The 288,358-nt window shown below is 37.3% G+C and overlaps 3 protein-coding genes across 3 annotated transcripts in view; 1 reads left to right on the top strand and 2 right to left on the bottom strand.

Annotated features, from left to right (window-relative positions):
- Mhcl (Myosin heavy chain-like) overlaps positions 1-11,322 on the bottom strand; it is a 938,273-nt gene extending 926,951 nt beyond the window's left edge. The window contains exons 1-2 of the mRNA XM_090376088.1: positions 11,226-11,322; positions 3,972-5,079 (exon numbers count right to left, since the gene is read on the bottom strand). Of these exons, the coding sequence (XP_090232214.1) occupies positions 3,972-5,048 (1,077 nt within the window). The 5' untranslated portion in view covers positions 5,049-5,079; positions 11,226-11,322. The remainder of the gene's footprint in view (positions 1-3,971; positions 5,080-11,225) is intronic.
- A 58,304-nt stretch (positions 11,323-69,626) lies between these two features.
- LOC150091524 (irregular chiasm C-roughest protein-like) lies at positions 69,627-70,943 on the bottom strand. The gene has a single exon (XM_090368812.1). It carries the CDS (start codon positions 70,941-70,943, stop codon positions 69,627-69,629), a length of 1,317 nt encoding a protein of 438 aa, XP_090224938.1.
- An 18,370-nt stretch (positions 70,944-89,313) lies between these two features.
- Positions 89,314-271,973, top strand: LOC150091523 (pyruvate kinase PKM-like). Its single transcript, XM_090376074.1, has 11 exons — positions 89,314-89,476; positions 110,228-110,376; positions 137,212-137,303; positions 152,047-152,181; positions 182,545-182,731; positions 191,082-191,224; positions 199,494-199,612; positions 207,464-207,614; positions 225,838-226,157; positions 252,348-252,466; positions 271,461-271,973. Exons 2-11 carry the CDS (start codon positions 110,247-110,249, stop codon positions 271,628-271,630), a joined length of 1,566 nt encoding a protein of 521 aa, XP_090232200.1. The 5' UTR covers positions 89,314-89,476; positions 110,228-110,246; the 3' UTR covers positions 271,631-271,973.
- The last annotated feature ends 16,385 nt before the right edge of the window (positions 271,974-288,358 follow it).

Below are 288,358 nucleotides of genomic sequence, written 5' to 3'. Positions count from 1 at the left end.
CTTTTTTCACATGAATTTGATTTAACACAAATTCAAAATAAATATTTCATTCTCTTTTTACGTGAGTCATTTCGATTTAACACAAATTCAAAATAAATATTTCATTCTCTTTTTACGTGAGTCATTTCGATTTAACACAAATTCAAAATAAATATTTCATTCTCTTTTTACGTGAGTCATTTTGATTTAACACGATTTCTATGAATTTTTTTTGCCTAAATTCTAAGAAAAATTTTTTTTATTTGTGGCATATTAGTATCATTTCTATATCACACGCACCAATAGATTGGATAAGAGCTAGTGTATGCATTTTGAAACGCGTGCTTTTGTTTACCAATGTGTACGTCTAGGTATCTATGAATCATCAACGTTTTTATTGAATTTCGTGCACATCTACGGTATTCGTGCATTGTATCTTCAGAAGAAATTTAGTAGTAAGCTCTATTTCAAAGTGAAAGAATCTTTAGTGAAATTTGTGCACATATAAATTTATTAATTTTGCCGATAGTCAATAAATTGTAAGTTTACAAATTTTTCATACTTTTTTTATTAATTATAACTGAGATATTTTTCGGTAGCCCTTATATAATGTCGAATAAATTGCCTATTACCAAAATGAAAAGGAAAGCGATTTCTTTGGAACTTAAAATTCAAATTTTAGATCGTCTTCCAAATGGACAAGGGGCTACATCTGTAGGAAAGCATTTTGGTGTACATGAAGCTACCGTAAGAACTATTAAGAAAAATGAAGCTGCAATTAGGAAGTCGGTATGTTCTGGAACAAAAGTAAGTGTTAATTCATCATCATATACAAGAGATATTGTCAAGGAAAAAATGGGAAAGGCCCTGGTAATATGGATAGAAGATCAGTCACAAAAAAAGAGTACCAGTAGATGGAAATGCCATCAAGCAAACAGCACTAAGAATTTACAGACAGATTAAAGAAAAGGAGCCAAGCACTTCATCTCAGTTAAACAGAAAGTATGAATTTTCTTTGAGTACAGGTTGGATGACAGGGTTTCTTAAAAGGAATGCTTTTCATAATATAAAAATTAAAAGTGAAACTGCATCTGCAGATGAATCGGCTGCTAAAGTATTCCCACAGGAACTTGCAAAAATTATTGAAGATGGAGGATACACTCCTGATCAAGTGTGGAATGCAGATGAAACTGGTTTCTTCTGGAAACGAATGCCGAACAGAATGTATGTAGCCAAATCGCAGAAAAGTGCTGGTGGTTTTAAGGTAGCTAAGAATCGTGTGACCTTATTATTTTCCTCCAACGCTTCAGGAGATCGTATATTGAAACCACTGCTGATAAATCGAGCCCTAAACCCACGTTCAATGAAAGGTGTAGATATCAATAAACTGCCTGTCCACTGGATGGCAAACAAGAAGGCCTGGGTGATCACTGCTATATTTACAGAATGGTTCAACAAATGTTTCGTCCCAGAAGTCAGACGTTATATGAATTTGAAAGGTCTCAAATTTAAAGTTCTTCTGATTCTTGACAATGCACCCGGCCATCCTGTCTTGGAACACCCAAACATACAAATTTTATTTCTGCCACCTAATACTACATCTTTGATACAACCGCTAGACCAATGAAGGTATAATTGCGACAATTAAAACATACTACGTAAAACGAACATTCCAACACGTTTTGGACAAACTGAATGATGAAACACTAACAGTCATTGATGTGTGGAAGAAATTCTCAATTATGGATTGTATCAATCAAGTTGGATTAGCGTTAACTGAATTAAAACCAGCAACTTTAAATGCGTGTTGGAAAGTGGTTTGCCACAATGTGTAAAAAGCAAAGATCCCATCATCCCTAATACGACCGAATTTCCCAACATCATTACAATGGCACACAAAATTGGTGGAGAGGGATTCGATCTATCGTTTGAAGATATTGATGAATTGTTAACCGACAAAGCCCTAAGTGAAGATGAAATATTAGAGGTTGTCCTTGGGACTCCTCATCCCACAGAACGTAGTGATAACGAAGAAAATGATCTTGTTCTAAATGCAGATTTAATAAAAGGTCTGGAACTGGCCAGAAAATTAGGTAATCATTTTGTCAAACACGACCTTAATGAGGAACGCGCTGGGAAATTTCAACGTGAACTGAAGTTGTTGACAGCCTCTTATAGAGAATTATATAACGGCCTAACCAAAACACGAACACAACGATTAATAACTGAATTTGTTCGTAAAACCGGTGAAACATCAGCACCAGAGGAGACTTGTGCTGATTTTGCTCAAGAGATCACAGAAAGAATTTCATTAATAGAGGAAGAAGACGATGTCCACAACATTTCTAGTGATATTCCAGTCGTACACAAAAGTATGCGCCGTTTATTATCAGAAAGTGAAAATGAATAAAATCTTATGTGTAAAACAGATTTTTTTTTGTTCATGAGAATTTTTTTCATTTCATATACATACAAATTTACTTTAATACATTTTCATTACATGTGTATTTTGTTGAAATAAAATAATAAGCTTAAAACGAATATTTTTATGTGGGTTTTTTTTTTTTTTTTTTAATTATTTTTAGTCGTTTTTTAGATCCGAAACCAATCTCCTTTTCTTCCATAAATACAATGTCTTTTTTTACATGCATTTTTCAGGAACGTATCTATCATTTAAAAACAGAATTAGGTGTATATAGTAGTAATATATAACAGTTGAAGCAAAATAAGCAGAAAAAAGGAAAATAAAAGTTATAATATGTCTAATGCTCCAAAAAGCACAGTGCAGCAGTAGAGGAAGCAAAGGGATATAAATAATGTGTGGTTTGTAGAATAAATAGTGTCTGTGAAAATGGAAATAAGAAGTCCACAAGGTGCCAGAACTAAGAGAAGTTTAATGGATAAGTAGAAAGCGGAAGTGAAGTAGTGGTTAAAAATTCTTTCACCTGTTTAACCACTACTTCACTTCCACTTTCTACTATCCTTTAAACTTCTCTTAGTTCTGGCACCTTGTGGACTTCTGATTTCCATTTTCACAGACACTATTCATTCTATAAACCACACACACACACACACACATATATATATATAACAACAGAAGCTACATGTGAAGTATGCATGGACTATCTAAAGCTAACAATACTGCATTAAACTACCTTTAATCTATGAATTTCTTAATTGCCAGATTTCTATTCGTCCAATTTTAATCAAAATTTGGGATGGCTCAACAAATCTTTTTGGAAGGCCCAGATATAAAATTTCATGAAAATCTGTCTACTGGGAGTCCCTCTATTACATATGAATGGATGGACATAACGACAATAGACACTTGCATATATGCTACAGTAAATAAAAAAACGAGCAGAACTGCAGGCTGGTTGCTACAATTGATAAAAGGACAAATAACTGTAAGACGATAGGGTGATTTTAAATGGGCTGAACTCCAAATGAACCAATCTTCAGTGGGTTCTTCCAGGATTCTATGTGAGGGACATTGTTATTTCTAATCTTCATCAGAGATATTAATAATAAGATGTCAAAATTGTGTTAAAATCAGCACATTTTCACATCATAAGTCTAATATCAAAATGTCGCAATGTTATTAAGATGTACTGGCTTCTTCTACTGTTAATAACAGAAGCTTTTTTGAAGGCCACTGTAGCAGAGTGGTCAGGCACGAGAGTGCATGAGTCTTGAGTGATTGGGGGTTCAAGCCCACGACTGCTAAATACAGTGCTGTTTCTTGTATTCTCTGTTATCTTGTGAACTCCTCTGACCATGTGGTTGTGCCAGATTATAAACAGAAATTTTTTTTTTTTTTTTATTTATAACTAATAAAATATAAGACGTCAACAAAAAAAAAAATTCCAAAAAAAAAAAAAAACTACTAACATAAGATCACACAACTTTTAGTAAAACTGAATCAATGAAAGTTCAGTATTTAATTTGGAAAATAAACTTTACTGCATGTTAAAAATGGAAAAACAACTTACTGTTTTTTTAAATCTATAACTACCACTCCTCGACAAATTCTTAATATGCGAATCATGATCGGTTTCATCTTCATTTTTATCCACTTCACTTCTGAGAGCAAGTTCCCTGAGTTCTGGCACTTGTTGGACCTTCAGCAACACACTATCTCCAGATGATTTAATGAGGTCTATAATTTCTTCCCTTGATTTATTTTCTACACTTACCCCATTTACTTCCAATAATCTGTCACCTGGTAATAAGCCAGTTTCGTTGGCTTTCCCAATAGCACTAGGTTCAGCAAAGATAATTGTATGTCTGTTCTCATTACCTTCTAATGAAGCACGATCAACAACAGCAGCTCTCCTAAGAGAAAAGCCGAAGTCACCAGTTGGCTGACGTTTAATAGTAAAAACACGAATTTGAGGAGGCTTCAATAAAACTATAGGAGGAAGTCTTAAATCTAAAGAATAAGATTTCCAGCGTATTCCATGGCCACCTTGTTCTCCAGGTGGGAGCTGAAAGGATGATGTTGAAGCAATGCTTGCTTTACTTGGACTGGGAGTTACAGTTCGGACTGATGAATTCTGCAAAGAAGGACTTTGATTCATTTGTTCCATAAATGCTATCATCTCACTTGTTAAACTTGTACCCCCCTGTGGTGATGCCATTGAATATGCACTTCCCTGGGGAGATGGAGTGGTCACTGTAGTTACAGTCTGTCCTAAACTTGGTCTTGTTTTAAGCTGAGGTTTTTTAGGAACAGGTGGAGGCCTCTTTGTGGGGCTTCCCATTTCAATACGATCTAAATTGGTTACACTTCCTCCGGATGGACTTGAGTCAGCTGAAACTGCTGCAGAACTAAGGCTATAATCACTGCTGTTGCTTCTTTTCTCTGACAATTCCTCTTCTTTATTACCATCACCAGAATTTCTATTCACTTTGGAATGGACTGTAAAACTTAACCTCACCTCATCTAAACGCTTTAAGTCATCTTGAGTAAGCTTATTTTCTCTCTCATTTCTTTGGTCCCTCTTCTCTCTTTCTCTCTTTTTCTTTTCTTCTTTTTCTTTATCTCTATCTCTTTTCCATCGAAACATTTTCCAGTTGAGCTTAATGAAACACAGTTGCCTATAATAAAAATATTTATTTTGTAAAAACTTATACAATAGCAAACATGGTATTATTTTAATTAATAACTAAAAATTTGCATTTTTTTTTTACTAAGCTTAGAAATCAAATTTGCATTTTCTATAATAATGGATTTAGTCTCTCACATGGAGAATATTTGACAATCACAAGTTACCTCGATATTACATTACTTCATATATTCATGCACTCATGTATTCATTATGTACTTCCCTAGTGAGAAGTACATAATGAAAAGAAGTATTACTTCTTTTTATTTTTAGCAATGTGCCAATTGACAGCTTTTTTTTTATGATATTGTTATCTTATCAGAGAAGAGGTCAGATCAGAACTTTCTTCCCTACAATGCACAAAACAGCATTATAGGTTCTGACCTATCAAATACTAAATGGAAGACATTAAAGGGGTGCTATTCTAGAAGTCACTATCCTTTTATACAATAAAAGAGGTGCTGTTCAAGGTATAAACCAAAATTCCTTCTTGACTTTCTTAGCATAAGAGAACCAAAAAGGTATGTATAAGTTAGTCTATAATGAAGATTCAACATATGGCAAAAGAGACTACAAAAAATCTTCAGCAAAGAAAACAAAGAACAGTAAAAAGAATGCTTTGCATAAATGAACACTAGAAAGAAATGACTTAATCATACAGAACAGATTACAACCCACATAATGCTTGATTCATTTATCTATTCTGTCTATAAAAATATAGATTATTATTAATAATACACTGCTCATGACATTAAATGAATCATTACCTTGTAGTAAGCAGCAGAATAATAATTTATAATGAAAAAAATTGCTTTTTTTAACCCTGAATTTGAAATCAATGTACATAATTAGAAATCAGTGTAAATAATTAACTGTTTCTTTAACTTGGAGTTTAAAAATCAATGTGCATATTTACAAATAAATGTACATAACTAACTGATCTTCAGAAATAGGAAAGGTTACTTGGTCTCGGTAATTGGTCAATGGGATCAACTGCTCTCTTATGATATCTCTTGCATGGACATCCTGACCACTGAGAAGAGGGATTCAAGTGTGACTAAGGGACTGATGTAGGTTCTGGAATGCTATGCTGTTTATAAAGGTAATTATTGCAGTGTAACAGTGGTTGTAGCTCTCTTAATAAAGAATAATAATTTTGAAACCACAATTAGATTTCAGTAAAGCAGTTGAAACTGTTCCACACAAAAGACTGGAGCAGTGCAGCACTGGGAGAAAAGTTACTGCTATGGATAAAGGGTTTGTTTGTTATTTGGTTTTTAGGAGCATTAGCAAATGGATAAAGGGATGACTGGGAACAGCAGAAGACAAGAGAGTAGTTAACATTAGTTTATGCAGAGCCATTGCTTTTCATGGACTAATATTATTGGTAAAGTTTCTTGGGGTTCAGAGCTTGGCTCCTTGCTGTTTTCAGTATTTACTAATGAACCTAATAAAGGAATATCAAATTTAATGATGAAGTTTGCTGATGATACAAAGGTTGGCAAGGTTGTTAATGATAGGAATCAAGGTATGCTATTGTAACAAGCCCACAGAAATTGGGCAGATGGGTTGAAAGGTTGCAATTGAGGTAGGTTTAATGATAAATGGGTACTAGTAATCTTAGAATAATATAACAATTGGGCGGTACCATGCTCAAGGTAGTGGAGAATGAAAAAGGCCTATAGGTAATTGTACAAACTGACATGAAGTTCTTGGAGCAGGGCAGACAAGCTCATGAAGTTCTTTCAATGACACCCAGGGGCTCACATCTGGTGAGTATGGGCTTGGCACACCCAGGGTCCTGAGCTCATAATTCTCTTTATTGGTGATTTACCTCTCTCTCTCTCTCTCTCTCACAGGGTACTTCTGAAAAATTTTTTTTTTTCACTGGTGCAGCATAAGCCTCTAGGGCTTCCTTGCACCACACAGCTAATAATAATAAAGTATTTTGTCAGTGGAGATAAGGAAGCAATAATCCCTTTGCAAAAAGCAATTAGGCTGCATCTTGAGTACTGTGTATAAATCTAGAAGCCTCTTTTTAAAAAGGACACAGACATGTTGGAATGGGTGCAAAGAAGAGCAACAAAATTAGCTGTGGGCAAAAATGGGTACTCTTAACAAGAAAAACTTGTTCTGTAAATTGTAGCATATGAAAACTAAGCACCTGTAAGGAGACCTGCTGAAGTATTTAAGGCTTTAAATGGATTCTGGAAACTGAATGCCGATAGCATCCTTACTCTTTCTCAGATGAACACACAAGTGAGCATAAATTTAAATTGGAAAAGGATGGTTGCACAACAAATTTATGAAAATTTGCATTCAGCTGAAGGCTAATTGATTGGTCCACTTAAAGGCTAATTGATCCACCTGGCACTATGGAAGTGAGTAGGTTGAATAAATTTTAAAGGTGTGGATAAATTATTGGAAGGAATGTATGGGGAAATGATTTTTTTTTTTTTTAGGCTGATGCAATATAAACTATGCTTCCTTTCATCATGTTTCCAATACTAATATCTTGTATTTGAGGAATGATTGTGGATGTTTTAGAATTTGAATAACTTCCATGGAAAAGTTAATAAATTCTGTGGAAAGGTTTGTAGAAATTCAAACAGTCTTGACATTTCTAAGGCTTTTTTTTTTTTTTTTGTTTTGGCTTCATCTCTTCTTCAACAAGCTTCTATCTTTTTGTCTTTCTGTTTTTTGTAACCAAGTAGCTAGTTTTCTCTGTGAGTGCTCACTACATGTTTTGGTACACTGCTAACTTCTCAAATAATGTTGGCATTCTTAAGATTGCATTATTTCACCATGCTTTGCCTTCTGTATAATAATGATCTTCTTTCATTTCCTGGAAAACCCATCCAAAATTTTGTTGTTGATAATACAAGTATAATATGGTTGCTAATGATAATAATACTAGTATAATACACTAATATAATATTTGTTACACTGGAAGATGGAATGATAATTCCACCTTCCAGTTTAACAATCCTGCTCACAAAAACAGCCCAAAATTCTAAAACATCCACAATCATTCCTGAAATACCTGTCTGCAGGTAATTTTCCAGTAGAAGGTAGGCTGGAGAGGGGAGAAAGAACTTCAATCCTCCTAAAACCCAGGTGCTGACTTATTTCCCTCCAAAAAGAATCTTCTGCTTCCACACTCATTTCAAAAAAACATTCAGATTTCTAAACAAGATCACATACTGTTACTGGAAATAACCTTAATTTCCAACCTTTCTTGGCAAGTACAAAACAAATACCAATTTTGCATTAAAAAACCCTAAATTTTTCTATTTCACTCTCAGCATGACTTTTCTTATAAACAGATAATCTGCGCAAATCATAAATCCATGCTACAATGGCATACTCTTCCCAATTGTGGTATGGGTGCTAAAAACTTCTCTTTACCAGGAACAAAAAATTTCTAATGAACCAACATTACCAGCAAAAGTTAGAGAAGCATATAAATTATTAGAAAGAACAGCTAAATCAAATGATTTTTTAGGGTAAAATAAATAACTTTCACCCACCATTTTGAACTTCCAATAAGTTTTTACCTCCTGAAAAAAAAAGCCTTAGGGTCATTTAGACACCATACCTGGTATAGATTTAAACTCCTAGAGATCTAGACTATCCAGAAGACAACAATAGTTAATTAATAATTCCTTCTTATAAATGCACTCCATTCCCTGCACTGACATTCAAGTTCCTCTTGTATTACTTTTTGTTGGTTGTCAGTTCCAACTGCACTGTTCAAGAATAGCATCTGCAAATTCTGCCTCTTAAAAACCAATATGAATATGTGCATTAAATCAGCAATCCATTCAAACTCAGTGAGCTAACATTTCTTCATTAACCCTTCTACTTCTGTTCGCCGGAACAACTTTTCTTTGTATGTATTTTCCGAAAATAACACTCTGTGGAATAACACTATAGTGTATAATACCTTTCATAGAAATACTGCAAAATGACTAATTTTACTGTATTAGTAGTGGCAAATGATGCAAGAAAGCATCATTTGAAGTAAATAACCAAATATATTTGTATATATTATATTACTTTTAAATCCTACATTTTTGCATACCTAGTCTTGGTGTGCCCCACCATAATTATGGCTGTACTATGTCTCTAGGATTTGTTTGGGAATTTAAGGTATCCATTTTATTACAGAATTAATTTTTTAATAAGATGCAATAAACTACAAAATTAATTAATTTTGTAAAGTGCAGTACTATGGGCAGAGTTGGGGAGAGAGAGACCATAACTAAGTGCTCATTACTAAGAAAAGTCTTTAAAAATGTATTCTAGTTTTTACCATTAAATCTAGCCTAATTTCTCAGAAATCATAGTGCAAACTTAAGATGTTATGGGTTTCTAAAAACAAAGTCGGTTTGGCATTAATCATTTTCTTCTGCATTTTGCTTAAACAGCTGGTAAGTGCAAGGGTTCGACAGTTCAACACTGTTAAACTGGAATGATCCCTTCCAGGTTTTGGGGAAGCAAGCTATGATGCATTTTCTATTGTATAACTGTAAGAAATCATTAAAAGAGTCTTCACTTAGATAATAAAATAATAAGAGGTATAATGAATTCCATCAGGCCCTGCTACCAGAGCCATGCCGAGCCATTTTAGTACTTGAGGCAAGAATTGCGCTCTCCCCTAAAATATTAAAATAAAAAAAAATTTTAATTCAAAAAAATATATGACTTATTTAAAATACATTGCTGCTACACATTTTAATAAAAATAAAATGTTAAGAAAATGGCAACCAGTTGGGCGACAACCATGGTGGCACCCCAGATAGCGCTGGTGTGCAGAACTTGGTATCTGTACAGTGGCACGACAAAGATTTTCATCTTGAAAAAAGCAAGATGATAAACGGATTGGAATCAGGAGCATTCCTAGGGTATGTGGTGGCCGGGTGCCAATCGCAATTTGGCACCCAGGTGCCAATTGAGGTTTCGCACCGCCTTTAAAATTTTCTTCATATGTGTATGTAAGTTTCAGATACCCTTTGACCGATGGCACCGGGTGCAGTTAGTGCACCCATTTCACCCTCTGGACATTGTGCCCCTGATAGGAATAATCAAAACATAAAATTGAAAACATTTGCAATTATTTAATCTTTCTTTTGGCGCCCCTTTCAGTTTTTAACCCGAGGCAAGAACCCCATTCGCCTCACCCTCGGAACGGCTATGCCTGCTACAGTATTTTTAACTGTAGGTAAGACAATTGCATAGTTCAGCCATTATCAGCAACTGATTAAATGGCAAACAGTATTCATCATTAAAATTTATCTTGTACTTTTCAATCTGTATCTTATACTTCTAAAAGTTAAGTTACTGCTAAAAGTTTCAAAAGTTTTTCCAGGGGCATGAATAAACAATGCCAGGTAAGGTAGAAATATCTTTCCAATTCCAGTGTATAACTGGGGTAGTTAAGGGAGAGCCTGATTCCATTCCAAATAAATTTCTTATCTCTACATTTAGTAATGCTTGAAGCAAAGTGGAGTCATGCTTCCATTTTTACTTTTCCTCCTTACACAGTGGACCTTTGCCCCGGAATTCTTGTACCTCTCAGCCAATGTATCTGAGATAAGGTCGTACTTAAGAAAGCACATTATATACAACGTGACAAGTCAGTCTTAAATGAAGCCCTACATTCTATATCATCGCCGGGATTTTTACGTTTGGGAAACGCACAGTGCACTGAATATACAGATACATTAACATGTTTCACATAATTCTAAAAGTACTTTTACTCCTCGCGGAAGTAGCATATGTCTGATTGGGAGGCATTATAACTATTCGATATTAACTCTGACTAGATTAGGCATCTATATCAAAAATAAATAGAATAATCTACCAAACATAAGAGGCATCATTAGCTTTTTGCAGTATGTCATTACCCTTATGGGTGCCCCTATTATTCATAGCATAGTTGCAATCCACTGTGCTTTATAAATATATACGTACAAACGTGATAAATATCTGGCAAAACTAAGGCCAAGTTTACGCGACTGTATTTCCACAGAAGCCTACCTCGTAATAATAATTTTTAACGATATGGTTTCAATATGAAGCAATTCATATCGGTCATGCAATCCATATGCGTAAAACTACAAATTTTCTATTCACCTTGATCCAATTATTTATACTGCTTTCAACTCGCTGCAGTTCCCACTTACACATAAATACACGGTCCACGAAAACAAACAAGCACAGTTCATCATTAGTTAAAGGTCTTCGATCACCAATTATAAAACATAGGTAACTAACCACGGCCTAGATGTCACTTCCCTCACACCTGTCATTGACCGGTTGTGCGCCATCTGCATTCCAGTAAAAATAAATCTAGCAGTGGATGGTCGTAGGAATTCGATCGAACACTGCAAGTAGGCGACATTTAAATTTGGTTCACAGAATCCATCACGTCAATTTGTTTCCATCATTCCGCGAATAGATTACATGGATTGCTTTCTTACTGTTTGAGTTGCGGGATGAAAATCCAGAAAGTACTGTCCCTTCTGATAGGAAGATTCTGCTCAACTTCAGTTGCAATAAGAATCGAACCCAAGCTTTTTCCACACGGTATTGAAGAATAGTGATTATAGTCACTGTGCTAGCAGCGGTGGTAAGAAATTTAGTTTTAGGCTATCGGTCCATTGATCGAATTAGGATTTAGAAAGTGGTAATGGACAAAGCATTTACAGTCGCCTCCCCACCACTCACAAAAAAAAGGTGCCTCGGATTACAGAAAAACTCACGAATGTGTTCCTAGTATAATTATTTTATTATTATAATTGTTGTTCTTATATTATTTCTCCCTGATTGGGGGATTCCACTCCGTGACGGGTACTGCTACCAAGTACACAGGGTGGTTGTAATGTCTGGTGTTACTGTTGGTCGAGGAAATTTCTGACTATCCTACAGATGTTCAGGATTGCAACATTCTGGAGTTCCTTGTAGGTATTCTCTTGTAGACCTATTGCTGCTAGGCTGCTATGTTAGAGTCTTTGGTACCATACCGGTGGTTGACACAATGATCGGGATCGTCGATAGTTCTTTCATATGCCACATCTCCTTGACCTCATGTCTCGGGTTGGTGTACTTCCTAATTTTTTCCTCGTGGGTTTTCTGGACATTGCTAGTGTTGGACACCGCTATGTCAATCAGGTAGGTAACCTTTTCCATCTTGTCCACAAGGGCCATGTCCGGTCTGTTGTGCGGGATTGTCTTATCCGTTATTATGGCGCGGTCCCAGTACAGCTGGTGGGATCGGGTCTCTAGTACTGCCTGGGGTTCGTACTTGTAGTATGGTACACTTTCTTTGGTCAACTGGTATTTCCTTGCTAGCTTCTGATGTATTATCGTGGCCACCTGGTCGTTTCTATGAGAGTAGTCAGTCTGGGTTACCTTACACCCTGTGGGTACCTTACACCCTGCGGTGATGTGTTGGATCGTTTCTGACGGCAGGTGACATCGTTGACAGGTGTCATATGACATTCAGGGTTGCTTTGCGATGTATTTTCTATAGTTTCTAATGTTGATTACTTGTCTTGGATGGCCAGCATGAATCCTTCAGTCTCGGGGAAGAGCGTCCCACTAGTCAACTGTGACACCATTTGGTGGCCAAGTGTCCTGGCAAGGCTAAGGCGGGCCAACCTTCCCTGCAATTTGTATCTCACCATCAAGTCTTACCTTACCGACAGGAGTATTAGTGTCGTGGCACCCTATGGTAGGGTAAACCGCCGTGTCTGCAGGGGTTTCCCCCAGGGTTCTGTCCTGGGGCCGCTATTGTGGAACATTGTCTTGGATGAGTTCCTGGCCATGGACCTTGGTGACGTCCAAACCCAAGCTTTTGCCGACGACTTAATCTTGAAAATTGCTGCCGACAGTAGAACCCAGTTGGAGGTAAAAGCAAACCATGCCATCAGGATACTACAGGACTGGACCATCTTACACTGCCTAAAAATCTCACCAACTAAGACATCCTCAATCTTACTGAAAGGTTCCCTTGACCTGCACAGGCCACCTCAAATAAAGGTGAACAACACCACAGTGAAACTCCAAAGCCAGCTTAAGTACCTGGGGGTGATATTAGATTGTAATCTTTCCTTCAAGCAGCATCTCACACATTTAAGAACAAAGATAAGGAAGTACTCTGCACTGTTAGCACATGTGGTTCGTCGTGACTGGGGACTTAAACGTCGCGTGCTCTCCTTATATTATAAAACGACATTCCTACCAGCTATAACATACGCCTCTGCGGTTTGGTATCACAAGGCATCAACCGCCGTAAATAGACGCATAATCGACTCAATCCATAGAACTATCCTGTTAACCATTACCAGAGCCTGTAGCACCACTAGCACTGTTGCCCTACAGGTCTTGGCCGGAGCCCTTCCCCTTGATCTGGACATCATACGTACTGGAATATCCTATTATATAACCAAAGGAATGCCATGCACCCACCAAGACTACACAGTGGATAACAATGCAACCCACAAGGCTGAAAAAGAACAGGCTGCAGAAATACCTAAAAGAAACCTGGCAATACCGCTGGACAAACACAACAAAAGGGAATATCACCAAAAAGTTCATCCCGGACGTAGACAGAGTATACCCCATTCTTCCAACCTGGCTGCAACCCTGACTTTACACGACCTACCTCCTTACGGGTCATGGGGCTTTCAATGCAAAGCTTACAGCATTGGGAATAGTGGAGGATCCGCGTTGTACTTGCGGGGAACAAGAAAGCTGGGTGCACATTATGTTTGAGTGTGTCCAATACGAAGACCTTAGATGCAGACTAATAACTAGAGTTCACTATCTACCGAGGGATCTCGAGTCACATCTACTAGATACACAAGAAGAATATTTAGCTTTAACTGGTTTTGCCCAGGGATTATTTAGCAGGCGCCAAACACTAGCCGCCATATACAGAAGACCTTAACGGAATGAGACAAAACAAAACTGCAAATAGCAGCGAGATGATACAGAGGAGCCGACTATACAGACCTTGGACTGACTACAAAATGCACTGGGAAAAGACAAGTGATAATATATTGTATAACCACAAGAGGCATGATTACCGCCAATGGCAGCGAAAAATACCTTTAAATAGTCGTGACATCAAAACAAAGGGACACTGCCCCAAGACCTTGCAGCATAGACCCACTACATAATGACAAAAGGTAGTGTAAGGACTAGCAAACATCACGGAAGGGATGAAACCCCATAATGACAGCCAGTAGACTTGATTATGACCCCAAGATAATGACCAGTAAATAGGCCCCAAACCACATGCAGTCTGGAAGGATGACATCCCAGATTTAACTCCCTATTAGTGTCCCACCTAGATGAGACTCAATGGCCAGTTTTTTAGGGCCTGCAAACTGATGGAGACGACATACGGTGGCACTCTCCAGCCGGAACAGCCTATTGGTGACCCAAATCCGCACTCTCTTGAGCGGATCTTTCTTTCCAAGCTCCTGGGGAGGAGAGGCTTGCCTCTCCTTGCCTCCCCAATTTTTTCACTCTGGTGGGGCACGGGCATGCCTCACTACCTGCAGGGGCCATCTACTCTGTCGGCCCCTTATTTCCAATTTCTTCCCCCAGTCTTCATCCTCCCCCCAAACTTTTGTCTTGCACAGCGTTTAGCCCTACACGTCAAAATCAAAAGAGAACATCAAAATTCTTGCCCGAACCTATTTGGTTTTTAAAACTCACTTTCACCGCACAGCCCCACGTCGCGCACTATTAATACTAACTTGTAAAGTATCACTAATATCAACCTCGATTTTTTTTTTTTTTTTTTTTTCTTGGTCCTAGTCACTAAAATCCCAGGAAAGTAAGTGGCAAGACCAGCCAGAGTACAAATATTGGTAACACCCGGCCGGCCTCCCTGTGGCAGGTATTGGTAACGTCGGGTCTCACTAGGGGCCCGGCGGCTAACAGGCCTGACGAACAATGGGCACAACAAACTATATAGTACATATCCCACACACTTTTAAATCTCTGGCTTCTCCGATACAGAGAATATACGCGGAGATGGGAGAAATCCCAGGTGCCGTCAGACCCCGAACATACCTAATACCTAATACCTAATAGTCAACTGTGACATTTTGCACAACCTGTTCAGCCAAACCAACATTGGATCGCCTCTGCTGGGCCTCAAGTTTTTCTGGATGGTGCGGACCTGACCCTGCGGTCTGGTTTGCTCCCACCCATGCACACAGGCCACATTGGCAACCTGAGCCAGCTCTCTTGTCTGGCTCACTGTCTCACCTCTTCCTGGCAGGGTGGGGAGAGGACAGTAATCTGTCCCCTCCCCACCCTGCCACCCTATTTCTTCCCTCTGGTGGGGCATGCCCCACTGTAAATGGAGTTGCCTTCCCTTTCGGCTCCATATTTCTGTCTATTTGCCCCCCAGTCTTCAGCCTTCACCCCACTCTATCTGATAGCAACGTGAACACGCCCCACACAATCTAAAATCACCAATCTAAATTAATTTTGCCCAACATTTTGGACTTCTTGCGCTTCCCGCGACGCGTAGCGTTTTTTTTTTTTTTTTTTTTTTTTTAAGGTCCTAGCCACTGAAATCTTAGGAAATTAGGTGGCAGGACCTGCCAGAGTGAACTATATACTAGTGAGTACCTGGTCTGCCTCCACGGGGCTAAAGTGGGACAACGTCGGGCCTCAGTAGGGGTCTGGCAGCTAAATGACCAGATGAACAACGGTACAAGGCATCAAATATATACAAAGTCCATACACTTTTAAATCTCTGGCTTTTCCAGTCAACTGGTTCACCCACAATGTAAACTATGCGGAGATGGAGGAAACCCCTGGTGCCGCTTGACCCTAAACACACTTTACACTTTACTTTACTTAGTCAGTCATGCATATCCTTCCAACCACATCTCAAATTCCTAAGACAAAAGATCAGAAACTACTCTGCCATGGTAGCTAGGGTCACAAGGCGAGACTGGGGTCTCAAAAAACGTACCCTAGCCTTATACTACAAGACAACCTTCCTCCCAATTATTACATACGCTTCAGCAATCTGGTATGACAAAACTGCCTTGGTCGTAAATAAGAGGACCCTGGATGCAATTCAACGCACCATCCTCCTCATTACCGCCCGCGCCTGCAGAACGGTGAGTAACCCAGCGCTACAGGTGATAGCAGCAGTACTTCCACTTGATCTTGAAATCGCAAGAACAGGACTCCTCTACTACTTATCTAAGGGAATAACCACCACTTTCTTGGAATTTACAATAGACCCAACAAACAACCATAAGGCAGAAAAGATTCGGCTTCAGTCTCACCTGCTGCAGGTGTGGCAGGACAGGTGGGCAGAAACAACCAAAGGAGTAATAACCCGCAAGTTCTTACCGCAACTTGAAAAAATCTATCCAAAATCGCCTACTTGGTTCTTTCCGGGGTTGCAAACAACATACTTGCTAACTGGACACGGCCCCTTTAACGCAAAGTTAATGTACTTCGCCCTTGTAGAGGACCCATGCTGTACATGTGGAGAGATCGAAACCTGGGAACACCTCATGTACGACTGTCCGCAATACGAGGATCTCAGGTGCATTCTAATCACGAGTATAAGATACCTCCCCAGAGGGCAAGGGTTTCACCTATTGGATTCAGAGGAGGAATACAGAGCCCTGACCAACTTCGCTCAAGAACTCTTCTCAAGAAGGAGAACCCTATATGCAATACACCAGGAGTGAAAGGCGACCAGCCAGATAACAAAAAAAACATCCTTTAGGACACACCCCAGAATGAAAATTATGTGGAAGCTACTATCTGTCTACCAAGAAACCCTGCCTATGTACCAACCAATATGAGACCTAAATGAAACTGACAAATATACTGAATGAAGATAGAGAACCAAAACAAAGACATTCAACTTGGAAGGGACACTGTCCCACGAGTGACTCTACTACCGGACTTATGACTACACTACGACTGATGCAGCCTCACTGCCATGTAGCCAAATGGCGATCTCTCCCAGCTCCCTTGCCTGGTACCTTTTTTTCCCTATCCCTAGCAGGGGGGAGGAGGAGATGGTCTTCCTGTTTCCTCCCTCCCCCTACCACCCCATATATTTCACCTGGTGAGGCATGGGCATGCCTTACTGACAATCTGGGGTTGCCTTCCCTATCGACCCCATACTTCTGTCTTTCCCCCAGTCTTCAGTCTCTTTCCCCTACTCTGACTAATACGGCAGCGTAAACCCCACATAACTAATCAAAATTAACGAAGCTACTGGGTTCCTGGTCTGCCTCCACGGGGCGAAAGTGGGCCAACGTTGGGCCCCAATTGGGGTTTAGCGGCTAAACGACCAGAAGAACAACGGTACACGACACTAAACGATCCAAGACCCACACACTTTTAAATCTCTGGCATTTACAGCGTACTGTAACACACCACAATGTAAACTACGCGGAGATGGGGGGAACCCCTGGTGCCGCTTGACCCTAAACACACACTTACACTAGTCAGTCATGCATTGGAAGCAATGTTATCGATGTGATCTTGGTGGAGGTCATTGTAGTATCTGCCGTGGAGTGTCTTCTTTGTCCATCTTTCTAACTTCATTTATTATGCCGTCTGGGCAGGAGGGGGTCCCTCGCTTAGGTTGCGTGGGTATACCACTTATCTATCTTCATTATGGTCTGGTGGAGTGGTGCTGTGTTGTTCTCGAAATAATCCTTCAGGTTAACTATCGCTGTTTTCTGTTGCTCTATCAGGGCCCCTTCCTCCCTCTTTCCGAGCTACTGTTAGTCTCCCCACTGCTGACTACGGGTGGTGTTAGCGGCTCTTGGTCATCATTGTCCTTGTGTTTCGCATGATATCTTCTAGCTCGGTGTTAGTCCAATCTATGACCCCAAAGGAGTATGTTAGTACTGGAGCTGCATAGGTGTTTATTGCTTTAACTGCGTTCCCTCCGTTCAATTTTGTTTTCAGCAGGCTTCTGAGTCTCTGATGATATTTTTCAGTCAGGCACTTCTTGATTTCCTTGTGCTCAGACTGCTGAGCCTGCATCATCCCTATGTATTTGTAGGTCTCGCCTTCTGTCATAGCTTCGATCTCTTTACCAGTCAGCAGCTGGTAGTTTTGGCCAACTAATTTTCCCTGGTGCAGTGTGTGGATCTTGCATTTTTCTAGACCAAATTCCATCCTGAGGTCCTTGTTGAATTCTTCGGTGATTCGGAGTAGTTGCTGGAATTGTTTCTCGGTTGTCGCGCAGAGCTTGGTGTCATCCATGTATATCAGATGGGGAAGGGTGTACAGGTTCTTTCTTCCTTCTTTGAGGTTATATCCATACTTGCTGCCGTTAAGCATGGTGGATAGCAGGTTGAGCCCTAGACAGAACCACTGTGGGCTCAGAGCACCTCCCTGAAAGATTCCTCTTCTAATGGGGATTGGCCTGGTTGTGATATTCTCGACCTTAATTTCGCCATTGTTATTCCTAGGAAGTTTGCCTCTATCAGATTGACCTTGTAGATCTTCAGGGTCTCTATTAGTCAGCTATGAGGAAAGGAGTCAAAGGCCTTACGGTAATTGATGTAGGCCGTGTATAGGTTGCGGTGCTTCTTGTAGGCTTGTTCCATACTCCGGCATCTATGGCTTGTTCCAACTCCGGCATCTATGGCTAATTACTCCTTGCATCCTTTGCTCCTCCACTTGCATCCTTTCTGCTGTTTGGCCATTATGTTCTGACTCTCTAAGTGGTCTGATATCTTCTTGGTTATGCAGCTGGTCCGAATCTTGTACATTGTTGGGAGGCAGGTGATTGGCCTGTATTTCGCCGGGTTTCATGTATCTTGTTATTATTTTTATTATTGATAAAGTTTGATAAAATTTGATCTATTTGATATTATTGATAAAATTTGATCTATTTGATATTATTGATAAAATTTGATCTATTTGATATTATCGATAAAATTTGATCTCTTGATAAAATTGTATTATTATTATTATTATTATTATTATTAGCTATATGGTGCAAGGAAGCCTGAGGCTTATTCTGCACCAGCCAAAAAAATTCCCGAGTTACCCTGAATAAGAGAGAGAGAGAGAGAGAGAGAGAGAGAGAGAGAGAGACAAAAGTAGAAGGGAATCACCAAGAAAGAGAAGAATGATGACATCCAGCTCAGGACCCTGGGTGTGCCAAAGCCCATTTTTGATTGGAAATTAAAAAGTTGATTTAAAATTTACTTTTTTTCCCTATGTATAAATGCATTGCTATATTTGCTGAGTAGAGGGGGGAAGGCATAACTGGACACATTATATAACCGAAAGCCAATTTATTTTGATAACCATTTTGAAGGGTGATAACCACCCTTCCACATCGCGTGGGAAAGACTTTGGTTCCAATATCGTCAAATATACGAGTAATTTTTATGGACTTCCTTCACAGAATTGTCGGCTTTCGCTAGTAGCACAGTGGTATCGTCAGTCTTCCCCAGGTGGAAAAGTCCTGGGTTCGAATCCCGTCGAAGACGCGAGAAAATTTAATGGACTTTTTTTTCACTCAGTGCCTGAGTTATTATTATTATTATTAGCCATATGGTGCATGGAAGCCTGAGGCTTATGCTGCACCAGGCAAAAAAAAAAAAAAATTTTGAATAACCCAAAGAGAGAGAGAGAGAGAGAGAGAGAGGTAGAAGGGAATCACCAAGAAAGAGAAGAATGATGATATCCAGCTCAGGACCCTGGGTGTGCCAAGCCCATACTCACCAGATGTGAGCCCCTGGGGATTATTTTAGTCTGTCTCAGGCGTAAAAAGCAATGTTGTTTCCTCCAGCAACACACGCAATTAACAGACATAAGACACAGCACGGCAGATTAATTTAATTATTCGGATGGCCTAAATATAATAGTATTGCATCTATAATCTTTGTCCATCCAACGTTGAATGGAAATGAACCAGGTTCGAAACCGTCAATGTGGATTTTTTTTTTTTTTTTTTATGAGAAAACATCTTTGGCGGCACCTACTACATTTTCAGAATGAAGCAAAACCAATTAGTAACGAAATTTTCTTAAGGAAATGACGCAATGACGCCACTTCCATCTGTTAGTATGAACGATGCTAACTCAGTTACTACCTTTGATTCGGTAGAGTAAGTAGCAGGTAGTAATATTATGCAAGAATAAACCATTTCCCCCTTAACCTGGCCCAATCCAAGCCGGAATTTGTTTTTCAAATTCATTACCCATACCCAACCCCACATGAATCGATTTTCATTGTAGCCCGACTGAAACTTTTTATACAAATAAAATCGCTAACATTAGTTTCTAAAGTTTCATAATACATGCAATAAAGAAATTCAAAATTCAATATTAATAATTATATAACAATAATAATTTTCAAAAATAATTATCAATATTAATTATAAAAAAAAGAAAATGTAATAAATTTTCAATTTAATGTACTTAATATAATTCCAAAACGAATATCAGAAAACAGGCCTTGTGCGTTGGGTTGCATCGGGTTGCATTATATCATCAAAGTTTCTTGCGACGACCGACTAACTGGTTAAAATAAATTTATTAAAATAAAAATGATATATACATAAGATAAAACAGAAATAAAATAAGATAAAAGCGTTAAAATACAATAAGATAAAAGCGTTAAAATACAATAAGATAAAAGAGTTAAAATATATATATTTTAGCTCTTTTATCTAAAGAGTTTATCGAAGTGCCTCTTCATGAAGAGGCTGATGAAGAGGCACTTCGCTTGGAAAGCTACTATCTATGTATTTTAACGCTTTTATTATATATATTTTAACTCTTTTATCTTATTGAATTTTAACTCTTTTATCTTGTTGTATTTTAACGCTTTTATCTTATTTTATTTCTGTTTTATCTTATGTATATATCATTTTTATTTTAATAAATTTATTTTAACCAGTTAGTCGGTCGTCGCAAGAAACTTTGATGACAAAACGAATATCAATATTCACCTTCTCTTCACACGCTTTTTATTGCAAATTGTGTGCAACAAATAAAATAGAGTCAATACCGTCGCTACTTTCGACGATTTTGCACTGCTAATCCCTCTGCACTAAAATTTCTTTCGGAGGTTCCACTGCTGACGGATTATTTCCACGAAAGAGAACAAATTTCGGTGAATTTTGGAGACGTTGGCCAACTAAAAGTGTAAACAGACAAATAATATACATTTTTTCTAAAAAAACTTTAACAATTTAAATACATAAAAATGTCAACCTAGGAATCTGGATTCCACCGTTGTTCCTATTCTCTATTGTCCGCTACCCACGCCTGCAGCACGGTGAGCACACACACACACACACACACACATACTACAGATTATCGCAGGAGCACTCCCCCCCTTGATCTTCCATCTGTTAGTATTGGTGGTCAAAGCATGCTCAATGAGCTAACCAGGGGTACAGCTTGCACACACCAGGAGATCAATGCAAACCCCACAAACAACCACGCTGCAGAAAAAAGAAGGCTCCAAGCTCACCTGCTGCAGGTAAAGTGTAAAGTGTACCTAGGGTCAAACGGCACTAGGTGTTTTCCCCATCTCCGCGTAGTTTACTTTGTGTGGTGATACAGTTCACTGTAAAGACCAGAGATTTAAAAGTGTATGGATCTTGAAATGTGTGGTGTCATGTACCGTTGTTCTTCTGGCCATTTAGCCGCCAGGCCCCTGCTGAGGCCCGACGTTGCCCCACTTTCGCCCCGTGGAGGCAGACTGCTGAGGCCCGACGTTGCCCCACTTTCGCCCCGTGGAGGCAGACCAGGTACCTAGTAATTTGCATTTACTCTGGCAGGTCCTGCCACCTATTTTCCTGAGATTTCGATGGCAAGGACCTATAAAAAAATTTTTTTTTAATTTTTTTGCACGTTGTATGTTGATCACATGCATGTTTCCCGGTTTGAAGGGGTTGCGTTTGAAAATTTAATGGCCGAGGACAGGACGAAATAATTTAAAGAAGCTAGAATTTTAGGGGTGGCAGGCGCGCTGGGATGCCTCCACAAAGGGACAAATCATCAAAAAATGCCTCCCCAAAGTTGATATATTTCAGCCGAAGACGCCGACCAGGTATTCACCAGGCTTATTCACGACATATCTATTAACAGGACATGGTGCCGTCAAGGCCAAGTTGACAACACTCGGAATTACAGACAATCCCAACTGTACCTGCGGCGAGCAAGAAACCTAGCAGCACCTTATGTATGACTGCCACCAATATGATGCCCTCCACTTCCAAATGGTCACAAGAATACAATACTGTCCCAAAGACCAAGAACAACGTCTCTTAGAAGGCAAGGAGACATACATCGCCTTTTCTGAATATTCACAGGAACTATTCGCGAGAGGCCGAACCCTGCTGTCCCAACAAGCGAACCAAAGAACCTAACCGAGAGGAATAGGAGAAACCTGACACTGGGAACGGGGATTCTGTTCCCTTTCCGGAGAACAAAATCCCAGTCACAACAAGAGACTCACTAATTGGACACTCTAAAATGACGCACAATTTTATACTTAACTGAAGACAACATGGACGTGGAACCATGCCACACGAATGACCATAATCCTAGGAACGAATTGTTACACACCGAGCTCGGACAACGCAGCTTGCTGCCAATAGCTTTTTTGGCGACCTGAATCGAGTACTCTAGCCCGTTTAACTTTAAACCACCTTCCCCGGTGGGGGAGAGACAACCACATCACTTCCGCTTCCCCGCCGATCCTCTCTTCTCCTGGTGGGGCATGGGCATGCCCCACTGATCATCTGGGACATCTTCTCTATCGTCCCCATTCTTCTGTCTCCACTCCCCCAACTCTATTTTCACACAAGTGAACGCCCCACACATCAAATCTAATCTCGTCCAAATTTACAGTTTCGCCCAATCTCGGCCTATTCATTTCAAGCGAAACCCCAACGCAATCGATATTTTTTTTTAAGGTCCTAGCAGCTGAAATCTCTGGAAAGTAGGCGGCAGGACCTGCCAGAGTACTTACTTAAAATACTGGTGCAACTGGTCTGCCTCCATGGGGCGAAGTGCGGGCAATGTTGGGCCTCAGTAGGGGTCCAGCGGCTAAATGGCCAGAGGAACGACGGTACATGACATTACACGTTTACAATATCCATACTTTTGTAAATCTGTGGCCTTCCAAGTGTAAAGTGAACTGTGCACATACAATGAAAGCAACGTGGAGATGGGAGAAACCCCTCGTGCCGTTTGACATGAACATGCTTTACACTTTACTTTACATAAAATATATATATTTTTTAAATATATGTAAGAATAATCCTGAAATGTTTGAAATAAGAATTCATTTCGATAATTTGTACTCGACACTAGCCCGAACACTCATATTATCCGACCCGAGGGCCGCTTCGCGTCTTTATGGTAAATGCTTACCACCTCAGGGGCTTACATGTGGCGAGTATGAGCTTGGCACACCCAGGGTCCTTAGCTGGATATCATCATTTTTCTCTTTTTGGTGATTCCCTTCTACTTCTGACACTTAGTTGCTCTCTCTCTCTCTCTCTCTCTCTCTCTCTCTCTCTCTCTCTCTCTCTCTCTCTCTCTCAGGGTAACTACCGAATTTGGGAAAACGCTACGAACGCCTATTCGCCACAACAATCTATGATCTTTTCCAAGCTCAAGGCATCTTTTCACTTCACCAGTATGGATTCGTTAAGGGCAAGTCCAATGAAGATGCACTTCTTGCGTTAAAAAATTACATCCAGAATTCCACATCAAAATATGAAATGGCCATTACTTCATAATCTTCGAAAGTGCTTTAACTCTCTCTGGTGGGAGAATGCCTTTGGAACGTCTCATGCTCCTCTCAGTCGTTGGAGCAAGCTATCCTAGCCTACTTTGATCACAGATCTATACAGAATACTTCAAAAATCTGTAGCCTAACACGAGTTGTCAAGAGAGAATGACCTCAGAGGTCTATTCTGGAGTCGGTCCTCTGGAACATTACATTGATTACATGTCTAACCAGACATTTTGATTTGGCTACTCCATTTGCATGTGCCAATGACCTTGTCATTGTCTTCTCAGGCAACTCCAGGCAACAAATTCAAGAAAGAGCCTCTCTGGTCTTAAAGTATTTCATCGAATGGGCAACTACCAACAAACTTAAAATATCTCCATCCAAAACCCGGCTCATGATCTTTAAAGGTCAACTAAATATCCATAGTTTGCCTATCTTGAAAATAGCTAACAAGCAAATACCATATGTCAAGAACGTAAAATATCTTGGTGTGATCATTGATAACAGACTCAATTTTACTCTTCACGTAAACCAGCTAATAGATAAAATCGTGAAATTTACTATGGCCATTGTTCGGATTACGAGAACTGACTGAAGGATTCGACACAGAGTTCTTCTCTTATATTACAAGGCAGTATTCATACCTATGCTGCTCCGGTTGGTATGACAGAATTAAGAACAAACTAAAATGAAAACTACTCTCCTTGCAAAGATCCGTGATCCTTACAATGCTCCGTGCCTGCAGGACTGTCTCAACTGATGCCCTGCAGGTCATAGCTGGAGTATTACCTCTGGACTTGCACATTTTACATCGTGCCTTCTATTACTTCCAAATACATCAGACCTTCATGGAATTCTATGGAATATAGAATAATGTCCTTGCAGACACGAAAGCTGTAAAAACCCGGATTTGGTCTGCTTTAATAAAAATTTGGCAAGATGGTTGGGATACAACCCCTAAAGGCAGAACTACATATAAATTTATACCAGATGTCCCCTTTACTGCCAACAAGAAAAATTCCCTATGGTTCAGGCGTGTCAGGACGGATCTCAAGGATCCTCAGAGATTATCGCATCGAATGCGTACAGTTACCTTGCAGAAACCTACGTTCACTTATCTCCAGTGTGAAGACCCCTGTCACACCTCTCTTACGCAGCAATGTAATATACCGCATCACCTGCAGAGACTGTGATAGCTGCTACATCGGTGAGACATCAAGACGTCTTCAAGATCGCCTTACGGAGCATGACAGAGCAATCCGCCTTGCTGAGGCGGACCAGTCCGTAGTCGCGGAGCATTTTTGGGCCATCCACCACGATCTCAATCCCAAACGTGACTGCGAAATAGTAGGCCACTCACGACACTTTCGCCACCGCCTATGGCTAGAGTCACTTGCCATATTGAACAATCCGAAGGCCATAAACTGCTGAAAAGGCATGAGATTGCACCCCATCCTAGAGACAACCATTTTACAACTCGACAAGCGGTGGAGTTAAACCGCGCATGTCCATGCGACAACAATAGGAAACCAGCTTGAATGAATAACGCGCCTCACTGCAGGCACGGCTACATCCATTGCATTCAAAATTTAGTAAAATTAGTTGATAAAGAGACGCAACTGTCTCGAAAGCTTCTATTGTATTTTATGTGTTACCTATTAAACACGTTTTACTGGTTTATATCATTGTATTCTTTTTAACCATGGACTCCAGAACACCAGGCCCATATATCATAATCCCTATGGTTCTCTTCAAACCTTTACACATCATTTATCATAACCGGACATGGCCCTTTTAACTCCAAAATCTTTCAGTTCAGAATAAGCAATACCGATTCTTGCTTTTTCTCCACGGGAAGACTGGAACCATCTGCTGTATCACTGCCCTCTTTATGCTGACCTATGGAAATCCCTACAAGACTGTATAAACACCTCACCTGGCAACGAAAAACACCTAGTAGAATCTGCCTCACAACTTGGAATCCTACAACAATTTGCTTCTGATTTATTTGCTAGGAAACTTCTGTTGGCCAATCCCCCTTCAGCTCACTTCTTATGGTGCCTCCAGCATCCTCAGTAATGCCGTCAACCTCAACAGCGAGTGGTGCAGTGCAAAGTTAAAATATTGTCACCTTGAATAGCTCTTAGAAGATCTCATTGATTTAATTTTTTTTTTTTTTTACTTTTATCCCCTCAGGCCTGGGCAACCTGAGGATTGCTGGCATCCACTGGTATCAATGCCTCCAGTTGGTGCGGGATTTGTCCAATCTTAGACAATTCAATTTTATTTTTTATTTATTTTATTTTTTAATTTATTTATATATATTTTTTTATAATTTTTTGTTATTATTATTTTTTTATTTATTTTATTTTTTTATATATTTTTTATTTTATTATTTTTTTGTAATTATTTTTCTCCTATTTTCTCTAGCCATACCAGCTAAAGAAAATAGAAGCAAGTCTGGACAACTGTTCGTTTTTATTTATCTTATTTTATTTTATTTTATTTTATTTTATTTTATATAATAATAAAATAGCAAATGCTTAAAAAAGAGGTACTCACCTTGAATGAATCTGCATGGTTTAATTAGAAAGGGTTGGTTAATATTTAGGTTGAATAGTTGAGTTAAAAAGACTAAGGGAGGGGCAAAAATAAAGTGTTATTTCGGAAATTAGAATAGGCGCAAGGAAGCAGTTGTGTACACATCTAATCCTTGGTTGTCATTAAGTAGGGAAAAATAGTTGAAATTAAATAAATAATTTAGTGGGCCAATAGTCATTACGGGGACTTTCGTTGGATTACAACGTCTTCAGTTGGCAATTGAGTGGGCAGAGAACGGGCGCGATATTTAAGAAAATTTTTAGGGTAATAGGTATTCCTTTCCTAATATAATAGCAGATACATTTATAAATAACATGAAGATCAGCGGGCAAAGTGCTTTCAAATAGCTTGTATTTATTTATTTATTATTTATTTATTAAATCTGTTTATTGCTCTGCCAAAGAGCCACCCCCTGGACAGCTAGAAGCTAGGGGGGGGTGATATTACACACAGAGGTTAAGACAGGGACATGTGCCTGGCGGTTACATGGGGCCCATGTGTGCTTAACCCGACAGGTACAGAACTTAGTGTTTATTATTTTACATAATTAAAAGAATTAAAGGATATTATTTTCTCTAAATTGCTATAAATTACATAAGCATGAGAGATATATACAAAATATAAAGAAATGAGGCAGTCCTTCACCGGTTGTTACACGTGGTATCTCTTCAATTCTTCAATCTTGAACGTAATAGTGCAGCCAGGCGTCTTTGGAGTAGTAGATTCTAAGTAAGAGAGGACCAGTGATGGCTTCACCTATCTTTAACGGGATGCATTGTGGTGGCATTTTCCTTCTGGTGGCGTCTCATAAGTGTATGTTTGCATATGTGTCCTTTAGCTTCTGACGTCTGTATGAATGCTGTTCGCAGAATCTATCCAGGTCGATGGCTAGATTGTTCATCAAATCTACCGTGTTTCCTGGGAACATGCGTCTCAATCCTTTTAGGTTGTTCAAGCTGATTGTGAGTGGGAGCCTTGGGTCCATTTGATTCCTTCCGGCAATGCGTGGAGTTTTTATTAAATCAGTGATGTCAGGGGTGTCGAGTCGTCTTGTGATTAGTCTGGCAAGTGTAAGAAGATTTGCTGCCACAATCTGTTGTTTCCATGGGGTGACTTCCAGATTTATGTAAAACTGAGCCCTAGAAATGGTGTATTGGTTGCCAGTCCGCCAGTTGAGCCATTTCAGGAGCCAGTATTCCAGGCTGAGGAACTTGTTGAAGTGTGTTGTGGGAGCAGAGGACCAAATGGTTGCGGCATAGAGAGGTATAGGATAGACACATCGGACAACATATTTCTTTACCAGGTCGGCGTCATGAATTCCCGTTAGTTCCTGGCGGATCGCCCACATAGCGGAGTACATTTTTGTTTTTGTGTTCAGGAGGTGAGCCTGGAATGTCAGCCCATCATCCCACATTAATCCGAGATCTTTGTGCGTTTTAACTTTCTGAATGGGTGATCCATTGATAGTAAGATTAATGTCATTGCGTGACTTCTTCCAGGTGAAGGACATTTGAGCTGTCTTTTTTGGTTAATCTGTAGTCCGATGGAAGCCAAATATTGTTGAAGGCTATGTATGGTTTTATTTGCCTGCAAGGTAGTGCTAAGAACCTGAGTTTGGTCAGAGGATGTAATATAAAGTTTCAGGTCATCGGCGTATGATTGGAAGTCAGTTTGGGATGCAAGGAAGGGCTCCAGCGCTGCGGCAAATAGGGTTGGCGTAGCACCGATGTAGAGACTGTACGGCATGTTCGAAGCAGCGGCAAGTGAAAAGCCCTTTTATAGTATCCATTTGAGATTTTACGGTAATCATCCCCTTCTTTTTGGGTAAGAAGGCTCGCCATTTTAAACCAAATACATTAGGTATATGTTAGGATTGGGATAAAGACAGTACGATACAAGATACGGAGGGTATTGTTTTTTAGTCCCCATTCTTTCCTATAAATTCTGAAGAGCATTGATGTAAAGTTCTTAATCTTTTTAGAGAGATGCTGTAAGTGTGGTGAGAAGGCTAGACGGTCATCTAGGACAGGGGGTGGCCAATGAGTCGATCGCGGCTTTAATTTCGGTCGATCACGACGAATTTTAAATATAGTCATCCCTCGATTTGATCGGTCAAAATTTTATATTGAGCAGCGGGTTTCGCTACCTGGGCGTTATTTTATTTATTTCTTTATTTATTTTATTTTTTTTTTTTTTTACGAAGCTTCAAAAATAGGAATGAAGAGCAGATTTTGAATATTTATTTTTTTTTTTTTTTTTTTTGTATGATTGAAGATTTCATTGAAGGAGAAACACATTTCACCATAATAACGTAAAATACCACAGAATTCAAGCTGTCGGTATTATTGCAAATGCAATAAGATTGAGTTTACTACCAGTTATAATTAGATTGCACTAACAGAAAAGACCAATAAACCGGAAAGTGCAAATTGTTTTTATTGTTCTATGGTAGTGACCTCCAGAAATAGCTTTAAAGAAATATCACAAAGGCATTCAAAATTGATTCTTATAAGGATATAAACAAACAGAACAATAAACGGTGGTGTGTTTGTCCTGTTATTGTGGAAACAACTTCTTCATTCCGGAATCCTCTTCATCAATTGTCCCACATTAGCTGTTCAGACAGATTATTTTTCCGGTTCGCGCAACGCAGTGTTTTAATGGGTAAGCATTGCTTTTGCTGATTTCATAACTGGACAGTACTTATATGTTAATTTAATACCTTTTGATTTAAAATGAATACTACGAAAAAGAGTAAAACGTATCATTTTCATCAAGAGTAGGAACTAGAATACTTTTTTGTAATGGTGAAAGAAAAATGTTGCTGTTTGATTTGTAATGCTTCCGTAGTTATACCCAAAAAAGGAAATTCAGAAAGGCACTTCAACGCACTCCATGGTAAATACCAATCGGATTTTCCGCCTAATAGTGACCTTAGATAAAATGAATTAGTAGAACTTAAATCAAGATTATTTGCGCAACAAAATTTCTTCATGACACCTAATTTACAATCTAAAGCAGTAACTGTAGCATCATTTAAAGTGAGTCATCTTCTTGCAAAAAAATGCAATTCATTTTCTGATGGTCAATTCATCAAAGACGCATTTTTAGAAATAACAATTGTCTTTTTGAAAATTTTAAAAACAAAAATTAAATTAAATTGCCCTTCAATATCTGCAATTATCTCGAAATACTGTGATGCGACGCATCGAAAAAATGAGTAAAAATGTGAGCGAACAAATTACATGCTTATATTGCTAATTGTGTGTCCTTTTCTTTACAACTGGATGAATCTACAGATGTCCGTCATACAGCTCAGTTGCTCGTTTTTATTCGTATGGTTTTCGATGATTCTGGTACTAGAGAAGATCTGCTGGGTATGGTTTCGTTAAAAGAAATAACTAGAGGTCTTGATATCTTTAACTTATTCAAACATTTTATCAAAAAAATTAAATTACCACTATTTAAACTCGTATCAGTAACAACAGATGGAACAAAAGCAATGACGGGGCATCTTAACGGATTCATCGCACTGTGCCAAAAGGAATTCCCAGATTTTTTGAGTTACCACTGTATCATCCACTAACAAGTGTTAGCCAGCAAAAGATTAAATACTAAAAGTGTTATGGACATCGCTTTCAAAATCATGAATTCCATCAGAGGACAATCTCTTCAAAAGAGACTTTTCAAAATGCAACTCGATGAAAAAGGATCAGATCTAATATTACACACAGATGTGAGGTGGCTGAGTCGGAGTAAGTTTCTACAGAGATTTCGAAATTTGCTGAATGAAATTAAAAAAAAAAATGTTGATCAAAGGGGAGATGGTTATCAGCAGCTACAAGATACGGAGTGGTTGTGTGATCTGGCTTTTTTGGCAGATTTTACCAGTAAATTACCAGGTGATCTGAATTTGGAATTACAAGGAAAAAATAAAAATGTGGGTGACATGATTAGTAGTATTTCCATATAAATATCAATTTTTGGCAATGGCTAAGGATCTCAAAGAAAAAAAATTCGATCATTTTGCATATATGCAAGACCTTTTGCAAAAATATCTTGTTTTTGAATTTAATGAGAAATATGTTTCTGAAATTAAGAAAGTTGTGGATGATTCTGAAACCAGATTCAGTGATTTTAAAACAATTGAAGACATTGTTCAATATATTTCTTATCAATTTAATGTTGACTTATTTACGAAACAAACTGCAGAAAAAATCGTTGATATATGCAATGAACTTTTAAATTCCTGTTTTGGTTCCACATATCTATGTGAATCGGCCTTTTTGTATTTGAAACAAAGACGAAGAATCGCTCTACTCTTACCGACTTGCATACAGAAGATTTTTTGCAGTTAGTATCACAGTACATCCCCGATTTTGAAAGCTTAGCAGATGACATGAAGACACAAACTTCGCATAAATTAAAATTTTAAATACGTATGAATTTAAAATAAGAATTCTGAATTGTATTGAATTTTAAAATTTATAAACAACATTTTTCAATGTTTTGATTAACTTTTTTAACCTTGTGCAATGAAATTTTCTACCAAAATGGTAGATTGCGGCACATTTTGAAGGAAAAAAGTAGATCGCATCACAAATTAATTGTCCACCCCTGATTTAGGAGAACACCAAGGTTTGTGTGTGGATACTAGAGGAAGTGAATTTCCTTGATATTTTATTACTGGAGGCCTACCATAATTTAGTCTTCCTTTAAAGATCATCATTTTTTGTTTTTGTCACTGAAACGGTGAGCTTGTTTTCAGTGGCCACATCGGATAGTGTGGAGGGAATATTATTTGCAGAAGTTTCTAGATCCCTTCTGGAATCCGTGGACAAGAATGGATAAGTCATCGGCGTAAGCTATTGTATTTATATCAGTCAGGTCATCATTGAGGAGAAGCCAATCATTTAGGTCTAAGTTCCACACTAGGGTCCAAAATAAACCGTTGGGGGCAGCTACGAGTAATATGTCTGGATATCGACTGGTGTTTAGTTTGTATCAAGACAGAGCGATTACTAAAATAGTCATTTACGAGAAGGTATAATAACTGAGGGCAATTTGCAACTCTAAGACAACGAAGGACAATTCCCCACCATAGTGTATCGAAAGCACCTTCGAAGTCTATAAATAAAATTAGAGTATATTTAAATGTGGATTCATCTATGAGCTTTTTCATTTGAAACAGTACATCTTCACAACCCTGGCCTGGTGTAAAGCCAATATTGAAGGGATGAATTTAATCGGCCTCCGCAAGCAGTGAATTAATTCTAAGACTGGTTAAACGTTCAAGTAGTTTTCCTAAGTGGAAAAGCAAGGCAATTGGCCTGTAAGATTTTGGGTGGTGCTGAGGTTTTCCTGGTTTTGGTAAAATTTTCAATAAAGCTGACTTCCAGATAACAGGAAGGGTACTAAATTCTAAGCATTTGTTAAAGAGGAAAAGCATGTGATTTGGTCGTAGCTCATAGAAGCGTTTTAGTAAAATTCATTCCAATAGATCTAGTCCAGAACATTTGTCCTTTTTCATTGAATTAACTGCAGATTTTAATTCATCCAATGAGAAAGAAGGAGCTTGACTAGGACTATAAGCTACTTATAGAAAATAATTTAATATAACAATTAAGTCAATAAAACGGTTTGCCGCAACTGCAAAATCTTTTCCAACACCTGGATACCCTCGACCCAATCGCTGAAACTCGGTTTTTCCGCCAGCAAAGCAGGAATATTGAACAGATTTTATGGACATATTAGATAGTGGATGAATTAGTTCTCGGATTTGGCCCTATTATGACATTTAAATCTACATTTGCTTTATTGATTGGCTTCAAGAAAAGTTCAAAGAAGGGAAGTTGTTAAATTTTTATACGTTAATAGTGTATGCACACTTGTATATCTGGCAAACAGCCTTTTTATTTAATGAAATTGAAGAAATTGGCCCAACCCAACTGACATACAATTGAAAATCAGAGTTTCAATTCAACCATGAGAATAACAAACAGGGCTTTTCTGATACGGTACGCTCCGGAACGTCGTTCCTGGAATTAATAAGAAATAAAAATAAAAAATCATATATTTAAAACAAAAAAACATTTAATATTACTAATACCCTTGGCGCGTTATGCGTCAGCGATCAGTTTTATTAATTTATTTTGTCTAATTTGCTACATATTTTATTTATTTGAAATGTCAACTTATTTAAAAGCAACACTGGAGAATGAGCACACATATTGTTTAATGTGATACAATTGAAGTATCAAATAAAAAAATGTGACTATTAAACACACTACAACATAAAAGCAAGAGTGCAGGGCGAGCAGCGAAAGTACCAATTGTCTAAAAATAATTCTTTTATTTTATTTTATAAAATATTACAAAATAATTTTGTTCTCTTGAGATCCCAGAAATAAAATCATTAAAAATTAACTGTTTAAGACTTTGTAAACCACCCCCCCTCCCAAAATTCGAAAAAGACCCCCCCAGGTAATCAGAAAATCCTGAAATCCTGAAAAGTCCTGAAGTCCTGGGGGGACTTCAGGACTCCCCAACTCTTCTTTCCTAAGAGAACTTTCTCAGCGTTCGGGAAGTTTATACTGTATTTTACAAAAAAAAAATGCTCTGACAACAAGATCGCTCACGATTGTCTACTGTGAAAGTTGAACAGTCCTTTAAATATTACTGAATTATTAATTTCGGCGCCTCCGTAGCCATGTGGGAAGGAGCAGCAGTGCATAGCAGACGCTTCTTGATTAGACGGGCGTTCGAGCACGCCACCACCAGATGCGGAAAGGTCAGGGAATGACCGCCGCATATTCCCGGAGCAATATAGCCTTAGGTGCTCATGCTCCTTAAAAAAAAACAAATAACTCATTATTATTTTCAATTTTTGTATTTTATCATTATAATTATTTAAGTTTAAAGATAGTTTTATTTAATTAATTGTTTCCTCAAGAAAGAAGCTATTATCATTCCATTTCACGAAAAATAAATTGTTTTATTTCCTACAATATATAAATTATATATATATATATATATATATATATATATATACAGTATATATATATATATATATATTTATAAGTTAAACTAGAATAAAGTGAAACAACAGAAATAGACACAATGATGAAAATATATCAGGTTTAGTGTCGAAGTTTGCAGATGATACAAAGGTTGGCAGGGTTGTTAATGACAGTAATGGCAGTGTGCTATTGCGACAGGATCTAGAAATTTTGGGCAGATGGGCTGAGAAGTGGCAACTGAAGTTTAACATTAACAAATGCAAAGTATTGCATATGGGTAGAAGTAACCCCAGAGAAATGTACCAACTGTGTGGTACTAAACTTAGGATGCTAGAAAATGAAAAAGACCTGGGGTAATTGTGTAGTCAGATATTAAGTTTTCTGAGCAATGCAGACAGGCTGCCAGAGCAGGTTTTGTCAATGATATACAGGAATTTTGCTAGCAGGGAAAAGGAGGTGATTGTCCCTCTGTATAAGGCAATGGTCAGGCCACGCCTTGAGTACTGGGTACAGGTCTGTAGGCCACATTTTACAAAGAATGTAGATTTGCTGGAGCGTGTACAGAGAAGGGCATCAAGATTGGTGAGGGGAATGAAAGGAGAGAGGCTTAAGTTCTGTAATGTGCTGGAGACTAGGCACATGCAAGGTGATCTGACTGAGGTGTATAAGGCCTTGAATGGGTTGAGCACACTGAATTCTGATGGGATTCTTCCACTTGTTCAGATTACGAACCTAAGGAGGCATAAATTCAAATTGAGGAAAGACAGCTGTAGAACAGATGTGCGGAAATTTGCCTTTAGCCAACGGTTGGTTAATTGCTGAAACAAGCTTCCATCTGTCGTTGTGGAAGCTGATAAGTTACATAAATTTAAGGAGGAGCTGGACAAACATTTAGAGGGAATGGGTGTGTGATTTTTTTTTTTTTTTTTTTTTGAAGCGTATGAGCTACATAAGCTCATACGCTTGCTTTCTTGCATCACATCCCACGATTACTATTACTATTATATTTGCAATTTGTTTAATATAAAAATTTCAAACATGAGTTATACCATATTGTTACAGATAATGAGATTAACTTTACCGTGTTCTTTTAACTTCACGAGAAAGTTATTTATGACATATAAAACCCTTTCTCTTTTTCTTTGTATATACAAATTACTATGCTTTTACAATAAATCCAATTCTAAACAAGGGGTTCTTGCTACTTCATTAGACATTTTTCTTCTAGAAATCAGATAAAAGAACTCCCCTTTTTATTAAACTTGTCAATTGAGTCTTTTCTTAGCAGGAACAGAGAGTGCCTTTTCCTTTAGTTAAGGCTTAATTCCTCTTCTCAGGACAAATTTTAGGACTAGACAGTATGAATAATGTGTACTTACAGTACATTTTCCCATCGCCAGTTTCGGCTATTTCCATTACCAAAGGACGATTTTTCCATTCTGGGGCTTGCAATTCGGAGAATCCCTTTCTTATGCTTCCTTCTCCTTTTAGGACTATCAGACCAAACACAGGTGCTAGGGGACCATCTGGTTTTCATAACCTTTCACATATGCTTAACTACGGTAGTCGAACATCACTCAAAACCCTTTTAGCCTACTCTGCTCATACTCAGCTAATTTTCACTGATCCAAACCCCTTTTCGGCATTCTCCCCGGTACCCCCACTACTACACAGCCTCTAGACACCACCAAAGCTTTACCCGAAAGACCAACACTAATTTTCCCGCCACACAATTTCTTATATACCAAATTATTTTCTCATTTCTCCCCCGACTCTTATTTTTGTCTAATCCCTGATTAATCCTTTCGCCCTTGACGATCTAAAACCCATTCTGTCCATTTCGCCGTATACTTCCCCTGGTTCGGCCTTTTCGAGGAAAACGGTCTTTTCCCTTATTTTATTCAATTTTTTCGTGTATTTCAATAAATGTTTGCTGAATTTAGCTAAACTGTATTTAGGTATATTATCCACAATTTTATAAGTATAATAATTTTTTTTTTCTAGTGAGCGAGTGCTTACAATCCCACCTCCTTCGGTGTAGAAAATTCCTTTTAAGCGATTTTCTAGAATGTCTCTACTGCTCTTCATCCTTCCAATCTTAGGAATTTTATCCATCCTGTTCTAATTTCGGACACAGAAATCTCATCCATTCAATCTAAAATAATCTAATATCTAAAATAGTTTCAATCTAAAATAGGTTTCGTTTTTTTTTTTTTTTTCGCCCTTTTTTGTCCCTCTGGTGTGTTTCTTGACCCGTGTTTCCTCCTTGGTTTCTCCTCCTAATTGTAAAATCCCTAAAATAACCTTCTCCCCTGAAAAGGTAGCTCTACAATCAGAGGCGGATTTAACGGCGGGCGCACCGGGCGCGCGCCCTGGGCCCCAACTTCTGAAGGGCCCCTCAAAACCCCAACTTTACACTTTTTTTTCTAATGACACCAAGTTTGGTTTCATATGTGCAATTTTAATTACGTACAAGTTTACAATCGGTGGTAAAACCTGATAGTATTTTTATATTCGCTTATTTTCATTATTTCATTACTACGCTTCATACTATACACATACTACGCTCTATACACATACTACACACACAAATGCTACAGGTGCTGCCGCTTTGGTCACACGCCCCACACCTGTAAGCAAACAAAGCCTACCCGTGGCCATTTTTAAAAACCTCCATTTTAGTTAAGTGGATTGCTATTAACCACAATCACCTCTCCATCCCCTTTTCTTCAAATGTATCATATAAACTTATCACTTCGAGTGTGCCAGATGGAAGGGCATTCTTCTACAAAGAAATTTTCCAGTAACCTGATCACAGAAACCGAGGATCGAGACCATCTCGGGTAAAATTAAAAATAAATTGAATAATAAATTGTGAAAAATACTTTGAACAGCTAAGGTTATGAGGCGTCACCATATTGTGCCTCTCAATTAAGTGATTCAATGAATGGTGGATTTCTCTGCTTTGCTGGATAGAAATTATTTAAAAATACTAAATCCGGGAACAGTCAATTTCGAGTCAGTTATTAATCAATGTATTCTACTTTTAAAAATAAGTTTCACCAGCTCGAGATGAAGGCACACTCGTCCGTATGGTTCTTCCACCATCTAAAGGTCTATCCGAGCAATTATTTGTAGGACAATTCGATATAAATTTGATCAGCACAAACACCCCATAATAAGGATTTTGTGCAAAAGTACGAGGTTAGGAATAACTTCATAGTAACTCCATAATCATATGTGTTCTCCTCCAATCTTTTACTTAAAATTAGACACCATCCTTTCAAGGATTTAGACCAGATGGCCTGTTCCGATATTCCAATAATTAAATTTTAATTTCGTTCTCCGTTTCAGTTCCATTTTACAGGCAAAATCATAATCCGTGTTGACCAGTTTGTTTTTTCTTGAGACTTTTGAGTAGTTATTATTTCAGCTGGGTTGGTTACCAGCCATAAAATTAGACACAATCCTCTTAAAACAGTAATTCTATCAAATTACCAAACCATAGGGGTTCCCTCCAACCGTCCCCATGCTCCTCCAGCTGCCGACAGCTTCCAACTTCCGGATAATCCTCTTAGAACAGCCATTTACTTCTATCAAGTTCCTTAACCATGGGGCCGTTTACTTCTATCAAGTTCCCTAACCTTATTGACCCCATGTCCCTCCATCTGAGGACTGCTTCAAAATTAGCAGTCCCCTTCGGAGAAACCAATTGTTTCTATTAAGATCCCTAACCGATAAGCCTTGCCCGCCTCCTACCCCATGCTCCTCCAGCTGCGGACTACTTAAGAAGTTGCAAACAGTCGTTGGCCATTTCTGTAAAGCTTCCTAAACTCGGCCATTAAAAAGGATTTCGACTAAGCTGAGTTCTGGTTGAAAAAAAAAAAAGGACAGTCTACTACCTCTTTCCAGATCAACCATCCGCTCAGACAGTCTTTCTTCCATTCCAATGGTCCTTCAAGCTGGAATACTCCACAGCTGGTACCAAACTGGAACAAGTCGTTTCAATTTGGAACAAGCTTTTTAGTTCGTTAGTCCTTTATATAGCAGTTCAACAATCCAAATTGTTCAATTCGTAATATTAGGGTACCGGAAATAAGTTTGCAACAGTTAAGCATTATTGCGTTTATTGTGAATCTGTTGCGATGCCCAGTTCATTATTCGTACATTAGATCTGACCCCTCTTCATGCTGAGACCTGCAGTTCAAAGAAGGTAATTGCTTTTTTCATTAGAGAAAACATTCTTCGTTCCTGTTAGTTACTAGCTAATAATCATTATTACTAACATAATAATAATAATACTTTAATATTAAAAGGATATCTCTTCGCCATTTGGTACAGTCCCTCCTTTCAAAAACTAAAGCGTTATTCTGCGAATGGGACACACGGTACAAACTTGCAACCACACCCGTGTGATAAAGGTCCCACCTGTAATCCAATCCTCCCATATTCAGCAAAACATATCCCTGTCAACGAGTCTAAATGCCTCACAAATCCCAGTTTCACGAATCATCAGATAGTAAAATCTAAAAGAGCCATATCAATGGATCCTGTTGACCGCACAGTTGGTCCTGCTCTTCTAGTAAGATCTTCGCTGTAGTAAGATGGTGGGCTCAGTCTTTTTTGGAAAATCATCAACTCCCCTTCAATTAGGACATTAAGATGATACCCTCTATCACCTGGAACTGTGTTAAGATTCATATCGTGTATCTTATTCGCGGAATAACGGTTTAGTTTTGTAAAGGAGTTTGTCTTTTTTAAACTGAAACATATTTATCTTTTCGTCGTATGAAAGATTATTTAAATGATATGCGTGCGCGAAGCAAGAAGCAAAAGCATCTTTAGCATTGTCACATGCTCCTTGAAAGGGCTGCCATTAGTTTATACAACAGGCAGGTATTTTGAAGTAAGACAAACACGAAAATTTCATTTAACACTTTTATTTTAAAAAGTAACACTTTTATTTAAGAATACTCTTTAACAAAACTTCTGTACAATATTTTGGAAAGACTCGTAAATATACGTGAAGACGAGCAAAGTAAATGGAAAACATTTACATAAACTTAAAAATCACGTTCATAAAAATAGTAAAAACGTAACATTCTTCATAAACAGAACACATAAACATGAAATTAGTATGATAATCTCAAAATAAAATTAAACGTACATATATAAGGTAAGATGGTGTAAAAGTGCATTCGACAAACCATATGTTCTTGCACAATTAGATGAAATACCGTATTTTTCCGATTATAGGCACACTTTTATAGAAACGTTACCTCTAATATTATTCTGTTTCGCAATTCAAAGCCAATCTTGTGATAGTAAGGAATTGGCATAGACATTGGAGACTTGGTTGAGCAACCTGAACTCATTCATAGTGCAGCAGGGTCCAAAAGAAGGATCTTCGCTTCCCATCGCCTATTTACATCGCATTTTCCATGCCGGTGTTATCGCTTACCCACTTCAGGTAGCAGTGACTCTGGTATACACTCCGAGAAACGTGGGCCCTCCACATCTGTACCAAAGGACACGATTCCGACCAAAGTCCATCCAGAGCCACGGCGATTAATGAACAGCGGTCCACTGGAATCTCCCTGTGAACAGAAATATGTAAACATTTTTATTTATTATAATTAAAAAGTAATTTAAATTAAATTAATTATTTTTAATTATAATTAAAATAAGTTCCAATACGAAACAACTTTTTAAATATTTTACTAATTATCAAATGAAATTTTAATTTAATTATTTTTAATAATTTAAAAGTTAGTTAAAATAAAATTAGTTTAGAATACAATTTACGAAAAAAAAAATCTTTTTACTGAATCGGGGGCTCTCAACAGCCCTCGAAGTGTGTCAACCCCAAGGAAACTTCCCTCCATCAACTCCGAATTTTGATGCTTCACTGAAAATCTACTTTTATCATTCTTAGTTAGTTTTCTTACCTGACAAGCGTCTCTAGCTCCCTCCTTCAGCCCCGCAAATTAAAAGTCCTCTAGCAGTCCACGTGGGAGAGGCGGATTTAACGCCGGGCGCCCTGGACCGCGACTTCTGAAGTGCCCCACAAAACCCCAACTTTACACTTTTTTCTAATGACACCAAGTTTGGTTTCATATGTGCAATTTTAATTACGTACAAGTTTACAATCGGCGGTAAAACCTGATAGTATGTTTATATTCGCTTATTTTCATTATTTCATTACTACGCTGCATACTATACACATACAACGCTGCATAGGCTCATCGGAGCAATAGAATTGTATTTGCTCCTTTGTACTTACAAAGGTTCTCCTGCAGTGCAGACTATATCGTATATTGTTTAAATTATATTGAGATAAAATTAATTCCTGTTGTTACATCAGCGCCTGGATTTTCGTAGTTTATGAATAATTTTTGAATTTTAATTAATCATTAATTTATTGCGCTATAACAAAAAATCTCTTCATTAGTATTCTAATCATTCAGACTATTAAATTTTATATTTTTCTTTTCATTGGTAGGCTACCAATGGTAGCTAGAAAAATGAAACGACATCTATCAGGGGTTGAAAAAAGACAAATTAAAAAAAGACGCGAATATAATATAATACATATATTATGTTCAAATTTTATTGGAAATAAAACATTAATAGTACATAATATTTTTTATTTATTTAAAAAAATGGTTAACATGTATTTTTATTTTCCCTGTCTCTCTCTTTTTTTTTTTAAGGGGCCCAATATTTTCTTCTGCGCCCGGGGCCTCAACCGACCTTAATCCGCTTCTGTCTACAATCTTTCCTCGTGTTCTACCCTAGGTTCTGCACTTCGCCCGATACTTTAAACGTAACATCAGATAGCCTTTCCATTATTTTATACGGGCCCCTAGCCCTTCGTTTCCAACTCTCCTTTTTCTGATTGTTCTCCTTTATCAATACCCAGTCCCCTACAGAAAATCCCCTTTGTCTTCGCCTTGTGGGGGGTGGAAAACAAGGAAGATGATTGTTTATATATTTAGTTATTGTTTTATTGTTCTTATTGTTATTTTTTTCCCTATTATGTGTTTGTCTACTTTATTCTTATTTCCCCCACTTACGCATCTGACTTTATTTCCTAGGAGAATTCCAGATTCGTGGGAACTTCTCAATTGTGTATAATTCTCTTCGGAAAGGCTCAGTGTTCAGGAATGACAAACAACGCACACATTAATATATAAAATAACATAGTTTATTTACCACTTATATATACAACATAATATACAATTGAAAAAAAAAAAACATGTAATATGGATACAAGGTTAAGTCAAGGATACCTTGCATATATTATTCTTATATTAACAATCAATATGCTATTTTCATCATTATACTCTGTGTTCTCGCCATTCTGTTACAATACACTGAAGACCAATCTTAACTTTCCTAAAGTCTCTATTTGTTATTAGTCTGTCAGTTGGACCAACAATTATTCATTAATACAAACACTATATTCAATTACCTATCCTTAAAACATAATCAAAACTTCTCATAGGATTCGATTATCTGTCCTTAAAACATTCAAAGTTTTTTTTTATATAGTTCAATTATCCTTCTAACATACTATAATCATCTGAACAACAATTTAATCTATTACTTATCTTTTGTTTCTCTTGCATTTTACAATAACCTTTTTTGAATTAATTAACTCTGTTAGTATATATATAATTTACTTAAGAGATAATTTATCTATCAATTTACTTCTAGTGGTATCTCTGTTTTTCATTAATTAATCACTATACTGTTTCACTCACAGTCCTTGTTAACTTACAGTACTTACTATTATCCTTTTCTTTCCTTTGCTTTCCGGGGCGGTTTCAAGCTTTCCATTTGGCTCTCTGAGGATCTCCTTCATCTGCTTTCACCTGAATTTGCTACAGATAATTTATTTATTTATTTTTTTTTTTTTTTGGAACTCTTGGCTGCGTGGGGCTGGCGTTCTTTCTCTACCTTATTCGGGCTACCATCCATTCGCTGCTTCCTTCCTTCTCCTCGAGCTACTAATTTCGCATTTTCGCTCCTTTCTCTCGAGCTACTGATTCTGCGGATTTTGCTCCCTTGTTCTCCACCTTATTAAACCTATCATAAGGAAAACTCATAGGGCATCTCACTCTAACTCCTTCTCCACTCCACTTTATTAAAACTTATCACAAGGAAAACTCATAGGGTGCTACCCTCGTTTTTCCCCTCCCCCTATTAAGAACTTTTTCAAGAAGAAAACTTCCCAGGGCGCTACCCTCCTCTTTTCCCACCACGACCAAACACTCAACTGTTAACTGATACATATTTCCTACCACAACAGAACCCTCAACTGTCCATGTTACTAACTCATTTTACTTATCTCGAAGAAAATCTCGGCTGCTGTGTCCGCTGACTATTTCATTTTCCCTAGCACCTACAAAAACTCAACTTAGAATCCCACTAACTCATTTTCCTAAACACCCACATAACTCAACTCGGGGATCTGTGTCTAAGTCATCTTCGCAAAACACTCCCAAATTCTCAACTCTGTGTCCTCTCTCTCTCTCTCTCTCTCTCTCTCTCTCTCTCTCTCTCTCTCTCTCTCCCGTTCACTCACTTTTTGTTCATCTCCTTTTCTGTACCGCCTGCATATGTCAAAGCCGCCCTAGTTTTCTGTTTAACCAATCTTACTCATTTTATCAACTTTCTCTCTCTTCTTATTCGCCCATTTTATTTTCTCAAGCTGATTCCTTGTTGCTCGATCTAACTTCTTATTTTAAGAAATTTGTAAACTTTCTCAGGCTGTCAGTACCTTTGAAGTCAGCCGCTTATAGTTATACTGTAGCAGACTAATTTCCCACGATCTAAAAACTTGCCATCACCGACAGCCAGAGCCAGACTTAAATCTAATTCCCAGCATTTGTTCCGTTTTTACTGTCCAGGTGTAACCGATTAAAGAAATGTCCCTACAGCACATGGTCCACCGCGCTATTGTTTACCAGAGTTGACACCTTCTACTAATAGCAGTAGCTACTGGTTTCTATTGTTCTGGTTTGCCTGTGTGAGCTGGGAGTCGAGTTTACCCAGGTTGCTAATAGCTTTTCACTTACCGCTCCCCTTGTATAGACGTTGTCTAATTTAATCCCTTGGCTATAAGGTTCGCTCCCCCATATTGCCATATTATAAGTTTTACTTTAAATAAATCTCACTCCTCCAAAATATTATATTTGTAAGATTTTACATCTTACAGCCTCATTGTTTAATTTCTCTGTTTTTGGCTACTTGTTTCGCTGTGTACACTTGCCAAACATTTTGCTCTCTCTAACCTAACTTTCTGCTTTCCCCTGTTTTCCGATCCCTTACTCGTACTAATAATCTCTGAGTGCCCACCTGATGACCTTTTTTCCCTCCCCCCGTTGTTTTTTCCTTTTTCATTTAATTAATTTCGCAAATTCCTTTTCTCTGGGTCTCTTTGTTGGCCCATCCTGCGAGATTTATTGACCCCCTCGGCATTTCGTATGCGTAAGGAATCACCCATAGATGCTAATAACTTGCCAGCTCCTCTTTTCTTTCAGGTATTTCCTTGCCTCCCTCTACATATTGCTTTGAGTCGGTCTGGTCCCTGCTTACCGGTGGTAGGGGGATTCCTTGGTCTGTATTGGGGCCCCCGTCGCCATGGCTCCTCTATTTCTTCTCTCCGTCTATTTCCAGGGCAGAATCTGGCCCAATGACTTAAGCTATTACATGTATCTCTTCTCCACTTCTTCCTTTGCTGCCAGTGATGTCTCACTGGCAGCAAAGGAAGAAGTGGAGAAGAGATGGTGGCTGCTATTTTGTTTTCCCTTCTCTCCTCCTTGAACTCACCCCCCCTGTGGGTTGAGCCTTCTCTGTTCTAATTCCATAAATTTACTAATAACCATATCTAATTTTTGTTCTAACTTGTCTACTCGGGTTTCCCATTCCCTGTATTTAGCTTCATTTTTCTGGGGTTCCTTCCCCCTCCTTTCATCCCCCTTGCTAACCTTAATAGTGTTTGCTTCGCACTTTGTATCATTTCTATATGCCGATAGCGAACGTTCTTCCTCTTTGGAATATAAAAATGCTTGATGTAGGGTATCTGGTTTTTTCCGCATGACAAACTTCCTAAGTTTGTCGCTTAACTCCGTAATAAACTGGCCCGTCAATAATTTATCAAAGGCCCCTTGTTCGGTTACATCGATACAAGTGTTCATTTTTACCGCTTTCAGTCTATGTAAAAATTCCGCCACGGCTTCTCCACGTGCCTAAGTATAACCCCCTAATTTATTTACTAGCGTGAGGAGCGAAAATAGCTTTCGCATTATTCTGTTGAACTCCCCCAGTGAATTTACCCTTTCATACAGAGTTTCTTGCTGATACCTATTTAACGCGGTGCCCTCCAATTTTAATTCAACAAATATCATTATTTCTTCTTAATTTAAATCGTCTATCCTCTTTATCTGCGCTAATTTACCTTAAAACACCTCCACACTCTAGTGTTTCTCCCCCCCCTGAACACCCTAGGCAGTCTCTACACTTAAAGTTAAAATTTCGTCCCTCCCCACGGTATAGTGCTTGAGGCTCTTCTGCCATTTCACCTCCGGCGCTCGTGGATGGTTGGTCTAGGTGCGCTGACCCTTCCTGGCTCCCGTTTCCGTTCCTTTTATACCCCCCAGGCATTCTGTCTTCCTTTACAATTTTTTTCACAAATTAATAATATATTATGCAAAATATTTTTCTGGCTCGCCTGGTTTATAAGTCCAGCATCTATGGTAAATGTTAGTAAATTTTAATTTACAATTCTTAAAATTATTATTACCTACTCTTTAATTTACAATTCTTTTTCCAACTGTTTTACTTTGCAAATCATTATTACCCATATCAATTCATGAATCCTATATTAACCACTTCAATATATTAATCGTATCCATTCATAAATCATTACTAACCATATCAACTCAAAATTTACTAATCAATTCCTTGTTATCGTTGTTTCACTTTACTGTATATTTCCCAGTTATCCTGGCTTTCAACTTCGCCAATTGTAGGCGAAGTATGTTCGCGTATTTAAATAAATATTTGCTGAATTTAGCTAAACTGTATTTAGGTATAGTATCCAAAATTTTATAAGTATAACAAATATATATATATTTTTTAATTTTTTTTTTTTCTAGTAAGCCAGAGTTTTCACTCACTTTAGGAAATGCAACATGATAATGTGGTCCTCTAAGTTTATTTGTCTTAAAAAGCATACTGAATGACAGCTATTGTCATTAATACTGTATATCGATTCTCAACAAGGAAGAAGGAAGTACTGAGAGCAAAAGTGGGAAGGTGTTCTAGTAGAAATTTGATGTTTACCAGGTAATGGTAGATGAGTTAAAATACCTCAAACTACTATAGTAGAATTCCAGTTATTCAAATAACCGTACTCGTAATAAACTGAAATTGAGGAAATTTTCCTTTAGCCATTTTTAATTGATTGCTGGAACAAACTTTCATCAGTTGTTGTGGTAACTGATAGCTAAAATAAATTCAAGGCAGAAACTAGACAAACATTTGGAATGAATAGATGAGTAAAATGGGAAGTATTTTTTCTTTTTTTTTTTTTTTTTTGGCTGATGCTGTATAAGCTTGCTTTCTTGCATCATATGCCTATACTAATGCTAATGCTAATTCTTGACACCACCTACAGGGTGTCTCAAAAATATTGGTACAAACGTTTAGGGGAGGTAGGTAACATCTAAAGGAATGTGAATCGCATAGGAACCCATAACCGGAAACGTCACCGTAAGTCAGTACACAGCACTGTTCATCAGTTCGCGAGAGGGAAAATTTCTGGTTTACTCATTCAAGCAGTAGTTTCCGCAAGAAGAGCATGCATCGATATACGAACTGTGAGCTGGCAGACATGCACCTAGTGTATAGATTAGCAGAGGGCAATGGACGAGCCGCTCAACGAATTTATGGAGAACGCTTCCCAGACAGACAGACAGACAGACAGACATGTACCGGACCACCGTTTGTTTGCAAGTGTGCATCAAAATTTGTGCGATTATGGGTCATTTAGAGGTAACAGGAGTAATGCAGGTAGACCACGTTCGACACGAACTCCCGCATTGGAAGAAAGTGTGTTGAATGCCGTCCAGAATAATCCTACTACCAGCACACGTGCCGTTGCCTCTGCCTTAGGAGTGTCTCGCTGCAGTGTACAGCATGTCTGGCACGACGATTCCTTACATCCCTTTCATCTCCAAAGGGTTCAGTTACTGCTTCCCCAAGATCATGCTGCATGTGTGGCTTTTCCAAGAAAGTGTTCAAGACTTGAATTTTCCAGCCTATGTTTTGGTTACAGATGAGGCTTATTTCACTCGGGAAGGCTTATTCAATCAGCACAATGCTCATGTGTGGGCTCACGACAACCCACATGGTGTGCACCCCTATGTGGCACAACATCGCTTCGCAATAAATACGTGGGCAGGTATGGTCGGTGACTGCTTAGTCGGCCCATACCTGTTACCATTCCGCATGAACTCCGCTAAATATCGGATCTTTCTTGAACAAGTTCTACCAGGGTTACTTGACGATGTTCCAGCAAATGTGAGACGCAACATCACGGGGCGCCTGCCCATTATAGAAGGTGTGTTCGTGACCATTTGAACAGGCGTTTTGGGCGTCCATTGATTGGCCGTGGTGGACCCGTTGCCTGGCATCCACGCTCACCTGATTTATCGAGCCTTGATTTCTTTCTGTGGGGGCCCTCAAATCTATCGTGTATGAATCGCCTGTGGAGACGGAAATGGATCTCTTGGCGAGACTCGTCTGCACTGCTGCTACTGTCAAAGAAACTCCGGGTGTGTTCGACCGTGTCCGCCAATCCATGCTGCGTCGGTGTCACGCATGCATCGCGTCTCATGGTGGAATCGTCGAGCATCTGTTGTCACATCATGAAATGCATCCATCTCGTACTCCGTTGTTAATATTATGTCAAATAAATGTTTGCCACTAATTACTGTCGTGTGTCATTTCTGCTTCTTGTGCCTCTGCTATACTTTCCCGTGACGTTTCCGGTTATGGGTTCCTATGCGATTCACATTCCATTAGATGTTACCTACCTCCCCTAAACGTTTGTGCCAATATTTTTAAGACAACCTGTATAGAAATCTTCTACTAACTATAACTTATGTCTGCTGTACGGTGAGCACTAATATCCTACAGACTCTGGAGGGTATGCTTCCCCCATTTATTTAGAGGTGTTCCATTGTTGGCTGATATACATGCTCTCTAGAGGAATCCAAACGACGTTGATAGCACAACAGATCCGGCGAATAATCGGAAACAAGAAACAACGCGGCTGGTGCCGCACCTCCGATAGACATGTTCAACTCCTGTAAAAGGAAATGACAAGAAAATTCATACCTCAAGTCAGTAAAATCTACCCCAGGACCCCTCATTGGTTCTTTCCAGGATTACACACTATATACCTACTAACGGGCCATTGTGCCATAAATGCCAAGCTAAATAATATGGAAATTTTACACAACCCAAATTGTGGATGCGGAGAGTTAGACTTGGCAACACATAATGAATGAATTTGAATACTACGAAGATTCCGAAGCATCCTAATAACCAAGGCTACGTACCTTCCCCGTAACCAGGAACAATTTTTAATGGACACGGAAGAAGAATACAAAGTGTTCAGTAAGTTCACGCAGATTATTTTCGCAAGGAGGAGGACATTGATCGTGCTACATAACAACGCAGGAGATTAACAAAGCAGACTGTCAACCCGCTCCCAGAAAAGAGAAGAGAAAAGAGCAGCAAGGAATCTAAGTAAAGGAATGGTGTCCCTATCAACAAATTCTTATTGACTGAACACCCAGAAATGACTTACCTAAATTTGACGCCACTAAATAGAGAAGGCAATGAACAGAGAGGAGGATGGCTATAGCGACCTGACAATGTTGACGAATACGTTCCAAATCAGCCTCATGTCTCATGGACCGGAAATAACTACCCACAATGCGCCGAGTGGTAGTACAAAGATCCCCACCAAAACCGAAAATAACAAATGGAAGAAATGGAAATACAGATGAAGGACTACAAAAACCAACATATGGAATGACCTAGTCGCCCAGCCGGGGTTTTCGGAACCCCGGCTGGGCGACTAGGTCATTTTTCGGAACCGCATCCTGAATCTGACCTTCTGCCATTTGGCGATCTCAACCGGGTGCCCTAATCCGGTTTCTTTAAATCCCCATTCCCCGTCAGTGGGGGAGGAGAAGACGGGATCCCGTCTCCACCCTTGCATCCCCCCCCTCGTCTCTTGCTGGGGCTTGTCCCTACTGATCTTCACGGGGATGCCTTCCCTATCGTCTCCTTATTTCTATCTGTTCCTATTAGCCTTCAGTCTCTCCTTCCTACTCAAACTTAACTTACTGAGTATGCCCATAAAGTAACTTAATTGAACTAGCGCAAAATTTAACCCTTCTTGCTTTAAATCTATACCACAATTCGAGAGTAAATTCACCGCAATGCTCCCCTTTTTTTTATTTATGGGTCCTTGCCACTGAAATCTTCGGAAACTAGGTGGCAGGGCCTGCCAGAGTACTTAAAAATCTACTGGGTTCCTGACCTGCCTTCTCGTGGCAAAGTGTGGGCTACGGTGGGTCCCATTAGGGGCCCAACGGCTAAATGGTCAGACGAACAACAGAACATAACACTACACGACATTACACTCCCTACACACTTTTAAATCTCTGGCCTCCACAAAATAATATGATACACAAACAGAGTATACAACGCGGATATGGGGGAACCCTGGTGCCGTCAGACAGCTAACACGTTTTACACTTTACACTTACCTATGACGCATATTAGTTCCTCTTCCTTCGGATTATTTAATTAATCCGTTTATTAGCTATTGATCAGGATTCCATACAATATAGAGAGGCAAGAAATACAAAAACACGCCAGTGGTTACAGGTTTGTCTAGAGGCGTTCTAGACAAAGTGATGGGCCAGCGTGGCCATACCGAGATGTACCACCTATACTGATACGAAATATAGACAGTTACAAGCTTGCCTGGGACAACTAATGCAACAGTTATAGGGGCTTACAGTATAAAATGATACATGCAGTATAAATTAATAATACAACAGTCATAATCAAGTACATATAATTGACATGAAAGGCTAACACATGATTTCGAGATGTTATCATTATTGATGCAATCAATGTAGTTGATGAGTACACAATTCCAGAATTACATGCTATGTGGAAAGTAGGTGACAGCACAAACTTTTGAACTATAAAGTCCAAGTGAGAGAAGAGGAAAGATGCAACATGCTGGTTATTTTAGTTTGGTTGAGATTTTCCATAGAGCAATAGTCTATGTTGTTTACCTGGAAGAGAGCCCTAGCAGAGCATCTGTCTATTTGTGAGCCAGCAGGGTATGACGCAGTAGATTTTTCCGCATATACGTTAGCCTTGGCGGTATCACGTGCCACGACGCCATTAGGTTTAGAGGTTTGCGGATGAGCATTACTTTAATTCCAAAACAGTACTTATCTAATTTCATCGACAACTTACAAGAATATAAAAGTCATCGTGGGTGCACACTTCGATATATTTGGATTTTAATATAAATTCCATAGCCATGAGAAAACTGAAATAATTAGGGCATGGGACAGAGTAAATTAAAAAAAATTAGCCATGACAAACTAGCGCCACATGGTGTCCCCGTATTTATATCCGGTTACTATGATTGGTTGAGGAATTTCTGACTGTCCTACAGATGTTCAGGATCGTGGCTTTCTGGAGTTCCATGCAAATGTTCTCTGTGAAGCCTATTGCTGCTAAACTCATATGGAGGCTCTTTGGCACCATGCAAGTGGTTGACACTGTGACTGGGATGGTCCTTACATCCTCCCTATGCCACATTTCTTTGACTTTTTGTCCTATGTCTGCATATTTCCTGATCTTTTCCTTGAAGATTTTCTGGAGTTTGCTAGTGTTGGGCTGCTATGTTGATCAGGTAGTTAGCCATTTTCTTCTTTTCGATGAGGGTTGTGTCTGGTCTGTTGTGCGGGGGGGGGTTCGTCTTCTCCGTTATTTTGGAGCCTTCCTGGTATAGTTTGACTAGGTGTTTCTATTACTGCACGAGGTTCGTACTTATAATACGTTACACTTTCTTTGATCAATTGGTTCTAGTTTCTGATGTTTTATCCTGGCGAATTGAGAGTACTCTGTCTGAGTGATAACCCTGCAATGCATGTTGATTTGATGGATTGTTGCCAGGGCTAGTGTGCATCGTAGACATGTGTCATCTGTCTCTCTGGGATTCTTGTCTATGGATTTCCTATAATTCTTGGAGTTGATTACCTGGTCTTGTGTGGCGAGCATAAATCCTTCGGTCTTGGGGAAGAGCCTCACGCTCGTTAACCATGCGTTGGAAATCATCTCGTCTATGTAGTTTAGATGGAAGTCATTGTAAGATCTGCCACGGAGTGATTCCTCACCCATTTTTCAGTCTTTGTTTTTTGACTGTGTGAGTGGGTACTCCTTTTTGAGGTTGTGCAAAATGTACCGTTTCTCTATCTTCCTTACGTCCTTGTAGTTTGCCACTGTGTTTTCCTGGAAGTAATCTCTCAGGTTCCTAATGAGGTCTGTCAATCCCTTCCTTCCCTCCTTCTTTCCATGCTATGGTCTGTCAATGGCCGACTTTGGGTGATGATGTTGGTCATCATCATCCTGATCAATCTCATATTCTGCTCCAGCTCAGTGTTGATCCAATCTATGATCCCAAAAGAGTACGTTAGTACTGCTAGGTGTTTATGGCTCTGATCATGTTCCCGTCAATCAGCTTAGATTTTAACAAGCTTCTCAGCAGTGCCGTAACTAGAAAAAGTGGGTCCCAATGCAAAGTTTAGTGTGAGCCCCCCCTGAAAATATTTTTGGTAAAAATAAAAAATAAAAAATCCTTAAAAATTTCCCTGGAAGAAGCAGTTATGCTAATATCATTTCACCTCTATTCACTGCAGTTTCGCTTGTGCTTTGCAGTTAGCTAGCAATAAACCTGCTTCGTGTGAAAAAAATAACTAAAAACATAACTAAACACTTACATTTTTACTCAATTACATTTTTTCTGTTTCAGGCATACTAAGATTATTTGTTTAGGTTCTCAGTTGGTTGGAAGTCGTAGATTGGATGCTTCGATAGAACTCTAATGGGAGGATATACAGGGTCCTCAGGTGTTAACAGGATTCTCAAAAGAATGTCGATTGGTTCTGGGGCGTGATACCTGAAATTAAAAACTAAGGAACTAGATGGAAACATTTTACAAGCATAACTTCTTCTGAAACTTATGCAGTTATACCTTATGTGGTCTTAAATGACATCTAGATCTGTGACGATATAGATATGAACTACCGCATCCATACACTTGAAAACTACATGAACTTAATGAAAGGTGTTTTTAACAACGAGAACTTTTGTAAGTGAAAATACTCCATTTTCTTACCTATGGACTGTCATTGGAATTCCAAATCATGCACAAGTTAGGATTCTCGGGAAAAAGAGAATAATTAGAAGTCTTCAGCTACTAGAAGAGAAAGAGAGCCACCTGAAGAAGAGTTTAAAGATATATGCTGGCACAGAATGGAGAAGACTACTGGGACTGACTTCTTTCTTGAATGAAATCAAACTGGACAGTTCAACTTGTGACTTCATTTGAAAATAAGAAAATGTACTGAGAATAATTGAACTGTGGTGAAAAAGACTAAGACTAGGAACTCATGTATATATGTTAATATCTTCTTCTTCTTTGTCTTCGCCTTTTCCCACGTTATATGGGATCGGCATTCAATGTTCCCAATTCACACTTTACATCCTCTTCTTCTCTAGTTGGATTAACTTCTTAACCGGAACACATCTATTGGTTTTGGCATAGTTTTTACGACCGGATACACTTCCTGACGTCAACCCCTCACCATTTATCCGGGCTTGGGATTTAAGCTGCCGATCTACTAAACCTGCCGCAGCCATATAAATGGAGTAGCTCTTATTCAGTGATGAAGCTTCCTCGTGATGTCACAATTTAATAATTTTACGCAATTTATGCCGAATTTCTAGTCACCACTGAACAAGCAGGTGGCACTGCTGTAGCTCTTTTATCTCCTGGAAACATCCAAATGGCTGACTCGGTAGAATTACTGTGACCTTGAAAATACCATTAATGTATAACTCAGCAACTCGTGAGTATTTTTAAATACAATTTGGTATCCTGAAAATTTCTGCATCAAAGCTATCAGGTAGCACAATTCTACTAAGAATTCCCAGTGATTGATTATAGTTCCTTAAAAATTTAATGACCTTGAAATTTCCTATGTTTTCCTATGTCCGAACATAATAGTGATAGCCATTTTAAAAAAGTTCACAGTCCGAAAAATAAACCCACCTTTAAGTCCCAAATCTTAACCTCTCACTCACCCATACTTATTTTATCTAAAATATAACTTATTTTTGAGCAACACTCCCGAAAACCTTCTTTATTAGTTAATTTTAATAGCGTACTAATTTAGCTAGCATATAGCTGGTGCCACCAGCGTCAGCTGCATGCATATATGTTAATATAATTGTATATATATGTATATATGTTAATATAATTGGTACAATTGTTTTGCTAGAACATCCTCCTAACCTTGGAGTGGGGCGCATTATAGCCCTAGTAGCTAATGCGCCAATAAAACCAAAACCAAACCTTGGAGTGGTTGGTCTTGGTGACTCGGGACCAAAATTACATATCTATTAAGAACAGCAGTGTTTGATCGAGATACTCAGACCATAAATGTATATAACTACTAGTTTTTTTTTTTTTTTTTTTTTTGGTGGCTCTCAGGTAAGGGCAACCGGGGAGCGGGATTGCAGGCACTCTCCAGTATTGCACTACCTCTGGCTGTTGCGAGATTTTCGGTGATAATCACACTGGTACAAGATGACTGTTGACCCAGGCCCGGTGCTAGGAATGTGCACCAGGCAGCAGCTGCCCATACGTTGGCTGCACCCTGGTGGCATAATAGCCTGACACAAACAAAACAACACACATTAATATTGCACAACGCATACACTGACACTTTTCAGGTCCATTATGCCGAGTGTCTGCACCATAACAGAGTACAAAGGTGGAGATGGGCTAAGGCCTAGGAGCCATCCCCCGATATAAGAACACACACACACACACACACACACACACACACACACACACACACACACACACACACACACACACACACACACACACACACACACACACAGCCCATTGTGGTTCTGTCTAGCTCTTCACCCGCTATCTACCATGCTCAACATAGCAAGTATGGATATAACCTCAAAGAAGGAACGAAGAACCTGTACACCCTTACCCACGTGGTGTATATGGATGACATCAAGCTCTATGCGGGAACTGAGAAGCACCTTCAGCAACTACTCGAGATCACTGAAGAATTCAGCAAGGATATTAGGATGGAATTTGGTCTAAAGTCTCGACAAATGCAAGGACTAATTTTCCCTGGCGCAAACCCACGGATTGCGCCAGGGAAAATTAGTCAACCGAAACTACCAGCTGCAGAGTGGTAAAGTGATCGAAGCCATGGCAGAGAGAGAGAGAGAGGCCTAGAAATACTTGGGGATGATGCAGGCTCAGCAGTTACAGCACAGGGAAATTAAGGCCTGCCTGACAGAAAAATACCATCAGAGACTCAGAAACCTGCTGAAAGCAAAGCTGAATGGAGGGAACAGAGTTAAAGCCATAACTCCTTTGGGGTCATAGATTGGAGAAACACCGAGCTGGAGGATATCATGAGAAAGACAAGGACAATGATGACCAAGAGTCGCCAACACGACCCAAGAGCTGCTGTGGAGAGACTGACAATTGCCCGGGAAGAAGGAGGAAGGGGCCTGATAGACCTCATTGAGCAACAGAAGATGGTGATAGTAACCTGAAGGATTACTTCCAGAAACACACAGCAGCACTCCACCAGGCCATAAGGAAGATAGACAACCGTATACGTCACTCAACCTAAGCGAGGAGTCCCCCCAACCAGGAGGTACAAACGAAACTAGAAAGATGGGCAGAGAAGACGCGCCATGGCAGACACTACAATGATCTCCACCAGGGTCACATAGATAAAATTACTTCCAATGCACGGCTAACGAGCGGGACGCTATTTCCCGAGACTGAAGGAGTGTTAGGTGACACATGTCAACGATGCCACCTGGCCTCAGAAACGATCCAACACATCACCGCGGGATGCAAGGTGATTACCCAGACTGAGTACACTCATAGACACGACTAGGTAGCCAGGATAATACATCAGAAGCTAGCAAGGAAATACCAGTTGATTGAAGAAAGTGTACCGTACTACAAGTATGAATACCAGGCAGTATTAGAGACCCCAACCAACAAGCTGTACTGGGACCGCGCCATAATAACGGATAGGACAATCCCGCACATAACCCTTGCAGACAAGAAGGAAAAGGCTACCTATCTAATTGGCATAGCGGCAGTGGCGGATTTAGCACTTGAGAGGCCCCAGGCGCAATTCAATTTTGAGGGCCCCCCCTCTAAATATTTTCGGTACCACTACAGTGTGCATTCTACGCGCACGTTTTTACTATAGCACGTGCTCTAGATTTGGTGGTGTGGTTTTAATCATTTTGGTTGCGCAATTCTTTCATACATATTTTAACTAATATTTAAATGAAAAAATGGCACAAATAAGCATTAATGATAATACGTATTCTACTTCAGATTCACTTAGTTCGCATAGATATTTCATATAATATGTAGGGATATTCGAATAAGAGTTTACTAACATCTCATATTAAATTATAGTTTTATTTAGTAACGGTAATAATGATGAGTGTAAAAATTAAAAATGAAACAATTTTTTTTTTTTTTTGAGACCTGAGATTTGAGGCCCCCTCTATTTAAGAGGCCCCAGGCGCGCGCCTCGTGCGCCTCTGCGGAAATCCGCCACTGCATAGCTGTACCCAACACTGGCAACCTGCAGAAAACACATGGGGAAAAAATTAGGAAGTACACGAACCTAAGACAGGAGATCAAAGAGATGTGGGATATGCAACAAGTAACGACCATTCCCGATTAAAGTGTCAAGCACTGGTATGCCAAAGAGCCTACATAACAGCCTACAGCAATAGGTCTCCCAGCGAACACCTACAAGGAACTCCAGAAATTCGCAATCCTTAACACCTCTAGGATTGTCAGAAGTTCCTCTACCAACAGTAACATCAGACAAAACAACAACCACCATGTGTACTTGGTAGCAATACCCGTCACGAGTGGAAACCCCAATCCGGGAGAAATAATATAAGAGCAGCATCAATAATAATAATAATAATAATAATAATAATAATAATAATAATAATAATAATTAAGGCTATGTGCCGAACATGGTACAAACGTGGCAAATTCTTTTTTTTAATCATTCCATATACGCCTTATATTTCTCCACCATATTGGCCCCATATTGTATTCCTGCCCCTTTACATTTTTAATGTCAAGCCCATCCTTTTCTAATTTGGAAAGAATGTCTGTCGCCAATCCAATGGCAGCATTTTCTTTACTTTCTATAAAATCAATAAAACTCTTTTCTATTGATATTTTTCATCAATAATTTGCGCATATCTAATTATTTTGGATATTTGTTCATGATGTGATAAATCGGGTGTGCGATCACTAACAAGAAGTACAGTACTTAGCTTTTTTTTAATTTTTGAAATAATACTGGCCCGAATTTCATTTCCAATTAATCTTAGCATTATCATTAGAAGAGGCATATGATGCAAGAAAGCAAGCTTATGCAGCATTAGCCAAAAAAAAAAAAAAAAAAACGCTCCCATTTCATCCCTCCGTTGTTCCAAATACCTGTGCAGCTCACTCAGCCTTAAATTTATTTAGACTATCAACTTGCACAACAAAAGATGGAAGTCAAAAGATTACAACTACCCGCTGCTAAAGGCAAACTTCCGCACATCTAACCTACAACTGTTTCCTCAATTTGAATTTATGCCCTCTCGGGTGATCATATTAGTTAATAGTTTAATTATAAATTAGTATTGAATTTTATGCGATAAATAATTCACAGTTCCTCTTGATGATTTGAAATTTATTCTGCTAGTTCTTTATTATAATGACTTATAAGCACGGTTCCCTCTAAGCTGTGCGCACTGATTTCTATGAAGTTGTACAGGTGCTTTTACTTCCCGCGCACACAGTCGACATACTAGATGGCGACAGGAGTATTAGTAAATCATGCCATAAGATTTGCTATTGCATGACATGTTTTCAAATCTTTTATTTACAAATACATAGTGCATAGTGAAAAGTTCTATGTGTTGATTTTTATTTATATGAAAAAATTATTACATTACGAATATAAAAAAGACTGTAGCGGTTGTAGTTTATATTGTATGTGTTTAAGGTGAGTTTATTGTTATAAAAATAATATAAATACCATATAATAGGGAAGGTCAGCATTTTTACATTCCGTGCACTCAACCAAAATATACACAGTATGTGTTGGAGTAGAGTGTATAAGGAATTTATTGTGATCGTGATAATTTTCGAAATCGAGTTTTTTACGTATTAATTTTTACTAATTAATACATAACAAGTAATTGGAAAATTAAATGCACTAGGCATAATCCTTATGGGTTTTGATAATTAACTATATGTTGCGCAGGCTTTTCTCCGTTATAGTATATACTTGCTAGTGTTCCAAAAATTAACAGTTATGGTGTCATGTGTCAGTTAGGAATTAAATGTTCTTTGCAAGAGTTACACTAATATTTACATCCGGAGAAACCTGGCTTTCATGTAATCATCTAGCAGTTAATTAGGACAAATCCCGTGTTCTGAAAACTAGCTCAGATGGACGTTCAGCTAGTCTGCAACATCAAAGATTGCGCTGTGATTTTCGCCTTTGACTCCTTTCTATTTGATTGGAACCAAAAGCGCCGCCTTAACATAGTTCTTTATCAGTAATCCATTCAAGAAATCATGTGTCAACAGAGAGTAATCATGAGGCAAAGGTTGATAAACAAAACATGGTTTATTTCACGAGACAAATAAGATGTACACTTAGTAAACAAGTATAGTTTTTAGAATAGGGCATGTAACATTTAGCTTACTCCTCTTTACGTTAATATATATGTAAAATTTACCAGCTGAATAGTAGTGGTAGTGTTGTTCTTCGTGTAGTTTCGTGCTTGCTGTCTGTTGTAGGAAACTCCAAGTATATTCCTTCGAGGCAAAAACATCTCAGTGGTTCATATAAGACACTAATGACGTTTGTAGCAGAACAATTATAAAGTGATCATAATGTTAAACTTATAATGTGATGTGTATTCTTTAAGTTCAAAAATGTCGCTTATTCTCTATTCTTAACAAGATAAGTTATTATGAGGAGTGAAGTCTATGTAAGGGAAAATAGGATCGCCTTTTACACTATCTAGTTCAGTTGTTTAATGAGGCATGGAAAGTTGACTTACCAGACTCAATCTGCATATCTTCAGGAGTCGAAACTTCGGGGGAGATCGTCAACCTGGGTCATTTCTGCTACTTTTGTCTTCGTGGTTGGATCTGCTCCTCCTATTTGTCTGCGTTCTCGCCGAACAGGATTCTCTACTTTTCTCCGGAGATGCAACCACCTTCTCTCTTTTGCTCTCGTTCACAATTTCTCTGCCACTCTCAGACTTCGCTCCAACAAAACTAACTCAGAACTCCGAACTGCCAACTCCCGAACTCCGAACTCCTAACTCCTCCTGCTTTTCCCCTAGGTTCGTATATATATCTCCCCCTCACCTTTTGCTTTCCCCTGCATATTTCTTCTGGTTAATTTCAAAGGTTCACAACAACTTTGGGACTGTCAATTTTGGAGCTCTGCTCACATAAAATATCGGATTTATGGAGGTGGTGCGGAGGAAACTTTATTTTGATAGGGTTTGTGCCTTCAGACTGGACAAAGGCCTGATGGCCACCGTTCGTTCACTTCCTCACACAAGACTTTTCAAAAGACACAAACCTCCAATGGACGTCTTATTCTGTTTACCCCAAAAGTATCATTTGGAAGATGTACCCTCACATCTCCACACGAGAGTCACGTTCCTTTGCTGTTTTTGGCGACAAATGCACCCGGACGCCTGTCCACTCTGTTCGGACAAATGACCTCCGGCTGTTAGATAACAGGTGACCGGTGGAGGGCTGACGCTCCACGGAGTGACTTTCACTGCACATGCGGGGGGGGGACCAGAAATATTTCCGCCTTCTCCCCACGAGCAGGTGTTGCTCTAAATATACAGCATAGTGACAAAAGTATGGGGCGCTTGTTCTCTTCATGAACGTTCCGTCATAAGTGAAAATGGTTGCATTTTCATATATATAATATCGGTGTAAATACACCATAGTTAACCCATAGATTTGAGCTACGATTGTAGCATAGAAGGCATCGTTTTAATTGTATCTCATAATTTGGTTGCCTTCACAACAAGATAGCTACTATTGAATTACTTCAAATAAAATTTATTTGAAGTAATTCAATAGTATCAGTATTGAAGTCTTCTCTTCTCTTCTCTAGATGAGAAGACTACTGTTATTTATTTTCAGCGTACCACCACCCAGACGATCGTTTCGAAGCTTTTTTGCTTCGTCATCAGTGGGCGGGTAGGTAATACAACAAGCCATCTCAGTTGCGAAGTTATAGCCACATTATGAGAGATGCCAGAATACACCGATATTATATAGATAACAAGTAATATAAAAAAAAAATTTTAAAGTCAATTCCTACTTAGGTCAACAAAGAAAAATTTTATTTTAGTTACTTTTTATTAAATAATTACAATTAATATAAATATGTGTATACATATGGCAGAATCACAATATTAAGTGGCAAAATAGAAAGCGAATTTCCCTGCAATTTTCCATTTTCCTTTTTGTATATGGTGTTGGACTATTATTTTTATTCACATGTTTCCTTTTCCATTTTGTTCCCTCCTTGACTCAGACTAGAACCCAGAATGAAAAAAGAATCTGAAAAAGAAATTTTTTTCCAGCGATCTACATGCTTCGCCACTGACGGTATTTATTCCTAAATTTATATCCTGCTAAATATCTTATATAAGAAAAATTTTTTTCTCCCATATAAAACTAAAATTAATTAATTAAATTTAATTAATGAATTAATATTTGAAAAAAACTGTATTTACATCAAGTGTCATCCACTACAAGTTTAAAAAAATTTATTTGAACTTGAGTGGCTGAATAACAAAAATTTAAATTTTCGCAAGAATTGAACTCTCATTCTTCACCTTCACGTGAAAAATACTGAAATTCTTGCATTTTACCGATTGAGCTACTGCCTGTTGATTTCAATTTTATTCCTAAATTTATATCCTGCTAAATATCTTATATAAGAGAAATTTTTTTCTCCCATATAAAACTAAAATTAATTAATTAAATTTCATTAATGAATTAATATTTGAAAAAACTGTATTAACATCAAGTGTCATCCACTACAAGTTTAAAAAAATGTATTTGAACTTGAGTGGATGAATAAAAAGTATTTTATTAACGATTGAAAATTTGAACAAGATATATAAATATGTATAGGGAGAGTGTGAACTAATAGTAGGAATTGAAAAATATGTACGTGGAGAGTCGGCGGATCTACTGATTCATTCGCATTTTTTTTGTGTATAAACAAAAACGTTTAATATTACTTAATATTTTATTAAAGAAGGTAAAATCTGAAAAATTAAATTTATTAACAATTTTTTATAAACTATTTTAATAATGCGTTAAAAATTTGTGATCTTTCCTAATATTTTATAATAACTTCATTTACAAAATACGGAGAATTGATAGAATTCTTTAATTTTAAAATTTTTCAGATAAAAAATCTCCAAAAGAAAAACTGAAGACGTAAATACTGTAAATAAAAAAAAACTTGCAAAACATTTAAAAAGATTGGCTTTAAAACAAATTAATTCTGAAATTCCATCATCAAACAAAAAGCAAAGCCTAAAACTAGGAGATATTTTTCAATATAATGAAGAAAATGGTGTTGTGTTGTGTACTTTTTGTGCAGAAGAAACCACACCGAGAAAGAAAATGGGAAGGATGGAAACTAGATTATTTAAAACAGCATCTAAGTCAGAAAATACATGGACGCAGTTACCAAGTTACAAAACTGAGAAAAGATGGAATTTTAAGTATTTTGACGGAAATTAAAGCAGTACGTAACATAAAAGAGGAAAGAAGTGAATGATTGAAATCAAATTTTGATATGGTGAAGGTTTTATTAATGATGTGATATTGCCATAAAAATTAATGCATTAATGACCTCTGTACAAGACATTCATGAACACATAGAAAATTTTATAGATATACCTAAAAATTGGAGAAGCAAAAATTATTCATTTGAATTTGTTGAATGTATAAATTCTGTTCTCATAAAAAATATCCTGAACGAAATAAGAGAATCTACTTTCCACACATTAATTGTAGACAAAAGTACTGATATTTCAGTACAAAAAGTATTAATTTTGTATATTAAATTTCGAGTGAAAAATTAAACATATTACAAAACAGTATTTGGAGGTATTTTGAAGCTTGCAAACTGTGACAGTATGTCCATTTTAGAAAAACAATTTTTTTTTACTACGAATATAATCTTCTTGATATTCAAAAGATGGCAATGTTCACGTCAGATGGAGCAAGTGCTATGCATGGATGGAAAAATGGAGTAGCAGCAATTCTGAAAAAGGAAATATTACATCTATCTGAACAACATTGTGTTGCACACCGAGATGATTTAGGATTGCACACCGAAAAGATTTAGGATTGGACGACCAATGGTAAAATGTATCTATTATGCAAGATATAGAGACATTGCTTAGAACTGTATGTACAATGTTTTGCAGGTCTAGCATAAAAAAGGAAAATTAGAAGAACTAGCCCAGGTTACAGAACACGATTTTGTATCTTTCAGACCATTAAATGAAATCAGATAGTTATCCAGACATTTTGCAGTTGCTTTAGTAAAAAATGACGAAATATTAATGGAATATTGCATTGAGCAGGTTAGCGAATGTAATGATCCTATTAGTAAATACTGTTTACAAATTTTGGCAAATTCACAACACCATGTGGCAATAATTGCACTCAATGATGTATTAAGAGAGCTTGCATCGCTTTGCAAATATCTACAAAAAAGTTGTTTAAACATTATTGATGCACATCCATATGTTAAAGCTAAAATAAACAAATTAAGAAGCCAATATCTTGGAAAAAATATTTTTGGAGTGAAAATGTGAAAGTAGTATTATCAAAAATTCAAAGTGATGTTGAGACTGCTGATATAATTCGCTTTATCAAATGTGTAAGTGATCACTTAGATAACCGATTTCCTGATGATGAATTAAACGATTGGAAAGTATTTGATATTAATACTATCACAAATGAAAGCAATAATTTTGACTTTCGGAAACTTAATGTGATACGCCTTGCAAAAAAATATTCACGATTTATTACAAATAACGAAAGTGATGTTATTTCTAAAATATCAGAAGAATATTCGGAATTAAAATTTATAATTGCCGAAAACACTAAAACTGGAACATTTAAATCTTTCAGTGACACTTTAAATTTCGTACTTACAAATTTGGAGTTTAGTAACATATCCATTCTCTATGATATTATGGGAACATTTCAAGCATCAAGTTCAGACTGCGAGCGAGGATTTAGCACTATGAATTCAATAAAACAAAAAATCGAAATAGAATACATGAAGATCATTTAAGTGACTTTATGAGAATCAAATTGCATTTAGCCAGTGGTGTAGCTACCATGTAGGCAGACAAAGCAATTGCCTCCGGACCCGGGCCCTTTAGGGGCTCGACGTCTTTGGCTGTCTCCTCTTTTTCCAATTTTCATTAATTAAGTAGGGGCCCGAACATGTTCCTTGCCTCTGGGCCCAAAAAATGGTAGCCACGCTACTGCATTTGGCTAATGGTGCAACAATAAATGTAGATGATGTCTACAAAGTATGGATTTCTGCAAAGAACAGAAGTGAAAAATTCCAAGAAAAATAAATATCTAAGTGACTATGAAGTGTAAATTTATTGTTAACATTTTTATTATTACGTATTTCCCTACTTATAATTAAAACAATTTGTAAAAATATTGCACATATTTAATCTTGTCTGAAAATTTTTTAATCAGGTGCATTTCTGTACCACAGCTATGAGAAAAATTAGAAGGAACATTATTGCTTATAAGTTCAATGATATTCCAGCTTTCAGATTCCCAACTATCTCATTTCAACCTCTTAATACAAGACTATTTTTTTCACAAATTAATATTATGTCCAGAATAATTTTTAAAATTCTCCATTTTTCTTTCTCTGTTAGAATTGCTTTTTGTAGAGTATCATCAATAAGTTCAAATTTTCCAGACTCTTTTCTTTTGATTTCCATTTTAGAAAGTGTTCATGGTATTTTAATGAATTTTCGTGATTTGGAATACATCTATATAAGTGTTTCCAATAGAAAAAGGCTTTCTGTGAATTGACTAGTGAAAGCACATCGCCAGTATTTTTATTAGTTTCGAATAAAATGCATGGAAAACAATACAAAGATTTAGTTTCTTTGGAGTAAATTAGCCAATTTCGTCTAATTAGCAAGTTTTTGTTTTCAAACCATTCAATAGAAAATCGACGTCGTCCACGGATAAAGAATAACGAAGTCCTCATCTTTGCTTGATCCGTTCCATTTTCTATTAAAAATCATGTTATTTTGTCAGAAATATTCGATGGCCAAGATGTGGGATTCAGCATGATACGATTATTATTTTAATTTTTTACAATCTGAGGGCATTCATACTCTGACTCAGTTTTCTGGTCATTTTCAGAATTAAAAAAGACAAACTCGATAATAGATTGTTTTAAATAGGAGTTTGCTCACAGTCTGCATTTTTATATTTAAAAAAAAGTATTTTAACAAGGAAAAATGTTCTGCTCAAAAAATGAACAAGGGGAACTCTTTATTCAAAATAAATAAATAAATAAAATAACAAGGAGAACTACGCCCTCCAAATTTGATTACTGTGTCTAAATTAATTTTGAAAATTAGACAAAAATCGAATTCTAAAATATGTAATTTAAATAACTAATAATTACATATAATGTTATAACCAGTGGTGAGCTATAGTGGGCTCCCGAGAGCCCATTGTTTTGTTTTGTTTTTTGAAAATTTGGGATCCCATTGTTGAAGCGATTATTTATTTTCCAAATGAAATCCTGAATTTAATTATTATTAAGTATCTAGAGCCGGAACTACGGTTGGGCGAGAGGGGCCCCATCCCCAGAATTTTAATGGCACAATCGACAAGTTATGTATTTCAAAATTGCTTCATTTTTGAGTTAATTACAGTCGGACCTCTGTTAACGAACTTTTTCATAGCGATTTTTTAATTCCCCTTGGTTTCTACAGAAACATTTAAAATAAGTTCCATTGAACGAACGGATTATGATAAACAACATTGTGTGCATTGTCCTCACCCCTGGCCTTTTGGTAATTAGAAAGCTTGAATTAAAGGTGAAAGGGATTACCATCCCACAACTTTAATGGTGTCCTTAAAACCTATGCAGCTACATTCCGAGAAGTCGTGCTGGTTAATATGCTTTCCATAGCCAGTCAGAGGATTAAGAAGATTCCCGACAGAATAGCCTCTGGTCATTCTGTGTTGTGGTTCCCCCTTACTCCGATAACAAGTAGTCATGTTTTTCAGAGAAGTGAGTGATCCACGGATTTCACTAAATTTCTGCGTCTATGTTTACATGGTCATAATAGCTGAATATTTGAGTGATTCCGATATTTTGCACAGTATTCAAAGAACAGAATACTGTGTATTCTGTTCTTTGATATTTTATTGAACATTCGACAGTAGCAATGTCGGGGGGGGGGATGAGACAACTAAGATATTAAGTAAACTTTCCAAAGATGAAATGTTGGCAGATTGGAAACCGTGTCGAGGCTTTCACTGTGAAGAAAATGTTCCAAAATATAAAGGCATACAAGCAATAATTAAAAAAAAAAAAGAAAACTGTATCTCCAAAAAACCAGCACGAGTTAAGGATGATTGCAAAAGAACTTGATGTGGAAACCAGGGGCGTATTCAGGGGTAGGCTGAAGGGGCATATACCTCTCCTTAACCCTCAAATTTTTTTAACTCCTCCTGCATTCTAAAAAACTCACTGGTCGCCATGCCCCCTGTTACGATGATACCTGGATACGCCACTGGTGGAAACTATAAAGATCTGTCGTGTTTTCAGGCCACGTGGGCAGCTTGTAGCTTACGGACGGCAATCGAAGGTTGAAGTAAATATCCCGCTTTGTGCAAACATTTTGAATCAGAAAGTTAATTAAATATTCTGGATTATTAAACCGACTTTTCAATCTGGAATTTCTTAACAATTTAGCACTAATGATGGACATCCTGCAGGAGCTCTCTTACCTTTCAGAAGCTTTACAGAATCACTATGGTAAAAACAGATAAATTAATTATTCTAACTATCAATGCTATTGCTAATTTGAAAAATTCTGAAGGAAATTATGAAGCTAAAATTGAGAGCATGTTGAAGTTGAAAGAATTTGAAGGAATCGAAGGTAAAAACTCATTTGAAAAATTACCTCATGACACATTACATGTATTAAGGATAAGTTATTAATGCAACAGAGTAATTTTAAATTAAATAAAGAAAATAATGATACTATTGACAATGATGAATTGAAAGAAATTTAAAACATATGCTACCTGTAATCGTGCAATATGAAAGAACTTTCATCTGCTGGGCAAGACGGCGAAAAACAAATAAGAAATTTAAGTTTTCTGATAAAATATGAAATAAAAATTAATGATTTTAGAGATTTTGCCAAAGACAGTTTATCTTTAAAATATAGTGAAATTCCCTCTTCAATTAAGAAAGCTAGAAATATCTTTGACACCATTTCGATTAGCAGTGCTTTCAGCGTAATGAATAATATTGAATGAATAATGTTAACAATTAAACACATTGCAGATTACGATGACCATATATCTAAGTGGAAAACCATTGCTTCAATTTGATCCAGATCGTTACGTCAAATTATTCCTCTGTAATCATCACCCAGCTATTGAGCAAAGCAGAAAATCGACAACAAATATTAATAAAGAAGTAAATTGTATATGGCAATTTTTAGAATAAATTTTTCTTGAAATATTTGTATAATAATTTTTTATGTAATCTGTGATTATTGTGTACCTTTTATAGAAGAGTTTGTTTTTTATGTAATATTTGTTTTTATATTGTAGAATGTTTTGTGATATGGAAAATATTTCGTGTTATTTTTTATTCGCAATATTAAAATTTTATCATGAAAAAATGTATCCATTATATTTCCCTAGTTGTTAAAAAAATAAAAAGAGTGGTGCGTGTACCGAGCATGGGCGGTAAATGGTTTTATATGACTCCTTCACGTTTCTTTTAGGTATTTCGATTTGTATATTGATTACGAAATAAAAGAGCTTTTGTATTGTAAATATTTTATTGAACATTCGCAAATTTTTATAATTTATGGAAGACAACATACAATGGATTTATGATAACTAAAGTAATTGATGTGTACCTGCGATTGCAATTTTTCTAAATGTCTAGAAAACAGCGTCGATTGAAGTACCGACCTTGTAGTTGAAACGACATGCGGCATCTAATGATGGTGTTATGTTATTTGGTTTTTAGGAGCATTAGCAACTAAGGCCATATTGCTGCGACCTAATAATGGAATGTTATGAAAATGCAAGACGAAAAAATAAATTGCTGACAAATATTTGTATTGTTGCAGTCATACTTCAGGAAGTATGATTGTGAGTAGTATTGGGATACGGTTTGAACCAAATGATTTTCAGTACATGCGTTTGACTTGACCATGTCCTGAGGGAGTCAGGAAAAAAGTTTATTTTTCTGGTGTTAGTTTGCTTTTCTCTCGATAGATCGCGTTAGTTGTAATTTCAGAATATAATTTTCAATTTATTATTTGGGCCCGGGGCACGAACCGGGGTTGTTATGCTTGATGAGTGGTGATGCTACCTCGCAACTGTGCGGGTTCCAAATTTATTATTTGGGGCCGGGGCACGAACCGGGGTTGTTATGCTTGATGAGGGGTGAAGCAACCTCACAACTATGCGGGTTCCCTCATTAGATTTGGGTTAGATGTAGGTTTTGAATGTATCAGTTATGACGTCATAGTGAATATTTTTAACGTTAATTATATGGCAATACATTGTGGGTGTTAATTGAGAGGGTTTATTTGGTGTGTTTATGGTGTGTGGGGGAGGGTCACCGAAGTCTTGTAGTTGTCAGTTTAATCTGTAATGATTATGTTATTTTCTCAAAAGCTGTAATTTGTGAATATCAAGAACTAGACAATTCGATTTTATTCTGGTTATATTGCTCTTATTTGGAATTAAAATGGATATTTCCCCCTTGAAAAACTATACAGAATATATATATTTTTTTTCTATCATCAACAGTTTATTATGCTTAGAAATCACAAGGACTGATATAATTTCAAAAGCAAAGTTAACCGTACTCACATGTAGCCCTTTTGCTGGTGGAAAATTACAAATTACATTCAATACCCCTTATTAACGAACCTAACCACACACATACAGACACGAAAATCACATGGCGAATTATTCTCCTTAATGGACTAGATTTTAGTCTTTTTTCAGTTCATTGAATGTAAACGACTTTAGTTACACATTAACAGCAGAACACAAATTCAATCTACCTTGAGATACATTATTTGCCTGCATTCGCAAAACTTCAGTCGATGATGAGTTGTACAAATCGGCACCTTTTGATTCAAACTGAGTTGAAAAGAACAGCAACATTCCAAGATTTCTGTCCTATTCTAATTGCTGAGTGGAAATGAAGTTCTCAAGTGTAATGAAAATGGTTGTTTACACTTTTCCAGAAAAAAAACACACAAAAGATTATTTTCATTTTAACCGAATACGAATTTACATCGTCACAAGAGAGAATTGCAGTTAGCAAGGCAGAAAATTTTTGGGAAACACAAGCCGTTTACATATTGAAACGACATAATGTAAATTCTTTTTTCTTGTTTATTTTTGAATATCATCAGAAGTCATCTTCACAAAATAAGCCTGTGCATTCCACCTACTCAAGGTAACTTAGCTGACCATTTCTGCTTGGAAAGAGCAGTACAGAACATCGCTTTTGGGTGATACCAATCCATTCGTGGGAGGGGGAAATTTCCTGTCTGTAGTGAAAATAAGCACTCGTTTTATGTTCAAGACGTGAATGCGATTTCTGATGGATCCCAATTGGGAAAAAGTTTTAAAAGTACGAAACCTTTGTGTGTGTGTGACTAAAAAACGTTTTAATGGCTGATTCGACTGTATCTGCAAACGATTTCTGATTGGTTGAAAATATAACCTGATATTTATTTCCCTTCTTCGAAATGAAATATATATATATTTTTTTTTCCACATCCGCTTGTGTTCATTTTTCGCAAAACTGTTTCTCAGTGACTGCAGTTAGTTTTTCCTTAAGATTGTAATTTTGCCGGTTTAGTTGTTGGTACTGTCACCTCGCACACACACACACATATATTTCTCGTTGCTCTTACTTAGGTGTTGTGTGTACTAGGGTGTGGCCGCATCAGAACTAGTCAGTCTAGGCATAACCTATACTTTTTGTTCTAAGTGTAGTTACGTTGTTTCCGACACTTTTCTTTTGGTCTGCCATCTTAATTTGTTTTAATGTGTTCATCTCGCCTAATCTGGAATATCGTTCTGTTTTATCGTCTAGTGGCTCGGTTAGGACAAAAAACCTCGTATACCCTCAGGGAAGAAGAGAGATGGAGATATTTACCCCTTTTCTACCCTTTTCCCCGCAGTTTGGGCTTTGCGTTGTACTTATTATTATCGGGTAATCATGCAACTGATTACTCGATAACCGCGATTAACCTGTAATCATGCTTTAACCTTTAGCTTTAGTGGCTACATGGGAGGTTTTGGCAGAGAACGAGAAACTCCTATAGCAAAACATAATAAGGTTTAATACAAGAGAAAGTAAATCTTACATAGATATCAATTCATCAAATCATTATGATAATAATAAGATCATAGACTTTGGGATTACATTCTTAAACACAGCAGTTATTAGTTACAAGATTATAAGAGGCTAGAAAGAATCCATCTTTTCATCATAAACTTACCAGTCTAAGAGATGGCTGGGCGGCGGCTCTTCCCTTCGTTCTCCGTGACTGGAACTTCTCTATTCTCTTCTCTCTGGACGCCGACCTCTCACTCTGCTTCGGCCTCCCCGTTCTGTTCCTCTCGACTCTTTCTCTGGACTCCGACTTCCCGTCCTCCGCCCTGACTCCTCTCTGGGTCTCGAGGACCTGCTTTTATAGCTCTAGTTCTCCCTTATTGTTTATACATTTTCCTTTCTCTTAATGGAGAACTCCCACGTTATGGGACACTTAATCAAAGGAGTCACCATCATCCTCGATTACGCCATGTACCAAACATTCTGGCCAGACGTGTAGACACTTCACCAGCTCCTTATTAGGAAAATGAAGAGTCTCTAGCTTACATATTCACCGAGTTTATGATGCTCGGAGGAATCTACGATATCCGTTCACACGGGTGTGTGTGTATCTCTCTGATTTCCCCCCCCCCTTTTTGTCGTCATCATTTGCATGTCAAGCTAAGTGCATCTTTCTGTGTTTATAAAAATGTAACCCGTAGGTGGCTCCCAAGATAGCCGTCGCCGGCAAACAACTGCAGGCTTCTGTAGAGTTTAGATAGGCTTTGTTTTTGCATAGTTGCTGTGGCTAATTTCGCCATATTTTAAGTCGCCATTATAACAAGTTCCAATTTAAAGACTTAAAGACATCTAACCTGCTTGAATACTCAGTTTTAACAACTCTAAAATTGTCAATAAATGAGGTTTTGGACAATAACTAAATAGGGGAATTATTAGAAATTAAAATTAATATTTTTATTATAGATTTAAAGGAAAAGGCGGAATTAGCACTGCAACATCTTCTACAGCTCCCCCCCTTTTTCAGAATTGAGACTGGGGATTTAGAAGAAAATCACTCTTCTCAATTCTGAAAAACCAAATCGGGCCCTAAACTAAGATTCCCAAAGTAAAAGATGGCTTCTTCCTTTACAACTGCCTCTATAACTCGACTATATCTATTTTCAAACACAAAATACTAAAAGGTTAATATCTATAATATTATAACAGTGGTATAACATTAGTAATGAACAATAATAAGTTCGTAAATCTTCCTTTGGCTATTTTCACACATTTTCGCGCACGTACAGTTTTATAAGGAACACATCTCTTATCTTCGTTATATCTTCTCAAGTGTCCACTGTTCATATAACATTCACTAATCACAATGTTTCTTTGGTCTTCTAAACTGTAGTACACTTCTGTTTTAAGAATGATGCACGTCTTTTCCATAGCATAATCATCCTTCAAGATTTTTTTCTCCAAGCATGATACATTGTTCATGTAACAAAATAAACAAAGTTAGCAAATGTTCTTATTAGATTTATATATGTGTTTTTAATAACGCTAATATATAATTAGTGCTAACATATAAGTACACATAATACTGATCAATAGTAGAAAAGTAACAGAAAAGTAACAATCAAATTATTTTTCCAAGAATTTAACCCTTTAAAAGCATTAATACTTTCATAATTATTTCACAATTTCTATTACAAGTATATCACTCTAACATAGTTATTGCATTAAAATTTCATTTGAATGTCAGTAGAATGTCAACAGAAGTATTCATAAAGTTCAAAGTTCTAAGTGTTTCTTTTAATTCACTCGAAAGTTTTTTCCCTTTCTACACGGGACAATGAGTCCCTGCACACACAGTTTGAGTGTTTCCAAAAAACAAACACTTCTGAAGCTCATTTAGACGTCAGGGAAGAGGAGAAAGGCTTTTCCTCCTCCTTTTCTTCTTATTCTAGGCTGGTAATGCTTACACGATCGTTGTCATTCTCACTATAATAAACTTGGTAAGTGCGTATTTGATCCGAAGTTTCCATATTGATGTTTCCACACTTCCATAGCTTCCATAACACTGCTCCTAGTGTGCTTAAGATCAATACTATAGCTGGAATTCCTAACGTAAGGTATACTGCTTCACGAGACCAATTCCTTTCTAGATGCACCACTAATTTTAATTGGCCCCATTGATTCCATACAAGACATTCATAAAAGCCAAATTGTTTTTCTCGGACTGCGTCGATGCTGAGAGTACTGGTTACAACTCGTTGACTCCATACTTCCAAATGCGTGGTTAGTAGTTCATTAGTCATAGTTTTTCTCCAGGTCACATTCTGTAAAGGAGGAACATGTTTAAAAACACATTGTAGCCGAACGTTGTCTCCTAAACTTGCTAGATGTGTTTTACAGTTTCCTTCTGGTGATCCTTTTATATAAATTAATGCCTGATCTTTCACTAAAGGATAGTTTGAGATTTCTGCTGTACAAGTATAGCGACCTGACGTTTGACGTGTCATCTTAGGAATTGCTAAAGTAGAAATGATACTGCTTTGAATAATCTTATCCTCGAAATACCATTTTATTACTGGAAGTGGATTTCCTCTAGCTTCACACTGTAGCAAAACTGGATTTCCTTGGATTGTAGCAATATCATTCAATTTAGATATGAAAATGGGTCCGTAAGATACTGTCAATACGTAGGAAGCTTGGGCTGTTCCTAGTTCATTTCGAACTAAGCAGGTGAAGTTATCGTTATGATTTGTTCTCATAACGCTTTTAATTTCAAGAGAAGCGTTTCCTTGTTTTGTTAGCATTTCTCCGTTTTTAAACCATTTGTAAACGAAAACATCTGGGTTTGCTCTGGCTTCACATTTTAATTTGAACCGATCATATTCACGTGCGATTTTTGAGGTTGTTTTCATAGTGATTCTTGGCTTATACTTCACTAGGACTGTGATTGAGACCATTAGGGGATGCAAGTAAGTTAGATGATTAGCGACACAGGCAAATGCTTTCTTATCATACTCTGGTGATAGAGTGGTTATCCATTTCAAATAAGTGTTCATTCTTATTTTGTCTGACCATAATTCCTGACTGGCTTGTACTGATCCGTTGATGGGATTACCATTAAAATGAATCCATCTCAAAATAGCTGGCGGTTTTCCTGCTAAAGATTTGCATGTAAGAGTGGCTTGCTCTCCTTCGTTCCCGTTAAGGAATGCGCCTTCTCCGATTAGAGGTGGTAGAGGCGTAACATAAATTGTTACCATAGCTGTATTTGATCGGAATTGACGTCCATCCTTAGTTTGAACGTGACAAAAATATTTGCCTTCATCTTGCAGCTGCAGTTGGGTGATTTGCAATGCAAAATCATTCTCTCTAGGTGATCCGACGATTTTATAATCAGGAAGTCCTGGTGGTCTGAAAAGGTGGTCTGTGCTTTTTCCGTTGAAAAACCATTTTACAGTGACTGTGAGATTTGAAACTAATCTTCAGGGGATGATGATAGTTTGACCAGTAATGGCCTCTCTATCTAATGGCTGAAGAATGAAGATACCCGTCTGATAAGGCGTACACCGAATAAGTAGCGTAACTAGTAGGAACATGATTTGGGCTGGAGAAGTCATATTGATGAGTATTCTGGTATGTATTTCTACCAAAAATAACGTTACCCCCTTTTTTTTTTTTTTCTCTTTGGGCCTAAAGTAAAAACTGTAATGTAGGAGATAGTGGGTTTTTTTTTTTTTTTTTTTTTTTCATTAAATTTACTTCAATGACCTAAAATACTAAAATCAGAGTTGAACATTTTTTTTTTTTTTTTTTTTTTGATCGTTCAATTTGATAGGCCCATTTTTTTCCCCAGGAGGAGTGAGAAGACAAATACCAAACTTCTTTTGTTACTGCTTCCTCTTCTTCCCTTCTCTCATATATATTATTATTATTATTTTTTTTTTTTTTTTTTTTTAATGAGAAAAAAGAATCTTTCACTCAATATCTGAATGTTGATCTTTAGTTTTATTCATCTCTCTAGGCTTTAGATATACAAAGTGAGAGAGAATCTACCCTAATTGCTTCTTCCTCCTTCCGATTTTTTACATAATTGGATGATTCTTATAGGAAAACCTGTAACAATGTTATTCTTACTTTCTGTCTGAGATTCAGTTACGCATGATCTATATACTCTCTTACCTTCCTGCAGTCGTTCTCACTGATTTTCCCGTAGTCAGTCCTGCTAATGTAGTCATTCTCTATATAATTTTGAACACTTCCCACACACTTTTTTTACCATAAGAAACATACCTTTTATTGTCTGCCATATTGATCCTAGTATGAGCTTTATATACTAAAAACAAATGCTAAAATTATTCCTACTATTACATAAATCACATAGATAACGTTCTTGGGTAAACAATGTCTACTTCTAATCAAATCCCAACATATAACACAAGATAATCTTCAAAACTCGTCTCTTCCTAATAAATGTATAATTCCTTCAGCAATCTTACCTTTTTGTGAGATAAACAAGAACTTTAAAGGTCCCGGGGTTAATAAGAACTCCTGGGGGACACTCACTTGAAAGGGTTCCTTATCCATGACAAAAGACTTCTCTGCTCCAAATTTTCGTATAATTGCCTCTGTGTGTTGAAGTAAAAACAGAATTCATAGACATTACCTTTAAAACCTTATTTGTTCAAATCAAACGTCTTGCCTCAAAAAGTTCAGAGCAGTGATAGCCACATGTCATTCCTTATAGATAGGTTTTGAGTGATGTGAGTTAGCACGGAGATAAGCGATGATCGTAGTTTATGTAGCATGAAGAAGACAGCTGGAAAATTTTTTTTTTTTTTTTTTTTTTTCCCATACAGTTTAATCAAAAATAGCTATGTATTTGCTGTCTTGACATTCCTATATAATGTCAATAACTCCTTAATTCCATATGTAAAAGAGGTATAATTAGTAGATAAAGTTGAACCAAAATTCTGATTTATATTGCTCCAAACCTTTATTTGAGAGTAAAAATGAGTTTTCTTTTTTAAAACAGCACAAGAAGAAGATCCCCTTATCTTGACCTCAGAATTCAGATGATACCTCTTTTTTTTTTTTTTTTTTATTTTTTTAACTCTTATTCTTTAGAAACATGATAAAAACAAGTAGTGACTGGGAGGAACCAGCCGTCCCCAGGCTAAATGCTTCTTCTCATCTCCAAAAAGCACGATTATTGTCTTCCTTAGATATCATTCTGAATCTTCTTTCTTGAACTTGAATTTAGACATGCAATAAGAGAGAGAGAAAACAAAAAATAACTAGGGTGGCGCCTATAAAGTCCTAGACTTTTTCCGTCCTTTCTCTCTACCTTTGAATTTTGTATACTCAAAATATATTTTCTGGGGAAGAATATTATTACCTGCTCAGTAACAGTGGTTGTTTAATACTAGTGAATTAAAAGTTCTGGCACTATTCACCCCTTTTTTTTTTTTTTTTTTTGATTCCTACAAATAACTTATGCTTTTGCTTGCAACTTACAGTTAGGATAAATCGATTTCTCTTTCATGTGTCTCTGACTATACCATTTAATACTCTGTGCTTCTTGGGCTATCTAATAATATAACTGCTGATAAAACTTAATGATAGAGTCGAAAAAATCTATCCTTTTCCCATTTTTTTTTTTTTTTTTTTTTTTTTTCTCTCAACTCAGGGCATCTAAAAACCTCAGCACTAGATCGTACGCAGTAGTCCCTGTCGGTTGATTGGAGCTTTCCTGGTTTTCTTGAGATTCGGGTTCGAATATAGGTTCTGTTGCCCACTGTACAAGTCGATCATATATACTCAGACCTTCAGAGTGCGGCGGTGCTGTTTCTGTCCTTTCCTCGGAACAGATCTGAGCTGGCTGAGTCTGAAGTTCAATGTCATTCTCTATATCCTTTGAGGGAGCGTTAAGTTTCATTTCATCGTCTGTCGATTGGACTATTTCAGGAGCAGTTATCTCATTTTGTGACTGGGGAAGTATTTTCTCTTCCTTATGTTCAGGAATTGATACTGAATGAGACTCGTGATTTCTACTTCGTAAATTGTATTGATGTGTTGGCTGGGAATGCACTTGCTGGTTCCTGCTTGGCAAAGTGGCATTATCCTCTTGCCTTTGACTCTGTGAAACTGTTTGTTGCTCTTGCTTTACCACTGTTGATTGTTTTTGACTCTTATTAGGTAAATACCTTAACGGAATTGAGACGGGCAAACTTGGCACCTGGTAAACCTCTGGGTCAAGCCATTCTTCTTCTGATTCTGATTCAACATATACCTCTTTTGGTTTTGTGTGTTCAGAGGTTTGTTCAGGTAAGGAAGTAGTTTCTGACGGCTCTAAGCGTAATTCTGGAAACGGTTTGCGTTCTATGACTTTAGTTAACCTATCCACGTGAACTAATTGTTTATCCCTAGGGTGATATATATGCTGAATCTGATAGTTCACTTCAGATGCTTGAGATATAACCCGATATGGTCCACTACTCTGACGTGACAACTTGCGTGTCCTACCTGGTTTAACCGTCGGAGTATAAAGATATACTATGCTTCCAACCCTAATCTGCTTATCTACGGCCTTAGTAGAGCGATATCTTTCTTGTGTTTGTGCAGCGTTTTCCAGATGTTGCTGAACTATTTCATAAGTTCGCTGCATCCTCGCTACCATTTGCTCTGAATAATGCTCCAAAGAGGCATATGTAGGATGGGTTTCTGAAGTCCAAATATGCTGTGGCATTACAAGATCTCTTCCATACATTAGATAATTTGGTGTTTCATGAGTAGCAGAATGCACAGCTGAATGGTATGCTGCTACTGCCAATGGAACACAGATATGCCAGTCTGATTGTGTAGCATTCACGACATGCGATAGGATTGCTGCCAGAGTTTTATTCAGCCTCTCTACTCTTCCGTTTGTTTGGGGATGAAAAGCAGTGGTTTGAAGCTTCTTAATGCCCAGTTTCTGATAGATCTCTTTCATTAAAGTTGATAGGAAGTTAGTTCCTCTGTCTGTCAGCAAGGTTTGTGGGATTCCATGTCTGGCAACCACATGATTTACAAAAACTGTAGCTATTTCCTCTGCTTTCTGTGTCTTGAGAGGTATTGCTTCCACATAACGTGTAAAGCAGTCTAATACCAATAATAAATATTTATGTCCATCTAGACTGGTCGGCAATGGACCAAGGATGTCCATGCTCACTGTACACCAGGGCGATGATTCCGTTGGGAGTCGCAGCAAGTGTGCTTTTGCTTTTGGATTATATCCTCTTCTTTCTAAGCATGAAGGGCAAGAACTGACATAAGCTTTAATTTCCTTGTACATATTTGTCCAGAAGAAATTTCTTCGTACTTTCTGTAGAGTTTTGTCAAATGATAGATGGCCACTGGAAGGATTCGTATGACAAGCCTCCAAAATCTGACCTTTTAATGCATGTGGAACCACAACTTGCTCAAATGGCTGTTCTCGAGTCGATTTAACATCAGGTAAGGAGTAATGATATAATATCCCCTCATTTAGATAATAAGAATCTGGAATCTTAGCTAAAGCTTGGCCATTTCCCTCTAATTGAGTGATTAAGGCGTTTAGGCTGTTGTCTTCCCTCTGTAAGGTTCTCATTAATTCCTTAGTAGCCTCCTTGGGCATTACTAATGCTTCCAATGTAATTCCGGTCGACATCGTCGCAACTTCTTCAGTTCTGGGTTTCTTTAAGCACTTAGGCTCCGCATCTTCTTCTAACACTGGTCTAGACAAAAAATCTGCGTTTAAATGCATTTTTCCCGGCCGGTGGACCACATCAAACCGGTAATCCTGGATCATTAAGTTCCATCTCGTCAATCTGGGCGTGGGGTTTTTTAATTTCAATAAATAACTTAATGCTGAATTATCTGTGATGATCGTAAAATAATTCCCATACAAATACGGGCGGAACTGAGATATGGAGTACACCACAGCTAAACTTTCCTTTTCTACAGTGCTATAGGACTTTTCAGCCTGTTTTAAGAGTCGACTTACGTAAGCAATCGGATGTCTCTCCCCATCTTTTGTATTCTGCTCTAGAATTCCCGCGATGGAACTTTCACTCGCATCTGTGGCAAGGAAAAAAGGCTGGGAAAAGTCTGGGTAAATAAGGACCGGCTCTGTTATGAGAGCCATCTTCAATTTCTCAAAGGCGGACTGTGTTGACTCGTCCCACTTAAATGGGGTGTCCTTTTTTTGTGAGATCGGTTAATGGCTTGGCCACCTTCGCATAGTCCTGGATAAACTTTCTATAGAATCCTGTCATTCCCAAGAATCTTCTCACCTGCTTCACACTCCTAGGATGAGCGCAATTTTCGATTGCTGAGATGTTCTTTCGATCTGGTCGGATCCCTTCTGAGCTGACTCTATGACCGAGGTATGTGATTTCTTCTTTTAAGAAATCACATTTGGTTGGCTTGAGCTTTAGGTCATACTGCCGCAAGCGCTGGAACACCAGCTCCAACCGTTCTATGTGTTCTGAGAACGTTCTACTGCAAACCACCACATCATCCAGGTACCAGAAAATGGACTGCGTTTGGAGACCTTGCAATACGATCGTCATGGCTCTCGAGAAACTAGCCGGCGCCCCCTGGAGGCCAAACGGGAGTTTTTCACATTCGAATAATCCTCTTCCTGTTGTAAATGCGGTTTTATGCTTATCAGCGGGATGCACTGGGATTTGCCAATATCCTGATTGCATATCAAGCGCCGAGAAGTAACGAGATCCAGAAAGGAGGTCCAAAATTTGTGAGATTAACGGAAGCGGAAAGCAATCTGTGACCGTTTTAGAATTTAATTTCCTAAAGTCAATACACATCCTCATTGATCCATCCTGTTTTTTCACCATAACGATCGGAGCACTATAGGGTGAAGTACTTGGAGAAATTATGCCTGCATCCAACAACTCATCGATCTGTCGATCGACCTCGTTTTGCAAAGAATATGGTGTTCGATAAGCTCGTTGTGCAACTGGGGTATCATCTGTAAGTTTTATTCTATGATATAGAACTGTAGAATGACCTAATTGGGATGGAGAATTAGCAAAAACGTCTCTATATTTATGTAGCAATTGAGACAACTCCTGTCGCTGTGAATCAGTCAAATGATTCAGCTTGAAGTCACTAATCGACACTGGAGGCAGCTTTTTCCTGTTATCTTGTTTACCTGCAAAATTAACTTCATTCATTTTAATACATTCTATAACAGCAATTCCCATACGTTTTGGTAGATGTAATGGTTCATCAGAAACATTTGCCACTAGGACAGACACCCTTCTGTCCTGAGATACCTGGTCAATTGAAGTCCTCACAGCTACATCGCTCCGGCCTAGATTATAATTCGGCTCCACAATTACTGAATGCCCTGGGAGAAACTTGGTATTACACTGAACTGTTAGTATAGATTCAGTATTAGGTGGTAGGATATGTTTAGAAGTTAGTTTTCCTACTGTGGGTTTTGTGTCACCTAGGATTTTCTCCCTAACTCCTATTTCTTTCATGCAAATACCAAGTGGTAAAGATTTTAAAATTCTCTTCCCAGAATCTATGACAAAAGAACGACGGCGTAAGATGTCTGAACCCAGGACAATTTCATATCTAGGGCTTAAGGTATCTGAGGCTACAAGAACATGTTCTGCAAATGTTTTTCCATCTAATGTCAAGTTTACAGTAATTTTCGAATGCAAGGGTACAACATTTCCCCCGATTCCACAAACAGTAACATCAGGTGGTCTTTGTTTCAAAAATCTGTCATTTTTAATTTTGTGAAAAATATCTGCACTAATTAAAGTTACTGAAGCCCCACTGTCAATTAAAAATGTTGTTGGGATACCCTGAATAAAGCCTGCCACTAAGGGTAACTCTGTATCGTTCTCAGCTGTGAAAACACCATGCTCTGCCCTACTATACTTACTATGTTTTGGAATCTGTTTGAAAGTTTTTGGTTGTCAACTCGATCTTCTACCAAATTGTCGGTCTGAAGCCACTCCCATGTGATTAATCTGCCTACGATTGAATACCCGAGGTTGTCTATATTCAGTATTATCCCTATATAACACTCCTCTAGGTCTAGCATAATAAGTATTCGATCCTATATTATTTTGAAAGCGATTTCTTACCCTGTTATCAAAAGGCATCCTGCTTTGTGGAGCGCTAGTGTAGTCATTTCTGGCTACTGTTGGCCTCCGATAGCCCTGCCGATAAGAGGCCTCTTGACTCGGGGTAAAGATGCGTGGTCTCCCCGTAACATTTTCGCTCCTCTCTCTGTTTATCTCTCTTTCCGATGGTCCTAACTCTCTGCTCTGTCTACAGTAATTCGACCTTACTTGGCGGCGCGCAGCTTCTCTGTTTGTAAACAATACGCTGTGCGGAGCGTTCTCGGCAATTGGCCTCACAGCGGTGTCTCGCACATTAGGCAGATAACCCTGGTTACGCTGATTTTGTCTAATTTCTTGTAACTGTTGGTCAATACCCGCTGCGAAATTCTGAAATCTGTTGGCAAGAGTAGACAAGTTTCTTTCTAAGCTATTTAAATTAGTGTTGTTCGTTGATAATGCTTCTAGTGATTGTTGTAATGAATTTATTTGTTCTTGTTCGGGAGTTAAAATTCGATTGTTAGCCGTTTCGGCCAAATTTATAGTAACATGTTTAGTTTGAGTTAATCTTTCATTTTGTTCCTCACGAGTCGAAATTTCTAGCGCTAGTTGATAAGTGGCTGGATTTTGACTAAGAACTAAACGTTTCAATCTAGGGTTTAATCCATTCATAAATTGTGCCAATAATGTCTGATCTCTTAACGCAAGTATTTCTGGTGTTTCATTCTCAGTTTTAAAAGCAACCCTACACAAATTGTTTAAACGAGTGCCAAACTGAATGACTGTTTCGGAAGGTTCCTGCCTAGCGGAGCTAAATTTTTGTAATTGTGATATGAGTGGCTGTGAACGTTCAAAACGTGTTATAAATGCCTCCTTAAGTTTCTCATAATCCTTTTCTGATCTTAACTGCATCGAATGAGAGAGAAAATCATAGGCGGGGCCCTTCAGCCTACACTTCACCACTGCGATTTTCTCTCTGCCAGACCAGTTTGCAATGCTTGCAGTTTCTTCCAGCGATTCGAAAAAGAACGAGGCCGATGGCCCTTCATCGTCCTTCCCAAAGTACATCGGAACTAAATTAAGAAAACCAGCAATTTGAGGCGGATGCACTCTTGCAGGTGTATCCTCATGTTGGATGGGAAATAAGGGTTCCGAAATTTCTAAAGTTGCCCCGTCTAAACTTGGACTTTTCATTTTGCTGTGTAATATTTGTATGTTAAACGCTTATATTAAGTTAATATCAATGCGCCTACCATACAGTCCCAATTTTCCAAATAAATATACTTACCGTATCATGGCTAAGTGAGCATTTCAAACATTATCAATATTAAATTCAGCTTTCTAAAATTTATATATAGCGCGCAAAAGTTAAGAAAAATAAAATTCAAATAAAGTTACTATATACAGAAAGATAAGAAATGCAAAAATTTCATCAGCAACGAGCAGCAACTTTTAATTCTCTTCTATTTACCTTCTAAAAACATTTATGTTTATATTATTAACTATTAAGTTTCTACTTTTTCGTTCATGCCTATATTCCCAAGCCAAAATGTATGCAGCTAACTGCTTTATAATATGTTGCTACTTTTTGCTCTGCATTATCAAACAACTATAATGATAATAATATTGATATTTTATCATCACTAAATAAAAGTAGTACAGTAAAATTCTCTCTGCCAAGAACTCAAAAACACCACCGTCCATTTCATCTTTCTGCTTATTAGTCCTGTAAGCTTAGTCAGTTTCTCTTCACTACTCAAAACCATCCTGGGCTTAAGGCACCATGTCACCTCGCACACACACACACATATATTTCTCGTTGCTCTTACTTAGGTGTTGTGTGTACTAGGGTGTGGCCGCATCAGAACTAGTCAGTCTAGGCATAACCTATACTTTTTGTTCTAAGTGTAGTTACGTTGTTTCCGACACTTTTCTTTTGGTCTGCCATCTTAATTTGTTTTAATGTGTTCATCTCGCCTAATCTGGAATATCGTTCTGTTTTATCGTCTAGTGGCTCGGTTAGGACAAAAAACCTCGTATACCCTCAGGGAAGAAGAGAGATGGAGATATTTACCCCTTTTCTACCCTTTTCCCCGCAGTTTGGGCTTTGCGTTGTACTTATTATTATCGGGTAATCATGCAACTGATTACTCGATAACCGCGATTAACCTGTAATCATGCTTTAACCTTTAGCTTTAGTGGCTACATGGGAGGTTTTGGCAGAGAACGAGAAACTCCTATAGCAAAACATAATAAGGTTTAATACAAGAGAAAGTAAATCTTACATAGATATCAATTCATCAAATCATTATGATAATAATAAGATCATAGACTTTGGGATTACATTCTTAAACACAGCAGTTATTAGTTACAAGATTATAAGAGGCTAGAAAGAATCCATCTTTTCATCATAAACTTACCAGTCTAAGAGATGGCTGGGCGGCGGCTCTTCCCTTCGTTCTCCGTGACTGGAACTTCTCTATTCTCTTCTCTCTGGACGCCGACCTCTCACTCTGCTTCGGCCTCCCCGTTCTGTTCCTCTCGACTCTTTCTCTGGACTCCGACTTCCCGTCCTCCGCCCTGACTCCTCTCTGGGTCTCGAGGACCTGCTTTTATAGCTCTAGTTCTCCCTTATTGTTTATACATTTTCCTTTCTCTTAATGGAGAACTCCCACGTTATGGGACACTTAATCAAAGGAGTCACCATCATCCTCGATTACGCCATGTACCAAACATTCTGGCCAGACGTGTAGACACTTCACCAGCTCCTTATTAGGAAAATGAAGAGTCTCTAGCTTACATATTCACCGAGTTTATGATGCTCGGAGGAATCTACGATATCCGTTCACACGGGTGTGTGTGTATCTCTCTGATTTCCCCCCCCCCCTTTTTGTCGTCATCATTTGCATGTCAAGCTAAGTGCATCTTTCTGTGTTTATAAAAATGTAACCCGTAGGTGGCTCCCAAGATAGCCGTCGCCGGCAAACAACTGCAGGCTTCTGTAGAGTTTAGATAGGCTTTGTTTTTGCATAGTTGCTGTGGCTAATTTCGCCATATTTTAAGTCGCCATTATAACAAGTTCCAATTTAAAGACTTAAAGACATCTAACCTGCTTGAATACTCAGTTTTAACAACTCTAAAATTGTCAATAAATGAGGTTTTGGACAATAACTAAATAGGGGAATTATTAGAAATTAAAATTAATATTTTTATTATAGATTTAAAGGAAAAGGCGGAATTAGCACTGCAACAGTACTAGATGTTAATGAGAAAATTGACCGCTTTAAGTTCGACGTTTTAGCGGTCACAACAGCAATAAAAGTGAATATTAAGTGACATCAAGTATGTTTGTTTAAATGAGTTTAAGTGATTACCTGAAGAATAAAACTGTATATTTTAGCATTATCAAGTGTGGTTTTTGACTACATAAATTTCCAAAAACAAACCAAAAACACACGTTATGATTAACCATTTAGTTTTGTAAAGCAATTGAAGTGTGTATGCAAAGCCGACATGTGTTTCTTTAGGTGACCACCAAATAACAATGTTTTTTTTTCTCAAAAACCTAAAATTACCAACATTAACGGTGACATCTGCTTCTTAACAGGCTAGCAAATAACATCAACAGATTAGCAATTAAAAAATGATTGTGCTCATATGTGTGTGATTAAAAACATTTTCATGTATGATTCAACTGTATCAGCAATGCACGAGCGCATGTATCTGTGTGTTTTCACAATCACCGGATCCACTTAATGGTAAAAATTCCTAAAGTTAAAAGTTTAAGATTGAATTTAAATCTACTTAAGCGTACTCTTAGTAAACATAGACACTGATAACATTTACAAAAGCCAAAAACTATTTAACAACTTAATAAGGGTTATAGTCACTAAAGCTTTTGTTTTGGAATCGCGCAGTTTGACTGCGCGATTCCAAAAACTCACCAAGACTGCTCCACTGTGGAAGCAGAATTCTGCAGTTGCTTCGCAAAGCACAAACACACAAAATTATTCACATGTATTTCAAGATTTTTGTATTATTCACTGGAAATATATTCATCTCCATGTCAGCTGTATCAGACGGCTACACATGTGAAGCAAACAAGAAACCACATTTTTCCACTTAGCTGGATGAAAGCTTGTTATTTGTTATGTTTGTTTGTTATTTGGTTTTTAGGAGCATTAGCAACTAAGGCCATATTGCTCCGGGATATGCGGTGGTCATTCCTTGACCTTTCCGCATACTCCGTATTTGGTGGTGACGGGCTCGAACCCCGGTCTAATCAAGAAGCATGTGCTACGCACTGCTGCTCCTTCCCACCTGGCTACGGAGGCGCCCTGGATGAAAGCACAACACATACAACTTTAACCCCAGGGGCTCACATCTGGTGAGTATGGGCTTGGCACACCTAGGGTCCTGAGCTGGATATCATCATTCTTCCCTTTCTTGGTGATTCCCTTCTTCTCTCTCTCTCTCTCTCTCTCTCTCTCTGTCTCGGGGTAATTCAGATTTTTTTTTTTTTTTGGCTGGTGCAGCATACGCCCCAGGCTTCCTTGCACCACACAGCTAATAATAATAATAATAATAATAATAATAATAATAATAATAATAATAATAACTTCAACCGACAGAAAGAATGCAGTGTCTTTTTAATTCCCCTTGTTCAGTTGAATATCACTAGCGAAATCATGTAGCTGAGTAGTCAGGAGCGAGAATGTGTAGTACGTGTTCCTTGAGTGGATAGGGGTTCAAGCCCATGACTCTAAATACGATAAATCTTTGTATTGACGAGTTATTGTAAACTCTATTGACTTGGTTGTCATACTGGAATGTAAACATAAATTTTAATTTTTACATGCGTTTCTACCAGTTTGACTGATACCTGCTCAAGAATATAGTATAGCTTTAAAGAATCCAATGTGTTAGAGCTCGTTTCCAGTTTGTTTGAAGAGAACAATATTGCTCGTTTTTATCTTCAAGTCATGTTAATACGATATTATGAATAAAATGTATTCTATACGGAAAAAATACATTTTCCTGATATTAACTATATAAACAATTGACATATTCTCATGCATACAGAATAAAATTATATGTAAGAACGTATTTTCGCTTCTGAAATCTGAATTAAAATTGACATTTTTCGTTTAATTAAACATGAAATGGGTAAATTCTTATTTTTCGCCTGAGTTTTCGTTGAAAAACACGCTCGTTTATATCGGAAACAAACACGAGGGTCTATTTTAACTATTCGCACATCTTTGCAGTCTACTGAGAAAGAGATAGTAATCACATATACATCTTAACTACACACACAAATAGAGAAATGCGGCCTTTTAAATATGCCGACCGGGCTAGCCGAGTGGGTAAAGTACCTGCCCGGCAACCCAAAGGTCGCGGGTTCGATTCCCGCCTCGGGCTTGGATCAAAGTACTGCAAAAACCTTGGGAGGTGCAATATGGCCACAGAAGCCGATGCGCCAACAACTACCAAAAAAAAAAAAAAAAGCGGCCTTTTAAACTCATATATCGCTAGAATAATCCCGGAACTTGTTCTCGAAACTGAAACTTTGGAACTGATTCTTGTCGAAATTCGGAAATAACTACTAACACGAATCGTGCTGCAAATATCGCTCTGGAAATTATGAAAAACTTTTAATTTTAAACGGATAAATTTTCATTGCTGACGATTTAGTTTTTGTCTGTGTAGCAAATAGACAAAGTGTCTCGTCGTTTGTAACTATGGTGGTTAGGAAAGTTTGATCCCGAACAGAACTTTGAACATGAACACCGATTGGTCAGTTTTTAAAAACAAATCAAGCACTGTGATTGGATTATATCAATTTTTTCCCTTGGACTGAGAGCGTTAGGGAAAAAAATCGGATTTTGGGGGAACATATGCGCGTTTATTTGTAAAATTTACGACATTTCATGTACACTTTTTTTCTCACACTGTATACTTCCAAACATCAACATCAAGTTTTTTTAAAACTCGAATAATGCCTTTTGTTTCCGAAAATAGAAAACAGGCTGTTTTTTCAAACTTTGGAAATTTTTAAGCTTTAGAAATCATACTTATTTTTTTTTTATTATTTTTTTTTATGAGAACCCCAAACACGAGAGGTATTATAACCTATAGTACTTAGTACCGTGCTTGGGTTGGAGGTTGAGAAGATGAAAGAAGATATCTGTTGACATTGGACTTGAACTTCTGTAGATTGTAATTTTCAGGAAATACGTATGAAGGAAGGTTGTTCCAGAAAACGGCAGTTGAATGAATAAACGAGGAAGATGAAAAGTTGGTTCTGTGGGTTTGAAGTTGGACAGTAAATGGATGTTGGCTGGTGGCGGCACGTCTTCATACTGTTTTGAAAGAGAGAGCGGGTATTATAGAAGCCAATTCAGAAGAACAGTGCCCATGGAAGTATCTGTAGAAGAGGCATTCAGCAGAAACAGTGCGTCTATGAGAAAGCGAGTGGAGAGACTCTGTTAGAGATGAATCATTAATTAACCTAACTGCTCTCTTCGGAATGGAATCAAGAAGCCTGAGAGAGGTTTTGGGGGCACCACCCAAGATGTGGGAACAATATTCCATGGCAGGGCGGATTTGCGATTTATACAGAGTGAGCAGCTCTTTGGAAGAAAAGGAACGCCGCGAGCGAAAGAGAAAACCAAGTTTTTTAGATGCAGAGGAAGCAATATTTATAATGTGCTTGTGCCAAGAAAGATTAGAAGTCAGGGTAATCCCCAAAAGAGATATATCATTTTGCCTAGACATCGGAGTGTCACAAAAGATAAGCATAGGAGCAGAAGACCCTTTTTGCGAGATATAAGACAAGACTGAGTTTTTAGAAGGGTTGAAATCAACTAAGTTGTCTTTGCCGCACTGGAGAATTACCTGAAGATCGGCATTTAAGGAATTAGTAGCAGAGTTTCGAGAAGTTGAAGCTGATTGAGCAGGACAGGGTTTCTCAAAATGGAAAGTGGAATGCAATGTGCTATCATCGGCAAAACTATGGATAGGATTTCCAGTCAATGGAAGAAGGCCAATGATATACAAGAGGAAAAGAGTGGGGGAATGGACTGAACCTTGGGGGACACCGGCATTAGTAGAGAAGTTAGAAGACAGAGAGCCATCTACCATCACCCTCAGTGAGTGATCAGAGAGAAAATTGGATAACTAATTACTAAAAACAGTTGGCAAACCATAAGACGGAGCTTGTTTAGAAGACCTTTATGCCAAACACGATCAAAAGCCTTTGAGATGTCAAGAGCAACTACTTGAGTTTCACCGAACATTTCCATTGAATTAGTCCATAAATGGGTAACATAAGCCAGAATATCACAAGTGGATCGACACTGACGGAATCCATTCTGGCGATCCTTGATCAGACGGAAGGTTTCTAGGTAGTTTAAGAGTTGGCGGTTAATTTATTTCTCCATTACTTTAGAAAGAGTAGAAGTAATTGCAATGGGACGATAATTGGATGGGAGGGATTTGTCTCCATTTTTAGGAACTGGCTGGAAAAGAGCAAATTTCCAAGCAGAAGGGAAAACACCTTTGGAATAAGAAAGTGAAAAAAGGTGGCAAAGAATAGGAGTAAGTTCAGGAGCAAAGGTTTTCAGAACAAGCGGAGAAATACCATCAGGACCTGGAGCTTTTGTAGCATCAAGATTCATCAAAATCCTTCTGATATCCTTTTGATGGAAGACCACAGGAGGCATTGAATGGCGCGTGTTGGGAATGGTGGGAGGTGTTTTACCAAGATCATTAATGCATGAGCTGGAAGAAAAATGGGATGCTAGCAGGTCAGTTTTATCCTTGGCTGAAGTGACAACAGAACATCTGGTTTGGACAGAGGTGGGAGCAGAGATGGGCAAAAGTTGCGGCCAATAGCTTTGGCAAGAGACCAGAATGCTCGGCTACCATTAGGGCAAGAAGCAAGTTTTCTACTCTTAGCCTGTTCAAACTCTAGTTTGGACTGATTAATTGATTTGTTGACTGATTTGTTGATATACATATTATTCTTGGGTATGATTTGTGGATGTCAAGCCACTACCACCACTTTACAAAAATTTACAAAAATTCAAACAGGCCGATCACGTTGCATTTCAGAACATCAGCGTTACACATCTGATAGTGACATGTTTGTTTCGAAATTAAACTTCCTGTTTTTAGCTGTTAAGTTCAAAGACATAAGAGCTAACCACCATTAAAATTTTACTTATACAGAGTTTTGTACTTCGCTGTCCGGATTTAAAAGTCAGAATTAATTCACTTATTGTCTGTAGCTTAATTCTAAACGAACAACACTCACATATTACATTGAAACTGGCAAATCAGTACGCTCCTATTCACACAACGAATTTAAATCCATTTAACGTTTATATAGGTAGTCAATAAAACTATGCTTTCGTAAATTTTATGTGTCGGTGTGTGCTTTTTTTTATTTTTAAGGATAAGAAGCATTGACAGAATAAAACTTTAAAAATTAACTGTTAAAGAAGATAAACTTGACTGTCTAAAGAGATTGAGAAAGTAAACCCAGTCTGATTTGCCAAACTTTGAAAATTTTAAATTTCAGAAAACACTGTGACATGAACTTACATTCTGTCGAATGTAAGTTCACATTCAAACTTTGTATACTTCTTGCTCGCATATAATTTCAAACTCAATGCACACCATTGAAAATAGAGGAAAAGGACAAAATGTGTTTCTTCTTGCTATGAAAGCAGTTCTTTGTGACATTATGAAATCGCAATACGATTAAAACACATAGGTGGACAGTTTGGGCCATCTAGTTCTCTCTCTCTCTCTCTCTCTCTCTCTAATTTTGTGGTTTTAGTTGTTAACACAAGATGTTAAAGTGTAAATTAGCAGAGTTAAGTTAGACATTTTGGTTCTCACCACAAGAATAAAAGTTAAAATTGCACATTCACAGGTTAGAGGAGGAGGTCTTGGACTCTATAGTTGGGAAGGAGTTGGGGATTGCCAATATCTGTGGACATGTTTTCCTCTTTTTGAATTTGGTTTAATGCTTTTTGTTGTGTTTAAGATTAAAAATTGAAACGTCAAAATTCGATCTTTGTTTTTCTCTACTTTTGACAGCTGATATGTTTCTTAACAACACACGAATGTATTGAATGCAGGCTGCTGAAGGGCATCAGTTCGAAGAAATTCAAACGGTGGCAAACAACAATAGTTCAAAAGCCCAGGATATGTGTCAGATCCTCAAAGGTTGACTTCTTTACACAATCCGTATTATTTTAAACTTGAACTTGCTATTACCACAGGAAAAAAAAAAAAAAAACTGAAGTCATAGCTTTGCTAATTTTCATCTCACTTTCCTTCTTGTGTTAACATTAGCGAAGAATTCTTATCATTCGGTTTTAAGGATAAGAAGCGTTACAGAATAAACTTTAAAATTAACTGCTAAACTTAGCTGGTTTGGAGAGATAATAGACTTAGCCTGACTGTAGTTCGAGTTTATAGAGATAAAGTTTACATGGTGTATCCGTGAACATGACAGTTGTTGCGAACGCATGATAGCATTCATTTACATATATTTTTTTTAAATTTACATCTCTTAAAAATTATAATGTCCCTACCGTCATGGTAAATTGTAGAAAATAATACTACTTCCTTCTTAAAACTAACACTAAAAAGCAACATAAAATTAACGATGTAGACCTGACCAAACAACCACAATTCAAGCCAGAAATCAGGATCTAAAGCTGAAAAATAGACTTGACCATCCAAAAACAACGGGAACTGTAGGTGTGGATCACAACAGAATGGGCACAATTTACAAATCTTATGTACTGTTGTTTTATGGCCTATGTATTTTTACTGAAAGATAACTAAGACAATGAACTGTCTACGACCATTGATGTTGTGGACAGAGGTGGAAAAAAAGCATACAAAGTTGAGTCTCTCGTAATCCGTCATTCTACAGAAACTTTTAAATGTAATTACCAAAAGGAATTCAAAAAGTTCGCTATAAAGAAGTTCGTTAAACACAGGGCCGACTGTAATTAAATCAAAAATAAAGCAATTTTAAAATATAAGACTGGTCGAATGTGCCCTTAAAATGCTGCACCTGGGGCTGGCCCCACTGTAGTTCCGGCTATGATCACAGTTTAATAATATGAAAATCACCGATTAAAATTTGCAAAAAAAAAAAACCATTATACAAATTATAATCAAACATGCAACTACTGTATTGTAACAATCCTTTTCTTCTTTGTATGTTTATCAATCATTTCATTTATTAATTTTTCCGATAACTGATTCGAGCCCTCTAAGCTTATCTTCACAAATTTTTGCAATGTTACATACAGATGCATATATAAAATAAAAAGGATATAAAATGTATTGTTTCTAGGCTGCGACCAAACCGTCTTGTTTGCAGTATACAAAAGAAGAATTAGCCACAAGTAGACTCTTTCTGTGAAAAAAAACAACAACAACAAAAAAAAATACTGTAATGGGAATGTGAAAACCATAAAGCGATATTGCCGACGATCCAATTAGTCGCTACAGTAGACTCCCCTGAAGCTGCGGGACACTTTATAATTACAATAGCATCGGTCAGGAACTAATTCAGGCGAACCTATTCGCAGCCTGAGATCTTGTTTGCGATAGACAAACAAAGAATTAGTCCCTAGTAGACCATTTGTGGGAAAAAAACTATCAAGAGATGATGTGTGAGAAAATAAAGGGAACCCGAAAACCATAAAACGAAAATTCCCTTTAAATAGTGGCTTTTAGTTACAATTTGTGCATCCCGAAATATTGCCCATTTAATTATTTTGATAATTTTGTCTTTTGAATTTTAGTGATTTATTTTCTCCCTGTACCACCTAACCAGTACCACAGTTAGTTGATGTGATTTTTCGTGTTGTGTTTGAAAAATTTATTTAATTCGTGTTTTATAAAATAAAAATGAGTATTTTTCACCGGGGGGGGGGGATTTTATTCCACCGAGAGTGAAACTCATCCCCGGTCACCCCTTCGTGGATTCAATAATGCGCTTAAGCAACTCTACACCCTTCCTAAAATGAGGCCTCCAGACCTGTACGCAGTACTCAAGGCGTGGCCCGCCCATTGCCTTATACAAAGGGATAATCACCTCATTTTTTCTACTAGCAAAATTCCTGTATGTCATTGACAATACTCCATGACAGCTTGTGTGCATTGCTCAGAAAATTTGATATCTTACTGCACAGTTACTCCCAGGTTCGAATAGTAAGGTTTTTATTTCCTGAACTCGGGTTTTTCGTCCAGCAAACCGACCAAGAATTCACGCAAGTTTCGGTGTATTACACATAATTGTATGAGGGTTTTCTCGGGTATCCCAAAAATAACATTTTTTTTTTAAGAGATTAGATGGAATGGACTTCCATCCACTAGATGGATTTTTGATCCAGACGAAATGTTGGAAGTGGGCGGAGTTTCGTAAATTAATTAAAAAAAAAAAAAAAAGGTACTATATTGTGACGTTCATGGTCATTCCAAGGTCGCAGCGTTTTCGTGGGGTGGTCCTATAGTGTGGTTCCGACGTTTGCGGTGCTTTGTTTATTCCCTGATAAGATAAATTTCCAGCTTGGCTTCTCTAGATCGTACTGTCATTTATGATTACTTGTGTTTGCCCAAATTTTAACGCCAATACATTGGTATGTAATTCTTTAAATCGTGCGATTTAAAAATGAAATGCGAAAAAATTCATTAAAATTAACCCACTGGGAAATGATACTCATTATGATTTTAATCATTGATTTAAATACAATACAATCGAGAAAAATATTTCATATAATGAATGAACTGTCAGCCACTAATTCTGATAAAACGTGACCCGAAATATGTAAAATAATAATACCCGCTAGTTTGCGGGATTAATCAAAGCCGAAAATGCAATGTTGAAATATTAATTTGAATTTAATGATTGTTATTTATTCAAGATTGTAGTGTAAATATTTGTATATAAATTGATGTACACATTTAGTTGAGACGTCACGTAATTTGAAGAATTTCAGATTAAAACTTAATTTGAACATTGAAGTTCAGATGTTTATATTTAATGTTTGCATTTAGTGAACTGAATTTACCTGATTCTATTAAAACATCAAATTTTAAAACTAAATCTCTCATTAATAATGTATTATGAATAATGTATTCAAAATGTTTAGCCGGGCCCCCAAAATTATCAAAAGAAAGAAAAGAAAAAAGAAAGAAAGAAATGTACTCAAAGTATAGATTTTGTGTATATAAAAAAGAATGACTAAAAAAAAAAATGTTTAATTTAAAAAAAAAAAAAAAAAAGCGTAGCATACATTAATACTAAGTATGGGCTCTCCTACTGGCTTAACTAAATTTACCTTGCTCCATGAAATTTTTAAATGGAGCCCTTAGTGTCTATAATAAGTGTACAATACTAACTGTTGTTAGTATTGTATGCTTATTATAGACAACAAGTGTGTTTTGATTGTTTCTTCCCCCAATGGTAGGATTTTGACTGATTGGAGGCATGACTCAAAGTTGCCATCCTGTCACGTTCCAAAAATGTTCAATGGGAAGCAAATAGGACCTAGCAGGCCAGGGAAGCACATGAACATTGCAAAGAAACTGTGACAACATTAACAATATGGGGCTGATATTGATGTTTTGCAATTGCGTTATGTAATTGTTAGAGAAATGGCAAAATGTAAAGTTTAAGTAGGGTTTTAAAGTTAACCTTTGAAATTACCCGAAACAAAAACTATTTCTGAACAAATGTTGTAATAGATGGTACCTCCAGGCATTTTTATCCAGCATTAGTTTGTATTAGTTAGTTTTATCCAGTATTTCTTTGTTGAATGTAGGCAGAAACACCAGTGCTTAGAGACATCTGTTATTGCTTCCAAAACACAACCTTGACTCATTTCCAAATGCAATGTAACATTGAAGCAGTTGCATGCAACAAAATATATTGAGCTGACGCAATATATGGGTGCAGTAGTGTAGCTACCCTTTTTTTGGGCCCGGAGGCAGAGAACATGTTTGGGCCCCTACTTAATTAATGAAAATTACAAAAACAAGAGACAGCCAAAGACTCCAGGCCCCCATAGGGCCCGGAGGCAATTGCCTTATCTGCTTACACGGTAGCTATGCCACTGTATGGGTGAATGTAATTCTTCCTCTGCCAGTTGCTCTTCTAATAGTACTTCCTCATGATGGATGTCTAATAGAATAAATAGATTTTCAGTTTATCCTTTGAACATTTGGACAAGCCCAGGAGCCTGGTGAGTATGAGCTTGGCTCATCTAAGGTCCTGAGCTGGATATCACCATTCTTCTGCTTCTTGGTGATCCCTTTTACTTCTCTCTCTCTTTCTCTGGGTAACTTGGAAATTTTTTTTTTTTTTTTGCTGGTGCAGCATAAGCCTCAGGCTTCCTTGCACTGTATGGCTAGTAATATTAATAATAATATTTCCACATGAGCACTCACCTATGGTTAATTTCTAATCATTCCAACTAAGCCAGATTTGTCTGCCACAAGCTGCTGATGAATTATTTGTACTTCATATTGTGATATTCATTTGGGTTCTTCAAAACCTGGACTGCAGGTGTGTGGTTATCTGCTGGTGACAGTGTTGACCTAGAGGCTCATCCAACTTGAACATTAATGTTCTGAATGGTCTGTGCATCTTAAAACCTTTCCAAGTAACTGACATTCCACTTTATCTTCCTTTACAAGATTAGATAATACACAAGGTCAAATCAAATAAGTTCTGATACTTCATTTCAAAAGAAGCAGTAGAGGGCTAACGTGACAAGTAAGAGTAATGAGAGGTGGGCACTGCATTTTTGGTTCATGCCTCTTCCCACCCTGCCAAACCAGTAATGAGTGGCATATGTTGAAGTTCATGTGTGTCTTGGCCTTCATTGCATATGTACCAGAGAGTAGAATGATGTTGTATTTCATGTTTTGTATGAAGAACAGGAAGAGCAGCAGAGTGGAAATCCTCAAAATTACAAGAACTGCATTTGGTTGTTGTTCTTCTAGCTGGCATTCTAAATTCATTAGCAGGTGCTCCTGAATTTTATACACCAATCAGTTTTTTTATTTTTTAGGTGAAACAGGCAAGAAATAGTTTAGAATGGGAAATGTTAAACTTTTTTATTAATTCTGACAGGATGTTGTATAATAAGATCAGATAACATGATTAGAAAAAATAATTTTATCAAAAAAATGAAAAAAGTACTGCCAAGAAAGGAAACTGAAACTCCATGTTAAGCTTCCATAGCATGGTGCTTGGTGCTTTTTGAAGTACATGGTACCATTAAGAAAATTTACAGCTAAACTTTCCCAATTAAAATATAAAATAATGATGGAGTGTGAAAGTGAATATCATGCTGAATGAATAGTAAAATTAAGACAGATGTAATTTTAATAGATATTTAAATCTTTCTGGTTTTCGTGTACAGAATATGCCAGATTAACAGTTAATGCATTAAACGAAACTGGAATCCCAAATTAATACACAAAGCTTTCATCATAGCCCCTCCTGTTCTGTCTGAGCACAATTGCAGACAGTAACATTTTTATTCATGTAGTGTTTTTTTTTTTTTTTTTTTCAGCATGACTTTCTTTCTTGATCAAGTCATCAGTTTGTTTTTTAAGTCACTGCAACCCACAAGTATAACCATACGCCCTTTTGTTCCATTAAATATTACTCTTATCCTGCAGTATCTTGTATACTAAAAATAATAAAATTTAAATTTAAATATCTATTAGAATTTAAATTAATCTGAATTTTAGCATTCTTTCAGTATAGCATTCATTTTAAGTTTGCATCAGTAATTATATTTTAATTGGAAAAGTCATATCCTTAAATCTCTGACAATAACATTCCTGTGTTCATTTTTCAGTGTGTGTGTTTCCTGTTTTGCTACCCCAGATTTGGCTGTGAAGTAGTTGGAGAAATTTTTTTTTAATAAGACTTGTTTTTTAATGATGCATTAAAATGCTATGTGCCCCATCTTCTAGAAATATGTGTATCGTAATTTGAGGGATAAAAGGTAAACTGCAGCCATTATGAAACTACTGTAGGATGGAAGCCTGCTCAATATTTCATGTTGAGGGAAATGGACCATGATCTGCCACGCTGGTCTAGTGCGGGTTGGCAGATCAACTGTATTTAGCAGTCAGAGGCTTGAACTCCGGTCTACTTTGGATTTCAGGAAAGCTTTTGATACTGTTGCACATGAAAGACTGCTGTACAGATTGGAGCAGTATGGCATTAAGGGCACATTGCTGCAATGAATAAAGGGATGGTTGAGTGGGAGATGGCAGAGAATGGTTATAAATGGATACTGCTCTACATGGACTAATGTTATTAGTGGAGTCCTCCAGGGTTCTGTGCTGGGCCCATTGTTGCTTTGTGTATTTATTAATGATATCAATGAAGGTATATTAGGCTTAATGTCCAAGTTTGCAGATGATACAAAGGTTGGCATGGTTGTTAATGACAGTAAAGACAGTATGCTACTGCAACAGGATCTAGGAAAGTTAGGCAGATGGGCTGAGGAGTGGCAACTGAAGTTTAACATTGGCAAATGCAAAGTACTGCATATGGGTAGAAGTAACCCAAGAGAAATGTACCGTGTGGTACGTTTCTCTTGGGTTACTACACTCGGAAGTGGGCAATGAAAAAGACCTGGAGGTAATTGTGCAGTCAGATATGGAGTTCTCTGAGCAGTGCAGACGGGCTGCCAGAACAGATTGTAGAGTTATTATTAATAGCCATATAGTGCAAGGAAGCCTGAGGCTTATGCTGCACCAGCCAAAAAAAAAAAATAAAAAATTCTGGGTTACCCTGAGAGAAAGAGAATGAAAGTCAGAAGTAGAAGGGAAAGGAAAGGAATCACCAAGAAAGAGAAGAATGATGATATCCAGCTCAGGACCCTGGGTGTGCCAAGCCCATACTCACCAGATAAGAGCCCCTTGGGGTGTCAATGATATATTGGAATTTTTCTAGCAGAGACCAAGAACTGATTATCCCTTGGTATAAGGCAATGGTCAGGCCATACCTTGAGTACTGCATACAGGTCTGGGGGCCTCATTTCAGGAAGGATATACAGGGTGTTTCAGTTAAACGTTTCAGAACTTCTAAGAGGGGTAGGGTACATCCTGACAACTCGAAATCATATAGCAATGTGGGGTCGGAAATGCTTTCCTGAAGCGGTGTTGTACACAGAAGCACCATAAAGAAAAGAGACCGTAAGTGAGAAATCGTTTTAATAATACATGAAAAGAAGCAAAAGGTACATGGATTAAAGTAAGTGTTCGAAGTTTCTTCCACTGGCTACAATGCACGCCTCACATCTCCGACGCATGGACATCCGAACATTCTGGAATACTCCAGGTGAATTTCGAATTTCTTGAACAAGAACGCCAAGTTAGTAGGATGGATGATTACACGAACGCAGAGTTAGCCGATAGGCATTTGGCGTACGGGGCTGCAAATTGTAGTGGGCCAGCTGCACAGCGTTTGTACGCGGAACAATATCCGACGAGGCGTATTCCCAGTCATAATTTCTTTGCAAGACTGCACCAGAGGTTAGCTGAGAGAGGTTCATTTGAAAGAGCTAACAGGGACAGGGTAAGAACAGCACGGACTCCAGCCGTCGAACAGAATGTGCTGCAGCATGTACAGGGGGATTCAAGAACAAGTACACGAAGTCTAGCAAACGCAGTCGGGGTTTCCCATTGCAGCATCTGGAGGATTCTCCGAGAACAAGACATGCATCCGTTTCACGTGCAGCGTGTCCAGACACAGCAACCGGAGGATTAGGCATCTCGTATTGCTTTCGCACAGTGGTACCTTGGAAAATGTGCTACAAATCCCCTTTTTCCTGCTGAAGTGTTGTTTTCCGATGAGGCATCCTTCACAAGGGAAGGAATTTTCAACACGCATAACGACCATATCTGGGCGGTCTAGAACCCACATGCAATACGACGTCGTGCAGCACAGATTCGATTTTCGGTCAATGTATGGGCCGGTATTATGGGAGATCACCTCATCGGACCTTACCTGTTATCGTGTCGTCTAACCGGACCTATCTACTTGATCTTTCTGCAGCAAGTATTGCCACAACTTTTGAGAGATGAACAGATTTCTGCATCGACGCAACAGACAATGTGGTTCCAACACGATGGAGCCCCTGCCCATTATAGCGGAGATGTTCGTAACTACCTGGATGTCACATTTGGTCAACAGTGGATCGGACGTGGTGGTCCCGTGCGTTGGCCTGCTCGGTCACCCGACCTATCATGTCTTGATTTTTATTTCTGGGGTCATATGAAATCGCTAGTTTATGACACCCCTGTTGACAATGCTGAGGAGCTGGTTGCAAGAATCGCAGTAGCTGCCGAAGAAATTCGAAATTCGCCTGGAATATTCCAGAATGTTCGGATGTCCATGCGTCGGAGATGTGAGGCGTGCATTGTAGCCCGTGGAAGAAACTTCGAACACTTACTTTAATCCATGTACCTTTTGCTTCTTTTCATGTATTATTAAAACGATTTCTCACTTACGGTCTCTTTTCTTTATGGTGCTTCTGTGTACAACACCGCTTCAGGAAAGCATTTCCGACCCCACATTGCTATATGATTTCGAGTTGTCAGGATGTACCCTACCCCTCTTAGAAGTTCTGAAACGTTTAACTGAGCAACCCTGTAGAGTTGCTTGAATGAGTACAGAGAAGGGCAACAAGATTGGTGAGAGGAACAAAGGGGATGCTCTTACCAAGAGAGGCTTAAGTTCTGCAAGTAGCAGCACCTGTGTGGTGATCTGATTGAGATGTATAAGGCCTTGAATGGTTTGAGCAGGCTTAATGTTGATGGGATATTTCCCCTTGCTCAGATTAAGAACCTGGGGGGACATAGATTCAAATTGAGGAAGGACTGTTGTAGAATAGATGTGCGGAAGTTTGCTATTAGCCAGTGGGTAGTTGATTGCTGGAAAGGACTTCCATCTGTTGTTGTGGAAGTTGATAGCTTAAATAAATTTAAGGTTGAACTAGACAAACATTTGGAGTGATCAGATGGGTGAAATGGGAAGTTTTTTTTTTTTTTGGCTGATGCTGTATAAGCTTGCTTTCTTGCATCATATGCCTCTGATAATGCTGATACTCAAGGAGCGAGTGCTACTGCATTCCCACTTCTGACCACTCAGCAATTTGAGGGGATACCTGTATTCTATATATTAAATTGTGTAATGTATCCATTTAAAATGATACATAAAAATAAAAGTAATTACAAAAGTTTATTTAAGGTTAAAAAATTTTAACATGCTTGAAATGTAATGCTATGCTTACTTTACTACAGCATAGTATATCTAATCTACACTATTCTGCAAAATGTATACAGAAATCACTCCACTGAGTAGTAATTGTTAATTTGATAGGTCACATGGCAGGTAGATGGACCAGAGGTGAACAAGAAAAGCACGCACCTGGATCTCTTCACAAAATAAGTGATAATAGGTTGTCATGTAGTGGACATATTTTCCTTTGATAGTTAGTAGAAAATGGCCGACCAGGCTAGCCGGGTGGGTAAAGTGCCTGGCAACCCGAAGGTCGCGGGTTCGAATCCTGCCTCGGACTTGGAACAAAGTACTGCAAAAACCTTGGAAGGTGCATTATGGCCACAGAAGCCGTTGCGCCAACAACTACCAAAAAAAAAGAAAAAAAAAGAAAAAAAAAGTAGAAAATGTGGGACAGTCAAAATCAACTCTTTGAAACTTTGCACGCCAATAGAAGACAGAAGGTAATGGGACCATTCATTCTAAATAAGGTAGCACACCATTGTATGTTGATAGTTGAAATGGATAGTGAGAGGAAATTACAAGGCATCCTCAATTAAATGAGAGAGAGTTAACAGAACAACTGAGTTGAGTAGTGAACCAACAATCATCAGTTGTTGGTTCACTGCTTAAAACACTTCATAGAATTGGATTACCATGGTCGGTCACAAAGCTACTCATTAGCCAAAGCAGTCTTTAAGCAGTGTATCATCACCATCCATCCTAGAGCAAAAGCATTATCATTTGACTTTACACAGTGGTTGAACACTGTGTGCAGTGATGAATTATGCTATAGTTTATGAATCAAATGGGTACACTTGGGTGTGATGCATGTTCAAATAATGGTTTCACCCAGATGAAATGCACCAACATTGAAAGTGGATGGGCCACAATGAAAGTGATTGAATGGGTCCGTTTTATGTGGTTCAGACTTGGTCAGCTGGTTGTACATGAAACCATAAATGCAGTTGTGTGTTGTAATCATCTGAACAATTCTGTCTTGCCTACATTGTAACAACTCTTTGGAGATGGACCATAAATGTATTAGCCATGACCAAAGCTGCATTTAATGGAAAAGTTGTGGCAGGGCCCTGAAATCTCAAGTGCTTTAAAACAAAGATGTTCAAGCAGTAAACACCTTTTTTCAATTTTTTTTTTCTTTTGTTTGTGAGTTTGGGCCTAACAAAAGTATATTTCAGGACCCTGAACCCAGCATTTAGCACTTCAGTGCTATGCTACGAGGCACAGTCAGTACAACAAGAGGATAATTTAGTGGACCTTCTTGTCTGGAGCCTAGATTTGAACCTTTAGGATATTTTGGGAAAACTGATAACCAGAACAAAATAGCCTAGTTCAACTAGAAACTAGCTTTAGCCTTGCAGGAGGAGTGAAGTAAAGTGTAAAGTTACAATTTCCACACATGTAGGTTTTTGATATATGGAGAGACAAGGTTATTGATGTCATTAAAAAAATTTATTTTCTAATCAGATGTTTTTTATTTATTTAGTTCTCCAATAAGTGTTGAAAGACAATGTCATTTCTTACCTATTCATGTTAACCAGTTTCATTGGTTAATATGAAACTGTCATGTAAGGAGCGGATTACCTTTAATTGAACATTTCTGTAATAGGACTTATCTATAACAGAATGTCTATTTTAGTGGTCTCGAGGATTGTTGTTCAAGGATAATGTATAGGTAATAAATTAAGATTACTGTTCCACTAATGAAGAACTTATGTTTACTATTGTTGTACTAAATTGTTTAAGCCTACTGCATAATTTATCTAAGTGTTAGTGAAGTAGCTTACCTTGGTTAGTTTGACTGTTTCACCCACAGTATCATAGCAAACTACTTTCATTACTCTGTTGTAAATGAATGTGAATCCTCCCCCTGCCTAGTGCAACATCACTCAGCAACCATTATCTTTACAGGTTTACTGATATTTTATGCACGCTAACTTCTAGTGACTGCACATTGCTCAATTGTAACAAAGGTGCATGTGGGACTGCATCTAAAGTTGTGTTAAATTCTAAATGTATTTATTTTCAAATTGAGCTACTAGCCATTCATCTGGCATGCTGATTTCCTGTGCAAAAAAAAAAAAAAATGTCATGTCCCTGTGTTTGTATACAAAATGTAGTACACAGCCACTTGCATAACTGAATTTTTCAATAGGATGTTCTAGTATTTGCTTAGAATTTTGGTTGATTGGTGTGAAGAATATTTAAAATCTTTATTCCGAAAATTATGCCTTCTCATATGACTTTTTATTTATTTATTTTTTGGCATGCCTATTAGAAGGTAAAAAATGCTTTGTCTGCCTGTAGAAAAGAAATGTTAATATTTGTTGCACATAAGAATAAAACAATATTTCTATAATAAAGCAGGCTTGCTATGATGGTACTTACTTTCTGACAGAATAGATCTTTAATTCTGACTTTTAATTAGTTAACTTGGCAACTGATATAAAAACTAGTTGCCAACTTGAATTAAAATACAGGTCTCTTTAGTTGCCTGTCCTATTAAAAATGGACTCAAATCCTATTATATAAACTCAATTATATGCGTCCCACTCCTTATACAGCATAATGTTAACTGATGAAATTGGATAGCTATTTCCCTTTAACAGAACTATGCCTAGAGTTTTAATTTCATTCTTGTCCAAATAATACTGCACTAGTCTGTGCTAGAATGGCTAAGCAGGCAAGCACAATACCACCTGATGTGTGAAAGAGAAGTCGGACATTAAATATGCCTGACCATTAAATTAGCAAGAGGCATATGTTGCAAGAAAGCAAGCTTATACAGTGTCAAACAAAAACTTCCCCTTTTTTTTTTTTTTTTGGCTGATGCTGCATAAGCTCATACACTTACTTTCTTGCATCACATGCCACTACTACTACTTCCCATTTCAACCATCCATTCTCTCCAAGTTTGTCCAGTTCTTCCTTGCATTTATTTAAGCTATCAACTTCCACGACTACAAATGGAAGTTTGCTCCAGCAATTGACTACTCACTTGCTAAAGGCAAACTTCCACATATCTGTTCTACAACTGTTTTTCCTTAATTTAAGTTTATGCCCCACTCAGGTTCATAATCTGAACAAGAGGAAGAATCCCATCAGCATTGAGCCTGCTCAAACCATTCAAGGTCTTATACAAATCAGATCACCTTACAGGTGCCTAGTCTCCAGATGCTGCAATTTACAGAACTTTAGCCTTTCTTGGTAAGAGCACCATTTTGTTCCCCTTGACAATCTCGTTGACCTTCTCTGTACTCGTTCTAGCAACTCTACATTTACAATCAACAATAATTAGCATTAGTAGAGGCATACGATGCAAGAAAGCAAGCTTGTGCAGCATCAGCCAAAATCAGCCATTTCACCCCTCCATTCATTCCAAATGCCTGTCCAGCTCAGCCTTAAATTTATTTAGGCTATTCGCTTCCACAACAAAAGATGGAAGCCTGTTCTACCAATCAACTACCTACTGGCTAAAGGCAAATTTCTGCACATCTATTCTACAACTATCTTTCCTCAATTTGAAATTGTGCCCCCTCAGGTTCTTAGTCTGAGCAAGAGGAACAATCCCATCAGCATTCAGCTTGCTCAACCCATTCAAGGCCTTATACAACTCAATCAGATCACCTCGCAGGTGCCTAGTCTCCAGAAGCTGCAATTTGCAGAAATTAAGCCTTTCTTGGTAGCACCCCTTTGTTCCCCCTCACCAATCTTGTTGCTCATCTTTGTACTTGTTCTAGCAACTCTACATCCTTCCTAAAATGAGGCCTCCAGACCTGTACACAGTACTCTAGGTGTGGCCTGACTGTAGCCCTGTATAACTGGATAATCACCTCCCTATCCCTGCTAGCAAAATTCCTATATATTATCATTGACAAGACTCCTTGACCTGCAATGGCAGCCCATCTGCAGTCGTCAGCGAACTTCATATTTGACTGCACAATTACCCCCAGGTCTTTCACTTTCCACTTCCCTGAGTGTAGTACTACATGGTTGGTACGTTTCTTTCAGTTACTAATACCCATATGCAGTACTTTGCATTTGTCAATGTTAAACTTCAGTTGCCACTTCTAAGCCCATTTTCCCAACTTATCTAGATCCAGTTGGAGTAGCTTACTGTCGTTAACAACCCTGCCAACTTTTTTATCATCTGCAAACTTGGACATTAAACCTGATATACCTTCATCAATATCATTGATAAATATACAAAACAACAATGGGCCCAACACCGAACCTTGGGGAACTCCACTAATAACATTTGCCCACGAAGAGCAGTGTCCATTGATTACCACTCTCTGTCATCTCCCACTCACCTTTATCCCTTTATCCAATGTAGCAACTTACCCTTAATGCCATACCTCTCCAGTTTGTACAGTAGTCTTCTAGGTGCAACAGTATTAAAAGCTTTCCTGAAATCCACGTACTGTATATGATATCAAAATTATTTTTGGCATTCAGTTCCTTTGTGACCACATCATAGTATCCAATCAAATTGATCAGACAAGACCTCCCTTTAACAAACCCATGCTGTCTTAACACCATTTTGGGCCTGTGGATAAATATTTGCCCAGATCAAATTTCAATTCATATATTCTATAATTTTTACTCTAATTACAGAGCTGAAACTTGGTATAGCTCGAACCAGAACTGTTTTCTTGAATTTTCCCACTTCAATTTTCAAAACCTTCTATTGAATTTCACGCAAATGACGAAAACGTGACATCAAGTATGCATTTTTTTAGGTCTTTTCAATTAATTTTTCTATCCCCGCCTTAACCAGGCTAGGGCTTATGAAACCCTACACTTGATTCATTTCTTGATGTAAAGCGTGCAGAATTTCTGTTTACAGAGAGGAGCAGTTCTCATAAACAACTTTGCCGTACATGAGCGAACCGTGGGAAGCACGTTATATCATAGGCTACGTCGGGACCGCTAAGAAAATAAACAAAAGACAAATGCAAGCTACTGTTAGTTGACATAAGCAATAAAGTGAAACAGTAGCAATAACTGTTTATGAAAGGCGAACAGATCGTATTTCCTTTATTGAAACGTGTATTGCACCTACGAACAGAAAATCAAGGAAATTCATCTGTTGGAAATGGGGAAAAACTGGTGTAAAACTGATAACACTGCAATGCACATTTGATTAAAAAAAAAAAAAAAAAAAAAAAAAGTTTGCTTTATGGTAATTGTTTTTAGTAAAAAAATATCGGAACAGCAGTTTCCTGGGTTTGATCTTCTAACGAAATTTCAAGAAAATATTTCTATTTATAGTTGTGTTATAAACTTCAAAAACTTGTGCATCAAAGGGGGGAAAAAATCATCTGCTATGAATAACGGGTTGTTTCTTGAAATGTGTATTGTTCACAAAACTGCAATATTTCCAACAATACAAAGCTAACAGATTACGACTATTGCTAGATGATATTTGCTTGTTATGCTTTGATGTTATAACAAAGGAAAAAATTCTGTTTTAGTACAGAAGCTGAATAAATTCACTATCCACGGTCATAATGCTGTTCTGAGCTGCAATAAACAGATAAACCCCACTGAAAAATAGATTTTCTTCCCATCACTTCTCTTGTTTTGCTGTGGTTTTTGGCAGAGTGCAATTTCACCCAATTAAGTCGGTGACTGCTAAATGTGGTGTGGTTTCTTGTATTCTCTCTGTCTATTTCAGGATCTCTGACGGTGTGGTCATCCCGGAATATAAACAGAAAATTTGTTTGTCTGAATTCTGCCCACCAATTACCAACTCTTTTACTGGCCTTCTAATGTAAGTTGTGTTCAAATAATCCACTTTGCAAAATTCGAAAGCTTACAGTGTCTGGAGACTAGGCACGTGAGAGGTGATATGATTGAGGTATATAAAACTTTGAATGGTTTGAACATGCTCAGTGCTGATGGGATTCTTCCTCTTGCTCAGAATAATCACCTGACAGGGCATAAATTCAAATTGAGGAAAGACAGTTGTAGGATAGATGTGCAGAGGTTTGCCTTTAGTCAGCGGGTAGTTTATTGGTGGAACAGACTTCCATCTTTTGTTGCGGAAGTTGATAGCCTCAATAAATTTAAGGCTGAGATGGACAGGTATTTGGAACGAACGGAGGGGTGAAAAGGGAGCGGGTTTTTTTTTTTTTTTTTGTTTGATGCTGCATAAGCTTGCTTTCTTGCATCGTATGACTCTACTAATGCTAACAGAAGCAGTGCAAGAATCACTTTTTGTCTCTGCATGCGGCCACTGTTAACCTTTTAGTTTGTGTATCCCCCCCAAGCTAGCAGTTTTCTGACCCACCTAACACTGTCTCGATAGCATCAGCAAATATTCTTGCACTCTTTCTATTTAAGTGTACCCCATCCCTTTAGAAGCAGTCTCTCCTGTCAACAAGCACAGACCAGGCTGAAAAAAATTCTACCCTTTGAGCCTTGCATAGTCTCTCCAGGGCAGAATTGATCGATAAGGATCTCATCATATACTCCCTCCTATCATGTTTGGGCAGAATTGCAGACACTTTCACATTCAATCCAAGTCGCGACTTTTTTCAACATTGACCTGTACTTGTTGAGTAAATCTGCAGATCTCTTTCTCTTAATGTCATTAGTTCCAATGTGTACAACAACATCACCTTTTGTGCCCTTAAAAGATGTTTGCTCTACGTCATCAACCTTTGCCCCTGGCAGACCAGTCCTGGTCCTGTTCCACCTATCCTTCTTGCATAGTATATTCTCCGTCAGTAGAGTCACCAACAATAACTAGTTCCTTTGGGACCAGTGCATTCTGTCTTGGAGATTGCCTTTGTTTTGCATGATGCACAGGAGTGACATCTGTCATTGAGCTGGGCAGCCGAGAGCTTGATACCCTCATTAATTTCTTTGAGGGCATTTACCCTACACCTCAAGCTCTCATAGATGCCTATCAGAATGTTGAGTTGGAGCTTAATTTCTTGACACTCTAGACACCTAGCACACACAAAGGCATCTTCCTTGGCTGGATCATGTCTTGTTTTAGAAAGGTCGGCTAAAATTTCATATTTTGCACAATTTTTGAGACTGATGCGTTGGAGAATTTCCCCCTTCGTTTCTCCCCCGAGTCACAGCACTCTCGCTAGTCTGTGATCTTTGCTTTGGAGCTGTAGTCTGGGTCATGATTTCCGTTTAAATACAATCTAATTAACAATGAATTTTAATAAGATTAATATTATTTTTAATTTGATAATCCTATAATAAGCTAATAGATTCCTAATGCAGTGCTTCATATTACGCTATCTAGTTTTACTTTATACCTTACGCTATCAGTTCGAGATATATAAATGTTAAGCTATTTCTTATCGACTACGATATGGCGGCTAGTTCAACAATATTGGCGCCAACACTGGGAGTCGTAACTTCCAAAAAGCGCTGGTTAAATTCAAAATAAGAAGCTAACGAATGCTACTAAACCTATTTAATATCTCTGTAAAACACAATATACTATATTAATTAATAAAGAATCACCCCCAGGGGCTCACATCTGGTAAGTATGGGCTTGGCACACCCAGGGTCCTGAGCTGGATATCATCATTCTTCTCTTTCTTGGTGATTCCCATCTATTTCTGACTGACTCTCTCTCTCTCTCTCTCTCTCTCTCTCTCTCTCTCTCTCTCTCTCTCTCTCTCTCTCAGGGGTAACTCAGAATTTTTTTTTTTTTTTTGCCTGGTGCAGCAAAAGCCTCAGTCTTCCTTGCACCATATGGTAATTATAATAATAAAAAATAATAATAATAATAATTCGGTAAAAATTAAAAATACTTATCCCTTTACAGCAGCCAAAAATCCATCGACTGTTCTCTTCCACGACCCACATCCTTCCTAAAATAAGGCTTCCAGACCTGTATGCAGCACTCAAGGAATGGGCTGACCATTGCCTTACAAAAAGGGATACTTACCTTCTTATTCCTGCTAGCAAAATTCCTATATATCATTGACAAGATCCCATGACCTGCTCTGGCAGCCGCCTCCTGCACTACTCAGAGAACTTCATATCTGACTGCACAATTATGCCCAGGTCTTTTTCATTTTCTACCACCCTGAGTGTAGTACCACACAGTTGGTACGTTTCTTTGGGGTTACTGCTACCCATATGCATTATCCATTTGTCATTGTTAACCTTCAGCTGCCACTTCTTAGCCCATCTGCCTAAGTTTTCTAGGTCCTGTTTCAGTAGCATACTGTCATTACTATCATTAACAACCCTGCCAACCTTTGTATAATCTGCAAACTTGGGTATTAAGCCAAATATACCTTTATTTGGATATTAAGGATATTAAGCCAGATATACCTCTAAAGAAGCCCTCATGTGTGAATGTAGATAGAAAATTCTCATACAGTTTGTCAGGTATCTGAGCAGGATCATCAACAATCAGACCATCGATATCAAGTGGACCAACCTGATTGATCTTCCTTTAGAATTTATATAAGTAAAGAAGTCTTTGCTGTTTTTCTTTGCTTCATTTGCCAAAGATTTCTCGTAATCTGCCTTCGTCTACCTTAACCTCCTTTGTGACTTGATTACAGATGAGCTTATATCTATCATAGGCTTCTGTGTTGCCGGATAATTTATATGCATCCCATGCATTTTTCTTCTCTGCCACAAGTTTCATTTAGTTCATGTGACATCCATTTAGGCCTAAACCTTAATATTTTTTAGTTGGTATGAAAAGCCCATTAGCTTTCAAGATTAATTCCTTGATGCTTCGCATTTAGGATTTGGTGTTGGTAACATCATCAGTTGGTCCCACTGTATTGAATTTAAAAACTCTCTGAGACCACTGTTGTCACCTTTACGAAAGAAAAAACCCTTCCCGTTACCTCTAATGAATTTATGGCCTTTTTAGGCTTCTGACAATGGGAGTTTACTAATTCATGTTGTGCAGTGCACCAAGGCATCATTTTATTATGCATTAAGGTCACAAAGAAAGAAACAAAAGGAAATAATGAAATGTAACAATATGAAAAATACAAAAAGAAACAATGAAATGTTATAGTAATGATGCCGTACTGCAAACTTGTTTGCAGTATGGCATCATTACTATAACATTTTATATTGTGAAATCCTTCAAGTTGTTTATCCTTGTACTTTAAATTAAGTAATGCTTCCCAAATAGAGAGGATTATTGTTATTTATTCTCAGTCTAATGGTACTACAGTACGAGAGATGTCAAAAGATGTGAAAATTTAATGTGGTGCTATTTTTTTCCATTTTTGGCTTATTGTGGTAATATACTAATATATATTGGATAGTGCACCAAGGCATCATTTTAATTTACAGCCAACCTGTGACGAGAGCAAACAAAATTTGCAATATGGCATCATTACTGTAGTAGTGGTGGCATGTGATGCAAGAAAGCATGTGTATGAGCTTATGCAGCATCAGCCAAAAAAAAAATCACACCATTCCCTCCAAATGCCTGTCCAGTTCCTCCTTAAATTTATTCAACCTATCAACTTCCACAACGACAGATGGAAGATTGTTCCAGCAATTAATCACCCGTTGGCTAAAGGCAAATTTCCGCACATCTATTCTACATCTGTCTTTTCTTAATATGAATTTATGCCCCCTTAGGTTCGTAATCTGAACAAGTGGAAGGATCCCATCAGAATTCAGCGTGCTCAACCCATTCAAGGCCTTATACACCTCAATCAGATCACCGCACAGGTGCCTAGTCTCCAGCCACTGCAATTTGGAGAACTTAAGCCTCTTTTGTTAAGAGGATCCCTTCATTCCCCACACCAATTTTGTTGCCCTTCTCTGTACACACTCAAGTAAATCTACATCCTTCCTAAAATGAGGCCTCCAGACTTGTACGCAGTACTCAAGGCATGGCCTGACCATTGCCTTATACAGAGGGATAATTGCCTCCATTTCTCTGCTAGCAAAATTCCTATATATCATTGACAAAACCCCATGACCTGCCCTGGCAGCCTGTCTGTCAGAAACTTCATATCTGCCTGCACAATTACTCCTCGGTCTTTCATTTTCTACCACCTTAAGTGTAGTACCACACAGTTGGTACGTTTCTCTGGGGTTACTTCTACCCATATGCAGTACTTTGCATTTGTCAGGTTAAACTTCAGTTGCCACTTCTTAGCCCATCTGCCCAAATTATCTAGATCCTGTTGCAGTAGTACACTGCCATTACTGTCATTAACAACCTTGCCAACCTTTGTATCATCTGAAAATTTTGACATTAAGCCTGATATACCTTCATCAATATCATTGATAAATATTCAAAACAACAGTGGACCCAACACCGAACCCTCTGGGACTCCACTAATAACATTAGTCCACGAAGAGCAGCTCCCATTGATTACTGATTACCACCCTCTGTCTTCTCCCACTTTAACCATCCTGTAACATTTGTGTTGTTGAAATCTTACAGTTAGAGGCCTGCCCGCCCAATGAAGATGAAATGTATTCCTGAAACAGTGCCAACTAAACTGAAAATAATTAACAATTGTCTCTATTTGAGAAGCATTACTTAATCTAGCATGGCAACTTGTGAAGGATTTCACAATGTTAGTAGTAATGAAGGCATGTGATGTAAGAAACAATCATATGAGCTTATATAGCATCAGCAAAAAAAAAAAAAATTTCACACATCCATTCCTTCTAAAAGTTTGTCCAGTTCCTCTTTGAATTTATTTAAGCTATCAACTTCCACGACGACAGATAGAAGTTTGTTCTAGCAATTAACCACCTGCTGGCTAAAGGCAAATTTCCACACATCTATTCTACAACTGTCTTTCCTCAATTTGAATTTATGCCCCCTCAGGTTCGTAATCTCAGCAAGCAGAAGAATCCCATAGAATTCAGTGTGCTCAACCCATTCAAGGCATTATACACCTCAATCAGATCACCTCACAGGTGCCTAGTCTCTAGCTGCTGCAATTTGCAGAACTTAAGCCTTTCTTGTAAGAGGACCCTTCATTCCCCCTCACCAATCTTGTTGCCCTTCTCTGTACATGTTCAAGCAACTCAACATCCTTGTTAAAATGAGTCCTCCAAATCTGTACACAGTACTCAAGACATGGCCTGACCATTGCCTTATACAAAGGGATAATCACCTCCTTTTCCCTACTAGCAAAATTCCTGTATATCATTGAAAATACCACATGACCTTCTCTGGCAGCCTGTTTGCATTGCTCAGAAAACTTCATATCTGACTGCACAATTACTTCCAGATCTTTTTCATTTTCTACCAACCTAAGTGTAGTTCCACACAGTTGGTACATTTCTCTGGGATTACTTCTAATCATATGAAGTGCTTTGCATTTGTCAATGCCAAACTTCAGCTGCCACCTCTCAGTTTATCTGCCCAAATTCTCCAGATCCTGTTGCAGCAGCACACTGTCACTACTGTCATTAACAACCCTGCCAACCCTTGCATCATGTGCAAACTCAGACACCAAACCTGATATACCCTCATCAGTATTATTGATAAATACACAAAACAACAGTGGGCCGAACCCTGGGGGGCTATAACAATAACACTAATCGACTTCGGGGCAATATGGCCTTAGTTGCTAATGCTCCTAAAAACCAAATAACAACTAGTCCACTAAGAGCAGCATCCATCGATTACCATTCTGTGTTCTCCCACTCAACCACCCCTCCATCTATTGCAGCAACTTACCCCCAACACCACACTGCTCCAATTTGTACAGTAGCCCTCCATGTGCAACAGCATCAAAAGCTTTCCTGAAATCCAAGTATATGATATCAAAACTATTTTTTGCATCCGCATCACAGCATCCAAACAAATTTTTCAGACAAGACTTTCCCTTAACAAACCCATGCTGTGTCTGAACTACCACAGTCCTGTCTAGATGATCCCCAATGCATCTCTACCCAGCGACTCTATTTTCCCCGGAACAGAAGTTAAACTAACTGGTCTGTAATTACTTGTCCTGAACAGTATTTCTTAATAATGATTTGGGGCGTGTTTAACTGGCACACATTGGGGGATCTGGTACATGTAGATGCATCTCCGAATGGTCCAGGTTACATGTCCATCCTTGCAGACCATTTGCATCCCTTTGTGGTCATCGTGCACCCACAGGGCAATATTCTTTCAGCAGGACAATGGACCTCCCCACAGAGCCATGGTGACTAGAGTATGGTTCGAAGAGCATTCCACAGATTTTACCACCATGGAATGGCCTCCCTGTTCACCCTACATGAACACTTTGGTGCATCTTTGGGATGCTGTGGAAAAGTCCATTCAAGCAAGCATTTATGGAAATACCTGTGGAATGCTTTTGTGAACTAGTGGACTCAATGCCTCGCCGCGTGACTGCTCTTGTCTGGGCGAAAGGTCGGCCTACTCGTTACTAGGTAGGTATCCCATGATTTCTGCCACTGTGTGTGTGTGTGTGTGTGTGTGTGTGTGTGTGTGTGTGTGTGTGTGTGTACCACATGCATAAGGTGCTTATTGTCTTTCTCATGTCCATCCATTAGCATGTAACAACTCGACTCTCGGTGGATGGATTTTCATGAAATTTTATATTTAGTTCTTTTAGAAAGATTTCTTGAACCATTCCAAATTATGTATAACTCTCACAAACAGATATGCAGCGATTATTTCTTTTTTTCGTGCAGTTTGTAATGAAAAGGATGGAAGAAGGTGAAAATTTAGTGAGTTAGGATCTGAACTGTAAATAGAAGCTAGCTCATGTCAGTGTTTGGAATGGTTTTAAAGAAAAGTCTGGAATTACAGATGCTGATTGAGAAGAACAGTGTGAATGGAAATATCTTTTAAAAAGAGCCCACTGCATAAACTAATTCTCTGTGTGTTGGTCAGGGGGTTTCAAATTTTGCAATATTGCAGCCTCCTAAAATAAGTGAATTTTTGCTATCCCTCGACTAATTTGTAAGGTCCTTTCACTGTTCAAGTAAAACAGTGATAGAACCTTTTTAAATTTATAAAATAAAGCCATTTAATTGGGAAAAAAAAAAAATTAAACCTGAGACAAATTTTTAAAAAAGTCAGCAAGCCCCCCCAAAAGTTGTTCACAACTTGCAGTTTGAGAACCTCTGGTTGGAAGTAATGGAGTGAGTTTATTATTATTAGCCATATGTGCAAGGCTAGTGCATTTTTGGCTAGTGCAGCAAAAAAATTTTGCTGCACTAGCCAAAAAAAAAAAAAAAAAAAAATTCTGAGTTACTGAGAGAGAGAGAGAGAGAGAGAAAAAAGTTTCTGGGAATCACCCAGAAGGGGTTATAATTGTTTGCTGATTCAAACAGCTGTACCCTATAACCATTCAGAATTGGTCACCTGTTTTGAGGTCCTGTACTGATTCTACAAGTACGCTTGAAATATTATGAAACACCCTATATAGAGAAAAGCTTTGCACGTATGAGATCTATTATAAGAGAGGAATTATTAATTACCCTGACATTACTCTAATAGAATCTAAGAGATCAAGGGAGCTTTTGATGAGGAATGGCATTCCATGGTAAAATGGGCTTGTAATTTGTATAGAGTTGGCAGCTATTTAAAGAAAAGTAATGCTGAGAACAAATAAGAAGGTTTAGTTTGATGTAGAGGAAACTATTTATGATATGCTTATGCCAAGAAAGGAAAATGTTAAAAATCAGAATAATAATGTTTTGAACCATTTTAAGATTAAATGTATTTTAGGGAAAAGTTTATCTAGCACTTGCAATATTATACATGTTGCATGTGCACAGTTCTTATTAGAGTTGACATTTGGATGCTGTGATTATGGTGTGCTCTCAGACCTTATTATTTGTAATGACCATATCAACACTTGAAATAGCATTTTTGGAAATTTAAGTGTTGGAATGCTTTATGTGGGATGTATTCTCCCTTATGAACAAAATAATGTGGATTTTTTTTACTGCAGCATGATTAAAGCTTAATGATCCCCTGGAACTCTGTTTTAGTGTCCCCCTTAGAAAATTCTGAGATCACCCCTAAAGGTATTAACTGTTTCTTGTATTTTAATGTTTTAAAGCTTTATTGAGGCAGTCATCAGAATTCATTTTTTTTGTTTTTTAGATTTTAAAATAAAAACAAAATGACAAGCAAGAGCTTTGAGCATCAGATCACTGCAGAACAAGAATATACTTTATTGGATCATCTGAGTGCCTTGGACATTGATGCTACTCCATCTAATACTAGACTGACTGGAATTATTTGTACCATTGGTAAGTTTTTTTGTGTGAGTGAAATGTCTTAAATCTACTTGTGCACATACAGATTAACTGAATAAAGTGGTAAAATCCATAAATATAAACATGTATATAGATGTAAGTAAAAAAAAAAAAACCAAAAAAACCCCCAGCAACCATGAATTTAGATGGCATTAACATCCTATTCAGTGTATGACAAGAAGGTAGCAGTTGGGAATGTTTTTGTATGGAGATTTAAACATGTTAAAATATTTGAGTATGTGACCATTTGATAATGTAAATCAATTTTGTTGCTATTTTAATTTCACTAGTACAGTCTTATGACTGAGTATATTTACGTGTGTATTTTTCTTTGTTTCTAATCTTTATATTTTTTTTTACATTTTTAAATTTGTATTGTTTTTCTTATCTTGATGTTGTGGAAGGAATGTATTTGGTTAGCACCTGCAATCAGTATCAGCAAGGCACAGAGAAATTTTTTTTACTTTATAGCAAAGATTGTTGCTGTAATCTCCTAACTGTTTGGTTATGAATATCAACTTTGGTAATATTATTAAGCTATTTTAAAGTGTTTAGTAGAGCACAGTGTACTCAATAAAATTTTTATACACTGAACAAGGATTGGTTCGCTGCTGGCTGTATTTTTTCATAGTTAGGAATCATGTTAAGAACCTTGTAATTGTTAATATAATATCTATTGGCAAGGCACTTTATATGATTTTTTTATTTCAAAAGGTTTAAATTAAGTCTTAATGTTTCAAAGTCTGTCAGGTCTTGTAATCCCATACTACCCCAACCTGTCAACAATTTAGGAGTCTGCTGACGAGGCTACTAGTGACGGTCGTGTTCACAGCCGCTAAGTGGATTTTTCTTATTTATTGATTTGAAATTATTGTTTTTCTAAAACTTTTGATTTAAATTTAGTAGTATAACATTATTTTGTGATTTTTTGATTAATTTGGTGTATTTATTCTTTACTCGACCTTGTAAAAGTATCGGTAAGGGTTTCCACGTGTTCGTAACTACCGCTACCGTTAGTAACTTTCCCGCCATTGTGATACCGTACTAGATATACCGTAGGTTATATACCGTACTAGATAGCGTTAGTTGAACTTCGTTAGCAGTTAAATTGTACATTTAAATAAATACATATAACGACTTAGATTACAAACGTAATATAATTAATAACATAATTAATTAATAAATTAATAGAATCATGACTCAGACCAGAGCAGCAAAGCAAAAGGCTCAAGCTAATGGAAGTGCTGTGGCTCAGAGCAGAACTGAGGGGGGCAGTTGTCCTCTGACTCACAGCCTTATAAAATGCACTGTTTGCTTGATGTTTGCAGAGCAATCGGGTACGGGACATGATACTGCCAAGGGGGATGTCTTTGTGTGTGCGCGATGCAAGGAGTGTATCGATATCAGGCAACAACTTGGCGTTCTTGTGGGCCTATATGAGAGCTTGAAGGACAGGATGGATGCCCTCGAAGAAACTAAATTGAGGGGCCCATCAAGCTCTCAGCTGCCCACATCAACGCCAGAGCTTGCACTTGGGCATCGCGTGACACAGAGACAACCCCTAAGGCAGAATGCGCTGGTCCCGAAGGAACTAGTAGTTGTTGGTGACTCTATTGTCAGGGAAACGGGGAACATGCTTTGTAAAAAAGATAGGTGGAACAGGACCAGGGTATGTCTGCCAGGGGCAAAGGTTGATGACGTTGTAGAGCGAATATCATCTTTTAAGGGCACAAAAGGTGATATAGTTGTACACGTTGGCACTAATAATATTAGGAGTAGGAGACCGGCAGAATTACTTAACAAGTACAGGTCACTGTTGAACAAAAGCCGAGAATTAGGGTTGAATTTGAAAGTGTCTGCAATTCTGCCCAGACACGATAGGAGGGAGTATATGATGAGAGCCTTGTCGATCAATTCGGCCCTGGAAAGATTGTGCAAGGCTCAAGGGGTAGAATTTTTTTCAGCCTGGACTGTACTTGTTAACAGGAGAGATTGCTTCTACAGGGATGGGATACACTTAAATAGAAAGGGTGCAAGAATATTTGCTGATGCTATCGAGGCAGTGTTAGGTGGGTCGGAAAACTGCTAGCTTGGGGGGAGACAAAGACCAATAGATTGATAGTAGCCACTGGCAGAGGTGAAAGAGATTCTTGCACTGCTTCTATTAGAATGAGCAGAAGCCTGAAAAACAAGATGCATGGTATTTCAGAGACTGCTGGGAGCCATTGCGGTACAAGTAAACACATGGGTTGTGTTAGGGTAGCTAAGAATAGAAACAGGTGCAGGTATACTTGCGTGTACACCAATGCTAGGAGTTTAGTAAATAAATTTGATGAATTTGAGGTATTGCTCAAAACATCGAAGGCAGATATTGTTGGGATATCAGAGACGTGGTGTCACACAGATATAAGGGATGCAGAACTGCAATTTGGGGAGTACAACGTCTACAGAAAGGATAGACAGGATAGGAAGGGGGGAGGGGTTATGCTATTAGTTAAGAAACACATAAAAACCAACGAAGTGAAGCCAGTCGACATCGCTGGACAGTGCAGTGTGGAGTCAGTTTGTTGTGACATAAACATTGGGAGATCAAAATTGAGAGTAGGAGTGTGCTATAGGCCTAATGACTCTGATGAGTATAATAAGGAACTGTACAGGGAAATAGAGTGGGCCAGTAAATCAGAGTGTCTTATAATGGGAGATTTTAATTTCCCAGATATTGACTGGAATTTGGGGGCTGGTTACTCACACACTAGCAGGGCTTTTGTGGATTTATTGGATGATTGTTTTCTACATCAGCATGTTCGGGAGGCAACTAGAGGGAGTAATACTCTTGATTTGATTATCAGCAGTGATTCTTCATGCATTAAGAATCTGCAGATAAATGAACCACTAGGTGGCAGTGATCACAGTGTGCTGAAGTGGGATTTACTCAAAGAGGTAACTACCATTAGGGGTAAAGGGAAGGGTTATTGCTTCCGTAAAGGCGACTACGATGGACTGAGACAGTATTTAAATTCTATACAGTGGGACCAACTGATGATGTTACCAACAGCAAATTCAAAATGGGAAGCATTCAAAGAACTTATCTTGGAAGCTACTAGGCTTTACATACCAACTAAGAAATATTGTTCAAGGTTTAGGCCAAAATGGATGTCAGATGAACTAATGAGGCATATGGCAGAGAAGAAAAATGCATGGGATACATACAAATTAACACATGACACAGAAGCCTATGATAGATACAAGTTGATATGCAACCAACTTACAAAGGAGGTTAGGCAGGCGAAGGCAGATTACGAGAAATCCTTGGCAGGGGATGCAGAGAGAAACAGCAAAGAGTTCTTTACTTGTGTAAACTCTAGAAGGAAGGGGATGAATCAGATTGGTCCACTTGATATTGATGGGTCAAGTGTTGATGATCCTGCTCAGGTAGCTAACAAACTGAATGAATATTTTGCATCGACATTCACACATGAGGAGTTATTCAGCGAGGGGAATGCCAGAGGTGTATTCAACTCTAGCAGTAAGCTACAGAATCTTGAAATAACTGGGAGTAAAGTGGAGGAGAAACTGTTGAAGATAAACACAAGAAAGGCACCCGGGGTGGATGGGATCTATCCAGTTGTATTGAAGGAGGCGGCAAAGGAAGTGAGCAAACCCTTAGCCATAATTGTGGGAGCTTCCTTGGACTCAGGGGGGGGGTGCCCATAGACTGGAGATGTGCAAATGTGACCCCAATTCACAAAGGAGGATCGAAGGCTGACACAAGTAATTGTAGACCTGTGAGCTTGACTTCTGTTCCAGGAAAATTAATGGAGGCACTGGTTAAAGAGGCACTGCAGGATCATTTAGACAAGACTTCAGTTATAGCTCTGACACAGCATGGTTTTGTTAAGGGGAAGTCTTGCCTGACCAACTTGATTGGATACTATGATGCAGTCACAAAAAAACTGGATGCAGGGAATAACTTTGATATTATATGCTTGGATCTTAGAAAGGCTTTTGATACTGTTGCACATGGAAGACTGCTACACAAATTGGAGCAGTGTGACATTGGAGGCAAATTGCTGCTATGGATAAAGGGGTGGTTGAGGGGGAGAAGACAGAGAGTGGTAATCAATGGACACTGCTCATCGTGGACTGATGTTATTAGTGGAGTCCCTCAGGGCTCAGTGTTGGGTCCATTATTGTTTTCTGTATTTATAAATGATATTGATGATGGTATATCGGGCTTAATGTCCAAGTTTGCAGATGATACAAAGGTTGGCAGGGTTGTCAAGGACACTACTGACACTATGCTGCTGCAACAGGATCTGGAAAGGTTGAGCAGATGGGCTGAGAGGTGGCAAATGAAGTTTAACATTGACAAATGCAAAGTACTACACATGGGAAACAGCAACCCCAGAGCAACGGTATCAACTCTGTGGTACTACACTGACAGTGGTAGAGAATGAAAGGGACTTGGGGGTGGTTGTGCAGGCAGATATAAAGTTCTCTGAGCAGTGCAGACGGGCTGCAAGAATAGCTCATGGAGTATTGTCAATGATATACAGGAATTTTTCCAGCAGGGATAAGGAGGTGATTATTCCATTGTATAAGGCGATGGTCAGGCCACACCTAGAGTACTGTATACAGGACTGGAGGCCTCATTTCAAGAAGGATGTAGAGCTGCTGGAACGAGTACAGAGAAGGGCAACAAGATTAGTGAATGGAACAAAGGGGTGCTCTTACGAAGAAAGGCTTAAGTTTTGCAAATTACAGTGTCTGGAGACTAGGCACCAGCGAGGTGATCTGATAGAGGTGTATAAAGCCTTGAATGGTTTAAGCATGCTCAATGCTGATGGGATTCTTCCTCTAGCTCAGAAAAATCACCTGAGAGGGCATAAATTCAAATTGAGGAAAGACAGATGTAGGATAGACGTGCGGAAATTTGCCTTTAGCCAGCGGGTTGGTTGGTGGAACAGACTTCCATCCCTTGTGGTGGAGGTTGATAGCCTAAATAAGTTTAAGGCTCAGCTGGACAGGTATTTTGAACGAACAGAGGGGTGAAGTGGAAGTGGGTTTTTTTTTTGGCTGATGCTGCATAAGCTTGCTTTCTTGCATCAAATGCCTCTACTAATGCTAATAGGAATGAAAGTGTCACTTGAGCTTACTTAGCTCTAGGTCTTTAACTCTGAGGCTGTCTCTGCCCCCCCCCCCCCCCTCAAGAAATTGTTACACTTGTTACGAATTGGGGTCTTTTAAACCCCAGTTTAAGAAATCTAATAGTATGCCTTCCTTTATGAAAGGTACTATTTTCCTGGTTAATGATGCTATCTACTTTGCAAAATTAAAAATTGCCTATTGATAATCGCAAGAGTTATTATTATTTTTTTAAATTCACACTTATTCTGGTTTGCTTTCAATTTTATGTTGGTTTTTGGAATAAGTTTCCAATAGAAAATTTTTCTTGAAATTTTGTTAAGTCAAATACTTAAAAAAAATATATTTTTACAATTTTTTATATTGTTACAATGATTTTCAGCAATACAATTTTCAAAAAACAATCTATTATGAAGAGTGTGCACTTGTTTTCTGTTGCTTGCAAGATAAGATACACCACTTTGACACTACTTTTTAAAAAGTTATAAAGCAGCTGCCAATAGAGTTTTTTTTTTTTTTTTTTTTTTTCCTTGAAATTTTGGTACAAAGTGAGAAGATGCATATCCAAAAAAGGTGCTGTTGTCTACACTTTAACTCAAGATAAAGGATTCTAGGATGTTGTAAACATAAAGTATGTAGAGTGTGTTTCTCTCTCGACCAGATTCAAAATTATGATAACCTGTTCACTCTTAATATAGCCAAAATCTAAGATACACTTTTTTATATAAAAGCATAAACATAACATTTAATAGCCTTTTGTCTGAATTACAGCCAGCTTGAACAAGCTGCATGAAATAAATGATTAAGTTAATTTTTTCACTCCATTTCATACAAATTAACTTTATAGGCATGTAAGTAATGCACATTGCATTACTTACATGTAAAATAAAATTTTACTTTACTTAGCTTTAGGTCTTTAAGTAAAATAAAATTTTACTAAAGTAAAATTTTATTTTACTTTAATGTTTACATTTAAAATAAAAATTTTAAAGCCCATAACTTAGTTTTTAAATTTATAATTTCCTTAAGTTGTTAGAATCTCATAACCACTATGTACGTGGTAAAACTTTCAACCAACTAAGTGGATTACTATGAGGTGTGCTGAAAATTAAGCAAAGCTATATCTACAATCTAGTCATTACATCATAGCACATAAGGACTCCTTAAAATATCATCAGGAAGTTGATAACCTAAATAAATTTAAGGTTGATCTGGACATGCATTTCAGGCATTTGGAGTGAATGGAGGGGTGAAATGGGAAGGGTGTTTTTTTTTTTTTTTTGGTTTTTTTGGCTGATGCTGCCTAAGCTTTGTTTTCTTGCATTGTATGCCTCTACTAATGCTAAATACAACTGTGAAATACAGCTTTATTAAACTACTTTATAAATTAAGCCAATTTTTAGTATAGTGGTTTCTCCAATTCTCTTTAACATCAGTTTTTGCAATTATGATGAAGATTGCCAACAGATGAATTTACTTGAAATTTTGTTAATAGATGCAATACATACTGAAGAAAGTGTGTGTGTGTGTGTGTGTGTGTGTGTGTGTGTGTGTGTGTGTGTGTGTGTGTGTGTGTGTGTGTGTGTGTGTGTATTTTTTTTTTTTTTTTTTTTTGCATGCATAGAAACCGTCTAATTCTTTTATTTTTCTGATGTACAGAAGTTGGTGCATGCAGCCACCTTAACTGAGTGAATTAGTCATGACTGCACCCTACCTAGCATGTTGAAATAATCTAAAAAATGAAGTAGCTCCATTCAAAAGCAAACTTTTGTTAAGGCAGCTCACGCTTGTTTACATCAAGAATTAACTAAAAAGGCTACTATGTTCTTGACTGCACCCTACCTAACATGCTGGAATAATCCAAAAAATGATGTAGCTCCATTTGAGAGGCAAACCTTTGTGGAGGCAACTCACTTTTTTACATCAAGAATAAACTAAAAAAACTTAATAGCATTTCATACTTGATCCTCCATTTTTCCTGTGTGTGTGTGTGATAATATCAAAGAAAACACTGAAATGTATTGGAAGTCAACGCTGTGTGGATGAAGTTAATGAAGTGGGAAATTTCTAAACTTCATTTATTGTCTTGGAGAACCCACTTGCATACTTCAGATTAAAGCTCTGGAGACTCTCTTGATCTGTAACATATTTTATTTCCTGCAGTTAGTTTTGTAATACAGTTTATGGCTGATGCTTTAAGATGTTTTAAGTAAAATTTAAGTGGCTGAGAAATTTTTTGCTAAAAAGTTTAGAAATCTTTTTTTTTAGATTACTTTGGAAAAGTCTTAGTGATTATCCCTGGAACATGTCTTTATATGAAAAATTAGACTATGAAATATTCTAATTAACATATTAAATTTTTAATTAGACTAACTGCAAAGTGAATTAATTTCTGTTGTTAAATAAGTATTGTATTAACTTAATAATAATAGCAATAAGAGTTTTTAATTGACAGTACTCACCTTAATTGATCTGCTTAGTTATATGGTATTGAAGTGGAAATGAAGTTTAAAATATTGAAATAAATAAAGATGGAATTGTTAAATTTATTTATTTTAAACTTCATTTCCACTTCAATACCATGTAACTAAACAGATCAATTGAGGTGAATACCGTTAATTAAGCTCTTATTGCTATTATTATTATTATTAAGTCAATTACATAATGGTACATTAAGAAGCCCTATAAATCAGCTAAGTATTGTATTAATTACATTGGCAATTTAAGATATAGAAAATTTCCCTTAAGGTTTGAATCATGTTTCAGCAATTTGTGCATTTTATATTTTTGAGAATATTATCTTCGATTTCTCCACTGAATATTCCTAATTAATGCACAGTTAGTAAAAATTTAGGAATTAAGTTAAACCTAATTATATACACATGTTGAATGACATCTGCCACATAAAATTGATAGTGGGCAAGTGTACATCATCTGGAATAAAACTGTTGATGTGTATTCTTCACATTTTATGTAGTAGTACTCCTGTTAGTGATACACTGGTGTCCAGTTGCACGTGTTTGTTGAAGCATCTGGGTTTTTGTGCATTTCACTTGCTGATAGTCTAAAGGGAATTTTAATTTCAAAAATTAATTAAAAATATATTTTTAATATAAACAAAATTAGTTAATGTATGCAGTATTACATTTCAGGTATGTTAGCAAATAGTAATAATTCATGATTTATGAGTGGCATTTGAAAAGTCTGCAGTCAGAGTATGAAGGGTTTATTTAAGGAGTCTGGTAGCATGTTTTTGACACAGTCCCCCTTTGTAGTCAATACACTTTTGTCACTGATGCCAATGTGTTGATTCCAGCTGAGTTCTCTTTTGTCTCCAGGAATACATCCACTGCAGCAATGATGTCACTGTCAGTGGGAAAATGGATGCCAGCCAGGTATTTTTTCAAATTAAGAAATAAGTGAAAGTCTGACTATGCTAGATCTGATAAATATAGGAGATAGTCCAAGATTTTAAAGCTGCGCTCATGCAGTGCAGCAATGGCAGTGACAGACTTGGGAGCAGGTACTTGATCCTGGTGGAGTAAGACTCCTTTGCCAATTTTTTTTTTTTTTTTTCAGTGTTTGTCACGCAAATACCTCACAAGCTCTGCGTAATATGCTCCTGTGACTGTCTATCCTTGCCAAATAGTAATCCACTAACAACACTTCATCGGCATCCCAAAAAGAAACTGATGCCATCACCTTGCCAGCAGAAGGAATAGACTGGAGTAGGGAGGAGATTAACTGTCCACTGTTTGACTGCTCCTTTGTTGCTGGCTGAAAGTGATGGACCTTTGTCTCATTCATGGTCACAAACCTTGCAGGTAAAGTTGCTGGATCTTCTTGAAAATGATGCAAATATTCACTTACCAGTTCTTTTGTGTTTTTGATCTGCTGTCAACAACTTAAGGACCCGTCATGCTAACACCTTTTTCATAGAAAAATTCTCTCTTATGTGTTACACACACATTCAGAACAGATGGCCCAGATTCTGGCAGTGTACTAAACTGTCACCTGTTGATCATTCATCATTAGATCATGCACACTGTCAACTTATGGAATGTGGTAGACATTGCATGTATTCCCATGGCATGAGTAGGTAATCTTCCAGGCGCTCACTTCCTCATTTAAATTCTGCTGCCCAATTCTTACCCATGAAATAGGAAGAAAACATCCTTCCTAAATGTTGTAACCATATTCTCATGAATTGGCCGCACAGTGGCTGATTTTGTCTTTCTTTCCCTCATTCTTCTTACAATTTTGTTGACTTCAGGACCTGTAATTAAAAAAAAAAAAAAAAAAAAAAATAGATGTTACTGAAACTGCATGAAACTTGCTGAGTTACTTTGAAATGTTATAAATTAATTGCAAAAATTTTAACACTCTACCATTACCCTTTCACATTCAGGCCACAAACTTTTCACGTGCCCCTCATATAACAAAATAAGTGAACCCATCAACATGGAAATTTCTTACAAAGATTCCTAAAATCTTCTTACTAAGCATAGAAATTTTGAAATGGATTAGAGCACCTGTTCCAAATTTATAGTAATACAGTCGATTCCGGTCATTTGGGACACATCGGGACTAGTACATTTTGGCCCGATTAAGCGGATGCCCCAATTATCCGAAGTTTCATGTAAATAGTTAAAAATAAAATGCCTCCCCCCCCTTTACAATTGGTTCACTGTACAATCAAATCACGTTATGATGGAGTCACCATTGTAAAGTACCGTTCACTATACGATGTGCAGTAAGTGCCGGTCATTGTGATCATGTTTGTGAATTGAATTTTAATTCTATTAAACAGAGATTCTAATTAGCAAAAATAGGAGGAATATTATCCATAGGCTATAAAAGTAAAGATATATTAAGTACAAATTTACCCTTTATTACCTTACCAATTAAAAAATTAAATGATACGTGAAATTCGGAAGAATATACGTGATAATCGGAAGAATTAATACGTATTGTAATATGTACATACTAACTAAACTAGTTGACATTTCTGTTCACTGTCATTTGTGGGTGGGGGTTAAAATTTAAAACAGTAAAAAGATAAGCAATAACAAAGAACAAGGCACACACAAATTGCAAGCAACACGATACGTGCAAGTGAGAACGGAGTAACAAATTACGAAGCTTTAAAAATAGGAATGAAGAGAAGATTATGAAAATTATTTTTTTTATATGATTGAAGATTCCATGGAAGTGTAAACACATTTTACCATAATAACCCAGCTGTCGGTATTATCGTATTATCGCAAATTCAATAAGATCGAGTTTACTATCGGTTTATGACAGATTTCACTAACACAAAAGCCCAATAAACAGGTGACTGCTAATTGTTTTATGGTTGTGACCTCCAGAAATCCGACCGAACTACGTGGTACGGTCGGAGACAATCGTAGGGTAATCTCCAGTGATGTGGTCTCCTGCCCCGATGAAACGGCATGCTGTCCCAATTAAGCGAAGTAAACTCTGGCTGTTTTCTCGATTGGGTTCTATTTTTTAAGATTTTCCCCAAATAAATGGCTGCCCCGATTAACCGGTGGCCCAAATAACCGAAATCCACTCTATTTCTACTTGGGGAAACTGGGGGAGGGAATGCTATGAAATCAGAATTGAAATTTGAACCATACCAGGGACCGACGGAATATGTTAAAAATTTGGTAGCAGTCCACATTTTCTTGTTGATTAATGTCAAAACATACTTTCGTTTATGCTAACTTTTTTAGGTGGGAAGGGAATGAGGGCAGTGAAATTGTAACTTGACCTGAAATTTTTCCAAAGGTCAATGAAACCTAGTTTGGATATTTGGCCTTGATCTGACTTTTCATTCTAGAGCATAGATTCTCACGTGTGGTCAAATGTGGCTACCAGATAACTTTCATAAATATCAAATTTTTTTTTATTTATCAAATTTCAACATTAAAAAAAATGAATTCATTAACAATAAAATATCATATGGATTTTTTAAAAGCGATATTCAATGGTACAAGACATGATTGTTCATACAGAGTACTGGCGTTTTACTAAACATGCTAGATTTATTTTTAATACTGGCAAAGATTTGCCGATATTTGTTGGCTCTTCTTTTTCTAAGCCACAGAGGATGCTGACACCCGGCTTTAAGCTAAAAAATAAATAGCTCTAAAATTGACTACATAAAAGTTGGATATAAATTTTATTAGTTTGAATAGAAATTGTGGATGTATTAATTTTATTCCCTTAAATTTATTAAGACGATACTTTTCAACATTTTACAAGAACTTGCAAATGTTAGATATAAGCAATGCAATGTTAATAGTAGTTGCATGCTTCTAAGTAAAGTTATTTTCAGTGAAGTTTGTTCTTTGTGGCATTTGTCTTATATTATCCCCTCAGTTATTATTACCTGTGTTTTCTTTCCTTCTCTTGTCTTATTTTCATTGGGTATATATTTTGATGAAAATTGAATACTTCCAACTGCTAAGGTGATGCGCCTCCGTAGCCAGGTGGACAGGAGCAGCAGTGCATAGCACACACTTCTTGATTAGACCGGGGTTCAAGCCCATGACCACCACATATCCCTGGAGCAATATGGCCTTAGTTGCTAATTCTCCTAAAAACCAAATAATAACAAAATAAATAGCTAAGGTGATTGGAGTTTTTCTAGTAATTTTTTTTGTTTGTGAGGGTGTTGCTTCATTAATGTAAGTCGTATTTATTTATTTTATTATATATTTTTATTCCTTATTAATATCTTCAGTATGGATGTAAGAAAATCTTTGGTGAAAAAAGAACAGAAGATGAAATTTTGGAAACTGCAGCTAGCACAAGTACTGAAAGTGATACAAGTATTTCACAGCCAGCACCGAAACTAAGCCGAAATTTTTAACAAAAATAAAAACTTTTCGTTGAGTGGGAAGAAATGTATTTAATTATATTAAATGAAAATAAAAAATATGATGTAACTGAGGCCATTTCTACAGCTCGTAAAATGACTATTCCTCAAATTAAATCTTACGCTATGCAGCATTATTATGACACTCAAGAGGTAGAAGTTGAGAAAAAATGGCGAACTCGCATTTACACCACAAACTTATCGAAAATGTTAAAAAGGATATGGCTTCCCGAAGGAAACATATGACGACTTTCCCCTCAAGAAATGAAAAATTTTATTTAGGACCTTTGAAAGTGAGTTTTTTGATAGAAAAATATCGCAAGACTTTTACCAAAGGTGAATTTTTGAAATCGGTTGTTTTGGCCATAGATCCTGAAAATTAAATATTTTGAAATATGGCTCTCGGTAATGGTTCAATTCAACTACGAATTAAGGAATTAAGTGTGTTTTTAGGCAAATAAGTGAATCAATAAGAGTTCTTTTTATAGTTTGTGTAGAGCACTATAACAAAATTAGCACTATAAGTAGCACTATAACAAAAACCAGTAAAATCCTGATATGTGAGAGATACTTTGACACTGATAAAACTAAATTTGTTGAAAAGTTGTCTTACTTCGTTAAAAGAATGTCCTAATGTAGTGAATATTTATAATGCAATTAAAGATTTAAAAAAAAAAACTTAATATTTCCACAAATAATTCATATGCTATAACCACTAATGGTGCAACTGTAATGAAAAGTGAAAGAAATGGTGTACTAAGTTTGCTTAATAAACAGTCCCAATGAAATATTTTGCTTACATGGTATTGTTCATCAAGAAGTGCTCATCAGCAAAACTGTAATTAGGTGCATGGATGATGTGGAATTGACAATTCGAAGAGTTCTAAATGCAATCAACACAAGTGTGTTATTAAGTAATTTTAGTGTGTTATACGACAATGAGTAAAAGCATAACGTATTACATAATTGTTTTTTGTTGCCTTTACTATTTTATTTTAATAATATGTTTTGATGTATTTGTATAACTTTTTTGCATTTATTATTTTATTTTAATGTTTTGGAGTATTATGTTTTGTTGCGTTTATCATTTTATTTTAATAAATACTTGTTTTTTGCATGTTTGTAGATCTTTATTACTATACATTAGATTACCTGAAGGTTTATTACTATATTATAACCCACATAATTAATAATAAAGATTCTATAATTATTTCTTCGTATAATTCGGTTACATACGGAAAGCAAATTTAGAAACTTAAATACCACGTAATGGTGTTTGACTACCCATCCAATATTTTTTAATTTATTTTTATATTTATTAGTTTAATAGCAAAGTATTACAGTAGTTACAATTTTACATGATAATATTAACAAAACTCAAAAATATGTTTCTCAGCCAACTTCAGGATAGAATCTTAAATTGCGTAATTTCTTATTATTAGTTACAGTTTTTACAGTTACTTTATAGGAATTTTATTATTATTATATGTTATATGCATATAAATTCCATCTAACTATCATTGTTATGGTAAATGTCTTAATAAAAAGGGAATTGTGCGGCCACCAGCTAAATCTCAGCCATTTTGGTGGCCACCAGAAAACACTTGAGAACCACTGTTCTAGAGTAATTGCTTTATATATATTTTTGAAAGTTTATTAGAATATACTTTCAACAACACGTATGCTAAAAATGTGATATCAATTGAACTTTTTGTTTTTTAATTAAGTAATGTTAAACATCTAATAATATACATTACATTACAATTTATGTAATGTATGCAGTGTTACATTTCAGCACATTCTATTTTTTATTTAGAGTTAATGGAATTTGATTATTTTTCTGTAATTAACTGAAGTGAAAAGTAGTTTTCTCCTTATTAATTAATTACTAAGATTATAACTTTATAGAACACTAGATAAAAGATTATAGTTTTACATTCTCTAAACTTAGCTGTTCAGTTTAATTACAACTGTATAATATTTATTATTATAAATATTATAATAATATTTATAATTATATATGCATGTATGCTTGCATGTATACCAATGCTAGAAGTATAGTAAATAAATTTGATGAATTTGAAGTGTTGGTCAAGACATCAAAGGCAGATATTGTTGGGATATCGGAGACGTGATGTCACACTGATATTAGGAATGCAGAATTGGAATTTGTGGAGTACAATGTGTACAGAAAGGATAGACAGGATAGGAAGGGAGGAGGTGTCATACTGTTAATTAAGAAAAACATAAAATCAAAAGAAGTGCATCCAGTTGATATAGATGAACAGTGCACTGTTGAGTCAGTTTCGTGTGACATAAGCACTGCGAAAGCAAAAATAAAAGTAGGAGTGCATTATAGGCCTAATGACTCAAACGAGTACGGTGAACAATTGTATAGAGAAATAGAGGGGGCTAGTAAATCAGATTGTCTTATAATGTGGGATTTTAACTTCCCAGATATTGACTGGAACTTGTGGGTTGGTCACTCACACACTAGTAAGACTTTTGTGGATTTATTGGATGATTGTTTTCTGCAGCAGCATGTTCGAGAGGCAACCACAGAGGGGAATACTCTTGATCTGGTTATCAGCAGTGATAATTTCTGTATTAAGAATTTGCAGATAAAGGAACTACTAGGTGGCAGTGATTACAGTGAACTGATGTGGGATTTACTTAAGGATATAATTACCATCAGGGGTAAAGGAAAGGGTTTTTGCTTCCATAAAGGTGAGTACAGTGGTCTCAGGCAGTTTTTAAATTCTGTACAACTGGATCAACTGACGATATTACCAACAGTAAATTCTAAGTGGGAAGCATTAGGAATTAATCATGGAAGCTACTAAAAGTTTCATACCTGTGAAGAAATATTGTCAAGGTTTAGGCCTAAATGGTTATCAAATGAACTAATGAGACTCTTAACAGAGAAGAAAAATGCATGGGATGCATATAAATTATCAAGCGACCCAGAAGCCTATGGCAGATATAAGCTAGTCTGTAATCAAGTCACGAAGGTGGTTAGGCAGGCGAAGGTAGATTACGAGAAATCTTTGGAAAAGGATGCTAAGAAAAACAGCAAGTATATCTCTACTTATATAAACTCTAAAAGGAAGGGGATGAATCTGATAGGTCCACTTGATATCGATGTTTCAACTGTTGATGATCCTGCTCAGATAGCAAACAAACAATGAGTATTTTGCATCTACATTCACACAAGGAGTTATTAACGTTTGAAAATGGCAGAAGGTTATCAAATTGTAGCTTAATTATTTTGTAATAACTGAGAGCAAAGTGGAGGAGAAATTGTTGAAGTTAAACATAAGAAAGGCACCTGGGGTGAATGGTATCTATCCAGTTATATTAAAGGAGGTGGCAAAGCAACTAAGCAAACCCTTAGCCATAATTATGAGAGCATCCTGGGACTCGTGGGAGGTCCCCACGGACTGGAGATGTGCAAATGTATCCCCAGTTCACAAAGGGAGATCGAAAGGTGACACTAGTAATTACAGACCAGTTAGTTTAACTTCTGTTCCGGGTAAAATAAAGGAGTCACTGGTTAAAGATGCATTGCAGGATCATCTAGACAAGACTGCAGCAATAATTCAGACACAGCATGGGTTTGTTAAGGGAAAGTCTTGTCTGACAAATTTGATAAGATATTATGATGTGGTTACAAAGGAACTGGATGTAAAAAATAATTTTGGTATCATATATTTGGATTTCAGGAAAGCTTTTGGCACTGTTGCGCATGGAAGACTGTTGTACAAATTGGAGCAGAATGGTATTAAAGGTAAGTTGTTACAATGGATAAAAGGATGGTTGAGTGGGAGAAGACAGAGGGTGGTAATCAATGGGTGCTGCTCTTCATGGACTAATGTTATTAATGGACATCCACAGGGTTCAGTGTTGGGTCCACTGTTGTTTTGTATATTTATCAGTGATATTGATGAAGGTATATCAGGCTTAGTGTCGAAGTTTGCAGATGATACAAAGGTTGGCAGGGTTGTTAATGACAGTAATGTCAGTGTGCTACTGCAACAGGATCTAGAAAACTTGGGCAGATGGGCTAAGAAGTGGCAACTGAAGTTTAACCTTAACAAATACAAAGTACTGCATATGGGTAGAAGTAACCCCAGAGAAACGTACCAACTGTGTGGTACTACACTTAAGGTGGTAGAAAATGAAAAAGACCTGGGAGTAATTGTGCAGTCAGATATAAAGTTTTCTGAGCAATGCAGACAGGCTGCCAGGGTTGGTCATGGGGTTTTGTCAATGATATATAGGAAATTTTAATAGCAGGGAAAAGGAGGTGATTGTCCCTCTGTATAAGGCAATGATCAAGTGGCAGTGATCAAGGCGTGGCCTTGAGTACTACGTACAAGTCTGGAGGCCTCATTTTCGGAAGGATGTAGATTTGCTTGACCATGTACAGAGAAGGGCAACAACATTGGTGAGGGGAATGAAGGGATCCTCTTACCAAGAGAAGCTTAAGTTCTGCAAATTGCAGTGGCTGGAGACTAGGCACCTGTGCGGTGATCTGATTGAGGTATATAAGGCCCTTGAATGGGTTTAGCACGCTGAATTCTGATGGGATTCTTCCACTTGTTCAGATTACGAACCTAAGGGGGCATAAATTCAAATTAAGAAAAGACAGATGTAGAATAGATGTGTGGAAATTTGCCTTTAGCCAGTGGGTGGTTAATTGCTGGAACAAACTTCCATCTGTCGTGGAAGTTGATAGGTTAAATAAATTTAAGGAGGAACTGGACAGGCATTTGGAGGGAATGGTGTGATTTTTTTTTTTTTTTTTTTTTTTTTTGGCTGATGCTGCATAAGCTTATACACTTGCTTTCTTGCATCACATGCCACGACTACTACTATTACTCTCCTCCTATAAACTTCTAAGCCTCTTTTCTCTCTTTATATCATAAGCAACACAACATCCATAAGTCATACTATTAGTTTTAAACTTGGACTGCTTGAAGCTAACAGTACTGTATTAAAATTACATTTAATCTATGAATTTCTTTTATACAACTTGTATGGAAAAAAAAATAACTGGATTTTTGTTAATTCGATTTTAAAGAAATTTGGAATGGCTCAACAAATTTTAAAAGGCCCAAATGTAAAATTTCATGAAAATCCATCCAATGGGTTGCACCCGCTGTTGCATGCAGGTGGATGGATGGACATGGTGAACACAATAGGCCTCATGCATATACAGGGTGTCTCAAAAATATTGGTACAAACATTTAGGGGAGGTAGGTAACATCTAAAGGAATGTGAATCGCATAGGAAACCATAACTGGAAATGTCACGGGAAAGTAGTAGCAGAGGCACAAGAAGCAGAAATGACACAAGACAGTAATTAGTGGCAAACATTTATTTGACATAATATTAACAATGGAGTACAAGATGGATACATTTCATGATGTTACAACAGATGTTCGAAGGTTCCACCATGAGACCCGATGCATGCATAATACCGACGCAGCATGGATTGGCGACACGGTCGAACACTCCTGGAGTTTCTTTGACAGTAGAAGCAGCGCATACGAGTCTTGCCATGAGATCCATTTCCATCTCCACAGGCGATTCATACACGATAGATTTGAGGGCCCCCCACAGAAAGAAATTAAGGCTCGATAAATCAGGTGAGCATGGGGCCAGGCAACTGGTCCACCACAACCAATCCATCGACGTCCAAAATGCCTGTTCAAATGGTCACGAACACACCTTCCATAATGGGCATGCGCCCCGTCATGTTGAAACTAAATTTTGCACCTCACATTTGCTGGAACATCAAGTAACCCTGGTAGAACTTGTTCAAGAAAGATCCGACATTTAGCGGAGTTCATGCGGGATGGTAACAGGTATGGACCGACTAAGCAGTCACCGACCATACCTGCCCACATATTTATTGCGAAGCGATGTTGTGCCACATGGGGTGCACACCATGTGGGTTGTCGTGAGCCCACACATGAGCATTGTGCTGATTGAATAAGCCTTCCCGAGTGAAATAAGCCTCATCTGTGACCAAAACATAGGCTGGAAAATTCAAGTCTTGAACACTTTCTTGGAAAAGCCACACATGCAGCATGATCTTGGGGAAGCAGTAACTGAACCCTTTGGAGATGAAAGGGGGTGTAAGGAATCGTTGTGCCAGACATGCTGTACACTGCAGCGAGACATTCCTAAGGCAGAGGCAACGGCACGTGTGCTGGTAGTAGGATTATTCTGGACGGCATTCAACACACTTTCTTCCATTGCGGGAGTTCGTGTTGAACGTGGTCTACCTGCATTACTCCTGTTACCTCTAAATGACCCATAATCGCACAAATTTTGATGCACACTTGCAAACAAACGGTGGTCCGGTACATGTCTGTCTGGGAAGCGTTCTCCATAAATTCGTTGAGCGGCTCGTCCATTGCCCTCTGCTAATCTATACACTAGGTGCATGTCTGCCAGCCCACAGTTCGTATATCGATGCATGCTCTTCTTGCAGCAACTACTGCTTGAATGAGTAAACCAGAAATTTTCCCTCTTGCGAACTGATGAACAGTGCTGTGTACTGACTTACGGTGACGTTTCCGGTTATGGGTTCCTATGCGATTCACATTCCTTTAGATGTTACCTACCTCCCATAAACGTTTGTACCAATATTTTTGAGATACCCTGTATGTTAACTTGCCTTAAAATGGATTTTTCAGAGTTGTATTCAGAAAAGATTGAAAATAAAGGCGGCATCAAAAAATTTAATTTTGAATTATTTTTTGCTGATTTTTCAGATGCACATGTGCATAAATAAAAATGAACAGTCCTTTTCATTATTACTGACAGGTTAAAAAAATTAGTAATTATGAGATATTATAATTTTCTCATTATTAAAAGTTATTAGTTCACCAATGGAATGGAATTGAATGTTTAAACTTTAATTGGAAATTTATTATTATTGTTTGTTGATTTGCCAACTTTTATTAACAGTAATAAAGATTGGTAAGTATTCTAGAAATTTGGACATCCAGTAATGTTCTTGTATCTATAGAAATATCTCATCTCACACTGTCAAAAGTGTAATTGTTAAAAAAAGAGATTAATGAAGTCTAATCACAATTTTAACAGAGCATGGTTCATAATTGTTCTGATATTAGTATTAGTAATGGCCATATGGTGCAAGGAAGCCTAAGTTTATGCTGCACCAGCCAAAAAAAAAAAAAAAAAAAAAGGAAGAAAAAAAAAAGTAAAATAAATAAATAAAGAAACAAACAAATTGATAACCTATGCATTTCTCTCCACCCATAGATAGCTGACCTTTGAATTTTTCCAAGCTGTCAGCCTGTACCACCCCATGTAGATAACTTATTCCAGTAATTTATAACTCGCTGGCAAAAATAAAACTTCCTGCAATCCAGTCTAAACATCTCCTACTGTAACTTGAATTTATGGCCCCTAGTTCTAGAATCATTTACAACTGTGAAAATTTCATCCTCATTCATTTTATTTTTGTCTCTCAGAGCCTTAAACATCTTTCAAGTCTCCTCTAAGGTGGCTAGTGTCCTAGCTGTGGAACCCACATATTCAAAGTCTTTCCTCATATGGATACCCTTTTGCCAATCTCACCAGCCGAGTTACGTATCTTTGGACCCTTTTAAGAAGCTCTGTAATTTTTAGGTACGGTCTCCATACTTGAACACAGTATTCCAAGTGTGGTCTAACAATAGCCTTACATAATGGGATTATGACGTCCTTATCTCTACTAGCACATGTTCGATAAATCATCGATAGGACACCATGGGCCTTCCTTGCAACCTGTCTAAAATACTGGGAGAACTTCACGTCTGACTGTAACTTAACTCCCAAGTCCCTTTCTTCCACTTAGTTCAACTCCACCATGTGTAAGTCATTTTAGGGTTACTGTTCCCCAATGCTTGGTGGTGATCATTAACTACTCTACCAATCTTTACATTATCTGCAAATTTAGACATCATGCCCTCTATCCCTTCATAAATGTTATTTAAGAAGATCAAAAACAATAGTGGTCCCAATACCGATCCCTGGGAACCCCACTTCTTACATTAACCCAATCTGAGGAATAACCATTTATCGCAACCCTCCTGAAGCTAGCCTGCTATCCATCTAAGTATATTTCTTGTGATTCTAACCTGTTTCAGCTTATAAAGTAACTGTTCATGTGGGACTAAGTCAAATGCTTTACTGAAATCTAAATAAACAATGTTGTGTGTTTCTAAATAGTATTATTATTGGCAACATGATGCAAGGAAGAAAAAGTTTATTATAGCACCAGGCAAAAAAATGCTTATTCCTGCAAATAATTTGCCAAAACTTTTAATTTATTTAAACTACCCATTTCCACAAAACTGGGAAATTTTCGAAGTTTCACAATTAGTTACTCTTTGATTAAATGCAAATTTCTGTACATCCATTTTGCAACCCTTTTCAATTTAAATTTTGCTGCTTTGTGTCTCATTTGAAAAAAACAGATGCCATCAGCATTTAGTTTACTTAATTCTTTTAAAGCCTTATACACTTCAACTAGGTTACTACATAGATCCTTTCTGGAGATTTTGTGTTACTGAACACTAGTCTTTCCTGATAAGAATATCCTTTTTTGTCGCATATCCTTGTCAGTCTTCTTTGGACCCTCTACAACAGATCTGTCCCTGCAGTGAGGTTTCCAGACCTGCATGCAATATTCTGAATGTGGCCAATCATTGCCTTTATGCAATGCTATAATCACCTTTGTCTCTTCTGACAAAATTCCTGTATATCATTGACAGAATCCCATGAACTGTTCTAGCAAACTTTTGCACTCTGGAGAATTTCACATCATGCTGTTAACAGTGAAGTTAACAATGTGACAATTAAGAGGTAATTCAGAAAGCTAGAATCACCTTACAGTGGTAATGGAAAAACCCAAAGTTAACTCTGAAATACTATTTAATAAACAGATTGGCACAGCTCATGCTAGAACGTAAATTGTATGAATTGGACTTGGACATTTGCAAAACGATTGAAATAAGACAGTGTCAAGACAACGACGGTGACCTTGATGAAGCATGCAGTAATGACCTGCATAGCCTTGTAATGCCAATGCAAGAAGAAGACCCCTTTCAAAACTTTTATGGCCGACCGGGCTAGCCGGGTCGGTAAAGTGCCTACCTAGCAACCCAGAGGTTCGAATCCCGCCTCGGGCTTGGATCAAAGTACTGGAAAAACCTTGGTAGGTGCATTATGGCAACAGAAGCTGATGCGCCAACAACTACCAAAAAAAAAAAAAAAAAAACTTTTATGATCATCCAAACAGTGAGATGAATGAGGATCTTTTTCTGTATCAACTACATTAAGTTTGTTGCTACCCAAATGTTTGTTATTCTGGGATTGTTGCTACTTAAATGCAGCACCTAACTTTTATTAATGTTAAACTTCACTTGTCACATTTTAGCCCATTCACTTAGTTTATTTAAGTCTTCTTGAAGTATCATACCCTGTTTACTGTCATTAACTACTGTGCTCAGCAAATGTAGACATCAGATTTGAAATACCTACATCAGTGTCATTATTAGGTAAAGGTAAACTGCAGCCATTATCAGTCTACTGCAGAATGGAAGCCTCCTCAGTGATTCATGTTGAGGGAAATGGACCATAATCTGCCATGCTGGCCCAGTGTGGGTTGGCAGATTGACAGCGCCTCCGTAGCCAGGTGGGAAGGAGCAGCAGCAGCAGCAGTGCGTAGCACACTCTTCTTGATTAGACCGGGGTTCGAGCCCGTCACCACCAAATACGGAGGATGCGGAAAGGTCAGGGAATGACCACCGCATATCCCGGAGCAATATGGCCTTAGTTGCTAATGCTCCTAATAACAACAACCTAATAGTTGACAGATTGACCGTATATTTAGCAGTCACAGGCTTGAACTCTGGTCTACTCAGAGCATGTGCTACTGCACTCGCACTCCTTACTACCTAGCTATGGAGGTCATTATTAGGTATTTAGCATAATTTCACCATAATATACCCATTGCTTCACCATAACTGTCCATCTGTTTGTCCACATGTAATAATTTGACTTCCAGTGCATAGATTTTCATAAAATAATATATATTTGGTTCTTTTACAAACATCTATTGAGCCATCCTAAATTTCATTAAAATTAGACCATTAGAAATTTGGAATTAGAAACATTAGAAAATTGTTATTTCATGCTTATATCGAAGACTATCCATATACCGTATTATTAATGTCGTCTGACAACTTCAGTTAAAACTAAATGAGTTGTGGTTCCCAAGTAAAATTAAATAAAAACCTGACTGTGCCAATCTGTTTATTAAACATAGTATTTCGGAGTTAACTTTGGGTTCCCCATTACCACTGTAAGGTGATTCTAGCTTTCTGAATTACCTGTTAATTATCACACTGTTAACTTCATAAATTTTGTTGGTATTCCAAAATATCTAAATTAAACTGAACTCTAGTTATTTGGAGAACACATTTTCCTGTAAATTTACTTTTGGACAAACAGTCAGTGGAGCATTATACCTTCATGGGGCCCAAGGCAAAATGGAATTTGGGGACCCCATATAAAGAAAAAACTAATAAAGAACATTTTTGATTTCATTTTATTGTGAAAACAATACAAACAAATTATATGACATAAGAACTAAATATAAAATTCCATCAATAGGTAAAACCATTTTTGAAAAAAACATAATTTTCAAATTAATCTTAAAGTTCATTGACCTTGGCAAGTAGAAAGTTCAGTTCCCAATAAAAATCACTTAAAAATATTAGTAAAAAAACAGCAATGAATTTTTGAAACAGTAATTTTGGTGACCCCCTCTGATTGGGGCCCTAGGCAGATGTCTTTTGCCTATAGGATAACATTCCATTGCAAACAGTCATATAACAATTTAACTTGAATTAGCAGTTCCTTTAAGCCAAGATAAGCATTCTTTAAGCAATTAATGGGGCCATCTCTAACACAGTCTCTCCACTCTCTGTCCCATAGGAATTCTGTTTTTGTTGCATACCTTTTCTATAGATACTTCTGCGTGCACTGTTCTTCAGAATTGGCTTCAATAATTCCCACTCTCTTCCAAACCAGTTCGAACATGTGCTGCAACTAGTCAGCATCCTTTTACTGTCCAACTTCAAACACACAGAATTATATTTTCTTTTTCCTCATTTATTCCTTCAACTTTAATTTCCTGGAACAACCTTCCTTTATACATATTTCCTGAAAATTACAATCTACAAAAATTCAGGTCTAATGTCAACAAGTATCTTCTTTTATCTCTTCAACCCATACATGCTACTAAGTACTATAGGTTTTATGCTTGGGGCTTTCTTAAAAAAAAAAAAAAAATCACGTGTGTACCCTGTACACAAGAAAGATGTTTTACGTATAAACATCTTTTGACGACACCTACTAAATTTCAAACAGCTAGAACCGAAATAGTGAACAATCTCATGTCCGCTACTTACTCTACCGAATCAATGTTAATGATAAATAGGATATACATGCCCGCTGCTTACTCTACCGAATCAATATTTAGAAGAGGTTAGGCCAATAGCCTAATTACCCATTTGATTGTAGCCATTAGTTGAATAGTATGTTTGTTACAATCATACTATCATGTTACTCTGGCATTCTTTGTTGCAAATTATACATGCAGCGCTAAAAGATCTGCAAGAAACAACAGTATACATGCATAATATGCTATTGAAACTGACTGGGCTCAGGATCTTTTTTTTTTTTTTTTTTTTTTTTTGTTAGTTATTGGCGCATCGGCTTCTGTGGCTATAATGCACCTCCCAAGGTTTTTGCAGTACTCTGATCCATGCCCGAGGCAGGATTCAAACCCGCGACCTTTGGGTTGCCAGGCAGTCACTTTACCCACCTGGCTAGTCCGGTCGGCACTCAGGATCTGAACAAGTACAAGTGCAAGATGGTAACGCTGCACATTCTGTTTCACAATGAGGAAACAGATACTGTCAGAGATGAAATATGTCAAGATCTATGATGACAATGAAGAGCTCGTACTAGATCATGAATTGGACTTGGACATTTGCAAAACAGTTGAAATACGTAAGACAATGTGTCAAGACAACAACGGTGACCCTGACGAACATGCTGTAATTACCTGCATAGCCTTGTAATGCCAATGCGAGAAGAAGACCCCTTTCAAAACTTTTATGATCATCCAAACAGTGAGATGAATGAGGATCTGAAGCTCGCAACGCTCAACCCACTCAGTGCAATTGCAAAAAATGCAAAAACTTTATCACTAACGAGGACTTCTGCAACTTAATGAGAATGGCCAATGACAAGCAAAAGATTCTTCTCATACATGTAATTTGGAGTCTTATCTCCCACTCATGACCTGATTCAAATATTCTTGACTGGCCCAGCTGGTTGCAGAAAAACATTTGATTTGCCTCTTGATGGAAATATACAACCGCTTCAGTAATACAGATGGGTACTGTAATGCCTACATTACATATGCTTCAACTCGTAAGGCTGAAGCATATCCAAGATTACTACCCTCAAGATATCTATTTCTCTGGTTACTGAAAGGTTTCTGTCACAAGTAGCAGTGGTTAGCCCAAAACTACCTAAGTGGTATGCTTGAATCAAACTTTTTTCTGCAACCAGCTTGTTTATGCCAGCTCTGAGCATATGCAAAATCACCTCCCATGATCCTTTGCTTTAAATGCTTTACTTTAAATTTTGCAAGATATCCATTTCTCTGGTTACCAAAAGGTTTTTGCCACGTGTGGCAATGGTTAGCCCAAAACTATCTAAGTGGTATGCCTAAATCATAAATGTTTTTCTGCAACCAGCTAGTTTATGCCAGCTCTGAGCTCATCCAAGGTCACCTCCCCTGATCCTTTGTGCAATCTCCTCTCCCGACCCCATTTTTTGTTATGAAAGGGAAATGGCATCAAATGTCATTTCTGCATTGCAAAATCGTGACATTGATTTTACTACCGTCCGAAATTTAGTAGGTTTTCGCCAAAGGTGTTTACACATGAAAAAAAACTTTAAATCATCTAAATTTGCCAACTTCATTAAACATGTTCCACTTCAAAAAAAGTGTTTGTTTAAAAAGAATGATTTAACTTTGACATTATGAATGGATCAGTCCTTTGAAAAATTAGTTTGTTGCAAAGTGTATTTAGCTGCTGGTTAGATCATAATACTGGATTCAGTTTTTTTATCTGTAGGGAATCATTATCTAAGAATATTTCTGTCCGTAACTTAGTTCCATTGCCATATAAAAGCATAATGAACATTCCAACAAGGCAAATGTATTTAGACTTAGCTTTGATCCTCTTGCTTTTCCTTGTTAATAATCTAAACCAAAATCGTTAATTCAACTAACCTGGCAGATAGCAATGAGGGAGTCTGAGTAGTGTGTGTGTGGGTGGAGAGAATTTCCAAAGCCACATTATGTTAAGGAGCTGTGTATATTCTTGTCATGTATATGCCATATTCAAAAATTTCATTATTTCATTAACATACCCCCCCCCCCATCTCCTGCCTTTTCTTTACTATAGAAAGCATTATGAATAGTCAGACTAATAGAACAAACTTATCTGCAAAATGATCTAAACCTTCCAATCACTTCCTCATTCATTACACATACGTGGTCTCAATTTCAGTAATGTCCATTTCAACTTGCAGTCTGCCAAGCCCCACTAACTTTTTTTCTAACAGAATCCCAATTATCAGTTGATTTAACTGCAACTCATCTCAGTTGTCCTAATTATTTGCTGTAGATTCCTTTAGCTTTGGCGCCTTCGTAGCCAGGTGGGAAGGAGCAGCAGCAGTGCGTAGCACACGCTTCTTGATTAGACCGGGGTTCGAGCCAGTCACCACCAAATACGGAGGATGCGGAAAGGTCAGGGAATGACCACCGCATATTCTGGAGCAATATGGCCTTAGTTGCTAATGCTCCCAAAAACCAAATAACAAACAACAACCTTTAGCTTCAAAGGTGGCACTTGTGCACATGGCCACTCTGATATTCCCTGTCAGAGATTTAATAATCTAGAATCTCCTCTTTTGGTCTTTTCTGGCTTGAAATCTCTCTACCGCATTCTCTCAAATTCATCTGTTGTGTCTATCTCCCAATTCCACTAATCATTTGGAACTCTTTGATTTCCTTTCTTTGAAACTCTACTTTCTGCAGTTACCTATATTTGCAGAATATACTTTTTAAGGGGTGGGGGAAAGACTCTTAGTTTGGCTAACAGTTATTCAGTATTAAATAAATTTATAAGTGAAAAAGCTCTAGAAAAGAAATTACCAGATTTGAATGTGGGGAGAGCATGTGGAGCCAATGGTATCTATCTGGTTGTAATGAAAATGGCTAAGGTTATTAAATGCATGTATTCGTATACAGAAAGTACAGCTTGTTTCAAAAGTATTTTTGGATATATTCTTGGGTCCAAAATAAGTAAAATAATTATAAACTTGTAATTCTGAATGGTATGGTATATGGTTATACTATATTTGTAACTGAAGCACTGGATATTGTTTATCACCATTCACTGGTTGGAAGAATGAATGGGTAATATGGCAGATACATGGAAATTAAATGTTTTTACATTGTTCAAAAAAAATTTTTTTTTTTTTTGTTATAAATTATGAATTATTATTATTTGTTAATGTGTCCAAAATGTAATGCATTGAATGTATTAATCTAACTTTTGAGAAATATATTGTATAAATTGTATGCATTATCTGAACAGATTTATTTAGATAATGTTATATTGCAGGGCCATCATCTCGGGATGTTGACACGTTGGTTGAGATGATAAAGGCTGGAATGAATATTGCTCGGCTTAATTTTTCTCATGGAACACATGAGGTATGTTCAAAAATGTGTTGTGTACATTTTTGTTATGATACCTTAAAATAAAGGTAGGTAGTAGATAGAGGTGTAGATTTGTACCTGTGTACTATAATACTAAGATTTTTGTTTTCTTCCACTCTTCTTTTTCCATTGAGTGATATTTGAAAGGAATGGCACACGTTTAATGATTTTTCTTATTTGTCTTACGCAAATACAGGGTTATTAAAATTAAAGTATCCCTATGTAGAGGGCTCTGGAGCAAGTTCTAAGGCTCGTCCTGAAGATAAATTTGGACAACAGGTACAATAAAGAATGTGTTCACCATTTATTGGGAAAAAAAATTAGTTAAAAAATTTGTCACTATATGGCGCTGTGGCAATATAAATCACTTGAATAGCACTACAATTGTTCAATGTGTCCTCCATTTTGGTCAACAGTTTTTTTCATTCGAAGAACAGCATTTTCTACAGCAGAACATAACATATCAACTGGAATAGCCAGCACATGACGTTTAATGCTGTCCTTCAGATCTGCCAGAGTTTGACATCCTTCGCTATACACCTGGTTGTTCAAAAAACCCCACAACCAGAAGTCGCACGAGGTGAGGTCTGGTGATCTGGGTGGCCAAGATGTCTGGAAACAACGGCTGATGACCCGTTCCTCTGTAAAGTTGTTGCCTTGGCAATCTTTGGACACAACGGTGGATGTGGGGTGTTGCACCATCTTGCATAAATATGGTATCCTGAAGGCACCCACGTTGTTGCAGCTCTGGTATTGCGAAATTTGCCAACATTTCATAATATTGCTGTCTAGTAATGGAACAGGTGCGGGGTCCAGTCAGTGTTACCTGTTCAAAAAAATATGGCCCAATTATGAATGTAGCTGTAAATCCACACCACTGTCACTTTTGGAGAATGCAACGGGACCTCTTGGATAACTCAAAGGTTTTCTGTTGCCCAAATGTGACAGTTGTGCGTATTCACTTGTCCATTTAAGTAGAAGTGGGCTTCATCACTCCAAAGGATGTTCCATGGCCAAGTGATATCCACTGTCATTCATGCCAGAAACTGAAGTGCATATGTGAAACGAATATCTGCATCACCATGCTTTAGCTGTTGTTTTTTTTTTTTTTTTTTTTTGGTGCAAGGGCTACTTTGGCCATATTGCACCTATCACTGTTATGAATGTTACTTATGCATGTTGACTGTTATGGCATTACTCAAAAATGATCATATAATTTTATCTGCTTTGTAAAGTGAAAGAACTCCAGCAGATTAGCATCGTTACTTGTGATGTGGCAGAGTGTCAAGGGTTCTTTAAGGTTTGGCAGAAAGCTAAGAGACTTGGCGGGATGCTTTAGCTGCTGTAGCATGTGCATCTTGTAAGGATAGTACTGCAACACCTGACGCATTACTAGCCTTGCAGTGGAATACAGCATGTCCACTTCACGAGAAACAGCTGGCACCCTTGTGCTACCACATGAAGATTGACTTGATAAATCCATGACAGCCATGGCCACATTTTCAACACAAGAGGAGTCCACTCGTTTTCAACCTCTATCTGGTTGAATACCAAGATGTCCTGTCACTTCAGATTTCGCAATCATTTTGCAGACAGTACAAACAGTCATGTTGTTTTTATAGTGTAAATTGTATTAGTTGCCAATTCAAATCATTAAAATGCACTATACTTTCATCATTATCAAAACCAACTTTGAACGGCTTTGTGCTATTTTTCTAAAGCACATTTTTGGAGGTCACGACCATAAAACAATAAAAACAATTTGCACTTTCTGGTTTATTTCAGATCTTGAAAAGTAAACTTCGGGAATTATCAATTTCTTATAGCAATCGCACTGCCATATTGAGGTACATAGAAACCAATTTGCAGTACAATTTACGTAGAACCCAATTTGCTAAACAAGGCGACAATGAATAACTCGGTTATATAGGGTGGCCATTGAAACACTGAAGGGTTTGAAAAAGTCATAACGTGTTCATTTTTAATCTTTTTTATTTTCTTTTTTTTACAGCTTATAGAGTATCCCTTGGAGATTAAAATGTGGCCACTGAAAGACTGACCACCCTTTCAGAATCTTCTGAAGCGATGTTCTGTTGATGCCTAGTTGAGCAGAGCGACGACGGGTAGAGGCAGATGGATCCTCAAAGACACTCTGCCGTACAGCTTCCACCGCTGCTTCAGTGCACACAGTATGCTTAGGACCTCTTCCCGGAAGATCGCCGACTGATCCAGTTCTTTCAAACCAGGCAATTAGGTTCCAAATCATGTTATCGCTAGGAGGACTTTAAAATGTTGCCGGTATTTTCTCTGAGTTTCAATAATTGATCTTTCACTGGAATAGAAAAACCCAACGAGTTTTACTTGTTGCTGAACATCATACGTAGCCATTTTAATCTCCAAGGGATGCTCTATAATCTTTAAAAAAAAGAAAATAAAAAAGATTAAAAATGAACAAGTTATGACTTTTTCAAACCCTTCAGTCTTTCAGTGGCCACCCTGTATAATCAAAGCTTCACACGTACGCATACAGCATCAGTGACAGTTATAACAACTCATCATCCATGCTGTAGGTTTTGATTTTGTGACCTTCTACATTAGCAAGTGCTGTGTATGCTTTCCAGTTTATTGTGCAGTTTAATGAAATGCCGCAGTGTAAACTTTTAAATGAAAAAGTGTAAGTAATTGAATTAAAAAGTATACAGTGGTTCTTAATGTGGATTTCACTGTAATTGCTACTAATTAAAATGCAAAAGGTAACTGCAAAAAGGGGGTCAACTTGTATGTTGAGTAAGTTTAGCATGTTTGCTGCCACTTAAATCTGAAAGCTCATTCAACGTACCACCATAATTTTCAATGTTCAACGTGCCATAACATCCCCGACATACAGAAAATTTGTATACAATGGTCGAAAATTAAAGGTTTGGAACTCATAGCTAAAAGCAAACAACTTCTGTGCTTAGCTGAAAATCAGAGCTAATCTTAAAATTTTATGAAAAATTTATTCATGTACATTAAACTAATATCAACATAAGCAAAAAACAAAACTGTGTTCCAAGTCTATAAACAAAAGCCAAGCATTCACTGAGTATGTCAATACTGAGGAGTTATTAATTTCATTTGCCTTTATGTTTACTGCACTCTTTGGTTGACTGCTTAAGAATGACTGCTCATAGGTGTTATGGTACAGCACAGCACTTGGGTGCGTTTTGAATGTAGATATGCATTGTGACATGTCACTCCTATTGCTGTTTTACGCTTGTATGCATAAAGGCAGCAAATATGTTACGCACAAATTTAAGACAGAAAATAGAAATCTACCTACAGTCGGTCCTCGTATAACACGTGTTTACATTACACGAATTTGATCATACACGATTTATAAATAGGGGAACGTTATCTTATATAACACGAACCGAATTCGCTTATGCACGATTCGCCTTTGTGTTTACAAGAAATGGCAGTCGAACGCGGAATCACCCCAACCGAACGCAACGCGATAGGAATGAAGAAGATTCTGAAAATGTATTTATGTGTTTTATATCAGTGAAGGGGAAACACATTTCACCATAATAACGTAAAAACCCACACAATTCCAGCTATCGGTATTATCGCAAATGCAATTAGATCGGGTTTACAACCAGTTTATAACAGATTCCACTAGCAGAAACGAAACTGGAAATTGTTTTTATTGTTTTATGGTAGTAACCCCCAGAAATATGCTTTAGTAAAATGTGGGGTGTTAGTGTATCTCGGCCTTTACAGTGTTGTTTATTCAGTTGCTATACGCGCGCAGCTTTATGTGTATTAAGCATGCCTCCTCGTTTTGTAATTGCGCTATACTTAAAAGGTGTGAAAAGGAAGCATCCTGGTAAAGACACTGCAGATTCAGAAAGAGAAAAAAAAAGCAATATCGATAAACAGAGGCAGACTGGGTCAAAAATTCTTACCCGGGAAAATTTATAGTGGCCTCATACTAGCGTTTATGGCCAAAATCACACCGGCCCACCAGGGTTTCCCCCGGTAAGGCTTATGGCCAGTCCGCCTCTGTCCATAGAGAAAAAAATATGAAATTGTGAAGCGCTTTGAGCGAAATGAAAGACCATGTGATAGTGCACGTGCTACAGACCTAAATGAGTCAACGCCGAGAATTACAAAGAATGCAGAGAAAATAAAAACAACTTTCATAGCGGGAACAACTCAAAAGTGTAATTAAAATCCATTAGATTAAGACACAGAATTGGAAGAGATGGAACGGCTGTCATCTGTTTGGATAGAAAATCAAACAAAACACAAGTTTGCTTATGATAGAAGCAAAAGCATTAGCAATATTTTATTACGTAATAGTCGTTATAAAATACGTAAGCATTTTATTACGACTATTTTATTTAATATAATAAATTTTTTACGAATAAAATACGTATTTTATTCGTAAAGAATACTTTTTTAGTATTAAAAAAATACTAAAAATACTTTATTATAATATAATAAATAATAAAAAATATTTTATTTTTTATTATATTATAATAAAAAATATATTATATTTCTTATTACGTATTTTAATTGTTATAAAATACTTATGTATTTTATAACGATTAAAATTACCCGATTATTTATTGTGTTTGGTAATGTTTTGGTTCCAAATATGTGTTCAATCTTGGGTGGTCGGCACCTAACCCCACTTTTCCCATAGGGCCTGTTGTTTATATTGCACGATTTTGCATTGCACGAGGGTTTCTAGGAACACAACTATCGTGCTATACGAGGACAGACTGTATATGCTGAAACACACACTGGCCAAAAAATTAAACCTTTATTCAGTATTGAATCAGGTCCTCTTTGTTTTGAATAACAGGAAGTTTATGGCATGGCATTGATTCTGTAAGGTGTTTTATTGTGTTTTGGTCTAATTGTAACCATTCTTCTAGCAAAACCTGTACACAGTACTCTAGGTTTGGCCTAACCATTGCCTTGTATAATGGGATAATCACCTCCCTCTCCCCAGCTAGCAAAATTCCTATATATCATTGATAAGACTCCATGACCTGCCCTGGCAGCCTGTCTGCACTGTTCAGTGAACTTCATATTTGACTGCACCATTACCCCCAGGTCTTTTTCACATTCCACTTCCCTGAGTGTAGTACCACACAGTTGGTACGTTTCTCTTGGGTTATTGCTACCCATATGCAGTACTTTGCATTTGTCAATGTTAAACTTCAGTTGCCACTTCTCAGCCCAATTGCTCAACTTATCTAAATCCGGTTGGAGTAGCATACTGTCTTTACTGTCGTTAACAACCCTGCCAAGCTTTCTATCATCTGCAAACTTAGGCATTAAACCTGATATACCTTCATCAATATCATTGATAAATATACAAAACAACAATGGGCCCAACAGCGAACCCTGGGGAACTCCACTAATAACATTTGTCCAGGAAGAGCAGTGTCCATTGATTACCACTCTCTGTCGTCTCCATGTCAACCATCCCTTTATCCATTGTAGCAACTTACCCTTAATACCATTCTGCTCCAATTTGTACAGTAGTCTTCCATGCACAACAGTGTAAAAAGCTTTCCTGAAATTCAAGTACAGTGGTACCTTGGTGTGTGAGCATAATTCGTTCCGGAAACGTGCTCGTAATCCAAAGCACTCGTATATCAAAGCGAATTTTCCCATAAGAAATCATGGAAACCCAGATGATTTGTTCCAAAACTCAAAAATATTCATATATTGTAAAAATGATTAATACAAAATACATACATACCTTTTCATATTTTTAATATTTAAATTTAATATACATAAAGCAATCGAATTTATGGTAGGACGACTTTCACTGTCACTAACGGAATCACTGCTATCTGTTGACTCTTTCTTTTTGTGCGACTTTAACAAGGAACCTCTCCAATGACACTTGCCTCCTCTTGAGGATTTCACAGAAATATGACATTGCATTGTCGTTAAACAGATTCTCCGCTCACACTATTACAAAATGAGGAGGCACGCTTGATACACATAAACAAAGCTGTGCGCGCACGTAGTAATTGAATAAACAACACCATAAAGGCAGAGATACACTATTAACACCTCACATTTTACTAAAGCACATTTCTAGGGGTTACTACCATAAAACAATAAAAACAATTTCCAGTTATGTTCCTGCTAGTGGAATCTGTTATAAACTGGTAGTAAACTTGATCTAATTGCATTTGCGATTATACTGATAGCTGAAATTGTGTTGTTTTTTACGTTATTATAGTGAAATGTGTTTCCCCTTCACTGATATAAAAAAAAATACATTTTCAGAATCTTCTCTTCATTCCTATCGTGTTGCGTTCGGTTGGGGTGATTCTGCGTTCTACTGCCATTTCTTGTAAACACAAAGACGAATCGTGCATAAGCAAATTTGGTTCGTGTTATATAAGCTATCGTTCGCGTATTTATAAATCGTGTATGATCGAATTCGTGTAGTGTGAACACGTGTTATACGAGGACTGACTGTACTCATATTGCAAGACCTCGCTCGTTTATCAAGTTAAAATTTATTAAAAATTTTTGCTCGTCTTGCAAAACACTCGTAGACCAAGTTACTCGCAATCCAAGGTACCACTGTATATGATATCAAAATTATTTTTTGCATCCAGTTCCTTTGTGACCACATCATAGTATCCAATCAAATTGGTTCAGACAAGACCTCCCTTAACAAACCCATGCTGTGTCTGAATTATTGCTGCAGTCTTGTCTAGATGATCCTGCAATGCTTTAACCAGTGATTCCATTATTTTCCCTGGAACAGAGGTTAAATTAACAGGTCTGTAGTTATTTGTGTCACCTTTTAAACCCCCTTTGCGAATTGGTGATACATTTGCAGTCCACAGGGACTTCCCCTAAGTCCAAAAAAGCTCTCATTATTATGGCTAAGGGTTTGCTTACTTTGCTGCCTCCTTTAATATAGCTGTATAGATCCTGTCCACAGCAGGTGCCTTTTTTATGTTTAATTTCAACAATTTCTCCTCCACTTTGCTCTCAGTTATTACAAAATCACTTAGCTCCCTGTTATAGTTTGATAAACTTCTGGCACTCCCCTCATTGAATAACTCCTTTTGTGAATGTACATGAAAAATACTCATTCAGTTTATCAGCTACCTGAGCATGATCATCAATAATCACCCATCTATGTTAAGTGGTCCAATCTGGATCATCCCTTTCCTTCTAGAGTTTACATAAGTATAGAACTCTTTGCATTCTTGGTCAAAGATTTCTCGTAATCCGCTTTTGCTGCCTAACCTCCTTTGTGACTTGATTACAGACTAGTTTATATCGGTCATAGGCTTCTGTGTCACGTGATAATTTATATGCATACAATACATTTTTCTTTTCTGCCATTATTCTTCTCTAGCATCATTAATTCATCTGACATCCATTTAGGCCTAAACCTTGAACAGTATTTCTTAGTTGGAATGAAAAGCCTAGTAACTTCCAAAATTAAATCCCTGAAGGCTTCCCATTTAGAATTCAATGTTGGTAACATCAGTTGATCCCACTATACAGAATTTAAAAATTGTCTGAGACCCCTGTAGTCACCTTTACGAAAGCAAAAGCTCTTCTCTTTAGCCTTGATGGTAGTTACATCTTAAAGTAATTCCCACATCAATAAATTGTGATCACTATCACCCAGTGGTTCCTTTATCTGTAAATTCTTAATGCATGAATAATCACTGCTGATAATCTGATCAAGATTATTACTCCCTCTGGTTGCCTCTCGAACATGTTGCTGTAGAAAAGTCATCCAATAAATCCCCGAAAGTTGTGCTATTGTGCAAGTGACCAATCCACAAGTTTCAGTTGATATCTGAAAAGTTAAAATCCCCCATGATAAGACATTCTGATTTACTGGCCCACTCTATTTCTCTGCACAATTGCTTATTATACTCACCAGATTCATTAGGCCTGAAACACCCACCTACTCTAATTTTTCATTTCTCCGTGCTTATGTGTCACACCATACAGACTCGCATTGCATTGTCCACCAAAGTCAATTGGATGCACTTCCTTAAATTTGGTGTTTCTTAACTAATAGCATAACCCTTCCTGACCTGTCCTGTCCTGTATATCCTTTCTGTGCACATTGAACTCTCCAACTTCCAATTCTGCTCAACTTACTTCTGTGTGACACCACGTCTCTGATATCCCGACAATATCTGCTTTTGATTTCTTAACTAGCACTTCAATCTCATCAAATTTATTAACTATACTCCTAGCATTGGTGTACATGCAAATATACATGCACCTGTTCATACTCTTAGTTATCCTAACACAGCCCATGTATTTACTTGTTTCACTATGACTCCTATCAGTCCTATAAATTTCCATTGTCTTGCTTTCCAGGCTGCTGCTCATTCTAATAGAAGCATTGTAATAGTGCAAGAATCACTTTTGCCTCTGCCTGCAGCCGCTGTTAACCTTTTAGTCTGTATATCTCCCCAAGCTAGCAATCTTCCGTCCCATCTAACACTGCGTCAATAGCATCAGCAAATATTCTTGCACCCTTTGTATTTAAGTGTACCCCATCCCTGTAGAAGCAGTCTCTCCTGTCAACAAGCACAGACCAGTCTGAAAAAAATTCTGCTCCTTGAGCCTTGCACGATCTCTCCAGGGCAGAATTGATTGACAAGGTTTTCATCATATACCCCCTCCTATCATGTCTGGGCAGAATTGTAGACACTTTCCCATTCAACCCTAACTCGCGACGTTTTATCAGTATTGACCTGTTCTTGTTGAGTAAATCTGCAGATCTCTTACTCTTAATGTCATAAGTTCCAACGTGTACAACAATATCACCTTTTGTGCCCTTAAAAGATGTTATCTGCTCTACAACGTCATCAACTTTTGCCCCCGGCAGACATACCCTGGTCCCGTTCCTCCTATCCTTCTTGCATAGTATATTCCCCGTCTCCCTGACAATAGATTCACCAACAATAACTGGTTCCTTTGGGACCCGCACATTCTGCCTTGGCGATTGCCTCTGTGTTGTCTGATGCACAGGAGTGAGCTCTGCCATTGAGCTGGTCAGCTTACAGCATGATGGGCCCCTCATTAATTTCTTTGAGGGCATTTACTCTACACCTCAAGCATCTCATAGATGCCCATCAGAATGCTGAGATGGTGCCTAATTTCTTGACACTCTAGACACCTAGCACACACAAAGGTATCCTCCTTGGCTAGATCATGTCCTGCTTTAGAAAGGTCGGCAAACATTTAGCACATTTTTTTTGAGTCTGATGTGTTGGAGAATCGCCCCCTTCGTTTCTCCCCGAGTCGCAGCACTTTCTCACCAGTCTGTGATCTTTACTTCGGAGCTCTAGCCTGGGTCATGATTTCCGTTTAAATACAATTTAATTAACAATGAAATTTAATAAGATTAATAATATTTTTGATTAATTGATAATACTATAATAAGCTAGCAGATTCCTAATACAGTGCTTCGTATTACGCTATCTAGTGTTACTTTATACCTTACGCTATCAGTTTGAGATAGATATATGCATTATGCTATTTTTTATTGACTACAATAAGAAATAGCGTAGCGAAATAGCTTGTTCAGCAATATTGGTGCCAACACTGGGAGTTGTAACTTCCAAAAATCTCTAGTTACAAGAAGCTAACGAAAGCTACTAAACCTATTTAATCTCTGTAAAACACAATGTACTATGTTAATTAACAAAGAATACAGTAAAAATTAAAAATACTCATCCCTTTACAGCAGCCAAAAATCCACCAACTGTTCCTCACCGATCGTTGCTCTGAATATCTTTTATAAGTATATAGGAAAAATAGCTTTGTCTGTAGAAATGGGGACGCACAAAAAGATTGCAAAAAGCAAGACTTTAAGCATCTTTGGCTAATCAGTGGGCCTCTTTGAACAGGAAAAGGAGAATAAAGGTATATTTGTATTATTTTACTAGAAAGGAAGTGATAAATAAGTCTTTTATCATACACAACCAGATGCAGTGGGCAATAAATACCCATCCTCAGCGTACAAGGCAAGGGATTTGACAAGTTATGAGTACACATCAATGTACATAGCGATTTACAAGTGTAGGTCAAAAATCTATTAATAAATGGTATATAAAATCTATTAATAAATTATAAATTCATTATTTTGATAGTATTATTTTATAAAATAACATGAAAAAATTGTATATCAATATCTTATTCAGTTTCTAAAATTTAATATTTTATATATGTAGGTGGAAGAATGAGTATCCAACAAATCATCATTAACTAATCAAATGGTTGACCAAAGAGGGCAGAAATGCTAAGGAAATCCATCAAGGAATACTAAAGTTTTTGACAAAGTATCAACTGGTTATGCAACTACACCAAGTGGGATACCTACCTAGTAATGGGTAGGCCCACCTTTCACCCGGATAAGGGCAGTCACACGACGAGGCATTGAGTCTGCTAGTTCACAAAAGCGTTCCACAGATATTTCCATCCATGCTTGCTGCAGTGCTGTCCATAATTCCGTTGCATTCCTGGGTGGAGGATCCAGAGCTCAAATGTGGACCTTTCCACAACATCCCAAAGGTGCTCCACAGGGTTCATGTCCGGTGAACAGGGAGTCTATTCCATTGTGGTAAAATCTGCGGATGCTCTTCGAACCATGTTCTAGTCACCACGGTTCTGTGGGGAGGTGCGTTGTCCTGCTGGAAGAGTCTATTGCCCTGTGAGTGCACGATGACCACAAAGGGATGCAGATGGTCTGCAAGGATGGACACTTAACTTGGACCATTTAGAGATGCATTTGACATACCAGAGGTCCCAATGTGTGCCAGTTGAACACGCCCCAGACCATTATTGACCATCCACCTGCCTGAACAGTTCCTTGTTGATATGACAGGTTTCCGCCAGGTATGCACCCTCCCATCCGCTCGAAATAACTGTAAATGGGACTCATCAGACCAGGAGACCAGCCTGCGAGGTCCATTGCCAATGTTCTTTTGGCAAGTTGAGACGTAGAGTCCTATGTCATGGTGTTAGCAATGGGACTGTGGTGGGTCAGCGGCGTCCCATAACCTGTTGTTGCCTGATGGTCTTGGTGGAGATGTTTCTGGCACCTCCCTCGTTGAAGTCAGTGGTGATTTGTGCCACTGTCACTCTCCAATTGCCTGGCAATGCGAGACAGATGTTGACGGACACGTTCATCCACCACTTTCACCACAGTGCCCACAGCACTGTCCACGATGAGATGTTATTTTGAAAATGGCATATTCCCAATACACTCCTGGTACTGTGAAATGGGATAGTGCAATTTCTGTACCACCTTTGCGTTAGGGTAACCCATGTGTCGGGCACCCACTATCATCCCTCTTTCAAAGTCTGTTAACTCGTGACATTTATCCATACTGACATTTAATTACCATCTACAAATGCAGTGTACCTATATAACTGCCAAGCGGTGGGTTCGTCCCCTAGCGAGAGGGGTGACAGCGTTGTGTTGCCCAGGAACCAGGTATCCCATGAATTCTGTCCTTTAAGTGTATTGCAAGGTGGTTAGGTTGGCAAAGTTCGAAAGCGGATAGGAGGCAGTTGAGGATGGACCAAGGTCTGGTCAGCCTTCTGAAGTAATCAATTTTGAAAAATTAGCGATCGTTGAAGGAAAAAATTTTAGAAAAACAGTAGAATTAAAGTGCTTCTGAACTTGAAAAAGTATGTAACATTTCCACAGAAGCATTTCAACAATAATATAGGGCATTTGGGTATATTCAAAGTTTTTTTGTAACATGGATTTCCAGTAACCTTTCTGTTCATGACAAGTAGGAGGGTGGAGTCATCAAAAAAGAACTTAAAATTAATTCTTGCTGATCCAGATAGATTTTTATACTGTTTGGTGTTTTATGAACCTGAATCCAAATTACCAAGGGTGCAAAAAGTTTTGAACTCTCTGATCAACTGAAAAGGTATTGTTGCTAATTGATCACCTTGCATCTAAAACCACAATAACATGGGAATATTATGCCAACCTTATGCAAAAGTTAAAAGCTGCATCTTTTAGGGAAAAAATGAGGAAAGTTGGGTCATCAGGTTTTGCATCTCAATGACAATGCACCCGTGCAAAAGTCTGAGTTGCGTAGACTAAAATTCATGAATATGGCTTTGAATAATTAAACTCCCCCCCCCCCCCTTACAGCAAAGATCTGACCCCAAGTGAATTATCTGCTTAGAAACCTTAACTCTTATATTTATGAAATTCATTTTACAGGTGACAGAGAGCTAAAGTCAGTTGTGGAAGCCTGGTTTGTTACCCCAAATGGGTTTTTTTTTTTTTTTTTTTGCAGTATTAAACCCTTTGCAAATTAAATGAGTACAGTAAACTCTCGATTTAACAGACCCCGATATTTCAGATTTTACAGACCGGACAAATAATAATACAGTAATGTACATATTAATCTCAACCATATTATTTCTTTTAGGTTATACAAAACTTCAGTGTTATTAAAAATTAATAATAATTACCTATTTCCATTATTGTTTTGATAATTACCTACTTTTATTTTTATAATCAAATTCAGGAAATTGTTTTTTATTCTTTCTGAAAATGTGTTCAAATAGCTGTTTTCCCAGATTACAGATAAGAGCAGGCAGTGATTTGCGAGCTGAATGTGCCTTGGGACATTGAACTGCAGGTCTATCGACTTGCTTTGTTTCAGTCTCAAGCTATCGTGCGGTCAGGTTGTATGCAGAGTGTTTCTGTGATTTCTGAATTGTGACTTTATTTATTAAATAAATTTGCAATCCTTACAATTTAAAATGGCGTGAAGTGATAAGAGTAGTTAAAAGAAAGCGTGTGAACTTAAATGTGGCTCAAAAATTAGAACAAGGTGTCTCAGTAGCACATGTTTATGAAATTTACGGCGTAAAAAAACAAACTGTTTCTGATATCTGTAAATCAAAGGCCCAATTGCAACATTTTATATTTACAACAGAATATTACATTCTTTATTATAATTTAATAATTTTATATTGCACAGTACTGTATATTGTATTAAAGCTTTTTTTTTTTTTTACATTAAGAACAATAAAAAATGCCCCCCCCCCCCAAAGTTACATTTGATTTAATGGACTTTCAGCATTAACGGACACCCCTTCTCCCCTATTAGTCTGTTAAATTGAGGGTTTACTGTATACTGAACTTCAGAGTGAATACATTTAATAATAATAATAATAAAAAAAAAAAACTGAATTTTGTACTTTAGTCAATATACTCCATTCTCAGAACCCTCATGACAATAAGGAAATTAGTAAGTTACATTAACAATTATAATAATGGAAATTTAGGCACAATATAAAGTAAGTTAGCAATTTTTTTTTAAAAAAGTGGAAGGTAAAATTATAACTAAGGTACAAATTGTGTGATATTTACATTAAAATTATATATCATTAGAAAAATATACACAATTCCAATTTACATAATTGCTGTATCATTCATTATAATGCTTGGCAGAGCTAAATAGTTGCACATATCACAACATAGCTAGCTTCCTTCCCATATTAGAGTTGAATTCCTACAGCAATTAAAGACCAATGTTTAACTAGTTTTGTCTCTTGGAATCCTTAACCTGTTCACAGTACAAGTGTGTTACGGGTTCGAACAACCTTTTATGTTAGATTTTAAAAATAAAATGAGATTAAATCTCATTCTTGAAACTAGCATTTGGTTAATCTGCTAATTTGCATGTAGAGAGAAGCTCATTATTCCTCTTTATAAGACCATGGCAAGATCACACTTGGAATATTGTATCCAGGTCTGTTGGCTGCATATAAAAAAAGACAGCTTCTAGAGAAGGCGGTGTAAAGAAGGGCAACTAAATTTATGAAGAACACTAAGCTAAGATGAATAGGTTAGAAGATGTAATCTGCAGAGCTTGTCAACTTTAGACACCTTAGAAGAGATTTGATTGAAGTCAACTGGGCATTAAGGTTAGTAAAATGAATGAGGGAGGAATATTCTAAATGGTGAGTGAGGCAAGAATCAGAGGGCATAACTAAATTTGTGGAGTAATAGTAGACAACATTCTTTGGGCAGTATGTCATAGAATGTTGGAATAAGTAGCCTGCAAGGATGGCCAAGGTGGAGTTTGGCAAAATTAAGGAGGAATTGGATACACTTTTGGCAATGGGAATAATATGAGAGGGATTTTTTTTTTTTTTTTTGATAGATGCAGAATAATTTTCTTCCTTGCATCATTATACTATTTAATGCTGGCTATGCCTTCTTTAACTATTCAAGCAGTTTCTTATATTGAGATTACTGGTTAGTTTATGCCAGTTTCCCATGACTATCATTATTGGTTTATAAAAATAGACAAAGCAAAAATAATAATAAATAATATTAAAAAAATGGAAGTTTATGGATGCTTCTATAAACTTCCATTTATTTGTTTTTAATATATTTTTTAATAGTTATTTCTTTTAACTCCCAAGTAGACATGCCTAAACTAATGTGTGTAAGGATTGTTTTGACCTTTCAACTGCCTGTTTTCAATGGGCCTTAATTCTTGTTTTTGCCAGAGGGTTAGGGTTGGGTGGGGACAGCCTTTTTTCCCACAAGAGGGAAAAAAATATATGATTTGAAATGTTTCTCGCTTGATATTCGATGTAGAAAATTACCTTATGCCATAAATTTGCAGTCTTTGTCTTTCAAAATGAATATATTTATGATGTGGTTTTATCTTTTCAGTATCATGCTGGAACTATAAAAAACGTTAGGGAAGCTGTACTTAGAGTAAGTGAGGAACTAAATATTCCTTCTTATCCAGTAGCCATTGCCCTGGATACCAAAGGACCAGAGATACGGACTGGTTTATTAAAAGGGGTTAGTATACTGCATTTGTTATTTACAGAGGTGTAATTGTTTTGTGATAATGGCTTGACATAAGTTATTTTAATCTCATGAACTACTAATTGATAGACTGTTTGTTTATATTGTGATATACTAAAATTTCTAAATTATGCATGAAGGTAGTTTATGATACTTCTATTTTTAAAAATGGCCATTACCTATGGTTTTGGTTATCTGTTGAAACTATGGCTATATTTTCCAATTTCTAAGTTAACTATAGTTTTAGTAGCATAACCTGAGCATATGAACAGTAGTTACTTGATAAAGTAACAGAAACTGCCTAAATGCTCCCTTGGGCTCCTCATTAACTTCTAATGGCACTAACATAAGAGGTATGTCATTGTGATGTCTTTTTTTTTTTTTTTTTTACATTTAGTTATTTACATCTTAGTCTTTCATCATGCTATTTCTTAGTTCAGTTCTATAGAGATGGCATACACTTAAATAGAAAGGGTGCAACAATATTTGCTGATGCTAAGGCAGTGTTTATGTTGATAATAAACTGCTAGCTTGGAGGGGGGGGAATATACAGACTAATAGACCAACAATAGCTGCAGGCAGAGGTGAAAGTGATTCTTGCACTGCCTATTGGAACGTGGAAAGTAAGGTCCTGTGAATTTCAAAGACTGCTGGGAGTCATCATGGAACATGTAAATACATGAGCTGTGTTAGGGTAACTAAGAGTGAGAGCAGTTGCATGCATACCAATGCTAGGAGCATAGTAAATAAATTTGATGAATTTGAAGTGCTGATCAATGCATGAAATGTGGATATTGTTCAGATATCATAGATGTCATGTGGAATTTGAATATGGGGAGTACAATGTGTACAGAAAGGATAGAGAAGTAGGAGTGGAAAAGGAGTTATGCTCTTAGTTAATAAGTATTTAAAATCTAAGGCAGGTGCATCCAGTTGACTTGGGCGGCCAGTGCAATATTCACTCATTTTGGTGTGACTTAAGCACTGGGAAAGCAAAAATGAGAGTAGGAGTGTGTTATAGGCTTATTGACTCTGGTTAGCACAACAAACAACTGCACAGAGAAATAGACTGAGCCAGTAAATAAGAATATTTTATGGCGCCTCCGTAGCCAGGTGGGAAGGAGCAGTACTACGTAGCACACGCTTCTTGATTAGACTGGGGTTCGAGCCCATCACCACCAAATACGGAGGATGAGGAAAGGTCAGGGAATGACCACTGCATTTCCCGGAGCAATATGGCCTTAGTTGCTAATGCTCCTAAAAACCAAAACAACAACAACAAGAATATTTTATAATGGGGGATTTTAATTTTCCAAATGTTGACTGGAACTTGATTGGTTACTCGCATACTATCAGGATTTTTGTGGATTTATTGGATGACAGTTTTCTATAGTAGCTTGTTAGAGAGGCAACAAGTAGGAGTAATACTATTGATCTGATTATCAGTAGTGATTATTCATGCATTAAGAATCTTCAGATAAATGAACCACCAGCAGGCAGTGATCAGTGTATTGAAGTGAGATTTACTAAAAGATGTAGCATTAACATTAGTAGAGACATACAATGCAAGAAAGCAAGCTTATGCAGCATCAGCCAAAATAAAAAAAAACAAAACAAAAAAACCTCCCATTTCTTCCCTCCATTCGTTCCAAATGCCTGTCCAGCTCAGCCTTAAATTTATTTAGGCTATCAATTTCCACAACAAAAGATGGAAGTCTGTTCCACCAATCAACTAACTGCTGGCTAAAGGCAAATTTCCGCACATCTATTCTACAAGTGTCTTTCCTCAATTTGAATCTATGCCCCCTAAGGTTCTTAATCTGAGCAAGAGGACAAATCCCATCAGCATTCAGCTTGCTCAACCCATTCAAGGCCTTAAACACCTCAGTCAGGTCACCTTGCAGGTGCCTCTACTCTCCAGGCACTGCAATTTGCAGAACTTAAGCCTTTCTTGGTAAGAGCACCCCTTTGTTCCCCTCACCAATCTTGTTGCCCTTCTTTGTACTCTTTCTAGCAGCTCTACATCCTTCCTAAAATCTGTGTACAGGCCTCCAGACCTGTACACAGTACTCTAGGAGTTGGCTGACCATTGTCTTATACAACTGGATAATCACCTCCCTGTCTCTGGCTGATTCCAAATTCCTATATATCTGTACGGTTCAGCGACCTTCATAACTGAATGCACAATTACCTCCAGGTCTTTTTCAAATTCCACTTCCCTGAGTGTAGTACCACACAGTTGATATGTTTCTCTTGCTACCCATATGCAGTATTTTGCATTTGTCAATGTTAAATTTCAGTTGCCACTTCTCAGCCTATTTGCCCGACTTACCTAGATCCAGTTGGAGTAACATACTGTCTTTACTGTCGTTAACAACCCTGCCAACCTTTGTATCATCTGCAAACTTGAACATTAAACCCGATATACCTTCATCAATATCATTGATAAATATACAAAATAACAATGGACCCAACAGCAAAACCTGGGGAACTCCACTAACATTTGTCCACGAAGAGAAGTGTCCGTTGATTACCACTCTGTCTTCTCCCACTCAACCATCCTTTTATCCATTGTAGCAACTTACCCTTAATACCATTCTGCTCCAATTTGTACAATAGTCTTCCATGCACAACAGTGTAAAAAGATTTCCTGAAATTCAAGTATATGATATCAAAATTATTTTTTGCATCCAGTTCCTTTGTGACCACATCATAGTATCCAATCAAATTGGTTCAGACAAGACCTCCCTTAACAAACCCATGCTGTGTCTGAATTATTGCTGCAGTCTTGTCTAGATGATCCTGCAATGCTTCTTTAACCAGTGACTCCCTTATTTTCCCCAGAACACATGTTAAACTAACAGATCTATAGTTTCTCTTCACCTTTTGAATCCCCTTTTTGAATTAGTGATACATTTGCACACCTCCAGTCCATTTGGACCTCCCCTGAATCCAAGGATGCTTTCATAATTATGGCTAAGGGTTTTCTTACTTCCTTTGCTGCCTCCTTTAATATAACTGGATAGATGCCGTCCACCCTAGTGCCTTCCTTATGTTTAACTTCAATAATTTCTCCTCCCCTTTGCTCTCAATTATTACAAAATCACTTAGTTCCTTGTTAGAGTTAACAGGGAGCTAAGTGTTAGAGTTGAATAACTTCTCATGTGTGAATGTAGATGCAAAATACTCATTCAGTTTATCAGCTATCTGAGCATGATCATCAATAGTAAACCCATCTATGTTAAGTAGTCCAATCTGATTCATCCCTTTCCTTCTAGAGTTTACATAAGTAAAGAACTCTTTGCTGTTTTTCTTTGCATACTTTACCAAAGATTTCTCGTAATCTGCCTTTGCCTGCCTAACCTCTTTTGTGACTTGATTACAGACTACCTTATTTCTGCCATAGGGTTCTGTGTAACCTCACACTTTATATGCATCCTGTACATTTTTCTTTTCTAACACGAGTCTCAGGGAGCTAAGTGACATCCATTTAGGCCTAAACCTTTAACAGTATTTCTTAGTTAAAATGAACAGCCTGGTAACCTCCAAAATTAAGTCCCCGATGGCTTCCCATTTAGAATTCAACATTGGTAACATCATCAGTTGATCCCATTGTACAGAATTTAAAAACTCTCTGAGACCTCTGTAGTCACCTTTATGAAAGCAAAAGCCCTTCCCTTTACCCTTGATGGTAGTTACATCTTTAAATAATTCCCACATCAGTACATTGTGATCACTGTCACCCAGTAGTTCCTTTATCTGCAAATTCTTAATGCATGAATAATCACTGCTGATAATCAGATCAGGAGTATTACTCACTCTGGTTGCCTCTCGAACATGTTGCTGTAAAAAAACAGTCATCCAGTAAATCCCCAAAAGTCGTGCTATTGTGCAAGTGACCAACCCACAAGTTTCAGTCAATATCTGGAAAGTTAAAATTCCCCATTATAAGACATTCTGATTTACTGGCCCACCCTATTTCTCTGCATAATTGCTCATTATACTCATCAGATTCATTAGGCCTATAACACCCACCTACTCTAATTTTTCCTTTCCCGGTGCTTATGTCACACTATACAGACTCAACATTGCATTGTCCACCAACATAAATTGGATGTACGTCTTAGATTTTGTTTCTTAACTAACAGCACAATTCCTCCTTCCTTCCTTCCTGTTCTGTCTATCCTTTCTGTGCAAATTGTACTTTCCAATTCTGCACTGCTTACATCTGTATGAGACCGTGTCGCTGATATGCTGACATATATGCCTTTGATGTCTTGTCTAGCACTTCAAACTCATCAAATTTATTAACTATACTCCTAGCATTGGTGTACATGCAAGTATACATGCACCTGTTTCTACTCTTAGTTACCCTAACACAGCCCATGTATTTTTTTGTTCCACTGTGACTCCTATTAGTCCTGGAAATGTCCATTGCCTTGCTTTCCAGGCTGCTGCTCATTCTAATAGAAGCATTGTAATAGTGCAAGAATCACTTTTGCCTCTGCCTGCAGCTACTGTTAACCTTTAATCTGTTTATCCCCTCAAGCTAGCAGTTTTCCGACCCATCTAACACTGCCTCGATAGCATCAGCAAATATTCTTGCACCCTTTCTATTTAAGTGTATCCCATTCCTGTAGAAACAGTTCTTGTTTATACTCCAGCATGACCACCAGGTCAGTAGAGTTTATAGTAAATCATGCATACAAACTTTAATCGTAATTAATAGTCACAGGCTGGAACTACGGTCCACTCAAAGAGTGCGTGTTACTGCACTTACTCTCCTTGACCATTTGGCTGCATCAGTCTCTCCTGTCAACAAGCAGCACAGACCAGGCGGAAAAAAAATTCTATAACCCTTGAGCCTTGCACAATCTCTCCAGGGCCGAATTGATTGACAAGGCTCTCATCATATACTCCCTCCTATCGTGTCTGGACAGAATTGCAGACACTTTCACATTCAACCCTAACTACCATCAAGGGTAAAGGGATGGGCTTTTGCTTTTGTGAAGTTGATTACAGTGGTCTCAGGTGGTTTTTAAATTCTGTGAAGTGGAACCTACTGATAATATTACCATGAGCAAATTCTAAATTTGAAGCATTAAAGGAATTAATCAGAAATTACTAGGCATTTTGTACCAAATAAGAAATACTCTTCATGGTACAGGCCTAAATGGATGTCCAATGACCTAATGAGACTAGTAATGTCAAAGAAGAAAAATACATGGGTTGCATATAATCAGGTAACACAGAAGCCTATGGTAGATAAAAACTAGTTTGTAATCAAGTCATAAAGGAGGTTAGGCATTCAAAGGCAGGTTAAGAGAAATCTTTATCAAAGGATGCAAAAAATTCGTTACTTATGTAAATCCTACAAAGAATTGGATGAAAAAAATTCGCCACTTGATATTGATATAGTTCTGCTGCTTGATGATCCTGCTCTGGTAGCTGTAAAACTGAATGAATATTTGCATCTACTTTCACACATGAGGAATTCTGTAGTAAAGTGGATGCTAGAAGTTTATCAAACTATAAGGTGCCTCCGTAGCCAGGTGGGCAGGAACAGCAGTGCGTAGCACACGCTTCTTGATTAGACCAGGGTTCAAGCCCGTGACCACCAAATACGGAGGATGCGGAAAGGTCAGGGAATGATTAAGAGCATATCCCCAGAGCAATATGGCCTTAGTTGCTAATGCTCCTAAAAACCAAATAACAAACAACAACATCAAGCTATAAGAGGTAGCTAAATGATTTTGAGATAACTTAGATATCCAATTATATTAAGGGAGGCAGCAAAGGTGGTAAGGAAATCCTTAGCCAAAATTATGAGAGCATGTTTGTATTCAGTGGAGGTCTGTATGGATTACAGATGTGCAAATGTATCCCCAATTCACAAAAGGAGATCGAAAGGTGACATGAGTAATTACAGACCTGTTAATTCAACTTATGTTTCAGGAAAAACAATGCATTCACTGATTAAAGAAGTAATGTAGGACAATCTAGACAGGAATGCAATTATACTGCAGTCAGAGAACGGATTTGCTAAAGGGCAGCCTTGTCTAACCAATCTAATTGGATACTGTGATGCATTAACAAAGGAACTGGATGCAAAAAATAATTTTGATATCGTATACAGGTGACCCCCGCTTAACGCTGATCATGCGTTCCGGAAAAACAGAGCGCTAAGTGAATCCGTGCTAAGCGAGCGCCGAATTCCCATAAGGTAACATATGTATTTGTGAGTTGCAGTCGGTGCCATAGGATATTTCCTAATCAACAATAAGCGGTAGTGAAAAGATACACAAATGTCGGTCAAAATATTTAATATTCAAATATTTGTACTTATAAAATATTCTACATTAGCTACGTATATAATTATATGGTAACTACTTATGTATCAAAATTAAACTTAAAATTCCAATTAAAATCATGAATTTAATTGATCTAAATTGATTTAATTATGAAAAATGTGTCAATTTTGGGTTGAACTTTGGCCCTTCCAAATAAACTAAAAGGGGTATTAATTTTAAATCTCTCGCAGCGTTACCACCAACAATAAAGTCAATCGATCCTTCGCCGCTTTGAAACCTGGCATGTTTTATCTTCTTTCAATATGAAACTTCTTGTAGGCAATCGTTTCCACAAAAGTCCTGCTTCATCTATGTTAAAAACTTGTTGAGAAGTATAACACATAATACCCCTCTTCAATAATTTTAACAAGTTCTTTTTTGAAACTTTCGGCTCCTTGATCTGCACTTGCAGCTTCTTCCTGGATTTTAAATCTATTCAACCAGCCCTTACTAGTTTTAAATGGTTCCACTTTTTTTTTTTTTAGGCAAGTTTTCTTCAGATCATCATATTGGCTAATCTCTTTCTCTCTTTTTTTTTTTTTTTTTTTTTAATATTTAACTTAACTGAATTCTGCATTGGAATATTATCTTCAATAAAATTAGTCTTTCCATTTCAATCCTAATAGCCGGCCTAGTCCTAGTTGCTTGCAGTGGAACAGCTATCTTTTCCTCTGATAAAATTAATTCTTTATTTTTTTATAATTGTTATTACAGTTAAAGTTGCAAGTCCTAAATAATGGCACACATCCGTTTGTCATTGACCGGAATCGATTCGCTTCAAAACGTCTAATTTAATTTTCAAATTCAGTAGTATTTTTCTTACATTTATAGTCTTCGTACTGCGCCCAGACGTTGTTGCTTTTTTATTCTTATTGGCCAATATTAACTCTTCGAAAATGTAACTGCATTGGTTGCATTAATTATGATACAATGTTCAAGTAAACTGTCCGTTATGCACAATGTCTAATACTGTACTGAGTGATGACTAGACCTCGGATAAATGCATATAACGCAAATATTACAAGCAATATACTTGATCATTTTTTAAAATGTTGATCTCGGAACTATGTAACAAGTCACTGTACTGCAATTAAATTAGCGCGCGAGAGAATTTCACTGAGAGTGGGAATATTTCTCAAGTTTGTGTGGGAAACGTTTTAACCGTATTTTTTATATTCATTTTCAAGCTATCGACTCCATCAAATGAAACGATTTCGTTAAATATGCCAAAAATGCAATCTGTAAAAGAGCGTTATAGTGATCTGTGACAGCGTTATAGTCAGATAGTGGTTATAATATAAGAACAGTGTTATAGCGAATCAGCGTAAAGCGAACCGCATTATAACGGGCCTGCTGTACTTGTATTTCAGTAAAGCCTTTGATACTGTTCCACACAAGACTGCTGTACAAATTTGAGCAGTGTGGTATTAAGGGTGATCTGTTACTATGGATAAAGGGATGGTCGAGTGGGAGAAGAACATTGATTGGTAATCAGTGGACACTGCTCTTGGTAGACTAATGTTATTAGTGGATTCCTCCAGTTTTTGGTGTTGGGTCCATTGTTGTTTTCTATATTTATCAGTGATATTGATGAAGGTATATCAAGCTTAATGTCCTAGTTTTCAGATGATACAATGGCAATTGAAGTTTAATATTGACAAATGCAGAGTACTGTATATATGTAGCAGTAATACCAGATTGATGTACTAACTGTGTGCTACTACACTCAGGGTAGGGGAAAATGAAAATGACCTGGGAGTAATTGTGCAGTCGGATATGAAGTTCTTTGAGCCATGCAGCAAGGCTGCTAGGGAAGCTTATGTGGTTTTGTCAATGATATACAGCAATTTTCCTAGCAGGGATAAGGAGGTGATTATATGACAGGGGTCGGCAACCTGTGGCACTTTGAACATGTACTGCGGCTCTTTAACTTTTAGTCCACATGTACGACAAGTGCAGCGTGCAACGGGCAGGGAGCAATGTGAGTATAGCATTAGTTTCAATGAAAGCCACAAACGCTTCTCAGTTTAGTTTCCCTACACATTGCGAGCAGATCACATGTACTGCAAGTGTTGAAGATTAATTGTTGCAGCGGTGGCAAATAAAAAATAGTTAAAACAGGTACAAATTGATATCTGTACGTACTTAGTGTTTGTGATAGGTACATGAATTCATATTATAAATCACTTGACTTTTTAAATCAGTGATGTGGTGTTATTAAACAAGTGAAATAAGATTGCATTAAAATTGCTATCATTTTTAAAATGTAAACTCAAAAGAGAGATTGAGCAAGAAAGCTGGGAATTTAAGAAGGAATGGGCTGAGTCATATGCATTTGTGGCAAAAATCTACAGGACTTCCATTGTGTTTAATATTTAGTGAAAAACTTTCCAGCAATAAAAGACAAATGTAGAAAGATATATTTTTTGACTAAACATGGTACATTTGCGAAAACATAGCCAGCTAGTAAGCCAAGAAAAAAAGGCTGTAAATGAGTTGCAACAGAAAATGTCATTAACAAAGAAATATTTGTCAAAGTGGATTAAATCATCAAGCAATACAAATGCTGCTAGTTTTGGAGTTGCATGTGAAATTAACACAGGGGAAACCATTTACGGACGGAGAGTACATAAAAAAAAATGTTTTATTAAAATGTTGGAAAATCTTTTCAGCAGTTTTCAAAAAGAAACAGAAATAATTATGAAAATTAAAGCAATACCAATATCTGCAAAAACTAAGAGGGACTGAGCTTTACTCATGGCCGAAGATGTAACCAATTAGCAGATTATGGACCTAAAGTCAGCATCAGGATTTTCTATAGCCTATGATGAATCATGTGATGTTGGTGATATAATGCAAGTTGTCCTCATTTGTAAATATATAAATTCTCAAGGACCCCAAAAAGAATTTCTTGATTTACTGTGGAGAGGATATAGAAACTGTAATTTTTTTTTTTTTTTTTTATGAAAAAACCAAACACGAGATGTATTAGAACCTCTAGTACTTAGTACCGTGCTTGGGTTGGAGGTTGAGAAGACAAAAGAAGATATTTGTTGACATTAGATTTGAACTTCTATAGACTATAATTTTCAGGAAATACGTATGAAAGAAGGTTTTTCCAGAAAACGGCAGTTGAATGAATAAACCAGGAAGATGAAAAGTTGGTTCTGTGAGCTTGAAGTTGGACAGTAAATGGATGTTGACTGGTGATGGCACATGTTTGGACTGTTTTGAAAGAGTGGGATTTATAGAAGCCAATTCAGGAGAACAGTGCCCATGGAAGTATGTGTAGAAAAGACACGCAGCAGAAACAGTACATCTATAAGACAGCGAGCAGAGAGACTCTGTTAGAGATGAGTCATTGATTAATCTAACTGCCCTCTTCTGAATGGAATCTAGAAGCCTGAAAGAGGTTTTGGGGGCACGGCCCCAGATGTGGGAACAATATGCCATGGTAGAGCAGATTTGTGATTTGTACAGAGTGAACAGCTGTTTGGAAGAAAAGTAACGCCAAGAGCAAAAGAGGTAAAAAAGTTTTTTAGAAGCAGAGGAAGCAATATTTATAATGTGCTTGTGCCAAGCGAGATTAGAAGTCAGGTATTCCCCAAAAGAGATATATCATCTTGCCTGGAAATCGAAGTGTACACCAAAGATAAGCATAGGAGCTGAAGAATCCTTTTTGAGAGATATAAGACAGGACTGAGTTTTAGAAGGATTGAAATCAACTGAGTTGTCTTTGCCCCACTAGAGAATTACCTGAAGATCAGCATTTAAGGAATTGGTAGTGGATATTCGAGAAGTTGAAGCTGATTGAGCAGGGCAAGGTTTCTCAAACTGGAAAGTAGAATGTAATGTGCTATTGTCGGCAAAACTCTGGATAGGATTTTTGGTCAATAGAAGGTCATTAATATACACGAGGAAAAGAGTTGGAGAAAGAACTGAACTGCTTGTGTTTCACCGAACTTTTCCATTGAATTTGTCCATAAATGGGTAACTAAGCCAGAATATCACCAGTGGATTGAAACTGATGGAATCCATACTGGCGATTGTTGATTAGACAGAAGGATTCTAGGTAGTTTAAAAATTGGCAGTTAATTGATTTCTCCATTACTTTAGAAAGAGTAAAAGTAATTGCAATGGGACGATAATTGGATGGGAGGGATTTGTCACCCTTTTTAGGAACTGGCTGAATATGAGCAAATTTCCAAGCAGAAGGTAAAACACCTTTGGAATAAGAAAGTGGAAAAAGACGGCAAAGAACAGGAGTAAGTTCAGGAGCACAGGTTTTGAGAGCAAGTGGAGAAATAACATCAGGACCTGGAGCTCTCTTAGCATCTAAATTTCGTCAAAATCCTTCCGACATCCTTTTGACGGAAGACCACAGAAGGCATTGAATGGAGCATGTTGGGAATGGTGGGAGATGTTTTACCAAGATCATTAATACATGAGTTGGAAGAAAAATGGGTTGCTAGCAGGTCAGCTTTATCCTTGGCTGAAGTGACAATAGAACATTTGGTTTTGACAGAGGTGGGAGCAGAGATGGGCAAAAGTTGTGGCCAATAGTTCTGGCAAGAGACCAGAATGCTTGACTACCATTAGAGGAAGAAGCAAGTTTTTTTACTCTTAGCCTGTTCAAAATCTAGTTTGGACTGATAAATAACTGCTTTACAATTGTTGCGAGCTTTGGTGTAGGCAGAAAATGAAAATGAAGAATTGGAAACAAGCCAATTACGATATGCAACATTTTTCTCTTGAACAGCCTCTGCACATTTATTGGAAAACCAAGGTTTACATAAAGGACGAGATTTTAAAGTTGAGTGTGGAATAAAGGATTCCATTCCTACAAGAATAATTTCACTGACACGATTTGAGACATTGATCGAAACGTTGGCATCAGAAGTTTTGAAACAGTAATCCGACCAAGGAAAAGAAGAAAAGAAATCTCGCAGATCATTCCATTTTGTATTCGTGTAATGCCAAACAACAAGAGGATGGGAATAACCATGAGATAAAGGCTCCATTGGAGAAGAGACAATCACCAAGCTGTGATCCTAGGTGCCTCAAGGACCACTCACTTTAACCGTGTACTTAGAAGGGTTGTTTGTGAGAAAAAGATCAAGTGTGCTGGCTGTATGGTTAGGATTGTCCAGTATTCTGGTAGGTAAATGAACAGTCTGTGCAAGGTCATTAGTAATTGCAAAAGCCTCAGCATCTTGACCAACTGGGTCTGTGTAGCTAGAAAATGGAAGCCAGCTGGAGTTTTGAACATTAAAATCACCAAGGAAAATTACCTCACTGTTAGAAAAGTTTGACTGGAGAAAGTCAAGTTGCAAAGAGAGGAAGTCAGTGAGCTCCAAGTGATTATTGGAGTTGGGAGAAGTAGAGAGAACAGATGAATTTGACAGAATGAGGTAGAGAGATTTTAAGCCAGAGAAGGTCGAAATGGGTAGATTCCAAATTACAAAGTCGCTGACAGGGAATATTGGAGCGGACATATGCACAAGTACCATCTTTGAGACGAAAGGAATCATACAGCGAATAATTTGGGCAACTGAGATGAGTTCTCTTACCAAAAAAGGCTTCAGTTCTGTAAATTGCAGCATCTGGAGACTAGGCAACTGCGAGGTGATCTGTTTTTTTTTTTTTTTTTGCTGATGCTGTATAAACTTTCCTGCTTGAATTGTTTGCTACTACTAATGCTAATTCCAAGCTACTGAACATTGAACTACTTTATTAGTTAATGAAATATAATGTCATCTGAGAGTGAAGAGCTAGACACGTCAGTCAGTGAAGATGTGTCTTAGGGCACTATAATAAGAATGGAATTGGAACTATTGTTGGGACATAAAGAATGATTAGATATGTGAATTAAGCTCATGTTGACTTGGTATATCCTATATTTTGTATTCTGCAACAAATTCTCATTAGTAATTAAATCATTAAATTAAATAAACGCAGAATAGTAAACTCTATAAATGTCATCTTTAACCTCTAAACTTCACTCGAAAGAGAAGTGGCAATTATGCAACTCTGACTGAAAAACACACATGAAATTTATGTTAACCTTTTAAAGTAGTCGTGTAAGCAGTAAGAGTATAATTGAATTAGTTGCTTGGAGTCATGATTATAGCCCATGCATTTGAGCACTTATAATGGCTATTCTTGAATATTGCACTTTTTTTTTTGTTGATCAATGTTACATATGTGGCTCAATAACTACCATTTTTATATCACTAATGATTGTTTAACCATAATGTCACCAGTCATCTGAGAGTGACAAGTTGCTGAAACAATGTCAGTGAAGATGCATCCTAAGGTCTTATAGGACAAATTGAATGGAATCCGAACAAGTTCTAGTTTTGAAACAAAGAATGGTTTGTCATAACATAAAGAAGCCACACATAAGATTGTAAATCTGAGTTATACTTTTTGAAATCCTGTAACAAAACCAAAAGTAGATTTTTTCCATTTGTTTTATGTTTTTTCTTTGGTTAACCAGGTATCACATGTGCTATGCAATTGAACTCCAGGATAGCATTGTGCAAGGTAACTGTATTTTGCAAATAACACTGGTCAATACATAAACTGTTGCAGGGAAATGAAAATACCCAATCTCAACTAATTTCATGCTGCTGAACATGAAAATCACATTAAAATTTGCAGATTGTCTCTTGTTTTCAAATTACAAATTGGGGTCTTATATTAGTGCATTACTCTTATGAACTATGGCTCTCAGCAAAACATGTGGCAATGCTGCAGTTTCAGCACCAATCTCTTATCACTTAATGGGCAACTGTTGCCTTGCTCTGCATCACATGATAAGTTGTTGCCTCAGATATGTCTTCAACTCTGTTGCAGTAATCCTCAAATATGGCTCTTCACTCAAAATGGCTTTTCACTTCATGTCATGCACTGTTAATTCTGTATGGTGCCTCCTATTAGAAAAGGGATGACAATGAAGAAAAAGTGGACAGTGATGTACCCAAATATACCATCTGTTAGGTACTGAGTGATTTGTTCTCAGTTAATGATTGTTCTCTGTGAGATTCCTACTTGTTTCTGTAGTATTTGTGTCGTGTAAGATTAATATGCCCCATAATTGTATGAATAATCTGGATAATTTCTGTCATGTATGTGGAATTGTCATGTTAACTTCAAGAAAGCTTCCCTTAACTTGAGCCATAAAAAAAGGCATACTTCTTTTACTTTGGGTGTAAATTAGGTGACCAGGACAAGAACCAGGCTCCACACATAAGCTACACTATCTGTTCATCAAAACTCAATGCGTGGGTAAATCGAAAGAGACATTTTATTGGAGGGAGCCAACATTTGATTTATTGGTGGGAGCCAACAAATCATGTCATGCACTTAATTCTGTATGGTGCCTATTAGAAAAGGGATAATAATGAAGAAAGTCTACAGTGACGTACCCAAATATATCATCTGCAATTCGTCCTGTGCCTCACACTGAAGTACTACCTATTCCTGAATCACCTGACCTTTTTTCAGTACACTCTGATGAAGACACTGTCGAACATCAACTTGATATACACTAAGTACAGCAGCTGTCTATGTCAAGGAATCCACCATTTTTTCCAAACCTTTATCCTTCTGAACCATATAAGTTCACAGAAAGTGAGCTTAATGACCTCATCAAGGATCTTGAACTGCCGAAGAATAAGGCAGAAGACTTGAGGCTTTTGGCCTTAAGGCTACAACAGTGGGATCTTCTAGTTCATTCTGTGAAAGTGACAACATTTCGTACTCGAAATAAAGACTATGATAAATTCTGATATTCATACTGATATCCAATACACAAACACCAATCCTGTGTTGCTGAAGAAGTAAACGTAAAGAGGGCATACTATGGTAAGGTCTCTATAGCAGTGTCAAACATCAAGAAACACAGCTGTTGGCTCTGATAAAATTTTGATTTTGTGCTTTAAAAAAATGCAGTAATTCAAAATGTTATATAGGGTATTCCTCAAGCTATAGACACCGGACAAAAAATTAGTCATTGTGGTATTTAGGGTTTATATTGAACATGCTTATCTTCTATGCTTGTTTTCTTACAGCACTGAAATTAGAGTATAAAGTTAGATTTCTCTATTTACAGATATACCAGCTGGACTGAGGAAGAAATGGTTTCCACCACAAAAGATGTGGAACAGAAAAGATGTTAGTGAGTGGCAAAAAGGAGTGATAACATTTGGCAGGACTAAAGGACATCCAGTTAAGTAGTGGCTTAATTTGATGGTGTTTCCGAAAGAATGGTAATAAGGTTTTTAAGGAATAGTGCGAGTCAAAATCGACTAGAAAGCAGCCAATTAATTGTGGTCAAAAGTGTGTGCTAAATGATCATGATCAGCAATGTCTGCTAAATCAAAAAAAGATTTCAAACAAGACAAGAACTGCTACAAACCAAGCAAGGACCTCAGCCTATTTCTGAGAGAACAGTGTGAAAAGAATTTCATAACATGGATGTCTAGAGTAGTTCCCCACCCTGAAAAAAGACCAATGTTTAACAGCTATGCATAAAAAAAGCCCAGCTGATATCAACTAAAAAGCATAAAAACTGAATTGTTGATGATTGGAAACTGTGATGTGGTCTGATGAATCAAAATTTTTCTATACTCTAATGATGCACTATGGTATTTCATCTAGACAGTGTGCAAAGTCATACAAGCTGGTAGTCAGACAGTGATGCTCTGGAGAGGTTTTAGCTATTATGAATTGGGTCCACTACTTGAAATACCAGTCGGGATGAGTCAGGCTGGCAATACACATACTCTAGATCAGCAGTTCCCAACCTTTTTGACTCGTGAGCCCCTTTCAATGTGAAATTTTTTTATTGAACCCCTTTCAGCATAATATTTTTAAAGAACCATTAAGCCTATATTCTCTGAAATCATAATATTTCCAGTACTACCTTTTTATAAGCGACATAGCATAATAATAATTTTTATTATTAAGTATCATTTATACTTTGTAAAGCAGTTATTAATCAGTCCAAACTAGATTTCGAACAGGCTAAGAGTAGAAAATTTGCTTCTTGTCCAATGGTAGCTGACCATTCTGATCTCTTGCCGAAACTGTTGGCTGCAATTTTTGCCCATCTCTGTTGGCGCCTCCGTAGCCAGGTGGGAAGGAGCAGCAGTGTGTAGCACGTGCTTCTTGATTAGACTGGGGTTTGAGCCCGTGAGCCATCAAATACGGAGGATGTGTAAAGGTCAGGGAATGACCACTGCATATCCCCGGAGCAATATAGCCTTAGTTGCTAATGCTCCTAACAATAACAGCCCATCTCTGTTCCCACTTCTGTCAAAACCAGATGGTTCTGTTGCCACATCAGCCCAAGATAAAGCTGACCTGCTGGCATCCAATTTTTCTTCCAAGTCATGTATTGATGATCTTGGTAAATCACCTCAAACCATTCCCAGTACACTCCATTCAATGCTTCTTGTGGTCTTCGTTCAAAAGAACGCCTGAGCGATCCAAGCAGACGCCCATTCGTAAAAAGACAATATAATATCGGTGTTTTGATACACCATAGACACTCTTAAAAAACTACAAAGTAGTTGTTGTGGGCATCATTTGCTCTTTCTCATATTGTGCTCTGCCTTCACGATGAGTTGCCATGATACTGCACTACCTCAAATAAGTAACGCTTCACTAATAGAGAAGGCTATTGTTACTTATTCTCAGTGAGTACCACCACCCAGACATGTTTCAAGGCTATTGGCCTATCATCGGTGGGTGGGCAGGTACCCTAGTATTGCAGACTTGAAACTTGAAGACTTGAAACATGTCTGGGTGGTGGTACTCACTGAGAATAAGTAACAATAGCCTTCTCTATTAGTGAAGCGTTACTTATTTGAGGTAGTGCAGTATCATGGCAACTCGTCGTGAAGGCAGAGCACAATATGAGAAAGAGCAAATGATGCCCACAACAACTACTTTGTAGTTTTTCTAAGAGTGTCTATGGTGTATCAAAACACCGATATTATATAGATACTAAACCCTTAAAGAATTATGCCATGTGCATTTAATTATTTTAAGTAAAAAGACAAATACAAAGCCAATATAATGCGCACAATAATACAGTGAAATTGATGACATTTGCAACCTAATTGATAAATATCATCTGATAGGTGTCTGCCTTCAAGAAACTAACTTAACTCCACAAGTAAACACACCAGTGAACCGGTGCCTCCGTAACCAGGTGGGCAGGAGCAGCAGTGCATAACACACGCTTCTTGATTAGACCGGGGTTCGAGCCCGTGCCCACCAAATACGGAGGATACGGAAAGGTCAGGGAATGACCACTGCATATCCCCAGAGCAATATGGCCTTAGTTGCTAATGCTCCTGAACACCAAATAACAACAACAACAGCAGCAGCAGCAGTGAACCGTTATGGTACCTATAGACAAGGCCGATTCCTTTCCGGTGGAGCTTCATGGTGGAGTGGCAAATTTAATCGACTCCAGAATTCCGTGTAAACACCTCCAACTACAAACATCTTTGGAAGCAGTTGCAGTAAGAGTCTCAATCCAGTTTACATTATCACTAGTCTCACTCTACCTTCCCTCAAATCAAGAGTATGTATATTCAGATCTAGAAGCATTAGTAACCCAGCTACTACCTCCGGTCTGTATCGTGGGAGATTTAAATGGACACCATCCCATGGGAGGATCCTGTCACCAAGGCAAACGTGGTAAATTGATTGAAAAATTATTGGAAGAGCAAAATCTCTCTCTCCTTAATACTGGAATTGAGACATACATTCATTTGCCCACTGGAACAGCCTCTGCAATTGACATTTCCATATGTTCACCTGTCCTATATCCACTGATTGAATGGACAATCTTGAATAATCCTCTTAATAGCAACCATTTTCCTGTGGTCTGCAAAATATTAACAAATGACATTACACATCATGATGGCCAAAAAAGAAGGAGATTTCATAAAGCTGACTGGACAAAATATAAAACAATTGCAGCAATAGATGAACAAATAATCACCACTCAGCCTATAGACAATGTTACAGCTCATGTCACAAACCAAATTTTAATAGCAGCTGAAGCTACAGTACCTCGGTCATCTGGAAAATATAAACATGACACAGCGTGGTGGAATGAAGAATGTAGTATAGCCAAGAGAGAGAGAGAATAATAAGGCTTGAAATCTCTTCTGAAAGTATCCCATTTCCATCAACCTCATAAATTATAAAAAAGCTAGAGCCAGAGCTAGATATATCCAGCATAGAAGTAGAAAGGAATCATGGATACGATTTGCCTCCACAATTAACAAAAATACAGATACCTGTGTTATAAGGAACAAAATCAGAAAACTTAATGGGAAATTTCTTTCAGTTCCAATTCCACTAATAATTTGGAATGGACAGGAGATAACTAACTCCAAGGAAATTGCAAACTTACTTTCAACTACTTTTGCAAATATATCAGGAGTATCGGCATATATACCATCCTTTCAGAAAACGAAAACTGTAGCTGAAAAATACAGACTAAACTTTAATACCAGCCAGTAACTTCCATATAACCAGCCTTTCAACATAGAAGAATTGCAAAAAGCTCTGGCTAAGTCTAGAAAGAGTGCAGCAGGACCCAATGGAGTTCACTATGAAATGATCCAACTTAATCAAAATTCTCTAAAGGCATTACTTATGCTATACTATAGAATTTATATGGAAAACTACTATCCGAACTCCTGGCTCCATTCCCTTGTAATTGCCTTTCCTAAACCTGCAAAGATCATACAATCCCCACAAATTATCGACCAATAGTTCTAACAAGTTGCCTTGGAAAAATCCTCAAGAAAATGGTGAACAACTGATTAACCTGGTTTTTGGAAACATATAATGTACTTGACATAAATCAATACAGCTTTCGTAAAACTAGATAGTCTCTGGACCCCATGATAAAAGCAGAAGCAAATATCTGCAATGCTTTTCTAAGGAATGAGCATCTAATTATGATCAGTCTCGATATAGAAAAGGCCTTTGACACTACCTGGCGATATGGCATTCTTAATGATCTCTGCAACATTGGTTTGCGAGGGAACCTGCCACTCTTGGTAAAAAATTTTCTGAACTCAGAACCTTCCAAGTAAAATTTCAAAACAATCTGTAACAAATATATACTCAGGAAGGAGTTCCTCAGGGTTCAGTGCTGAGTGCAACTTTGTTTGCAATCAAAATAAATTCTATTACAAAAGACCTGCCAAAAACAGTTGAAACATTCCTTTATGCAGATGACATTACTATTTCGTGCCATTCACAAAACATGAACATGATTGAAAGGCAATTACGAAGTGCAGTAAAAAAAAATAGAATTGTGGACTAAAAACAATGGCTACAGAATATCACAACAAAAAACAATGGCCATACATTTTTGTAGAAAGCGAAAAATGCACCCAGATCCAGAAATAAGACTAGAAAACCAGCTGATACCTCTAGCAAATAGTATACGTTTCCTTGGCCTGATTCTCGATAAAAAAACTTAACTTTTTGGAACATATCAAATGCCTCCTAACAACCTGTCAAAAAAAAACTAAATATTCTCAGAGTCCTTTCTGCAATGAAGTGGGGAGCTGATCGGTTCACACTACTTCACCTATACCATGCTATAATCAGATCAAGACTAGACTATGGAGCCCCTGTGTATGGCTTGTGTAGACCAAGTGTCATCAAATGGCTTGATTCCATACATCATAGTGCTTTACGAATTTCCTTAGGGACATACAGAACATTGCCTGTACAAAGCTTATATGCAGAGACCCATGAGCCTTCACTATATCTCCGGAGGCAAATGCTGCTATTAAACTATGCTATTAAAATCCGAAGTCTTCCTCGTCATCCTACTTGCAGTATCTCTTCACTTTACAGCAATAAACCCACAGTAAATAAACCAGCTGGAATACGACTAAAAGAAATAGTTTAAAAATGGGGACTAAGCTTTGACAACGTGCATGAGGATAATAGCATAAGTATTCCACCATGGCACACTTTCACGCCTAACTGTGACACTTATTTTCAACAGTGGGGAAAAAGCACTCTGGCAAATGTCAACATAAAACAGATGCATGCAGCCCACTCATCACAGTTCTCTGAATATTTTCAAATATATACAGACGGCTCTAAAACAGATACCAAAGTTGGTGCTGCAGTGGTCTTTCCACACACTGTTATCTCACAGCAACTCCCAAACCAATGCAGTAGCTATTCTGCCGAGCTATTCGCCCTACTATTGGCCTTAAAATACATTGCATCTTCTCCTCTTCTGAAACATCTCATATACACAGATTCATTGAGTGCAATACATGCTCTCCAACAAAAGCAGACTTCATCACATCCCATTCTTTACCAGATACAAGCTCATCTTGTGAAACTCAAAAGCAAAATGAGGCAAGTAAAATTGTGTTGGATCCCAGGACATACAGGCATTGAAGGTAATGAAAGAGCTGATCGAGCAGCAAAGAATCCTACAAATACAAACCTAAGGCTTTACAAAGTTCCACATTCCGATTACAGACCTATCATAAAACAGATTCTCCACACTCAGTAGTCACAAATGTGGCAAAATGAATCAAACAATAAACTGTTTCAAATAAAACATGAACTTCAGCCATGGAATTAGTCTTCGTAAGAATCGGCACGAAGAAGTCATTTTAACCAGACTGCACATTGGACATACACATCTCACACACTTTTACTTACTCACTGAAGCAAATCCTCCAGAATGTCTTCACTGTTCTTGTCAACTCACTGTAAAACATTTCCTTATAGAATGTCCACAATACCACATGGCGCGACAATCAGCCTTCCATCTCCCTATAAATATTCAGGATTCCCTGACTTTATCACAAATCCTAGGCGATAACTCCAACATTGAAAATATATTTACTTATTTAAAACTAATAGGATATTTTAGCCAGATATAAACCATAATTAAGAAACGTCAACGTCTTTGTCACATAATACTAATAGATAGGTGCAATATGGCCAAAGTTGCTTTTGCGCCAAAAAAAAATCCAACAACAACCAATCAAAAGGATGTCAGAATGAATCTGATGCTAAGAAAGCTCCAGGTCCTGATGGTATTTCTCCACTTGTTCTCAAAACCTGACACGCTTCTTGATTAGACTTGGGGTTCGAGCCCATGACCACTAAATACGGAGAATGCGGGAAGGTCAGGAAATGACCACCACATATCCCCGGAGCAATATGGCCTTAGTTGCTAATGCTCCCAAATAACAACAACATCTCAAAACCCTAGCTCCTGAACTGACTTCTATTTTTGGCTCCTTTTTTCACTTTCTTATTCCAAAGGTGTTTTTCCTTCTGCTTGGAAATTTGCTCATATCCAGCCAGTTCCTAAAAAGGGTGACAAATCCCTCCCATCCAATTATCATCCCCATTGCAATTACTTCTACTTTTCTAAAGTAATGCAGAAATCAATTAACTGCCAACTCTTAAACTATCTAGAAACACTCCGTCTGATCAACAATCACCAGTATGGATTCCGTCAGTGTCAATCCACTGGTGATATTCCGGCTTATGTTACCTATTTATGGACAAATTCAATGGAAAAGTTAAGTGAAACACAAGCAGTTGCTCTTGACATCTCCAAGGCTTTCATTCGTGTTTGGCATAAAGGTCTTCTAAATAAGCTTCCCTCCTGTGATTTGCCATCTGTTTTTTGTAATTGAGTATCCAGTTTTATCTCTGACCACTCACTGCTTAATGGTAGACGGCTCTGTCTTCTAACTTCTCCACTAACACTGGTGTTCCCCAAGATCCAGTTCTTTCTCCCACTCTTTTCCTCTTTTATATTAATGACTTTCTTTCCATTGACCAGAAATCTTATCCATAGTTTTGCTGACGATAGCACATTGCATTCCACCTTCCAGTTTGAGAAACCTTGCCCTGCTCAAACAGCTTCAACTTCTCGAATATCCACTACCATTTCCCTAAATGCTGAACTCTAGTGGGGCAAAGATAACTTAATTTCAATCCTTCTAAAACTCAGTCCTGTCTTATATCTTGCAAAAAGGATTCTTATGCTCCTATGTTTATCTTAGATGACGCTCTGATTTCTAGGCAAGATCTTGGGATTACCCTGACTTCTAATCTCTCCTGGCATAAAGCACATTACAAATATTGCTTCCTCTGCATCTAAAAAACTTATAAGGAATTGTGGGAGATATGGTTTCTTTCTTTTCTTCCAAACTGTTGTTGACTCTGTAGAAATTGCAAATTCAGCTTACCACCTAATATTGTTCCCACATCTGGAGTGGTGCCCCCAAAACCTGTCTTCTAGATTACATTCAAAAGAGGGCAGTTAGGTTAATTAATGTCTCATATCTAACAACAAAAAAAAAAAAAAAAAAACTCCAAATTATGATATTAGGGTTACCCATAAATAATTACATCTACCCATATATTTATTGTGTCTGAAACCGAGTAACTCAGCCACGGAGTGAAAAAAGTCCATTAAAATTCTTTGCATCATCGATGGATTCGAACCCGGGCCTTTTCCACCCAGCATTGGAAGGACGGCGATGATACCACTGTGCTACACAACAGTCTCATCTCTAACAGAATCTCTCCATTCTGTTTTATAGACCTTTGTATAGATATTTTCACAGGCACTGTTCTGAATTGGCTTCTGTAATTCCCGCTCTCTCTTTCAAAGCAATCCGAACACGTCCCGCATCCAGTCAGCATTCTCTTGCTGTCCAAGTTCAAACTCACAGAACCAACTTTTCTTCTTCCTCATTTATTCATTCAATTTCCGTTTTCTGGAACAACCTTCCTTCATAATTATTTCCTGAAAATTACAGTCAACAGAAGTTCAAGTCTAATGTCAACAAGTATCTTCTTTCAACCTTCAACCCATGCATGGTACTAAGTACTATAGGTTCTAAAAAAAAAAAAAAAAAACAGTATGGAAAACATATTTAACATGATATACTGTAAGATAGTTAACTAATTATAAGGAATTGTGGGAGATGTGGTTTATTTCTTTGGTAGTTCTTTACTTTTTTATTTAATTTGATTTAATTTATTATTTATATTTTATAGTTTACAGTAATATACCTATGCAATTCTAAGCAGATGCCATTATAGAACTTTTAGTGCGAACCCCCTGGAACTTTTGCGAACCACCGGTTGGGAACTGCTGCTCTAGATGATCAGGTTGTGCTTTTTTTGTGAATATCTTAGGACCATTCAAGATTTTGATACTTCTGTATTCCAGGATGACAATTCTGCAGTTCACAAGGCCTCTACTGTTTTAAATTGGCATAGGGTACACAAAGGAATGGTACGACATTTAAGTTAACCAAGTAACCAGATTTAAATCCTGTAGGGCAGCCTCCAAACTTTTTTGGTCACTCACCCTTATTTTACTTAAAAAGACTAACGTGCACCCCCGAATAAAAAATTAAATATATAAATTTAATATATATAATTTTGATATATATTATCTTTAATGATATTTAAATGATATATTTTTTAATGATATATATATATATCATTAAAAAAAATTTTAGATAAACCTCTCTCTCAGGCTTCTAGATTCCATTCAGAAGATGGCAGTTACGTTAATTAATGACTCATATCTAACAGAGTCTCTCCACTCTGTTTCATAGACATACTGTTTCTGCTGCATGCCTTTTCTACAGGGGCACTATTCTTCTGAATTGGCTTCTATAATTCCCATGCTCTCTTTCAAAACAGTCCGAACACATGCTGCCACCAGCCAACATTCATTTACTGTCCATCTTCCTCGTTTATTCATTCAACTGCTGTGTTCTGGAACAACCTTCCTTCATATGTATTTCCCAAAAATTACAGTCTACAGAAGTTTGTCTAATGTCAACAAATATCTTCTTTTGTCTTCTCAACCTCCAACCCATTCATAGTACTAAGTACTATAGGTTTTAATACCTATCGTGTTTGGGGTTTTCATAAAAAAAAGAATCCCATCCACCCCCAGCCTTTTTTTACATTTAACTTCAAACATTTCTCCACCACTTTTCCTTTATTACAAAATTAAAGAATTTAAAACTACACAAATTATACTATACCATATGTATTAATATCTGAAACTGAAGAAATATTTGTGAACTTCTTGTGAACAAGCACTTGTCCACAAGAAGCTCAGATCTGCATTTGTATAGGTATCAGTTAAGTGTGTGTACACACACACACACACACACTGAGATTTCCTTTGTTTTATTTATTCTTAATTTTTATTGTATTATTTATATTATTCATAGGTTTTATGAGGTGCCACTAGGAAGTTCTAGGAATTCCTTAAGTTGAAATTGAATTTGACAATGACTTTTTTTTTTTTTTTTTCATCTATCAAAGAAGTTCTCTTGAGCAAACTTACAAATGCAATTCTCTTCTGTCATGATTGGAATTATAGTGGACCTCCACTTTACAATATTAATCCATTCCAGAGACACCATCTTAGTATGAAAATATAATGTGAAAGTGTTTTTTGGTAATTCGTTTCAAACCTTGGAAGTGCTCTTTAGGGACAAATTATCAGTTTACACAATGTTGTAAGTACGCAAATTCAATACATTATATTTATGTCAAATAAGCACAGCCAGCACAAAAAATCACTTAAACTAAAGGATGCAAAAACAAAAAACACTGCTAACACACGCTTACAAATGCTGCTTTTGGCTGAGAGGAAGGACATTTGGAGAAAATTGTAAGCTCATTGTAAAATGAAAGAAGTAGCTGCTGGTTGACATGATTACTGGTTAGTAGAATCAGCCGTTTTATAGAAACAAATTTCAAAAAACTAATTCAAATAATTAAAATGCACTACACTTTGTCATTATATGTTCTGTTATAAAAATTAGTTTTGAATATCTTTGTGATATTTTCTAAAGCACATTTTCTGGAGGTCACAAACATAAAACAAAAACAATTCGCAGTTTCTGGTTTATTGGTCTTTTCTCTTAGTGAAATCTATTATAAATGGGAAGTAAACTCTATCTTATTGCAATAATACCAATAGCTGTAATTCTGTGGGTTTTTACATTATTATAGTGAAATGTGTTTCCCCTTCACTGAAATCTTCAATCATAAAAATAAAAAATAAAAAAATTTCAAAATCTCCTCTTCATTCATATTTTTTAAGCTTCGTAAACTTGTTACTCCGTATCTCACTTGTACGTATCGTATTAGTTGCAAAATGTGGGTACCATGTTCTTTGTTATTGATTTCTTATCTTTTTTATTTTAAATTTTATATAAAAAAAAAACAGTGAACAGAAATATCAGTTAGCTAGTGTATAGATATTACAGTAGTATGTATTAATTAAGCTATATTACAGTAGTATGTATTAATAAATGTAAATTTATTTTTATTTTGCTAACCTGTGGAAAATATTCTTCCAGTTTTCATGTATCATTTAATTTTTTTAATTGGCAAGGTAATAAAGTTAAATTTGTGCTTTATAGCATTAGCATTAGTAGAGGCATTTGATGCAAGAAAGCAAGCTTATGCAGCATCACCAAAAAAAAAAAATAAATAAATAAATAAAAAACAACCACTTCCACTTCACCCCTCTGTTCATTTGAAATACCTGTCCAGCTGAGCCTTAAACTTATTTAGGCTATCAACTTCCACGACAAGGGATGGAAGTCTATTCCACCAACCAACCACCCGCTGGCTAAAGGCAAATTTCCTCATGTCTATCCTACATCCGTCTTTTCTCAATTTGAATTTATGCCCTCTCAGGTGATTATTCTGAGCAAGAGGAAGAATCCCATCAGCATTGAGCATGCTCAAACCATTCAAGGCGTTATACACCTCGCTGGTGCCTAGTCTCCAGACACTGTAATTTGCAAAACTTAAGCCTTTCTTCATAAGAGCACCCCTTTGTTCCATTCACTAATCTTGTTGCCCTTCTCTGTACTCGTTCCAACATCTCTACATCCTTCTTGAAATGAGGCCTCCAGACCTGTATACACTACTCTAGGTGTGGTCTGACCATTGCCTTATACAATGGAATAATCACCTCCTTATCCCTGCTAGAAAAATTCCTATATATCATCGACAATACACCATGAGCTACTCTTGCAGCCCATCTGCACTGCTCAGAAAACTTCATATCTGCCTGCACAACCACCCCCAGGTCCCTTTCATTCTCTACCACTGTCAGTGTAGTACCACAGAGTTGATACTTTGCTCTGGGGTTGCTGTTTCCCATATGTAGTACTTTACATTTGTCAATGTTAAACTTCATTTGCCACCTCTCAGCCCATCTGCTCAACTTTTCTAGATCCTGTGGCAGCAGTGCACTGTCATTAGTATCTTTAACAACCCTGACAACCTTCATATCATCTGCAAACTTGGACATTAAGCTTGATATACCATCATCGATATCATTTATAAATACAGAAAACAATAATGGACCCAATACTGAACCCTGAGGGACTCCACTAATAACATTAGTCCACGATGAGCAGTGTCCATTGATTACCATTCTCTGTCTTCTCTCCCTCAACCACCCCCTTATCCATAGCAGCAATTTGCCTCCAATGCCACACTGCTCCAATTTGTGCAGCAGTCTTCCATGTGCAACAGTATCAAAAGCCTTTCTAAGATCCAAGTATATAATATCAAAGTTATTCCCTGCATCCAGTTCTTTTGTGACTGCATCATAGTATCCAATCAAATTGGTCAGGCAAGACTTCCCCTTAACAAAACCATGCTGTGTCTGAGCTATAACTGAATTCTTGTCTAGATGATCCTGGAGTGCTTCTTTAACCAGTGCCTCCATTAATTTTCCAGGAACAGAAGTTAAACTAACAGGTCTATAATTACTTGTGTCGCCCTTTGATCCTCCTTTGTGAATTGGGGTCACATTTGCACATCTCCAGTCCATGGGTACTTCCCCTGAGTCCAAGGAAGCTCTCATAATTATGACTAAGGGTTTGCTTACTTCCTTTGCTGCCTCCTTTAATATAACTGGATAGATCCCATCCACCCCAGGTGCCTTTCTTGTATTTATCTTCAACAATTTCTCCTCCACTTTACTCTCAGTTATTACAAGATTCTCTACCTTACTGCCAGAGTTGAATACACCTCTGGCATTCCCCTCACTGAATAACTCCTCGTGTGAATGTTGATGCAAAATATTCATTTAATTTGTTAGCTACCTGAGCAGGATCATCAACAGTTGACTCATCGATATCAAGTGGAACAATCGGATTCATCCCCTTCCTGCTAGAGTTTATATAAGTAAAGAACTCTTTGCTGTTTTTCTTTGCATCCCTTGCAAAGATTTCTCTAATCTGCCTTCGCCTGCCTAATGTCCTTTGTAACTTGGTTACAGATCAACTTGTATCTATCATAGGCTTCTGTGTCATGTGTTAATTTGTATGTATCCCATGCATTTTTTCTTCTCTGCCATATGTCTCATTAGTTCATCTGACATCCCCTTAGGCCTAAACCTTGAACAATATTTCTTAGTTGGTATGTAAAGCCTAGTAGCTTCCAAGATAAGTTCTTTGAATGCTTCCCATTTTGAATTTGCTGTTGGTAACATCATCAGTTGGTCCCACTGTATAGAATTTAAATACTGTCTCAGTCCATTGTAGTCGCCTTTACGAAAGCAATAACCCTTCCCTTTACCCCTAATGGTAACTACCTCTGAGTAAATCCCACTTCAGCACACTGTGATCACTGCCACCTAGTGGTTCATTTACCTGCAGATTGTTAATGCATGAAGAATCACTACTGATAATCAAATCAAGAGTATTACTCCCTCTAGTTGCCTCCCGAACATGCTGATGTAGAAAACAATCATTCAATAAATCCACAAAAGCCTTGCTAGTGTGTGAGTGACCAGCCCCCAAATTCCAGTCAATATCTGGGAAATTAAAATCCCCCATTATATGACTCTCTGATTTGCTGGCCCACTCTATTTCCCCTTACAGTTTCTTATTATACTCATCAGAATCATTAGGCCTATAGCACACTCTTACTCTCAATTTTAATCTCCCAATGCTTATGTCACACCAAACTGACTCGACACTGCACTGTCCAGCAATGTCGACTGGCTTCACTTCCTTGGATTTTATGTATTTCTTAACTAATAGCATAACCCCTCCTCCCTTCCTACCCTGTCTATCTTTTCTGTAGACGTTGTACTCCCCAAATTCCAGTTCTGCATTCCTTATATCTGTGTGACACCACGTCTCTGAAATCCCCACAATATCTGCCTTTGATGTTTTGAGCAATATCTCAAATTCATCAAATTTATTTACTAAACTCCTAGCATTGGTGTACATGCAAGTATACATGCACCTGTTCTTTTTCTTAGCTACCCTAACACAACCCATGTGTTTACTTGTACCGCAATGGCTCCCAGCAGTCTCTGAAATACCATGCGTCTTATTTTCCAGGCTGCGGCTCATTCCAATAGAAGCAGTGCAAGAATCACTTTCACCTCTGCCAGTGGCTACTGTTAATCTATTAGTCCTTGTATCCCCCAAATCTAGCAGTTTTCCAACCCACCTAACACTGCCTCGATAGCATCAGCAAACATTCTTGCACCCTTTCTATTTAAATGTATCCTATCCCTGTAGAAGCAGTCTCTCCTGTTAACAAGTACAGACCAGGCTGAAAAAAATTCTACCCCTTGAGCCTTGCACAATCCTTCCAGAGCCGAATTGATCGACAGGGCTCTCGTCATATACTCCCTCCTATCGTGTCTGGGCAGAATTGCAGACACTCTCAAATTCAACCCTAATTCACGGCTTTTTTTCAACAGTGACCTGTACTTGTTAAGTAATTCCGCCGGTCTCCTACTCTTAATATTATTAGTGCCAACGTGTACAACTATATCACCTTTTGTGCCCTTAAAAGATGATATCTGCTCTACAACGTCATCAACCTTTACCCCTGGCAGACATACCCTGGTCTTGTTCCGCCTATCCTTTTTACAACGCATGTTTCCCCGTTTCCCTGACAATAGTCACCAACAACTACTAGTTCCTTTGGGACCAGTGCATTCTGCCTTGGGGGCTGCCGCTGTGTTGCGCGATGACCAAGTGCAAGCTCTGGCATTGGTGTGGGCAGCTGAGAGCTTGATGGCCCCCTCACTTTTAATCCTTTGAGGGCATCCACCCTGTCCTTCAAGCTCTCATATAGGCCCATAACAATGCTGAGTTGTCGCCTGATTTCCTTACACTCCTTGCATCGTGCACACACAAAGACATCCCCCATGGCAGTATCATGTCCCGTACCTGACTGCTCCACAAACATTAAGCAAGTAGTGCATTTTAATAGGCTGTGATTCAGAGGGCAACTGTCCCCCTCAGATCTCCCCTGAGCCACAGCACTCCCATTAGCTTGAGCCTTTTGCTTTGCTGCTCTGGTCAGAGTCATGATTTCGATTTAATTTCAATAAAATTTCAATTTCAGTACAAAATTAAAACCCTAAACTTATATCTCAACACAGTTATAACGCTATATTTATGTTTCAGTATCGAGTGTTATCTACGAAATCCCTTTATATAACTTCTGTATCAAGTTAAATATTAATTATTTATTTTTTACTAATTATTTATGTTACGTAACCCAAGTCGTTATATGTATAGTTAAAAGTACAATTTAATTGACAATGAAGTTCAACAAGATTAATTATCTGATTAATTGACAATATTATGTACTATACTATACTATATTAAGCTTATGCTATCTATTTCGAGATATTTTCTATCGCGTAACAATGGCGGCTATTTACGAACGGTAAACATGTGGATTTGATACCCTTTCCGATACTAAGTAATACCTACAAAATCTCTATCTAAGTTACGTAAATAAGAATATAAAACTACTCTAGAAAATAAGTTAATATGGCAATTTAAGCTAATAAAACAGAAAATAAATCAGAAAAAACTTCTCTGTTCCAGGAGTGGCAGAAATGAACGTCCGCACAGGCTACTCATGTTCTATCTTTACTTTTATAGCCTGCACATAATATTCCTCCTATTTTTGTTTATTAGAATCACTTTTTAATAGAATTAAAATTCAATTTGAAAACTTGATCACAATGACTGGTGCTTACTACAATCGTATAGTTAAATGGCTGTCCATTGTAAAGTGATTTGATCGTAGAGTGAACCGATCATAAAGCGAGGATCCACTGTATTTCTGGAACTCGTGTACTAATACCAATTTTAATGCCCTTAATGTATGCTACTGGACTTAGGACTCAGAATTCCTAAAATATGGTTCTTTCAGAACGTTTTGTTAGTTATTGAATAAAAGAGTCAGAACGATCTAAATTGGAGAGAAGGAATGTTCCATCTGATAGAATAATGGTTTCTTCAGAGGAACTAAAATCAAAATCAGGAGAAATACTTCCAATCATGATAGCGTCACATAGTTGCCTAAGGAAACTACTCTGAAAAACAAATAACTGGCATGTTCCAATTTAACTTATAAAATTCCTCAAACTTTCCACTTTCTCATAAGTGCTCCAAATGTTTTAACCATTCTTGCTGAAAGAGCATCTATTTTTGAGCAATCAATTATTACTGTATTTAAATCATAGAATGTGCTTTGATACACTGACTTAATTGGTGTGTTATTTCATCGTGTTTATTCTTAATCTCTGCATGGTGATAATGTGTACAAATGTGAACAAGTTGATTCCTGTTGCCATGTATACAGCTGTGCCGAGAAGTTCTAATCAGTCAAATAACCAATTCAAATCGCATGATAGATTTTCACACTGCTTTGGCATCCCACTGATATTGTGACTTTGAAATTTTAAAATGTGCTGTTATTTACTTGCAAAGGACAACTTTTGAAGGCTACATTTGGAGAAATTTTTTTTATTGTTATTCACATTTGAGTAACCTCATTTTTATATCAAAGCACTATTTTATTATCATTTAATGTTAAAAATTATTTATTTTTATTTTATTTATTTTTTTCTTTTTAGGGAGCTACTGCTGAAGTTGAAATAGTAAAAGGAACTGAAGTAAAAGTAACTACAGATGACAGCTATAAGGAAAAGTGCTCTGCAGAAGTGCTCTATGTGGATTATGAGAATATAACCAAAGTTATGGTACCAGGAAATAGGATTTTTATAGATGATGGACTTATATCACTTGTTGTAAAAGAAGTTGGTATGTCTACTATCTGTGTATTTTTATGGAAAATTCAAAAATAACCTATAAAGTAAACAGTAGTTCATTCTTATGTAAAATATTGAACTTATTCTCAAATATGTGTGAGAGGGTATTGAAAAGTATGTAACTTCACCATGAAGCAGCAAACTCTCACTAGTGGTTGTGTATTACTTTTCAGTATAATTTCCTGGACACACAAACACACACTCTCTTGTTTGAGCAATGCTGCAACAGAGTTTTCCCACTCCTGTAGGTGCCTCCGTAGCCAGGTGGGCAGGAGCAGCAGTACATAGCACACGCTTCTTGATTAGACTGGGGTTCGAGCCCATGACCACCAAATACAGAGGATGTGGAAAGGTCAGGGAATGACCACCACATATCTCTGGAGCAATATGGCTTTAGTTGCTAATGCTCTTAAAAATAAAAACCAAACCACTCCTGTAGAATGATTTGTTAAGGCCTGAAAAAATGCTTCCCTGGCTTGGCATGATTTTCAGTGCTGATATTCATATCTGATTAATGCATAAAAATTGCTTCCACAACTATTGTAACCTCTTCATTTGTTTTGAATTTGTGTCCAGCTAATTGAAATCTAAGTTTGGGAAACAAAAGGAAGTCTGACACTGTCAGATCTGGTGAATAAGGTGCATTCAAGTCATTGTGATTGCTGATGTGATGTGTAAGTGAAAGCATTGTCTTGGTGAAATGAGACCTTTTGTCAACATTATTTTTCTTTTAGATGTGATTGCATCACATAATTGTTTACATATAGTTATACTCCTGTTTCAGTTTGACCTGGAATATTATACCTTTGGAATCCCAAAAGCTTTGGAGCTTTCACCTTTCCAACATATTGAACTGTTTTTGCCTCTGGAGCTATTGAACTAAGGCTTCTGCTATTTGAACTGGTGCTGTGACTGAGGTTGATAGTTATGAATCTGTCATCCTATGGTACAAATCTTGTCAAAAAAATTTCTGAATCTACTTCTTAATGCATCTGTGATTTTGACGAAGCGTTGCATCAACTACATTTTTGATCAGGTGTCAGATAACCCGATAAATCCAGTTCCTTTGTCAGAATGTTTTGCACCCATTCATATGAGATGTGTATAGCCGGCACTATTTTGTGGTACAATATCATGTACTATATTAATGTTTTCTTGGAAATTAGACATTGTAATATTGGAGCAGACACACTGCAAAGTATGTGGCATATAAATATTATAATGGATTTCTTTTGGCACTATACCCTTCTTTTGCAGGTATCTTACGACAGCACAGTATTCAAATTTACCCATTATTGGGGTTTGTGGAGAATAAAAAAAAAAATAAATAAAAAAAGAGCTCAAGCAAAACATGTTATCAACCTATATTTTTGCTTTTGTTTGTATGGAGTGATCAAGAAGTCATGCAAACCAAAGTTTAGCTGAATAGATTCATGAAAATACTGTAATTGCCTGTTGTCCAACAGATGTCATGCAAACCAAAGTTTAGCTGAATAGATTCATGAAAATACTGTAATTGCCTGTTGTCCAACAGATGACATCAGAGAGATGTTTTTAAGCATACATTTACCAATGGTAGTGTCATGTGTCTAGGTCAACACCATTAGTTCTTTATTTACAGTGCGAGCAAGATAAAATTTTTCCAGCCACAGCATTCATAATTGAACAGTATTTTGAAACTTGTTTATATATATACGGGTGTCAAAATAGTTTAATAGGAAATAGCCAGTTATTGGATGCTGCAGTTCCTCATAAGATGATGATAGGACTCGTGGGGCCATTATTGTAAATGTGGAACTGTTTACAACAGGGTTTGACTGATACTAAATTGGATGTGGTAATGGAAAGGTTGCAGCACTCTTCTTTGAAAAGTCACAGTGCAATGAGGATTATCATACTGAAGCACACCTTTTTTTTTTTATATATATGAAAACTCCAAATATGAAAACTATTAGAACTCATAGTACTTAGTACTGTGCTTGGCTTGAAGCTTGAAAAGACAAGACACTTGTTGACATCAGACTTGAATTTCTGTAGATTGTAATTTTCAGGAAATACAAGTGAAGAAGGTTGTTCCAGAAAACGAAAGTTGAAGAGATAAATAAGGAAGAAGGAAAGTTAGTTCTGCGAGTTTGAAGTTGGACAGTAAATGGATGCTGACTGGTTGCAGCACGTGTTCAGACTGGTTTGGAAAAGAGATTGGGAATTATAGATGCCACTTGGAAGTATCTGTAGAAAAGGCATGCAGCAGAAACAATGTCAGTGAGACAGGTCATTAATTAACCTGATTGCCCTCTTTTGAATGTAGTCTAGAAGCTTGAAGTTTTTGGGTTGTCACCACAGATGTGAGAACAATATTCCATGGTGATAGATTTTGCAAGGTGTGAAACAGTTACACCTCCATCCATATAATATTTACTTGGTCCAGAAGCTGAAGAAGCCAGATCAAGAAAAACCCTTACTGTACCACAGTGGTTTTGGGCATTCATTGAGAAATGTGAAATGGATAAGCTTTATACAGTTTTGTTCATTGTGAATCTTGGTTCCACCTCATTGGGTGGGCGCCTCCGTAGCCAGGTGGGCAGGAGCAGTAGTGTGTAGCACACGCTTCTTGATCAGACCGGGGTTCAAGCCCATGACCACCAAATACGGAGGATGCGGAAAGGTCAGGAAATGACCACCGCATATCCCCGGAGCAATATGGCCTTAGTTGCCAATGCTCCAAATAACAACAACAACCTCATTGGGTGTGTGAATAGTTAAAACACTTAGGATTTGGTCCACTGAAATCCCATATGCATTCCATGAAAAGCCATTGCAACTCTTAAAAAGTTGGAGTATGGTGTTGGTATGCTGTCAGCCACACGGTGGGCCTCATTTTCTTTGAGGCTACAGTGAATGGTTTTGCCTATTGAAATATCACAACAGTTAATTTCTCTCCTCAAAGTGGATGAACACAATTTTTTTTTTTTTTTTTTTTTTTTCCTTTTCATCAGGGCAGTGTGACATGCCATGTGTCTGCTGAAACCAAGTCCTTTAGATGAGGTTACTTTGGTAATCATCTAATTTCCAGAAGACTGTTCCTCCTAGATTTCAAGACTTATCACCTTTGGATCCTTGTCTCTGTGAGTATCTGAAAGGAGTGGCCCTACAAGAATAACCATCCTCCCCCACACATACACACACACACACAAGACGAGCTGAAGACCAACATTGCAACAGTAATTGAAAACAGTCTTCTGGGGGGGGGGGTCATCTTTAAACACAAGGGAATATGTGCATGCATTCATGAAAAAGGCAGCCATTTTTGCCATATGTCATAATAACATTGTTATTCTGCTAGTAAGGTAGGATGATGTACTATCCTTTGACTGCTTATGTGTACTTCTGCTGTAAGTGTTATTCCATGAATAAAGCTATTTATTCTGGTTTGTATTACTTCTTGAATATATGTATATGGATGTAGTTAATGTATGTTTAAATCATGAACTAAGATATGAATGGTGTAACATTAATCATATGAGGAGAACCAGAAAAATTGACTATCTGACTATGAAAACTTTCTCAAAAGTTTGCAGGAAACATGAACCAGAAGATTTTAGCATTAAATCAGCTCACACACCAACCATAAGAATAAGTATTTACTGTAACTAAAATATTTACAAATTAAAATAAAATAAATTTGTAAATATTTTAGTTACAGTAAATACTTATTCTTATGGTTGGTGTGTGAGCTGATTTAATGCTAAAATATGAATTTGCCCAACCTCAGAGGCCTTTTTCAGGATGAACCTGAAGATGATGAAGCACAGAACAATCATTAAACTCTTCTCTAGTAAAGGCAGATCTTCCAAGTAAATTCATTAGGGGCTGCTTAATGCATCTGGCCAAGATGCATATTGAAGTTCTTGAGCAAGGAATTTGAATTGAGAAAAGAGTTACTTGAAGATGATCCAAAGACAGAATTGGATTCAGACATTATCAACAGAAATATGTGATAAATTAAAGTTATGGTGATAAAAGATAGATAACTAAAGTTTGCACAAGTCTTTTAATTCAGCATATTAGAACTAAGTGTTTATGCACACTTTTTAGATAAACTACGAATGTCAAAGACTTGTTCTCATTTTATCCTGAAAATACTCTCTTCAGAAAGAGATACTGGCAATAATTTCACAGGATATTTTAAACATTGTTAAAGAAGACAAAGTTTTATGTTTAGATTACTGACTGGAGATAAGCCTGGATCTGTCATTGGAATCCTGACACCTAAGCAAGAACTACAGTGGTTAAAAGAAAAAGGGTTGTTTGCTACAAAGAAGTTCAGCAATCAACAGTCTGCTGAAAACATGGTATTTTTCTGGAATTCAGTACGTCACCCATAAGACTGCAGTTCTCTGGTGATATTTGTTTCCATATGATCCGTAAGAATGGTCAACCTGGAAAGCTCTTGCATGGTTTTTCTTTTCCTTCACAGTGACTGTTGATTCATAAGTTGCATGTTATAGTTGCTTCTTTGAAGGACTGTTTATTCAGTAACTTTACTTCAATTCACTCTAATACTCAGATATGGCTCCCAGTGATCTTTTTTTTTTTTCTTTAAAAAGCATTGCATTGCAAGGACCCCTTCGTTCCCCTCACCAATCTGGTTGCCCTTCTCTGTACTCGTTCTAGAAACTCTATATCCTTCCTGAAACGAGGCCTTCAGACCTGTATGCAGTAATTATGGCTTGACCTGACCATTGCCTTATACAAAGGGATAATCATCCCCTCCCTTTTCTCTACTAGCAAAATTCCTCTATGTCATTGACAATACTCCATGAACTGCTCTGGTAGCCTGTCTGCATTGCTCAGAAAACTTCATATCTGCTGCACAATTATCCCCAGATCTTTTTCATTTTCTACCACCCTAAGTGTAGTACGACAGTTGGTACGTTACTCTGGGGTCACTTCTACCCACGTGCAGTACTTTGCATTTGTCAATGTTAAACGTCAGTTGCCACTTCTCAGCCCATCTGTCCAAATTTTCTAGATCCTGTTGCAGTAGCACACTGCCATTACTATCATTAACAACCCTGCCAACTTTTGTATCATCTGAAAACATTGACATTAAGCTTGATATACCTTCATCAATATCATTGATAAATATACAAAAAAACAGTAGGTCCAACCTGTGGGACTATACTAATAACATTAGTCCATGAAAAGCAGTGTCTATTGATTACCACTCTGTCTTCTCCCACTCAACCACCTTTTTATCCATTGTACCAACTTATCCTTAATACCATTCTGCTCCAATTTGTACGGTAGTCTTCCATGCAAAACAGTGTAAAAAGCTTTCCTGAAATCCAAGTATATGATATTAGCATTAGTAGAAGCATTTGATGCAAGAAAGCAAGCTTATGCAGCATCAGCCAAAAAAAAAAAAAACCCACTTCCACTTCACCCCTCTGTTCGTTCAAAATACCTGTCCAGCTGAGCCTTAAACTTATTTAGGCTATCAACCTCCACCACAAGGGATGGCAGTCTGTTCCACCAACCAACCACCCGCTGGCTAAAGGCAAATTTCCGCACGTCTATCCTACATCTGTCTTTCCTCAATTTGAATTTATGCCCTCTCAGGTGATTTTTCTGAGCTAGAGGAAGAATCCCATCAGCATTGAGCATGCTTAAACCATTCAAGGCTTTATACACCTCTATCAGATCACCTCGCTGGTGCCTAGTCTCCAGACACTGTAATTTGCAAAACTTAAGCCTTTCTTCGTAAGAGCACCCCTTTGTTCCATTCACTAATCTTGTTGCCCTTCTCTGTACTCGTTCCAGCAGCTCTACATCCTTCTTGAAATGAGGCCTCCAGACCTGTATACAGTACTCTAGGTGTGGCCTGACCATTGCCTTATACAATGGAATTGTATAATAAAAAAAATAATCACCTCCTTATCCCTGCTGGAAAAATTCCTGTATATCATTGACAATACTCCATGAGCTACTCTTGCAGCCCGTCTGCACTGCTCAGAGAACTTCATATCTGCCTGCACAATCACCCCCAAGTCCCTTTCATTCTCTACCACTGTCAGTGTAGTACCACAGAGTTGATACGTTGCTCTGGGGTTGCTTTTTCCCATGTGTAGTACTTTACATTTGTCAATGTTAAACTTCATTTGCCACCTCTCAGCCCATCTGCTCAACCTTTCCAGATCCTGTTGCAGCAGCATAGTGTCAGTAGTGTCCTTGACAACCCTGCCAACCTTTGTATCATCTGCAAACTTGGACATTAAGCTTGATATACCATCATCAATATCATTTATAAATACAGAAAACAATAATGGACCCAACACTGAGCCCTGAGGGACTCCACTAATAACATTAGTCCACGATGAGCAGTGTCCATTGATTATCAAAATTATTTTTTGCATCCAGTTCCTTTGTGACCACATCATAGTATCTAATCATATTTGTCAGACAAGACTTTCCCTTAACAAACCCATGCTGTGTCTAAATTATTACTGCAGTATCGTCTAGATGATCCTGCAATGCATCTTTGCTGACCAGGCTAGCCGGGTGGTAAAGTGCCTGCCTGGCAACCCAAAGGTCATGGGTTCGAATCCTGCTTTGGGCTTGGATATTACAATGGTGCCATACTCTCCGGTTGGACCTCACGGCCACGATACACGAAGGAAGCAGGAAAAAACTGGTTCCTTCGTGTATTGCTCACATCGTACGATTTTAAAAAAAAAAAAAAAAAAAAAAAGCATCTTTAACCAGTGATTCCATTATTTTTCCCAGAACAGAAGTTAAGCTAACTGGTCTGTAATTACACTTGTCATCCTTAGATCCCCTTTGTGAATTGGGGATACATTTGAACATTTCCAGTCCATGGGGACTTCCCCGGAGTCCAAGGATGCTCTCATAATTATGGCTAATGGTTTGCTTACTTCCTTTGCTGCCTCCTTTAATATAACTGGATAGATCCCATCCACCTCAGTGCCCTTCTTATGTTTAACTTCAATAATTTCTCCTTCACTTTTCTCTCAATTATTACAAAGTCATTGAGCAACCTGTTACAGGTTGATAAACTTCTTGTATCTTCCTCCCTTAATAACGCTTCATGTGTGAATGTAGATGCAAAATACTCATTCAGATTATCAGCTATATGGACTGTTGATTATCATCAACAGTCGAACCATCGATATCAAGTGGACCAATCTAATACATACCCTTCCTTCTAGAGTTTATATAAGTAAAGAAGTCCTTGCTGTTTTTCCTAGCATCCTTTGACAAAGATTTTTCATAATTTGCCTTTGCTTGCCTAACCTCCTTTGTGACTTGATTACAGACTAGCTTATATCTGCCATAGGCTTCTGCGTCACCTGATAATTTATATGCATCCCATGCATTTTTCTTCTGTCATGAGTCTCATTAGTTCATCTATTTAGGCCTAAACCCTTAAACAATATTTCTTAATCGGTGTGAAAAGCCTAGTAGCTTCCACGATTAGTTCCTTGAATGCTTCACACTTAGAATTTGCTGTTGGTAACATCATCAGTTGGTCCCACTGTACAGAATTTAAAAACTGTCTGAGACCACTGTAGTCACCTCTGTGGAAGCAAAAACCCTTCCCTTTACCCCTTATGGTTATTATATCTTTAAATAAATCCCAAATCATCATAGTACACTATGATCACTGCCATCTCGTGGTTCCTTTATCTGCAAATTCTTTATACACAACTAATCACTGCTGATAACCAGATCAAGAGTATTATCTTCTCTGGTTGCTGCTTGAACATGCTGCTGCAGAAAACAATCATCCAATAAATCCACAAAAGCCATGTTAATGTGCAAGTGACCAACTCACTGAAAGGGTGACTGTATGTAGTTACTTATTAGAAGTTAAACAAAATAAATACACTGTTACACCATGTATCTTAAGATGATTTAAGGTGTTATTGTTGGTACAGAATCAGACAGATTAATCTGTTCCTGTATCAGCAACCCAACTCTGTTGAATCCTAAAGATAGGGTTCAACAGAGCCTTGAAATGTAGCCAACTGTGTTAAATGTTGATTGATGTGATAACACTTTAGTAAGCAACCTAAAACATACTCACATGGTGTAACATTTACACTGTTATGCCATGTGAGTTTAAAGTTTTGTTTAACTTCTCATCATTAATTAGGAAAGGTCAGATTTTGTTTTAAGGTGAAATAAACCATAGATTTGAGATTATTTAATTAGGGTTAGCAGAGCAGTCAAACTGCTAGATCTGATCTATAACATAATGCCTTTTTATAATTTTGCTGTTGTTCTAGCAGAAGCTTAATATTTAAAATTCTCTCTTGTAGGATCAGATTCTATAGTTTGTGAAGTTGAAAATGGAGGGATGCTTGGCAGCAAGAAAGGTGTAAACCTTCCTGGTGTAGAAGTTGATTTGCCTGCTGTATCTGACAAAGATAAAGAAGATCTTCTCTTTGGTGTGGCTGAGAAGGTAATAATCAGAAGAGAAAAATAAAATGCAACTATTCTTATAATATTAGCTCACAATTATGTCTGAAAACATATTTTTAGTTATTTCTTTTATTTGAATATCACTCTTAAATACTCCACTTTTATTTTTGTACTAATTGCCTTTAATACTGGAATAAGTATATAGTAAAACTGCACCACAGTAAACATGACTAAAGCATACTCATTTCTAGCTTTTTAATATTACAGGTCTACATCAATAATTGTGTGTGTAAACCTGAAGTCAAAATTGAATTGAAGCATTCTACATTGCCATCCCAAGGATCATTCATTTTCCTTCTTATTACTGAGAACTTATTAATACCTGCTCAACCTTAGTGATCAGATGATAACTACCTTATTCAGCCTAATGTTAATGGTCATTACTAAACACCCAGAAGGGGTTTTACTTATGGAAGGTCTGTTCTGCTGTATATCCCTCCTAGATTAAAACCTTTCATTTTTTGGAAAATTGGAAAGGAATTGGTAAAGTATAGCTAAATTTCAAAATAACTGATAAAAGAATCCTTGCAGGCATGTACCCAGTTAGTTATTCCAGATTTTTCAGTCCACACAGGATGCAAATTACTCCATGAACATGCTTGTTCAGATGAAATACACAATAAAGACCACATGAACTGCCACACTGTCGAAAATAGTTATTGTATTCTCTTTCCCCCCTTCCCAATTAACCAAATAATTAATCTAATATAAGAATTGTATTATATTAGATTAATCATATACTAAATCATAGAGTTGGTTTTTGGGTTCTTTGTAGGTGATAACTGCATACTGCCTTAAATTTTTTTGCACTACTTATTAGTATAGGCAGCTAAGAAACAATTTTTGATCCAATATAGTGAAAATTAATTTATTTAAAATAAACAAAATAAATAAGTATATTAAGTTATTCAAAACATTCACTATTGCATTTCTGTCATAATTTGATTTTTAGAGGGGTGCTAGAATCATGAATGCTTTAGAGGTAAAACTGTTAATTTACCGAACATTTTCAAGTAAAATGCAATCGTCAGTTTTCTATGAAATGCAAGAAGTTGCACACCCACTGTTAAACTGTAGAGTTGGCTAATTAGCAGTTCACTCTGAAAAAGTAAATCCCCCCTTCTCCAGCTTTCGGGAAAAAGGAACAGTGAGTTACTTTTGTGGTAGGGTAGTTTTTTGTTGTTATTAATGAACATGTAATTAAGATAAAAAGAGCAATAAAGCTCAGTATGTCCTAAGTTTATTATTATAAACTATAAAAGTAAACCTCATACCTTTTAGGTAGTAACAGAGTTCTCTCAACACTCACATTAGAAGGATTATATGATTATATAATTATACAAATAAATGTCCCATATTTAATATTAAATAAAATCAATTACAAAAATTTACATCCGAGTTATATAAATAAATACTTATTAAAAGATTATCATGCATTCAATTCACATCCCCAACATAATGCATCAGAAGAAGTCGACAGCCATCAACACCCCCCAAAAACCAAACCAATACCGCATGCCAACATGAGAACTGAAAACAATTGTCAAATTTATCCTTAAGGAACATAAGTTAAAATATAAAGTTGCCTAAACTTCTTATAAGGAACTAAACTTATTCGGATACACTCTGTGCTCACAAGAAGTAGTGTTTTTTGCAAATGCTACCCATCCTTCTTTTATACTTAAACCTATCGACTACCTGTTATGAGATTATTTTACTAAACCAATGTGTGAATTACCGTTCACAAATGCACGTGAAAGTCCACGAGTCCGAAATAGTATAAGTCTACGAACATGTAATGAATTTGCGTTTAATCTTATTTCAAGGATGATATAGTAAATAAGGTTTTGGATTTATTAAATAAGATACATATCAGACTTAATTTTACTTTAGAAATGGAAAAGCCACAGAAAAAAGCTATAAACTTCCTAAATTTTACTTTAACTAGAATTAATGAGAATGTACATTTTAAAATTTATAGGAAACCGACAAATACTGCTAAACTCTTACACTGTTCTAGCTATCATCCGTTCACATATAAACGGTGTATTATTTTGAATCAGTTCTATAACGCATATAAATATATCTCTACTCAGGAGTTATTACTAGATGAACTTGCGAAAAGTATTTTAAATAGGGGTTACACATTTGGTTCCATCAAGAAGATAAGACAACAAGCAAAACATAAACTAGAGACTGGTATAATGAATAATAGATCTGAACAGAAATATTTTATTAAAGTTCCATATATACATATTAAATTACTTGTTTGTACAGTATTGGTACAAACAATTAACTTAGTTTCCTTAAGGTAAACTCCATGTTGTTTTGAAGCGTAGAGCAGGCACTCTGTTTCAACCACGGATTCACACAATGTAGTTTACAATATTACTTGTGGCAGAATGTAATTCTGCGTATATTTGTTTGACACAGAATTATCTTTCAATGAGGATACAACATGCGTCGTCAGTTAGGGCAAAAAAGACGCGTACCTCGGAACTTGCTATCAACAATAGCCATGTTTTTCTTTTTAATGAAGCAAAAGTTTTAAATACGCAACATAAATATATTAAATTATTGATTGCTGAAACTCTTGAAATGAGGTTAAATGCAAATTCCATAAATGTTTGTAGGCCTTATGCGATTTCGGACTCGTGGACTTTGACGTGCATTTGTGAATGGTAATTCACATGTTGGTTTAGTAAAAATAATCTCATAACAGGTAGTCAATAGGTTTAAGTATAAAAGAAGGGTGGGTATTATTTGCAAAAAACACTTTACTTCTTGTGCGCACGGAGTGTATCTGAATAAGTTTGGTCCCTTATAAGAAGTTTAGACAATTTTATATTTCAGATATTTTAACTTATGTTCCTTAAGGATAAATTCGGCAATTGTTTTCAGTTCTCATGTTGGCATTCAAATGTAATTCTGCGAATATTGGTTCGACACAGAATTATCTTTCAATGAGGATACAACAACATGCGTCATCAGTTAGGGCAAAAAATACGCGTGCCTCGGAACTTGCAATCAATGATAGCCATGTTTTTCTTTTTAATGAAGCGAAATGGCTGTCGAATTCTCCTGACTTTTCCTGATGCATCATGTTGGGGATGAGAATTGAATGCATGAGAATCTTTTAATAAGTATTTATTTATATAATTTTAATGTAATTTTCGTAATTGATTTTATTTAATATTAAATATGGGACATTTATTTGTATAATTATATAATCACATAATCCTAACGTTGAGTGTTGAGAGAATTCTGTTCCTACATAAAGGTATGAGGTTTACTTTTATAGTTTATAATTAATGAACATGTAGAAGTATGCTTATGAATTTTCCCAGTTAAAGATTGAACTTTAAACCAATCATTGCTCAATATTTGTGAATTATTATAATGATAAATTTTTTTTTTTTTTTGGGTGAAATAAACTTTAATCTGCAGCACAAAACTTGTGATGTAGTGATTGTCTCTTGACACAATCAGTGTAGGAAGCAATGCTGAAAAATAGTTGATACTGTTCGGTCATAAAGGCTTTGTTGTTTTGCATGGGAACATCTTTGCTTTATGATTGAACAAAATTCAGGTGGCAGAGGCAGGCGCCTGGAATTAAGTTAGAGGAAATCTTATTTTATTATTCTATATTTTCTATATTTAAATGTGCTATCTGTATTAATACCTTAACTAGAATTGATAGCTAAATTGGCAAGGTGACAAATAATTCCTTAATTTTTTTGCTGGCAGATGCCCAACACTATGTATAAAGGTTCAACTCTTTTCCAGTTTGAAAACAACTTTTCAAGTCACAAGCCTTTATACTTAAATAATATAACTCATGGTTACATGAATATTGGAGTTCTTTTTAACAAAATCCATCATTCTAAAAATACTTTCCTTTTTTAAAATAATTCAATTCAAAAATTAAAATTAGTGTTTCTGAAGTATCAGTTATAGGTTTTGATCTGATATTTTTATTGGCATTTGCAACAGAGAAAACATCATAAAGAATTATCTGTCAAATGTTCTCCCAGGTCCTTCAAATGTTCTCTGATCTCTAGTGGTATTCAGGGCTGCCGCAAGTGGGTAGGCAAGGTAAGCACTGCCTACCGGTGGCCTCCATAGCCAAGTGGTCAGGAGTGGGAGTGCAGTAGCGCACACTCCTTAAGCAGACCGGGGTTCAAGTCCCTGACTGCTCAATACGGTCGATCTGCCAACCCGCACTGGACCAGCGTGGCAGATTATGGCCGATTTCCCTCAACATGAATTGTTGAAGAGGCTTCCATCATGCAGTGGGTTGATAATGGCTGCAGTTAACCTTTTTTTTTTAATGGCAGCAGTTCAAGAGGGCGCTGAAAATTTTTTTTTTTTTTTTTATATATTGTTTTCTGACTGGTTAGTGCTTATCAGTATTCAACATTTAGGATGGCAATTTTTTTTTGCTTACTGGCAGCACATAGGAACACAGTGCTACTGGTGGTATTAATGAAAACTATATACATTTAAATTTACAAGCCAGACGGTCGCATCACTCCCCTCTGACTTGTGCCACACGAACCTGAATTTTACGTTTTTATATTTTAATTTTTTTTTTTTTTTGTGAGGGGAATCCCCACACCCCCTTCCAATAATCAAAAGATGTACAAAAATTATATTATTTTATTATCTAAAATCAAATTAATAACAAAACCATCATTTATATTTTTGATTATAAACAACATTTCTTGTCCAATTTTTTTGTGTATTATTTTTTGATTTGTTTTCCATTAATACAAAGATTTTTAGCTGTCTTCACTTTGCTTAAAGCAACATACAATTGTCCATGTGAAAAACATGGTGATGTTACATCAACATCAACCTTAAATAATGTTTGACCTTGACTTTTTCACAGGAAACTGTGAAGTTAATTCCCCTTCGTTTATTCATTATAATGAATACATATGAATCTGTGGAATATATGCTTTTGATCCAGCTCTGTCACCTGTGACGTGTTCACAAACCAAACATTTCTTCCTTATTTCTACTACACGTTATCATTTTTTATATCTGAGTTTCTTAAAACCATAACAATTGTGTTTACTTTTAATAGTAATTTATGCGGAGGTAAACCTGAAGGCTCCAGAGAATAGTGTTTTTGGTGTTACAGAGTTATGTTCTTCAGCATTACAACTATCTGGCATAATTTGGTCTGATGAATAAACTATTTTCGATTCTCCTGGAATCTTAATTTCAGATAATTTTTTCATTCAGCGAACAGTATTATTTGTTGCGACTAAAATTGCACATTGAAACTTTTCTTCCAAAGGAGTTTCAATACTTCCAAAAACATCATGTATTAAATTTCCTTAACTGTGAATATTTTCAGGAATTTTCGTCTTTTACCACTTTATTTTATATGATTTTTTTTTTCTTTTTTATTAACAATTAGTTTCAGTAGAGCTATCAACAATTTGTGATTCATTTTTTTTTTTTGCTCTTTCCTTTCTTAATTGTGAAGTCTTTAACTTATTATAATCACTTTGTTTTCTTCGATATCAGTACTGTTCAAGATTTTTTTTGTTCTCAGCATTTCTGATACGATCTTTCTTTTTTTTATTACTGCCATTATTAACAGCATTGCTAATAACTGTAGAAACTTTTGAAAAAATTAAATCGTTGCCTTGAGACATGTAGAATTCTAAAATTAAAAATGCTAAAAATTAAACCCACAATTAACAACGGCTGAACTGTCAACATTGTGTGACGTCATAACGCTATCAAACACTATTGGGTAATGAGTCATCACTGTGGTATATGCAGCTTAATTTTAGAGTGATGTACCTAGGCGTAGTCTCTGAGACAGACCTGTCAATCACTTTGTTGTAGAATGATGCAATAGCAGTTAGCCCTGCCTTGTGGAAAGCAAAAAATGTGCACATGAAAAAGCACTATTTTCCAAAATATTCTTTTATATATAGATCAGCTATTCATCTCTAATTTTTTTTTTTTTTTTTACTAGTCCACAGTAATTTCTGGAAACCAACATAAAACTCAAACAAGGATAACATACCAGTAGTAAAATGAATGAACAGCAAGCCAATGTGAAATTCTGTGTTCTACATGAACATAAGAACTTTAAAAAAAAAAAAAAATCTCTAAATATTAATAACTGATGTGACTATTGGTATAATATCTGCTTTGTCCTTGAAGACAGATAAATCAGTCAGAAAGCTTGCACAGGTCTTGTGTATTAGTTTATCGAGACGCAAAAAACATTTTGAATGAACATTTAGGAATGTCACAATAATTTGACAGTAAATTAAAATGCAAGTAAATGTTACTTGCATTTCAATTTTCTGTCTTATTGTCTAGGAGACATTTTGTTCTCTCTCTCTCTCTCTAGTGATAGCAACAAGCTTGGGCTTATACTCATTTTAGAGATACTTATCCATGAGTTGATCTAATATTACTATTGAATAACATTAAAATGGCGAATCTGCTGTTATTAAAAATGCAGTGGCACTGTTGTGAATGAGTTTCAGAGCTGCTGGCTCCCCATAAGACAAAAGATGGTCTCATTTAATAAACTTGACCCAAATAATGGATAATATGTCTAAACTAAATGAACAGCCAAGCAGCATGTGGAAGAAAAACTTCTGATTGGAAATCTAACAATAATTACTTGAATATTGAATCCCTAATACTGAATGGGTGTTGGCCTATTGCAGTAATTAAGTAAAGAAATGGGGTCATATTTTAAATTATTTCAACATCCTACATTGACATTGAAATATAACCCTATTCCAATAATTAGTTAATTACTAGGAGTGGCATATTTGTTCATTGGATTCCTTACTCCTGAACAAAGGCAGGTTAGAGTTAAAATCTGTTTGCCCAGAAATATCAAGAATATTATTTTTTTATTTTTAACATAATTATTTTTTATTTCGAGTAGATTCATTTCTGGATCCAGCACTATGATTTTGAATTAAAACAAACTTCACAGTAGTATAGCACATCTCCACCTCCAAAGAAGGTGGTAGGGTCTGTGAAGTCTGCTGGCAATGTGTTTAATCATAATTTTTTTATTTTATTTTTTTTGTTATAGTATATAACAGAGCTACGATGCTCAATGCGTTCTACATTGATATCAATATTATCCAAAGGAACGAAAGTGTTCTATGTATCATATCGAGAGAAATTTCTCTTATTCTTCTACAAAAATTTTTTTTTATGAAAGGCATTATTTACACTTTTCTGTAGAAATAAATGTACCTACCATGTCTGGACACTATTATAGTGAAGCTCAGCAGAATTAAATCAGAAATTGGTATGTTTTCAAAGCAAAAACCCCCTGATTTGAAAACCTCTCAATGGCTACTGCATAAAGACTGAAAGAGTATACACACATTCTCATGTAGAGGAAACACTACATGAATTAAGCATAAAAACTGTTCTCTATCCTCTCTGTAGGCCATATCTTGCCCCTTGTTTTTTTTTTTTTTTATTTCCTAAGCTCAAGATTAAATAAAAATGGTTTAGTGGAGTGGGATTTCTTAGCTTGCAACTATTTTGAGGAGCAGTTGCACCATAGCAGAAGAACCATGCTGCTGTGCTTCCCTGAGTTGAGTTTAGCTTCTGCTTATTTATTTATCTCTTAAATTTTTTTTATTTTTATCTTTAAATTTTTGCTTGTATGCCAGTAGCATTTGTTACCTCTTCAGCATTACTGATGGCTGTTTGCAACTATCCCTTCAAAGTGGTGTAATAGTTTAATTTTACAAATCAGTAGCAAAATACTAAGTAAGTCAATATTTGAAAGTATACTGGTAAAAGTCATATGGCTATATTTGAATAGGAAATGCATATGTTGTTAGTGAAATTTATATTTAATTTTAAGTCCAAGGGGACTTAAAATTAAATTTTGTTGCAAGAGATTTTTTCTCAAAATCCCCTACTTTTCTCCTTACAATTATCTGATCTTCAGGTTTTTAAAAGTCAGTAGTTGACATGTGATTTTATCAGATGGTTATTGTTGCAATCATGTAGCATAAAAAAGTTTTTCATATTTATTCCACTTAAATTTTTACTTTGAGCCTATTTCATCTTTATTAGCTGTTAAAATGAAAAAAATAAAATAACATAAGATTCCTTGATAAATGTAAAATGTTGATTGAAAGTGCTGCAAAAAAGTGATGTGTTGATAGAAAAATATTGAACTACTTTTTTCATATACTTAACTGATATTTTTCTTATCTTGATATTTACAGGTTGATATGGTATTTGCATCATTTATCAGAAACTCAAGTGGTGTTAAAATTATACGTGGCATTCTTGATAAAAGTATTAAAATCATATCCAAAATAGAGAACCACGAAGGAGTCAAAAAGTAAGTATGATTTATGCACAGAAATTTTTACGAAATTTGTGAAAAAACATTTTCTCGACCTCTGAGGTTTGTTAAGGAAGTAGTTACATCGTCACCTTGTGACGATGTAGCTACTTCCTCATCAAAAGACATCAAATTTCAGTGCATTCTCTTTGTTTCTAGAGATGTGTCTAATGTAGTATGTAAAATTGCTACTCCCAAAAATGATCGGTGCTCAGATTTGTGCCCCATAGGAGGTTTCCATTTATGGGAATAATCAAAAACATGTTGATTGCAGAATTTTCAGAATTCTTCCTGGGAGATTTGTTATTAGACTATAAGCAATACAAACAATGTCATTTTTGGATAGACATTTTACATAATATTTTTTATTTAAAAAAGGTTACATTTTGATGTTCAGTGATTATTTTATTTAATCCAAAATTTATCCTTGAATCCACAAACACTTATATTCCACTGGAGAAATAATACATAAGAACAATGCCAAAATGGATGAGATGCTGATAAGCTTAATCAAACAAAAGAAAAGAGTGTGGGTTAGTTACAGACTATTGCAAGACTGATTCATGTACCAATTAAATAAAGAAAATAAATAAATATTAAGCTATCGTTAGAGGCAGTAAAATGCACATCTTCCACATGATGCTCAGTACATAAAAGATAATTCATATAAAAATAAAAATCAAATTAATACATAAGCCAGTAGCATGGCAAAACTGTAGAGCGAAAGTTAACATAAAAATTAAATCAATAGAGAGGGGCAAAGTAAAGGTAGCAAGACAAACTGTAGCTGAAAATCCCCAAATAATTTAGAGTTCAATTAAATCCAATTAATAATAAATCCATTTTAAATTTAAAATAATGCCAATTATATAATAATTTAGCGGCACCCCCCTTGTAAGGTACCAGTTCCGAGAGACGTGAAATAACACCAAAACTGGACTAAAACGAACTACTAAAATAAAACAAAGTAACAAAATAATAGACTGACCATTATGCTCCATATCCACGGAGGACCACAAGGTCAATAATGGTCATGAAATCGCTGCATTTAAATCGCTAGACAAATTGTTGCAAAGTTGAACCTATCAAAGGACCAAACCACACCTTCATCATCCAATTGATCCACAAATGCAGAGGATTTGCATAGCGGTGGTCCTTATGCAGCGAGAAATAAACTATAGAACAGACAGCACTCCAGAGGAGAGCCATACCACTGACAATAATGTAAGCTTATATAGACAGAAAAAGAAGAAATATAGATTGCAGCACAGGCACTGTTTTTGCATGTCAACCCACTACTACCACATGAGTTATATTTGAATAATGGCTTAAAAAGTTAGAATGCAATAACATGAAATAAGAAAATAAATAATTCGCATCTCTCAGGAGTGCCGCTCTCGAGAGATGTGAATAAGAAAATAAGAGATGAAATAAAAGGTGATATAGTTGTACACGTTGGCACTAATAATATTAAGAGTAGGAGACCGGCAGAATTACTTAACAAGTAGAGGTCACTGTTGAACAAAAGCCGAGAATTAGGGTTGAATTTGAAAGTGTCTGCAATTCTGCCCAGACACGATAGGAGGGAGTATATGATGAGAGCCTTGTCGATCAACTCGGCCCTGGAAAGATTGTGCAAGGCTCAAGGGGTAGAATTTTTTTCAGCCTGGACTGTACTTGTTAACAGGAGAGATTGCTTCTACAGGGATGGGATACACTTAAATAGAAAGGGTGCAAGAATATTTGCTGATACTATCGAGGCAGTGTTAGGTGGGTCCGAAAACTGCTAGCTTGGGGGAGACAAAGACCAATAGATTGACAGTAGCCACTGGCAGAGGTGAAAGAGATTCTTGCACTGCTTCTATTAGAATGAGCAGAAGCCTGAAAAACAAGATGCATGGTATTTCAGAGACCGCTGGGAGCCATTGCGGTACAAGTAAACACATGGGTTGTGTTAGGGTAGCTAAGAATAGAAACAGGTGCAGGTATACTTGCGTGTACACCAATGCTAGGAGTTTAGTAAATAAATTTGATGAATTTGAGGTATTGCTCAAAACATCAAAGGCAGATATTGTTGGGATATCAGAGACGTGGTGTCACACAGATATAAGGGATGCAGAACTGCAATTTGGGGAGTACAACGTCTACAGAAAGGATAGACAGGATAGGAAGGGGGGAGGAGTTATGCTATTAGTTAAGAAACACATAAAAACCAAGGAAGTGAAGCCAGTCGACATCGCTGGACAGTGCAGTGTTGAGGCAGTTTGGTGTCACATAAGCATTGGGAGATCAAAATTGAGAGTAGGAGTGTGCTATAGGCCTAATGACACTGATGAGTATAATAAGGAACTGTACAGGGAAATAGAGTGGGCCAGTAAATCAGAGAGTCTTATAATGGGAGATTTTAATTTCCCAGATATTGACTGGAATTTGGGGGCTGGTTACTCACGCACTAGCAGGGCTTTTGTGGATTTATTGGATGATTGTTTTCTACATCAGCATGTTCGGGAAGGCAACTAGAGGGAGTAATACTCTTGATTTGATTATCAGCAGTGATTCTTCATGCATTAAGAATCTGCAGACAAATGAACCACTAGGTGGCAGTGATCACAGTGTGCTGAAGTGGGATTTACTCAAAGAGGTAACTACCATTAGGAGTAAAGGGAAGGGTTATTGCTTCCGTAAAGGCGACTACGATGGACTGAGACAGTATTTAAATTCTATACAGTGGGACCAACTGATGATATTACCAACAGCAAATTCAAAATGGGAAGCATTCAAAGAACTTATCTTGGAAGCTACTAGGCTTTACATACCAACTAAGAAATATTGTTCAAGGTTTAGGCCAAAATGGATGTCAGATGAACTAATGAGGCATATGGCAGAGAAGAAAAATGCATGGGATACTTACAAATTAACACATGACACAGAAGCCTATGATAGATACAAGTTGATATGCAACCAAGTTACAAAGGAGGTTAGGCAGGCGAAGGCAGATTACGAGAAATCCTTGGCAAGGGATGCAAAGAAAAACAGCAAAGAGTTCTTTACTTATGTAAACTCTAGAAGGAAGGGGATGAATCAGATTGGTCCACTTGATATTGATGGGTCAACTGTTGATGATCCTGCTCAGGTAGCTAACAAACTAAATGAATATTTTGCATCGACATTCACACATGAGGAGTTATTCAGTAAGGGGAATGCCAGAGGTGTATTCAACTCTAGCAGTAAGCTACAGAATCTTGAAATAACTGGGAGTAAAGTGGAGGAGAAACTGTTGAAGATAAACACAAGAAAGGCACCCGGGGTGGATGGGATCTATCCAGTTATATTAAAGGAGGCAGCAAAGGAAGTACGCAAACCCTTAGCCATAATTATGAGAGCTTCCTTGGACTCAGGGGAGGTACCCATAACTGGAAATGTGCAAATGTGACCCCAATTCACAAAGGAGGATCAAAGGCTGACACAAGTAATTATAGACCTGTGAGCTTAACTTCTGTTCCAGGAAAATTAATGGAGGCACTGGTTAAAGAAGCACTGCAGGATCATTTAGACAAGACTTCAGTTATAGCTCAGACACAGCATGGTTTTGTTAAGGGGAAGTCTTGCCTGACCAACTTGATTGGATACTATGGTGCAGTCACAAAAGAACTGGATGCAGGGAATAACTCTGATATTATATACTTGGATCTTAGAAAGGCTTTTGATACTGTTGCACATGGAAGACTGCTACACAAATTGGAGCAGTGTGACATTGGAGGCAAATTGCTGCTATGGATAAAGGGGTGGTTGAGGGGGAGAAGACAGAGAGTGGTAATCAATGGACACTGCTCATCGTGGACAAATGTTATTAGTGGAGTCCCTCAGAGCTCAGTGTTGGGTCCATTATTGTTTTCTGTATTTATAAATGATATTGATGATGGTATATCAAGCTTAATGTCCAAGTTTGCAGACGATACAAAGGTTGGCAGGGTTGTCAAGGACACTACTGACACTATGCTGCTGCAACAGGATCTGGAAAGGTTGAGCAGATGGGCTGAGAGGTGGCAAATGAAGTTTAACATTGACAAATGTAAAGTACTACACATGGGAAACAGCAACCCCAGAGCAACGTATCAACTCTGTGGTACTACACTGACAGTGGTAGAGAATGAAAGGGACTTGGGGGTGGTTGTGCAGGCAGATATGAAGTTCTCTGAGCAGTGCAGACGGGCTGCAAGAGTAGCTCATGGAGTATTGTCAATGATATACAGGAATTTTTCCAGCAGGGATAAGGAGGTGATTATTCCATTGTATAAGGCAATGGTCAGGCCACACCTAGAGTACTGTATACAGGTCTGGAGGCCTCATTTCAAGAAGGATGTAGAGCTGCTGGAACGAGTACAGAGAAGGGCAACAAGATTAGTGAATGGAACAAAGGGGTGCTCTTACGAAGAAAGGCTTAAGTTTTGCAAATTACAGTGTCTGGAGACTAGGCACCAGCGAGGTGATCTGATAGAGGTGTATAAAGCCTTGAATGGTTTAAGCATGCTCAATGCTGATGGGATTCTTCCTCTAGCTCAGAAAAATCACCTGAGAGGGCATAAATTCAAATTGAGGAAAGACAGATGTAGGATAGACGTGCGGAAATTTGCCTTTAGCCAGTGGGTGGTTGGTTGGTGGAACAGACTTCCATCCCTTGTGGTGGAGGTTGATAGCCTAAATAAGTTTAAGGCTCAGCTGGACAGGTATTTTGAACGAACAGAGGGGTGAAGTGGAAGTGGGTTTTTTTTTTTTTTTTTTTTTTGGCTGATGCTGCATAAGCTTGCTTTCTTGCATCAAATGCCTCTACTAATGCTAATGCTAATAAAATAATTCACTAGGGGAGTGCCGCTAAATTTCAAGAAGGATGTAGAGCTGCTGGAACGGGTGCAGAGAGGGGCAACAAGATTAGTGAATGGAACAAAGGGTTGCTCTTACAAAGAAAGGCTTAAGTTTTGCAAATTACAGAGTCTGGAGACTAGGCACCGGCGAGGTGATCTGATAGAGGTGTATAAGGCTTTGAATGATTTGAGCATGCTCAATGCCAATGGGATTCTTCATCTTGCTCAGAATAATCACCTCAGAGGGCATAAATTCAAATTGAGGAAGGACGGATGTCGGATAGATGTGCGGAAATTTGCCTTTGGCCAGCGGGTGGTTGGTTGGTGGAACCGACTTCCATCACTTGTTGTTGAAGTTGATAGCCTAAACAAATTTAAGGCTCAACTGGACAGGTACTTCGAGCGAATGGAGGGGTGAAATGGGAGTGGTGTGTGTGTTTTTTTTTTTTTTTTTTTGTCGGCTGTTGCTGAATAAGCTTGCTTTCTTGCATCATATGCCTCTACTAATGCTAAATTATTATATAATTGGCATTATTTTAAATTTAAAATGGATTTAATTAAACTCTAAATTATTTGGGGACTTTTGGCTACAGTTTGTCTTGTTACCTTTATCCCCCCCCTTGATTTAATTTTTGTTAACTTTCGCTCTACAGTTTTGCCATGCTACTGGCTTATGTATTAATTTGATTTTTATTTTGATTTTTATATGAATTATCTGTTACATATATATATATATATATATATATATATATATATATATATATATATATATATATATATATAAGCTAAAACAGGATATTTTCCAGTAGCATGGCAAACCAGTAGAGTGAAAATTAACTTAAATAGGGGAGAGGGGAATAAACAAGAGGGTAGTGTTGAAGCAACATTCCTAAAATAATTTAGAAAATTAAGCCAATTAAAAGAAATTTAGTGGAGCCCCCTAGTAGGCACCCGTTTCCAAATTATGTGAAATCTCACTAAGGTGGAAATGTGAACTAACAATAGGGTGCCTACTAGAGGGTGCCGCTAAATTTCTTTTAATTGGCTTAATTTTCTAAATTATTTTTGGAACGTTGCTTCAACACTATCCTCTTCTTTATTCCCTTCCCCTCTATTTTTCTGCTATTTTGTTATTTTATTTGGTTAAGTTCATTTTCACTCTACTGGTTTGCCATGGTACTGGAAAATATCCTATTTTAGCTTATAAGCAACGTGTAGTGGATTGTGCTTTTCTGCTGCCACTGATGTTAGCTTTTCTATTATTTTTTTTATTTTTATTTATTTATTTTTATTACTTTTTATCTCTATTTAATTTTTGCATTAATTGATTATATATATATATATATATCAGTAGAAAAAATCATTAACAAGGATACTTAAGTATTAGCATAAAGAGTTATATTCATGTAAATACAGTGAAGTTCCATTACAACACATGTTGTTTTAATGAAAATTTTACTATAAAAAAAAATTATTTGTAGGTCCCAGCCAATGTCCCTTATTATTAGTGATTTTTGACTCTCATTTAAACAAAATAGTTTTGATGAAAAGATCAGTGCAATCAATTTGCAAAATCCATCTGTTCCTAAATTGCATAAGTTTACAAGGAAAGAATAACTTTATTGAAATATGTGAAAGGAAGAGTGCTGCATGAATTTGAAGCACAATTTAACAAATAGAAGATGGCATTCTTTAAAATGAAATAACGTTCAGTGATTTTTCCAGTGTGGCTTCCAATAGATGAATTTCCTTGATTTTCTGTTAGTAGGTGCAATACACATTGCAGAAAGGAAATATGATCTTTTTGCTGTTCAGAAACAGTTGTTGCTACTGTTTCGCTTTATTGCTTTTTATGTCAACTAGCTTGTGTTTGTCTTTTGTTTGTTTGTTTTTGCCTTCTTGATATAGCTGTATGGAGAACTGATGCAATGGCAGAGTCAGTGGTTCTCACACTTCATAAACAATTACTCCGTAAACAGAAAGGTGCACTCTCTCAACATCAACAAACGAATCAAGTATCATTTTTCATAACCCATAGGCTAATTAGGGTGGGGGTTAGAAAAATAACTGAAAAAGGCCTAAAAAAAAATACATGTCACATTTTTGTCATTTGTGTGAAATTCAATAGAAATCTCTGAAAATGGAAGTGAGAAAATTCAAGGAAACAGTTCTGGCTCCAGGTATAGAGAGTTTCAGCTCTCTCGATAGAGTAAAAATTATAGAATTTATTTGCTGAATCAGGTTAAAAATGTTTACAGTAATAGACATTCACATAAGCTTTTGTTAGCTTGTTGTCTTCCTAAATTTTTTCAGGGCGAAAAATTTTAAGCAGTTTTTTTTTTTAAACTTTTAGGGAGAAAAAAAATTAGTGTGATATTTAGTAAGGTAGATACTTAATGTTTAATTCCATGTGCGTTGTCATACAGCATAATCCAGTTTCTTGAACCCTTTAATCTGATATTTTTCTTTTCATTGCATGTATCTTCATGTAATAAACTGCTTCACTGCCCTATGGTATCGATTCAAACTAGACTGTGCTTTTGTTAAAAACTTTCACAGTGCCTATATCACTTATACACTGTCACTTGTGCCATGTTTTGGATGGAGACTTACTTTTAATAACATAGAAAATTGAATTTGTATATCATTCAGGCATTGACATTGTACTGTTTGAGATGGGAGGGGTATTTTTTACCCAGAAAATGACCTGGAAAGGTCATTTTCCTCTTATTGTTTTACCATGCAATCCATGCAAGGTAAAATAATAAGAGGAAAATAATAAAATAATTAAACGTGGATTGGCTGCTGGCTACCAATCACCTTTTAAGCACATCAAGACTTGTATAGTACTTCAGTATATTGACCATGACGTGTTTCACACTTTCCATCTCTGTGAGATCTATTGATATACAATTTTCTAGAACCATTTTGAATGTGCCTTTTTATTAACATATAAAATTGACTAATTTTTATATTTCATTTTCAGAATAGATGAAATAATTGAAGAAAGTGATGGCATCATGGTTGCTCGTGGTGATTTAGGAATAGAAATTCCTCCAGAAAAAGTTTTTCTGGCCCAGAAGATGATGATTGCCAAATGCAACATGCTAGGAAAACCAGTGATTTGTGCAACCCAGGTAAATTTTATTAAATTAAAAAAAAAAAAAAAGAAAAAAGAAAAGTGAAATTGATCATCATATGCTTTAACTGCATAGATCTGTTATGTTACTATTCTCACCACGCTGTTTACAAATGTAAAGACATAAACAGTAACTGAGCATCAATCACTTCGGTGCACATTCCACACACCAAAGCAACTTAAATTTAAAATTTCGATTAAATTGAAATGTAAATTTTAGTATTCCTTCGTTATTGTTTGACTTTCAATCTGCATCATGAATTCTTTGTTGAAGAAGTTTTACTCTCGAAAAAAAAGGAAAGTTTTTTTTTTTTTTTATTAGGATTTTGCAGTTTTTGCATATAATTATCAACCATTCTAAAGCAAGAATTTAAAATCTGCAGTAAGAATAGTAAAATCTTAAAATGTATCGACATTGTGGAAGAATAAAGATGTTTACATATCGACACTGGAAAAGAACATAACTGGGGAGAAAAAATTTAGAAAGTGCGAGATTACAAATGTTGATGAAGCTTTGCTTCGATGGTTCACTACAGAAAGAAGTGCTCGATTTTCTATAGACAGTCTGAATCTTTGAAGGCTCAAGCGGAAAAATTTGCTAAACAATTTGGATGCAACGATTTTGTATGTAACAACGGTTGGCTGGATTGATTTAAAAACCAGACATGAGCATATTAATACAAATAATATGTAGGTATATGCTAATACTCTGTTCTTTTTTCTCTCTCTAATATTTCTTTTATTTTTTGAATCTACCATTTCATCAAGTTATTGAGAATTAAAAAAAAAAAAAAATAGGAGGTAGATTTAACTCATCACTGATATAGTGAGTAACGGTTTTGACGAGGAAATTTTGTCGGTCCCTCTATGCTCGTTATAACCAAGTTTGACTGTATATATATATAAAATCATGAGTGTTAAACATGTAGTTTTAGTTGATAGATAAAATAAAAGTATAGATAAGCAAGGTATGACATGCACCAAAACATGCAAACCAGTTGTAAAGGATGCAAAAATTTAAGTATGTAAGAATTGATAAGCCTGATAAAGTTTGCACAGATGGAAGTGAAAAATACACTAAAAGTGCAAAGTACTAGAAGAGTGAGGATAGCAGAAAAAGGAAGTATTGTAAGTTTGTAAAAGGAGAAAGAATGTGAATATCCTATAAGTTATGACGAATTAAGAGAATAATAGGCTGAATTGCAAAGTTAATTAGAGGTGAGGGAACTGCAAAGTAAAATGATTAATACCAAATGATTAAACAAATAAAATAAAAGGTGGGTTAGCTGTCATTAGATATGGGTGGGCAAATTTAGTTAAGTCGAATACAGTGATAGCAATAATGCAAAAATCTGATGTAAGCTAAAGCAAATATTGATACATGGTTGGGTATTTCATCAGGGGACTACACCTGACCATATATCAGGAACTGCATTTTTATACTTGTCCATAACAGTGGAAGAGAGACAATTAAAAATTTTGAATATTTTCATTAGATTCTTTTTAATTGTTTTAAATTGATTTTTAATTGTTTTAAATTGATTTGAATTGTGTTAAATTGGTTTTTAATTATTTATATTTTACTGTAATGTACCGGTAAGTTGTCGCTTTTTTTCGTTTTTTCCGTTTTAATTTCTGGAGAGTATTATATGGAAGTGTTCTATGTACTATATTGAGGTAAACTCCTCTTATTATTTTACAAATATTAACATCAACGTAGAACGTATTGAGTATTACAGCTCTGATTCATACTATCTAATTCATTTTTTAAACTCTTATTGACTACTTCATTCACTTCCTGTCTCTCCAAAACTAAACTATCGATACACACAATATGGGAGATTTTTTGAATGGCTTGTTGCAAAATTACATTAAATCAACACTAAGGTACTCGGCCCAAAGTTACCATATTTCTTTTCTAAAATATTTCCTTCAAAACAACATCGTTCCGAAGTTTGCCAGGGTTAATTTAAATCAAAAAATTTCAGGCGTAAAACAACTAACACTGGCCACATCGCTTAATATTGTTAAGCTTGCCTTAAAATCTCGATATTCGAATAAACAAAAATACCTTTCCCAGGTTAGGAAGCTTCGCGATAAATTAAACAATTATCTACATCCGAACGATTGGTCTTTATTGAAGACCTCCATAGATTTGCAATGGGAAGCACAGGCCTCAGAAATAAAAAAAAAACAGACACCTTAATAAGGTACAAACATTATCGGATGGGTAAAGACATGTTCATGCGAATTCTAACACATTGTCGCGGCCTTGCGACCAAGTTTATACGAGTTGGATGACAACCTCCCCACAGACACACAAGGTACTACCACAGAATATGTCAGCTAGTTCACGAACATCCCCTCACCCAGTATTCAAAAAACCGGCATATCAACAGGTTACAAATTTTTTCTCGTGTATGCTATCGCAGGACCAGATTTTACTTTTATCCAAAGGACTAAATTATAATTTACCACCTCGAAAACTACCTAAAAAACAATGCATAATTGATATTGAATTTGGACTTCGTAATGTTCCACAAAAAGATATATTTATTCAACAAGTTAACCAAGTAGTGAATAACATAAAAGAAACAAGACTTCCTAAATTGAATACACATCACAATTCAGCTTTACGAGAATTTCGGGGAAATAAGGACATTATTATACAGAGGGCAGATAAAGGAGATACAGTGGTAATACTAGATAAACCTGATTATATTAATAAGTTAGATTCAGTTGTTTCAGATACCTCCACTTATCTTGAAGTAGACCCAGCACTGTTTACCAATTTGGTCAATCAATACAATAAAACGTTAACCACGCATCGAAAAAACGACTACATTACTATGGCCCAGTTATAGGAATTGAAGGCCAGAACATACAATATTCCTGCACTTTTCGGTCAGGTAAAATTATACAAGACTGGATTTCCTATTTGACCCATTGTTTCTTACAGGAACTCGGCTGGAATATGTTAAATAAAAACTCGACACCGATTAATTATACCAAGCTACCTATTAAGGAAATTTTTCACTTAATTAAACTGTTAGTTGAGGCAAACTACATCACCGTTCGAGACAAGGTGTACAAACAAATTTTTGAATTACCAGTGGGTTTGAGCCTGAGCAGCTTAATGTCAGAAATCTATCTCTCAACGATTGAGCATATACATTTAACACCTTTTCGACCCCGTATCACATACTATGGGAGGTATCTAGGCGATGTTCTAGTTTATTACTGATAGTAGTACTATCCAAGACATTTTACATTCGTTTAATAATATTCATTCTAGACTCAAATTTACATTGGAAAGGGAGGATACGGATACAAAGTCATTAAACTTTCTAAATTTCACGCTTACTCCGGACTCGAATAAAATACAATTTTTAGCATATATCGAAAACCTACAAACACCGGTATGCTTCTACATTATAATACCTATCACCCGTTCACCTACAAAAGATTGATTATCTTTAATTAATTTCTAAATGCCTATAAATATTCAACAACGGAATCTGCTTTGGACTCAGAAATACAAATATTAACTAGCAGGTTCTTAAACAGGGGTTATTCCATTGCCACAATAAACCAAATTAGGGTACAGGTTAAGGATAGGATACAAAATACTTCACCTACCAACAATAGTAATATCAAAAAATACTTTATTTCTGTCCCATATGTTGAACAGTGGTTGGCACAAACAGCTTAACAGATTCTTTAAAGATACCGAATTTAAAATTGTGGCCAGACCAATATGGAAGTTACACACTACTGAACAATCGCTCGGTTCTTTCCGCGTTCGCAAAACAAATTAATGATCTAGTATACAACATTTCTTGCAGTGATTGCGACTCGTCTTACCAAGGTTCGACGCTATTTTCTCTTAATATTCGTGTAAATCAACATGAAGCCTCAGTTCGTGCTTCTCGTTCAGCAGCATCAGAATTAGCCTTTCATGCCATTAATGAAAAACGTACATTTTTATTTAACGAGGCCAAAATACTTAATGTTCAACGTAATTATACACGACTATTAATTGCAGAAACCGTAGAAATTAAATTACACGAGAATTCTGATAATGTTCGGCGGCCATATTTGATCTCCGATGCGTGGACCTTTACGCGCATGAGTGAAGGCAAATAATCACTATTTAAGTTTCAGGTTCAATCCTATTCGGTGATTTTCATTCCTGTGATCACGACATACGGTCGAAAAGCGTTGTCAGCTTCAGGAAGGAAAATCGTTTTGAATATTTTCGTTAGATTCTTTTTAATTGCATTAAATTGTGTTAAATTGGTTTTTAATTATTTATATTTTACTCTAATTTCTTAGTTAATTTAATTTCATTTTAATTTCTGGAGAGTATCATACAGAAGTGTTCTACGTACGATATTGAGGTAAACTTATTATTTTACTTATCTTATTATTTTACAAATATATATATATATAATACTGAAATTACGTATAAAAAAATTAATACAAATGCCAGTAGTATGGTAAAGCTGTAGAGCGAAAATTAACATAAACCTAACAGTTAATTGTAATAGGGAGGGAAGAGGAGGGGTAAAAAGAAACTGTAGCCGAAAGCCTCCAAATAATGTAGAATATAATTTAAACCCAATTCAAATAAATCCATTTTAAAATTTAAAATAAAACCAATTGTATTAACAATTTAGCGGCATAGTAAGGTACCAGTTCTGAAAAACGTGAAATATCACAAAGAGACTAATCAAACTACTATAACAAAATAAAAATAGACTGACCATTATGCCCCATATTGACAGAGGACCACGAGGCTAATAATGGTCATGGAATTGCTGCATTTCATTTGCTAGACAAATTGTCACATAAGTGAACCAATCGAAGGACCTAACCTCCCCTCTTTCCTTCGATCGAGCCACAAATGCAGAGGACTTGCATAGCAGTGGTCCTTATGCAGCGAAAAATAAACAATAGAACAGACTAGCACTCCAAAGCAAAGCCATGCCACCGACATATTGAAAGCTTAACCAACTATAACCAGCTTATATAGAGACAGAAACAGAAAATATATTTATAGATGACAGTACAGGTGCAGCTTTAGCACGTCAAACCCACTACTACCAACTGATTTACATATGTATGAGTAATGAAATTAAAAATAAAATAGATAAATAAAATAAATAAATATGAAGTAGTCATTAAAGGCAGTAAAATATACATCCTCCACGTGATACCCAATATATTACTGAAATTACGTATAAAAAATTAATACAAATGCCAGTAGTATGGCAAAACTGTAGAGCGAAAATTTAACATAAACCTAACAATTAATCGTAATAGGGAGGGAAGAGGTTACTGTATTAACAATTTAGTGGCACCCCCTAGTAAGGTACTAGTTCCGAAAAATGTGAAATATCACCAAAAGAGACTAATAAACTACTAAAACAAAATAAAAATAGACTAACCATTATGCCCCATATCGACAGAGGACCACCACAATAATGGTCATGGAATTGTTAGACAAATCGTCGCATAAGCGAACCGATTGAAGGACCTAACCTCCCCTCCTTCCTCCGATTGTCACCCCTCCTCTTTTCCCTCACTGTTACGATTAATTGTTCGGTTTATGTTAAATTTTTGCTCTACAGTTTTGCCATACTACTGGCATTTGTATTAATTTTTTATATGTAATTTCAGTAATATATTGGGTATCATGTGGAGGATGTGTGTTTTACTGCCTCTAATGAATACTTCATATTTATTTATTTTATTCTATTTTATTTTCTTTATTTTATTTTTTATTTTATTATAAGCGAATTTGGTTCATGTTATATAAGATATCGTTCCCCTATCTATAAATCGTGTATGGTCGAATTCGTGTAATGTAAACATGTGTTATACGAGGACTGACTGTATTAACCTGGTTATATAATTCTGTGCCTCATACCATATATATATATATATATATATACAGGGTGATTCACTACCAGTGCGACAAACTTGCAGGAGGTGTAGGGGGCACAAAGACGAATTGGAATCACATAGCATTGCAGGGTCCGAAATGCCCTCGTCATACAGTAGAGGATGTTGAACGGGAGGTCGCATGAACAGTGATCCCGCTGGAAGTCAGCATTTGCGAACCATTTCTGTTGAAGAAACCATGTAGCAAAAGTCCTCCGGAGTTGATAATCCGCAGGCTCCAATGATTGGACATGTTGCAGATGGTATGAACTCATTTGGCTTATTGACAGTATCCTCCATACAGTGGATTGGGAAATACCCAATCGTTGGCCTATCGCTCGAGTACTCGTACTTGGATTGCCTTCTGCGAGATGTAGGACATTCTCCTCATTGTCTGGTGTCCTCGTCGTTCGCTCTAGATTCATGGTACCTCTCGTGAAACAACCAGTCTCACGTAACCTTCTGTGCACACATGCTAAAATCATATGATGAGGAGCACGCCTGTGCGTGAAACGTTCCTGGTACAAGCGCAGAGCGGTGTGCCCATTACAGTCCGCAGCTCCATATGCGAGGTGCATGTTGGCCAGTTCAACGTTTGAATAGTCGTCCATCCTACTGCCTCGGGAACCGGTTCGCAAATGCTGACTTCCAGCAGGATCGCTGTTCACGCGCCTCCCGTTCAACGTCCTCTACCGCATGATGAGGGCATTTCGGACCCTGCAATACTATGTGATTCCAATTTGTCTTTGTGTCCCCTACACCTCCTGCAAGTTTGTCGCACTGGTAGTGAATCACCCTATATATGTATATGTATTAAAGATATTTTATTGGATTTATACGTTATCGTTATTTAAATACTCCCGCTATTCGCAGGGGTTCCGTTCCAAAGTATGAAATATATAAGAAAAACTAGTCTAAATTTTGTCTATGTATGTATTATATGTACCTTCATAATATGACTATGTACATAGACAGTACATAGTGAAATGCAAGCATTAGGCATCGAAATGAAAATAAGAAACAATTTAATATTAAATGTAATATTTATTAGAAATTTCAAACAAATCTTTCAATCCAGCGCCTTTGCTATAGCTAAAAAACTTATCCCGCTGGTGCTATCACCAGTTTCGCTAAAGTGTTGATAAAGGAGTTTTGCCTTTTCATGAATTATGAGTGAATTTAACGGAATTTTATTTTGAGTTCGGTCTTCTATCCACAGATTTAAAGCTTTTCCATTTTTCTAATTTAACATCACGAGTTACAGAGCAAATCTTTGAAGCAATTAGCATGTTTTCACGGACACCACGGCTGATTTTTTCTTTCGATTTCTTGATTGCTTGTACCGTTGAGTTATTTATTTTGTTTTGCCACTGACGAGACACTTTCACTGTTAGAAATTTTGTCTAATAGCTGAATTTTACTCGTAAATGTCATCACCTTCTTTGATCTTTTCACAGTTCCCTTGTTATTCGTAGCCACATTTTTGTAGGAGTTAGAAAAGAATTTGTCCACAATAGTCACTTTCTTCCGTTAACACACTCGAAAAAATCTGTTTACACTAACACACTGCAAAACGATAGATTTTTCACTTTTGTAAGCATATCAATTTATAAATTGATAAATTTATTCAATTTATAAGCATATAAATTAAAAGCAAATGATGAAACCTTCCATGACAAGTGCATAGCACATACTGAACAAGGATTAGTGAGAAACATCCACGCTCGCGATTTTGTCACCCCTCTCCCCCCACCCACTGAGCGCTGTTTTGACCAGGAAAGATGATTTTAGCCACGCCCATGTTTTTTTATGGTGGAAAATGTTCACGGCGATTTAAAATTCACATTTTTTTTAAGGTTTCATTTTGTATTAAATCAGCGACCACGAATACAGATACCGCAAATAGCGGGGGTTTACTGTGTGTGTGTGTGTGTGTGTGTGTGTGTGTGTGTGTGTGTGTGTGTGTGTGTGTGTGTGTGTGTGTGTGTGTGTGTGTGTGTGTGTGTGTGTGTATATGTGTATGTATGTATGTATATATATGTGTGTATGTATGTGTGTATATATATATGTATGTATGTATGTATGTATGTATGTATGTATATAGATGTTATATAGCTATATATATTTATGTAACACACTGCATACATAAAGCAACAAATTGTTATAGAAATACATAGTGTTTTTTTTGAATTGTAATTGTGAGTTTCTGTTGTAATTAATTTTTTTGGCTTATTTCTTTCCAACATTTCTCCACAGCATTCCTGTTTGAATGTAATTTTTCTGTTTTATCCCATATTGGTCGCCGAAGATACACCTTGGAAATAAAAGCTTCGATGTCAATGTTGCAATGAATGTGTGGCGTCGACAACCAGCAAGCTTAAATAAAAAATCATTTAAGCAAGCAGGTGGATTACCACAACCGGCACTAACTAATTCCGATACATTTTGTCCCATATTGCACGTCTGACATAAATCCATAAAAGTCAGTCTGAAATCAAAATTTCAGTATCCATGTGTAAAACTTTTGGATTACAAGTTTTCTCTACATCTCCGTGAATTCGTGATTTCTACAGCAACGGCAGTTCTAAAAATTGCCTGAAGGCCAGATTAATATCAGAAGTGTGAACAATGCGTACCCAGTTGAGTGACATCTGTACTTCCCTGAGACCAGTAAGCTTAAATTGTTGAGGTAAGCTGGGGGATTAAAACAAGAAGCGGTGCCGCTGTCCACACGCTCTTATTGTATGCACTCCCATTGACTTACATTGTTCATTTAGGCTGCTGGTTCCAAGTAAGCAGTCACCTGCATTGCACGTGTGAGCATCCTCTCTCTCCCTCTCACAGGGGTAACTCAAGGTTTTTTTTTTTTTTTGGCTGGTGCAGCAAAAGTCTCAGGCTTCCTTGCACCATAAAGCTAATTATAATAATAATATTACTTATAAACAGGTTATACACTGATGAGCCAAAACATTATGACCACCTACCTAATATGATGTTGGTCCTCCACATGCAGCCAAAACAGCTCGTACCCAGTGAGGCATGGATGCTATAAGATTTCTAAATATGTTTGATGGTATCTGGTACCAACACGTAACCAGTAGATCCTTTAACTCCTGTAAGGTCTGTGGTTGAGATGCCGCAGATCAGAGTTGCTGTTCAACACAAACCACAGATGCTCTATGAGATTGATGTCTGGGGAATTTGGAGGCCAGGGCAATACATGGAAATCTTCCTCATGTTCCCCAAACCAGTCTCTAACAATCCAGGCAGTGTAGCATGAGCATTACCTGCTGAAAGATAGCACCGCCAGAGGGAAAGACCGTTGCCACGAAAGGGTCTACCTGATCAGCAGTGATGTTTAGGTAGGTGCTAGATGTCAGAGTGCCCAGCATATGGATGACTGGACCCAGGGTATCCCAGCAGGAAATTGCCCAAAGCATGATACCACCGCCACCAGCTTGTTTCGTTCCATGGTGCATCCAGGTGCTATCGCTTCCCCAGGTAAACAACGCACCCGTACCCAGCCATTCAGATGGTGCAACAGGAAACGTGATTCATCAGACCAGACAACCTTCTTCCAATCACACAAGGTCCAGTTTCGATGCTTGCATGCCCATTGTAGGTGCTGGTGAATTGTGGTTAGCATGTGCACTCGGAGTGGCCTGTGGCTACACAGCCCCATTTCAGCATGGTTCAACGTACTGTGTGTTGTTGACACATTACTCCTGTCACCAGTATTCCAATTACCGGCAAGTTGTGCCACAGTTGCCCTTCTATTGCCATGTACCATCCGGGAGAGCCTTCGCTCACCTTGAGCATTGATGAGCCGTGGTCATCCAACACCTCGCCAGCAGTTTGTGTGTTTTCCCCTCCTCTGACGACTTTTGGTAGGTACTAACCACAGCTGACCGTGAGAACCCCACCAGCTGTGCCGTTTCAGATATGCTCTGACCCAACCGTCTGGCCATTATAATTTGGCCTTTGTCAAACTCTTAAGTCCGCTGCCTTTCCCATCTGAAGAACAAGAGTAACACTGATTAACAGAGCTCAGTATCAGGTGTTTTTTATACAGTGTCTTGACCTGTGCTCGTGCTGTAGTTCACCTGCAGTTGCTTCGATTTGCATAAAGACTTGCTGGTCATAATGTCTTGGCTCATCAGTGTATATTGTAATCTTACAAGTGTAATAAAAAAAAAATTAATTTTTCTTTGGAATTAATTATATAAAACAGATAAGTTTAGTCAAATAGATTGTGCATCTAAAACTGTTTGTAGATGTCCATTTGAAGTAGAGCACTGATTAACACTGACAATGGGAGCCAGTTCAAGTGGAAACAGAATGATTGAGGCATGACAATGGTAATGGCCGATGGGATAAGTTGGGGAAGGATAAATACACTGTCCCTGAATTGCTCCTTAAGAACAATAAATGCAGTGACTCCGGATAAAACATGGTACTGTGAAGATAAAAGAAATGACTAGCGAGGGAAAACACCTCTGCCACTAAAATTTCCATACTCCAGGGGAGAAAGAGGTCTGAAACTCTGGTAATGGAAGATAACATAAGTTTAGAGGAGGAACAAAGAAACCGACTCTGAAATGCACTATAAACGGAAAGGCAGCTGTTTCTGTCAAAGCACAGAACTAACCGAAATTAACTAGCACAGAACTAACCGAAATTAACTAACACAGAAATTAAGGAAGGTCACCGAGGGAAGCATCTCTGCAACAAATTCTTGTACTCCTCGAGAAAGGTGGCTCGTCCATACAGAATGCATAGGAGACAAAGAAAAAAGACAAAGGCAAAAAAGAGAAGATGAAAGTGATTGGTCAAGGTAAGAGGATGGGGAGACAGAAAAAAAAGGAGGTACTCTAGAGGAAAAGAGGAGAGAAAGTTGTTTCGGAGCAGTTCAGTGGATTGAAGAAGTAAAAGTGAAGGGAAAGGTTAAGGGGAAAAAAAGGTTATATAGAAGTGCAGTTGCTTTGGTGTTGAGAAGTGAAGATAGTTGTGGAAAAGTGAGAAGTGAGTCTGACGAGTGGCCGGATGAATGTTTCAGAAGCATGAGACTAGTCTTAATAAAAGAACTAATGGAGGGACACAGACCATAGATTACCTAACTTCCTGATACGGAGAAGCCAAGAGTGTCTACAGAGAGGAATGCCAGGTGGGTCTGCAAGCCGACAAAGGAAGGTAGCCATGTGGAAAGATAAGGTGGGCCTTTATATTCCCACATCCCCTGGAAGTAAAGCCAAACCTGTGGATGCCAACAAATCCCATACTATTGGGGGCACAGTATAGTAGTACCAGTAAAAAATGAGGACTGTGGGGAGGCCATCAAAAGGATGCGAATTTCTAAGAAGTTTTATGTAGCCAGTTCAGGTGTTTCAGCTGGCTAGATAATCTATTGCTGGTTTCAGAAACTCATACACAGTCTACATATAGTTAGGGCCTGTATATATGCATATGTAGTTTTGTTACAGTGATTCCAAAGGATTCCTTCAAATCTACCATGTCTCTCTGTGTTGATCTTCCCTGAAAAGCTAGTTTATATACATTGTGCTCGTGTGCACTTAGTGATGTGTTGTATGGCTGGCCTCTTAGTAACCAAGTACTAAAACTTGCTTGGAAATCTGGCTGGCTCCCATCCTTGCTGCAAGGAGGCAAATCATCTGTACACATTAAATCACATTTTTTGAGCATCTGATTACAACCCTGGGGTTACAGTGAGAGTGCCCAGTAAAGGAAAGGAGGGGAGAATAGATTGGGTGCACTAAAAAATAAAAAGGAAAAAAATAATAATACACATCACCTGTCCATTCCCTCCAATTCTCAAAACTTCCTTAAATTTATTCAGACTACCTGCTTCCATAATCCCAGATGGACATTTGTTCATCTGGTTTTATGGAAGTGGATAGAAGATTTCAGTTCTGCAAATTGCAGCATCTGGAATCAGGGCCACCACGACCCTATGTGCCGCCAGTAAGCGAAATCAAATTTGCTACCCCAAAATATTTGGATTAAAAAATAAAATAAGGCATAAATAAAATAGCATTCATTTATTAAAAGAAAAAATAATTACAAAATATCACACATAATATAATGAGACAACAAGCAAAATTACAAACAAAATCATTCTGAAATTAAGCTTTAAATTCTAAATCACAGTAATTTTATTTTATCACAATAATAAAATAAAAGGAAAATTATAATTTTAAAAAAAATTATACAAATTTGTTTCCTTGCTTTAAGAAATGCGAATTTATTATTTATTTCATTTATGTTTATTTTTTCCAAAAGGTCATTTTCTATTGAAATTATTGCCAAATTAGAAAGTCATTGTTCAGACATTGTTGTAGTAAATAATTTTTGATTAATTTTAATTTTGAAAAACTACGTTCACCTCAGGCAGCTGAAACTGGTAAAGTTAGAAAAATTCTTAGTGCAACTGCTACATTCAGAAAAGTATCTGTAAAATCATTTTTAAAAATATATTGTAACAATTCAAATAGAGTAATACAGTATTATCTTTAAGGATAGCGAAGAATTTCTTCATATAGCTTAAGTAAGGGTAGTGAAGAAGAATTTATGGTGCATTAAATATGAATTATTTGTTTCGTTCACTGTGTTTGGTTTTTTGTTTAACATGCTGTTTGCTCACTCTCGTAACCCAGAATCTGGAAATTACCAACGTTAGAGGCCCCTTTACAATCAGAATTTATAAAGCTAATAATTATAGAACAATTTTATCAAGTAGGGAATGTGTTAAGGCATTGAGTGCACCTTCACAAGGTTCTATGGCACACACAAAGAAACATCACAAGGTTCTTTGTGTGTGCCATATTTGGGAAAACCACATCTACATGCATAGACCTACAGGTCTGTGCAGGGCAATATCTGTCATCGCTCAGATTTACACAGACCAAGCCAGATGGCCATTCAGGCAGCCTGCGCTACATACACATGCTGCGGTTTGACTGCACAAACTTGACCTGTGCATGCAAGCCGGAGCGTCTGTAGGTACCCTAATGCATACGAAATTGGTAATATTATTGCCAAATTTGGATCCACTAAAACTGCAAATAAGAGCTTATATCACCAAACCAGCCTCCATACTAATTATTCAGCCACAGAACTCAGTCAACATTTGCATTCACATAATTATAACACTCAGATTCTGCAATAATATTAACAAAACTGAATTCCAGTTATAAACTATTATTAATACACAAAGCTTTAGCCATTGAATGATTTTCTGACTGAACCTTGTAGGATAACGTAAAATTTCCACCACGCACATGCTAACCATGCACCACGGGAGCTAGAGTTAACCTTTATAACACTCAGAATTTCTTTCCCGATTAAATGAACTAACTGATGACGGAACTGCGAAAGTCCAACGTTAGGCACTTAGTTCTTCTTATTCTTAGTTTCACAATCGTTAATTTTTATTTATGACGATCCAAGCGGAAAAGAGTGCACTTTTTCCCTTTGGGGAATTTTTTTATATTTTTTTAATTTCCCATTTTAATTTCTTCATTATATTTTAACCATACGGATTAAGAGATAAGTTTCGTGATATTTATAAGCAATGCTAAAAAACTGAAACCGTATAAAGAATCAAAACAATAAGCATATGCTAACAAATAAGTTGCACATGGTAACACAAAACCCTGAGAAAAAATTAAAATACAGTATATAGTACGGTCAGTCCTTGTATAACACATGTTTACACTACACGAATTCGATCATACACAATTTATAAATAGGGGAACGATGTCGTATATAACATGAACCGAATTTGCTTGGGCACGATTCGCCTTTCTGTTTACAAGAAATGGCAGTCGAACTCGGGAATCACCCGAACTGAAAGAAGAGAAGTTTCTGAAAATGTATTTATGTTTTTTGTACGATTGAAGATTTCAGTGAAGTGGAAACACATTTCACCATAATAACATAAAAACCCACAACTGCAGCTATCGGTATTATCGCAAATGCAATTAGATCAAGTTTACTATCCGTTTATAACAAATTCTACCAGCAGGAACGAAAATTGGAAATTGTTTTTATTGTTTTATGGTAGTGATCTCCAAAATGTTTTTTTAGTAAAATGTGAGCTAGCGTGAGGGGATAATAGTGTTTCTGTCTTTACTGCTTTGTTTATTCAGTTGCTACACGTGGGCAGCTTTGTTCTGTGTATCAAGTGTGCCTCCTCATTTTTGTGAAATTGTGTTTTATTCCCTAAAAATTAGTAAAATACTTGAGAAAAATGTGAAAATGAAGTTTGCTTGGTGAAGATTCTACAGATTCAGAGAGGAAAAGAAAAGCAATACTGATAGACTCAAAAATTCTTACTGGGGAAAACTTGTAGCGGCCTCATACGAGTGTTTATGGCCAAAATCACACTGGCCTCCGGCTCACCGGGATTTCCCCGGTAAGGCCAGGCGCCTTTGTCAATAGAGGAAAAAAAAAAAAGAAATTATGAAACGCTTTGAGCGAAATGAAAGAATATGTGATGTTACGCATATCGCTAAATAGAAAATTTTGCTATAAAGAAGTTCGTTAATTAAACAGAGGTCCGACTTATATATGTCAAAAGTATTTTTTTCTACACCTTTTTGAACTGCCACCCATAAGCGATGCTTACTTCGCCTAATCACTTGCGGCGGCCCTGTCTGGAATCTAGGTACCTGTCTATGAGGAAACCTGATTCAGTTGTTTAAGGCTTTGAATGGATTGAGTAAACTAAATGTTGCAATTTGTTCATCTGGCTTCCTTACTCTTGCTTACACAATACATATAAGAGGACATAAATTAAGGATGGTTGCAGGATAGATATGTGAAAACTTGCTCTTGGCCAGAGAGTAATTGATTGTTGGAACTAACTTCCATTTGATGTTGTGGATGTGGGTAATTGGAATAAATTTAGGGCTTACATGGTATTGGACATGTGGTGTAGATTTTTTTTTTTTTTTTTTCTGAAGCTATTATAAGTTTGCTTCCTTGCATCATTTGCTAATACTAATAATAGGGTATGGGGAAACTTTGTCTACATGTTATTGACAAACTTCCTCTCCAGTGCCCATGTTACTGTTTTGCGTAAGGTGCACAACAAACTTTATAATTAGGCCATTTCATAGAATTTTTCCATTTTTGGTATTTACTCTGCCTTCCCTTTAATCCTTCTTGTCACTTCTTACTTTAGCATTAGCATTAGTAGAGGCATTTGATGCAAGAAAGCAAGCTTATGCAGCATCAGCCAAAAAAAAAATAAATAATAAATAAATAAATAAAAAATAGCCACTTCCACTTCACCCCTCTGTTCGTTCGAAATACCTGTCCAGCTGAGCCTTAAACTTATTCAGGCTATCAACCTCCACGACAAGGGATGGAAGTCTGTTCCACCAACCAACCACCCGCTGGCTAAAGGCAAATTTCCTCACGTTTGAATTTGAATTTACTCAATTTGAATTTATGCTCTCTCAGGTGATTATTCTGAGCAAGAGGAAGAATCCTATCAGCATTGAGCATGCTCAAACCATTCAAGGCTTTATACACCTCTATGAGATCACCTCGCCGGTGCCTAGTCTCCAGACACTGTAATTTGCAAAACTTTAGCCTTTCTTCGTAAGAGCACCCCTTTGTTCCATTCACTAATCTTGTCGCCCTTCTCTGTACTCGTTCCAGCATCTCTACATCCTTCTTGAAATGAGGCCTCCAGACCTGTATACAGTACTCTAGGTGTGGCCTGACCATTGCCTTATACAAGGGAATAATCACCTCCTTATCCCTGCTAGAAAAATTCCTATATATCATCGACAATACACCATGAGCTACTCTTGCAGCTCATCTGCACTGCTCAGAAAACTTCATATCTGCCTGCACAACCACTCCCAGGTCCCTTTCATTCTCTACCACTGTCAGTGTAGTACCACAGAGTTGATCTGGGGGTTGCTGTTTCCCATATGTAGTACTTTACATTTGTCAATGTTAAACTTCATTTGCCACATCTCAGCCCATCTGCTCAGCCTTTCCAGATCCTGTTGCAGTAGCATAGTGTCAGTAGTGTCCTTGATAACCCTGCCAACCTTCGTATCGTCTGCAAACTTGGACATTAAGCTTGATATACCATCATCAATATCATTTATAAATACAGAAAACAATAATGGACCCAATACTGAACCCTGAGGGACTCCACTAATAACATTATCCCACGACGAGCAGTGTCCATTGATTACCACTCTGTCTTCTCCCCCTCAACCACCCCTTTATCCATAGCAGCAATTTGCCTCCAATGCCACACTGCTCCAATTTGTGCAGCAGTCTTCCATGTGCAACAGTATCAAAAGCCTTTCTAAGATCCAAGTATATAATATCAAAGCTATTCCCTGCATCCAGTTCTTTTGTGACTGCATCATAGTATCCAATCAAATTGGTCAGGCAAGACTTCCCCTTAACAAAACCATGCTGTGTCTGAGCTATAACTGAAGTCTTGTCTAGATGATCCTGCAGTGCTTCTTTAACGATTGCCTCCATTAATTTTCCGGGAACAGAAGTTTAAACTAACAGGTCTATAATTACTTGTCGCCCTTTGATCCTCCGTTGTGAATTGGGGTCACATTTGCACAACTCCAGTCCATGGGTACTTCCCCTGAGTCAAAGGAAGCTCTCATAATTATAGCTAAGGGTTTGCTTACTTCCTTGGCTGCCTCCTTTAATATAACTGGATAGGTCCCATCCACCCCAGGTGCCTTTCTTGTATTTATCTTCAACAATTTCTCCTCCACTTTACTCTCAGTTATTACGAGATTCTCTAGCTTACTGTCAGAGTTGAATACACCTCTGGCATTCCCCTCGCTGAATAACTCCTCATGTGTGAATGTCGATGCAAAATATTCATTTAGTTTGTTAGCTACCTGAGCAAGATCATCAACAGTTGACCCATCGATATCAAGTGGACCAATCTGATTCATCCCCTTCCTTCTAGAGTTTACATAAGTAAAGAACTCTTTGCTGTTTTTCTTTGCATCCCTTGCCAAAGATTTCTCGTAGTCTGCCTTCACCTGCCTAACCCTCCTTTGTAACTTGGTTACAGATCAACTTGTATCTGTCATAGGCGTCTGTGTCACATGTTAATTTGTATGTATCCCATGCATTTTTCTTCTCTGCCATGTCTCATTAGTTCATCTGACATCCACTTAGGCCTAAACCTTGAACAGTATTTCTTAGTTGGTATGTAAAGCCTAGTAGCTTCCAAGATAAGTTCTTTGAATGCTTCCTATTTTGAATTTGCTGTTGGTAACATCATCAGTTGGTCCCACTGTATAGAATTTAAATACCGTCTCAGTCCATCGTAGTCGCCTTTACGAAAGCAATAACCCTTCCCTTTACCCCTAATGGTAGTTACCTCTTTGAGTAAATCCCACTTCAGCACACTGTGATCACTGCCACTTAGTGGTTCATTTACCTGCAGATTCGTAATGCATGAAGAATCACTACTGATAATCAAATCAAGAGTATTGCTTCGTCTAGTTGCCTCCCGAACATGCTGATGTGAGAAAAGAATCATCCAATAAATCCACAAAAACCTTACTAGTGTGTGAGTGACCAGCCCCCAAATTCCAATCAATATCTGGGAAATTAAAATCCTCCATTATAAGACTCTCTGATTTACTGGCCCACTCTATTTCCCTGTACAATTTCTTGTTATACTCATCAGAGTCAATAGGCCTATAGCACACTCCTACTCTCAATTTTGATCTCCCAATGCTTATGTCACACTAAACTGACTCGACACTGCTCTGTCCAGCAATGTCGACTGGCTTCACTTCCTTGGATTTTATGTATTTCTTAACTAATAATAATGGGAAAAAGGAGAGGACAAAAAAAAAAAAAAAAAAAATATGATATACAGCTATATAAAATCAAGAATACATCTTTTTTAGTTTGTTCATGTGTGTTATAGCATTATCTAATATGGAAAGTATTATTTTGAAAGCTTTAATAAAAATACAGTATTTTATATGCAATGTAGAAACTGAATGAAAAGAATAAAGGGATGATGGGACTCACCAAATGACACACGCAGATTGCATTTAGCTGTTTTGTGAGGCTTGAAAATCTCAAGGATCATTAATTACTTAATTAAAAAAAACTCACATTTGTCTTACAACAGTAAAATTTAAAGTAATGAAATTTTTATATTATATTATATATTAATATCATAATCCCCAAAAGTATAATGAATATTTTTACAATATATATATATATATATATAGATGCTGGAGAGCATGGTTAAAAAGCCTCGTCCTACTCGAGCTGAAGGTTCTGATGTTGCCAATGCTGTTCTCGATGGTGCAGATTGTGTCATGCTTTCTGGAGAAACTGCCAAAGGAGATTATCCTCTTGAGGCTGTGAATATTATGCATGCCATCTGTGTAGAGGCAGAGGCAGCAATTTTTCACAAAAATGTATTTATTGAACTCTGTATGAAGACTCCTGTACCTACAGACTCAACTCACACTGTTGCCATTGCAGCTGTAAATGCTTCCATGAAAAGTTGTGCAGTAGCCATTATTGTGATTACTACAACTGGAAGGTAATTATTTTTAAAATATTATTACTTAACATAATTTAGTGTTAGTGTTACTATTATATAATATTCATAAATATGAATTAGTTCAAATTTTTACGCACCTTAACCATTGTTAATAATTTCATTATATTTTTACTATCAGTATTGATTGTTTCTGTAGAAGCCAATGCATATGCTCTCATAGTGACTGACCATTATTTTTCATCATGTAGAAAAAAGCCCGAGCTTACTTCTAGTCAAGGCAAGAGCGATTCTTGTGAGTCTTTTTATCCTTCCTGAAAACAGGGATTTCCTCCCTCAAATTGACCACAGACACATCATGCAATTTAAAGACACTTATGTGTTAATGCTGCATGGCCGTAGTTCCCTTATTAATGCCATATGATCAACACCAACACTTTGAAAATAGCACTGTAAACTAGCAAAAGAAACAAATATGAATATAGTGGAAATTTTGAATTGGTAATGCAAAGTGCAGCATTGCATGCTTGCAGCTGATTAAGTTAGCAATGCTACAATTAACCTTTTGAATAATTACTGGTACCCATCAAACAAATACTGTTCACTGTTGAACAAAAGCCGAGAATTAGGGTTGAATTTGAAAGTGTCTGCAATTCTGCCCAGACACGATAGGAGGGAGTATATGATGAGAGCCTTGTCGATCAATTCGGCCCTGGAAAGATTGTGCAAGGCTCAAGGGGTAGAATTTTTTTCAGCCTGGACTGTACTTGTTAACAGGAGAGATTGCTTCTACAGGGATGGGATACACTTAAATAGAAAGGGTGCAAGAATATTTGCTGATGCTATCGAGGCAGTGTTAGGTGGGTCAGAAAACTGCTAGTTTGGGGGGAGACAAAGACCAATAGATTGACAGTAGCCACTGGCAGAGGTGAAAGAGATTCTTGCACTGCTTCTATTAGAATGAGCAGAAGCCTGAAAAACAAGATGCATGATATTTCAGAGACTGCTGGGAGCCATTGCGGTACAAGTAAACACATGGGTTGTGTTAGGGTAGCTAAGAATAGAAACAGGTGCAGGTATACTTGCGTGTACACCAATGCTAGGAGTTTAGTAAATAAATTTGATGAATTTGAGGTATTGCTCAAAACATCAAAGGCAGATATTGTTGGGATATCAGAGACGTGGTGTCACACAGATATAAGGAATGCAGAACTGCAATTTGAGGAGTACAACGTCTACAGAAAGGATAGACAGGATAGGAAGGGGGGAGGGGTTATGCTATTAGTTAAGAAACACATAAAAACCAAGGAAGTGAAGCCAGTTGACATCGCTGGACAGTGCAGTTGTTGAGTCAGTTTGGTGTGACATAAGCATTGGGAGATCAAAATTGAGAGTAGGAGTGTGCTATAGGCCTAATGACTCTGATGAGTATAATAAGAAACTGTACAGGGAAATAGTGGGCCAGTAAATCAGAGAGTCTTATAATGGGAGATTTTAATTTCCCAGATATTGACTGGAATTTGAGGGCTGGTTACTCACACACTAGCAGGGCTTTTGTGGATTTATTGGATGATTGTTTTCTACATCAGCATGTTCGGGAGGCAACTAGAGGGAGTAATACTCTTGATTTGATTATCAGCAGTGATTCTTCATGCATTAAGAATCTGCAGATAAATGAACCACTAGGTGGCAGTGATCACAGTGTGCTGAAGTGGCAGTTACTCAAAGAGGTAACTACCATTAGGGGTAAAGGGAAGGGTTATTGCTTCCGTAAAGGCGACTACGATGGACTGAGACAGTATTTAAATTCTATACAGTGGGACCAACTGATGATGTTACCAACAGCAAATTCAAAATGGGAAGCATTCAAAGAACTTATCTTGGAAGCTACTAGGCTTTACATACCAACTAAGAAATATTGTTCAAAGTTTAGGCCTAAATGGATGTCAGATGAACTAATGAGGCATATGGCAGAGAAGAAACATGCATGGGATACATACAAATTAACACATGACACAGAAGCCTATGATAGATACAAGTTGATCTGTAACCAAGTTACCAAGGAGGTTAGGGAGGCGAAGGCAGATCATGAGAAATCTTTGGCAAGGGATGCAAAGAAAAACAGCAAAGAGTTCTTTACTTATGAAAACTCTAGAAAGAAGGAGATGAATCAGATTGGTCCACTCGATATCGATGGGTCAACTGTTGATGATCCTGCTCAGGTAGCTAACAAACTAAATGAATATTTTGCATCGACATTCACACATGAGGAGTTATTCAGCGAGGGGAATGCCAGAGGTGTATTCAACTCTAGTAGTAAGCTACAGAATCTTGAAATAACTGGGAGTAAAGTGGAGGAGAAACTGTTGAAGATAAACACAAGAAAGGCACCCGGGGTGGATGGGATCTATCCAGTTATATTAAAGGAAGCAGCAAAGGAAGTAAGCAAACCCTTAGCCATAATTATGAGAGCTTCCTTGGACTCAGGGGAGGTACCCATAGACTGGAAATGTGCAAATGTGACCCCAATTCACAAAGGAGGATCAAAGGCTGACACAAGTAATTATAGACCTGTGAGCTTAACTTCTGTTTCAGGAAAATTAATGGGGGCACTGGTTAAAGAAGCACTGCAGGATCATTTAGACAAGACTTCAGTTATAGCTCGGACACAGCATGGTTTTGTTAAGGGAAAGTCTTGCCTGACCAATTTGATTGGATACTATGATGCAGTCACAAAAGAACTGGATGCAGGGAATAGCTTTGATATTATATACTTGGACCTTAGAAAGGCTTTTGATACTGTTGCACATGGAAGACTGCTGCACAAATTGGAGCAGTGTGGCATTGGAGGCAAATTGCTGCTATGGATAAAGGGGTGGTTGAGGGGGAGAAGACAGAGTGGTAATCAATGGACACTGCTCATCGTGGACTAATGTTATTAGTGGAGTCCCTCAGGGCTCAGTGTTGGGTCCATTATTGTTTTCTGTATTTATAAATGATATTGATGATGGTATATCAAGCTTAATGTCCAAGTTTGCAGACGATACAAAGGTTGGCAGGGTTGTCAAGGACCCTACTGACACTATGCTACTGCAACAGGATCTGGAAAGGTTGAGCAGATGGGCTGAGAGGTGGCAAATGAAGTTTAACATTGACAAATGTAAAGTGCTACACATGGGAAACAGCAACCCCAGAGCAACGTATCAACTCTGTGGTACTACACTGACAGTGGTAGAGAATGAAAGGGACTTGGGGGGTGGTTGTGCAGGCAGATATGAAGTTCTCTGAGCAGTGCAGACGGGCTGCAAGAGTAGCTCATGGAGTATTGTCAATGATATACAGGAATTTTTCCAGCAGGGATAAGGAAGTGATTATTCCCTTGTATAAGGTAATGGTCAGCCCACACCTAGAGTACTGTATACAGGTCTGGAGGCCTCATTTCAAGAAAGATGTAGAGCTGCTGGAACGAGTACAGAGAAGGGCAACAAGATTAGTGAATGGAACAAAAGGGTGCTCTTACGAAGAAAGGCTTAAGTTTTGCAAATTACAGTGTCTGGAGACTGGGCACCCGCGAGGTGATCTGATAGAGGTGTATAAAGCCTTGAATGGTTTGAGCATGCTCAATGCTGATGGGATTCTTCCTCTAGCTCAGAAGAATCATCTGAGAGGGCATAAATTCAAATTGATGAAAGACAGATGTAGGATAGACGTGCGGAAATTTGCCTTTAGCCAGCGGGTGGTTGGTTGGTGGAACAGACTTCCATCCCTTGTAGTGGAGGTTGATAGCCTAAATAAGTTTAAGGCTCAGCTGGACAGGTATTTTGAACGAACAGAGGGGTGAAGTGGAAGTGGGTTTTTTTTTTTTTTTTGGCTGATGCTGCATAAGCTTGCTTTCTTGCATCAAATGCCTCTACTAATGCTAATGCTAATACTAGTTGTGGACATCATTTGACGAAATGAGAATAATAGTAGATGCTATGCTAGTAACAAACTAATTATTACATTTCTGGTGATTGCTGATTGTCCAGTGTATGAAACTTTCAATCATACAGAAATTTTAGCACCACTGATTAGATTTAACACTAAATCTAAATCTTGCAAACTTTGCCTAAATTGAGCAATTGAAAAAAAGTAACCATTTTGATAATAAAAAAAAAAGGTAAACTGCATCAATCCACTGCAGAATGGAAGCCTCCTTGACTATTCATGTTTAGGGAAAAGGACCATAATCTGCCACGCTGGTCTGGTTCTGGTTGGCAGAATGACCATATTTAGCAGTCAGAGACTTGAACCCTGGCCTACTCAAGGAGCACTTGCTACTGCACTGCTGCTGGCACACTATGGCCATAGATGCTGATGTGCCAGATAAATCCCCAATCAACCAACTGCACTCCTGCTCTTGACCACTCAGCTACGGGGGCCGAATTGGCTCAAAATGAAATGTTTAAGCCGTATAATGAAATATTGCTATTGCAATATTTTCGTTTAACCTTGAATAGAAAGTACCTAACTGATATTTTTCATACAGTATATCACTCAGTCAGGAAATTCCAGAAAATAAAAAAATTTTAAAACAATCAGTTCACTACACACTTTCAGATTTAGATTTTAAATCAATTTGGGATTGGACAATTATTAGATTTTGGAATGGTAGCCTTAATGACTTGCCTCTGTTGTATAATGTCATGTGGTTTTGCACTTTGTTTTCATTTTCCCATCAGAATTCAGCATGCTGCATTCTTCTGCTTGCTCAAATTTATGAACCTGAGGGGGCATAAATTCAGATTGAGGAAAGACAGTTATAGAATAATGTGCAGATACAGTATTTGCCTTTAGCCAGCAGGTGGTTAATTGCTGGAACAAACTTCCATCTGTTGTTGTAGAAGTTGATAGCTTAAATAAATTCAAGGAGGAACTGGAAAAACTTTTAGATGGGATGGATGTGTGAAATTGAGTTTTTTTTTTTTTTTTTTACTGATACTACATAAGCTCATACGCTTGCTTTCTTGCATCACATGCCTCAATTACTGCTACTACTACTATTTTAATATGCATAACATATTCTGGAGTGTGAAAATGGTTCAAAGTTCACAGGGACTTGACTTTTTTTTTAGAAGAAGAAACACAGATACCACAGTAACTATACTATCACTCCCCAAATTATTTTCCCTCCACACTATCAAATTTATTCCTCTTGATGCCAGCTACATGGAGAGAGTTAAGATAGAAATAAATCAAAGCATCTGAACCAAAGCAGGTTTGTTAAATGCTGCTCGAGCTTACAAATTTAATTAACTGAATTTTAGACACAAATTTTGGGATAACTATATATCCACTGTTATATATTTTGAACAACATTGGCTATGTGTTGCAACCTATCCACGTGCTAGTCATAGAATTTTGATCTGCCAAGAACAGATAAGTTTTTGAAAAGTTTTTCCATTTTAATAACCTTATTAGCATATTAAATGATATTCTGTAAATAGCTTTATAATCCTAGTTGTGTGTGTGTGTGTTTGTTTGTTTATTTTTAAATTTAGCTAGAGATTTACTACTTAGTACATGTAGAACCTTTGTATTGGTGATTTGGTGCAAATGTCATATCTCATAACTTTGTACTGTAGTGCATGGTAGGGGAATTCTAAGATCTTAATAGTGATAAATAGGTACTCGAAAGTTCTAATCATGTAAGTCGGTGCTAATAAATAATTTTATAAGCTCTTTTAATTGCTTATAACTTTACAAGTGTAATGGTATAGTGCAAACTCAATAATGTAATATGTATAACTTAAACTCAATAAAGTAACACACATGACATAAACTCAGTATCATAATATATATCTAATAATGCAAATTCGATAGCATAATACATGTTATTGCTGCATAAATGGTACATAGTTCTATTATTGCATTTAAGTATATTAGTTTAGTGTAGTATCCTCAATTAAATTGAATTTGAATAGAAATCGTGCCTCAGAACAGCAAAGAAAAGGGCTCAAAGTAGTGGGAGTGCTGTGGCTTGGGGGAGAACTGAAGAGGGGTGGTTGACCTCTGAATCACAGTCTCACGAATATGTACTGCTTGTTTGATATTTGTAGACCTATCTGGAATGGGACATGATACAACCAGGGGAAGATGTCTTAGTGGATGTTCGATGTAGAGTGTGTGAGAATTTAGGTGTCAACTCAGTGTTCTGATTGACATTTATGAGAGCTTGAAGAACAGAGTAGATGCCCTCAAAGGAATTAAGTTGGGGAAGCCCATCAAGCTGTCAGCTGCCCACCTCAAGACCAGAGCTTGCACTTCTGCATCAGCCAACACAATGGCAACCCCCAAGGCAGAATCGCTAGTCCCACAGGAGGTAGCTATTGTCAGGGAAATAGAAAACATATTGTGCAAAAAGGATAGATGAAATAGATCAAAGGTATATCTGCCAGAAGCAAAATTTGATGACATTATAGAGCAGATATCATCCTGTAAGGGCACAAAGGGTGATATTGTTATACATGTTGGCACTAAGAGTAGAGTAGGGGATCGGAGGACTTACTTAACAAGTACAGAGCAATGTTCAAAAAAAGTTCAGTCGAGGAGGTTAAATTTGAAAGTGTTTGCAGTTCTGCTCAGACATGATAGGAGAGAGTACATGAGGAGAGCCTTGTCAGTCATTTCAGCCCTGGAGAGATTGTGCAAGGCTCATTGGGTAGAATTTTTCTCAAAGTGGTCTGTGTTTGTTAACAGGAAAGACTGCTTCTACGGGGATGGAATATATTTAAATAGAAATTTAAATATAAAATAGAAAGGGTGCAATAATATTTGCTGATGCTATTGAGGGCAGTTTTAGATGGGTCAAAAAATTGCTAATTTGGGAGGGTAGACAGACAAATAGATTAATGGCCTCAGGCAGAAAATTGATTCTTGCTCTGCTACTGTTGAAAAATACAGGCAAGGTACAGGGATCTCAAGGCCTGCTGTAGGTTATTGTGGAACGAGGAAATATTTGGACTGAATTAAGGTAACTAGGAAAAAGAACAGGTGCATGTATACAGGCATACCTCGGTTAACGTTACCTCTGATAACGAAGCCTCGATATAACGAAGTCAGCAATTTCAAGCCCCATTTAACATAAAAAAATATTCCAATTTAAGACCAACGCCCGACAATCATTCGATTGGTGACTGACGGCGACTCGTTACGTATTCCCGAGTGCTCCCGAGCTGCGGGCGTGTCTGTTATAACAGTTTTTCGCGTCAATCGCATAATTTAGTTGTTGTTTACATGATTGACGTTGTTTCAGTGTGGCGCATTGCAATAATCGACGTAGGTTCTTTGTAGCATTACATAACGTAGATTTTGTAAATTTTAATAGAAATATTTTTGTTTTAGTTAATTAAAATGTCAGAATCAAAGAAAAGAAAAGCAATTTCTTTGGAAACTAAACTAATATCGTAGGACGTCGATTGGTGACTGACGGCGACTCGTTACGTATTCCCGAGTGCTCCCGAGCTGCGGGCGTCTGTTATAACAGTTTTTCGCGTCAATCGCATAATTTAGTTGTTGTTTACATGATTGACGTTGTTTCAGTGTGGCGCATTGCAATAATCGACGTAGGTTCTTTGTAGCATTACATAACGTAGATTTTGTAAATTTTAATAGAAATATTTTTGTTTTAGTTAATTAAAATGTCAGAATCAAAGAAAAGCAATTTCTTTGGAAACTAAACTAAATATCGTAGGACGTGTTGAAAGCGGCGAAAGAAAATCCGATGTAGCACATTCTTTAGGATTAGCGCAATCAACTTTAACAACCATACTAAGTCAATCAGAAAAAATAAAACAGTCTGCTCAGAATTGTACAGATGTTACAGCGGCAAAATTAACTCGCTTAAGGAATCCAATTTTAGAAAAAATGGAGAAAATGTTGTTTGTGGATAGATGATATGTCACAACGTCATATGCCTTTAAGTCAAATTGTGATTCAAGAAAAAGAATTATTATTTTTGTTTAATCACCTGAAATCTAAACAAACTGAAGAAATTACGGAAACCTTTAGGGCTTCTCGTGGTTGGTTCGAGAAATTTAAAAAAACGGGCCAGTGTAAAATTAACAGGAGAAGCTGCAAATAAGTTTCCAGAAAAACTAAAGGAAATAATTGAACGTGAAAATTTTCCACCAAATTTGGTGTTCAATGTTGACGAAAGCGGTTTGTTCTGGAAACGGCAACCAACAAAAAGCTTCATTTCTATTGAAGAAAAATCAGCTGCTGGGTTCAAAGCAGCCAAAGACCGTTTAACGTTACTCTTTGGATCAAATGCCTCTTGCGATTATAAATTAAAATTGTTATTAGTTTACCATTCAGAAAATCCGAGGGCGTTAAAAGGTAACATAAAAATGAATTTACCTGTAATATGGAAAGCAAATAGAAAAGCGTGGGTTACCAAGGAGTTATTTACTGATTGGTTTGTTAACCACTTTTGTCCTGGAGTAAAACGGTATTGTCAAAAAAAAACAACTTTGAAGAAAAAGCTCTTTTGTTGTTAGACAATGCTCCGGGACATCCTACTGATCTTAACATGTTGGACACATGCATTCCTGTCAAAGTTGTGTTTCTTCCAGCAAACACAACTTTCCTGATTCAACCATTGGATCAGGGAGTAATAGCATCATTTAAAGCTTATTATCTGCGTCGAATTTTAAGCAATTTACCTGAACTAGAGGATAAAGAGGAAATGACAGTTAAAACTTTTTGGAAAAACTACACCATTAAAAACGCAATTGAAAACATTGATAGTTCTTGGAAAGAAGTCACTAAGAAATGCTTAAATGGAGTTTGGCGCAAAATATGGCCAGAAGTTGTACTAGAAGAAGAAAATAACATCCAAGAAATTAGAAATGAAGTTATCCAGATGGCTCAATCAATAGGTTTCGAAAATGTCGATGAAGAGGATGTTAGAAATTTATTGAATGCAGAAGATGATGGTTTTTCAGTGGAAGATTTAGAAAACCTTGTTAGCAACGAAGACAAAGATAATGAAGGCGAAGTTAAAGAAGTTCTTGCCGAAAAAGTGTTAACAACCAAAGATTTAAAAAGGTGCTTAAATGACATTGAAAAGTTTTAAATTTTTTTAGTGAAAATGATCCTGATTTAGGAAGAAGTGTTATAGTTAAGCGATCAGTGTTAAATGCAATAACTCCGTATAGGCCATTGTTAAATGAAAGAGAAAAAAAGCATAAACAATCAACTTTAACCTCATATTTTAAAATGTGATTTCACTTTGTATGTAAGTTGACTGTTTATTTAATAAAACTTTTCTTTGTTCGAAAATAAGCTTTTCATTTTCTTTACGTAGGAACGTATCCCTATTCTGGCCATAGTATTTTTACCTCTGAAAACGAAGTTTCGCTTAACGAAGTAATTTCGTGGAACGCATCCTATTCATTAATCGAGGTATGCCTGTACTTGAATGCATTGCTAGGACCATAGTAAATAAATTCGATGAATTTGAAGTGCTGATCAAGTCATCAAATGCAGATATTGTGGGATTATCAGAGGCATGGTGTCATTCAGATATAACGGATGGAGAATTTAAATATGAGGAGTATATTGTATGCAGAAAGGACAGACAGGGCAGGAGGGGGTTATCCTAAGAGGTTATCCTTTTAGTTAATAAGCATATAAAATCTAAGGCAGTGCATCCAGTTGACATGAGTTGCCAGTGCAATGTTGAGTCAGTCTGGTATGATAAAAGCACTGGGAAAACAAAACTGAGAGCATGAGTTTGTTATAGACTGAATGACTGTGATGAGTACAACAAACGACTCTACAGAGAAATAGTGGGCCAGTAGATCGGAATGCCTTATGAGGGATTTTAATTTTCCAGATATTCACTAGAACTTGTGGATTGGTCACTCACACATTAGCAAGACGTTTGTGGATTTATTGGATGACTGTTTTCTACAACAGCATGTTAGACAAGCAACAAGAGAGAACAATAAATTTAATCTGATTATCAGCAGTGATTCTTCATGCATTAAGAATGTGCAGATAAAAGAACCACTAGGTGACAGTGATCACAGTCTATGATTTGGGATTTACTTGATGTTACTACCATCAAAAGTAATGGTAAGAGTTTTTCCCTTTTGTAAAGGAGACTAAGTGGTCTCTGATGGTTTTTAAATTCTATACAATGGGACCAACTTAATGTTGTTACCAACAACAAATTCAACAAATTCTGGGAAGCAGTCAAAGAAATAATCATAGAAACTACTAGGCTTTTCATTCCAACTAAGAAATACTGTTCAAGGCTTAGACCTAAATGGATGTCAGATGAACTGTTGAGACACATGACAGAGAAGAAAAATGCTATATAAATTATCAGGTGATACAGAAATGGGAAATGTAATTAGACTATAATCAAGTCACAAAGGAGGTTAGGCAAGCTAAGGCAGTTTTTGTCTTAAGCCTGTTATTTTATTTATATATGGTTAAATTAAGAACTAATAACTCGATCAATTTTCTTAATTTAACCATATATAAACAAAATAACAGGCTTAACACGGAAATCTACAGGAAAATAACCAACACAGGGTAATATCTACATTTTCTCTCACATTACCCCCTTAGTGTAAAGAAATCAGTTCTTTACAACCAAGTTTTTAATGCCTTCAAGTACTGCCAATCACAGGATGATCTATCTTTCGAGCTAAAATATTTCACTGAAAAATTTACAGAAAGAAAATATCCCATCAAACTAATCTAACAAATTATTTCAACTGTTAAAAGTAAAATTAGTAGTTTAAGTATTTCTAAACCCAGTTATAAAAAATCCAACCCATCCAACATTCGCGCTGTTCTCCCTTACCACTGCCAAATCGCTAGACGATTACGTCTTATCTTCACTAACACTGATATCTCTAATTATTTTCTACCTATAGTAAGTTAGGAGCCCCTTTTAATAAATATAAAGAAACCCGCGTTTACGACAGTAAAGATATCAACAACAGTTTATTTAATCAAATGTCAACCCGACTGTAACGCATGCTACATCGGGAGCACTACTAATAAATTTGGATCATCTACCATCTCAAACATGCACCTACTACCATGTCCATAGTTTTTGAACATAGCAAGGAAATACTGAACTGTCTCAACATGTACACACTCATAACCACAGCCCCTCAGTTGATACTGCAACAACCATCGTCAAATTAAATTCAAATTTATATAAACTCCTTCTGTACGAAACCCTTGTAATAGAATGGTATCGTCTCAACACCGATCTTGACATCTTAAACACACAACTTCCGGTTACCTTGTTTACCATTTGGAATCTCACACGAATTAAATTACCACGTGTCCAGCATAACATTTCGGGTACTTAAGATCTACAGCAACCCTTTCGCTCTTCTTTTTATCGCTAACTGAAGATGAACCTATCGAAAGCCTGTCGTTCTCGACTATTGGCCTTAATCCTATTTTAATTTCAGACAACTAGAGGAAGATATGGTGCACCCTTCTTCCTCTGGGCTAACTTTTTTCAATTACTCTTTTTAAGCCACGCTTTCGTTACCGTGATTTTTAAACACAGTTTTTAATTTAAGATATCATTTTTCTCACACTACTGTTTCATGATCCGTATAACCACAACGGATTATTGAGGTGAGTGCTGTCTCTTTATTAAGCATTTGACTAAATGCATATTTCTTGTCATGAACTTCGGCATCTTAAGTTTTTGCTAACTCTTTTCTGGTTAAAGAAGTAATGCAGGACCACCTAGACAGGAGTGCAATTATACTTCAGTCACAGCATGGGTTTGTTAAGGGGATATCTTGTCTGACTGATTTGATTGGATATTGTGATCCAGTGACAATGGAACTGGTTGCAAAAAATAATTTTGATATCACATATACCTTTGTATTCCAGGAAAGCTTTTGATACTGTTACACATAAAAGACTGCTATACAAATTGGAGCTGGTTGTTGGTTGGTTATTTGGTTTTTAGGAGCATTAGCAACTAAGGCCATATTGCTCCGGGAATATGCAGTAGTCATTCCCTGACCTTTCCGCATCCTCTGTATTTGGTGGTGATGGGCTCGAACCCTGGTCTAATCAAGAAGCGTGTGCTACGCACTGCTGCTCCTTCCTACCTGGCTACGGAGGCACCCACAAATTGGAGCATTGTGGCATTAAGGGAAAGTTACTGCTATGGATAAAGGGATGGTTGAGTGAGAGAGGACAAAATGGTTATCAGTGGACACTGCTCTTTGTGGACTAATGTTATTAGTGGAGGAGTTCCACAGTTTTTGGTGCTGGGCTCATTGTTGTTTTCTGTATTTATTAATGAGGATATGTAAGGCTGAATGTCTAAGTTTGCAGATTATACGAAGGTTGGCAGGGTTGTTGATAAAGTAATGAAGGTGTGCTGCTACAACAAGATATAGAAAAATTAGGCAGATCGCCTCAGAAATGGCAATTAAAGTTTTAACATTGACAAATGCAAGGTTCTACATATGAGTAGCAGCAATCCCAGAGTAACGTTTCAGCTGTATGGTATTACACTCAGGGTAGTGAAAAATGGTAAAGGCATAGGGATAATTGTGCAGTCAGATATGAAGTTCTCTGAGCAATACAGACCAGCTGCTGGTGTTTTGTCTATGATACACAGGAAATTTGTTAGCAAGGATAAGAAAGTGATTTTCCATTGTATAAGTTCAGGCCACATTTTGAGTACTGCATACAAGTCTGGAGGCCTCATATTAGGAAAGATGTAGATCTGCTAGAATGGATGCATAGAAGGGCAAGGAGATTGGTGAGGGGATGAAAGGGTAGTCTTACCAAAAAAGGATTCAGTTCTGAAAATTGTGCTGTGTGAAGACTAGACACCTGTGAGGTGATCTGATTAAGGTGTTTAAGGATTTGAATGGATTGAGCAAACACAATGCTGATGGGATTCTTCCTCTTGCTCAGCCTATGCACATGAAGAGGCATAAATTCAAATTGAGGAAGGACGATTGATGTGTGGAAGTTTGCTTTTAGCCAATGGGTGGTTGATTGCTAGAACAGGCCTTCCACTTCCATCGATTGTTGTGGAAGTGGATAGTTTGAATAAATTCATGGAAGAACAAGATAAAATATTGGAGGGAATGAATAGGTGAAATAGATTTTTTTTTTTTTTTTTTTTTGACTGATGCTGTATAAGCTTGCTTTCTTGCATCATTTGCCACTTTTACTACTAATACTAACCTTTTTTTTTTATATATATATATATATATATATATATTAGTATTGGTAACATGATGAAAGGGAGCAAAGCTTTTATAACAGCAGCCAAAAACACAAAAGTACCCACTTCCACAACAGTAATTGGCAGTTTACTTCAGGAATCACTTATTTTCTGGTTAAATGAAAATCTGTTCCTTGGTGTGTGTCATCTGACACACACACACACTGTGTGTGTGATTTTCAGAGACAGCAACTTATAGAAATTCAGTCTTTCATGGTAAAAATATCCTTTTGTGCCCCACTTAATCTAGATACTCTTGATAATCTTTGCCCTTCCCAAAATGAGGTTTCCAAACCTGTATGCAGTATTTCAGATATTGCCTGGTCACTGCTTTATACCAGGGGTCACCCTGGTATAAAGTTTTCATTGGGGTCCGTATTAGAAAAGATATCTTATTGCGGTCCGCTTGGTTGAAATTAAAATAAAGTTAATAAATTGTCAAATAAATATTATTTGATATTTGTATTTATGTAATTACTATAGATACAATGTTAAAATTTATGTACATATATATGAGATGCATATTAATAACTCCATATTTAAAGATCTCCATATCAAGGAGGATATGAAGTTATATTCATTGGATCTGACTTCACTATACACTAACGTAAATGTACCTTACGCCTTAGACATAGTCTGGGCCTACTTAAACGATGATTACATAAAAATTAATAACACCAGACTCCCCAAAGACAGAATCTTCGAACTAACAAAACTATTAGTAAATGCTAATTACATTCTCTTTCAAGGAAAAATACAGACAGATTTTCAGCCTCCCAATAGGCCTAAACATCATTGGACTCATTGCTGAAATATACTTAGACAAATTAGAAAAGATCCATCTTGATCCATTTATACCACAGATCACATATTACGGAAGATATCTGGATGACATCCTAATTATCACAGATCGTTTGACCATAAACAATATTCTACAGATTTTTAATAACATCCATCAGAGATTAAAATTTAAATTAGAAATTGAAGCAGAAACCCACTCCATAAATTTCCTTAATTTTACCATACACAGATTAGACCAAAAACTAAATTTCAGCATATATAGAAAACCCACTAATAAGAGGATGCTTTTGCATTTCCACAGTTATCATCCCCAACCATACAAAATAATCGGTCATGCTGAATCAATTTCTTAAGGCCTTTAAATATTCTTCCACCCAGATTTCTCTAACGACAGAAATATATGAATTAACTAGAAGATTCTCAAATAGGGGTTACCCACTAACCTATATAAACAAAGTTAAAACAATAGCCCGTGAAAAAATAAACAACTTCGCAACAAACATTGCACAAAAATCCAACAAGACCAAAATACATTTCATCACCATTCCATATGTCGAGCACTGGTACAATAAACTTAACCAATATCCTAGGGAACCGACATGAAAATCATAGCAAAACCCATGAACAAATTATACACATTCTTCAGAAATCGACCTTCAAACACCACATTCCAATCACATCGTGACCTAGTATTCAGCATCCCATGCAAAAATTGCGACGCTTTATGTAGGATCTACCAATGGTATTGCTCACATTTCTCATTAAAAAAATTGTATAAATAAGTACTTGAGCAGTATTACTAATATCACATGATTCATCCAGAACCAGAGAATAATACAGGCAGTTCGCGCTTTAAGAGTTCCCGGGTTTGAGTTTTTTTTTTTCCCCCAAGTATCAACAAAATCAAAAATATGAACATTAATTGCAAAAATGAATGTTAAACATTCATAAATACCGCAATCCAAACCACGTGCATAGCTATACAATACAGTGTACCCCACCTTACGATATTAATCAGTTCCAGAGACACCATCGTAACATTAAAATATCGTAATGTGAACCCAATAACACATTGTTTTTTGGTAATTTGTTTCAAGATGTTGGAAGTTGAAATTTTCGCTGTATAACTAAGCTATTTATCTCTCTAAAATGTCATTTTTAAGGTTGTGAGCGTGGTTTGTAAATTGTATTAGTTACCAATTCAAATAATTAAAATGCATTACACATTTCATCGTTATCATATGTTCTGTTATAAGAATCAATTTTAAATGCCTTTGTGATGTTTTTCTAAAGCACATTTCTGGAGGTCACAGCCATAAAACAATAAAAACAATTTTCACTTTCCATAAAGGTTTATTGGGCTTTTCTGTTTCTGCAAGCAATTATAAATGGTGGTAAACTCAATCTTCTTGCATTTGCGAAAATACTGATAGCTGGAATTGTGGGGTTGTTTAACGTTATCTTCAAAAAGGCCTCTGAGGTTGGGAGAGTACATATCCGAAATTTAAAACAAATACACCAACCGTTTAACTATAATGGTTTAATACTGAAAATAAAATGTACCAAACGATACTACACTGTAAAATAATATATGCAAAATAACTGATTTACAAAATAAAATATATGATAAAAATTTTAAAATATAAATAAAATATTTAAAATACAATAAAATTAAAAGCGATAAAACATTGACTGAAGCTTTCGGGGACTTCCGCCTCCTTTCTCAACAACAATGATGTTTAAGCAACACATCCTTAAGTAACAGGCTCACAGCACACGTGGCTGACCAGGCGCATGCTCAATATTTCTTCCATGTGATCCAGAATCGGGAGCATGGAAATATAAAACGCTCGTCTTTTGCCAGGACCACGGCTTCCAGCAGGGGGTGAAATCGAACACCCCTGTCCCTATTCATACTATTGTTCTCAGACGAGCCTATCCACAAACTCTCCAGCCACTTATGGTCCCAGAACCTGTGTGCCCGGTCAAGGATGACAGCATTCACAGGGGAGACCTGATGATGTTTCTCCCAATAATGCTCAGCAATGGCGGACTTATGCGGTCTGTATAACTCGCATGTGCTCCCCCAGACGGTCTTTTAGTCGCCGTCCTGTCTCCCCCACATAACCAGCTGCCCAGGTTTTATGGGCTGCCAAAAACACATAAAGTGGGGGTCCCGTTACGACCCATTGTTTCTTTTATTGGGAGCCCTACCTATGCTTTGTCAAAATTCCTGGCGCATCTGATTTCTCCTATGGTGGGACGGTCCATGTTTGTTGTTAAAGACAGTGTGGATTTTGTGAACTTCGTTAAAAGTCAAAATGTAGGGGAGAATGAAATAATGGTGTTGCTAGATGTGGTGTCATTATTTACTTGTATACCCATAGCCCATGGGGTGGAATGTGTAAAGGTGGCACTACAAAGAAATGATACCCTAAGTACTAGATCACACCTAAGTGTAGAGGATATATGCTGTTGCGTAGAATTATGTCTTTCGAGTACGACTTTGCTATATAAAGGAGTGATGTACAAACAGGTTCACGGCACAGCTATGGTTCTCCTATTAGCACCATTTTCGCAAACCTGGCAATGGAAGAGTTAGAGAATAGGGTTTTTACAAGTTTGGAGTTCCCTATGTGCAAGTGGAAGAGATACGTGGATGACACGTTCACTTTGGTGCAAAAGGGGAGAGAAGAGGATGTAGTTAGTTTTCTCAATGATTTCTCTCCTTTTATACAGTTCACCTCAGAGGTAGAAGTGAATGGTTCCCTCCCATTCCTGGACGTAATGGTGAGTAGAGAAGGCTCCAGGCTTAGTACTAGTGTTTAGGAAGCCCATGTGTAGGAGCCAGTACACCCATTATAGGTCAGCACAGACACTGCGCAGCATAAAAACAGTGTGGCCAGGGCACTTTTGGGTAGGGTTAGGACACATTACAGTACCTCTGAGGGAGGGGGGAGAGAGAGAGAGAGAGAGAGAGAGAGAGATTGGGCAAGTTAGGGCAGATCTTATGAAATGCGGTTACCCCCAGAGGGTCATTGATAAATATAATAGAGGCATGGAGCCTAATCATGGAACACCGTCCGTTCCAATCGCCACAGTTTATATTCCCTACTATCCAGGCTTGTCAGATCGAATTTCAAGAATGCTACGTGACTTTCAGGCTTGCTGTGTGCAACTTCCGGGCTGGAGGTTGCACACAGTGTTGTCACAGATCAAAGACCCCATTCCTGGGGATTCCAGTAGTGGGGTCGTATATGAGATCAAATGCCCAGATTGTGGGGAATGTTATGTGGGGGAGACAGGACGGCGACTAAAAGACCGTCTGGGGGAGCACATGCGAGCTATACAGACCGTAGAGTTCAATAAGTCCGCCATTGCTGAGCATTATTGGGAGAAATATCATCAGGTCTCCCCTGTGAATGCTGTCATCCTTGACCGGGCTCACAGGTTCTGGGACCATAAGTGGCTGGAGAGTTTGTGGATAGGCTCGTCTGAGAACAATAGTATGAATAGGGACAGGGGTTTCGATTTCACCCCCTGCTGGAAGCCGGTCCTGGCAAAAGGCGAGCGTTGTATATTTCCACGCTCCCAAGCCGCTTCCGGTTCTGGATCACATGGAAGAAATATTGAGCATGTGCCTGGTCAGCCACGTGTGCTGTGAGCCTGTTACTTAAGGATGTGTTGCTTAAACATCATTGTTGTTGAGAAAGGAGGCGGAAGTCCCCGAAAGCTTCAGTCAATGTTTTATCGCTTTTAATTTTATTGTATTTTAAATATTTTATTTATATTTTATATTTTAAAATTTTTATCGTATATTTTATTTTGTAAATCAGTTATTTTACATATATTATTTTACAGTGTAGTATCGTTTGGTACATTTTATTTTCAGTATTAAACCATTATAGTTAAACGGTTGGTGTATTTGTTTTAAATTTTTTAACGTTGTTATGGTGATGTGTTTACTCTTCATTCTTTTTTTTTTTAAGCTTCGTAAGCTTGTTACTCTGCAAATCGTGTTAGTCACAATTTGTGTGTGCAGTTAAAAAATGCGTATGCATGCAATCATGAAATTTATAATTAAAAGAGAAGATTATCTTGGAAATAAACACCTCTTGAAACATTTCTGAAGAAGACTACTCCTTGTGCAACAAACTTGAGTGCCAAGCCAATAATGAGTGTGCATTTAGTTGATGACAAAGAATAAACATTCTTTAACATTTGTAAGTCGTAAATAATGTCTCTATTATTATAATTTGCTTGATTGTACAGGCTACGTTTTTATTTCTTTCAATAAATCAATCATTATTTAAACATAAATTAATCAGCTAACTAATTTCATTGTTGAGAATGTAACCCCTATTTTTATTTCCCGCTTTACGAGTTTTTGCTTTACAAGCGTGCGCTAGGAACGAATTAACTCGTAAAGTTGGGAACTACCTGTATTCAGAAAGTTGAACATGTATTTGTTTAAAATTTTCTTCTGCTAGTATTTCTGAAATTCTTGTGTTGCTTGTGGCTAATAATGGGATTCTATGCATGATATCAACAACATCTCTTCAAACATTGATGAGGCAGCTTGAACCATACATTCTTTCACAATACAAACATCAGTTTCAAATGTTTAGCCGAAGTCCAAGAAATACATAAAGCAACTTCGGTCACTTTTTCTTGCTGGGACAGACATTGTTTCATAATTTGTGTTGAAGCAGAGAAGCTTAGTAATAAATTTGTCACTTCCTTTTTACAAAGGACACTTCCTACTAGGCATTTCTTACGAAAACTTGTATGCTTCATATCATAATGACATTTCAGATTACTACTTTAATAATGGCAACTGTTTTAAGACAAATTATACACACTGGAACACTCCATCTTTATTTGGAAGTATAAAACATAACTTGGTCAACTCTGGTAAAAACTGTCTGTTTTCCTTTTCTTTTTATTCATATTAGTTGATTTTTGGCTGAAAATTTGTATAATAAATATAAAGTAAATATATATTGCAAAATATTTTTGCTGTCCGCCTGCTTTAAAAATGTATTCCACACATGCAATAATCAGCACAAAGCATGTATTTGATAACCACTAAACTGCAAACTTCAGAGAATTTCACTATTCAGTAGACTCAGTGATGGATAACAGTATGTAAGGGAGCTAACTTCATGTTTGTGTGGGAAATAAGAAACGTGGTGCACGCATGACAAAACTGTATCATGGTGTTGCTAGGTATCTATCCTTGAATCCGTAGTATCTTTGTCTGTACAAAGGAGTAATATAAAGATTTGTACATTCAATTATAACTTACATTACACCTTGCAGTTTTATATATACAGTCGGACCTGTATATAAAGAAGTCTATTTCTTCACTTGAAAAAATTCTTTAAACAGAAATTTCGTTAAGAAATATGACCTTTTAACAACAAAAAAAAATTCGGTATTCAGAAATATAGTAAAAGATGAGAAATAAGTCAGAAATAAGTGGGAATAAATGAATTTTCTATCATTTTAAAACAATTTTTTTATAATAAAAAAATACATAACCCCACAGGCCCACATGGTGAGTATAGACTTCGCACACCCAAGGTCCTGTGGCACCTCCGTACCAAGGTGGGAAGGAGCAGCAGTGTGTACCACACGCTTCTTGATTAGACCGGGGTTTGAGCCCATCACCACCAAATATGGAGGTCTGGAAAGGTCAGGGAATGACCACTGCATATCCTAGAGCAATATGGCCTTAGTTGCTAATGCTCCTAAAAACCAAATAACAAACAAACCAAGGTCCTGAGCTGGATATCATCATTCTTCTCTTTCTTGGTGATTCCCTTCTACTTCTGACTCCTCTCTCTCTCTCTCTCTCTCTCTCTCTCTCTCTCTCTCTCTCTCTCTCTCTCTCTCTCTCTCTCTCAGAGTAACTAATTTTTTTTTTTTTTTTTTTTTTTTTTTTGGCTGGTGCAGCAAAAGCCTCGGGCTTCCTTGCACCATATGTCTAATAATAATATTAAGAAGCAATTTTTTTTTCATATGTAATGACACGTAATATTAGTACAGTTATGAATTATTTTGTAAAATATTTGATTTTTTGCTATACACTGAATTTAGTGTACCATCATTCATAAATGTTTGCATTTGTTTAAACACTCAAGGTCTCAACTCAAAGTTTCAAAAGATTTTTGATGTTTGGAATGTTTAATTATCTTCATTGCCCTCATTTTCCTCCCCCAAGTTGTCACCAGTTCTTGGAATATTGTCAAAAATGTTGAAGTCACTTGGATATTCAGCTACTGTGACCATGTAAACAGATAGGGGAAATTTACTGAAAGGTGTGGATGACTCACATCTGCAAAACAACAGATGTGAGTCTGTTGTTTTGCAGACATGAGTCATTCCTTTACCCAGGCAAACTGCTTGCCTTGCCCTTTATCCAGGCAAGTAGTTTGCCTGGGTAAAGGGATGACCAGAGCCTATTGTTCATGTCGGGAATACAGATTAATCTGCTCGCTGGCTATGGACACAAAAAGCAGTTGACCAGTGTGACGTCTTGGTATGTGGGACAAGTGGTTGTGTAGGTTTTACAGGTATCACTAAATTGCGGAATGGTAATTCCTTCAACTCTTAATTCACACTTTCTAATTGCCTAAGGCCATTAGTGCAAACAGTGTATACCCAGTTAACTCTCTCGTACTGCGTTCGTTATATGGAAATATTCTTTGTTCTAACGAAATTATTTTAAATGTAATTACCATGGGAAATTCAAATCAGTTCGCTTCATTTACTCACAGTCAGCAAAAAGAAATTTTTGCAGTCTTGGTGCAGACTGCAGTCCACTGATTGGTGACTCCTGCTTTATACAAAGAGATAATCTCCTCCTTCCGTGATATCAAGTTTCCATATATTATTGACAGATATCACCATCAGTTCTAGCAGCCTGTCTGTACTGCTCAGAATTTGTGTGACTGCGCAATTACCCCCCAGGCTTTTTTTCCTTTTCAGTTACCATGTTCAGTTTGATGCTACTCAAATGGCAGTATTCCAGGATTACTACTTGCTGACTGCAATACCTTGCACTTATCAATATTAAACTCAGTTGCCATATTTCAGTCCATCTGATTAATTTATATTGATCCTCCTGAAGTAACATATCCTCATTACTATTAGCCAAATAGTGAAAGGAAGCCACACTCATTTGATGCACCAATAACAAAAAAAAAAAAAAAAAAGAAACTACAAATTATGCACTTCCCTCCACATAAATGTAACTATCCAGTTGACCTTTGAATTCCTTCAAACTGTCAGATTCGACTGCCTGCTGAGGCTGCTGTTCCAGTAATCAGTGACTCACTGGCTAAAAGAAAACTTTTTACAAACTAGTCTAAACCTCTTCCCCTGTAATTTGAATCTATGGCTCCTAGTTTTGAAATTCTTTAACAGTGAAAATTCCACCTTCATTCATTTTACTAACCCTCAGTCAAGTCGCCTCTGAGATGCCTGGTTGCCAAGCTGTGTAGCCCATATAATCGAAGTCTTTCCTCACAACAGTAACCCTTTTGCTGTCTCACCAAGTAAGTTGCCCACCTTTGGACCCTTTCGAGAAACTAAATGTCTTGTTTTCAGATGAGGCCTTCATGCTTGGACACAGCATTCCAAATGCAGTCTTACAGTTGCTTTATACAGTGAGATTATGACCTCCCTAACTCTACAGAATAATATTCCATAAATCATTGATAGGAAACCATGTGCTTTCCTGGTCACCACCTATTTACACTGCTCAGAAAGCTTCACATCTGCCTGTATCATAACTCCCAGATCTGTTTCCTCTACTGTTTTTAATTCAACTTCAAGTGTGTAATTTATTTTAGGATTACTATTCACCAAGTGTAAGACTTTGCATTTTGCTGTGTTAAAACTTAGCTGCCACTTTTCTGACCATTCTTGAAGCCTGTTAAATTCATCCTGAAGGAGCACTGCTTGGTATTGACCATCAGTGACTCTACTGTTCTTTGTCTATGAAAATCAGAAACAGCACTGGTCCAAGAACCGATCCTTGGGTAACCCCACTTCTGACATTACACCAATCTGTGGAATCTTCATTAATCACAACCCTCTGCCTTCTGCCCTGTAGCCACCCAGCATTCCATCTTAGAATTCTTCCAGTAATTCCAACATGTTAGGCGCCTCCGTAGCCAGGTGGGAAGGAGCAGCAGTGCATAGCACACGCTTCTTGATTAGACCGGAGTTCGAGCCCGTCACCACCAAATACGGAGGATGTGGAAAGGTCAGGGAACGACCACCGCATATTCCCGGAGCAATATGGCCTTAGTTGCTAATGCTCCTAAAAACCAAAATAACTAACTAACTAACTCCAACGTGTTCTAGCTTATACCTTAACCTCTCATGAGGGACTGAGTCAAAAGCTTTGCGAAAATCATTCCCTGTAGATGGGCAGAGTGCTGCCATCTACAGGGAAAGTGTTGCTGTCAGTTTTCTGAAATGAGTGGCATTATTCTCACAGATTACATGGAGAAGGGTACTGCTATCAATGCATATTACTACAGCATCTTACTGAAGCAATTAAGGAAAGGCAATATGGAATGCTCAGAAAAGGCATGCTGTTGCAACCACTAATCTTGCTTGGAAGTTAGGACTTCATATCTTACCACACCTGCCTTATTCTCCTGACATGGCCCCTTCTGGCTCCTTCCTCCAATTTTGTGTGAAGGCATTTTTTTGGCAATGCCAAGGTTTTTCCTGTGACAGAAGCATGGTTTCAAGGGTAAAGTGAGACCTTCCACAAAAATGTTATAAGGAAGTGCTGCAAAAGATAGGAGAAATATTTTACTTTGGGTGATGACTACATAGAGAATGGGTAATATATGTTCCAAATCTCAACCTCCTCGGACCCAGAACATGGTCAGGGGAAAATGTTTTGATACCCCCCTTCACTGAAAATAACTTTTCCCATCTAAATGTGGGAACTAACACCTTTTGCCACATGCCTGCCCATACATTTTCTAGTATTGATCTTTCTACCTCCCCCTGTTTTTGCCTCCCTTCACTTACTTGGGAGGTGGAAGAGAACCTGTATGGAAGTGATTTTCATTTCCCTGTGATAAGTACTCAGTGGGAAACCATTTAGGCTGTTTCTCCCTTTTCAGCTATCATGGAGGAAGAGTGATCAAACTGAATGGAATACCTTTCAGCACTTGTCAGGTTTTGGCATTGCCACAGCCAGTCAGAAGGAGCCTATCAGTAATAGTAATTTACCTTACAGAAAATATTGACCCTTGATATTCCAAAATCATCAGTGCCTGGTTTCCACCATTTTCAAAACTATGGTAGAATGCAAAATGTGAAGCAGCAAGAGGGGGAAAGCTCAAAACAAAGCCTTGGGGATACAGGGGTATCCTCGTTATCCGAGGATAATTGGTTCCAGAAAATTCCACTTAAAATGGGGATCAAATGATCATAATGTGTATTATAGTATGTACTACTTATACACTGTAATGCACGGAATGTACAATATTAATTACTTGTTCTCCACTTCTTTTACTACATAATTACTTCTAATTTAACATCTAAACCATAACCTTTGCATTGTCCTTGTTTTTTTTTTTTTTTTTTTTTTCATGATGTTTTACCTCACCACTTCACTTTGAACTCATGCTTAATACAAAAAAGAAAACTAAGAATTCACTTAACATAAAAATTATCGAAAATATCAGACACATCTACTACAAGCAACAGTAAACGAGAAAGAGCTGGACAGAAATAGTCGAGTGTGTAGTGGAGTGCTTCAGTGTAAGTCAAAACAGTTCATAGATACTATTATATTTTTTATGTTTTCATATTTTTTTATGTATTATTTGCAACCTCATAACTGCGGGTACTCAGATAATGAATACTCGGATATCAGGGATCCCCTGTATTCTGAAAATATCCTACTTTGTCCACTCTCCAGCCTTTAAATATGCACAAGCAAAAGCATACTGTAATCACCAAATCATCAAAAGGAATTATGGATCTGCTTTACATGTGTTAACCAGTCTATCAGCACAAAAGCAGTCTGGGACAAAATACAGATGAAGGGAAGATGCACGTCATACATTTCATCAATCCTGGAGTATAATGGATGTGCTATTGCAGGTTCAGCTGCAATAGCACATCAGGTTTCTCAATAGCACATCATTAGCTATTGCAGGTTCAGCTGCAATAGCTAATGCTCTTGGGAAAACATTTTCTGACATCTCTCTGCAACATCATATTACTCCACAGAGTTTCTGAAACAGAAGAATGAAAAAATTGACACCTATTTTCACATCAAATGGCTTTTTACCCATACAAATGGACCATTCATCATACAAGAGTTAAAAATAGCTTTAACTATAAGACAGGTGCCATTGAACCAGATTACATTCATTATGAAATGATTAAACACCTTTTACCAAATTCTGTGGATCACCTGGTCTTCCTTTATAACAATCTTTTTTTTAAATAGCAGTTTCTGGATGCCTGACACAAGGCAATTGACCCTGCCTTTGCTAAGCTAGGAAGAATCCCAGAGTTCCAACTAACTGCTGTCCTTTTGCTCTGATTAACTGTTTGTGCAGAATCTTGGAGCAAATGAACAATGCTCATTTCATATGGTATTTAGAGGCAAATGATCTTCTCTCCAGCATTCAGTGTGGTTTCTGAAGGAACTGGCTCACTCTGGACCATTTAAATAGATTGGAAATATCTGTCCAAGATGCTTTCTTAAAATGAGAACACCTGATGCTAGTCTTTTTTGACATGGAAAAAGCATGGCATAACTTGGAGATTCAACATTTTAGATAGCCTTGGTCTTAGAGGTCACCTCCCTATTTTTGTCAAAAAAAATTGTCTTGCCAAGTTTGTGTAGGATCCACCCTCTCTTTCCCCTTTTTCCAAGGGTACCCTCAGGGATCATTTTTATTGTTACTCTTTTTGCAATCAAGTGAACTCCATTACAGAACAGATTCTAGCTATAAAAACAGTTTCCTCTGTGTTGAAGATTTTAGCATAATTTCTCAGTCCTGCAGCATGATTATTGAAAGACAACTGCAACATGCCATCAATTGCATCAGCTCCTGGGCAATAAACAAATGGCTTCAGCTTCTCACTGCAAAAGACCATTTGCATATCTTTTTAGTGCTATTGTAATCTTCCTCCTGAACCAATATTTAGGCTTGGACAAAATGCTATTCCAGTAGGATCCGAGACCAGATTTTTGGGGCTCATATTTGATAGAAAATTGCTGAAATGCAACTTTCTATCAAATCTTGTGCAATACAACATATCTCATGCTCTTTGTACATATCAACCATGTATAAAGAGCACAAGAGGCTTGAATAACCTCCATGCGATCTCGTCTACTTCTTGTGGTGCCAGCTGACGCACATTACTATCCCTTTATCATGCACTTGCAAGATCTAAACTAGATTGTGTCCCGCGTATACACATCTGCTAGACACAGTGTACCCTGAGTGCTGGATTATATCCTACCCACCATCAGGCAATTTGTATTGCTACTGGAACATTTTGAATATCTCCTGTCCAGAACTTTTATGTTGAAGCAAATGAACCATCATTATTGTTTTGTGAGAAATGCTTGTCTCTACAGTATGCTTTAAAACTTAAACCCTTGCCAGACCATACCATACCATACCATGTGGACACTCATCAGATTGCCAACCATCCATTCAGAATTTGTATCCAAACGCTACTCTGAGATTTACATAACAAAGTTACTATATCACTGAGGCAACATCACCTTAACAACCAGAGAAGGCAGAGATTCCATCTGCTGTTTCCCTGCAACTCTAATCAGCACACCAAGCCGAACATTTGCCAGTCTATGTAAATGGTTCAAAGTCAAGAAGTATTCATGGGATCTGTGTTTCTGTCTTCCCAGACATCAATGATATCTGAGTACCCCCTTCCCCTTCCCCGTGCTGAATTCATTTGGGTTGAATTCATTCTGTTGGTTTGTCTGCAAAATTTTTAGAAGGCAACCTATTTGTAGGTTACTGATTTTTAATGTATCCTATTCTTGAACTTGGTGCATCATGGCCTTAGTTGCCTGTGTGCCATTAAAAATCAAATAGAATCAAACTTATTTTTTCTTTTACATTTAGAACAGCACATTTAGTCTCCAAGTATAGGCCTCGATGTCCAATTATTGCTGTTTCCAGGTTTACTCAAACAACAAGACAAGCACATTTGTGGCGGGGAATTCTTCCTCTCCATTTTCAAGGTAAGAAAGATTTTGTAATATATGTATGTGATAAATGAAATATTATTATTGTGAAATCTCTTGGGATTATGGGTATCAGACAGCTAGTTTTCAACTGTTCTGCTCCATCCTGTTATACGCTTCTCAAAAGCACTATATTATATAGTGCTTTTGTTTGTCCTATAATTTTCAAATTTTGCCATGGATAACCATGGGCATTTTGTATATGCTTTTCTTTAGCATTAATTTGGCCTCTGTGCATTGCCCTGTATTTCCTTTATCTTTTGATACTGTATCTAATTTCAGTAGTTTCTCTTATTCTTAATTTTAAAGCTGGTAGAAGCACTGTTCTTATAGAATTCTTGTAATTTATAAGCTAGTATACATTTATGAGCCAAATTGTTATGACCACCTGTCTCCACAAGGGGATGCACCCCACAGTACATCCAGGAGTGACATCATTGACAAGTGAAGTATATATAGTGATAGCACAAGTCAGTGCCTTTCAATTTGTCAGTACAAAGACCATGCAATGGGGTAAAGGAAGGACCTGATGGAGTTTGAACAAGGAATGATTTGCAGTGCTGGGAAGGCAGGAGTCAGCATCTCAGCAACCACAGTCATCGTCAGCTGCTTGAGGGCTGCCGTAGTGAAAGTGTGGTAGGAATGGTCTGAAGAGGGATGCACAACCATCCTACATGCCAGGATAGAAAGACCAGCACTAATTAAAAGTAGAGGTGAACAGCAGTTAGCACATGCTGTCTGGGACAACAGATGACTCACACTGCCTCGATTAACAGCAACCTGCAACCACAGTGCACAGAGAACAAAATTTCCAAGCCCACCATCAAGTAGACACCCTTGAGGCCTGCAGAGTAGGTGATCTGTTCATGTCCCCATGTTGACAGACTGTCATCAACACCTGCAGTGGGCATGGGAGCACTATTCTGGACTTTGGATGACAGGAAAAGAGTTACCTGGTCTGATGAATCAAGGTTCCAGCTCCATTATGGCGATGGTGGGTGAGTATTTGACAACAAACAACTGCTACCAGATTGCATGGTTGCACAAAAACAGGCCGGTAGTGGTGGTATCATGGTTTATGGGATGCTTTTGTGGACATCACTGGGTCCCCCATCCCCATTGCATATACCCCTCCCACCAGATCCTACCTTAGCATTGTTTCAGACCAATGCCCTATGTGGTGACCATGTATCCAGATGGCACTGAGCTCTTTCAACAAGACACCCTGTGTCACAAGGCCTGCATTCAGGAATGGTTTGAGGATCATGTCCAAGCATTTCATCTGCTTTCCTGGCTGTCAGATTCCCTCCACATCAATCCAGTTTGACATTTGTGGGATGTGGGGAAGAATGCAGCATTTGCTAGTCCACACCAGTGCCTTTTCCATTGCCAAACTCCAGAAACTCCTGTCCAGGATAACTGTGGATACCTTCCAAGATCTCATGGAGTCAATGCCATGTTAGGTGCAAACAGTGATTGTGGCAAAAGGTATCCCAACATGCTGTTAAGTAGGTGGTCATAATGTTTTGGGTCATGACTATGTATAAAATCCTTATTCATTGAGATTTGTCCGTTTTAATTATTTTCTTTTAACTCACTCCAACTTAACCAACCTAATGTAGGCTGACAACATGCATCAGAATTCCTTAATGTTATCTAACTGATTATTTTCCTTAACTGTGTAATTCTTTAATTGCTTTAAATATCATAATTACATTAGCTAATAATGAACCTTTAGTGCTAACAATGCTGATATTGATTTTATTTGGTATTCTGTGTAATTTAACGAGTTGAGAAATGATATTAATCTTTGAAATTTAATGCAAATTCAGCTTTTGCTAAGTGTGATGAAAAAAAGTTCCTGGATTGTATTTTTTTTAAAAAAAAGTTTCATTGTTTATTTCATTGTGTCACCCTGTAAGTAGTCCCCATGAGGTTAAATGCAGCAAGTCCTCCTGCATTGAAAGCATTTCTGTTTTGACTTAACACATCTTTTTGTTTTTTATCACACTCAGAAATATCATAATTTACTCTCGTTCGAAACTTTTGTTTCGAAAACATGAAAAAATCAGGAGAGCTAGATCTGTTAATACAGAGTGAAGAACTACAGCCACATTACTATTGGCCAGAAATTAATATTACAAGGAAGCAAGCTTACACAGCAAAAAAAAAAAAAAAAAAAAAAAAAGAAACCCCTGTCCATCCCTTCTAATAATCTTTCTTTCTTAAATTTATTCTAATTACTCCAAATGGAAGTTGTGCCAACAATTAACTATCCTCTGGCTGAAAACAAATTTCCACTCATCTGTCTTGCAGCCATCCTCCTTCCCGAATTTAAAATTATACCCTCCCCTTATGTGTTTTGTTGTTGTCCACACAAGCGTAAGGATGCCATCAACATTTAGCTTACTCAATTTATTCAAAGCCTTAAACACCTCAATCAGATTTCCTTGCAGAACTGAAATCTTTCATCTTAAGAATACACCTTTCTGTTCTTGACTTATCTTGTTGCTCTTCTCTGCAACCATTTCAACAGATCCACACCCTTCTTAAAATGAGGCTTCCATCCAGACCTGTATGTCGTATTCAAGATGTGGCCTGGCCATTATCTTATACAGTGGAATAATTATCTCCTTATCTCTTCTGGCAGAATTCCTGTATACAGTATGTCATTGACAAAACCTCATGAGCTGTCCTAGCAACCCATCTGCACTGCACAGTTATCCCCCCCCCAGGTCTTTTCTGTTCTCTACTACCTTGAGTGTGTCACACAGTTGATATATTATTCTGGGATTACTGCTAACCATATGCAGTACCTTGCATATCAGTGTTAAACTTTAATTGCACTTCTCAGCCTATCTGCCTAATTGTTTTAAATCTGATTTCAGTAGCATATCCTTATTACTGTCATTAACACATTGACTGCTACAGCTTATTTGGGTAAATGGGTCTCCGACACCAGTCTGAGTTAGGCATGTTAAATTATTCAAAACCCAAATTATAATATATTCATCACCAAAACTCATAAAAAAAGCTTATTGTTGTAAAAAAAAAAAAAAAAAAAAAAAAAAAACCTCGAATTATCTTGTAGATGGAGTATGTAATGGAAAATTCCTCACAGCAGCCAACTAAGAGTTAACTTGATTACCTCAGACGTATTGTTACCTGCAGAATTTGCTATATATGAGTCAGCACTGTGCGTAAATCCGTAGTAGTGATACAGACTGTGCTGTGTACATTGTATTTAGTAATTTGTAACGTGGTTTTTTTTTTTTTTTTACAAAAAATAAAAATAAAAAATAAAAGAACCTAAAACATGAATAAGAAGAGCACATAATCAAAGAAGAGCTTGAGCTCTATGCTAATATGAGTGACTCGGAGTTTGAAGAGATTTTTGACAAGCCGTACGGGTCTGGTTCCAACAGTGACAATTATGAACCTTCTAACAATTCAAGTGAGGATAGCGAAGATGAAGCCAGCTCTCAAAATGACAATTTGTGGAATGAAATAGCAGAAGATCCTCCAATTTATTTTTAAAGAGAATGTTGGTTTGAAAATGGACACAACAGAACTTAGTGTACAAAAATTGGTAGACCTATATTTTTCAGAAGAATTTCTTACATTATTGAATTTCCCCAAACTTTCAGCCTCTACTACCCATGTATGCAACTTATTTATTTATTTTTTTTTTTTTTGACATCTCAGAAATGAAAGTGTTTCTTGGATTTTTGTTACAAATGGGTCCTTGTTTTTCCTTCAATAGAGAATTACTGGAGTACAAGTGCATTCTACAATGTTGTTTTGGCGATCATAAGTCGAAATAGATTCCAGTTGATATGATATTTTCACTTCGCAAATAATTCATTACAATTTGCTGACAGGCCATACAAGGTAATACCGATTTTAAATCATTTCAATAATGTTATGCACAATAATTACATCTGACTGACTGAATAAAAACATCTGTATTGACAAGTCGATGTTGTGGCATGGGAGACTTGATGTTGTGGCATGGGAGACTTAGGTGATGTTGGCTCCCATACATCACCTAAGTGTTCAACGCTGAAAGCAACCTCCAACCAAGATAGTTAAGCATTGACATGAAATAAGCTGTTTGTTAGCCATCCCCTTCCCTTCAAGTCTGTATTCAGTACTGCCAGTGGAACAGTTGTAGCCATTTCATGTAGCGTGGCACAGTACTTGTTTACCACAAACATGTAGATTTTTATCACCGAGCTATTGGCTTTTCACCAGTTTTTCTACATGCTTACCCCAATAGGAATGTGATAGCCCAGAGACATTCCCACTTGGGGAGGTTTGGATGAGAGCTTGACACACATTGCAGATTTTCTGAAATCATTAATGCTCTCCTCCATATTGGAGGTGCTGTTTTGCCAAGGACATAAATTAGTGACATAAAGCTTTCAGCTAGCCAATCTGTTGGATAGCGGAAAGCTTTTGTCAAACATGTGGTTACTGTCTTTAGTAACTGCATATTTGACAGACTCGCTGCTACTTGAGTTTACACAGTCACTTTAAATAGTGGAGATGGGGGAAACCTCTGGTACCGTAAGACAACTAACAGTCACTTTAAATATCAAGAAGGTTGAGTTCCACCTAACCTACTGTCCATCACATTTTAGGGATCCCTTCCAGATTATTCAGTCAGCTCCTGAACATAGCTTTGCTACACTTCTAGTTTCATTTTTAGTTGGTGGGACTATACAGACTATTTTATGGACTGATTTTTACTAATCCATCAATATGTAAGTCTTTATGTTATTATTATTATTTTTTTTCTTTTTACTGTAGATGAAAACACCAGTAAAATATTGAAACTTGTTCAGTTAATAAAAAAATACTTTTCTTACTTGTCGATTTGCAACTTTCATCAGGGTAGTTCCAGGATTTTCTAAAGTGGGGGGTCTAAAGTAGTTATAGGAGGTATAAAGTGTTCTGGTAATCATTAAGCATTAGTCATCATGTAACAGTAAAAAAAATGCAGATTATTTTGATCATAAACAGATGTTGTATCCACTTTGTTCCATACCTGGGACTGTCCCTGACTCATTACAAATCTGATTCTTACTATTATAGAAGATAAAATGGTGGAAAATAATTGCATCAAATTCAGACTTTGAATGTTCTATCTTGTCTCATCAACATGTTTCCTTATTAATATTAACCATATGGTACAAGGAAGCCTTAGGATTTTTTTTTTTTTTTTTTATTTTATTTGAAAATCCCAAACTTAAAAGGTATAAGAACCTTGTAGTACTTAGTACCATGTATGGATTGTATGTTGAGAAGACAGAAGATATTTTAGACTTCAGTTTCTAGATTGTATGTTTAATAAATGTGAAAGAAATTTATTAGTAGTAGTAGTAGTGGCATACAATGCAAGAAAGCAAGCATATAAAGCGTCATCAACAAAAAAAAAAAAAAAAAAACCTCCTATTTTCACCTGCCCTCCAAGAATTTGTCTGGTTTTTTTCCTGAATTTATTCAAACTGCCCACTGGCTGAAGGCAAACCTTTGCACCCTGCAGCTGTCCTTCCTCAATTTGAATTTATGTCCCCCATGTGTGTAGTCTAAACAAGAGGAAACATGCCATCAGCATTAGGCTTGCTCAATCCATTGAAAGCCTTAAACACCTCGGTCAGATCACCTTGCAGGTGCCTAGTCTCCAGATGTTGCACTTCACAGAACTGAAGCCTTTTTTGGTGAGACCACCCTTTCATTCCCTTCACCAATCTCCTCGTCCTTCTATGCACCCATTCCAGTAGATCTACATCCTTCCTAAATGAGGCTGCCAGACCTGTATGCAGTACTCAAGATGTATCCTAACCTTATACAATGGGATAATCACTTCCTTATTCCTGCTAGCAAAGTTCCTGTATACCATAAACAAAACTGCATAAGCTGCCCTAGCAGCTTGCCTGCATTGCTCAGGAAACTTCGATTCTTACTGCACAATTAGCCCCAGGTCTTTATCATTTTCCACTACTCTGAGTGTAGTACCATACAGTTGTTGTATGAATCTAGGAGGATTACCTCAACCCCATATGCAGTACCTTGCATTTGTTAAACCTCAATTGCCATTCCTTAGCCCAAATGCCTAATTTTTCAAGATCTGTTGCAATAGTTTACCTTGATTACTGTCATTTACTGCCCTGCCAACCTTTGTATCATTTGCAAACTTAACTTCATAAGCCTGATAGAAAGCAACAATGGGCTCAGCACTGAACCCTGACTCCACTCCACTAATATTAATTAGTGGGACTCCACTAATAACACCACTTTAATTTATATGTATGCTATGCATATTTCTAATCTGCCACAAGTCTCATCAGCTCATCTGATATCCATTTAGGTCTAAGCTTGGAACAGCATTTCTTTGTATGAAAAGCCTAGTAGCTTCTATGATTGCTTCCCTGATTGTTTCCCATTTAGAATTTGCTGTTGGTAACATTATCAGATGGTCCCACTGTATAGAATTTTTAAAAACTCTCTGAGACCATTGTAGTCCCTTTACGAAAGCAAAAATCCTTCCATGGTAGTTATATAAACCTTGATGGTAGTTATATCGTTAGGTAGATCCCACATTAATACACTGTTATCACTGCCACCTAGTAGTTCTTTTACTTGCATATTCTTAATGTGTGAAAAACCACTGTTGATAATCAGATTGAGTTTTTTTGCTCTGTATTCTTGCCTCTCTAACATGCTGTTTCAGAAAACAGTCATCCAATAAATTCATGTCTCGCTTATGCGTGATTGACCAGTCCACAACTCCAACCAATATCTGCAAAGTTAAAATCCCTCATTTTAAGACATTCTGATTTACTGGCCCACTCTGACAGTTTTGTTATACTTATCACAGTCATTCAGCCAATAACACACTGCTAATGCCACACTGCTCCAATTTCTACACCAGTCTTTTATGTGCAACAGTATCGAAAGCTTTCCTGAAATCCAAGTGTATATCAAAATTATTTTTTGCATCCAATTCCTTTGTTACTACACCATTCTAATATATCTCATAATCTGACTTAGCTTGCCTAACCTCCTTTTTGACTTGATTGCAGACTAGTTTATATCTACCATAGGCTTCTGTATCATTTGATAATGTATATACATTACATGCATTTTTCTTCTCTTCCTAAAGATGCACTCGGTATTCAATCAGATTGGTCAGACAGGATTGCATTTTAACAAATCTGTTCTATAACTGCAGTATAATTGCATCCCTGTCTAGATTGTCCTATATTACTCTTTAACCAGTGACTATTGTTTTCCCTGTAACAGAAGTTAAGCTAAAGTCTGTAATTCCTCATGTCTCCCTTTGATCCCACTTTGTGAATTGGGGATTCAAATATCTCTAGTTCATGGGGCCTTTCCCCTGAATCCAATGGCCTTAGTTGCTAATGATCCTAAAAACCAAATCCCCTGAATCCAAGGGTGCACTCATAATTATGGATAAGCTTTTGCTTACCTAATTTGCTGCTTCCCTTAATATAATTGGATAGTCCTACCCACCCCAGGTGCCTTTGTTTAATTTCAATAATTTCTCTTCCACTTCCCTCTCAGTTATTACAAACTCATTTAGCTCGCAGCTAGAGTTAGATAAATTTATGGCATTCCTTTCCCTAAGAATTCCTCGTGTGTGAATGTGAAATACTCATTCATTTTATCAGCAACCCGAGCATGATCATCAACAGTTGAATGATTGATATCGAGTGGACCAATTTGATTCATCACCCTTCTGTTGTTTACACAATTAAAGAAGTCTTTGCTGTTTTTCTATGCATCCTTTGCCAAATATTTCTCGTAATCTGCCTTAGCCTCCTTTGCGACTTGATTGCAGACTAGCAATCAGATTGCAGACTTATATCTACCATGGGTTTCTGTATCTCCTGATGATTTATATGCACCACATGCCATATTCTTCTCTGCCACGAGTCTCATTAGTTCATCTGACATCCATTTAGGCCTAAACCTTGAACAATATTCCTTAGTTTGTATGAAAAGCCTAGTATCTTCCAAGATTAATTCCTTGAATGCTTCCCATTTAGAATTTGCTGTTGGTAATATCATCAGTTGGTCCCACTGTATAGAATTTAAAAACTGTCTGAGACCACTGTTGTCACCTTTACGAAAGCAAAAACCCTTCCCTTTATACCTGATGGTAGTTACATCTTTAAGTAAATCCCACATCAGTACACTGTGATCACTACCACCTAATGGCTCCTTTATCTGAAAATTCTTAATTCACAAATAATCACTGCTGATAATCAGATCAAGAGTGTTACTGTCTCTGGTTGCCTCTCAAAAATGCTGCTGCAGAAAGCAATCTTCCAATAAATCCCCAAAGCCTTGCTAGTTTGTGAGTGACCAAGCCGCAAGTTCTAATCAATATCTGGGAAGTTAAAATCCCCCATTATAAGACAATCTGATTTACTGGACCACTCTATTTCTCTGTACAGTTGTTCATTGTTCTCATCAGAGTCATTAAGCCTATAACACACTCCTGCTCTCATTTTTGTTTTCCCAGTGCTTATGTCATGCCAGACTTACTTAACCATTGTACTGGTCACCCATGTCAACTGGATGCAGTGTCTTAGATTTAATAAGCTTTTTAACTAAGAGCATAACCCCTCCTTCTGTTGTGTGTGTGTGTGTGTGTGTGTGTGTCCTTTCTGTACAAAGTTGTACTCCCAATATGATTTCCAGGATCAGTCAAGCAAACTGAGTGCTCAAAAGATAGACCCTGGCAATCATATACTGTGCAGTGTTCCTACTTGTTATCACCTATGGAGCCAGTGCGTTCACCTGCTTGTCCATAGTAAGAAATTGAAATAAATTAGAATCGATTCAAAGGACAGTACTTGAGCATGTTGAACAGTAAGCACACCTGGGCTACAGTTGCTGGCTGGAGCTCTCCCACTTTACCTGGAAGTAGCCAAAAGAGGCTTGTACTATAGACTTAAAAGGGTCATACCCACAGAATTTCTGGGTAGTCCTTGATACAGCCAAGACCTTCAATGCTGAAAGAAAAAGAATAGCCACAAAGCTCCACGAGTTATAGCAAAGTTGGAGTAGGAAACCAGAGGTCTGGTTACCAAAAATTTTCTGCCATGGGTAGCAATGATTAGCCCAAAGCCACCTAAGTCGTATGCCCCTGGACTTTTTACAACTTTTAAATTAGCATTAGCATTAGTAGCAGCATATGTTGCAAGAAAGCAAGCTTATACAGCATCAGCCAAAACAAAAAAAAAAAAAAAAAAAAACCTGGTGGGTTCCCCACTGCCAGTAACATATCCCACCTCTGGAACAGGATTGGCAGTTTGATCTTTCTATCGGATTCGACACTTACATGGACCTGACACTGATCACAGACAGAGACATACTGCAGCTCTACTGCCTACATGCCATTTGGCAATCTGAACCGAGTACTCAAACCCAGTTCCCTTTAAAACCCCCATCCTCAGGCAGGGGGGAAGGAGACGGGTCTCTGTCTTCTTCCCCATACTTTGCCTGGTGGGGCTCGTCCCCTCTGACCTCTTTGGAGATGCCTATTCTATCGTCCCCATCCTTCTACCTATCCCCCCCCCCCGACCACTCTAACGAAACCAACTGAGTACACCCCTAACAATGCCACCAAATTCTAATCTATCTGAATTCAACCGCTTTATCGTAATCCTCTTTCGGCCTTTCCAAATTCTAGTGTTCACCCAAGGCCTATATATATATATATAGGCCCTGCAAGCTCTGAAATCCTCAGAAATTAGGTGACAGGGTCTGCCACCTAATTTCTGAGGATTTATTAAGTACTCTGCTGTTGATTATTTAAGTACTCTGCTGTTGCCACCAACAGCAGAGTACTTAAATAATCTACTGGGTACCTGGCCTACCTCCTCGTGGCAAAGTGTAGGCAACGGTGGGTCTCAATAGGGACCCAATGGCTAAATGGTCAGAGAAACAACAGCGTAACACTACACATTCCATATACCTTTAAATTTCTGGCCTTCACAGTTCTGTGTAACCTATACAAAGAATACAACATGGAGATGGGGGAAACTCCTGGTGCTGTCATACAACTAACACACTAAAAAAAAAAAAAACTAACATACTGTACTCCCCATATTCAAATTCTGCATCCCTTATGTCTGAATGACACTGTCTGCAATATCCCTACAATGTCTGCATTTGATGATGCAATCAGTACTTCAAATTTGTCAAATTTATTTATTATGCTCCTAACATTCATGGACATGTAAGTATATATGCATCTGCTCTTACTCATAGTTACCCTAACACAGCTCATTTTTACTTTTATTGTGATGACCCACTGCAGATTTTGAAATTCCTGACACCTTGCTTTCCTGGCTGCTGCATGTTCCAATAGAATCAGTGCAAGAATCACTTTCATCTCTGCCTACAGCTCTAGTTTATCTATTGGTATAAGCACTGGAAAGCAAAAATGGGAGTTCATTAGTAGATCACCTAATGCTTAGTAGCATTCTCAATACTTTTTTCCCCTCAAATTTCAGTGAGCAAAAAATATCCTTGAAAAATTCTTTTCCTATTACTGTAATCAGTATGTAGCTTTTAATGAGCTCTTGGTATTGAAAAAATTATGAAAGCAGCTACATCGCTGTTTTGTGTTGTAGGGTGTTGCAGCATCATCTTGTGTGTGGCCCTGTCTTCTTTGGCTATGTGGCACCTTCTTGTTTGGGTTTGTTCACTTCAAGGCGCCATCTTGTTTCCTCTCATTTCTGTGGGGCAACACCCTTTTTTACGTCTAGTCGCTCTAACTCACAAACTCTTAGGACAAAATCCCTGCCCTCGGTCTCCAGAAGTTATATAACCCTTGTGACTGCAGCAAAGGATTAGCATTGTGTTAAAGGACTGGACAATCGCAGTGCGTTGACTCAATCCCTCGGATATAACTTATCTTAGTTGGTTCTTACCTGTGCTGGTGTGATTGTATATGGGCAGAGAGGACGAGACTTAGTGAAACCCCTAACAATATTTATTAACACAAAACAAAATAGATATACAACACTTGCACTCTACTTAGGTGATATGTTTAAATTGTGGTATTCAGGCATTGGTTACATTTTCATAATGTCAAATATGTGGATCTGGTAATAAACTAGTACATTCTGCTCTTCATAGAAATCCTGTATTTTATCTTGCAACAATAATCCTTCACAATTCTTACCTTTTGTAGGGTACTAGATTGTTCTAGGTTAAAAGTCCAGAATGCTCATAGACATTTTTGGTCTTACTCCTATTCTGAGGCTAAATGAGGGTGGGTGTGGCTAAGTTTCCTGGCTTGTGCATCCTTCATCATCATCTGGAACTTAGTGCTTGATCATGCTCGAATATACTGCGCTTTTCTCGTGGGCATCAGGATGGGAATTTTCGGGTGTTTATAGGAGCATTATAGTCGCTTAACCTATATTGTGTTAACATGTAATTCATTTGGGATTAGGAAACAAGCGTTGAAAATGTTATCAGTTTGGTTTCGGTTTCTGATTGTTACATTCACACGAATAATATAATGGCTTACCAGTTAATTCGCTCGCTCCTGGGATTCAGTTATACGGCTTCCTTCTCTCCAGTGAAATCTGGGTGGGGTCCTCTACTGATTTTCGGGCAGTTTGTGCCTGGTGGCCGCTCTGCTTCTTCTCTGCCTTTGTTCCTCTCTTCTTTTCTTTGTCTCTCGCTGCTCTGCTGATCTTCCTACTCGTTGTTCCTCTACGAAGAGCAGACTCCCAACTCTCCTTTTTAGGCCCCCGTTTACCCTTATATATTCCTCGCGCTTCCGTGCTACTTTTCCCCTTTAACTTTTTTCTTCGGTGGCTACGGAACAAAAAGGAATTCTTCGCTTCCTCCCAGTGGCAGTGGGGAAAGTCGTAAATATGAAGGACTGTTCTTTTAGTTACCTAAGTCTGCATCATGGCCCGGTGTGCACCTGGTTTCGCTATGAACGTAAACCTTCTTTTTGCTTATTGTTGTTAGCGCGGGACCGAAGTTCTCACTGCCCCTTTCACCCCCGTTAAGAGCGAAAGCAAGCTTGTGTCGTTAGTCATGGGCTCTTGCCTTCTCATTGGCTCTGTCGCAACTCCTCCTCAATACTTTTGATTTGGCTTTCCCTTGCTTAATTTTCGCGGGTTCTAATTGAAAACGGTTTTTCGACAATTTAGCCCCAACATCCTGAATATCGGTTTTATTAATCGAACAGAGAATTAGATTTATCCGATCGTCGTGAGCGGAGAATTTATCAGCCTCACAGTGTCTCTTGTAAGCATAATTCATTTTTGCTATGCTAGCAGAAGTTAGTCTGGTTACTATTATCGCTCATGGCAGAAGAAACTGTCTTTGGAATGAGTTGTCCTGTCACTGCACTACTTAAAACAAATGGCATTTTGTTTTGAAGTAATGCAAAAAAGGCAAAAAAAACGAATGGTTCCCCCCTCTCATTTAAGAGACCACCTGTTGTCTGACAAGGGATCAGTGAGGTCTTAAATAAGCTATCATTGCCCCACCCCATTTTAAATAAATGGCAGATTAGCTATTTATTTGTAAGTAGTGCAATATTAACTCATTGCAAAGTTATTCTGGTGTTTTTAGGAGCATCAGCAAATTGGACTGTATTTCACCATTCTGTATTCAGTGGCCCATCTGCATGTTATATGGACCAAAAACACCAAGAACAACTCACAAGAAAAATCCCACCTCTCACCCAAAATTGGCCAACTATGGCCCCGATTGAAGAAGCCTTTAAAAATTCCTCCAGTATATCAAGAAATTCAAACCCAGACCTTTTCCAAGTGAGTGACAGTGATTTTATTACTACTGTCTACTGCAAGTTCAACAAATAAATAGTATTCTGGAGTGGTCTTAGGTAAGGGGCTAAAGGTACCATAATCCCCTTATATAATGAAAAAAAGAAAGTGAAGTTTTTTTTTTTACTGCTACATAATGATTAAAACTTAATGATTCTCCACAATGCTACTTTAGTCCCCTCCTTTAGAAAATCTTGGGCCACCCCCTGTATATACTGCCTTGTGAACATTGCAAAGGCAGAGTTTGTTGGTTTCAGCTGTTTAATATGTCCAAGGAGGTACAATATGTATTACTCTTAAAAGGAATGTTCTGCTGTTGCCCATGATATTAGTTGGACATCCAATTTTAATTTAGGATCTAGTTACTATGAGTGATAAAACATTGCATTGTTCTAGACAGTTTAAATCTGACTGACAGCAGGAACATGTGAAAGGGCAGGACAGTCCTCCCAAACCCATAAAATTGCAATAAGGCCAAGTAGCATTAACTATTTTATAATTTAGAAGCTCTAGCTTTGTATATAACATAAAATATCTAGTTGGAATACAAAAGAAATAGCATACAGAAAAGTGTGCACACTCCATTCAAAAATTATTGAATTTTTCAGTATCAAACATTATAACTAGATATAACTCTGCTACTCACTTGGAAAAGTGTGTAGGAAGAACATCACATGCAGCATTCTACATGCACACACTGAAAGATGCTGTCCAATGTGATGTTTCCAACACTCATCTAGACTGCCATGTAAAAATACATTGGTTACACTCCAGTGTGTAAGATGCTGCATGTTAGAGCCCATGCTATGTAGTCTTAAGCTGTGTGGTCTCTATCATTCATAATCTCCTTTCCTGAAATTATAACCCCTTCCTTTGCTTTTAACCACTGCCACCTCTCTCCGTCATCCAACTGAGAACTCCAGGATCACTCCCTGCCATTGGTTCCTGTACTGTGGTCACCTGGTTCCTTGGTGATGATCAGGTCTAGAATATTCTTGCTCCCAGTACTTTCCTCAATGTGCTGATACAAATAAGTTAATAGTTGATTTAAAAATTTCATTCCCAGTGGTGAGTTTTCTCATACTTACACTAGTCAATTAGGGACAAACTGAAATCACTCATAAGATATTATAGGCTCTCATCAATAATCTTCAATTTTTTTTCTAGTCAGTAGCATACCCCACTCTCATTTTGCTTTTGCATCAAACTACTTCACACCATACAGGTAGGTGCCTCGATAGCCAGGTGGGCAGGAGCAGCAGTGCGTAGCACATGCTTCTTGATTAGACCGGGGTTCGGAATGACCACCGCATATCCCCGGAGCAATATGGCCTTAGTTGTTAATGCTCCTAAAAACCAAATAATAAACAACAACCATACAGGTTCTATGTTGACATGCATAAGTTCAGCATCTGAAAAAGCTTTAGTTATGTTCAAACTCGTTTGATAAGAATCATAATCCTCACCACCCCTTCTGTGCAGGTAGCACCTCTCCAGTTGTTGCAGTTTACAATAATTCCTTTTATGTGGTCATCATCATCAGCCATTTTCAATACACTGCAGGATGAAGGCCTCTCCAGCAACTTTCCAGGTTCTGTTTTGTGCAATGGCCATCCATTTACCACCCACAAACTTGTGAATTTCATCTGTTCATCTCTGTTGTTGTCTTCCGTGTTTTCTTTTAGCTCCTGTTGGGTACCATTCTGTTATTTTCTTAGTCCATCTCTCATCATGTCTTCAAGCTATGTGTCCAGCCCAAGACCATTTCAGTTTAGTTTTGATCAGAATATCCTTTACTTGTGTTTGCAGCCTAATCCATATGTGTTTCTCTTCTTATGTAACAGTCTGATTCCTAATATAATTTGTTCCATTCTTTGTTGTGTGGTTTCAGCTTCTTCCATTCTTTTGGTAAGTGCCCAAGTTTCACTTCCATAAGTCATGGTGGGGAGTATACATTGGTTCATTATTTTACATTTCAGACAAACTGGGATATTGCTCTTCAGTATGTGACTATGTTTCCTGAATGCTATCCATCCAAAATTTATTCTTCTCTTGACTTCCAGCCATTTATCATTATTACAGCTAATGACTTGTCCCAGATAAGTATGAGTCCACCTTTTTAATTACTGCTCCTTCAATGATTATATCCGTTTCCGTGACGTACTTGTTCATCATTACTTTTGTTTTAGCCACATTCACCTTTAGTCCGAAATCCTTACCAACTCTGCAACACCGATTAAGATTTTCCTCTAATTCTTTGAGATTGTGGCTTATAATCATCTGCAAATCGTAAATGGTTAAGTACTCTCCATTGACATTGACTCCTTTCTTGGACCAGTCCAATCTTCTGAAAGCTTCTTGAAGGGCAGCAGCAAACAACTTCGGACATAGTGTCTCCTTGTCAAACTCCTTTCTCAATTTTAAATTTGCTACTGTCTTTGTTCTAGTCTAATAAAGGAGGTAGCATTCTCATATATTTTCTTCAAAATCATAATACAGTGGTACCTTGGTTTGCGAGCATAATCCGTTCCGGAAACGTGCTCGTAATCCAAAGCACTCGTATATCGAAGCGAATTTCCCCATAAGAAATAATGGAAACCCAGATGATTTGTTCCAAAACTCAAAAATATTCATATACTGCAAAAATGATTAATACAAAATACACACCTTTTTTATATTTTTAATATTTAAATTTAATATACATAAACCAATCGAATTTATTAATTATTGGGTAGGATGACTTTCACTGTCTCTAACGGAATCACTGCTATCTGTTGACTTTTTCTTTTTGTGCGACTTTAACAAGGAATCTTTTCAATGACTTGCTTTTGCCTCCTTTTGAGAATATCACGGAAATCAGATTCATCGCTCGCACTATTACAAAATGAGGAGGCACGCTTGATACACATAAACAAAGCTGCGCGCGTGTAGCAACTGAATAAACAACACCGTAAAGGCAGAGATACACTATTAACACCTCACATTTTACTAAAGCACATTTCTAGGCATTACTACCATAAAACAATAAAAACAATTTCCAGTTGCGTTCCTGCTAGTGGAATCTGTTATAAACTGGTAGTAAACTCGATCTAATTGCATTTGCGATTATACTAGTTGGAATTGTTAGTTTTTACGTTATTATGGTGAAATGTGTTTCCCCTTTACTGATATAAAAAACCATAAATACATTTTCAAAATCTTCTCTTCATTCCTATCGGGTTGCGTTCAGTTGGGGTGATTCCGCGTTCGACTGCCATTTCTTGTAAACACAAAGGCGGTTCGTGTTATATAAGATATCGTTCCCGTATTTATAAATCGTGTATGATCGAATTCGTGTAGTGTAAACACATGTTATACGAGGACTGACTGTACTCGTATTGCAAGACCTCGCTCGTTTATCAAGTTAAAATTTATTAAAAATTTTTGCTCGTCTTGCAAAACACTCGCAAACCAAGTTACTCGTAATCCAAGGTACTACTGTATATGGGGTATCTATGCCTTGTCTTTCCAGTGCCCGAAACATTGTCATATGCTGTATGGAGTCAAATGCCTTTTCATAATCCACAAATGCCAGGCATAATGGTGTATTATATTCATTTGCTTTCTCCATTAGCTGTGATATTAAGTGAAGGTGATCCATAGTTGAGAATCCTGTCCTAAAGCCAGCTTGCTCTTTCGGTTGATTCTCATCAAGTATTCTTTCTAATCTGTTAGCAATGACCCTTGTGAACAACTTGTAGATGTGGGATAACAAGATAATTGGTCTATAATTTCTGATTTATCTTCTTTCTTATGCAGCAAAATAATGGTTGCATTATTACACTCCTTAGGCATCACACCTTTCCTAATGCATTTTTTGAAGTCTTGCTAGTTTCTGGTTCATGTCTGTTCCTCCTAATTTTAACAACTCTACAGTAACTTCATCTTCACGCGGGGCTTTCTGATTCTTCATTTTCTTCAATGCATGTTCTACCTCATCGGGGAGGATATTGGGTATACCGTATGTGTTGCTAATTTGTGGTCCATCTTCCTCACTTCTTGCATCATTTCCTTGCTCCTTATATAATTCTTTATAGTAGCCTTCTCCTATTTGAATTATGCCTTCTCTGCTATTTATAAGTACACCATCAGTGTACTTATAAATAGTGTACTATTCTTCAGTTTCAGTATTATTTGTCTTTCTGTATTACTGCTCATGACTGATGATTCAAGTCCTTTGTTTTTCCTTAATGCTTGTTCTACTTTTCTTGTGTTAAATCTTTTGTCCTCTCTCTTTCTAATGGCTTTGCATAACTCCGTATACTCCATTTTGTTCTTGTCAGTGTTTATCTTGCTCTTCATTTGTTGTCTTCAGTTTATCGTGACAAGTGTTTCTTGACTAATTTTTTCTTCTTTGGATTTCTTTATACTTAAAGGTTTCTCAGGCTTTATCGAATCAGAAAATTGTATTCCATGTTATCTTGGTCCTGAAAGATCTTCAGAAGCTCAAAATTGTCTAAGTGCCAGTACATACTGCTTTTTCCCATCTTCTGTTATCTCAAAAACATTTGTGATATTTATTCAAGTCTTTTTTCCTTTCTTTTCTTACATATATATCAAGTGTGCATCTTACCATTTTGTGATCACTTCCATCATTTGTCTTGTTCAGGACGGTAACATCATTCACAATATATCTTCTGTTAGTGAGGATCAAGTCTTTCATTAGTTGTTAATCCATTTGGGCTCTTCCATGTGTACTTTCTGTTCACCCTTTTCTTGAAAAACGTGTTCGTTACTGACATTCTTCGAGATTCTGCAAATTCCACAAGTCTTTCACCAGTTCCAAAATTTCCTATAGTTTCCCTTTCTGTGCTGTTTTGTCTCTTTCTAACCTTAGCATTGAAGTCCCCCATAATAATGGTATAGTGAGTTTTCTGTTCATCTTGAAGTCTCAATTTCAGTGTACATTTCCTCAACCTCTTCATCATCATGGCTTGATGGTGGTGCATATATCATTATAACCTTTAGTTTGTACCTCTTAGAAATCCTGAATAGTAGTATTGAAACCCTTGGTGAGGTACTTTTTGAATTCCAAAATGTTTTTTATATCTTTATGGTAATTATATTTTCTGGTAATTACATTACCAGAAAGCCAACTCCACTTTCACTGTTTCCATTGGTGTACAGCAGATTTCCACTTGTAAGTGGAAAACTTAAGTGATTCATTTCTTCTTCTTGTTTCTGCCAAGCCGATGATATTCCAATTCACATTTTCTAATTCCTTTTCCAGTTCTAATATCCTATCTTCACCGATAAGCAATCTTACGTTGTAACAGGCCAAGTTCAATTTCCATGCATTGCAGCCTGGTTGTACCCAGAAATTCTTAGCACCCTCTGCTTCCACCCTAATCTCACTTGCCATAAGAGGGAGGGTGAAAGCTGCCGGGTACTGAGGGCCATTTGTTTCATCATGTTGTCATGTGCTGGAGGGTTTGGTCTTTTCTTCTTCACACTGACCAGGTGCCTTGAAAAGAACCACTCTACAGGTTCGTCGCCACCAAAGTGACATAACAGGGCTTACCATTGAGAAGGTGTGTATGAGTGGATTTTTTAGGGAGGCAGGCCAACTGGACTTATCCTAAATCTTCTAAAATAGAAAGATATTGGATCCATCAGTGTTTTAGACTGAGTGTCTGATAACACAGAATGCCTGTTCCAATCTAAGTCCCCTTATGTGGTATAATTTTGTAAATTATTGTTTCCATGATTACAGTACAATGAAACAACAATACAGCATAAAGGTATTGTACATCACATTACCTAGAAATTCTTAATGAGTTTTTAGGTAATGAAATGAAACTCTTACAACATGCGATTTTACAAAATGTCTGCATTATAAGCAAATAATTCTAACAGTGCCAAACTTGACCCCAGATTTCAAAAGGAGAAAGTTGATCTAGGTGGGCAGTTGACTGTTAAAACATTTCACAGTTAGTTTCAAAGTTCTAAATTGTAATTTAGTAATAAATTTTCTTCAGTTTTTAACTGCATGCAGCCAAAATGTTTTTGTTTCCTTTCTAAGATACCAGTACAGTGTTATTAAAAAAATTTTAATTCAGTCATTGTGTTTACATTTAATTTGCTTTTCTGTGTAGGCGACAGAATTCCAGACTGGCCCCATGACGTTGATGTGCGTATTCAGTATGCTATTGACTTTGGCAAAAGCCGTCACTTCATTAAGACTGGGGATGCTGTGATTGTTGTCACAGGTTGGCGTCAAGGTGCTGGTGCAACTAATACTATGCGTGTTGTATATGTGGAATAAAACTGCAAATTAAATTATAAAATATTAATGTCATAAAAGGCATTTAAAGAATATTTTGTTTTGTAACTTATTATTTTTTTTATGTCCTTTTATTATTTTGTGTCAAAGTATTTTTCTTGATGTTTTCATGGAATTAAAACCATGTTTGGGAACACATATTGGGAACATTTGTGTAACATTCCTGTTTAATTCCATAGGTGAAGTATTGAGATGTTATTTTTTGAAAATCATATAAATATATATACAGAATAGAGCTGTATTTGATGATGAATACTGTAATTATGTTTTAAACATTATTGTTACTGCATTTCAAAGTTTAGAAATTAAAGTATTAAGCAAATATGCTCTTGTTCTGTTTTTTTATAAAAAATAGACAAATAAAATCATGTACATTAAAATTTTTATATCTGGCTTGCACATGGATTAGAGCAGAGTTTCCAAAACTTTCTCAGTTCATAGCACCCTTAGTGTCCCAGTAATTTTTTTCAAAGCGCCCCTAGAAATACTTAACATAGTGGTTTTCGACCTTTTAATAATCTGCACGCGTGCAATATTTAAAAAAATGTTATACGATAATTATTATAATAATATAATTATAGACAAAATTACAATTCGTAATACATTATATATACTTATATAATAATTTTATTCTTTATATAGGAGGTATTAAATAAACATCAATTATAGATCACCACAAAATTAAAAAGATATGGTACAATGGATACTGTACACCTTTTTATAATGAAATAAATATATAAATTTTAAAAAAATAAATAAAATAAGTTTAAGTAACTTAAACCCAAATTTCATGGCACCGCTAGAATGTTGTGGCACCCTGGTTTGAAAACCACTGGATTAGAGCATTCCTGTTATCTCTGAGCATCCCATTAGAGAAACTAATGGATAACAAAACTAAAATTTTGAATGTTTACTAATGTAAACCGTACTATAACCAACAAAAATTACAGGCAATTCTCGCTTTAAGAGTTCCCAGGTTTGAGAGTTTTTTCCCCCTAAGTATCAAGTATCAACAAAATCGAAAATAAGAACATTAATTGCAAAAAATGAATGTTAAACATTCATAAATACGACATTACAAACCACATGCGTTGCTATACAATACAGTGTACCATGCTCTACAATAATAATCAATTCCAGAGACATTGTATCGTTAAAATATCGTAATCTGAACCCAATAACACAGTTTTTTGGTAATTCGTTTCAAGATCTCGGAAGTTGAAATTTTCGCTTTATAACTAAGCTATTTATCTCACTAAAATGTCATTTGTAAGGTCGTGAGCATGACCTTAAGACCATATAAAAGGTCGTGAGCGTGGTTTCTAAATTATATTAGTTACCATTTCAAATCATTAACATGTACTACACTTTCATCGTTATCATATGTTCCATTATAAGAATCAATTTTAACAGCCTTTGTGATATTTTTCTAAAGCACATTTCTGGAGGTCATGACTATAAACCAAAAACAATTTGCACTTTCCAGTTTATTGGGCTTTTCTGTTACTGCAAACAATTATAAACAGGTAGTAAACTCAATCTTCTTGCATTTGCAAAAATACCGATAGCTCGAATTGTGTGGTTTTTTACGTTATTATGGCGAAATGTGTTTCCCCTTCACTGAAATCTTCAATCGTATAAAAAAAACGTAAATAAATTTTCAGAATCTACTCTTCCTGTTTTTTTTAAGCTTCGTAAGCTTGTTACTCCATGCGAGTTATGTTAGTTGCAATTCGTGTGTGCCGTTAAAAAATGCTTATGCATGCAATCATGAAATTTATAATTAAAAGCAAAGATTATCTTGGAAACATTGAAACATTTCTGACGAAGACTACACCTTGTGCAACAAGCCAACAAGTGCCGAGCCAGTAATGAGTGATTAACGAGTGTGCATTTAGTCTGATGAATGGTGAAGAATAAACATTCTTTAACATTTGTAAGTCGTAAATAATTTCTCTATTATAATTTGCTTGATTTTACAGGCCAAGTTTTCATTTCTTTCGATAAATCAATCATTGTTTAAACAAACTAATTAGCTAACTAATTTCATTGTTGAGAACGTAACCCCTAATTTTAACCTTATGTCTATGGGAAATAAATTCCCGCTTAACTTTACAAGTTAACGAATAACCTTGTAAAGTCGAGAACTACCTGTATGTATAGGACAGAAAAAGCAAGTAAACTTTAATCTTACTTTATTTAAAAAAATATTTTAAGATACTTCTTGGTAGTAGGTTCCACCAAGTGCTATTTATATAGGAAGTTTTGCTTTTTTGTAAGGTCCTTTAAAGTATATTGGATACATCTTTGTTTGCATTCTGTAACATGTAATAAGTGTTTTTGTAACAAAAGGAAATAAATATTAACAGCTTCTTGAACAAACTGGATGATAGCTACTTATCCCAGTATGTATGAGAGAGAGAGAGAGAGAGAGAGAGAGAGAGAGAGAGGGTCTTTAATATCCTAGATGTAGTTCTCACTAAGGAACTTAACTGTATCAAAAACTTGCAGTGGTGGAAGCAGCAGGCAGTAACCACAATATCATAAAATGGATTGCATCAAAAAAAAAAAAAAAAAAAACCCTATGTGGTCAAAAGTAAAGCCAAGCAATTCAATTTCAAGAAAGGGAGGTATAAAGAATGAAATATATTCATACCACTGGTTGTATTCCATAAATGTAAATTACCAAAATGGATGAATGAAGTTGAGTTTAATTGAGCAAAGGAAACAAGCATGGGACAGTTAGACAATTACATAATTCAGATTTATATGACTATTATAAGAGGATATGTAACAAAGCCACTGATGGTGTAAGGCAGGCTGATTATGAGAAGGCACTAGCAAAGAGCTAAGAACAGAGATAAGGAGTTCTCATATATAAACACCTGAAAGAAGAGTAAAATCCAGTAGGTCCCTTAATTGGTTGCAGTGGAAGGGCCATAGAAAGCCCAGCAGACATGACACAAGTTGAACAGATGCTTCTCATTGTTGATATTTACAGTCACAAGCAAACTTGAATCATAAGATGTCAGACTGCTGTTATAAAATAAGTGATATAATGATCTCAGATATGTATAGTATCTTGTGGAGGGTTGCTCTTGAACACCAGTTCAACACCACTATGTTACACTGTGATGATACAGAACTCTAAAACAGCCAGAAGTTGGTGTGTTTGTGCAGATTTGTTGTGTTATTTCTGGCCACTTTGCTGCCAGTAAGGTCTGCCCAATACCCATCTGTCCCACAAAAAGGTAGGCCACAACCAAGTACAAACCATGGCAGACCTCAACTATCATGTACTGAATGTCCAAAGCAAGTTTGAAACCATTCAAGAGAATGATTTCACACAACAGTTTCTTAGAAAAGCTATTGAGAATAAAGAAGTGGAGGTGGTATATCTTCAGTTCTAATTAAAAAGGCTGCAAAGTTTGACTGCTGTGGTAGGGAAGATCATGGAGTCTATGGTTAAGGAAACCACTGAGGACCATCCAGCAACAATGAAATCTTGACTGGATCTGAACATGGGGTTGTTAAGGTGAGGTCATGCCTGACCAATCTACTAAATTAGTATGATGTAGTCGTTAAGCAGTTGGATGCAGGTTACAGTTTTGACATTATATATCGACGTTACAGACAGAACTATCAATACACTGCCGAAAAACAAACCACAAATTAATAATGCTGAGATTGTAATGATTACACTGTTGGGCAACAATTAAGATTTCCAATTTTTGGTTATTGCCTGGTATAGGTAAAAATACCCATAGTTAAATGTCCTAATTTTAGATTGCCAACAGAATTTTCAAATATCTGGAATCTGAAAAATGCATCACTTTAAACCAAAAAATCAAATAATGACATCTATTCAAAATCATTCCAGACTTGGCTGTTTGATCTATATTGCTATATTAACACAACTTGAGGCAGTTAGCCAGAAAATTGCATATATTACAGTAATAGCTAAAGTATCATTTAAAACAACAGTTGCAGAGCAGGTTTGCGGGTGATTGTGAAAAAGAACTTTTTGAAATGGAGAAATCCATAATTTTACCGTTAATATAGTATGACTCTTATAGAAGCACTGTCTGATTTTTTCTAAATTACTTGTCTAGTAGTAGGAGTAGGGTTTCAGGAGGATCAGTGCCCAAAGCCCATATTGCTCTGTGTAATAGTAATAGAGGCATGTGATTCAAGAAAGCAAGCATATGAGCTTATGTAGCATCAGCCAAAAAAAAAAAAAAATTCACACAACCATTCCCTCTAAAAGTTTGTCCAGTTCCTCCTTGAATTTATTTAAGCTAGCAACTTCCATGATAGATGGGTAAGTTGCTACAATGGATAACAGAGTGGGAGAAGACAGAGTAGCAATCGACGGATGCTGCTCTCTGTGGACTAATGTTATTAGTGGAGTCCCACAGGGTTTGGTGTTGGGCCCACTGTTTTGTATATTTATCAATGATATTGATGAAGGTATATCAGGCTTAGTGTCTAAGTTTGCAGATGAAACAAAGGTTGGCAGGGTTGTTAAAGACTAATGGCAGTATGCTACTGCAACAGGATCTAGAAAATTTGGGCAGATGGGCTGAGAAGTGGCAACTGAAGTTTAACCTTGACAAATGCAAAGTACTGCATATGGGTAGAATTAACCCAAGTGGAACGTACCAACTATGTGGTACTACACTTAGGGTGGTAGAAAATGAAAAAGACCTGGGAGTAATTGTGCAATCAGATGTGATGTTTTCTGAGCAATGCAGACAGGCTGTAAGGTAATCTGATTGAGGTGTATAAAGCCTTGAATGGGTTGAGCACACTGAATTCTGATGGGACTCTTACACTTGCTCAGATTACAACCTAAGGGGGCATAAATTCAAATTGAGGAAAGTCACTTGTAGAATAGATATGTGGAAATTTGCCTTTAGCCAGCGGATGTATATTGTCTGTAAATTGCATGCATTCTGAAGTTGATTTTCTGTTTGCTTGACAAAAAACCTGAGTTTCTGGGAGGAAAAACCATGCTAACCTTGCCCGAGACTGACTAACTCAGCCACATTGTGAAAACGGGTTACTTGTCTAAAGTCGTCTGCAAATGTGCGAGATTTTTGTTCATTAATTTGCTAGAATTTTTATTTTACTTCCACAAATAGAAGCATGTTGATTTAAATATAAAAAGTCTTGTTTTTAACCAACTATAAAGCACATTGATAGTCAGAATAGTTAATGTCCCTAACCGAATGTGGCCGTTCTCTTTTCTTGTGTCTGCAACTACCACAGCTCAGGCTGTTCACGATCAGGATATTTAGAGTAGACATATCCAAAAAAAACCATGGTCTATTTATTGCCCCATTTTCCGTCTATTGGCTCGTACAAGGCAGAACAACTTACTTTCACCACAACCATCGATGAGGCTTGAGAGTACATTGGCTCGGCAAATGCTGCTCTGTGCACTTTTGGAATGCCTTAGCTACACCACTTTGAGAAGCCCACAAAATTCATAGTTTCTGTAATAGTAGTAATCTTCAACTGGTGTGCACAGGTAGTACAGTGGTATCATCATTGTCCTCACACCCGATGGAAAAGGCCTGGGCTCAAATCCCATTGATGACACGAGGAACTTTTATGGGCTTAATATGGGAAGGATGTTACATGGTTGTTTTCCATTAAGATTATTATATTTAATACCACTCATATACCACATGAAATTAATATACCACGTAAGATTAAACTGCAAAATCAAAGTACATAAAAAAGATGTACAATATGGAAGAGTCCAAAAGTCTGACACAGCCCTACTACATACATTCCAATGTGGTGAAACATGGGATTTCAGCAACAGTAGAATCCATTCTACAACCAATACAACAGAAGGAAATTTAAAGACTCTTTCATAAAAATGGAGTTTCAGCAATCAACAGAAAACAGTCGAATTCAACCTGCAATATTCTACCTTTTCAATAAGAAAATAATAGAAGAGGAAATGTAAACCCAGGAAAAGAAAATAATCCAGACATCTGGAAGAACGCCACATACAACCCCCCCAAACACCCAGAACCAGCCTGCACACTGATATCCAAAGTATGAGAGCAAAGGTCACCCCAGGTTTCCACCACAAAAACCACTGGATCCAGGATGGAAAACTTGCCATCATTCTATTCGCTAATGGACCTAATTCCTCACCTATAAATTAACTGCTGGCAGCACCTCTTGCCTGGATGCACGTCAGGTTTTTGGCAGCATCAGCAAGTAGGAGTCTGTCAGCAGGTAAGACAATTTTTACATATATGGATTTACTTAACTGTTTTCTATTGTAACAATAATTCAAACTTAATAGTTTAGACATAAAATTCACAATTAATAACTTTATAATTGCAATATAGTCAAAATTAAACTACCTGCCCTATTCCCACTTTCCCTAAAAGTATATGCTCTATGTTCCACTTGCCCTAATCACATTTCTGTAGCATGTATGTAACGGTATCCTTTTTTTAAGGAGCAATAAAAATATCAAAATGGACTTCAAAAACATAATGAAAGAAATCAACAAAAATAACAAAAAAATACAGTATAAAAAATTGTTTAGTTAATAAATAATTTATTTTTCTTTATGTATAAATATTTTGAAAAAAAAATACAAAACGCTTTGATATCAAATAAAGAAATAAACACAAGTTACAAATACAGATACAAATTATTAAAGTTTAAATTATACTAATCATTTATTGAAAGAAACAACCAACTGCTTGAACAAAAGTCTGTAAATTAATGTCCCCATTTTGTCCATCTGCTGTTAATGCCCTCATATTTATGGTTTTTATGAGGTGGAAGATTCCCAACATGTACTAATCCTAGTATTCCCTTAAAGTTGGCTTGTTTTTTTTTTAAATGGATAACCATCTTCCATGTTTTAACATGATGGTGCCCCACAGATTTATTTAGGGCATAATGCCATCCTTCCACATGATTTATTTCCGAGGACCAAAATTAGCATGTGATTCCGCAATGATGGCGGAAAGCGAGCAGTGGGTCCAGTCCAATTTGTTTCAAAGTATGTTATAAGCTCTTCACACTTTTCATAGGAAGGATGTTCTGGTGGTGGAGTTTCTCAAATGATTCCTTCCCAAGATTCCTCTAGTTCATCTAAAGAAACAAATGCCAATCCCACTATTAAGTCACTAACTTTCTGTTGTTATTTGGATTTTAGGAGCATTAGCAACTAAGGCCATATTGCTCCGACTAACTTTCTGACAATTTGTTCTTCGATGTATGCCAAATGTATTCCTAAATGTTGTACTTTCCGCCAAATTGACTGACTAAAATGAAATAAACAGCCCTTAATATTAGCGTCAGAAAATGTTTCTTCTGTGGATCTGATGGCAGCACTTTCGTAATCAACTTGGAATTGTAATCGGTGTACTCAGGATATTGTTTGTATGCATGTTGGGAGTCCACAAATGTAATTTCAGTATACTGTGAACCATCTGTTAATATCAAGAGTGTATTAAATTGTTTAGACATAGTGCTGAGAAGACTTTGCAATGGTAATATTTTCATTGCCATGGACTGCAATACTAAGTCTGATTTTTTGTTTAGCCTGATTTTTTGTTTAGTGGCTTTGTGGACTCCAGAGGTATGAAGTTAGAAGACTTTCTGTTAGCTAAAAACTTAACTGTTTTAAATACAATAGGCCAGCCTTGTACATTTGATGATATCCATGGTGCATTTGACATTAATATAACATTTGCTTCACCAGGAACATTGAATTGGATTTGTCATTGGTGTGTAAGAAGAGAAATTCTTTTTCATGTAGATGTAGGTGACAGATTTTGTAACATTCAAACTACAAAAACTGAACAGTCTAGATTTCAATATAAAAGTATAAATTGGAATAGATTTAGTAGTTCTTTAACTTTAAATTTTGGTACATTTCAACTAGTAGAATTAAGTAAATTAACTGCAGAAGAGTATTCTTTTATCATTCAAAATGTCCTTTACAGAACTTTGGTAAAGTCAACTAAGAAAAGAAAGGAAATGCTGAGTTGTTCCTTCGTGGTCTCATGAGTTCACTTTAAAGAGAAGGGAGGCTGTGTAGCCAGGAAATTGTTTTAGAGGCATACAGATAGAGATACTGGTGAAGTGAATTATTACAAGGAGATATATAGATGTAAAAGGCGAGAGTATACTAAATTAATTTATAAACAAACTGCAGGCTTGCAGAAATTTATTTAGTTCTGTTGGTAACAGTAATCCTCATGGCTCACTGTTGGTAACAGTGAGCCATGAGGATTACTTTACAAATTACCCATGAATAAAATAACTAATCAAGATATGATGAACTCAGTCACAAATGGGGAGAGCGAAACATTAAGCTGGAAAGAAACTGTTCAAGTAAAAACTGAATATTTATTTCCAGGTGATATTTCAGTTAGTGATGATGAAGATCAAAGGATTATTAGGCATCTGAATAAAAATTATCACTCTTTAAAGAATTATTCATTGTTTCATTTGGATGAATTAAAGTTAGTAGCCACTAAAATTAATATGAGCCCTGGTCTTGATTTGGTGGAGAACAATGTGATACTTAAGATGGTACAGTTGTATCTGACGACGTTATTAAATTTATAAAACAAATGTCTGTTGGAGAAGTGTAAAGTGTGTTAACTGTCTGATGGCACCAGGAGTTTCCCCCATCTTCCCATTGTATACTCTGGGCATCACAATATGCTGTGGAGGTCAGAGATTTAAAAGTGTGTGTGGAGTGTAATGTTGTGTAGTATTATGTTCTTTTGTTCTTCTGATCATTTAGCCATTGGGCCCTTAGTGAGACCCATTGTGCCCACACTTTTCCACAAGGAGGCAGGTCAGGCACCCAGTAGATTTTTAAGTACTCTGGCAGACCCTGCCACCTAGTTTCTGAAGATTTCAGTGGCAAAAACCTATAGAAAAAGGGGGGGGGGCATTGCACTGAATTTACAGCCAAATTGGGATATAGGTTTAAGTGAGGGGGGTTAAATTGTGTGCTAGTTCAATTAAATTACTTTATGGGCATACTCGGTAAGTTAAGTTTGAGTAGGGGGAGAAACTGAAGGCTGGGAGGAACAGATAGAGTTAAGGGGACAATAAGGAAGGTGTCCCCATGAAGATCAGTGGGGACAGGCCCCACCAAGGAAGGGGGAGATGGAAACCGTCCACTAGGGGATGAGGATTTAAAGAAACCAGGTCAGGGCACCCAATTTAGATTGCCAAATGGCAGAAGGTCAGATTCAGGATGTGGTTCCTAACACCCTGATTGGGGGACTAGAAGGTCATTCTATTAGTTGGTATTTGTCATACTTCAGTTGTATTTCCAGTTTTTCCATTTTCTAGTTTCGGTTTTGGTGGGGAATCTTGTACTACTACTACTTGGCATATTGTGGGTAGTCAGTTCTGGTCCATCAGATATAAGGCTGATTTGGGACATATCCATCATCAGTGTCATGTTAGTATAGGCATCCTTCTCTTCATTCATTGCCTTCTCTATTTAGTAGCGTCAAGTTTAGGTGTTCAGTCAGTAAGGGTTTGTTGATAGGGGCACCATTCCTTTACTTAGGTTCCCTGCTGCTCTTTTCTTGATCGCTTGGTGCAGGTCTGTGGTCTGCTTTGTTAATCTCCTGCTTTTAAATGCAGTGCAATCAATGTCTCCTCCTCCTTGTGAAAATATCCTGTGTGAACTTACTGAACGATTTGTATTCTTCCGTGTCCAGTTTTAAGTACCCTGGCAGGTGTTCCCAGTTACAGGGAAGGTATGCAGTCTTGGTTATCAGGATGCTTCGGAGATCATAGTACTGTATTCACATTCATACATTGTGTTGCCAAGTCTCTAACTCTCCGCATCCACAATTTTGGTCATCTACAATTCTCATATTATTTAGCTTGGTGTTTATGGCACCATGGCCCATCAGTAGATATGTAGTGTGTAATCCTAGGAAGAACCAATGTGGCATTCTGAGATAGACTCTGCTGACTTGAGGTATGAATTTTCTTGCGATTTCTCCTTTAGAGATGGTCCAACAAGAGTTGGATCATCTCTCTTGCCATGCCTGCCGCAAGTGCTGCACCAGCTGCATTTTTTCTTGTTTCCAATTATTCCCGGAGCTGTTGTGTACCAAACTTAAACCAAACTATTATATTTAGGCCACCCGAATAATTAAATTCATCTACCGTGCTGTGTCTTATGTCTGTTAATTGGGTGTGTTCTGTGGTCTGTTTGCTGGACGAAAACCCCCAGTTTGCTGGGGGGAAAACCTTGCTAACTATGCCTGAGACTGACTAACTAAGCCACGCAGTGAAAAAGCCCATTAAAGTTCCTCGCATCATCGACAGGATTCGAACCTGGCCCTTCTCCACCTGGTGTGGGGAGGACGGTGATGATACCACTGTGCTACCCGTGCAGACAGATCTGTTGTGTACCCTATAAAATTCGTTTGGATTCCTCTAGAGAGCATGTACATTAGCCCACAAAACACCACCTCCAGATCAAGGAGAAGCACACCCACCAAGGTCTGTAGGGTATGGGCACTCACCATACAGCAGGCACAAGTTATAGTTAGTAGAATATTTCTCTGTATGGTGTCAAGAATTCTTTTGTTAACTGCCTTGATAAACCATACTGGCGAGACACAGGTTATTACCGGGATAAAAAGCGATTTGTAGTAGAGTGCCAGAGTTCTTTGCTTTGTCCCCAGTCTTTTCTAGTGGTTCTTGCAATCATGGCCATGCATTTTCTGAGTTTCTCCTTCCGGCAGAGGAGATGTTGCTTGAAGGATAAGTTTGAATCTAAAATGATTCCAAGATACTTTAGTTGCGTGCTAAGCTTGATGGTTACGCCTTCAATTTTAAACTGTGCGGGCCGAACAAGTGTCTAGTGTCCCTTTTAATAGGATTGAGCTCGTCTTTGTTGGTGTCATTGTCAGTGAGTGCAGCTTCCTCCATTCCAGTAACTTTTCCAGCACCCCTGTTTACCTCGATTTCCAAGCCGGCCCTTGGGATCGCTTCCATGGCGAGGATGAGGTCATCTGCAAACGCTTGACTGTTTACCTCTCCCAAGTCCATCGAAATTAAATCATCTACAATTACTTTCCACAGGAGCGGCCCCAGCACCGAACCCAGTGGGCAGCCTCGGTGTATGGGTCTAGTTATTTTCTGATACAGTTTTATAACTTCCACTTTTCTCTCGTATAGGTATGATCCTATGGTATTGTACAGGTTCATTGGCCACCAAAGGGAGTCAAACGCCCCGGCAAAGTCAGTTGAAAGCACCAAGAATTTTTTCTTGGAACACTTTTGCTGCTTGGACAAGGTTTTGGAGTGCATCTACTGTTGATGAGCCTGGTTTGTAGCTTGTCTGCTAGAGGCGAGTGTTCTGAGTTATAGTGGCTAGTAATTCTCATGTGTAGGAGTCTCTCGAACAGTTTGCTCACCATAAAGAGCAGAGCAATTGGCCTACAGGAGTCCGGCATATCTGTTTTCTTGTTTGGATTTTTTATAATCAGCCTCAAGTTTGCAGTTTTACAGCTAGTTGGAAATTTTCCTGCCATGAGGCAACAGCTGAATAGTTGGATAACAGGTTTGGGGCTATTTCTACAACTTTCTTGATAATCTCTGGCTCCAACAAATCTCGGCCAGGGCATTTTTTTGTTTCCTATTTGCGCAGTTGCGGCTTGAAATTCGTCCATTGTAAATTGTAGTTCCATCCTCTGCATAGTATAGGTATTGATTGCCCGACAGATCATCTGTTGATCAGGGGTCAGCATGCTCGGTGGTTCCCTTAGAATTGTATTCAGTATGTTAGTTGTTGAGTCCTCCCAGGTTGTTATAATACCTTGTGGCGTCTTAGTTGCCGTTTGAACCTCTTCCCTGGGGAGTTTGTTAGTGGTTATTTTATAAACCACCCCCAGGAGTCTGTGTTCCCAGTTGTGGAGACTAGCCGTTCCCAAAATCCCCCCCCCCTTTTATTCTATCAGTGTATCTGTTCCTGGCTTCCTTATAGTGCTGGCACAGATGCTTTTCTCCACTGCCGGCATGTTCTTCGCGCTCCCTGGAACTCTTTCCATTTTGCTTGGACTTCTCTCTTCAGCCCCTAGAGCTCCGGAGTCCACCAGGACTTCGCACCTGATGCCGGCATCTTTCTTCTAATCGCTGCCTCTGCCGCTGTTATAATTATTTCGGTTATTTTTCTTTGTAGGATGTCTGGGTTTCCCTGCTGTTCAGGTTTTCGGTCCTAGAGTTCATTTGCTTTAGTTAAAATTTACTCCTGGAACAGCTGCCAATTTTCTTTTTCTATTGAAAATTCGTTCATCCTCAGCCTGATGGTAGGTCTCCTCGTCATGGTTCTGTCGATTTGGTATGTTATGGTGTGATGATTAGATGTGGTCCAGGCGCTTTTCGACTTCCCAGTTTGAGACATGCTCTGCTCGTATGATCCTTGTAGTTAGTGTGATGTCGAGTATAGCTTCCCATAGCGTATTAGCATTAGCATTAGTACAGGCATATGACGCAAGAAAGCAAGCTTATTCAGCATCAGCCAAAAAAAAAAAAAAAACACACCACTCCCATTTCACCCCTCCATTCGTTCGAAATACCTGTCCAGTTGAGCCTTAAATTTGTTCAGGCTATCAACTTCAACAACAAGTGATGGAAGTCGGTTCCACCAACCAACCACCCGCTGGCCAAAGACAAATTTCCGCACATCTATCCGAAATCCGTCCTTCCTCAATTTGAATTTATGCCCTCTGAATTGATTATTCTGAGCAAGAGGAAGAATCCCATAGGCATTGAGCATTTTCAAACCATTCAAAGCCTTATACACCTCTATCAGATCACCTCGCCGGTGCCTAGTCTCCAGACTCTGTAATTTGCAAAACTTCAGCCTTTCTTCGTAAGAGCAACCCTTTGTTCCATTAACTAATCTTGTTGCCCTTCTCTGTACCCGTTCCAGCAGCTCTCATTACATCCTTCTTGAAATGAGGCCTCCAGACCTGTATACAGTACTTAAGATGTGGCCTAACCATTGCCTTATACAAGGGAATAATCACCTCCTTATCCCTGCTAGAAAAATTCCTCATTACATCCTTCTTGAAATGAGGCCTCCAGACCTGTATACAGTACTTAAGATGTGGCCTAACCATTGCCTTATACAAGGGAATAATCACCTCCTTATCCCTGCTAGAAAAATTCCTGTATATCATTGACAAGACACCATGAGCTACTCTTGCTGCTCGTCTGCACTGCTCAGAGAATTTCATATCTGCCTGCACAATTACCCCCAGGTCCTTTTCATTCTCTACCACTGTCAGCGTAGTACCACAGAGTTGATACGTTGATCTGGGGTTACTGTTTCCCATATGTAGTACTTTACATTTGTCAATGTTAAACTTCATTTGCCACTTCTCAGCCCATCTGTTCAACCTTTCCAGATCCTGTTGCAGCAGCATAGCGTCAGTAGTGTCCTTAACAACCCTGCCAACCTTTGTATCATCTGCAAACTTGGACATTAAACTTGATATACCATCATCAATATCATTCATAAACACCGAAAACAACAACGGACCCAACACTGAACCCTGAGGAACTCCACTAATAACATTAGTCCACGTTGAGCAGTGTCCATTGATTACCACTTTCTGTCTTCTGCCACTCAACCATCCCCTTATCCATAGCAGCAATTTGCCTCCAATGCCACACTGCTCCAATTTGTGCAGCAGTCTTCCATGTGCAACAGTGTCAAAAGCCTTTCTAAGATCCAAGTATATAATATCAAAGTTATTCCCTGCATCCAGTTCTTTTGTGACTACATCATAGTATCCAATCAAATTGGTCAGGCAAGACCTGCCCTTAACAAAACCATGCGGCGTCTGAGCTATAACTGAATTCTTGTCTAGATGATCCTGCAGTGCTTCTTTAACCAGTGCCTCCATTAATTTTCCTGGAACAGAAGTTAAACTAACAGGTCTATAATTACTTGTGTCAGCCTTTGATCCTCCTTTGTGAATTGGGGTTACATTTGCATATCTCCAGTCTATGGGTACCTCCCCTGAGTCCAACGAAGCTCTCATAATTATGGCTAGGGGTTTGCTTACTTCCTTTGCTGCCTCCTTTAATATAACTGGATAGACCCCATCCACCCCATGTTCCTTTTTTATGTTTATCCTCAACAATCTCTCCTCCACTTTCCTCTCAGTTATTACAAAATCATCTAGCTCACTGCCAATGTTTACTTTACGTACGTCATTCTCCTTCCTGAATAACTCCTCATGCGTGAATGTAGATGCAAAATACTCGTTTAGATTGTTAGCCACCTGAGCAGGATCTTCAACTGTTGAACCATCAATATCCAGTGGACCAATATGATTCATCCCTTTCCTTCTTGAGTGTAAATAGGTAAAGAACTCTTTTCTGTTTTTCTTTGCATCCTTTGCCAAAGATTTTTCGTAGTCTGCCTTTGCCTGCCTTTCTATTGAAAATTCGTTCATCTTCAACCTGATGGTAGGTCTCCTCGTCATGGTTCTGTCGATTTGGTATGTTATGGTGTGATGATTAGATGTGGTCCAGGCGCTTTTCGACTTCCCAGTTTGAGATATGCTCTGCTCGTATGATCCTTGTAGTTAGTGAGATGTCGAAGCCTATGATAGATATAAGTTGGTTACAGACCAACTTATATCTATCATAGGCTTCCATGTCGCCCATTAATTTGTATGTATCCCATGCATTTTTCTTCCCTGCCACATGTCTCATTAGTTCATCTGACAACGATTTAGGCCTAAACCTTGAACAATATTTCTTAGTTGGTTGGTATGTAAAGCCTGGTAGCTTCCAAGATTAGTTCCTTGAATGCTTCCCATTTTGAGTTTGCTATTGGTAACATCATCAGTTGGTCCCACTGTATAGAATTTAAATACTGTCTCAGACCATCATAGTCGCCTTTACGAAAACAAAAACCCTTCCCTTTACCTCTGATGGTAGTTACCTCCTTGATTAAATCCCACTTCAACACACTGTGATCACTGCCACCTAGTGGTTCATTTATCTGCAGATTCTTAATGCATGAAGAATCACTACTGATAATTACATCAAGAGTATTGCTCCCTCTTGTTGCCTCACGAACATGCTGATGTAGAAAACAATTATCCAATAAATCCACAAAAGCCTGGCTAGTGTGTGAGAGACCAACCCACAAATTCCAGTCAATATCTGGGAAATTAAAATCCCCCATTATAAGACTTTCTGATTTACTGGCCCACTCCATTTCCCTGTACAATATCTTATTATACTCATCAGAGTCATTAGGCCTATAGCACACTCCTACTCTCAATTTTTATTTCCCCATGCTTATGTCACACCAAACTGACTCGACACTGCGCTGTCCATCGATGTCGACTGGCTTCACTTCCTTGGATTTTATGTGTTTCTTAACTAATAGCATAACCCCTCCTCCCCTCCTGTCCTGTCTATCCTTTCTATACACATTGTATTCCCCAAATTCCAGTTCCGCATTCCTTATATCTGTGTGACACCACGTCTCTGATATCCCAACAATATCTGCCTTTGATGTTTTGAGCAATACCTCAAATTCATCAAATTTATTTACCAAACTCCTAGCATTGGTGTACATGCAAGTATGCATGCACCTGTTTCTATTCTTAGCTACCCTTACACAACCCATGTGTTTACTTGTACCACAATGACTCCCAGCAGTCTCTGAAATATCCTGCATCTTGTTTTTCAGGCTTCTGCTCGTTTCAATAGAAGCAGTGCAAGAATCACTTTCGCCTCTGCCAGTGACTACTGTTAATCTATTAGTCCTTGTATCCCCCCAACTAGCAGTTTTCCGACCCACCTAACACTGCCTCGACAGCATCAGCAAAAATTCTTGCACCCTTTCTATTTAAGTGTATCCCATCCCTGTAGAAGCAGTCTCTCCTGTTAACAAGTACAGACCAGGCTGAAAAAAATTCTACCCCTTGAGCCTTGCACAATCCCTCCAGGGCCGAATTGATCGACAAGGCTCTCATCATATACTCCCTCCTATCATGTCTGGGCAAAATTGCAGACACTTTCAAATTCAACCCTAATTCACGGCTTTTTTTCAACAATGACATGACTCTCATCGACCGGTGCAATACCACCACTTTGCTTATTGGAGGCTTGACGTGGTGAAATTCATGTTTATTCTCTAGAGCAAAGTTTCCGGCATCCCCCCATACTTCTCTTTCAACCCATGCACGGTACCAAGTACTATAGGTTTTGATACCTTTCGTGTTTGGGGTTTCCATAAAAAAAAAAAAAAAAAAACTTGCTAAGTAATTCCGCCGGTCTCCTACTCCTAATATCATTAGTGCCAACGTGTACAACTATATCACCTTTTATGCCCTTAAAAGATGATATCCGCTCTACAACTTCATCAACCTTTGCCCCTGGCAGACATACCCTGGTCCTATTCCACCTATCCTTTTTACAAAGCATGTTTCCCGTTTCCCTGACAATAGAGTATTGTAGAAGGTTGGTTCTGCACTGTGTAGGCAGAGTTTGATGAATAGCCTTCCAGTTACTGGCTGTTTGAGGTGCCTTTCCGGTCTTGAGTTGTGCTGTGTCAGGCTGGCGAGCAGCAGTTAACATCCACTCTTAGCCTCCCAGTATTATCTTTTGTCCTGGAAGGATGCCTTGGACAGCCTGGAGGTA

This window comes from Mastigoproctus giganteus, chromosome 1 (genome assembly GCF_048544385.1).
Source record: "Mastigoproctus giganteus isolate SK-2022 chromosome 1, ASM4854438v1, whole genome shotgun sequence".
NCBI classification, from domain to species: Eukaryota; Metazoa; Arthropoda; class Arachnida; order Uropygi; family Thelyphonidae; genus Mastigoproctus; species Mastigoproctus giganteus.
The sequence above is the reverse complement of the archived record's forward strand: the minus strand, read 5'-3'. Positions and strand labels throughout refer to the sequence as shown.

Excerpts from the sequence above, each read along its gene's own strand:
- LOC150091523 (XM_090376074.1), top strand. The coding sequence starts at position 110,247 with ATGACAAGCAAGAGCTTTGAGCATCAGATCACTGCAGAACAAGAATAT. Across the intron at positions 182,732-191,081 it reads ACTTGTTGTAAAAGAAGTTG|GATCAGATTCTATAGTTTGT; the intron begins GTATGTCTACTA and ends TCTCTCTTGTAG. Across the intron at positions 226,158-252,347 it reads GTGATTACTACAACTGGAAG|AACAGCACATTTAGTCTCCA; the intron begins GTAATTATTTTT and ends TTTTACATTTAG.
- LOC150091524 (XM_090368812.1), bottom strand. The coding sequence starts at position 70,943 with ATGGTAACAATTTATGTTACGCCTCTACCACCTCTAATCGGAGAAGGC.